This window comes from Phodopus roborovskii, unplaced genomic scaffold (assembly GCF_943737965.1).
Source record: "Phodopus roborovskii unplaced genomic scaffold, PHOROB, whole genome shotgun sequence".
Classification (NCBI taxonomy): domain Eukaryota; kingdom Metazoa; phylum Chordata; class Mammalia; order Rodentia; family Cricetidae; genus Phodopus; species Phodopus roborovskii.
In genome coordinates this window covers 131,607-400,219 of record NW_026126441.1, presented here as the reverse complement: position 1 = coordinate 400,219, position 268,613 = coordinate 131,607, and the positions used below count along the sequence as shown (strand labels likewise).

General features: G+C 43.7%; 5 protein-coding genes and 3 non-coding genes across 10 annotated transcripts; 7 read left to right on the top strand and 1 right to left on the bottom strand.

Annotated features, from left to right (window-relative positions):
• The first annotated feature begins 18,208 nt into the window (after nt 1-18,208).
• Nucleotides 18,209-41,051, top strand: Dcaf12 (DDB1 and CUL4 associated factor 12). Of its 3 annotated transcripts, none has more exons than XM_051187560.1 (9): nt 18,209-18,625; nt 19,625-19,879; nt 30,944-31,150; nt 32,613-32,673; nt 35,373-35,566; nt 36,630-36,695; nt 37,970-38,132; nt 40,106-40,284; nt 40,848-41,051. In XM_051187560.1, the coding sequence occupies exons 1-9, from the start codon at nt 18,548-18,550 to the stop codon at nt 41,004-41,006; spliced, it is 1,362 nt and encodes a 453-aa protein (XP_051043517.1). In that variant the 5' UTR covers nt 18,209-18,547; the 3' UTR covers nt 41,007-41,051. The 3 variants fall into 3 exon arrangements, with proteins under 3 accessions (XP_051043517.1, XP_051043516.1, XP_051043518.1); XM_051187559.1 differs by lacking the exon at nt 18,209-18,625 and adding an exon at nt 18,839-19,125; XM_051187561.1 differs by lacking the exon at nt 18,209-18,625 and adding an exon at nt 19,149-19,308.
• A 21,298-nt stretch (nt 41,052-62,349) lies between these two features.
• Ubap2 (ubiquitin associated protein 2) lies at nt 62,350-127,662 on the top strand. Its single transcript, XM_051187556.1, has 29 exons — nt 62,350-62,599; nt 85,315-85,454; nt 95,586-95,663; nt 96,722-96,832; nt 97,453-97,606; nt 99,434-99,511; nt 100,538-100,592; nt 103,108-103,211; nt 106,584-106,649; nt 107,997-108,049; nt 108,862-108,929; nt 112,867-113,053; nt 113,798-114,011; nt 114,475-114,743; nt 115,316-115,488; nt 116,228-116,441; nt 118,377-118,416; nt 120,706-120,886; nt 121,593-121,659; nt 122,980-123,154; nt 123,282-123,373; nt 123,615-123,662; nt 125,221-125,299; nt 125,447-125,652; nt 125,937-126,036; nt 126,123-126,230; nt 126,349-126,416; nt 126,516-126,707; nt 126,795-127,662. The coding sequence occupies exons 2-29, from the start codon at nt 85,356-85,358 to the stop codon at nt 126,888-126,890; spliced, it is 3,375 nt and encodes a 1,124-aa protein (XP_051043513.1). The 5' UTR covers nt 62,350-62,599; nt 85,315-85,355; the 3' UTR covers nt 126,891-127,662.
• LOC127224557 (small nucleolar RNA SNORD121A) lies at nt 111,319-111,399 on the top strand. The gene has a single exon (XR_007834728.1). It is a non-coding gene; the product is annotated as a small nucleolar RNA SNORD121A (small nucleolar RNA).
• Nucleotides 113,159-113,239, top strand: LOC127224558 (small nucleolar RNA SNORD121A). Its single transcript, XR_007834729.1, has one exon. It is a non-coding gene; the product is annotated as a small nucleolar RNA SNORD121A (small nucleolar RNA).
• On the top strand, nt 120,046-120,122 carry LOC127224554 (small nucleolar RNA SNORD121A). Its single transcript, XR_007834726.1, has one exon. It is a non-coding gene; the product is annotated as a small nucleolar RNA SNORD121A (small nucleolar RNA).
• A 2,575-nt stretch (nt 127,663-130,237) lies between the features above and the next one.
• On the bottom strand, nt 130,238-191,849 carry Ube2r2 (ubiquitin conjugating enzyme E2 R2). The gene is made up of 5 exons (XM_051187555.1): nt 191,161-191,849; nt 152,948-153,034; nt 143,008-143,105; nt 132,475-132,609; nt 130,238-131,303 (listed from the first exon to the last, which is right to left on the bottom strand). The coding sequence occupies exons 1-5, from the start codon at nt 191,335-191,337 to the stop codon at nt 131,084-131,086; spliced, it is 717 nt and encodes a 238-aa protein (XP_051043512.1). The 5' UTR covers nt 191,338-191,849; the 3' UTR covers nt 130,238-131,083.
• A 14,037-nt stretch (nt 191,850-205,886) lies between these two features.
• Nucleotides 205,887-216,546, top strand: Nol6 (nucleolar protein 6). The gene is made up of 26 exons (XM_051187554.1): nt 205,887-205,982; nt 207,372-207,572; nt 207,654-207,770; nt 208,673-208,852; nt 209,091-209,259; nt 209,491-209,625; nt 209,710-209,873; nt 210,023-210,143; nt 210,370-210,428; nt 210,509-210,610; nt 210,784-210,899; nt 210,996-211,173; nt 211,300-211,422; nt 211,604-211,752; nt 211,850-211,925; nt 212,116-212,256; nt 212,372-212,489; nt 212,566-212,720; nt 212,874-213,037; nt 213,329-213,481; nt 213,677-213,774; nt 214,497-214,621; nt 214,712-214,801; nt 215,111-215,305; nt 215,413-215,514; nt 215,698-216,546. Exons 1-26 carry the CDS (start codon nt 205,929-205,931, stop codon nt 215,845-215,847), a joined length of 3,435 nt encoding a protein of 1,144 aa, XP_051043511.1. The 5' UTR covers nt 205,887-205,928; the 3' UTR covers nt 215,848-216,546.
• A 12,455-nt stretch (nt 216,547-229,001) lies between these two features.
• Aqp3 (aquaporin 3 (Gill blood group)) lies at nt 229,002-234,454 on the top strand. Its single transcript, XM_051187553.1, has 6 exons — nt 229,002-229,133; nt 232,004-232,130; nt 232,423-232,560; nt 232,846-232,964; nt 233,183-233,400; nt 233,483-234,454. The coding sequence occupies exons 1-6, from the start codon at nt 229,026-229,028 to the stop codon at nt 233,649-233,651; spliced, it is 879 nt and encodes a 292-aa protein (XP_051043510.1). The 5' UTR covers nt 229,002-229,025; the 3' UTR covers nt 233,652-234,454.
• Nucleotides 234,455-268,613: the final 34,159 nt, after the last annotated feature.

Here is a 268,613-nt window from a genome sequence, read left to right as displayed (position 1 = left end):
GAGTGGCAGTGCATCTTAACTGACACTTCCATAATTACAGTGGTCAGAAAGGGAACTGGATGTGCTAACACACGCCTGGAATCCCAGTACTAATGAGTTTGAGGCCACCTGGGATACATAGATAATGTGTTCAAAACAAGTCTGAGCCACATAGATAGTGAATTCAAAGATACATTATGAGGAGGGACGGAGCACTGGCTATGCTTCCAAAGTAACCAGGTTTGGTTCTTAGCATCCTCGTGGCATCTCACAACTACTATTAGCTCCAGTTCCAGGAGATCCACCTCCCACTTTTGACCTCTGTGGGCACCAGGCACACATGGTGAACATACATACATGCAGGCAAAACACTCATACACATAGAATAAAAATAATGCAAAATATATGTATTGAAACCCTAAATAAAGAAATAAATCACTTTCATAATAATCTGGCATATGTTTGAGGTAATACAGACATCTTTCCTTATGATCTTCACAATGTCCCTCCCATAGTAGGTATTACTATCTCTAAGAAAATTTCCCGGACACTACACAGCATAGACAGTAAACAGAAGAAGAAAAAAGGAAAAACAAACAAAAAAACCTCTGGGGACTGGAACAGTGCCCAGAGCACTGGGTACTCTTCCAAAGGATCAGATTCCCAGCACCAACAAAAGTCTGCAACTTCAGTTCCAGGGGATTCAGCGCCCTTTTCTGCCCTCCCCAAACATTGCACATACATGGTGTGCAGCCATACAGCCAAAACATTCATACTCACAAAATAATAAACTAAAAAATTTCATCCCTGCTGGAGTTATGGCTCAGGGGTTAAGACTGCTCTTCCAGAGGACCTGGGTTCAATTCTCACCCAGGCACCTAGCAACTGTATCTAACTTCAAGATCTAACACCCTCACACAGACACACATGATGGAAAAACACCAATGCACATAAAATAAAACATAAATTAAACCATTAAAAATTAATCCCTCTGCTTTCAAAACCTATACTAACATCATATATATGTTGGGGAAAACAAACGTGTTTGTTGCACAACAAGGAATTGAACTTACAGCCTTGGGCCTACTAGTTCAAATCAACTTGTTTCTTCTACTACACACATAACATGCCACAGAACATTTCTTTGAGAAGATGTATGTGTGTCTCTTCCCCACACATTCTCCATGCATGCAAATGGGTTTTCTTATAATGCAATTCAATTATGACATTATCTACATAGTCAGAATCTAGTCCAAGAGATCAAGAGCTCAGTCCCATAAAACTGTTCGTTCCCACAACCAAATTCTACCCCCACCTCTACTTTAAATGTCACCCCCAAACCTGGATATCCCTAACTTCTGGCCCACTGGCTACAATTAGTGGCTCCCATCACCCTCTCCTCAGGTTTGATGAGTCTGCTAGAGTGGGTTATGGAACTCAGGGAAGCAGTGTATTTACACTTATCAGCTTATTTTATGAAGGATATTATGGGTGTGAGGTTATGGAGATAGCTCAGTCAGCAAAGTGTTTATCTCACAACCATGAAAACCTCATCTGCGTAAACATGCTTGGCATGGTAGTGTATGCCTGTAATTCTTTTTTTCTTTTTTCTTTTCTTACCCAGACAGGGTTTGTCTGTGTGGCCCTAGCTGTCCTGGAACTTACTCTGTAGACCAGGCTGGCCTTGAATTCACAGAGACCCACCTGCCTCTGCCTCTGCCTCCTGAGTTCTGGGATTTAAAGCATGCACCACCACCACCTGGCAAAATCCAACTGTCTTAAGTGTTCTAGAGCTGTGAGATGGTTTAGCAGTTAGGAGGACTTACAGAGAATCAGACTGGTTTCCAGTACACCCAGTCAATGAACTCCAGTTGAGGGGATTTGACTACTTTCTCTGACCTGTGTGGGCACCCACACACACAGAAGCACACATATACATAAATAAGAAGAAAACATAAAAAGGAAAAAAAATATGTGACACATAATAGCATATGTCTGTAATCCTATCACTTAGGAAACAGAAGCAGGGGGATCACTCTGAGTGCAAAGACACCCTGGTCTACATTGTTTCAGGTCAGCCATGACTACATAATAAGACCTTGTCTCAAACAAACAAATTAATTAATAAGAATTCTTCGTCAAGAACAGGGGCCAACGCCAATACCAATGACCCCTGACTTTGGCTGGTATGGCTGACAATTTTTTGGCTCTATGATAGCACAAAAACAACACCTGTTCACAGGAAACCACACTCAGAGCAATGTAGTGGCACATTGGGTTCAGTGGTTAAGAATAGTTGTTGCAAGTCTGGTGTTTGTAGAGCAGGCCTTTAATCCCAGCACTTGGGAGGCAGAGGCAGAGGTAGGCAGATCTCTTCCAGTTCTGTGCTAGACTGGTCTACAGAGTGAGTTCCAGGACATCCAGGGCTATACAGAAAAACCCTGTCTGGTAAGGAAAAAAAAGAATACTTGTTGCTCTTGAAGAGGACCTGGGGTTCACTTCCCAGCACCTACATGGTGGTTCTGTGATTCACATGGTGTTAGTTTATACACATGAACTAAATCTAACCTCTCCCTCAGGTTTTTTTTTGTTTGTTTGTTTGTTTGTTTTGTTTGTTTTTAACTACAAAAGGAGGAAAACAGGAGGAAAGGAAGGGATGGAGGGAGGAATACTACTTTGAATTTAGATCTTTCGTGGAGCTAGGAACCCTGGGTACAATCCTCCGTTAAAGTTCTGATCACAGCAGGGAGCTGCGGGTCTGCAGGTCCCAGCCAGTCACATGATCAAGGGGTAAACTGCTGATACCCTGGCGTAAACTGCTGATACCCCGTGCAGCGTGGCTGAGCTAAGATGTTCAGCAGTTTATGTGTATCAGATGCTGTTTTGGTTTTGTTTTGTTGGTTTTGTTTTGCTTTTTGAGGCAGGATTTCCTCTGTGTTGCCCTGGTTGACTGTCCTGGAACTCAAACATTCAGCTGCCTTTGCCTCCCAAGTGCTAGAATTAAAGGTGTGGGCTACCACTGCCATCCAGCCACTCCCCCCACCCCCCACACACTTTTTAAAAAAAAAAAAAAAACAAAAAAAAACAAAACAAAAAAAAAACAGTGTTTTACTGTGTATTTGTAGGTGGCCTGAAACTGGCTGTGAAGACCATGGTGGCCAGGAACTCACACAGACCTGCCTGTCTCTCTGCCTTGAGTGTTAAAGCTGGGATAAAGGCTGTCACCATGAACTGGCTTGTTTTCTTTAAGACAGTCTCATTAGGTAGCTCAGGCTGTCTTCAGCCTCCCAAGTGCTCAGATTATTGTTTAGTGTGGGTCAGAAGATAACCTGGGTGAACCGGTTTTCTTTGTCCATGCTATGGGTTCCTGCTATGGGTTCCTGGGGTCAAATTCAGTTCAGCAGTCTTGAGAAAAATGCTTTTCCTTGCTGAGTCCTCCTCCCAGTCTAGAGCCTGGCTTTGACAGTCCAGCGTAGCACAGGCTGGCTTCAAATTTGGTATATACCAGAGGATAACTTGTAACTCTCTCTTTTTAAGGGCCAATTTCTACAGTTTATTTTTATGCTATTTTTAGACTTACTTATTTTATTATTTTGGGGCATATGAATGTGTAGCAGTACTTTCTCATCAGATCCCTCTGCTCACAAATAACAATGTGAGACTTATTATTATTTATGAAAGCTTGTCCTTAGCTTAAGCTTGTTCTCAACTGGCTCTCATAACTTAAACCAACCCATTAATATTAATCTACATTCTGCCATGTGACATTACCTCATCTCCTTGTCCCTCTTCCTGTTTCCCTTCAAGTCTGGCTGGTGATTCCACGTCCTTCTCCCAGAGTTCTCTCTGTCAGAAAGTCCTGCCTACACCTCCTGCCTAGCTATTGGCCATTCAGCTTTTTATTATACCAATCATAGCACTATATCCTCAGACAGTGTACAACTATGTCACAACATGAATGTTTTGCCTTTATGTAATGTGTGTTCACCATCACATGAGTTCCTGATGCCTAAGGAGATAAGAAAGCACTGGATCTCCTGGGACTGGGGTTACATAATGGTTGTGAACTGCCTTTTGGGTGCTGGGAACAGAACTCTGGTCTTTTCAAGAGCAACAAGTGCTTTTAACCACTGAGCCATCTCTCCAGACCTGTCTTCTGCTCCTACTTTCCCAAGTGCTGGGATTATAGACATGAACCATGGTACCTGAGGCCAGTGTTGAGATTATTAAGCGAACTGTGTGTGTGTGTGTGTGTGTGTTTTGAGACAAGGTTTCTCTGTGTCACCCTGCCAGTCCTAGAACTCACTCTGTAGACCAGGCTGGCCTTCAACTCAGAGATCCACCTGCCTCTGCCTACCTAATAGGACTAAAGGTATGCCCACCATTGCCTGGCTTAAATGGACTTTTAATTTTATGTTTTCAACCTGTGATGGATTTATCTGGTGGAACTTCATCCTAAATAGAGGAGCATCTATATGTATATTTCTTGTTTAACAATCTAATTATATAGGATAGAAGATTGAACTTTCTGCAGTTTCTGAATCTATAGAAAGAACTTAGGTTTGCAGAGCATTTGTGGTCCCAAGACTCCACTAGAAGCAAATGGCTTCCTGTGTCCTTTGTTTAATGAATTTTTTTTTTTTAAACAGAGTTTCTTTGTGTAGGTTTGGCTGTCCCAGAACTCACTCTGTAGACCAGGCTGGCCTCAATTTACAGATATCTGCCTGCCTCTGCTTCCCTAGTGCACCAACACAGCCTCAATACGTCCCTTATTTTTTGTCATTGATCAGAAAGAAAAAAGATAGTATGTTAAACAAAACATATAATGTTTTAATATTTTTCCCCCAGTAACAGGTCACACCTCAAACACCAGGTACTGAGGAGGCTGAGATGATTGTTTGAACCTAGGAGTTTAAGACCACCCTAGGCAACATTAAGAAAACTTATCTATCATACTAAAAAAAAAGCCACAACTGAGAATTGGTGGTTCGTGAGTAGTCCAGCACTAAAGAAGCAGAGATTGGATGATCAGAAACTCACGGCCAGACTGGGCTACATACTATTTCTAAACAAAAACAAAAAACACTGTGTTCAAGAAAAAAAAGTTGTTAAAGCAATCTTGCTATATTTTTTCATGTAAGTCTGGGACTCTTGGGCTTAGGAGACACTTCCACCTCAGTCTCTGGGACTATAGGCACATTATCTATCTATCTAATTTTTATATATTTATATATAATTTTTATAAATATTTACTTGTATGTAATATGTATATATATAACACAAAAATACTGTATAATAAAATGTATGAGTACATGCTTACATAAAGTTATAATTTAATGTTTATATTACATTACATTTTTTTTACATGTTATTATTTCTTATATGTGTGTGAACATGATCAGAGGACAACTTGTGGAAGTCACTTCTCTACATTCACTAGGAAGTTCCAGGGATTGGATTCAGGTCAGGGCTGACTAAAAGTGCCCTTGCCTACTGAACCATTTCAGCAACCTTCAGCAACCCTAGCCCCTAGCAAGTTTCTCTTTTTTCTTTCTTTCCTTTCCTTTCCTTTTCCTTCTTTCTTTTCTTTCTTGCTTTTTTTTTTTTTTTTTTTTTTTTTTTTTTGGACAGGATTTCTCTGTGTAGTTTTGGAGCCTGTCGAGGAACTCATTCTGTAGACCAGGCTGGCCTCTAACTCACAGAGATCCACCTGCCTCTGCCTCCTGAGTGCTAGTGTTGGGGTTAAAGGCATGTGCCACCAATGCCTGTAACAATTTTCTTAATAACTTCTCTCAGTAGACAATATTATTATCCATAAGTTCAATAACAGAAATAGGTTTAGAGTGAAATTACTACTCAGTATCATTGTTTTCATTTTTCCTGTAGCACAGACTGACCTTGAATTGGATTCTTAGGGAAGAATGACTTTGCACTTCTGACCCTCCTACCTCCACCTGCCAAATCCTTGGGATTATAAGCATGTACTGTCACACTTGGCCATCACTGGTTTTCTAACCCAAGTTGAACCATAACTAAAACCTCATCAATGACACTCCACTGTATTCATCTGGAATACTCTTTTGTTGCTGGGACAAAAGGATGATCGCCTTAGAAGAATGGTGTCGGCGTCTGTTGCTATAAATTAGATTAGCCTGTCTCAGTCTCTGCCTCTAATTTCTATGTGAAAGGCACGGAGCTGAGTAGTGTGTTAAACAGAAGAGGGACAGTAGGCTGGGAATAAAGCTGTGAGGTAGAGAGCTTGCCCAGCATGCATGAGGACCGAAATTCAAGCCTCACCTACTGAACTTTGCACCAAAGCCAGCTGTGAGCTTTAGACTGAGCTGTGTGCCTCATTCCTGTATATAGGGCACTCTGTGTGCCTGGGGGGAGGGGGAGTCTGCACACCAGCCATTGAAATGGCTGGCTGGAATGAACAGTAGTATACATGGAGGGAAGTTGATAAGAAAGACAGGGCATCCTATCAAACAGCCCTCTTCCTGTTCATTTGTCTTCCTCTGTAGTTCTGTTTCCTTCTTCCTCATATTCTTGCAAAGGTAAGAAAGAGTAAAGAAAACTGAAAGAAAATTTCTGTTCAAGGACAAAAACATAAATAAATAAAATATGTGATGATTTAAGTCAACATTTTTATCCTTCTGAACAGCCATTAATCGATCATCTTCTAGATAATAAAGCTGAAAATGCAGTTTTCCTCATGATTTTTCATTCTAGAGAATGCATTTTAATTGGATCAGCACACTGTAAGCCTACTAGAGTTCTGTCATAATTTATACTTTCACATAACACAAATATTCCCATGCCCACCTGTAGGGCTCTGCATGGACCCGAGGTACCTTGAGCAGGCCTGAAGCTGTTGGGCAGAACTTCTTGCCCCAGAATTGCATTAGTACTCTTCCTGTTTTGCTAACACAAACCTAGTGAGGAAGAGTTAAGCCTGAAAATCCTGTTATTTTCCACTGTGCTGTAAGTCAGTTTATAAGCCCACTCCATCCCCTCAATAAAGGACATTCAGCATTACGACATTGCCATTGAACAAACGGCTGTCTTGTTTCTCATTTCAATCTCCTAGGCCTTCACCTGATTTGTGGAACAGATCATAGTGCGGGTGCTACACCCATCCTAATGACTCAGCCTTGAACTCAAGTCAGGTCTGAGGAGAGGAGATAAAAGCGCAGAAAGTCTCCTCAAGAGGAAAACACCTCACGCATCACCCACAGTGGCTTTCCATTCAGATACAATTCTTGACTATTGGTTGCTAGCCAAGGATGGCTGACGGCAAATGGCCCTCTGATGATTGCCAGGCCTCAGAGTATCAGGGACACCACAGCAGGTGGAGAAGATTTCTGTCTAGAGTTTCATCTCCCCATCCTACTCTCTGACAAAAGTGACCCTATAGTCAGTTGGTATGGGATGGGGAACAGCAAAGGATGAAGAAAGGCCTGGTAGATAGGTCAGCATGTGGTTTCCTGCATAGAGCAGGGACTTGTGCATCAAAGCAGAGTACAGATAGTCTTCCAAGGAATTAGAGAAATTGAATCCACAGCAATTGAATCCCCATACAAGCCATACTGTGAGTACAAGGAGGAGACTGGAAGAGAGGAGAGAGAAAGAGGAAGAACATGACTTGACTCTCTAGATCTCTTTACTTGGGCAAAGTACTGCATCTTTCCCAGAAGTACTATGGTATCCCAATGTCTTCTTTCATAATTTTCTGAGTTTCAGTTTGGTCTCTTCCTACAGCTCTATTCTCTATAAGCTGGCCCATATCAATATTCTCTCTCTCTCTCTCTCTCTCTCTCTCTCTCTCTCTCTCTGTGTGTGTGTGTGTGTAAGAGAGAGAGAGAGAGAGAGAAAGAAAGAAAAAGAGACTTTAGTGTGCTTGAGGCAGAGACTTGGCATGTAGCCCTGGCTAGCAGGGAATTCTGTAATCCTCTTGCCTCTGTTTCCTAAGTGCTGGGATTACAGGTGTTTACAACCATGATAAAATAGATTTTCTCTTATTACTTCAACTAATTACTTCAACTAAAAATTCCAGCATTCAGGAAGCAGAGGCAGGCAGATCTCTGTGAGTTCCAGGACTGCCTGATCTACTGAGCAAGTTCTAGGACAGCCAGAACTACACAGAGAAACCCTGTTCTGAAAAACCAAAAACAAAAGACAAAAATAGCCAGCTGTGGTGACTCTTGCCTTTAATCCCTGCACTCAGGAGGCAAAGACCGACAGACAGTCTCTGAGTTGGAGCTACACAGAGAAATCCTGTATTGAAAAAATAATAATAGCTGTTTTATTTGTTTTTTAAATTAGGCATGGTGGCTAGCTTATCCTGCATAGTAAGTTCCAGGCCAGCTAGGACTAAATAGAAAGACCCTATCTCAAACAAACAAACAAAAAGTTTTTAAAAATTAGGCATGGTTGATAAACCATCACTTCCGAGGCTAAGACAGAAGGTTTGTGAGCTTTAGGCCAACCTGGGTTATATATAGTGAATTCAGAGCCATCCTGGGCTATACTTTGAGACACTGTCTATTTTGTTCTTGTTGTTTTGTATTTTGTTTTTATTTTTGAGGACAGGGTTTCTCTGTGTAGCTCTGGCTGTTGGAACTTGCTCTGTAGACCAGGCTGGCCTCTCACTCTGCCTGCCTCTGCCACCTAAGTGGTGGGATTAAAGTGTGCAGCACCTCTGTTCAACTGGGGATTTCTTTAAAAAGAAAAAAATGGGGGTGGGGGTGGGCTGGAGAGATGGCTCAGCAGTAAAGAGTACTGGATTTTGTTCTAGAGGGCCCGAGTTTAGTTTTCAGCATCCACGTGGCAGTTCACAACTGCCTGTAACTCCATTTCCAGGGGAACTGACACCCACTCACAGGCATACTTGCAGGCAAAACTGCAATGCACATAAAATAAGAATAAATAAATCATTTAAAAAGTTTAAAATTTTTTTGAAAGCTAAGCCAGGCAATGCCTATGACAACTTCTTGCTTTGTGATGGGCCATTTTTAGTATTGATCCCAACATGCTACTCCTGCTACAACCGCCAGTTTGTTGTTGCCTGATTTCTCCCTGACCTTTGCTTAACCTCTGAGGCTCAAATTCCCCCTTTGAATGACAATGATAATTTTTCTTTGTGGGGATTTTTGAAAGGCTCAAACCAGATACTGCTGTTATTTTGTTTTGTTTAATTTTGTTTCCTTTTTCAAGACATTGTTTCTCTGTGTGGCTTTGGAACCTGTCCTGGCACTGGCTCTGAGGACCAGGCTGGCCTAAAACTCACATAGCTCTGCCTGCCTTTGTCTCCTAGAGCTGGGATTAAAAGCATGGGTAACCACTGTCCTGCGCATGTCATGTTGATGTATCTCACATAAAAGCCTAACCACACATCAGAACACCGAAAAGAGGCCTCAGGAGGCAGAGGCAGGCAGATCTCTGAGTTCAAGGCCAGCCTGATCTACAGAATACATTTTAAAACATCCTGTGCTACACAAAGATATCCTGTCTTGAACCCTCCCCTCCAAAAAATCAAGAAGAAGCATTAAGGCCAGGCATAATGGTGCACATCTTTCTTCCCCCCCCCCACTTGGAATACAGAGGCAGGTGGATTTCTGTGAATTTCACACCAGCTTGGCTATATAGCCAGCTCCAGAACTAGAGACCCCAGCTCCAGAACTAGAGACAGACAGACAGACAGAGAGATAGAATATTAAGAGCTATAAGAGAGAACTGAATATGATTTACCCACCTTTTCTTCCATCACTCCTTTGCATCTTATAACAGAACTGATAACTAATCCCTAGATTCTTACCCCAGCAAAAAGAAATTAAATAGACATGCATTAACTTCAGAAGGCATCCAAAGAGCATGAGCAGAAATAGATTTCAGAACTATGATTTTGCCAGTTCACTGAGGGCATGCCTGCATTCATAAAGCAAATTAGGCACAAGGGAGGTGTGGTGGTTTGAGTGGAAATGGACCCCATCACTCTTAGGAAGTGTCGTGATTAGGAGGTTGTTGGAGACAGTGGGGGGGGGGGGCATTGAGGTCTTAGCTACTCAAACCAGGCCTAGTGTGTCACTCTGTCCCTGCTGCCCACTGATGCAAACAAAGAACTCTCAGCTACCTCTCCAGCACCATGTCTGCCTTCCTGTTGCCATGCTTCCTGCCATGATGAGATCTCTGCACTGTAAACCAGCCCAGTTAATTGTTCTTTATAATAGTTTCCGTGGGGCTGGAGAGATGGCTCCCAGGTTGGGAGCACTGATTACTCTTCTAGAGGACCCAGGTTCAATTACCAGAACTCACATGGCAGCTCACAACTGTCTCTAATTCCAAGATCTGACACCCTTGCATGGGCACACATACATATAAGTGAAACACCATTGTACATAAAATAAATAAATTACTAAAACAAAAAAAGAGTTCCCATGGTCATGGTGTCTCATCACAGCAATAGAACAGTGACTAAGTCAGAAGGGGTTCTTTTTTGTTGCATAATACTTTATTTAGGCCTCTGGTCAACTGAATCATCTATGATGCTGAGTTCTCAATCAGCCTGTGTCAGGACAGAAGAAAAATAGCTACTGCACCCATGTAGAGGTCAGAGAACAGCTCTCAGGAGTAGTGTGGACTGAATTCAGATCCTTAGTCCTGATTGGAGTACTGCTTAGTATTTGTTGTTGCTTGTTTTGTCAACATGACACAAACTATAGTCATCTGGGAAGAAAGTCCTTCATCAGCCTGGCCTGTAGGCAAGCCTATGGGACATTTTCTTGATTCATGATAGATTTGAGGCTTGGGGCTAGAGAAATGGCTCAGTAGTTAAGAGCACATACTATTTTTTTAAAGAAATATTTTTAAAACAATTTATTTTTATTTTATATTCATTGGTGTTTTGCCTGCATGTATATCTGTGTGAGATTGTCAAAGATTAGAACTGTAGTTACAGACAAGTGTGAGCTGCCATGTGGGTGCTGGGAATTGAACCTGGGTCCTCTAGAAATGTTCTTAACCTCTGAGCCACCTCTCCTGCCCCAAGAGCACATACTATTCTTACAGAGGAGCTGAGCTGGGTTCCTAGCACCCACAATGGCAGTTCATAATTACCTGTAATTCAAGCTCCTAACGATCTGATACCCCTCTGACCACTCCTCACACATACACACAAATAAATAACAATTAACATTGCAGCAGAGAGTGGTTCAAGACAGAGTATTTCTGTGTAGCACTGGCTGTCCTGGAACTCACTCTGAAGATTTAGTCCCATGCTGGGACTAAAGGTGTGCCTGCCGACTCTTCCCTCACTATTTTGACATATGTCTCAGTAGCCTAGACTGGTTTCAAACTCACTACATAGCTGAGAATGACCTTGAGTTCCTGGTCCTCTTGCTTCCACCTTCCCAGTGCTGAGATTATAGCCATTCACCATCACACCAACCTTTTGTTGTTTTCTAAGGCCTGGAGGTTCAGCTGTCCTATCAAGATTTGAACTTCTATATCCCCAAATAATTCCTTTTTTTTTTTTTATATCAAAGGCCACAGGTCTAGGAATCAAGAGGTTGAAATGACAGTAATCCATTAGTCACCCTCCAGAAAAAAATTTTTTTTCTGTTCCCATGACTTACTGCTCTGCTTGTCCAGAAACAGGGTTTTTACAGAAGACATATTAATGGTTCCACTGAGCTGGAAAGTAAGACTGCCACAGAATCAAGAAGAAAATAAGTGGTCATTGTATTTGCTAGGATGACTTATCCTGATGGCCAAGGATAAATTGAACTTTTTCTATACAATGGCAAGTAGCATTACTATGTTTAAATACAGAGATCTATCTATCTATCTATCTATCTATCTATCTATCTATCTATCTATCTATCTAATATATCTACCTACCTCCCTACATAAGGGGGTGGGGAGTTAGATAAATGGTTCAGTGATTAAAAACACTGAGTTTGTTTCCTGTTAGGTACAAAGCAGGTTCCAAAAATGGCAGTGCTGGTGACAATGTCCTAAACAGAAGGACTCTGGTCGGGTAAACAGGATTATTATTGAGTAAATAGAAATCTAAACTCAGCATTCCTCCGCCATCTCAAAGGGTTAAGTTTATATTTACTAGAAAAACCACTAAGTCCCTTATTCACCCCCAAAGGCCAATCTACCTCAGGCAAGGGTATCTAATCCTTGATTAATTCTAATAGCCTTCACCAGTTGAAAGACCCCCATCTTGCTGACTATCATATAAAGGCCACTTGTTTTCCTGCCAAGCTGAGGTCCTCTATTCATGGAGGCAGACTGGCAGTTTGCTTATCTTTGTGCCCACGGAGTGGCCCAGTTCAGTGGTTTCACTACACACTCCAGCTCCAGGAGCATCTGACTCTTCTGGCCATGAAGGACACCTGTGTACAGATACAGGCACATATACATAATTTAAAACAAGGTAGTACATGGCACGCCTTTAATCATCTTTAATCCCAGCACTCTGGAGGCAGAGGCAGGCAGATCTCTGTGAGTTGGAGGCCAGCCTGGTCTACAGAACGAGTTGCAGGACAGTCAGGGTTGTTAATGCAGAGAAACCCTGTCTCAAATCCCCTCCCCCAACACACACACACACACACACACACACACACACACACACACACACACACACCCCACCACCACCACCACCACCAACAAAAACAAAGAACAAAACTCAATAAAAATAGATCTAGATGACAGAGATATATGTATCTCTGCTACCCACTGTGCTGAGGACAGGCTTCAACAATAGAACTGGTTAAGAACACTGACTGCTGTGTTCCATTTTCAGTGTTGAGAGAAAAGAAAGTCACTAATTCTAATTACCTGAATGTAGATAGACTTTTTTTGAATCACCAGTTCCCAAATAATGACATAGAGATTTATTATTAATACTGAAAGCTTGGCCTTAGCTTAGCCTTGTTCCCAACTAGCTCTTAAAACTTAAATTAACCCATTTATATTAATGTGCATTATGTCACATGGCCAGTTATCTCTCCTTAGTACAGTACATCTGAATTCTTCCAGGGCTGGCTGACGAAATCTCTGCCTCTCAGATTCTTACCCCACTCTCCTGGAAGTCCCACCTATCCTCTCCTGCCTAGCTATTGGCCATTCAACTCTTCATTAAATCAATCAAAAGGTGCCTTAGGCAGGTGAGGAAGTACAGAGACATCTTTACACAGTGTGATCAAATATCCTGCACCCATACTGATAAACCCTACCAATGTGTTGTTCCAAGCCATACACAAACATAATCTATACACTCAAAAGAGTTGAAGGTGTGTATAAAATATGTATAAAATACTTCAGGTTCTGAATAAAGAGAAAAACATGAGAATACTAAGGAAATGCTAAAATAAAAACAAAAAATAGGTGTTATTTCCAATTTCAATCCCACCCAGATGTTCAATGTGGGACACCTTACACTTCTGCAGACCAGAGAGTTACAGGGTTCAGGTTCAGGTTCCCTTGCTATCTGGCTTCAACACTGAACTCAGGTTGTCAGGCTTGGCAGTAGATACCTTCACCTGCCAAGCCATTTCACCAGTTTCCATTTTGTTGTTGTTGTTTCTGGTTTTGTTTTGCTTTGCTTCTATAATGTGAACATAAGAACTCAGTTTTCGGGTGCTGGGCAAGCACTCCAACACTAAGTCACATCTCAAGCCCTTTTCATCTTATTTAATTAGAGACCTGCTCCATGGTGTTATGTAGCCCAGGCTGGCCTCCAATTTACAATGTAGCCAAAGATGACCTTGAATTCCTAATCTTCTGCCTTCACCTCCAAAGTTCTAGAGATGCAGACCTTTGACAGTTTGTTTTGGCTACTTTAGAACAGACTTTCCTAGCCTGGAAGTAATGGTGCACACTTTTAATCCCAGCACTTAGGAGGCAGAGGCAGGCAGATCTCTGTGAGTTAGAGGCCAGCCTAGTCTACAAAGCAAGTTTCAGGACCGCCAGAACTGTTATATAAAGAAACCCTTTATTGAATTACCAAAAATGGATAGAGATAGATAGATAGAATAAAAGACAGACTCTCTTTTCATAGCCGGCCTGGCCTGGAACCTTGACCTTTGATGTGGGATGCTTCTCTGAATATATTTTATCACAATTGTTTAATAACAAGCTGATTTGGACAATAGACAGGCAGAATATAGCTAGGCAGAAAATCCAAACAGATATACAAGAGAAAGAAGGTGGAGTTAAGAAGATGCCATTCAGCTACCCAAAGAACAACATGCCAGAGGACCACCAGTAAATTCTGCGTTAATTTAAATGTAAGAGCTAGCTAGAAATAAGCCTGATACATTTATAATTAATATTAAGCCTTAGAGTGGTTATTTGGGAGCTGGCGGGAAGGAGAGAAACTTCCAGGTACAGTCTTCCCTGCCTCATCCTCCAAAGTGCTGGGATTACAAGAATATGCCACTAAATACAACTACATTCACCTTAAATATGCTGTCCCAGAGTCTCAGAAGTATTCCCAAGGTGGGTGAAGTAATTACATTCCCTTGCCTCAAAGACCTCTAAAGTCTCTGCATCATGTAAGAAATAACAAATGGGAGTCTTTTCTATCAAATACTATAAATTGTAGTGAGTCTTCCTCTGTACCACCAGCCAGCTCCCAAATAACCACATGGAGACTTCTTATTATGAAAGCTCAGCCAGTAGCTTAGGCTTGTCCCACTATCTCTTATAACTTAAATGAACCTATTTCTATTAATTTACATTTTGCTTTGTGGCATTTTACTTCTCTTCTGTCTTCTGTCTGATTTCTAACACCAACCTTGAGCCTTCATATGCAGGCACATCCATGTGTGTCTTTTCCTATTGCTGTGAAGAGACACCATGACCTCAGTAGTGGGCTTGCTTACAGGTTGAGAGGGTGAGTTGATGACCATTATGGCATGAAGCAAGACAGAATGCAACCAGGTATGGCAATGAGCAGTAGTTGAGAGTGAGACTGGGCCTGGCATGAGTTTTTGAAACCTCAAAGCCCACTGCAGTGACACACCTCCCTCAACAAGACCACACCTCCTAATCCTTCCCAAAACAGTTCCACCCACTAGAGACCAAGCATTCCAATGTATGAGCCCATTCTTTTTTTTTTTTTTTGTATGAGCCCATTCTTATTCAAACCTCCACAACAGACACAGAACACCCATGTGTCCACAAACATGCGTGCACGCGCGCGCACACACACACACAAGATACACATGTATATACTATATACATACATATTGTAGGTAGCCAGGCATTGTGGTATGTACTTATAATCATAGTTACTTGGGATGCTTAAGACAGAATGGTGGACATTTTAAGGCCAGCTTGGGAAATAAAAAACAACAGTACTTCTTAAGGAAGAAAAGCCAAGGATGGTGCTTCATGTTTGTAATCCTAGCTCTCAGGAAGCTGAGATCAGAGGAGTGCCAGGAGTTCACTGCCCTACAGTATGAGCCCCTCTAAAACTAAACAAAAAATTTAGCTCAGCTGGTGGAGAAGCTGCCTGTCATACACAAGGTCCTAGATCCTCAGCACTGTATAAACTGGGTTTGGCTGCTTACGTCTGTGATCACAGCAATAGAAACATAAAGAAAGGAAGATCAGAAGTTCAAGATTTGTTGTGGCTACGTAGGGAATTTGAGTCTAATCCAGGCTAGAGACTCAGGGGGTTAGGAGAGAAAAAGGAAGTGGAAAAGAAAAGGCAGAAGAAAAACGAAAAGTTTAAAATAAAGGGGAGTCTGAGTTATAGTTCAGTGATAGTGTTTTCTATGCAAGAAAACTCAGGTTTGATCAGTAGCACTGGAAAAAAAATATTGTAAAGCTGAGGGCATAGCTCCATGGTATAGAACTTGCTTAGCATAAGAATGGCCTAAGGAAGGTGATGGCTCATGCCTGTGCCTGTAATTCCAGCACTCACAAGGCAGAGGCAGGCAGATTTCTGTGAGTTTGAGGCCAGCCTGACCTACAAAATGAGTTCCAGGACAGCCAGAGCTACACAGAAACCCTGTCTTGAAAATCAAAAACAAACAAACAAACCAAAAAAAAAAAAAAAAAAAAAAAAAAAAAAGGCCTTGAGTTTGAGCCCCCAGCACAGCAATTATGAACTGTCACTCTTCTGAGTGAGTGGTCTTTGCTCATTTCCACAGACGCAATGACCTGCCATGTGAATCTGATGCTAATCCTGGAGTGTCGATGTGCAGGACACCTCAGAGCATGAACCAGTGTGCCCTAACATGGATCAAGGCCATCAAGATCCTAGCCCAGAGAGAGAGAGATCCTCAAAGGATTCCAGATTCTTGAGTGGACTCCTGGGTCATCCAGGGCATTATGAGACACAAGACAGAACCAGAACAACAGTCTCAAAATAGGAAGCTTCTATGGTCCTGCCCATTCACAATGTGTTTATCTCTGAGGGGACAGGACTAATCAGACAGGTGGGACTGCCCTTCCCAAGGTGGTATTAGGGGTTGGCTGCAGTGCTGATTTGGGATGGTGGAAAACAAATAAAATCTTCTTGTAGGCAGAACTACAGATGGACCAACACAGTTCCCTGGAGGCCTGAAGTCTGAAGGGACCAGCAGGTAACTGGGCACCACAGCCTGAGGCCAGTCAGTCTCAGCAAGAGCATCCTGCTTCCTCCAAAGGTTTCTTTGCCTGAGGAAAGTGGAAGCTGGCACTCACATTGCTGCAGGATCTTCAGAAAATGGAGGCAAGGGTGATCCTGAAGCCCTACCCACTTTGTCTGGTGACCAGTGCCAGTCCAAACTATACTGACATGCCAAAAAAATGACCACTCTCTTTTCTGTGGTTCAGGATTTCACTCCTTAATGGAGACAGAGCCTGGGCTCCAAGAGAGGCAGGCAATGGCATGAGTCATAGCATCGGGCCTGTTTCCTGAAGCACAAGGGCGGTGTGACTGTGGCAGCAGATCATGGGGACTTAAAAGGGGGTGATGTTGAATGGAAAGTGACTTTGCCAGTCTTGGTGGAGCACACCTTTCACTCTTACACTGCGGAGGCAGAAGCAGGCGGACCTTTGTATGAGGCCCGTCTGATCTAAATAATGAGTTCTAGGCCAGCCAGACTACATATTGAAATTGTCTAAAAATAAAATAAAATAATGATGGGGGGAAAGTAACTTGAGGGTTCAGTCAGGAGTAAGGATGGAGAAGGGCTACGGAGTAAGGAAGAAATGGAGAATGGAATCTTGAGAACTCCCCAGGTATGGGTGACCTGTGCCACAGGTGTGTGAGGCAGCCTGGGTTAGCTTTGGTCAGGTACTTGGATATGGGACAGTCTGACCATGCTGCTGTGGCTTTCTACTCTGAATCCATCTTGAAGCAATGTGAAATAGGGTTCTCTGCCTCACTCTAGGTGTGCTCATAGTTTGTGAGAGATTTGGGAAGATATACTAGTTAAGACAACTAGTTGCAGGAGTATAAACTGTTATCAGAACTTTAAGAGTCAGAACCTGAGCCTTGGCAGCCTTAACTAACTAGGTTGGACCACTCATCTTCGACAGGCCAATTAAAAAGACAAAAGGTGAAAGTGGAAAAAAAAAAAAAAAAAAAAAAAAAAAGGAAGATATTCTAATATGGCCACATTGGAAAGGACAATCACGTCTGATGGCATGCTCTACTCCAAGTCCATTTCCAGGGTTCTGACAAGTTTACATAGAAGACAAGATATACACACAACTAAGCAGTCCTTTGTCAAGGTGTGGTCGCATCCATTATCGTTTCATTTCCAGTTTCTCTGGCAAGGTAGTCGGACAAGTTTTAGGAACTATGAAATATCTTTCCTGGAGTCAAGTTCCTCTGTTGGCTGGCATCTGTGACCGAGTCTTTTCCTTCTCCCAGCATAAGACTCCCAGGGAAATTGCAATCTCTGCAGAATCCAGTGTTTTAATAGTCTGATTGTAAACGGGCACTCATCAGGGTTTCTAAAATATCTTTAATCCAGCCAGGATAGTTAGAAGTTTAAAATTGGAAGGGATTCCTACCCGCAGAGAGGCAGCTCATGCTTACTTCCGCATGCCAGAGGATGAGCTGGCTGAGGTCTGAAATGCCCCGCCAGAAGGTTGGATTCCTTTGGCCACAGCTTGACCACAGCTAAACCGCCATTGGCAAGAGGCAAACGGAAGTTCTCCGACAACACCAATTCTCCTTGCAGCCCTTAAGTCCCACCCCTCTGATAGAGGCGGCGTCTCCGTGGCGACATGCTGCAATGTGCGGCTGCGCAGGAGTGACGGGGCCCGGGCGAGCAGGAGGTGGTGTTTTGGTTCTCGCCGCTCGCCGTCCTTTCCAGACCTGGCTGTCTAAAAGCTGCTTGGTCCTGCTTTGCCTTCCTCTTCCCTTCCCCAACCCGGATTTTCCCTCCTTCCCTTTACGCGCCTTTCTTCGATCAGCTGCCGCCCCGGGTCCGGGCCATTTTCCGGGCCGGGCGCACGAAAGCGCGCGGCCCCGGGGCCCGGTATATGACCCGTCGCCCTGCCGCCCCTCGCTTCCCCCGCCCCATGTGGCTGCGGGGCCACGGCGGCGCTGCCCACTATGGCCCGGAAAGCAGTTAGCAGGAAGCGGAAAGCGCCTGCCTCGCCTGGAGCCGGGAGCGACGCTCAGGGCCCGCAGGTGAGGGCTCACAGGCTAGGGCGATGGCCAGAACCCCGTCAGAGGCATAAGGAGTTCCAGCTGGGGACGGGAACCAGGGACCAGGGCGGGACAAGAGCCGGGTCCTGGGGTCCTGAACTGTAAAGCCGTGGCCGGTCCTTGTGCAGTTTACTGACGTGCAGGCTGACCGGAAGGGTGAAGAGCCAAAAGGAAACTCCAAAATGACGCCTTCCGCTGAGAGTCTGCAGCTAGGGATAGAGCTGGAGGAGAAGCCAGGACCTCCTCGGTCCCGCAGGAAACTGAGTTCAAGGGGAATCTGGGGAGGAGACCGAAGTCAGCCTTCCAGTGGCACACTGTGAATGTGGCCCGATTGTCTCTTATCAAGGAAACAATCTCCCAGGCTGGAAGCTGGTCCTTTTAGACACCTAGAAGAAACACCAGGTGTCATCCACTGCCCACTTTGGAGAGGAGGGCCTGTCGGACTTGGGATTCCGACGCTGGTTACTCTTTTCACCCCGTTGGTATTTGATTTTTCGAATTCTAAAACTGCCCGCTGCGCAAGTCGCGCGGTGTCAGATGAGCGGCCACTGACTCGACATCCCTGGAAGATCCGGGATCCCACTCTGGCTCTTTGAATACCCTTTATGCTCTACGGGGAGCACAGGCGGAGAGGGAGAAGGGGGTTGGGTAGAAATGCAGCCCAGGTGGGTAATTGGGCCTCATTTCCTTCCCTGTCAAGGACACCTGAGTATATAGGGTTTCTAAGTCCCCTACTTTCCTCAAAGGTCTGGTAAAGCTTTCATCCTGTTTACCCATTTTCCAAGTAGGCGTCACTGCGAGAACCTCATTTCAGTGCAAGACGAGTTAACCTGTATTTTCTGGGTTGTGACTCTTCTGTTACATTTTTGATTGTGTAAATCCTGAAGGACGAATTCTTGGTTGTTCTTCTCTAATACAGTGGGATTTCTTGTCTTCGAGGGAAGTGGCCAAACATCTGATTTCTGATGTTGATTTCCACAGTTTGGCTGGGATCACTCGCTGCACAAGCGGAAAAGACTCCCCCCAGTGAAGAGATCGTTAGTGTACTACCTGAAGAACCGGGAGGTCAGGCTGCAGAGTGAAACCAACTACTCCCGGGTGTTACATGGTTATGCAGCACAACAACTTCCCAGCCTCCTGAAGGAGAGAGAATTTCACCTTGGCACCCTTAATAAAGTGTTTGCTTCTCAGTGGTTGAATCATAGGCAAGTGGTGTGTGGCACAAAATGCAACACGGTAAGTGGCAGGAGGGTTCTTTTCTCTGAGGTCATAGATGCATGGCTTCACCCACTCTAGCGCCTTCTCTGCATTGCCCCGTTAGTTTACATTTTCTTCTGGGTAAGCAGAGTTGGAATGTATTAAGAGATTTTCATTAGAAGTGTTAGGACAGAGAGGTGCTCAAGGAAAAAACAAACCCAAGTGTGGTTCTGGGCTCTTCAGAAGTGCCCCCATCAGTTTCTTTTAGAAAGGTGTTCCCTTACTCTCCATTCCTTTCCGTTAATGACTTCATCCCCTCTTTTTTCTGCTCCTTTTCTCATTTCTGCATCTTTTGATGTCGTCAAATGAACATGTGTCTTTAGGCCCCTGGCTCTGTGTGTGCTGCTGTTTCTGGTGTTTAGCCTCATCTTTTAAGCAGGAGACCTCAAAGAAAGGACATAAATTGATGCTCAGAGCACCATTCAGGATATATAATAGTGACAATTTAATTGCTGTATGTCAGCCTTTTTGACACATGTAGAAGTGTTTGGACCTTAGCTGAAAGTAGAAATGAAATGAATAACTTTATTGTGTAATAGAATCCAAACATAGCACTTGGACAGCTAGGGAATAAAATTGCTTAAGTTCCAGACAGGACTGTATACTGAGACCCTGTCTCAGAAGAAACAAAAAGGAAAGATGAAGTTTCCTGTAAAAAAGAAAGCCAGGTGGTGGTGGCTCACCTTTAATCTCAGCACCCACATGGCAGCTCACACCAGTCTGTAACTCCAATTTCAGGGGACTCAACACCCATGACAAAAAGAGCATTGCCCATAAAAATAAAATAAGAACCTGTGTGATGGAAAGAGAACATACTACCATAGGCTGAATTGCACATGCTTGCTGTGGCATGTGTACCCATTGCCAAATATAAATACAATTTTTTAAAAAGATAGTTATTTAAGGACCTTAAGTGTCTTTATAAAGACCATAGGCAAAACTAATTTTGAGGAAGGAAATAATACTATGGTGGTTGGGGGCAAATTTTCACTTCTGTTAATGGTTGTTTTACACACAACACTCTCAAAACCAGGTGCTGGTAACAAGCCTGCACAAAACTTCCTTTTTCTGATTACAGTTGTGTCCTCATGATTTAGGAAACTGCCATTGTTGACACTTGGAGTTGAAAAAGTGTCTCCTATTTCTTTAACCTGTTGACAATATTTTGAAGGTGAGCATATTAACTAATAATTGAATTTATTAGGAACTAGAAAGATGGCTCAGCAGTAAAGAGCACACAGGTTTGGTTCCCAGCCCCACATGTGAGTCTCAATCTGTAACTTTAGATCCAGAAGATCTGATGCCCTCTTCCTGGCCAATGAGGGCACCAGTCGCACATCTGCTGTTTAGACATACACACAGACAAAACACCTATACATAACATGTGTTTTTTGTTTTTTTAAAATTTACTCTTAATACCTATTTCTTTTTCCTAATTTGAAAATCTATTTTAACCAGGCAGTGGTGGCCCAGAACTTTAATCCCAGCGCTAAGGAGGCAGAGACAGGCAGATCTGTGTGAGTTGCAGGATAGCCAGAGTTAGACAAAGAGACCCTGTCTCTTAAAAATCAAAACCAAACAGACAACTTCCTTTCATCTTTAGAAGTTTCATGCGTGTTGGTGGGTGCTGCATTGGCCACAATGAGCATGTGGAGGTCACAGTGTATAGGTGTTGGTCCCCCCCTTCCACCACACAGTCTCTAGGGATGGAACTCAGGTCCTTGGCCTGAGGGTACTGAGCTCAGTACCCTCCTAACTTCATCTGTTTGCCCTTGCTATCCTGGAACTCAGTGTGGACCAGGCTAGCCATGACCTCACAGAGATCTGTCTGCTTTTGCCTCACCATTCCTGGGATCACAGTTGTATATAATCACTCTTGACCCCTAATTTCGACTTAATACCTATTTTGTCTTCCCATATCTTCATGACTTAAAGTGCTTGGGAGTAGTGTAGGCTGTCTTTTGTTGTGTTTTGAGTCAGTGTCTCATGTAGGCCAGGTTAGCATCTATTTTCATATATTGCCAAGGATGACCTCGCAAACCAATCCTGTCTGATAATAGCTAGGATTATAGACAGGTACAATCACACTTGTCTGTCGCCTTTTTTGTCCTTTACATGTGTATGGGTACTTTGTATGTGTGTATGTGTGCCATGTCAGCAGACTGCTTGAGGAGGCTGGGAGTGGGTATTGGATTCCCTGGAACTATAGTTACAGACATTTGTTAGCCATCATGTGGGTGCTGGGACTGAAACCCTGGGTCCTGTGGAAGAGCAGCCAGTGCTCCAGAACCAACTTGTTTTTCTTGTTATTTTTTGTTTTGGTTGGGGGACAATGTTTCTCTGTAGCCTTGACTGTCCTGAAACTATGTAGACCAAGCTGGCCTCAAACTCATAGATACCGGCCTGCCTCTGCCCCCTGAATGCTGTCATTAAAGGTGTGTGCCCCCATGCTGGGCTCTTTTCTTTTTATAGTGTTATTTTTCTTTACTCAGCTTCTAGTACCAAAGCAGGTCACCAAGAACAGTGTTTTCCCCCCTTGACTTTTCGATATTTGATATTTAGTATTTAGTTCTCTTCGGGGCAGGGTGGTTGCAACCTGGCTTTAGGTAGCCAAATCCTGCCTTGAGCTCCTGAGCTGTTCTTGGTTTTGTTTCTGTAAAATAGTAAAATTATCTGGTCTGCTAGTCCTCTGGAAACTAGCTGGATGAGACCCTAGCACTTGAGGTCTGAGGTACATGGGTCTCCTGAGGAGTTCATTATCTGGTGTGCCAGTTCAAGGCTGCAAACTGTCTGGGAGGCTGAGGCAGAGGCAGGTGGATCTCTTGAGTTCCAGGCCATCCAGAGCTACATAGTAAGACCCTGTTCCCCCCACCCAAAAAAAAAAAGGAAGGAAGGAAGGAAAGATTATCTGTGAGGAAGATTTCAATTCCAGTATGACAGGCATCATGCATCTAAAGAGAGTTGGAATGGTCTAGACTAGAACCCTGACCATCTTAAGATTTTACTTTATAGGGTATAGGGTTTGAGAGACATGGGGATGATATGGATAGGGTACTGCTCCAGGGAGAGAAAAGTCCAGGAGGAATTGCCATAGATTTTACTATGGGAGAGAATGGACTAAATCCAGATGATGGAGGGAGAGGGTAAAGAGAAGTGGAAGACATTAACCTGAGATAATGTGCTTTTATCAATTAGTTGATAATTTGGGAGAAGGTAAGTCTGTATTGGGAGTTACTAATTTACGAAATTATTGAAATTGCTATATTACTGTGGAATAAAAAACACCTTGGACTTCAATCTCACAACCCTTAAAATTTCAAAATTTATTTTGTATGTGTATTTTTCTAGGCAAAATGTTCTTTGTTTTTCTGTGACAGTTTTCAGAGGTGAACACTATTGAGCTAAAGTGGTTAAAGACCTTTGATCTTTAAAAGAGGAGTTGCATGCATGACCTTGAAGGGACCACTTGGCATTTATAAGGCCAGAACTACTGCAGAGCAGACAGGGAGCCTGGAGGAAAACAAGGAGAGTGCAGACAACAGTCAGGAAGGGGTTGGGAGGGCAGGTGTTGAGATAGAAGGGTCTGATGTGCAGTAGAGGTATTTTGTTTATTTAGAAAGGTTTTCATTGTTGGGCTTTTGCTTGAGACAGGATCTCATTTGGACTAAGATGGCCTTGAACAGCTCCTGGTGTTAGGGTTGCCCACTGGCTCTAGCCCTCAAGTACTAGGATTATTGGCATAAACCACCCCAGGTTGAGCTAGTTAGTTTTTGAGATGGGGTTTCCTTTCCAATTTAGCCCTTGCTGCCCTGTGGATGAGATTGGCTTATAACTCAAAGTGGTTCTCCTGCCCCTGCTTTCTGAGTAAGACACCATACCTGGCAGAGATACTTAAATTAGAGCAGAATTCATTTCTCCTCATGATGCCTTCTAGCCAAAAACTACCAGGGAGTCATGTAGTGGAACAAGTGAAATAACATTTGGTCTGGATAGGAGTGACCTGTAATAGCAGGGAAGGGCCTCCCCTCTAAGGGTGTCAGAAAGAACTTGGAAAGAAAGGATTTGTGTCAGGTGCTTTGGGGGGAAATCTTAAGGAAATAACTCTGCTCTGGATGGGATACTTGCTGGGAAGTGAAAGGTGGGTTCCTCCTACATCTTGTCTAGAAGGAAGGTAAAGCTATAGCTGGTAACGATGAAGCGGCCACTCTTACCCACCAGGTGAAGGCGGTGTTTAATCTGCTGTGGCTCTGGCAATAGTCATGTTTGATCTCTATTTAAGATGAGTAGGGAATGGCCTGTTCTGCTACTGCTGAACACCAAAGCCTGGCCAGGTATCAGGCTAGCTCTGGGGTTCAGGCTGCTTTTTCTTTCTCACCGTCTCCTAATCATGGTCATAGTTACACTGCTGAGTTCACAGATGGACTTTGTGGCCATGAAGTATACAGATTAATTGCTGCAGTTGGTTGTCGAATAGAAGGGAGAACATTTAGGCCAGTTTTGGAGATAGGATGGTTAAGCATCAGGATGGAGAAAGTGACTGTAATATTAATGATTTCTGAGATTATCTGCTCAAAGTAACCAAAATCATAAAAACATAACATGGCAGTCACTGCGACCCTTGAAACAAATAGCACACTTAGTTTTCCCTGGCCAGGTATTTTTCATTCCCCCTGATATATATGTTTTTTCTTTTGTGAGTGTGTGTGTGTTGTTAGTTTTTGAGACTAAGATTTCATTGTGTAGCCATGGGTAGCTTGGAACTTGCTGGGTAGATGAGGCTGGTCTTGAACTCTGAGATCTGCCTGCCTCTGCCTCTTGAGTGCTGAGATTGAAGACATGTGCAATAATGGGAAACAGTCTTTTACAAAAGGATTTATTGGGCCAGATGTGTCAGTGCTGGCCTTAATCTCAAGTACCTCGGAGACTGATTAAGGGAAGAAGATCAAAAGTTTTTGGTCAGCAGAATTAGAGAGATGGTTCAGTGGTTAAGAGCACTTGCCTGCTTTTGTAAAAAGTTCAGGGCTAGATCAGTTGGTAGTGTTCCTTCCTATCAGCAGGAGGCACTGGACTTGATTCCCAGCACTTCTTTTTTTAACCTTTTGTTTTGTTTCATGACACAGGGTTTCTCTGTACCCTTGGAGTCTGTTCTGGAACTCTCTCTGTAGACCAGGCTAGCCTCTGCCTCTGGAGCACTTCTTAAAAGTATATATGGTGTTGCATATTTATACTCCCAGTATTAGGCAGAGAGAGACATCTGGAATTCAAGGCAGTCCTTGATACAGAGCATATCTGAGGGAGATTTAGATGACATAAGATCCTATCGTTAAAAAGTAGATAAATAAAAATAGGGGCTGGAGAGATGGGTCAGTGATTAAGAATACTGACTGCTCTTCCAGAGAATCTGGGTTAAATTTCCAGCACCCACATGGCAGCTCTCACCTGTCTGTAACTCCAAGATCTGACACTCACAGAGATACATGCAGGCAAAACACCAATGCACATAAAAATAAATTATTAAGAAATTAATAAATAATAGACTCCGTAGGGGAGGCCTTACCCTTTCTGAGGGGCAGATGTGTGAGTGGGAGGAGAGAAGGGAGGGGGACCTGGGATTGAAATAAAAAATATATTAATAAAAAAACAAAAAAATTAATAATAATAAAAATAAGGCCAGGTAGTAGTGGCACACACTTTTAATCCTAGCATTTTTTGAGGCAGAGGCAGGTGGATCTCTGAGTTTGAGGCCAGCCTGGCCTACTGAGTGAGTTTCAGGACAGCCAATGCTACACAGAGAAACCCTGTCTTGAAAGAAGAAATAACAAAAAATTAAAGTTCAGTGTTAGCCTGAGCTATAGAATGAGTTTAAGCCCAGGCAAGTTAGTGAGACCCTGTCTCAAAATGTAAGGGCAATTGAGATCACTAAGTGGGTAAAACATATGCTGTGCGAGCAGAAACGAGTGAGGCATATCCTCAACAAGGTAGAAGACGGCTAACTTCCCAATGTGGCCTTCTGATCTCCACATGTGCAGCCATGGCATGTGTGTGCCATTATACTCACACTCATACTCTCTCTCACACATACAAACCGAATAAGAGAGCTGGAACTATAGCTGAGCAGTATAATGCAAGGCCCGAGATTCAGTCCCCGAGCATTAGAGAGGGGTTGAGGGTGCAGATTGAGCAATTGAGTGCAAGACCACCTCTTGGAGGGCCTCTGGAAGGCAGAGTGGATATGGTAATAGCTCAAGAGATAAAGTGCTTGCTTAGAGCAGTGCAGTGCCCTGGTTCCGACCCTTAATACCACCCCCTCAAAGGTGACACATCTGTAGTCCCAGCTACTTAGGAGGTGAGGAAGGAGGTTCTCCAAGAGAAAGAGCCTGGGCGATATAAACTGCATATCTCAAAACATTTAAAGAAATGATTGTATTGGGTTTCGCCACAGGTGTATCTTTATTCCCCCCTCCCCATTCCCATAAGCTAACACTATCAGGTGAACATATTTTATAGTTAGGTGAAAAACCTAATTACTGTCCTCCCCTCCCTCTTCAATTACAGAATTAGTGGTTTCCTTATTTTTAGGACTAATTTTGTTTTTGTTTTGGTGACAGGGTAGTGGGGTCTCAATAAGTGGTCTTGGGTAGCCTTGAACTTGATATATAAAACAGACTACCTCAGAACTCAGATGTTCCTGCTGCTGCCTCCCTAGGGTTGGGATTAAAGGTGTGTGCTACCACTTCAAGCCGGACAATTTGATCTTGATTGTTTTGTTCTTTGAGACAGGGTTTCTCTGTGTAACCTTGGCTGTCCTGGAACTCATTCACCTGCATCTGCTTCCCGAGTGCTGGAATTAGAAGACAGTTTGATTTTACTGGGAGGATATTGTCTCCCTATTTTATACTCACTATGGTTCTGTGCAAACGTGGTCCGTGTGTAAGGCTTTAGGAAGATGAGTTAATGAGTTTATGCCTCCTATGTGTGATAATAGACTTGTTTCTTACTGCCTCTTTTGGAAGCATCGCTTCTATGGTATTTGGACATGTTTAGTGTAGTGCTTTGTTCTTTTTACGCCATCCTCTGTATGTAAGGAAACTTTATGTAAATGACATTTCTGTGTTCCCCACCACTGCAAAAAAAAAAAAATAAGGTAGGGTCTGAGAATGGGGAGTATGAGGAAGGAGACAAGACATTATTTTGGGCAGCTTTCCTCCTTCGGGATATCGATGGCTTCTTTGTTGTCCAGGACTGTGCCACATTGAAGGAGATGTTAGATCTTCCTGAGCCTGAAGCACAGGACTGCTTTTTCCTATTCTTGAGAAACACTATCTGGGTTGTCAGGGTTTTTTACATTATATCATACTTCTCAGACCTTTCACTGAAATATCCCCTGTGGTGGCACATGCCTTTAATCAACGCTCTGTGTTTGAGGCCAGCCTGATCCACAGAGCTACTTCCAGGACAGCCAGGAATACACAGTGAAACCCTGTCTTAAAAACCCTGTCTTCAAAAGCAAAATATTGTACACACACACACACACACACACACACATTTGCCATGGTATTAATATAAAAATACCTTGTTTCTGGGAGTGTGTCTCAGGAAAGTACATGAGGCTCAGGGTTCAGTCACCAGCAGCACACACACCCTGAATACTGTAAGGGGTGTGGAAGCTTCTCTCTACTCCTCAAATGAGTACTCCCAATGAGGTACTGGTTTCTTGCAGAAACCAAAGCCTCAAATACACTTACATGCTACATTTCTATTATAAAAAATTTGGACACAGCATAAATGTTGAAGAACGGGGAATTTATTCATTAAATGCTAGTTTACGCAGTAAAGTAGTTTGTAGCCATGAAAAACTAGAAAGCTGGGAATAGTGGCATGAACTATATTTCTGGCCCTTGGGAGGTAGAATCAGGAGTTCATGGTCATCTGCTGATTGGCAAGTTTGAGGCTAAGAGACCTTATTTCAAAAAAGAGACAAACAGTAAGTAATGTGACCAGCACCTGTTGGTACAGGCTTATAATCCCAGCACTCAGGAACTAGAGAGAGGCAGCTATCTATGAGTTTGAGGCCAACCTAGTTTATATACTGAGTTCTGGATAGCCAGGGCTACATAGTGAGACTCTTGTCTCTCCCCCCCTCCCCCCACCCCCATTTTATTTTTTTCAAGACAGAGTTTCTCTGTGTAGCCCTGACCCTGGAAATGAACTCAACACTGCCAGGGCATTAAAGAACTCACAGAAATACCCCTGCCTCTGCCTCCCAAGTGCAGGGATTAAAGGCATGCACCACTACCACCTGGCCGAGGCTCTGTCTTAAAAACAAAAGAAAACAAAATCAAAGCTAGCCTGGGCTGTACAGTAAGTTCAAGGCCAGCTCTGGACAGTGTTATTGTCTGAGGACACTCCACCCTCCTCTACAAACTATGCAGAAATACCATGAAGCCTAGGCTCAGAGCCTGAACAGACATACACAAAAGAACTGTGGTGCACCAGCATGATGGCTCAGCAGGGAAAGGCACTTGGCATCAAGTTTGACCTGAGTTTAATACCTGGGACTCACAGAAGGAAAGAGCTAACTCATGCAGGCTGTCCTATGACCTCCATAGGTATGCCATGTTACCTGTGTGTGTGCACAAACACACAAACGTGAGTGCAGATATGTGATCTATAACTGGGAGGGATTGTCCAGGCTATGTTAGTTGAGGTGGATGACCCACCTTAATTGTGAGCAGCACCACTCGCTGGGCAAGGATAGAATAAAAAGGCGAGTGCTAGCATTGTGTGTACCTTCTGACCATGGGTGTAATGTGACCAGCTGCCACAAGCTCTTGCCATGACTTTACCATCCCCATTAGACAGGACCTTGGAACAGGAGACAGAGATCCCCTTCCTTCAGGTGCTCTGGTTGGGTGGTTTCTTACAGCAGTGAGACAGATGACTCAGGTCTCAGCTTTGTTCTTTGTTGTATTAGTCTGATACAAAGACTGAATTCTCTGTCTTCCTACCTGACTGTGATACTTTATCTTTTTCTTTAATGTCAGTATCAAGATCTCTGTACTTATTTACATTGGTGGGTGTGGAGTTCTGAGGGAAACATTTGTGAGAATTGATTCTCTCTTTCTGCCACATGGGCATTGGAATCAGACTTGCTGTCTGGCTTGGCAGTAGGTGTTTTCATCCACTGAACCATCTCGCTGGCCCAATGCAGTTTATCTTAGTGTCTGGGAAACTGGCATATATTTGCTCTTCTTTCTATTCGATTCCATTCTAGAAATGGAGTACTGTGTTTCTAGTAACTTTTGAAAACCATTGTCCTGTGGGTGTGTTTGTGTGTCTTCACACCCCCACATGCATGCATTGCTTACTAATCTTAGGTCTTTCTCAATAACAGCCTTTGCATGCTCTTCCCCTTTGCCCTAGAAGGGAAAACTCAGGAAGCCACATCCTGAAGTTCTCTCGATTTGCTGCCAGTTCCTGGCCCTGGTCCCAGTAGGTTAGTGTGGGATAGCCCCACTCTGAGTGTGTAGCAGGGATCTTGTATTGAAGCTGCCCTTGTCATTGTGGAAAGCAGTTCTATACCAGTTCATCCACATCCCTGGGCTTCCTGTGAAGAGGCAGGACGGTGGGGTGAAGATGTAGATAAGATTTTGATTGTCTGAGCTCTCTGCATTCCAAGTTACTTCCGTTTTTCATAGGTTTTTAAGCCTGTCTTAATACCCTGTAAAAGTAATTAATAAAATAATTGTACACTACTATTTTAGGATGTCTTTTACTTAAGTGTGTGTACGTGTTTCTAAGTATGTGAATGTTAATGAAGATGCCTATGTAGGCCAGAGGAATTAATTCCCCCTAGAGCTGTAGTTATAGGTGTCTGTGAGAACCAAACTCAAGTCCTTTGCAAGAGCAGTACCTGTTGTTAACCACTGGAACCTCTCTAGCCCCTTATTCCTTGTTTTTGTGATAGGCTCTTAATGTAGCCCAAGGCTGACCTCAGAATTCTGTTCCTCCTGCTTCTGCTTTGCAAAGTGCTGGGATTCTAGGTGTGTACCACTATACAGTTTGTGCCAAGTGTTTGTAGTGCCAATAAGAAAGATTGAGGAGCCAGCAAGAAGGCTGAGTGAGTAAGGGCATTTGCTTCTCATGGTGAAGACAGACCTGTTCAATCCACTCAGAGTGGGTAGGTGGTTGTTTGCTTTGTTTTGTTTTTGTTTTTGTTTTTTCAAGACAGGGTTTCTCTCTGTGCAGCCTTGGCCATCCTGGAAACTTGCCTCTGCATCCTGAATGCTGGCATTAAAGATGTGGACCACTACCACTGGGCTAAAGGAGAGAATTATCCCCATGTTAAGCTTGGGCAAAATTTAATCTTTCCTTCCTCCCTTCCTTTTTTTTTTTTTAAGTCTATGGCACCTGGTATTCCTAGGTGGTCTCCCATCCAAGGACTAACACACAGTCTAACTCTGCTTAGCTTATGAGATCAGAACAGATCGGGCAAATTCAGAGTGGTTTGACCACAGACAGAATCTGTTAGTATAAAATGTTAAATGTTTATCTCAAGTAATTTTAGTTATTTCATGTTCCATATGACTAATAGCCTTAGCCATACCATTAATAATTCCAAGAGTCCTGCTGGGTTTGGCAGTGCATACCTTTAATCTTAGCAGAGGTAGGTGGATCCATATAAGCCTCAAGGCCATATTGGTCTTCTCAGTGAATTCCAGGCCACTAAGGGCTACACAGTGAGACCCTGTCCCCAAAATAAATGAATGCTAGACATGGTGGTATATGTACTTGGGAGGCAGAGGAAGTCAGATCTCTGTTAATTGGAGGCCAACCTGTTCTACATAGTGAGTTCTAAGCTCGCTAAAGCTACACAGTGAGTCCTTGTTTCAGAACAGAAAACAACAATGAAAATCCCCAGGGTCTGCTATATAGTAGACTCTTAATTGAACGTTCCATAGATAACTGAACAAATGGGTTTTGTACCCAGAGTTGACCACATTAAATAGCAACTATGTTTTGTGTGCCTCTTTTCTCTTGCAGCTCTTTGTAGTGGATGTCCAGACAGGCCAGATTACCAAGATTCCCATTTTGAAAGACCGGGAACCTGGAGGTGTGTCTCAGCAGGGCTGTGGTATCCATGCAATAGAGCTGAATCCTTCTAGGACACTCCTAGCCACTGGAGGAGACAACCCAAACAGTCTTGCCATCTATCGGCTGCCTACATTAGATCCTGTGTGTGTGGGTGATGTAAGTTTTTCCATTGGTCTTCATGAGAACTAACTTTGTTTTAAAGCATGGATGCTCTCCTAACCTAGAAAGGGGTGGTTTTCTCCAGATTTCTCCTGATATGAGGGTGAGGAGTGGAAGAGAGAACAGAGTGGAGTTTGGGATGCCATAGGTAAGAACCAGAGATGTGCGTTTGATAGAAGGGACAGATGGCACATCTCTGTGGGTCCATGTATCTCCCATTGCCCTATCAGAAAATAAACTTACCAAATTCATCTATAGCCAGGCATTGGTTTTGGCTCCAGGAGCATAGCAATGAATAAAATTAATAAAGCCTTTGCCTTTAGTATAGTGCTGAGTGTGACCTGTGAACCAATATGTATATCATACAAGTCACATGTCAGTGTGACACACACCATAGAGCAGTAGCAGCCGGCTAAAGGGATGGAGAGTTAAGGGGGAAGATGCTGTTTCAGGGGGAGTCAGGAAACTTCATCGAGAAGATGTGAGCAAGGAGACTTAAAAGAAATATGGGCATCGCCATGGGATTGTTCCTGGCAGAAGATAAGACTCTGAGGTAGAAGGCTGGAAGCTGTGTACTCTGGACATGTTGTTGTTGTTGCTTTGGGGGTTTTGTTTGCTTGTTTTGGGGTTTTTGTGTTGGTTTTTTGTTTGTTTTTCGAGACATTGTTTTGGAACCTGTCCTGGAACTAGCTCTGTAGACCAGGCTGGCCTTAAACTCACAAATTCACCTGCCTCTGCCTCCCAAGTGTTGGGCCTAAAGATATGTGCTACTAACTCCCGGCTGGGTTTTGTTTTTTTTGAGACAGGGTTTTTATATAGTCCTGGCTATCCTGGAACTCCCTTTATAGACCAGGCTAGCCTCAAACTCACTGAGATTTTCCTGCTGCTACTTCCCCATTGTTAAGATTAAAGGTGTGTGCCCCTTTTTGGAATTCTTACTGTCTACAGGAGTGCCAGTTTTATTCTTAATTTGATTCTCCCAGATGTTATTAGATTTTGCCCTACAGGTTAAGATCATCAAAGACCATGTTTTTGTTTGCTTATTATTATTTTACATTTACTTGTATCTGCGTATGGGTACATATGTTGGTGTACATGTGGAGTTGGAGAACACTGAAAAATTATGCAGTACCCCCTTCGTGTGGGTTTTGGTGATCGAACTCAGGTCATCAGACTTGTTAGCCAGCACCTTTATTTGCTGAGCTATTTTGCTGGCCCTGTTTTGTTTTTGTGGCAGGGTGTGCATATGTAACTCAATGCTGTCCTGGAATTTGGGTTCCTCTGTCTGATCTTCCTAAATTATAGGCATGTGCAACCATGCCCTTTCATACTTAAAAATTTTACAAGATATTTTTAGTCAGACCTCTTCGCTTTTCAGAAATCATTATGATCCTTATTTTACTAATCTTTTTTGTTGCTTTGTGTTTTCCCCTCTGTATATGTCACTTTTCCCTGTAAGGATGGACACAAGGACTGGATCTTTTCCATTGCATGGATCAGCGATACTATGGCAGTGTCTGGTAAGGTTGTCCTCCCTTAAGAAGATTTGATGCGGCAAAGAAGAAATTTAAAAATTACAGTAGTATGGCTGGGTGGTGGTGGCACTTAACTTTAATCCCACTACTGGGATGGCAGAAACAGGTGGATCTCTGTGAGTTTGAGGCCAGTCTGCTTTACAGAGCGAGTTCCAGGACAGGCTCCAAAGCTATACAAGGAAACCCTATCTCAAACCAAAAACCAAACACACAGAAACTATAGTAGTGTGATAGAAAATAACCTGCTAACACTAACAGGGGCCAGGGTGCCTTACTTATCTTTTCTTACTTTTATTCATTTGTTTAGGTGGTACTAGGGTGAAATTAGGGCCTTGGGTATGCTATATTTTTCAGACTTCCCTCCATCACCCCCTCACCACCACTTTTTTTGAGGGGTACAGGGTCTCACATTGTAGCCACGGCTGGTATAGTACTTACATGTGGCCTGACTGGTCTTAAGTTTACAGCAGCAGTCCCTGTGCCTAAGCCTCGACTCCGGTGATACTATAGGCATAACCTACTATAACCAGATTAAGGGCTTTTGTGTTCTCAATCATTCCACCTTAATTTTTTAATTGATTGAGATTAATTAATTGTGTGGGTGGGTATGCTTACACCTTGGCACACACTGGGATCTGAGGGCAGCTCTCCTGGTTAGTCCTCTGCTTCCCAACGCTTTGGAGGCGAAATCAGGAAGATCAGGGATTCATGGGCCAGCTTGGGCTATGTTGAAATCCTGTCTCAAAAAATTAAAAAATAGGAAGAGAGGGCTAGAGAGATGACTCAGTGGTTAAGAGCATAGACTACTCTAGAAGACCTAGGTTCAATTCCCAGTACCAATGTGATGGCTCACAACCATCTGTAATAGGCTCCATTGCCCTCTTCTGGCCTGCAGACACACATGTAGATAGAGGACTCATATGTAAAATGAAATAAATCTTAAAAAATAGGAAGAGATAGAGAAAAGTGAGAGGACAGAAATGAAGTAAATATGTGGGTTTTTGTTTGTTGTTTTTTTTTAAAAAAACATTTATTTATTAAATATACTGTGTTCTGCCTGCATGTATGGCTGCAGGCCAGAAGAGGGCACCAGATCTCATTACAGATGGTTGTGAGCCACCATGTGATTGCTGGGAATTGAACTCTCAGGACCTTTGGAAGAGCAGGCAGTACTCTTAACCGCCGAGCCATCTCTCCAGCCCCCATAAATATGGGTTTTGATGTTATGAATTGTTTCTAATGTTCAGTGTTGGTGTAGATGACATCATTTTATTTTGTTGAATAATCAGGGATAGGTTTAAAGAAAAGTTTTCTTTTATGTATGAGGCCCTGGGAATGAACTCAGCACTGGGCAGAAGGATAAAGAAAAGAAAATGTCTTGTTTGTTATTGCTTGCTAAGGAGAAGAATTTAATGGATTTTGTTTGGCATATGGCATTTAAAATTAAATTTAGGAGCTAAGCATGATGGGGTACACCTTGAATCTCAACACTCCTGGGACAGAGGCAGGCAGCTTATTCTATACAGAGAGGCCCAGGAGAGCTAGGGGGTCATAGTGAGAGCCTGCCTTAAAATAAATAGTATACATAAATAAGTATAGATAGATGGATAAACAGACCTCAAGTCCTTGTGCTCCGGCAACTATTCTACTTCTAAGTTACCTTCCTAGCATAAAAAACAGCCATCTCAGGGCTGAAGAGATGTCTCAGCAGTCAAAAGCACTGACTGCTCTTCCAGAGGATTTGGGTTCACTTCCCAGCACCTACATATTAATTAGCTCATACACCTGTCTGTAACTCCAGCTCCAGGGCTTCTGGCATTCTCACACAGACACACGTGCAGGTAAAACACCAATGATCATAAAAATTTTTTAAATGACAAAAGAATTCAACCATATTTTTTCTTTTCTTTTTTTTTTTAAATACCTGAGATGGTCTCATATAGTCCATGCTTACCTCAAACTCACTGTATAGCTAAGGATGACCTTGACACCTGATCCAGCTGTCTCCATCTCCTGAGGTGGAGATATATAGATATATAGATTATAGATATATAGCATCATATCAGATTTTCTATGATGCTGGGGATTGAACCCAGGACTTTCATGCATGCTAGACAAGTTATATCTCCAGCACTAAGAATTCATTCTTGGCCAGGTGAGGTGGTGCATGCCTTTAATTCCAGCACTCAGGAAGGCAGAGGCAGGCAGATCTCTTTAAATTGGCTCATGAACCTCCCTAAAATGGAATATAAAGAGAAAGAAGTCTAGACGAAGAAATCTGAATTGAGTATGATGGTCCATGCTTATAATCCCGGCACTCAGGAAGCTGAGGAAAGATTAATGCTACAAGCTTGAGGCCAGCCTAGTTTACAGAGTGAGAACTGTCTTAACTGTACTAGTCAGGTGATTATGGTGGCACACACAGGTGGCAGGCAGATCTCTGTGTATTTGAGACCAGCCTGGTCTACAAAGTGAGTTCCAGGACAGCCAGGGCTACACAGAGAAACCCTGTCTTGAAAAACAAAAAGCAAAAAAACAAAGTATACTCATATATAGGATGGGCCATGCAGCCAAGCTGCAGTGCCAAGCAGTGTGTTGAAAGGGAAAAGCCTGTGTAGTCTTCTGTGGGGTTTTCTTACAGAGGGTTAAGAATAATTGACACCTGTGAATCTCCTATGCTGCAGGCTCACGGGATGGTTCTATGGGACTCTGGGAGGTGACAGATGATGTATTGACCAAAAGTGATGCAAGACATAATGTGTCACCAGTCCCCGTGTACGCTCATATCACTCACAAGGCCTTAAAGGATATCCCCAAGGAGGATACAAACCCAGACAACTGCAAGGTGCGGGCTTTAGCCTTCAACAACAAGAACAAGGTATGAACTCACCAAGGTATCCAGAAATCTGTCATTTCTGACTTTGTCTCTGGGAATCCTTTCTCCTCCAAGGCAGTGCTTGCTGTGTAACATGGCTTTAAACTCACAGGGCACCCTCTTTAGAGGCCGGGAATGCTGGTGAGAAATTATAGTGGGCTGTGCGGCTCCGCCTCTGTCTCTGCGGTGTTTGTTTGGGTAGATCATGTTTGTGGCTGGTTCACTCTAATCTGACACTGCCTCATTTTCCTGTGCCTTTTTAGGTGCTTTGTTCTGGATTTGATTTTCATACCTCTAAAAGCTGTCACCTATTTTTAAGCCCCTCGTTTTTCACTGCTTCCTTTATCTCACACTTGCCACTGAGTGTCACCTAAGTCACTGTGCCAGGTCTCCTGACAGTGAGCTTGTAAGCAGGTTCTATGACTAGACCCAGAGCCCAGAAAGCAGACAGGCTTCTGCAAAATCTAAAAAAGGCCCCAATTTGATTCATTTTTTAAAAAATTTATGTGTATGTGTGTGCCTGCATGTGTACATGGGTGTGGTGTGTGTGTGTGTGTGTGTGTGTGTGTTTGTAAAAGCGGTTCCTCTCTGCACCCATAGCTCCCACACTGGGACTGAGAAGAACAGCCTTTCATTTTGAGCTCTGCTCTAACAGTCTTAAGGATGTCAGGGGACTCAGTGACATAGGAGGACATTTTCACACAGATGCATGTTCATGTGGTTGTTACTTGCTTTGTGGGGTTGAATACACTGCTCGCTGCAGTGTGGGATGAGGTGAAATCACCCTTGGTAACTGTGGGTTAGGAGTGGAGGATAAGATAACCCCATCCCATCCCTGCATGGGTTTTTGGTTTTTTGAGGCAGGGTTTCTCTGTGTAACAGCTCTGGCTGTCCTGGAACTAGCTCTGTAGACCAGGCTGGCCCTGAACTCAAAGTTCTGCCTGTCTCTGCCTCTGAAGTGCTGGGATCAAAGGCGTGTGCCACCATTGCCTGGCTTCCCCTGTGTGTTCTGGTACTTTAGTTTGCTGTAGATCATATTATAACTTCTTTTTCATTGCTCTTGTAGGAGTTGGGAGCAGTATCACTGGATGGTTACTTTCATCTCTGGAAGGCTGAAAACACATTGTCTAAGGTGTGAACAGGACTTGGTAGTTTTATATGATAATTTACTATAGGTTTAGAATACTGTCATTCTCCCAGAGTCCCGTTGGATTTGTCCCAAACACCATTTCTCCCAAGGTCTGGGGACAGAATTGCATAGTACATGAAGTGTGGGTTTGGCATGCTTCTTTTGAGGAAAAATCTGGGTATCTTTTAAATTTATTTTTGAGACATGATTTTTCTATGTAGACAAGTGTGGTCTTAAAATTGTGATCTTCCCACTTCTAAAATACCTCTCAAGAAAAGGCCTTTTGGATTTTGTTTGGGGTATTTTTATTGTTTTGAGACTTAAAACAAAAAAACATGTTTCCTGACATTCAGAGTTGGCACTTTCTAAGTGGATTTTTTTTTTTTTTTTTTAATGGTTCAAGACAGAGTTTCTCTGTACAGTCCTGGCTGTGCTGGAGCTCACTCTGTAGACCAGGCTGGCCTCGAACTCACAGAGTTTTACCTGCCTCTGCCTCCTAAGTGCTGGGATTAAAGGCTTGTGACACCACCACCCAAAATCTAAATGGTTTTTGTTTGTTTGTTTTTCTTTCTTAAAAGATTAGATTACTAGGTAACCCTCGCTTGTCTCAGTCTTGGGACCCTCCCTCAACCTTCAGTGCTACAGTCTTTTTAAAAGACCCGAGATTACAGTAACACAATTGAGAAGAAAACAGATTTATTAGTAATACCTGCTAGCAACTTTTTTTTGTACAATAAAGTGTATATGTGGGTCATTAGTTCATGTCTTGTCTGTGCTGCTTATAATATCTGTGACAAGCTTTTTAAAAGAGAAAGCAAAGCTCTGGGAATGGACATTTCCATTCTGTCACAGTAGCTTTGCACTCCACTGGCCCTACATAGTGCCTTACATACAGCAGGCAGAGATTGTTTGCTAGTCCACAGGGTCAAAGATGCAGGCTGACTCAGGTTAGCTAGGACAGAGTCAGTCTCTGTGTACAATCCTCATTTCTTTGGGAAATTGGCTGAGGGTAGTTAGAAATGAGTCCCTTTATCTAAAGAGCAACAAGGAGTGGTGGTCATCTTGCAGAATGAACAGGTTTTCGTGCCCTGGGCTTGTTCCTGGAGATAAGCTATAGTTCTTGGCTTTTCCTGGAATTCTGATTATTTAATTCCATCCTTACCTTCATTTAGTTTGTCTTGTCCCTGGCTTAGGTAAGTCATGTGTAAAGGGAGCCCACAGAGGTAGGAGCACAAGAATGCCCCTTTTATGCTGGTTATGGCTGTATCTCTTTTCAGCTCTTTTCCACCAAATTGCCATATTGTCGAGAGAATGTATGTCTGGCTTATGGTAGTGAATGGTCAGTGTATGCAGTGGGCTCTCAAGCGCATGTCTCCTTCTTGGACCCACGGCAGCCATCATCCAACGTCAAGTCTGTCTGCTCCAGGGAGCGAGGCAGTGGTAAGTCTCTGTGTGTTCCTTCAGGCTTACTGCTACATTGCAAATGGGCTTTCTCCCTTTGTTTCTTCTTTGACTTGCAAACAAGAATAGTGTGATCTGTGTGTCACATGTAGAAGTATTTGGTGACCGAAGAGAGGAACTTAATTACATGCATGAGGCAACAGAATGTTCAGGTTGTAGAAACCTTTGGTAGAACCACTGTGAGGAGATAAGCAGTTAGCTCTAGTCTCCTGGGATGTTTTTGTTGGGGCTCTGCCTGAGCTAAAATTCTTACATAATGAGTGACACTGAGGGAGGAGTTAGAAGAGTATGAGGTCACCTTCCTATATAACTTCAGCTCCATGGGATCTGTCACCTTCTTCTGGCTTCCATGGCCAGTAGCATTCCTATGCACATACTTACACACACACACACGCACGCACGCACATTACACATATAATTTTTAAAAACTTAGAAGCTGAAGAGGGTCTCAGATCCTCTGGAACTGGAGTTACAAACAGTTTTGTGTGTGCTGGGAATTGAACCTGGGTCCTCTGGGAGAACAGTCAGTGCTCTTAACTGTTGAGCCATTTCTCCAGCTCGTGGTGCACACCTTTAGTCCCAGCATTTAGGAGGCAGAATCAGGCAAAATTCCTTGAGCACTAGGGCAGCCTGGTTTACAGAGTGAGTTCCAGGACAGCCAGGGCTGCATAGAGAAAGAAACCCTGTCTTGGAAAACAAATAACAAGCAAAAAGAATTGGTGGGAAAGGGGAACAGTTTAGCCTCTTTTTCAAATAGTGTTACTTCTTCTTTCTCCTTCTTTCTTTCTTCCTTCCTTCCTTCCTTCCTTTCTTCCTTCCCCTTTTTCTTTCCTTTTTTTTCCCCAAGACAGGGTTTCTCTGTGACTTTGGAGGCTGTCCTGGAACTAGCTCTTATAGACCAGGCTGGTTTCGAACTTACAGAGATCCTCCTGCCTCTGCCTCCTGAGTGCTAGGACTAAAGGCGTTCACCACCACCACCAGGAAAATAGTGTTATTTCTGTGTAGATACTATAAAAGCAGTTTTTGTGGTGTTTTGTTTTGTTTCTATTTATTGCTGGGGAAGGTGGGTGCCATGATGCTGATTGGAAGTCAAAGAGCAGTTTGAGGGAGTTGGTTCTCTCCTTCTATGGGAGTTCCTAGGAATCAGACTTAGGTGGTCAGCCTTGACAGCAAGCTGAGCCATCTCACCAGCCCTAGGATTTACTTGTAAGTAAGTAGTTAAGATGAATAAATTTAGACTAGAGAATAGTGGATAAAGTGAAAGCTGGAGAAGGAATAAGATTTAACTGGGATGGTATGCAATGAAAAGTTTTATTATCATCGTCATTGTTATAATTGCTTTGTTTTTGAGACAAGGTCTCACTAGGTATCCTTGGCTAGTCTGGAGTTTGCTGTGTCCACTAGGCTGGCCTTGAATTCACAGAGATCTGTTTCCCTCCCCTTCCCCTGTACTGGAATTAATTAAAGGTATACACCACCATGACCAGTTTTTAAAGGGTTTGGTTAATTAATAATGGACCTATCTTGCATAGTTTACAAAGGTCCCTAGCTCCACACAGATGCCAAGAGACACCTGTACCTGTATCTCATGGGTTTACTTAACCCACAGGTGCAGCAGATATATTTTCCCTTTAATCCAAAGTAGTTGGTAACTTGCTGTAAATAACATAGTACCAAATACTTCCTGTAGGGCCATGCTGGTAAAACAAAGATGAGCTGCTTGTGTAAGTAACGTGTGATGGAGAAGAGCTATACTGTGAACAATGACTCCAATATTAATCAAGGGTATGACACACAGAGAATTTCAGAAAACATCGTAGATATTCCCTTCATCTGGCTTATTGCAGACAGTCCTGTTAGTCACCATTGAGTTCTTTTTAGCCATTGGCATAGTTCCATCTGATATTTGTGTTGTACTGTCCCTATGATTGTTCTGTGCTTTTCTCTCTCAGGGATCCGATCAGTGAGCTTCTATGAACACATTATCACTGTGGGCACAGGGCAGGGCTCCCTGCTCTTCTATGATATCAGAGCTCAGAGATTTCTGGAAGAGAGGCTCTCAGCTTGTTATGGGTCCAAACCCAGGCTCACAGGGGAGAATCTGAAACTAACGACTGGCAAGGGCTGGCTGGTAAGTAATGTCTAACCTGAGATAATGGTTGCTTGACAGGGAAGGGAAACTGTCCTCCCTCTTCTCCCCCACCTCGCTCACTTTCTTGCTGTTGACATCCCTTAGAGCAGAGAAAAGCACTCTCTCCTGACTTTGCCTTTGTGTCTGTATATTGGCTGGGGGAGAAAGAGGTTTCAGGGTAGTAAAAATGCTTGTAATCTCAGCATTCTATAAACTGAAGGAGGATTGCAACACAAAAATGAAAGACACAGTAAAATATGCTGGTGCCTAAGATTTTCTCCAAGTGACAACAGCAGGAAGGGTAAGGAAACTTCCTGTTGTTGCTGCCAGTGAGTTGTCATTAACAAGTTTGATTCCAAAAAGCTGAAGGTGAAGGCTTGCTTTCAGTGAAATAATTCTTTATCCTGTTTGGTTGGGGAAATGAGGCCAGTTTCCGTGAGAACCAATAATCGTGTGACATTGGGTGGTGGGTATGGAGCCCTTTCCTCAGGCAGAGACCGGAAGGCATTCCGGCCCTTCCTGCTCTTTCCTAGTGGTACTAACAGTCTCCTCCTCTTCCGTAGAATCATGATGAAACCTGGAGGAATTACTTTTCGGACATTGATTTCTTCCCTAATGCTGTTTACACCCACTGCTACGACTCGTCCGGAACGAAGCTCTTTGTGGCAGGAGGTCCCCTCCCTTCTGGGCTCCATGGAAACTATGCTGGACTGTGGAGTTAATGACAACTAACTTTCTCCCAAAATGCAGATTTACACTAACTTCCACCCTTTGTTTCCTTGTTTGGTCTTTTGATTCCCCCACTGTGGAAGCTTTCCTGTGTAGTGCAGACAGCAGTTTGCCGTGGCTCAGGCAGTTACTAGGAGGAAGCTATGCAGAAATCCAAAAGGTGGGGCTTTTCTTTGGTTGGTTAGCGGTTTGTTGCTTTGGGTTTTTCATTAGTCTGTTTGCTAGATGTTTTTTGTTGTTTGTTTCCCCTTTCAGTAATCAAAATTTTACACACATGCCCCCAGCTTTCTCAACCAAACATTGTTACAATTCCCCTTTTTTATTTTTTCCTTAAGTGATAACACATCTCCTTTCTCTGGCTTCTTTACACTGAAATGACAAGGTCATCCTCGCCCTTCCTTCACTTGAGAGGTAGGGCCCCTTATACTTGTGTGGTAGCTGTCAGACTTTCTGTGAAAGTTTGGGAGCCTTGTATGTGTGTGCGTGTGAACTTGTGTGTATGTGTGAGCTTGGGTGCCCGATGGTACTGTGTCACTGATACTGCTCAGCGTGAGGATTATCTGTATTAAAGTATTTATAAAAGAAATAATTTTACTTAGAGTCTAGCTTTGGGACTAGGCTGTATCTTTTAAAGGCTAACATTGTAGGAAGTGAAAACATAGAGAAGCAAATCCCACCAGGAAAACCCTTGAGTTAGAATAGCAGGCTTGGAGCAGGAGGGTAGGCTCTATGCCAGGATTCCAAAGTGATCCATCCCTGCCTGTCCTTCCTACCTGTGTATCCCCCAAGTAAGAATGCCTGTGTATGTGTTACTTCCATTTCCTGACCTCATCTGCTTAGCCCAGGCCACTTGGCTAAAACATCAGGTGCCTCTTTAGGGACTGCAGAAGGTTTCTTGTTCTAGGTAAAGAGAATACTCTTTACCAATCTCCTTCTGCCTCTGCTCTGGGTCTGATCTGGCCAAGAGCAGGGCATCTCAAGCTCGACATGGTTGCCATTCATAGTCTCCTAGGACTTCTAAGAGAAACTATTCCATTCTTGGAGTTTTGCTGGTATTTTCTAATTGGGTTCTGTCCAGGAAGGTATGATTTGTAGCAAGTGCTTTTGTGTGTGGGATATCTGTTTTCTCAGTACAGTGGAGCTTAGTGTTGCAAAAGTCTCCCTCCTGCTCTGTTGGCTCATACCTGGGGTATGTGACAGCAAAGATGTGATTCATACTTCGCTTGTTCCTCTCTCGAACTTGTTTTTAGTCTGAGACTTTTTAACTTGCAGGCAGCTGAGCGTCAAGCCAGCTGCTCACTTTCACACATCATGTCAAAGGAACCTCTCCCCTCCCTACCTTCTCTGAAACAAGCAGCGCTGTTCTAGCAGTGCCCAGTCCCGAGAAATGGAGTCATCGTCCTGCATCCCGTTTCTCAGTTGCTCCCAGTTCTTTGTGTCAAAAGAGTATCCTCATAATGGCAGGGGTTGCTGGGAAAGAAAGCAGCAGCGAGCCCACTTGATAGTGTAAGTACACAGCATATGCCACAGGTTTTAGAATAATCATCCTATAATCTAGATAAATAGGTGCTATGAACAGGAAATTAAGCAAAATTCTGGATGCTATGAATCTTTTGTCTTAATTTCTTTCTATTATTAAACTACAAGCTGTAGATTTCTTAGTTCTCACAGAACTTGTTTTAAAACTGACTTGTATATTTAAAAAACAAAAATCTTGAGTAGGATGCTTTGTGCCGTGGCCAGACCGTCTCCTGTGATGCGTTTGTTTGAGATTTTTCTGTTTTTAAAATGTAGCATTTGACTTTTTGCCAAGGAAAATAAATACTGTCCTAGTGCAGCGCTGTTTGAGTGAATATATATGGCAAGGAAGCTGCAGGGAAGACGCCCAGAAGATTGGTTGAGGGCATGCTGGGATTTGTCCAGGTTAGAGAGCCTTCCCAGAGTGGCTTGCGCCTGCTCCCCAGCTCTGAGGGTGGCTGTGCCCAGGGGAAGTGAACTGGTTAGCCCTAGTATAAGTCAGGGTCAGTGATGGACCCTATCTGCCTCACTGATGGTACCCCGAGAATGATGGGAAGTGGCTGGCTTCATAGTGGCCATTTTTGTAATTGGAGCCATGGATCTTCCGTGTTCTTCATAAGGTAGGACACAGTGGCCATGGTAAAAGATGGTGTTTCCCAAAGCTGTGGGGAAAAGGACTGCTAAGTCATACCAGCTAACTCTGGGAGACCCAGCAGCACTAGGGCACTGAGCCTAAAAAGTAATGCCTAGTCTTCTGCCACATGTCATTTAACTGCTTTTGAGGGGACAGAAAAAGCTACAGTTGGATGTTCACACTTGCACCATAGGCTAATTCAGACCAAACTCACATTGGGACCTCAGTGGTCAAATATTGCAAGATGGAAAAGGGTATGAGGATCAGTTGATGCAATTTGAGAATACTCTTTGAGAAGAATGGCATTTGGACAGGTTCTGGAACCAGCCTCCTAAAATGGAGTACAAGATCCTGAACGGCATCGGTGTTTGTGTATTATATTGTGTGGAGGAAATGAAGAATGAAATAAACATCTGGGGTTGGGTAGATGGCTCTGTAGTTAGCATTTGTTCTTGCATTGGTTCCCATGGTGGTTCACAACCAACTGTAACTCCAGTTCTAGGGGATCTGACACCCTCCTCTGAACTCTGAGGGTAGCAGGCATTCATCATCGGTCACATACATACACATATATGCAGGTAAAACACTCATACACATAAAAACACCTTAATTTTCTTTTTTTAAAATTACCTTTTAAAAATGATCACTGATGGGATGGTGAGATTGCTCAGCAGTTAAGAGCACTGGCTGCTCTTAGAGGACCAGGGTTAATTTTCAGCACCCACATGACAGCTCATATTTGTCTTATCTCCAGTCCCTGGGGAATCATGACCTCTTCTGGCCTCTGCTGTGTATTGCATATATGCAGTGCACAGACATACATGCACATGCAGGCAAAATACACACACACATAAGAATAAGTGTTAAAAAGACACTGGGGAACTGGAAAGATGGCTTAGCGGTTTACAAAACTGGCTGCTCTTCTGGAGGACCTGGGTTCAAATCCCAGCATCAACATGGCAGCTCACAACTGTAACTTTAGTTCCAGGGGTTCCAACACTCTCACACAGACATACATGCTGCCAAAACATCAATGCATATAAAACTTAGTAAGGCTTTTTAAAAGGTCACTGTTTTTATGAGATGCCCTTGGCATTGAGCTCACTATCTAGTCAAGGATGACCTTGCAGTCTGCTTTTCCTACCTCTGCTTCCTAAGTGCTGGGATTACTAGTATGCACCATACACGCTGCTGTCACCTTACTCTTGAATTTTCAGTATGTGAGTGTGGGATTCAGTTCTATGGAACATGCTCAGTGCTCAGAGAAAGGTGGACTAGCAGATAAACAGTGGACTTCCTGGCCCTCTGGCCTCCATGGAGTCTTGGCCCTACTTCCATTTTCCAGTCAGACTTTGTAGCCAGAAGGCTTTGCCAGAAGCCCCAGAAGGGCTTTGGGGACTTCCTGGTGCCCCTTCCTGCCAGCAACCCCTTCTGCCATGAAAGAATGAATCTTCCTTGTTCATTTCAAGCCTCATTCCAGGTGAGCTGCTGGTCCTCCCATCATCCCATGGGTCCTTTGCAGAAGAATCTCTAGCCCATCAACAGTAATGTCCCCCTTTCCCTAACAATCTTATTTGAGGGGATTGAGGTCCTCTCCGGCCTGGTATTCACTGAAGAGCACAGACTGACTTTGAAGTAATCTACCTTAGCCCCCTTAATGCTGAGTTTACGGGTGTGAATGACCGGCCATGCCTAACCAGTCAAGAATTTTTAGAGGGTAATAGAACTACTCTTGGCTGAGCTGAGCACGTTTACTGTGCTGCTTACTAACTGTATCTAGATCTGTAATTAACATCCTAGTACTGTGGGCAGGAAGAAAACCAACTATCAGCTACTGCCTTCTATAAACTCGACCTCACTTTTCTTTTTTTTAAAGATTTGTTTATTAGGTATACAGTGTTCTGCTTGCATGCATCCATGCATGCTTGCAGGCCAGAAGAGAATGCCAGATCTCATTACAGATGGTTGTGAGCCACCATGTGGTTGCTGGGAATTGAACTCAGGACGTCTGGAAGAGCAGTCAGTATTCTTAACCTCTGAGCCATCTCTCCAGCCCTCCCCTTCTTAATAAGTGACAACCCAGGCAGAGGCCTGGGAAAGAAGTGGCTGTTCTCTGAGTGTTAAGATTTAGCTCCTAAGTGTCCTCCTCCAAGGTTCATGTAGTAAAGGCTTGGTCCTTAGCCGATAGGCTATTGACATGTGGTAGAGTCTCCTAGGAGGTGGAAGGAAACTAGATCATGGGGCTGTGTACTTGAAGATACAGGAACCTATCTTTTTTTTTTTTTTTTTTTCCCTTTCTATTCTCAAATCTCTTTATCTCCATCTTTTTTTCTCTGCCACGTAATCACAGCTATGATGTTCAGCTTTGCCACAGGCCTAAAACAGTGGATCCAGCTGCCTATGGAGTTAACTTCAAGAAAAAAAGGATGCCCAAAAGCCTCAAGGAAGAAAATGAAGTGGAATTAAATAAACAAGCCAGGCTTGGTGTAACTGTCGTATTTGAGAGGTGGGAGCAGAGGGATCAGAAATTCAAGGGACATCTCAGCTACACAGTTCAAAGCCAGCCTAAGCTACATAATACCTTGTCTCCCAACACAACAAAGACGATGGTAGGACATGGGAGCATACCACTTTATAATCTCAGCAGAAGCAGAAGTAGATGGAGCTGTTGAGCTGGTGGCCAGTGAGGGCTACACCGTGAGACTCCATCTAAAACAACAAAATGAAAGCTATCAGGCCCATAAATGCTTTATCTCTAGTATTCTGTAGTGAAGGCATTTGCCAGTAGCATAGTTGACTGTCCTGCAGAGAGATATGGGGCAGGCTTGAGTCATCGTCATAGCAACCTTTCTGCCCTCTAGTCTGTTACACTAAGAATACAAAGTTATCACTGTAATGATCACACTAGATATTTTTTAATTTTTGCTTTTTGAGATAAGGTCTCATAGAGTCACAGCTAGCCTTAAACTATCTCCTGCCTCCAAAATCCAAGTACTGAGATTGCGTGTGTGTACCTGGCTTGGGCCTTTTACTTTAAAGATGTGGAGTGTATTTTAAGGTAGTAACAGAGATTCCTGAGGAAGGACACCCACCCAACAGTGAGTATGGACTGAGAGAAGGGGTCATTGTAGCTGTACAGCTGCTTAGGGCAAAAGGAGTCCCTTCACTGGATGACAGCTTTTTTTTATTTGGTGGTGCAGGGTGTGTGTGTGTGTGTGTGTGTGTGTGTGCACACGTGTGTGTGCGCGCGCTCACATGAGTGCGTAGTACAATGTGTGAGTGAGTAAACAAGTGTTCTTTTTATATGGGTGTACATATAGAGGTGCCCATGCTCATATGTGGGTATGTGTGGAGGCCTGAGTGTCATGTCAGAAGTCGGCCACTGAATGTTTCTTTTCACCTTATGTCATAAGACACTCAGACTAGTCCTCTGCCTCAGTGGAACTTTGAACGTACGTTAGAGGCATGCCCCATGGCTTGTTAAATGTTTATGTGCTTTCTTTGGTGTGTGTTTTGAGGGGGTGAGCAGGCAGAGTCTCATGTAGTTCAGGCTGGCCTTGAACTTCAGTTTTACTGCTGCCTTAGCCTTTCCAGGTGCTAGGATTACAGACATGTACTACCATTCTTGGCTTCAGAGTCTCTTAACATTTTATTGTTGTGTGTGTGTGTCCATATAGTGGTCTGTGGTTGGATACAGGAGGGCAGCTTGTGGGAGTCTGTTCTGCTCCACTGTAGGTTCTGATTACAGGAGACTGACCTCAGGAGGCCGGGCTTTTGTAGCTAGTGCTTTTACCCACTGAGCCATGAGGGCCCCAAGGTCTCGCTGTTCTCTCATACATTGCATCCGGACTGTTTCCCTCCCTCCACTCCACACAGTTGAATTTTCTCTTTTTTCTTTTTTGATTTTTAGAGACTGGGTTTCTCTGTATAATAGTCCTAGCTGTCCTGGAACTCACAGAGATCCGCCTGCCTCTGCCTGAATTCTTTCTTTCTCTTTTTTTTTTTTTTTTTTTTTTTTGGGGGGGGGGGGGGGGGGGTTCTCTGTGGTTTTGGAGGCTGTCCTGGAACATGCTCTTGTAGACCAGGCTGACCTCGAACTCACAGAGTCCTGGGATCAAAGGTGTGTGCCTCCACTGCCAGGCTCTGAATCTTTTCTTAATGGTTGCCATTAACACATTAGAAGTGGTAGTGGAGGGCAAAAGGGAGGAGGGGTGGGCATGTTTACTTAAACTGCCACAACTGGGTTCAACCCTCAGTACAAAACAACAGAACTGGGTATAGTAGCACACACTTAAACAGCCCAGCGCTTGGGCACTGGGGACGGTGAAACAGGATAATGATCAGAAGCCAGTCTGGGTTACATGAGACCCTGTCTGAAAAAGATAAAGGATGCTAGAGGATCATTGACTTTGTTTCTAAACTACTCCTTTAATTACTGTGGGGTGTTGTTTGCTTTTAGTGAACTAGTGAGGGTTGCTTACATGAGCAATGGTGAGGTGTTGGTAGTTAGGGTTTTTATTAATACCTCCTAGCCTATCAAAAAGGTAGAAAACTTTGCCAGGCAATGGTGGTGCACACCTTTAATCCCAGCATTCAGGAGGCAGAGGCAGGCAGATCTTTGTGAGTTCCAGACCAACCTGGACTACAGAGCTAGTTCCAGGACAGTCTCCAAAGCCACAGAGAAATCCTGTCTCGAAAATAAATAAATAAATAAATAAATAAATAAATAAATAAATAAATAAAATGTTTTAAGTGTACAAAACTTTGTCTCCATCAACCCAGATGCTTTATTTCTGAGAATTAGCAGATACTCTAGGTAGGCAGGCATGCCAGCACAGATGGTTAAGGTTAGTTGTCTAGTACTAGCCAGACAGCAACACAGTACAGATCATGTCTGTAAAGAAGGAAGTGCTTAGACCAGTAGCCAGGTACAGTGGTGCACACCTGTAATCCCAGCATGGAGGCTTAGGCAGGAAGAGTAGTTAGTTACCTGTCAGTAGCTATCTAGTTCAAAGACATTGCATAACAGGAGATAGCCTCAAAAAAAAAAAAAAAAAAAAAAAATCAGCTGGGTATGGTAGCATACAAATGTAATTCCAGCACTGAGGAAATAGGCAAGAGGATCTCACAAATTTGAGACTAACTTGGTCTACATGGTGAGTGAGGAGCTATATAGCAATACCCTGTTTCAAAGAGTCCCACCAGCAAAAAACAAGGGCTAGGGATATAGCCCAACTGTAAAGCACTTTAAAAAAAGATATTGCCGGGCGTTAGTGGTGCACGCCTTTAATTCCAGCACTCAGGAGACAAAGGCAGGCAGATCTCTGTGAGTTGGAGTCCAGCCTGATCTACAGAGCTAGTTCCAGGACAAGCTCCAAAGCAATACAGAGAAACCCTATCTCAGAAAAAAAAACATATATATATATATATATTTATATATATATGTATATATATATTTATATATATATATATATATATATACATACATACATACATAACATACATAATGGTGTTCTGCCTGCATGCAGTCCAGTAGAGGACACCAGGTCTCACTATAAAATGCTTGTGATCCACCCTGTATGCAGTTGCTGGGAATTTAACTTACGACCTCTGGAAGAGCAGTCAGTGCTCCTAACTTCTGAGTTCCCTCCAACCCCTGTAAAGCATTTTTTTGTCTAGAATACACAAGGGCCTAGGCTTAATCCCCAGCACAAACAAACAAAACAGTAAACAGTTCCCCAAAATAAGCCAGGACTATGGCATACTCTTGTAATCTACCACTGGGGAAACTGAGGCAGGGGGTTGTAAATTGAGTTCAATCCCTAGTACAGCATACTGGGTGCTGCAGTGGGTGGCAGAAGGATCAGAAATTCAAGGTCTACTTGGGAGACAAAGGCCAGCCTGATCTACAGATCAAGTTCCAGGACAGCCAGGATTACTACACAGAGAAAATCTGTCTGGAAAAATAAAAAGGTCAAGGTCAGTTTTTGATTACTTCAGGGCAACCCAGGTTAAATAAAACCCTAAAGTCCCCCTCCCCGCCCCATGTAAAATGATTACAATGAAAGCACTCTCCTCTGTCCCTCTTCCCTCTCCTCTCTGCACTCTCTGTATAACCACATATATCTATACATATAACATACATCTAAAACATCACTAGGTTTGCCAATACTTGGTCTCTGGGCAGCAGAGATACTTCTGCCAACCTTTAGTTGGGTGCAGTGGCACATGCCTTAATTCCATTTAGAAGAGAGAGGAAAATTGTCATATACTTAAGGTCAGTGTAGACTCCATAGCTAGAGGCTCAGACCAACCAGAGCTACATAGCAATACCCTATTACTGTATCACAAGAGGAGGAGAAAGGAGAAGGAAAAAAAATTTGCAAAAGGAGTTTTCTGTGCTTCAAGCCTCTTTTTGGGGAGCTAGATTGTTTATCCTTGTGAGGTCAAGGAATCAATCCCATTCCCAGTAAGGGGGAGCCAGAATTTAATCAAACTCTGAGGCATCTCTCCTGAATCAACACCTAATAGAGTGCTGAAAATAAAAAAACAAAACAAAATAAACAGCCACCCCAGAGTATATGCATTATAAAACTCTTTGTTTCAGGGTGCACCTGACTCAGGCCTCCCCGTGAACTACCTTGCCAATCTTACAAAACCCATTGGTAGGACTGGTGGGGGGGGGGAGCAAGGCAGGCGTAACTGTAGTACCAGCTAATAAGAGTTTTTGTGCTATAATGAAATTCTCAGGGCAGTAATTCCTAAACTAATCTTCCCTGATTTCTTTATAGATTGACATACAAAGGCATGTGCATGCACACAGCTTTTCAAAAATGTGTATCATTTAAAGCCATATGGGAAGCCAGGTATGATGACATATGCTTGTAATCCCATCACATAGGAACCTGAAACAGAGGTTCACCAAGAGTTTGAAGTCAGCCTGTGCTATATAATTAGTCCCTGTCTGAAAACAAACAAACATACAAAACATGGACCAGCAAGATGGTTCAGAGGACAAAACAGCCAGAACCTATGCAAATGCTGTCCTGTGCCCTCCAGATGTGCACCATGCCACTACCCCCCCACACACACACACAATGCCAGATGGGTGCTAGGCATGTAGCTGAGGCTAGAGTACATCGATAGTTCCCTGCACTGTAAAATAGCACTAATGAAAATAAGAAAATAAAGCCAGATTGATCTTACTGTGTAAGAAATGGCTATTAACCACTTCCACAAATGGGATTTTGTAGGAGTTAGGATGGCAGCGTTTTGGAGAAATAGCAGTCACTGCATCTGAGATGTTGATTCTCCTAGTAGTTGGGGTTTGGGTGAAGTTTGTCTGTTGTTTGTTTGATTTGGGTTCTTTTTTTTTTTAAAGTATGATGAGTTTGCAATTTGTTTTTTATTTAACTACACTATTTATTGGGGGAGCATTCTCGGCACACATGAAGAGGTTAGAGGACAACCTATAGGTGTGTGGGTCCCAGGGAACAAACTCAGGTGCCATCTCATGGGTTTTTTTTTTTTTTTTTTTTTTTTTTTTGTTTTGTTTTTAAAGAAGGGTCTGTTTGGCCTGAACTGCTGGGATTTAAAGGTATGTTCCGTTATGCCCAGCTTTGATTTATCTTTTCTGGAACAGGGTTGTAGTACAATCTGGCCTTGAAGTTGCAACTCTCCTGCCTCAGTCTCCCAAATCTACCCACCTGGCAGCTGTTTGACTGTAAGTAAGCACTTCATTAGGTCTTTCTGTATGAATGTGACCTTCTTTGATCAGGGAATGAAGTTGCTTCTATGAGGCATTGTTCAGGGTTTGAACAAACTGAGTTATTTATTGAAATTTTAGAGTGGGTTTTACAGTCTTGGGGAGATGGCTATTCTTCATTTTAACTCAGCCAGAATAACCATGAACAACAAGGAACAGAGGGACTGACTAGAGATAACTTTAACACACAGCTTCAAGCCCTCAAGGCTCCCGCCAGGCCTTTATCCAACCTATGACCTGGAGCCTTGTAATTCCCTCTGGTTGTAGTCTACCCCATATAACCACAGTTAGGCAAGAGGCCAGCCCACTGGAGGAAAATATATAGCTTTTTCCATAGGACTCAGGGGACCTTAGTAACCTGGCAGGAGAAATTGAAAACTGGGCTCCCTCAGGAGCTGAGGTATCCAGTGGACTCACAGGAGATATCAGCTACCACTGTGCAGAACAAGGCAGAAACAATGTGTTAGTTTTGCCCACGCGACCACAGCGCTAAAGATCTGGTGGGGATCCAGTCTGTTTGTAGAGATGGGTGCTAATTTGTGTGTTCCTTGTGGTGTCTTCTTCCCTATGCCTCCGTTGCTGGCTATGGCTAAGGTAGAAAGGAGTTTACAGTAGGGCTCTCCTCTGGCAGGGCAGGTCCAAGCCTGCAGGAACTGGTTTAACTTGCTTCTGAGAGTCTTGACTCCACTTCAGACTCCTTAAGCCTCAGGGAAGGGAAGTGGAGGGGTTCTGGGTCAAGAGCTGAAATAGCCAAAAAGATCTATCTGTTCTTAAGAAATCTGTTGTGCCAGGTGGTGGTGGTCCATGCCTTTAATCCCAGCATTTGAGAGGCAGACCCAGGCGGATCTCTGTGAGTTCCAGGCTAGCCTGGTCTACAGAGAGAGTTCCAGGACAGGCTCCAAAACTACTGAGAAACCCTGTCTCAGAAAAAAAAAGAAAGAAAGAGAGAGAGAGAGAGAGAGAGAGAGAGAGAGAGAGAGAGAAAGAAAGAAATCTGTTGTTAACTAGGAAGTCTCTGGAGAAGTGATTTTCAAAGTCAGGTCTCAGGTCATATCTGTTTCTGGTTCCCATTGCTATTCTTTTTCTTTTTTTAGGGTTGGGTGGAGTGGAGTGGGGTTTCCAGACTGGGTTTCAATGTTTAGCTTTGGCTGTCCTGGAACTAGTTCTGTTTAGACTGGCCTGGCTTAGAACTCAGAGATCAGTCTGCCTCTGCCTCCTGAGTGCTGGGATTTAAAGCATGAGGTTCTGCCTCTCAACTCCATTTAGTTTGTTGTTGTTGTTGTTTGTTTTTAGAGACAGGGTTTAACTGAAGCTTTGGAGCCTGTCCTGGAACTCACAGAGGCTGCCTGTCTCTGCCTCTCTAGTAGTGCTGAGGTTAAAGGCGTGTGCCACCACTGCACCTTCCTGCCCCCCTGCACTATCCCTCCAGAGTTAGGTTACTTGAAGGCAGGGTCTGAGCTGCTGTCTAAATCTGCCAGGTCTGTGTGGAGATGTTATTGGGCCATAGAGTAGGCAGTGTCTCTCAGAAATCCCATCCTGTCAATCTCCTTTTTTTCTTACCATCTTGCTTGTTTTAGTTCTACATTTTGTTACTACATGAAGCCTTGGCTCCCTACCCTGCAAGTTTCTAAAGTTTTCCTGTTATCTTATTTCCCAGAAGTTTACTATGTTTCATACTTCAAGGCCAAATTAAGGTTGTAAACAGCAATGGTTGGAATTCAGCAAATGGCTGGCAGGAAAGCCCATCAAACTTGGGAGGTAGAAGAGTTAGGACCAGGTGCACTAGTAAGGAGAGGCTGGAAAGGAAGGATCTGTGGTTATTTATCTTCATTCCATATCCCACCTTCCTATCTGGAGGCCCTTTCCATTTGATCTTTGCTCCTTCTCTATTGTCCCTTCTGACCCAATAGTGACCTGTCACAGGGCCTGGAAAATGGCCCTGAGATTCTGGACCAAATCTTGTAACCCTCTCTTTTATCAAACACATCAGTTATCTATCAATGTTTAAATGGGTTCTGATTGATAGGATATATATGGTCCTAGAGATCTGTCAGCTGGACTTCGGCAAGTTATCAACTTCTCTGGTTTTGTTCCTCACATGTAAATATCCCCAGGAGAAGAGGGTGCTGTAAGGTCATTTTTGGTTCTAAGTTGGTAACAAGGTGATTATTTAACTCATATAGAATTCAACCAGGAAGATCTGGGCATGATGATGCATGCCTGTAGTCCCAGCATCTGGATGCAGAAGCAAGAAGATGGCAGTAAATTCAAGACCTGGCTGATAACCTATTTAGTGAGTTCAAGGCTAGCCAGGGATTCACAATAAGGTCCTGTCAAAAAACAAACCAAGCCACACCTTGTGGTACACACAAATAATCCCTGCACTTGGGAGACAAAGATATGAGGATCAGGGTTTCTTGGTTACATTTGATTCAAAAGCAGCCTGACTTACATGAGACCTTGTTTCAAAAACAAGATCATGGGCCTGATTTAAAAAGTATGTACAACTGCTACCCGGGTGGTGGTGGCCTACACCTTTAATCCCAGGCTCAGGGGGCAGAGGCAGGCAGATCTCTGTGAGTTCGAGGCCAACATGGTATTCAAAGTGAGTTCTAGGACAGTCTCCAAATCTACAGAGAAACCCTGTCTCAAAAAACAAAAAATAAAACAAAATGTATGTACAACTACCTTCATGGAACATTTATTTGGGTTTTGGGGGGAAAGTGTGCATGTTCAAAGTATGTCAGTGTTAAGGATTAGTGGGGGATTGGGGATTTCGCTCAGAGGTAGTAAGATTGCTTAGCAAGTCTCAGCTGGGATGAGTGGGAGGATGGGGGAGAATACAAAGGTAAATAAACCAGATGTGGTAGTTCAAACCTTTCATCCCAACACTCTGGAAGCAGAAGCAGGCAGATCTCTGTTCTATGTTTGAGACCAGTCAAATCTGGTCTACATAACAGTTCTGGGACAGCCAGGGCTATGTATAGAGAGACCCATCTCAAAACAAACAAATAAAAATTAGTGGGTTGGGGACTATATCTCAGTTGTTTACCTGGCAGAAGTCCTGGGTCCCTTCCAGACAGTCTAGAATGCCTGTTATCCCAGCATTTTGGAGGTAGAATCAGGAGGATCAGAAATTCCAAGCCGTCCAGGTGCTGGTGGCACATGCCTTTAATCCCAGCATTTGGGAGGCAGAGGCAGGAGAATCTCTGTGAGGTTGAGACCAACCTGGTCTACAGAGCTAGTTCTAGAACAGGCTCCAAAACTACAGCTACACAGAGAAACCCTGTCTTGAACCCCCCCACCCTCCCCACTGCCCTCACCCCCATCCCCTCAAAAAAAAAAAAAAAAAAAAAAAGAAAAAAGAAAAAAAAAATTCTAGGCCAGGCCTTGCTACATGATACAATGTTTCAGAAAAACAGTTGGTAGAGAAAAGGAACAACAAATAGCCCTCTTTGTGTTACAATGTGTATTCATTTCAAACATTGTCATTTCTAAGACACTCTAGGTATAAAATATTTTTAATAAACATAAATTATGACATTTGGGGGTTGAGATGTGCAATGGCACAAGTCTTAGACAACTTGAAGGAACCCTCTTGCTGCTACATGGGTCCAAGGATGAACTCAGGTCTTCTGACTTGGCAGAAAGTGCCTTTACCTCTTTTGTTGTTGTTTTCCAAGACAGGGTTTTTGTATAGTTCTGGCTATGCTAAAACTCACTCTGTAGACAAGGATGAACTCAGACTCACAAAGATCTGCTTGCCTCTACTTTCCTAGTGCTGGGATTAAAGGCGGGTGCCACCACCACCGGATTGTTTTTACCTTCTTGCCTGAACGACCTTCTAGGCTTGAAACTAGCTTTTATTTTCTAAACAGCTGTGGTAGTATTTATCTCTTTCTGTTATACAATGTCAGGAAGCTTGTTTTTTTTTTTTTTTTTTTTTTTCTATTATCTTTTGTTGATTTCTTTTGCCATTAAAACTAAGCAAAGAAAAGATAAAGGCATCTCTTTCCCCTGGTGCCCCATTTAACCAGAGAGAAGTAAATCCCTGAACACTTGTACCATCTGGCCTGCTTCTAAACTAAGTAGCCAGAATTGACCAGCACCTGGAGCTGTCACTCTAAGGAAGAGTCCCACCCGGAAAGTTTTGGCCCCAGAGAAGTTTTCCCAGACTGAATGAGGCCAAGACTGACACTTGATTTAACTTTGCTCCTTGGACTGAGTCCACTTTGGACACAATTCTCTTGGCTGTCTCCTGAGCCACCCAGGTGTCACATACCTGTGATTTCCCGAAAGGAATGGTACTTATTGAGGTAGACTACAATTTTTTAACTGGAGCTACAGATGACCCTAAGGTTGTTTACAATAAACCCCTTTGTTACATAAAATAAAAAGCAGAGCCTGGTGGTGGTAACACACGCCTTAATCCCAGCATTTGGGAGGCAGAGGAAGTAGGATCTCTGTGAGTTCAAGACCAGCCTAGTCTACAAGAGCTAGTTCCAGGACAGTCTCCAAAGCTACAGAGAAACCCTGTCCTGGGGGGAGGGAGGCAGAGGGAGGATGACGATGACAAAAACAAACAAACAAAAACAGAAGAGAGAAGTGTCTTGGTCACATGGCAAGTTACTTGCCAACCTAATAATAGTTAAAAGGCCTGTGTCAAGCTCTTGGTTTGTATCATTAGTGAGAATAGTTCCTTTAGCCACAGCAGTTGGTATTTCCTGAAAGGACATTTTCCCCCTTCTAATGCCTTTTGCTGCTGACTACTTTACACTTTTAAAATGTAATGTGTTGTGAGAATAAATCTAGCTGTATATATATAAAAAAAAGTCTGTCTACATGGCTCTGACTGCCCTGGATCTATGTGGACCAGGCTGGTCTTGAACTCACAGAGATCCACCTGCCTCTGCCTCCTGAGTGCTGGGATTAAATGTGTGTGCTACTGTGCCCCCAGATTTATGGGTGTTTTGCTTGCAAGTATATCTATGAGGTGTTTGGCACCTATATCTCTGGAGAAGAGAGCATTGAATCCCCTTAAAACTGAAGTTACAGACAGCTGTGAGCTACCACATGGGTGCTGGGAATTTAACCTGATCCCCTGGGAGAACAGCCATTGTTCTTAACTTCTGGACCATCTATCTCTCCAGTCCTTGAGGTAGAGGGTCATATTCTGTAGTTTAGGTCATTCCAGAACTCACTAGGTAGCCCAGGCTTTCCTTGAGTGGAGAGCAATCTTCCTCCCTTGGTCTCCCACGTACTGGAATTATAGGTCAGACCATCACACCAGGTTTTACAAAAAATAAATGAATAATACAAACATGCGTGTGTATAACTCAAAGACAGAAATTGAGTCATTGTCTCTGTCGTTTATTTGGCAAACAGTTGCTTGTCCAAGGGGCTGGCAAAAAGGCAGAAATAACAGCTGCCCTTTCCGGGTGACACATTCTTCTTTAAAGTAAAGGTGAGCTAGCTTAGTTGGTAACAGTGCTCATCTATCATGTGCGAAGCCCTGGATTTGATCCCAGAACCACGTAAAACCAGTTGTAGCAGTACACACTTATAATCTCAGCACTTGTGATGTGGCAGTAGGGAGATCAGAGGTTCAAGTTAATACTTGGTTACATACTGAAGTTTCAGGATGGGATACATGAAACTTTATTTCAAAAGGTAGTTTATGCTTCCAGGACAGCTAGGGGTGTTTCACAGAGAAACCCTGTCTAGAAAACAAAGAGACCAGGATGGTCTACATAGTGAGTTCTGGACAAAAACAAAACAAAATCAGGAAACACACACAAGTAAAAAAATAAATTAAAAAAGGACGTTGCTTCCTTCCTACTAGGAAGCAGATGAGCTCAGAGCTCATGTCCCTCATGGATGACCTACTTCACAGTTTCTCTCAGAGCAAGAGCCCATTGTCAGCAATGACTGCATTGTGGTTTATCCTTAACTAAGAGCATTTGGTCTTCCTTTAGGAAGAAGACAGGTGTACTCAATTTACTCTTTGGCCGGGAACTGGTCCCAAGCTGCTGGGAGACTAGCATTTGTCTGAAGGAATGTCAAGGGCAGACTGAACAGGTTGTTGAGCCTCTTTCCCTCTTAGCATGTAGTTGTGCTGGAAATGGCACATCCTAATCAGAGAAGCTGTATTCTGGCAGTAACATTAGGGACTCTTAGAACCCAACAGAAAAGTTTTTGCAGTTTAAACAAAATTGACAAGTAGTCCAGGAAAATGTTTTCTTTAGTGATCACAGCTGGCCCACTCTCAAGCTGGCAGAACCAGTGCCATATAAGCAACAGAGGATCTGAGGGGGTGGCTTTCTCATCTAAAACATCACCACCTGTCACTTTACCATTAGAGCTTAATCCCCAGTGTCTCTAAGGAGCTTTCCCCCACCCTGGATTTAGAGACCCGTACTGACTTTAAAATTCTTATGGAAAAAGCAGGGATTAGTAATGAGGAAGAGGAAATAAATTCTTTAGCCTTACATGCAAAACACAGCACAGATACCACCAACCTCTTTGATTAGCTTGTACTACACTGACTCCCAAAGCACTGTCCCTTCAGACAAAATGAATCTAATTCTTTCAATTTCTCCTGCTAGGAATATCTGCTGATCCATCTTCTCCCAGTCTTGCTTTTTTGTTTGTTTGTTTGTTTCATTTAGCACATAAAACATTGTATCGTGATGTCAAGATCCTTAAAATACTTCAACATAGCCAGGCAGTGGTGGCACACTCCTTTAATCCCAGTACTCTAGAAGCAGAACCAGGCAGAACTCTGAGGAGGCCAGTCTGGTATACAGAGGGCTCCAGGATAGCCAGAGCTATACAGAGCCCCCACCCCCAACTGTTTTTTTTTAAACAATGTATTTATTGCATATGTGTATGCACACATAATTCATATGGAAGTGGAGGTCAAAGAATAACTTGCAGGGTTCTGTTTTCTCCATCCACAATGTGGGTTACAGTGATTGAATTCAAGTGCCAGGCTTGAATTCAAGTGGCAAGCTCTGCAAAGCCATCTTATTCATCTATCTATCTATCTATCTATCTATCTATCTATCTATCTATCTTTGGTGCTTGTAAGAAAAGAACTTGACTGACAGAGCATCTCCCTAGCACCTCTCAACAATGTATTATATAATAAAAAACTTTCTTTGTAACTTTGTGTGGTGTGTGTGTGTGTGTGTCTGTGGTGCTGGATATCAAACTTAGGGCTTTGGACATATTAGGTAAGCACTCTTATACCAGCCATATTCCCAACCCCACCAAGGTTTTTTGTTTTTGAAGACAAGGTTTCTTTGTGTAACAGCCCTGGCTGTCATGGAATTCACTTATGTAGACCAGGCTGGCCTTCATATCACAGAGTTCCACTTGCTTCTGGCTCCCAAGTGCTTGGATAAAGATGTGAACCCCTAATGCTTGGTCCTACCAAGATTTTTTAAGAGTCCAATTATTTTCTGACATTTCTAACATGCATCATTTTGAATAAACCAAAAATGCCCTACGTAGAAGCAGTCCTAAAATCATTTGGGGACTTTTTTTTGGGATGGGAATTGAACTCAGGTCTCCCAATGAGTCACATCTCCCAACCCAAGGACAAATAATATTCAGTTAGTTGGGAATCTGCTGGGATTTTAGAGATGACAATAAGGTTCATTAGATTGTTTTGGGGAAGAGGCTATTATATCTAAGTCATAACTGTAATCAGTGAAGTGTGTGTGTGTGTGTCTGTGTTTGGTATGATGTATGTGTTTGTGTATGTAAGCTGGAGGTTAAAGATTTATTTATTATGTATACAGAGCTCTGACTGCTTGTATGCCTGCATACAAGAGGACATCAGATCTCATTACAGTTGGCTGTGAGCCACCATGTGGTTGCTAGGGATTGAACTCAGGACCTCTGGAAGACTAGTCATTATGTATAGTGTTCTGTCTGCATGTATCCCTGCAGGCCAGAAGAGGGTACCAGATCTCAATACAGATAGTAGTGAACCTATGTGGTCACTGGGAGTTGAACTCAGGACTTCTGGAAGGCCAGATAGTGTTCTTTTTTTTTTTTTTTTTTTTTCAGATAGTGTTCTTAACTACTGAGCAATCTCTCTAGTCCACTCATTCCCCCCCCCCCTTTTTAAGGTGGAGTTTTTAGAGTTTCCATTCTGTGAAGAGACACCATGTCCACAGCAACTCTTATAAAGGAAAACATTTAATTGGGGCTGTCTTACACTTTAGAGGTTTAGTTCATTATTGTCATGTCTTGAAGCATGGCAGCAAGAAGTCAAACATAGTGAGTTCTACATGGAGATCCATAGTAGCAGAAAGGGAGACACTGGACCTGGTTTGAGCATTTAGAACCCCAATGCCCATCCCCAGTGACATAGTACTTCCAATAAGGCCACACCTGCTCCTCAGTTCCACAACTAATGCCATTCCCTGAGCATTCAAATGTGAGTCTATGGGGCTATTCTCCCCTCCCCCCCCCAGACAGGGTTTCTGTGTATAACAGTTTTGGCTGCCCTGGGACTCACTTTGTAGACCAGATTGGCCTCAGATTCAAAGATCTGCCCACCTCTGAGTGCTGGAATTAAAGACAGGCACCACCACTGCTCAGCTAAGCCTTTGCTTTCTTTCTAATAGTGGATTTTATTTAATTCTTTTAATCTTTGACTCTCCCAAACATCTCTTTCTCTTTCTTGGTTTATCAAGACAGGGTTTCTCTTTAGCTTTGGAGCTTATCCTGGAACTTAATTCTGTAGACCAGGCTGGCCTTGAACTCACAAAAATCCACCTATCTGTACCTCTCAAGTGCTGGGATCAAAGGAGTGAACCACAGCTGCTCAGCCTAATATTTCTATAAAAAATAAAAGAGACAGAACTGACAATACACAATGTTAGATCACCAGCCAAGAGAGATAAGATACATCTACACATGGATAATCAGGATAATAAGTTCTTGTTGTTAGAGGTACAGTCTGAGCACTCTTTGATCAAATTCAGGCAGAAAAACAGAGGCTTCCTTTGAACTGGGCAAGACTGTTTAAAATTTCAATTGTTTTAGAGAAGTAATTTAAATAGAACAAGTCTATTAGTAACTAGCAAGTTAGTTATTAGCACTGTAGCCACCCCCATCAGTATAAGCTAATCCCTTTCTATCTTATTTAAATCAAATGCACCTTGTGGGTACAAATAGAATGTGAACATAATTCTGTTTGTTTGAGGGCTTGTTGTGTGCCACAAGGATATTTTACATAATCTCTTTTTTGGGGGGTGGGTATGGTTTATCTGTGTATTCTTGGCTGTTCTGGAACTGGGTTTGTAGACCAGGCTAGCTTTGACTCTGAGATTGCCTCTCTGCCTGCCTCCTGGGTGCTGGGTTCAAAGGCTTGCAACACCATGCCCTGCTTGTAAGGATTCAAGCATTACACTGGCCTGCCCCTGTCATCTGGCAGAATGCATTCAGGCAGTATTCTGGTCAGCCCAGGTGCAAAGGACTCCTTTAAAAGGAAGACCTCTGCCTATTTATGCTCTCTCTTTCCTGCTGTTGCCCTGGGGCAGACAACTTTTTCTGTCTTTCTCTTATCTCTGTCTCTTTACTTCTGTTCTCTTCCCTTCTCCCTTCCTTCCCCTTTCTAATAAAACTTATTTAAGTTCTGTCTGCCTAGCATGTTTGTCACTCTGCCTTGATCACCCTTGCATGCCATGCAATCTGCACTTTATCATAATACACACTGCTTACTGCTTAATTTTCATAGTTTAGGAAAACTCAAATGGGTGTAATGATTGCTGGATTCCAAAGTTGTGGATATATCTAACCTAATAAACTACATACAAGGATTTTCATTGTATTATACGTAAATGCATAATTTTTGGTGCTAGGCATGGCTTTTTGCTTGCTAAGCATGCACACTACCACTGAAGTAGTCTTACTCAGCCCTTTTGTCAACAGCCCAGTAAATGAGAAAGTACTTAACAGGGCTGGAGAAATGGCACAGTCGTTTAGCACACTATATCTTCCAGAGGAAGCTGGCATAATTTCCATCACTCAGAGGTGGATTACAACCATCTCTAATTCCAGTTTCAATGGGTCCAATGCCATCTTCTGACCAGGCATGTATATGGTGCATATACAAATTTATACATATTAAACATATTTTTTAAAAATTATTTACAATTCATTTTATTAACCAGGCATGGTGGGTGGCTCTTGCTTGTAATTCCAGCACTTGGGGGACCAAGGCAGTTTATTTTAAGAGACCACCATGGACTGCATGAGTCTTGGTTAACATGGGATGGAGTAAAACTGTTTTTAACTTTTTGTTTTTGTTTTGAGGCAGGGTTTTTCTGTGGCTTTGAAGGCTGTCCTGGAACTGGCTCTTGTAGCCCAGGCTGGCCTAGAACTCAAGGAGATCCACCTATTTCTGCCTCCCGAAGGTTGGGATTAAAGGCGTGCGCCACCAACGCCCGGTTAACTTTTTTTAAAATTTACAATTATAAATCATTTGAGCCGGGTGGTGATGGCGCACGCCTTTAATCTCAGCGCTCCCAAGGTAGAGGCAGGCGATCTCTGTGAGGTTGAGGCTAGCCTAGCATAGTCTACAGAGGACTTCCAGGACAGCAAGGACTACAAAAACCAACCAATGAAACACCGCTCTCCCTACCCCCCCCAAAAAAAAAATCTTTGTGCTTAATCCCTCTCGTAGTTAACCTCTTTACTAACAGGTGGCTTAGGTACCTTCCAAAGACACAAAACCCGATCGGGTCTCTTACACGAGGAAGTAACTTTCCCTTTCCTTATCGCAAAACCGAGTCAATCCTAGCCCTTTGGGCTAGAACACGATTTTATAAACCTCTGACATCGGGTAGGCGTTCAAAAAAATGTTAGTCGTTTCTTGAAGAGTTGTTGGGAACCCAGAAAGCAATCTGCATTTGACTACATTGAGGTCTCGAGGCCCATCAGCCGGAGGACGTTCTCGGTGTCTCGACTAAGCGGCTGGCCGTTGGCGATTTCCCGCGCAGAGGGCAGGGCGGAGCTCCAGTCCCGCAACGTGGTAGCTGGACCTACTCTCCACCAGGACTACACCTCCCAGCAGGAACCACGCTGGTCCGCTTGGCAGGTGGTACCCACCGGTACTAGCCCGGAAGCTAGTTTTACCATACTTGGAGTAGCCAGAATCAGGAGTTGCGTGTACGGGAAAAGGCGGTCTTACACAGTGCTTTTGCCGCGCAGCACGCTGGGAACTGTAGTTCACTCCGGCAACGTCTAGATGCTAGACTCGCTTTGAGTGGTTCGACCATATCACGTGATGGCGAGGCGGCCGCATGCGAGTAACTTGCAGTTCTCTGACGTCATCACAGCGCGACAGCACGCTCTATTTGTGGGTTCCCTGTAGTTAGCGGAAAAAAACGACCCTGAAACTCCAACTACGAGCAATGCCAGCATCCCTACCGCCTCCACATAGTCCATCTCTCCCAGCTGCCAGAGCAGTACTCACCAGCTGGGTAGATCTACTCAAACTTCGAGTATTGGCTCCGCCCTCTCCCGTGACGTAGGGATCACGTGACGGGCAGGGCGGCCTCTGCCGCCGCCGCCGCTTTGTAAGAGGCACATTGGCAGGTAACGAGCGGCGGCGGCGGCGGTGCGTCCCGAGTCCAACGAGGACAGCAGCGGTAATTGCCACCCTATCCCTCTTGGTCGCTCTTCCAGGGCCATGAAATCTGCAGTGTGGGCTTTCTAGACCAGGGCTAACGTCTTCTGAACTCCCAACCCCTTTGGGATGCCCCACGGTTTACCCGGGTGGACCCGGCCGAGCTTCCCTCGCTGGCTTCTTGTTTCTTTAGTTTGTCCAGGCCTGGGCACCCTCCTTCCTCTCCTGCTCAGGTTGCCCTGTGCTTCCTGCTCCCCCACATCATAGTTGGCCGGGCCCCACCCAGCCCCAGGGGGCGCCTTCCCCTCCCCCCTTCGGGTTTCTGTCCTGGAGGGTGTGGTTTTCTCTCCCACCTCGGTCCCTGTGTGTAGGCTGGAGCTTCCCCGCCACGCTGTCGCCCTCATTCTGACCACCTTTCCGCTTTCACGTCTGGTTCCGGTCCTGGGACTGGTAAAGCCTAACTTCTGCGCTCTAGTCTTTCCCTACTTAACCTGAAGGCATAGTTCAATTTTACTTCTTTTCATTCCGGAGGGCTTTGGTGTTGAAAGTTTTATTCCTCATGCTCTGTTCTTGTAGTCTGGTTGTGTCACAGTTTATTCTTTTCTTCAACGTAAGTTAAAAGTGCTTTGTAAACTGTAAAGCGTGCTGTTAGAATTCAAATGATAAATGATAATTCTTTAGCCTTTGTTTTTTTTTTTTTTTAAACCACTGGATTATTGTACTGTTCGGCTTTCCGAATTTTAAGTTTTTGTTGTCCAGGCATGTCAACTGTCACCACTAAGGACTCTTGTTTTCTCTTGGAGTTGGTCTTCGAGTCATTCCTGCAGCTTCCTGCTTTAACATAATCCTGTAGTTTGCTACCATCTCTACACCTTTCTACATTTTTTCCCCCCGGTTTTTTGAGACAGGGTTTCTCTGTGGCTTTTGGAGCCTGTCCTGGAACTAGCTCTGTAGACCAGGCTGGCCTCCAACTCAGTGATCCGCCTGCCTCTGCCTTCCTAATGCTGAGATTAAAGGCGTGCGCCACCAACGCCTGGCATTCTACTATTTTCAAGGTGCACATTTGCCTACATTTTGACTTTCCCCAGCAATTGTGTACTGCAACAATTTAGAGCTTTCAAGGTCTCTCCATGAGGTTCTCAGAGATCATCTTTTATTTGAAGAGCATGGCATATTTTGGTCTTTTTTTTTGAAAGAAGTTTGCCAAGGCTGGATTCCATCTCAAGATCCCCTTGCCTCAGTTTTCTGTAAGATTTCAAACTTCTTGGATTACAGGCAAACACTACTGTGCCTGCTTAATGTGAACTTTTTTTTTTTTTTTTTTTTTTTTTTTTTTATTTTGAGACAGGGATTCTCTGAAGTTTTGGAGCCTGTCCTGGAACTAGCTCTATAGACGAGGCTGACCTCAAACTCAGATCTGCCTGCCTCTGCCTCTGGAGTGCTGGGATTAAAGGCGTGACACTTCTCCACTCCCCCACCCCGCGAACTCTTTTTCTTAAGTGAATAGTGTCTATACATTATCTCTTCTATTGGTAAAACTTTTTTTTGGGGGGGCGCGTTGAGACAGGGCTTCTTTGTGAAACTGCCCTGGCTGTCCTGGACCTGACCTCAACTCGACCAGGCTGGTCTCCGCCTGCCTCTGCCTCCCGAGTGCTGGGATAGGCCTGTGCCACCACAGCATGGTAAAACTTTTCTTTTTTGACTCCCCCATCAACGGGTATGTCAGCTCAGCACTCCCTCTGAATTACCTGACCTCCCTCCCTCCCTTCCTTGTTTGTTTGTGACAGAATTATTCTGTAGCCTTGATTATCCATAGATTAGGCTGGCCTTGAACTCACAGATCTACCTGCCTCTGCTGCCAGAGTTCTGGGATTATGGGCTTGTGCCACGACTTTGTGGTGCCTGGTTTTTTTTTTTTTTTTTTTTTAGTGAAGATGAATATCACACCTAAATTCTATAGTGTACTTAGACATTGGACTGGTTCTTTGGTATGGTCTCCACCTATATTAGGAAAGAATAAATTCTACTCTTTGGAGATGATCCACTATATCTTGCTTGCCTTCAGGGCCTCTTGGCTAGGCCTGTTTTCCAGTTCCCAGATTTGTCTTACTGAACAAAGGTGCATAATTTCCCATTCCACTCTTCTGTTTGCTGACTTCATGTCTTGCATCTTGCTGGATTTTCCTACTTTGGGCTCATTCATGTTCTGCAAGAGATCCCTCCCTTCAGCTCTGGGCCCTGACCTGTATTTTTCTCACACTTCTGGCCTCCCCCCACCCCTAGCTTCCTCGATGCCTCTGACCTTCAAAACCTAAACATTTCACAGAAAGGGAAATTGTTTTGTTTGAAATATGGGTGGAAGTAGTACCCTGGAAGAGAATGAGGCCATGAGAAAGGATTGTGGTAATTGCTTCTTCAGCCTGTTTCCTGCTGCTCTGGTTTCTTCTTGTCTTTCTTTAAATGTGGATTGGGCTAGCCATAGTCAAGAAGTGCTCATCAGGAGTCTTTTTTATATTAATTTGAATTATATGTTTTACTATTTTGGGAGAAATGCTGGAAAAGCATGGTAACAAGAATGAGTTTAATGCACTTTTTACATTTATTCTTTGAGATGAAGTTTGTGCAGCCAAGCTGGACTCAATCCCAAAGTCTGGCCTGCCCCAGTCTCTTGGAGGGCTGGGATTATAGGCACGTGACATACCATTCTGGCCTGATTTTAGGTTTTGATGTTTACCCTTTAAGAATATAAAAAGCATTGAGAAAGTATAACCCTGTATTGCAATGTAGACATGGTCTAAAGTGGTTTTACTTTTAAATGTTAGCCTTGACATTGCTTTTGTTTGAGGTGGTCTCACTACATAGCACCGGCTGGCCTGAAATTCAGAGATAGTCACCTGGAAAACAGCCTTGATGTGTGCATGTTTGTTTGAGACAGTCTGTAGCCAGGCTGGTTTCCAATTCAGGGTGTAGCCTTAAAGTTGTTGCAGTCTTGTTCTTCAGACTCCCAAGTGCTGGGGTTCCAGGTCTGTGCCTCCATGCTTGGCTGCTAATAGAGTTTTGTAGCTGTTTTGTTGCTGTTTTGCAAAATGGGGACTGGAGATGAACTTAGAGGAAGTCAAAGGAAGATTTGTTTAGGAAATGTCACCAAAAAGCCTGTGGTAGAGTTTTGCAAGTTTTGACTGAGAAATTAATCTTTCTCTTTTTTAAAGTCAACCAAATTTATCAGTTCAGAGTTCCCACAATCAGAATGTTTAAGGCCTATGTTTATGTTGTTTTTAACCTCTCTTTTTTTCCTTTTGGTTTTTCGAGACAGGGTTTCTCTGTGGTTTTGTAGGCTGTTCTGGAACTAGCTCTGTAGACCAGGCTATGGATTTACAGAGATCCCCCTGCCTCTACCTTGTGAGTGCTGGGATTAAAGGCGTGTGCCACCACCTCCCAGCCTTGACCTCTTTAAAAATAATAATTTTTGTCCTTTTTTTTTTTTTTTGACATTGTTTTCTTTCCTAAGTTACCTTTTCTCTTTCTTTTTTTTTGGGGGGTGGGTGGGAGTACTGGTGATTGAATCCAGGGCTGAGAATATACTCTGCAAATGGCTATGCCTTCAACTGCTGGTACTTTTTAATGAAAGGGAATTTGTTGAAAAATTATCTTTTTAAATTCAGGGCCTACAAGTAGGCCTGGTTGGCCTTGAATTTGGTGGATAGCCAGGGATAAACTTGAACTGACTTCCTGCCTCCACTTCATACAGGTGTGCTCCACAGGGATGCTACAGAAATTCTTTGATATAGGCATTGAAGACCAGGTTTTATGGATTTTTGGCTGAGGGACATAGTTGCTTGTGGACTGATTTGAGTTTCAGTTTGTATGCAGTTAAGTATTTGGAATTGAGGCCTGGAACAGGGCTGTGTTGAGGAGTGAAGTGTTTTGGTTAAGACTAGGCAATATTTTCCTTTTCAAACTTGTTAGAGGGTATGGTGGCACACGATTTTAATTCCAGCACACTTGGATGCAGAGGCAGGCCATCTTTGAGGTCAGGCCAGCCTAACCTGATAATCATCAGGCCAGGATAACTATCAATTAAAGGAAAAAAAAAAGTGTTAAGAGGGCTGGAGTTTAGGTTAAGAGATCTTGGAAGATCTCTTCCCTGATTTTGATCCCTAGAATCCCATGGGAGAATGAGACCGAACTCCTGTTATATGCTGTGGCATGTGCACACACATGAATAATAATGTTTTTTGGAAAAGTTGTTAGGAATGTGGAGGTGTGGGTGTGAGTCGGTATGGAGAGCTTGCTCAAGCATCAAGGCTCAGTCTTCAGTACTGAGAAAAAGAGAAAAAGTTTTTTCTCCCCAATTTGGACATTAAAACTTATTAGAACATACCTTGTTTCTTTTTTTATTTTTATTTCTTTTATGTTCACTTGTGTTTTGCCTGATTGTGTGTGAGGGAATCTCTTGACAGGTGTTTTGTTGTTGTTGGTTTTTTTTTTTTTTTGGTTTTTTGAGACAGGGTTTCTCTGTATTGCTATGGAGCCTGTTCTGGAACTCTCTCTGTAGACCAGGCTGGCTTCAACTCACAGAGATCTGCCTACCTCTGCCTCCTGTGTGCTGGGACTGAAGGCCTGGAAAAGTAGTTAGTGCTTTTAATCTCTAAGCCATCTCTCCAGCCCTACATTATTGTTTCTAAATCTTAAAAAAATTGTTTTTGTCTTGTAAAACTTTTAAAGGTGTTTTGTTTTATGTGTATGAATGATTTACCTGAATATACCACATGTGCATGGTGCCTGTGGGATCCAGTGGCATTGGAGTTGGTTATGAGGCACCATGTATGTGCTGGCAATTGAATGTTTGGTGCTCTGTAAAAGCAATTAAGTGCTCTTAATGCTGAGCAATCTTTCCAACCTCAAGAATATTTAAAAAATTATTTGTAGAGGAGAAAATTTCTGATTTTCTTTCTCTTTTGAGTCTGGGTTTTGCTGTATAGTTCTGGCTGACCTGGAATCTACTGTGTTGCTGAGGCTGGTGTTAGGTTCATTGTGATCATCCTGTCTCGGCCTCCTTAGTGCTGGCTGAATTTGAAGACGTACCACCACACCTGTCTTAAAATTTGCATTTTAAAGGCCTCCTAGCTGGGTGTGACACACCTGTAATCCCAGTTTGTGATTGCAGCAGGAGGATTATCATAATTTTCTGATGTCTTGTCTACATTTTGAGTTCCAAGCCTGCCATGACTATATAGTGAGGTTTTGTTTCAAAGCATACCAAAACAGAAGCCTACTTATTTTCTTGTTTAATAACTAAACAGTGCCAAAACTTTTACAATGAAAAATCCTACCCCTTAGAGTGCACATGACGGACACTTATAATCTAGGCATCTAAGCATACTGCTTCTGTCTGTGAGATTGAAAGATATATTGGGTTTTAGTATGCTTAACTTAAAGGATCAGCATGTTATGATAATTACAATGTCAGAACACATACCACAATGATAGTTGTGCCAGCAATATTCTCAGGTTAGGTTCAGTGACTATTTGGAGTGTTTTGTATAGGAGGTAAAGGGAAAAAAGTGCATGTGTGTGTGTGTGCAAAGGAAATGGGAAGAAAGTGGAATTAGAGAGAAAGGACTACTAGGCAGTTCTGAACCATCAAACCTTTTCCAAATATGCTCCCCCCTTCTGGTTTTTTGAGACAGGGTGTCTCTGTATCCCTGGCTGTCCTGCAATTCATTCTGTAGACCAGGCTGAGCTACTCTAGTTAGGGCAGGAGGTAAAGGTAGGTTCAGGTGTCACTTGTGGCATTCCTCCTGCCTGTGTCCCCCAAGTGCAGGGACAGGGGAGTGCTCCAAGTCCCATAAAAAGTGGATGTCATTTGGATTTAGGACAGTGGTTCTCAACCCTTGGGTCACGTTGAAGGACTCTTTCACAGGGATTGCCTAAGAGCATCAGAAAACACAGATTTACATTATAATTCACAATAGCAAAATTACAGGTAGCAGTGAAAATTATGGTTGGGGTCACCACAACATGAAAAGGGTCACAGCATTGGGAAGGTTGAGAACCACTGCTCTAGATTTGTGCTGAAACCTTGCTTGTTTTTGGTGTTATTTACTTGTATATATTAGAACATTTCTATATTAAATTTCTATTGTGCATACACAGTTCAGTAATATCTGGTATTACACATTTTTTCTTTTTTTGAGACTGAGTTTCTCTATGTAACAGCATGGCCAACTTGGATCTCACTGTGTAGACCATCCAGGCTGGCCTTGAACACATAAAGAACTCCCTGCCAATGCCTCCCAAGTACTAGGATCAAAGGTGTGGACCACCACCATCTGGCTCTGTTTCCACATTTTTAAAACCTTTAATGTGTGTTTGATAATATAAGTATATGCTGTGTGTGTGCACTTGGACCATGTACAGGTTACCTCTTGTTCATTTTTGTCCTTAGGCTAGCTGGGGTTAGAGGCTGCCTGACAAGTGTGCTGAAAACTGCAGTGCATACTCTTAACTGCTGAGCTATCTTTCTAGTGCCCCCCAAGACAATTTAATTATGTCCCCTTAGCTGGCCTGTAACTCTCCTTGTATATACCAGACTGGCATCTTCCTGTTTTCTGAAGTGCTGGGATATAAAAGGCATGTCCCGCCATGCCTATTTTATTTATATTTATATATATATATATATATATATATATATATATGTTTTTTTTTTTTTTTTTTCCCTAATGTGTCAATCTCATTTTGAGAGGCAATAAAGGCATGGGATCACTGAGTTTGGGTCAGTCTGATGTATATAGGGAGTTCCAGGACAGACCCTGTTTAAAAAAAAAAAAAAAAGTAACAAAAGGATAGAGGTGCTGCAACCCAGAGATAGAGTACTTGCCCAGACCATAGATTGAGTTCTTTGTACTGCTCCCCTCTTCTAAACAGTAGTATTGGAAAATATCCCAGCACTATAGGAGAACCCAGGGTTTACACATCAAAAGCCTTGTCAGTTAAATGGCCATTCACTGTTCTGCTACCACAAAAGATGTGGTGTGACAGAGCTTGCACAATTAGATGTACCTAAACTAAGGTAGGTGCTCTAATGGTCTGGCTAGCAGTAGGAAGGAAGTGGCAGGTTTTTATTTGCCAGCTACATTGTGCAAAGTTTAGCAAATACACTAAAAGTCATTTAATTACATACTTAAAGTGGACTTTATGTTTTGACTATACCCCAGTAAAGCTATTCAACTTTTCTGGGGAATAAATATAGTGAGGTAAGCAAATTGAACAGAAAAACAAAAAATTCAAGCAGCATATATTAACCTATAATTATTACCAGTTATGATAAACAAGCATTAGAAGTTCATTATCTATTTTAGGTTCCCCACAGGCTTAGGAAACAGTATTTGATCAAGATTTCCTAATCTCAAAATTAGTAGATTTCAAGTGTATCTGACTTCTGGACTAATCATACTACTACTTTGCTTGTCTGAAATACTGCTGTCTGGGAGTACAGCCAGGTGCTAGCTGATAAATCAAAGTAAGCAAAGGGAAGGAAATTTAACACCTTTGTAGTGTAAAGGGCTGTGTGTCGATACTAGATAATGACTAGGAATGGGGAGCAGAGGTGGGGTCTTTGAACCCCATTAGACTTGACACATCTATTTGTGCTTTCTTATTTTTTCTATGTGGAGACATTTAGAGTTGAACTTTTCCTTCAGTTTTTCCATTTTGATTTTGGTAGCTTTTGAATTCAGTGTGGGAACTGATCTCTAAGCCCTGCCCTAGTTTAATGTATCCTATGAAGTGGTCAGCCACACACATTGAAGAGCACTTTATTTTTTCAAAAGAGCTGTACCTCCAGCCTTCCTTTCTTTTTACATGCTGGTGTAGTAACCCACCATAGCCCTGCTCATTCATGCCCAGGACTTGCTTTACCCTGAGCTACCTTATTGCTGTCAAATAAGGATCAGGATAAACAAATAGGCCGAATAGATGTTTATTCAGGGGGAAATAACTTACAACCTAGACAGATGAACACCAGCAAGTTCCACTGGATGCTCTCCTGTCTGAGTCCCGCCAGCAAGAGAGCTTTTTCTGGCTCTTCCTCAGACCTCACTCCACAGGTCACTTCCGCCCATGGCTCCAACCCCCCAATGGGCGTGGTCAGTGCCACAGAAGGACTATCTCACTACACTACCTCATTTCCCCAAGTAATTGCTGATACTAGTAGAGTAGAGCACAGTTTGTGGTGAGGGGGCACACTCAAGTATTGAATTTTATATTTCAGGAATAAGAGAATGAAATAGTGTTCAGTATTTGAGGACAAATGCAGGAGAGCAGAAGGGAAGACTGCAAACAGGAATCATAACCTGGGGGTAGCATGTCTTCTGTTGGAGTGGTAAGGTGATGGAAACCAGACTCAAGGTTAAGCAGGTGGTTAGAGAAGAATGGAGACAGTGAGTGTGTCCTTAGGAAAAGAGCTTAAGTAGTCATTGCTTGCAACAGAGCATTCCATTTCCAGTAGTGAATGGAAGGGACTATTTTTTGAGTTTTCCTTCTTGAGGTTAATGTGCACCTAGACAACAGTTTAACAGGTCTTTCTCCATTACCATCTGGGAAGTAGTCTGGGAGTAGTGTGGTGGGAGATTTCCATATTTAAGGGATTATGTGTTTTGGTGTTTGAGTAAAAGCTGACAGGTAGGTACATAAGTAGCAGGTGTGTTGATATTTAAATAGATCACCTGACTTGATTGGCACATTCTTTAGGTAACTTGATATTAAAAAAATTGGTTTTGGGACAGTGAAACAGTAATAAGGATGCTAGTAGGGTAAAAACATTTTTTCCTTTTAAAAAAATAATACATCTAGCTGGGAGGTGGTGGCACAAGCCTTTTTAATTCCAGCACTCAGGAGGTAGAGGCAGGTGGATCTCTGAGTTCGAGACCAGCCTGGTCTACAAGACCTAGTGCTACAGAGAAACCCTGTCTCAAAAAACCAAACCAAAGCAAACATTTTTTTTTGGGTGGCAGAGGCAGGTGGATCTCTGAGTTTGAGGCCAGCCTGGCCTACAGAGTGAGTTCCAGGACAGCCAGTGCTACACAGAGAAACCCTGTCTTGAAGGGCCAAAAGAAAGAAATGGAAAAAAAAAAAATCCTACCTTTATAGTATTATCTAGAGATTATATACTTTTGTCTTGAAATAGTTCCCCACCAGCTGGAGTTTGTGTGGCACCCTTTAAATCCCAATACTCAATATTCAGGAGGAGGCAGAGGCAGGCAGATCTCTTTTGAGTTTGAGACCTGCCTGGTCTTTTAAGAGCTAGTTCCAGGTCAGGTTCCAAAGCTTCTCGAAAAACAAAGACAAACAGAAGGGTGTGGGCCAGCCACCACTTCCAGGTAGGAACACAGCCTAATTATCCAAATCAGCAAGGGAGTTCATTCTGCAACTTGGTGAAAATCAAAGTTGTTTTGAGTGTTTGAAAGCTTGTTCTGTAATGATAGGGTTAAAAATACCCTCCCTACTTTAAAAAAGGTCTGAATCAGTGATTTAAAACAGTAAAGATGTTTAAGAAATGCATGACAGGAAAACCATTTGAAGAATTGCATTGTCCTTGGGTTTGGAATTTTGGTTTTGGAAAGTAGCCATTTTATGCTGCCCAGAAGTTATGTCGACATAAGTACTGCCACTTAGAGAAATCAGCCGAGGATAAGAAAACAAGATGCGATGAATTTATGTTAGGAAAGCAAGTTCTTAGGTATGCCTTCAAATAAACTTGGAATTACTTTTTTTTTGTCACTCATTACACAGAATAACTGATGAGCCAGAAAAATTAGTATTGGTTTGGTTGGTTGGTTGGTTGGTTTTCTTTCTTTCTTTTTTTTTGGAGACAGGGTTTCTCTGTGTAGCCTGGCTGTTCTGGAACACATTCTTTACACCAGGCTGGCCTTGAACTCAGATCCATTTGCCTCTGCCTCAGAAATGCTGGAATTTAAAGGAATGTGCCACCACTAGTAAGTAGGCTTAAAATTAGTGTTTGTAACACTCTGTTGCCAAGGAAGGAAAAAACTGTGTGTGTTGTGTGTGTGTGTGTGTGTCTGTCTGTCTGTCTATCTATCTATCTCTGAGATAGGGTCTCTCTGTATAGTTCTGGCTATCCTGGAACTTACTTTATAGACCAGGATGGCTTTAAACCCATGGAGACCTGCCTCTTCCTCAATAATGCTGGGATTTAAGACAGCATGTATTACCATGCTTGCCCACACTGCTTTTAGAAAGAATTTGTATTGTAAAAGGGTGGGAACAAAAAATATTAGGTCCAGCATGGTGGCACAAGCCTTTCTTTAATTGAAACAGTGGCAGGTGGATCCCTGTGAGTTAAAGGTGGACCTGGTTTACATTGGGAGTTTATGCCAGCCAAGGCTATCTAACTAGAAAAGAGTTGTTTGCTCTCTCTCTCTCTCTCTCTCTCTCTCTCTCTCTCTCTCTCTCTCTCTCTCTCAAAGAAAATTTAGTGAGAGTGCTTGTGTGCACCATGCGCATATGTGGAAATCAGAAAACCATGTTTCCCAATGAACTGAGGTTTTCAGGCTTGGTGGCAGGGGTCTTGTTGATCCATCTTGCTGGCCCAGTTTTTTATTTTTTGAGATAGGTCTAACTGTGTAGCACAGGGGAGCCTGGAGTTTACAATCTTCTCCTTCAGTCTCTTGAGTGCTAGGGTTCCTTTGAAGTTTGCTTTGGTATCCATAATACCAATAATTCAGCTGAACAGAGTAAGTGATTTATACATTTTAAGATTTATTTTAGTTATGACGTGTCTGTGTCTTGGTGTCTGCAGAGGTCAGAAGAGGTTATCAGATCCCTTAGAGCAGGAGACAGGTGATTATTAGCTGTCTTAATATGCTGGGAATTGAGCTGTGTCCTCTAGAAAAACAGTAAGTACTTCTAAGTACTGGGCCATCTCTCCTGCCCCAAGGTGCTATAATTGTAATGCTACTTTGCTTTTATAGTTTACTTTTGTTTTTCTCACTTTGTAGATCAGGCTGGCCTTGAATTCAGAGATCCATCTGCCTCTCCCTCCTGAGTGCTGAGACTAAAAGTGTGTGCCATCACTGCTTGGCTTATATTTTAGTTTATTTATGGGTAGCCACCACTATGATGCAAAAAGAGCCTTGGAGAAGTACATTTCACTCAGCTGTTAATTGTTCTGAGACAGGAGCTCTCTGTAGCTTTGATTGGCTTACTACATACATCAGACTTTCTTCAAATTTGTGATGATCCTTTTGTCTTAAGACTTACAGGCATGAGTTAACATACCTGAATCACTATGCCTTTTGTTCTATTTATTTAATTTTTAGGATAGGGTCTGAAGCCCAGGCTGGAACTTAATGTGTAGCTGAGACTGACCTCATATTCTTGGGATTCATCCTAATTCATCTTCCCAAGGGAGGATGTGATTTTAGGCACAGGCCAATGTGCCCAACATAGTATAATATTAGAAGTGCTTGTTTAAGTGAATGTAAAGTTTTATGTGTAGTTTGTGTTTATTCTATGACTTGAACCTAGGCTTCATGGTTCTTCATGCATGCTGGAGGAATATTATACCCTTTTAAATTAATTTTTTTTCCTATTTACATATCAATCCCAGTTCCCTCTCCCTCCCTTCCTCTCATACCCCCACTCTCCTCCAGTCCCATTCCTCACCCTCTTCCCAGGGAGGGTGAGGCCTTCCAGGAGGGATCATCAAAATCTGTCAAGTCATTTGGGGTAGTGCCTAGGCCCAGTGCCTAGGCCCTCCCTCGTGTCTCCAGGTTAAGGGAGTATCCCTCCATGGGGAATGTGCTCCCAAAGTCCTTTTGTGCACCAGGGATACATCCTGGTTCCACTGTCTGAGGTCCCTTAGTCTGCCCAGGCCTTTTGAGATCCAAGTTCAGGGGGTCTGGGGTAGGTCCAATGCTGGTTTCTCAGCTATCAGTCTGGGGTCCATCAGCTCCCTTGTTCAGGTTATCTGTCTCTGTGAGTTTTTGCAGCCTGGTCTTAACCCCTTTACTCATCACTTCTTCCTCTCTGCAACTGGATTCCAGGAGTTCAGCTCAGTGTTTACCTGTGGGTGTCTGCTTCTGCTTCCATCAGCTACTAGATGAGGGCTCTATGATTGCATATAAGCTAGTTATCAATCTCATTATTAGGGGAGGGGATTTAAGTTAGCCTCTCCACTATAACTCAGATTGTTAGTTGGGGTCATCTTTGTAACTTTTGGGAACTTTGTCAAAGAAATAGAAGGATCACCAAAAGTTTGAGGACAGTCTGATATAAGTAGTAGGCTAGTCAGGGCTACAAAGAGAGATCCTGTCTCAGAACAAATAAATAAACAGCTGAGTGAATATACTTCCAAGGCTCTTTCTGCATCATAGGTCCTGTGAAATACTGTGTATATGGGCTTTTTGTAAACAGGCCTGTTAGAACTAGGGGTAAAGATTGGTTATGAGTAATGAGTGACTTTTCAAGGGCAAAGACTCCTTAATACTGCTTGGTCAGAGAGGTCTTAAAGACTGGGTATGTGGCTCAGTGGTGGATGGTTGCCTTAGCATATATGAAGCCCTGGATTTGATCCATGAAAGAAAGATGAGACCAATTTAAAAAAAAAAAGGGGGTTTTAGAGCTGAGAAAGCTGGATAGGAATGGGACACATGTATGGAAGAAGCCATAGACAATGAAATACTTTTCCTTCTTTGACTGTGGGTAGCTGGACAGAATGTGACTATACCAAATAAAATTTGATGTCCTCTAAGGTTCAAGAGTTCACCAGCACTCATGTTTTTCACAGGCAGGTTATAAGCACAGCCCGGCTGATAACATTGTGTGGGTGTAGTTCATCCTTGTCCACCAGCTGCTAGAGGCCTGACCCTGCCCTCTGCAGCTGTGGAGAATAAAAGTATCAGCTTGGTCAGCTCCTGGCATGCTAACACTAACAGTTGAGCTGCATGGAATTAGGCCTCATAATTGAGTGTTTGGCACCCTCATTGCCATATTCTCTCCCAGATTGGCAGTGTTGATTTCTTCTTGTTGCCTGTTCTGGACTTTTTAAACCAATAGAGATTTTTTATTAAGTTAATTATTTCCCAAGCAGAAATGGATTCTGATAGAAAAAGCAGAAATGCAGATTGGATATTAAATGAAAGTAATAAGACAAAACTGGCCACAAGAGTTCAATAATGTTAAAGACACATAGGGAGTGGAGAAATTGTTGGGTATTTGAAAGGCTGTGGGTCTTGGTGGGACTCTGGCCCAGACTAGATATTTTGGATTAAGGATGAGGCATTGGGGTGATGTCAACATCTCATAGAAGAAGGAGGCCAAGTATAATTGAACAATTGAACACACACACATCTTTTTTCACAGACTAGGGAGCCAGGTGGGTTTGAATCCTTCACTGTGTTGCTTCAAATGAACTGTCACTGTGTAAATGGGAGTAACATGTACTTCAGAGTCCTAAACCCTAAAAGTCAGGTTTGAGTGCACATGTTGGTAATCTTAGCACTTCAGAGGACAGGCATAAGTTTGAGGGTAGCCTGGGCTACACAGCCCATGTCAGGGTGCATATCAAGGGCACCAGACTTTAAAATAGTATTTGGCACATAATAAAACAATATGTTTTTGCTGTTATCATTACTTACTGGTTTTAGAATTTTAGGAATGAGTGTACAGTGGGGTCATCTTTTCCAAAGAAAGAGACTCTGGGTGAATGTGTGTAGAGGTCAGTAAGAAGTTTGCTGGATGTCTTCCTTAGTTCTCCACCTCATTTTTATGAGTCTTTCCCTGAAACCAGTTTGTCAATTCAGTTAGCTGACCATGTGTCTGGGAGATCCTTATGTCCACCTCATCAGCCCTAGAATTACAGGTGTGCACCACCATGCTTGGCTTTTATGTGAGTCTTGGGGCTTGAACTTGGCTTGTCATGTTTATGGGACAGGCAAGCCCTATGTGAGCCATATCCCTGTCCCTCTTTGAGCATTCTTGGTAGAGTTTTGCTTGCTTTTGGAGAGAGGTTCCCGCCTGTACATCCTTTGCTGGCCTGGAACTCACAAAATGGAACTTGTGGCAGTCAGTCCTCATTTGACCTTAATGTTGGAAGTAGAGCACTGACAGTTCTTTCAGAGATTTGATTCCCACCCACATGGTGGCTCACAACCATTTGTAACTCCAGTTCCAAGGGGGTCTGTTGTCCTTTTCTGGTCAGGCATGTACAGATATCATATACAGACAAATGTATCATATACATTTTTTTATTTTTAAATGAGCGCAAATGCACGTGTGCTTGCCTATGGAGTCCAGAGATGAGATGTTGGATCCCTGGAGCTGTAGTATTAGGCAGCTCAGCTGCCAGATGAAGGTGAAGGGATTGAACTTCCTCTAGAAGTGTCATCATCTTAACTGCCAAGAAATCTTTTAAGCCCCATATGTGTTTACTTTTAAAGATTATATATTTTGTGTGGGTACCTGAATGGATGTATGTACACTATGTGTATGCAGGTTCCCAAGGAGGCCAGAAGAGGGCATTGGATGCCCTGGAACTGCTCTTAAAGGTGAGCTGACTGATATGGGTGCTGAGAACCAACCAAACATATCCTCTTAACTGCTGAGCCATCTCTCCAGCCTTTGGATGTATGCTTGTTTTTAAAATGGGCTCGCTGTGTAATCTTGGCTAGCCTAGACCTTGCTTATGTATATCTGGTTTGGTCTTTGCCTCTTAGTGCAGGCATTATAGGTGTGTGCTACTGTATTTAGGCTCTGAGATGTTACAAGGTGTGATATAAGCTTTAAGTTAGTTTTGACTTAAAGAAAAAGTCTCTTGATGAATTTGTGTATGAACTTTAGGGAGGTAGATGACTTATAACAATTCTCAGTTCATTTTAAACTGAGAAGTCATCTCCCTTCTTCCTTCCCCCCAGCATCAGGGATTGAACCCAGAACCTCTGCTAGGTAAGCAATCTGTCACTGAGCTGGATCATCTGCTCTGCTGGGATCTCTTGGAAACAATTGTTTGTCTGAAGTACCTTACTTGCAAAGGAAAAGAATTATCAGTTTAAACTTTTTCTAGGATCATTGAGATGGCTAGGATCATTGAGTGGGTACAAGCATTTCAAAACCTGATGACCTGAGTTTGACCCCTAGAACCCATGGTGGATGGAGAAACCTAAATCCCTAAAGTAGACCTGACTTCCACACATGCACTCTCCTTATATCACAACTGTAGACCATATTTGTACTTTAGGTAATGGCTTTCTTTTAAAGAAGTTAAAAATGTATCAGCAATTCTAAGTTAAAATCTTTCACTGTAGCACATGTTTAGTTTAAATAAGATGAGGTAAAAAGAGTCGAAATTGTATTTTTTTTTTTTTTTTTTTTTTTTTTTTTTGATTTTTCTATCTTAGTTTTCATTTGTGTTTTGAAATTTCACTGGACAAATTGGAATAACCTCATGCTTTCTGTAGCTCAAGAACCTGAGATATGGAAGAATTCCTGACAGATTATTTTTAGAAGTCTTGCTCTTGTCTGTTTCTATTCTAAGAATTCTCTTGGAACCTGTTCCAGAGTAGTAGAGCTGATGGAAAACAGTGTAAATGTAGTTCCTATGCCTGGCAGTTGGGTGTGTGTTGCAGGCACAGCTCTATTTACTACACATGATTCTGTTTCCAAAGGAAGGCAGAGTTTGCCCATATTGTTTTGGTGTGCTAGTTGAAGGTGTTTCTTCTTTAACATTTTCAATTTAGAGGTACTATACAATTTAAAGGATTTTTGATTGCATGGGTAAGTCTCTCCCTCTCTCCCTTTGTAGTGTGTATGTGGGGGAGGGGAGTGAAAGGTTTGAGTGGTGTCTCTGTGCTTGTGCATGCACATTGTGTAGGAGTCAATTCTTACCTTTCCACCTTGTTGAGGCACAGTCTCTTGTTCTGTGATGCTGTGTATTTCAGGGGGGACTGACCTTGATCTTCCTGCTAGTTCTGTCTTCATCTCCCGTCTCAGTATAAGAGTGCTGGATTTGCAGATGGCTTTCAGCTGGGTTGGAGGAATTGGGCTTCTGTGGTGAGTGCCTTCACTCCCTGAGCTATTTCACCCTCCACTTCTATTTTTTTTTTAAGACTTAATTTATTATGTATACATTGTTCTGCCTGCATGTATGTCTGCCCACCAGAAGGGGGCACCAGATCTCATTACAGATGGTTGGGAACCACCATGTGGTTTCAGGGAATTGAACTCAAGACCTCTGAAAGAGCAGTCAGTGCTCTTAACATCTGAGCTATCTCTCCAGCCCCCTCCACCTCTATTTTTGTTTTGCTAAATTTCATAAAATTGTGTCCGTGTCCGTGTCCGTGTACATGTATTAGGGATAGGCTAGCACCCAGAACTTCACACATGCTAGAAAAGTGTTCTGCCATTGAGCTGTGTTTGTATGTATGTATGTATGTGTATACTTGTGGAAAAACAGGAATGAAAGGACCTGTCATTTTTCAGATATACTTAAACATAAAGGAATCAATGTAAAGCTAAGAGTGCTAGTATATAACAATAACTCCAGCACTTGGGAGACAGACAGGAGGATTGTTTGTGTTGTGGGCCAGCCTAGGCTATAGATTTGCAAGTGCCTATCTCAAAAAATAAAAACTCACACTGGAGTGGTTAATAGCACTTAGTGCTCTTGCAGAGGATTTACCAGCACCCTTGTAACAGTTCACAGCCATTCTTCAGTTCTAGGGAATTGGATGACCTTTCCGTTCCTCCTGGGGTACCAGGCACACAAGTGACACATACAGGCAGGTAAAGCACTTACATAAAAATAAATCTTAAACTTAAAAACCAGCTGGTGCTAGCAACATATACTCATAATACCAGTACTAGGGAGCAAGAGACAGATCAAGAATTCAGGGTTATTCTAAATTACATAATGAGTTTGGAGGTCAGGCCTATGGTTTAAAAAAAAAAATCCAAAAACTATAAACTCTACATTGAGTGGTATTCTTTACAAAGCAACTATTTTGGCTGGGTATGGTTGATCATGCCCATGATCCCAGTATTTAAGAATCTCTGAGTTCAAGGCCAGCCTGGTCAAAAATATGGCTCTAGGGCAGTCAGGACTTAGAGCAACCCTGCCTCAAAACAAAACATACTATTATTTTGCTCCTGGAACTGAGGCCATTTTTAATCACATCTTCATTAAGGATGCTTTACTTGCTGATTAAAGTGGAGATTTAAAATTTTAATGTTTAAGCCAGGCTGTAGCTTAATCCCAGCATTTGGGAGGCTGAGGCAGGTGGAGCTCTGAGTTTGAGGCCAGCTAGTCTAAGAAGTGAGTTCCAGGACAGCTGGGGCTATTACACAGAGAAACCCTGTCTCAAAAAACCAAGAAAGGGCTAGAGAGATGGCTCAGAGGTTAACTGCTCTTCCAGATGTTCTGAGTTCAATTCCCAGCAACCTCGGGTGGCAGACAACCATCTACAATGAGATCTGGTGCCCTCTTGTGGTGTGTAGGAATACATGCATACAAAAGGCTGTATACATAATAAATCTTTTAAAAAAAGCATACCACTGGACCTGAAATTATTTTTAATAAAGGACTTTTTTTTTGGTTTGTTTTTGTGCTAAGGTCTCACAATATGTATTTCTTTTTGGCTTGGAAATAGGTTGGTCTTGAACTCAGATCCACCTGCCTCTGCAGGATCTAACTTAAAGATTATTTATTTATTTATTCATTTATTTATGTAATGTGTGGATTTGTGTATGTGAGTACAAGTACAAGACCAGATGCATTGGATCTCTTAGAGCTGGAGTTAAGGCGTTGTAAGCATCTTGGAACTGAACTTAGGTCCTTTGTAGGAGCAGTTTGAACTCTTCATCCCTGAGCTATCTCTCCATCCCTGAATTAATTTTTAAAAAGTATGCATTTAATGTTTGTATGCTTATGGGAGCATATGCACATGCCATGGTGCAAACAGGAAGGTCAGAAAACAAATTGTGGGAGTTGGTTTTCTCCTTCTACTTGTGGTTTCCAGATTGTCAGGCTTGGCAGCAAGTGCCTTTTTGAAGGCCCTCAGCTCTATTTATTTATTGATTGATTGATTGGTTGATTGATTGAGAGACAGTGTTTCTTTGTGTAGCCCTGGCTGTCCTGGAACTCAGTTTGGAGACTAGACTAGGTTTTGAAGTTAGCTATCTACCTAACTCTGCTTCTCAGGTGCTGGCATTAAAGGCCTGCACCACTGCCACCATGTGCGAGTGATTATTGTGGGCCAGCACTCACAGAGTACAGTTTTAGGGAAGCGGTTCTCTTTCCACCGTTACTACTAAACTTAGGTTGTCAGGCTTTCTCAACAATCACACTCATCTACTAAGCCATCTTGTGTAGCTAGCTACCTGTTTTTGCCACACTGTCTTTTGACACAGACTTCTCAATTATGAAAGCTATCCTTTAGCTTAGATTTGTCCCCAACTAGCTCATTTTTTCCCTTTGTTTTTTTGAGACAGAGTTTCTCTGTAGTTGGAGCCTGTCTCAAAATACAGAAATTTGGGGGTCAGTAAAGTGCCTCAGTAATTAAAGGTACTTGCTACCATACCTCACAACCCAACTTAAATCACCAGGACCCATGTAATGCAAGGTGAGAACTGACTCCTGCAAGCTGCAAGCTGCCTTTATGACATTCCAACATGGCACATGTAAAATAAGTGAATGTTTTATTTTTCTAGAATATTTTTACAGATTGGGGCAGGCGTATAGCACAGTAGGTAGTGTACTCAGCATTCATGAGACCATGAGTAATTACCCAGCACTACATAGAGCAGGGCACACTGAAGCACACCTGCTATTCTACATTCAGGTAGAGATGAAAAACTACAGATTTAAGGCTGTCCTCACCTACAAGTAAGTTTGAGACCAGCCTGTAACACAGGAGACCCTGTTCCTCCTAAAAAGAGCAAGATTGTTAATGGAATATTTATTTACACTGTAGAGATGTGTCTACCTAAGGTACCTTCTGATTGGTTTAATAAAAAGCTGAATGGCTAACAGCTAGGCAAGAGTGAATACACAGGACTTTGGCATAGAGAGGAAGTCAGAGGGATGAATCAAGGTAGGAGGGAGACATGGATCAAGTCTGTATTGTATTGAGGAAAGGTAAAAGCCACATGACATAATGTAGATTAATAAAAGCAGGTTAATTAGAGTTATAAGAGATAGTTGGGGGCCAGGTGGTGATGACACAAGCCTCTAATCCCAGTACTAGGCAGGTTAGGGGACAGAGGCAGTGGATCTCTGTGAGTTCAAGGCTAGCCTGGTCTACAGATCAAGTTCCAGGACATCCAGGGCTACACAGAGAAACCCTGTCTCAATAAAACAAAACAAACAAACAAAAATGTGAAAAACAAGCAAGTAGAGGGTCAGAAGTAGAGTGCTTATTTTGTATGTATGTGGCCTTAGTCCCTCTCTTTGCTCTCACTATTGGGTTTTGTGTAGCTCTGAGAAATTGTCTTGCCTCTGCCTCCCAAATACTGGGATTACCTGACTTCCTACTAAGATATTTAATTTCAGAGAATAGGATGCCTCAGTGGGTAAAAACACTTGCTACACAAATTGAGACCTGAGTTCTGTTGCTGGATCCTATTGTAGAAGGAGTACTGACTCTGAAGTTGCTCTCTGACCTTCATACATTGCCTGTGACACACATGTGGGCGTGAGCACACACAAAAAAAATAAGTAAAATAAAAATTTTAAAGAAATACAATTAATGGTCAAACATTTAATATGTATAATGAAAACAAAATAACCAAATTTACAATCTAAAATTGCTAAGCACAAGGTAGGTTGTGGAGCTTGTGATTCATACTACTGAGAGTCAGTTGGAAGTAAGATAAAATGTTTAAACTAGCTGTTGGGGTATTTGAAATGTTCTAGTTAATTGGTTATGGGCTGTTACAATGTAAAAAGCAGTGCTGTAATATCCAGTTAATACAGGACCTGTTGTGAAAGTTAAGCATCAGAATGTCTGTTTAAGAAAATGTTAAGCTTAGCTGGGTGGCTGTGGTGGTGGTGCAGGCCTTTAGCCTTTAATCCCAGCACTTGGGAGGCAAAGGCAGGTGGATCGCTGTGAGTTTGAGGCCAGCCTGGTCTACAAGAGCTAGTTCCAGGACAGGCTCCAAAGCCACAGAGAAACCCTGTCTTGAAAAACAAACAAAACAAAAAAAAAGTTAGACCTTTTGTAACAACACTAACTAACTAATTTGAAAGACATTTGTAGTGTCTGAAGTAGTGTAATGTGTTTTGATTAGTGTCTTAGTCACTGTTCTATTGCAGTGAAAAGAGCATGACCAAGGCAACTCTTTTTATAAGAAAGTATTAGTTTTTGCTTACAGTTTCAGATGGCGGTGTGCTATCACCATGGTTGGGAGCACTACAGCAGGCAGCAGGCATGGTGCTGGAGAAGGAGCTGAGATTTCACATCACTGTTGTTGTGATTTATGATAATCAGATTAAAGGATACCTGGACATATTTGGTGCAGTGCTATTTCTATAGCCAGAACCATGTAAATTAAGATGTCAGGGACACTGTTCCTTGTGGCCTCTGAGCTTTCCATGCCTGGCAAGCAGCACTCAAGATATTGTCTTTTGGAAGAGTAAGTGCTCTAACCACTGAGCTATCTTTCTATTCTCTCAGGGTCTCATTTACTGAGACTGGCCTGGTACTCTCAGTATAGCTGAGGATGAACTTGAATTTCTGATGTCTTTCTCCCCAGGCCTAGAATTACATATGTATGCCACCATATCCAGTTTTATGGTGAGCTGGGGACTGAGCCCAGGGTGTGTGCTAGATAAGCAGTCTATCAGCTGAGCTGCATCCCCCCCATCTCATCCTCCCATCTCATAAACAGTTAATATGATGAAGACAAGTCTGGAAACAGGATGCTAAAGTAAGATCTGAGCTGAATGAAGATACTGGAGAATCCAAAGCAAAGCAGTCCATAAAAGGAAGGCCAGGGGAGTACTGACAGTCATGCCAGGGGCTAAAGCAAAGCAGTTGGTGTTATGATCAGTTTAGGCTGCAAAATGGAACCCCCACATCAAAGAGAACAGAGGGACAGGAGGACAAGGGAGAGGGAAAGCTGCTAGGGAAATAATCATGGGTACTTGCATATGGTTTTAGGTATTTTCTTACATTAAAATTTATTTTATGAATGAGTGTATCTGCATATACAACTTTATTCCAGAAGAGGGCATCAAATTCCACTATAGACAGCTATGATTCACCATGTGGTTGCTGGGAATTTAACTCAGGACCTCTGGAAGAGGGGCCATCTCTCTAGTCCCCCCATATTAGATATTTTCAATAGATAAACTTGGGTAGAAACTTAGCTTGTTATTGTGATGCGACCTGTTTGAATTATTCCACTTTATGCTTATGGGTGGTTATGCCAATGATTAAAATTATACAGAATTTTGCATTTAATTTATTTGAGATAAAGTCACATGTAGCCAAGGCTTCCCTTGGATTCTATGTAACTGAATAACCTTGAACTTCTGATTCTTATATCGAAAAGTGCCAGGATTATAGGCATGGACCATACCTGGCTTCAGATGGTTCCAGGGATGATTTTAAGGGGTACTGGATTTAAGGCTGCTTCAATTAGAGCTAGAGTTTGGAGCTATGGCTTCTGTGTGCTGGGATGCAAAATCTAGTCCTTAGTATTTTATAGCTAGTGTTCTTATGCCCTTGGGGCACTTAATCATTTTGTCCTAGTGTCCCAAGTATTGACATTACAAGCATGTGACATGACCTCATTAACATAAAGTTGTATTTACATTTTCTTTTTACTTTGTCTCTTTCTCCACTCTATCTGTGTGTATCTATTTGTGGGTATTAAGTGTCAAGGTACATGAACAGAGGTCAGATGACAGCTTGGGAGCATTGATTCTTTCCTGCTTTGTGAGTCCTGGGAAGTGAACTCAGATTGTCAAGCCTTTTTCCACTTAGCCATCTTGTCAGCCCCAACCATAACATATTTTTTAAAAAGATTTATTTATTATGTATACAGTGTTCTACAGACCAGAGGAGGGCACCAGATCTCATTACATACAGATGGTTGCTGGGAATTAAACTTAGGACCTCTGGAAGATCATTCAGTGCTCTCTAAACCTCTGAGCCATCTCTCCAGCCCCCAACCATAATAACATTTTTGATTGCATGAGCAAAATAAAATTAAGATTCACAAGTAGTTGATGATGTAGCTATGTTGTAGAGGACGCATTTAGTATTTATGAAGCTCTGTTCAACTGTCGCCTGCTCATGTATAATTTAGAATGTTTTTGAGCTGTGTTTTCTTTTTTTAATTTTTAGAGAAGATTATTTTTATGTACATGAGTACTCTGTCTGCATGTATGCCTTTATGCTTAGAAGAGGGCATCAGACCCCATTGTACATGGTTGTGGGCTACCATGTGGTTGCTGGGAATTGAACTCAGGACCTCTGGAAGAACAATCAGCTCTTAACCACTGAGCCATCTCACCAGTCCCTCTCCTCTTCCCTCCTCCTTCCCCTTCCCCTTCCCTTCCCCCCTTCCCAAAAACCCCTTCTTTCTTTGAGACAGAATCTCTGTAGCCTTGACTGGCCTGGAATTTGTTTTATTTTGTGTGTCACCCCCATTAGATGTTTTGTTTTTGTTTTTTGCCATGATTTTGAAGTTTTGCTTACAATGCTTTCTTTCTTGCAGATTTTGTATTTTGTACATACATTATTTTGTATATTCTGTATATGATGACTTCGGTGAGCAATGATCGTTGCCGAGGTGCTCGGGAAAAACCACAGATGCCAACAATACATGCAGCACAGCCTCAGAAACAAGTGGTACAGGTAAGCTTCTGTCTTGGTTAGAAGAAAAGACAAGAGAGGGAGAAGGAATGTTTTAATTGTCCCCTTTCTAGGAAACTCAGGATTTAACATTGTGCTTACAAACTGAATAAATAGTGTAGGAAAGAGGTGATGGTGCAATTGAATGTTGTTCCAGGAGAACCATTGGTTTAATCCTGAATTTCAGTGGTAATCATCTCTGCTACAGCAGTTTCCTTCCTTCTCCATTCATGGTCCAGTTTATAACACTAGGAATTGAACCCAGAGCCCCTTCTAGACAGCACTCTACTACTAACTACAAGCCCAGCTCCTGCTATTCTTTCAAGTGCAGTGAGACACTTTCAGTTCAGCACTGAGCACGTCTGGTACAAAGTTAATCTGTTCTATGCTATGCTGATCCAGTTGACAAGCTTCTTAACACATGCACTTATATCAGTGCTTTTTGAGATCAAAGGACAGCTGGAGAGAGGTAGTTCTCTCCAACATGTGAGTTCAGGGATGGAACTCAGGTATCAGAGTTGGCCATGAAGGCCCTTACCTACTGACTGAGCCGTCTCCTTCAAAGCATTATGTTAGTGAATAACGAGTTTTATCTGGTCTACTCTGATAAATTTCTATTGTTCTTTATGATTTTTTGACATTGGATCGTATTAGGTCAGCCAGTCAGGCCTTGAACTCATTATTCCTCTGCTTTAGCTTCGTGGGTGCTAGGGTGTCAGAATTGGACTACTGTGGCTCACTTTGATAAGACTTTAATTTCTGGTATTGGAGTTGGGACACAGCGATTTGTGTATGAGGCAAGTATTTTATCAATGAGTTATGTCCTTTACTCTTTTCAGGAGCTTCTTATAATTTCATAATGAAGTGCTCTATTATGTTTGGTACAGAGTAGATTTTTTTTTTTTTAACACATAATTCTTGTGTTAAATTGAATCTAAAATTAGTTTTCTGTTTGGCTGCTAATAACAGATGAATAAATATCTGCTATGTTAGTGCTTATCCCTAAGGTCTTTTAGTCTGATCAGTATTCTTCACAAAGAAAGACTGCTTTACTGAGTGTAGTAACACAGTCCTTTAATCTTGGCACCCTAGCCAGAGGCAGGCAGACTTCTGAGTTTGAGGCCAGCTTGGTCTACATAGCGAGTTAAGGCTAGCCCGAACAGAACAACATAGGAGACCCTGTTGTTGTTAGAGATTGTTGCAGCTAGGCTATCTTTTTAAGTTTGGTTAATGAATTGTCATATATTAATGAAGAACATAGGTTAGAATAACCTAAGTGAAGGAGGCTTGATGATGAGGAGGAGGATGATGATGATAATAGTCTTTAAAAAGAAATGGAATCATTAAAAATAAAGTATGTGTGGCAGGCTTTCTTTTGTGCTACCCGCCAGCTCCCATATTGTGACACAAAGACTTGTTATTTGTTATGGAAACTTGGTCTTATGTTTAGTCCGCTAGCTCTTATAACTTCCATTAGCCTGCTTCTCTGTATCTACATTTTGCCTTGGGGCTTTTTACCTTTCTTTTATTCTGTATGCCGTACTTTTCTTGTTTCTTCGATGTCTGGCTGGTGGCATCTCCCAGCTTCGTCTGTCCTTCTTCTGCCTAGTTGTTGGCTATTCAGCTTTTTATTAGACCAGTCAGGAACCTTAGGCAGGCAAGGTGAAACAGCAACACATCTTTACATAGTTAAACAAATGCAGTATAAACAGTGTCACACATCTTTACATTGTTAAACAAAAGCAGCATAAATGCAACACTCCTTCACTTGGTAAGTGATATTATATAACAAGTATGAGCTTTTGAAGGAAGCCCAAATGAAAATAGTACCCTGTATACCTTGCAAGCAGACTTGATCGGATTGTCAACCAGTTTGCAGGCTGGCACAGGGAATTCGTTTTTTTTTTTTAAACCCCTTCTGAAAGGGTTTTATTTTTATTGTGTTTCATTTTCAGTGGTTTGAGACAGGGTCTTGCTGTGTAGCCCAGGATGGCCCAGAACTTTCTATGTAACCAGTACTGGCCTCAAATTCCTCAGCCTCCCTTGAATTTGATACTACACTTAAAGATTTCACTGTTAGCTTTTTCTGTGGAGCCTTTGAGGGATGGCTTCGACTGTCTAAAGGAAAAAGTGAGGAGGATTTTGAGATCTTCCTGTTTGTTTTTTTGGTGTTTTTGTTTGCTTTGCTTTTAAAAGTATTTATTTTAAAGTATTATTACATGCATGTGCATTTGTCTGTATGTATGTTTGCTCACTGGGTGTGCCTGCCTGTGAAGACCAAAAGAGGGTGTCTGTTGGATCTCCTGAAACTGGAGTTACAGATGGTGAGCCGTCATTTGGGTGCTGGAAATTGAACCCAGGTCCTCTGGAAGAGCAACCATGTTCTTATCTTCTTATTTGCGGAGCCATCTCCAACTCTTGTTTTTTCTCTTTTTTGGTCCAGCTTGCTATATCACCCAGGCTGCTGTCTAATTGAAGGTCTACTAACTTCCTGCTGCTCTCCGCTGTTTGTTTTCTAGATGTGTACCATCATGTCTTTTTTCTTTTTTTTACATTTTACTTATTTTATGTGTATGGGTATTTTGCATGCGTAAATCTCTGTACCACATACACAGTTAACACTTTTGAGTCACCATGTATGTTTGGAAATCAAACCTGCGTCCTAGGGAGGAGCAGTCAGTGCTCTTAACCACCAAGCCATCTATCCAGCCCTGTTTCCTGTTTTCTGTTTTTTTAAAGATTTATTTTACTATATGATAAATATACATATAAATAAATATATATATGATAAATATATGCTGTCTGAATGTACACCTGCATGCCATAAGAGGACATGAGATCCCATTATAGATGGCTGTGAGCCACCATGTGGTTGCTGGGAAAAGATGAGGTATTGTTGGATCAGGTGAGATTGCTCAGTTGGTTAAAGCTCCCACCTTGAGCTCTGAGTTTGACAAGCCCAGGAAGACACATGTTGGAAAGTAAGAGAACCAGCTCCCAAAAGCTGTTCCACTTCTACATGCATGCCATGGCGTGCACAGGCCTGCACTCACATAGTTCATCATCATTAAAAATGAGGGGGCCATTTAAAAAATGGAATCTTAAGCTACCCTAAGATGGTCTCAGGAATTTGTCCTCAAGCCTCTTGTCATAGCCCAACATGTAGCTGAAATAATTAAGTTTTCTTTTTATTTATTTTTGAGACAGAATCTATTGTGTAGCTCTGGCTGTCCTGGAAATAGTTCTTGTAGAACTCAGAGATCAGCCTGCCTCTTCCTCCTGAGAGCACCACAAACACTCGGCCCTGATACTGCTTTTTATAAAATTATTTTGAGAATACTACTAGGGAAGTTTTTATGAAGTGCCAGTCTCAAGATCCAGCACAATATACACATGAATACACACTTGGGGATGTAACCTAGTTTTGCCTAGCATGTCTTCAGCACTATGAAAACTGCGTATGGTGGAACAAGCCTGTGATCTCAGTACTCAGGAGGCAGGAGGATCAGAAGTTCAGTGTTGACTTTGGCTGTAGTGTGTTTGAAGCCAGCCTGGGCTACATAAGACCCCAGAGAAAAGAAAAAAATAATTGTTCAATTATGTGTTAATTCCAATATATAAATATTTCCTTTAGTTACCCTAAAGTGGTGGTAAAGAATATTGGTTAGGGTAATAATTGCCTGCTAAATGTCCAGTAGCAGAGCTTTTCTGTCCAAGTTAAGTGCTGAAAGAGCTATTTTGAGTTTGTGTCTTGGATCTACATCTTTATTAATTAGGCATGATATAATTTCTTTTGTTCATGGCAATAATGCGTAATAATGCGTAATAATGATGTAGGCATCATTTCTCTACAGTCAGTGTCTTTTTGTCCCCCTCTTCCCCATACCTAGTCCATTATGCTCAGCACAGGCTGTTCCTCTCAGCCTCCCTTACTTCTGCCTTCTGAATAGCTGGAATTTCAAGTCTTCCACTAGTAGGTAGGCTTGTTCTTCAGTTTCTTGTTATTGACATAATAAAGATTATAGAATAGTTATATTCTACAATGTTTTCTAATTTGGGTTTATATGATTAGAATTAATTATATACTTTTGATATAAGTAAATGTGATCTATTATTTTTCCCCCCTTTTTAGTGGTAGGCATCAAAATCAGAAGCTTGCATATATTAGGTAAATATCCTGCTACTGAACTATAACCTCAACTGGATGTGATTTGTATTTAACGTATCATATCATGATATAATAGGACCTAAGTTTGTTCTATTTTACTTGTGGTTAGCTGGTTGACTAAAGTAGTTACTATTCCTCTAGTGTGTTGGAGAGGCTAACTGGTTTTAAAATACAAGAGTATTAATTCTTTGCAGAATGATTATAATTTTTATTGTTTGAAGTTTGAGGTGGACATGGTGGTCCATGCCTATAATCCCAGCACTAGGCAGGCTAAGATACAGGATTATAAATTAGAGTTGTGGAAAAGGCTCTGTCAGTAAAGGTCCATGCTACCAAGACTGACAACCTGAGTTTGATCCTGTATGACTGAAAAAGGGATTCACTCCTGCAGATTATTCTCTGTCTTCCACATGGGTGCTCTGGGGGAGTATGCATGACCACATATATACAATAAATTAAAAAAAAAAACAAAAACACAAGATGGCAGGATGTGGTGGTGCATACCTTAACCTCAGCACACAGGAAGTAGAGTCAGGCAGATACCTGCAAGTTAGAGGTCAGCCTGGTCTACATATACATAGCAAGTTCTAGGACTTCCAGGGCGACATAGAGAAACCCCATCTCAAAATAAATAAATAAAATTATATAAAACAGGTGGTTTCTGTTTAAGAAAATATGTGTTTATATAACATAATTATAATAATTAGGCAATATAATATGCCAACTGATTTTTTTTTTTTTTTTTTTTTTTTTGCTGTTTTGTTTTGAGACAGTGTCAGCTATTTAGAGAAGACTGCTCTTAAACATACACCCTTTTTAGTATTACCATCATGGCTCCCCATGCCCATCTATAAAGATGGGTTAAAAAAATATAATAGGAGCTCAATGATAAAGGTATTTGCTGCGCAGCTTCATGACCCGAGTTGGGTTTTTAGGACCCACATGATGGATAGAGAGAGCTGATTCTGGCAGTCTGTCCTTGTAACTTCTGTGTATGTACATCTGTGCATGTGTGTAAATGGCTACATACACAGATACAAAGAATAATTTTAAAAATTAAAATAGTCAAAAAACAGGCCAACTGAATGTTTTCTTGTTGTAATACTAGGATGACGTAGAAATATTGTCATGAGTTCCTGGCTAGTCTAATTTACATATTGAGTTTCTGGCTGTCTCAACCTCTGCCCCCAAACAAAAAAAATTCTAAACCAAAGAAATACTCTTACTTCAATAAATTATCCAAAGATTTCTGGAAAGTAGTTTAGTTAAAGAAATGGGTTCATTAGGGAGTCTTCCACCATAGTTTTCTTTCAAGGGCAGCAGAGGTCCTTGGAACTAGAATTACAAACTGTTGGGGAGGGAGCATGAACCTTGGTTTAAGTTGGAATTACTAGTTGACCCTGCTTTTTCCTCTTTTTTCCCTAAGCTGTACAGACCTCTTGACACTTCTTGAGCTCAGCCTGGTAACTTCCCTACTATACTCTTATGTTTGGTGCTTTGTTTATTGAATAATTAATCTGTTTATTGAATAAAGTATCATAAGGTTTGTAGAATATTTTATAAAGGTAACACAGTTTAACATTTTGACTGAGACTGTTGATGTATATAGTACTACTGTTGTAATAGTAGTACTTATTAACAGCTGTTAAGTTTATCAGCTGTGCTTTCAGAAGTTGTCTAGTCTGTACTCTGTTTAGAATTAATTCAATGATTTCATAGACAAATGTAAAGAATGTAAAGCCATAATACTTAATCTAAAAAGGCTAGGTCTTTTCAATAGATCAGTAGTTGAGTATTATGAGTAAGACAAGGAATAGTGTCTTTATAGTTAGAAATGTGTCAGTGAAACTTCAAAGTGAAAATATAGACACACCTAGGGACTAAAATGGTGCTTGAGGCCATCGGTAATTATTTTACTGAAAATTTTTGTTCATGCTTGTTGATGCAGATGCCTTTTTAAAGTTACATATATTTTGTAAAGATTGATTTTATTATGTATACAGTGTTCTGCTTACATGTATGTATGCCTGAACACCAGAAGAGGGCACTATATCTCATTACAGATGGTTGCTGGGCATTAAACTCAGGACCTCTGGCAGAACAGCCAGTGCTCTGAGCCATCTCTCCAGCCCAAAAATAATGTTTTATAAGTTGTCTACAATTACAGACAGTGGACATTTCTTAAGGAATTTTAGGCTTAAGTGTTGCTGACTGGGTGGGATATTTGCCTAGCCCTTAGTTCATCCCCTGGCACCACAAAACAGAAGAGTCTCTATGGAGCCAGCAGTTGATGCTCTTGTTTGCTCAGACTCCATTAATTGTTCACACCCCTTTTCAGAAAGATAACCCACAGTTCTTGGCTTTTTATTCTTTGTATTGTTGGACTATATGAGGTCAAAAAACAAAACAAAAAAAAAAAAGCAAAAGATTACTTTTTATCATTTTAAAACATGGAGTATGCATATCTATAGTGGGTATGTGCACATTGAGTGTTGGCAGGTAGCCTTGGAGGGTGGGCAGGGGTAGAGTTCCAGTCCTTTGGGCCTAGGTGATAGGTGGCTGTAAATTGTCTGATGTGGTTGCTGGGGGGCTGAACTCTGGTCCTCTGAAAGAATAAATATCAAGTGCTCTGTTAAGAGCTGAGGTGTCTTCAGCCCTTTTGCAAATTCTCAAACCAATGCATCCCACATATGTGCATATATATAATATATATAAATAATAGTGTTATATGTATTGTAACACACACACACACAGGCTTGTTGTTTTTTTTTAATTTGAGACAGGGTTTCTCCATATATAGCTTTGGCTGGCTTGACCTTTCAGAGATCTATCTGCCTTTGCCTCCCAAGTGGTGGGATTAAAGGCAAGTTCTGCAATGCTATGCTGTTTGTTTCTCCTCTCCCCTTTTCTAAGACTTATGTATTTCATTTGAACATTAATGTTTTGCCTGCATGTATGACAGTGTATCATGTTTATGAAGTGTCCATGGAGGCCAGAAGAGTGAATCTGATCACCTAGAACTGGAGTTACAGTTGTGAGCATTGTATAGGTGCTGGGAATTGAACCTTGGTCCTTTTCACAAGAGCAACAAATGTTCTTAACCATTGCGCCATCTCTTTAGCCCCATAAATTTATGTATTTATTTTGAGACAGTGTCTTTTTCTTCTTTTTTGTAGGGAGGGGCTGTTTGAGTCAAGGTTTCTCAGTGTAACTCTGGCTCTCCTGGAGCTTGCTCTGTAGACCAGGCTGGCCTCGAACTCACAGAGTTCTACCTGCCTCTACCTCCCAAGTGCTGGGATTAGAGATACATGCCACCACACCTAGCCTTGAGCCAGTGTCTTCTTATCCATTGTGGTTGGTCTTGAATTCTCTGTAGCAGAGGCTAGCCTTGACCTCCTGATCTCATGTCATCTACCTCCTGAGTGCTGGAATTACAGGCATGTACTACTACTCTCGTTTTTTGTTTTGTGTTGTACTGGGGATCAGACACAGAACTTCATGTATGCTAGTTAAAGTGGTCTAATGGGCTAGCTACAGTCCCAGTCTATATTTATTTTTTGAGATGGTTTGTCCTCTTTCCTGGCACCAGGTGTGTACATGTACACACACACACACTTTAAAGATTTATTTATTTGTTATATATAGAGAATTCTGCCTGCAGGCCTGAAGATCTTACCAGATCTCATTACAGATGGTTGTGAGCCACCATGTGGTTTTTGGGAATTGAACTCAGGACCCTAGAAGAGCAGCCAGTGTTCTTAACCTCTGACCCATCTCCAGCCCCCATCACATGTATTTTGTGTAATAATTCTCATGTTGTCATCAAGGAGCTACAAGTGATCCATTGTTTTACTCACTTAAAATTGTTTCCTCTTTCATTTTCCTCCTGGTGAGACTGTAGCTCAGGCTCTTAACTCTGTTCATACCTGTTTGTCCCTTTACTTTTAGCCTCTTTTAGAGCTGTTTCCATATATTAAACTCCTCATCTCTAGCTCTCTGTCCCTCATAAAAATGGGTAAGTTAGCTTGGCTGTGGTGGTGCATACCTTTAATTCCAGCACTCAGGAGGCAAAGTAGGTAGATCTGAATTCCAGGACAGCCAGGGCTACACTGTCTGTAAACACACACACACACACAAAGAAGGTAAGTGCTAGAATTTGAAGAGGTCTTCATGCTTTTACAACAAGCACTTTACTGATTTATCCATCTCTCTAACCATCTCTCTCCCTGTCAGGCTCTAAACTCCAACCATCACCTCTGTCTCTGTTTTTCTTTTTACTTCATAATCTTACAGGTTTTTGCATATCACTAATGTGGGTTGTGATTTCTTGGAGTCCAGTCTTTGCACTTATAAAGTCTCTTCAAGTATTAAATATCAGAAGTATTTAATATTTCAGGTCGGTGAGATGGCTCATCATGTAGCACCTGAGTTTTATTGTCATAGCCTGAATAGTGAAAGAAGAGAGAACTGAATCCCACAAGTCCTCTGACTTCCACATGTGTGCTGTAGGAATCTGACACTCAGACAGGCACACATATACACACAAAATCACATAGTACATTAAAGAGAAACAAAACTCTCTATACCTTGCTTCCTTATTAAGGCTACTGTACTAGTTCAGGTTCCTGTTGCTTCATTTTTGATGTTTAAAGAGCTTCCTCTATGCCTAGGAGAGAGCATCGTGATTAGTGTGTTTTCTGCTGTATACGTCAAGATCTGAGCCATTAACAAATAGTGTCAGTTGGATCTGGCATGATTGCACAAACTTGAGTTATAGGATCCTGTGTATCAGTGAAATAAAAGTTCTGTTTTTGGTTTTGTAATTGCTAAAGATGGGAACTTTTTTTGTTGTCTAGAAAGACTGATAATTGTTTTCCTTCCTTCCATCCATCCATCCATCCATTCATCCATCTTTTGTGTTTGTATGATGTGAATGTGGGCAGGCACAAGCCATGGTGTGGACATCTTTGGGTGTCCATTCCCTTGTTGAGGCAGGGTATCTTGTTTTTGCTTCTGCAGGCTAGCTGGCCCTTGAACTTCCTAAGCATTTCCCATCACATCTTTTGGTAGATATGCTGGGATTATAAATTCACGCTATTCCATCCTGACCATTTATGTACACTCCAGGGATTTTTAAAATTTGTTTAGGCTATCTAATTTGGTGACACATACTTGTTCCAGGTTTCCTTTTATAAGCCTTAAAGTTTCATTTTTGCTGTTATTTGTTTGCGGTGAGGTCTCACTGTCTTGCTAGGTTGTCACGACTCACTCACTACTTCACTCACATTTTTCAGCACTGGTGTGTGTTGCCATGCCTTGTAATCTCTCTAGAATAATGTTCCTTTCTCTTTTACTCCTAATATTACTACTCTTAAATCTTATCTCTTTGTTTGTAGCTGAATATTTTATCTATTATTGACACATACCTCCTGCCTCCCCAATTTGAGTTACTCTTGAGCATGAATTACTGTAGAAGAGTGACTGCCTACCTTGCTAGAGGCCCTGACACCTGTCTCCAGGATTACCAAAAAACAAAGCAAAGCCCCTCAGAGCCCCCCTCCCCCAATACAGAGTCTTAGTCTGTAACTCAGTTGAACTGGAAGTGGGTACATAGCCTGGGGTAGGTTTGAACTTGATCAGATCCTCCTACTCAGTCTCACCAGTACTGGGATTAAAGTGTGAGTGACTAGACCCAGTTGTGAATTAAATTCAGACCGTATTGACATCCCCCTCCCATAACTCAGGTTGTCTTTAAATTCTCCTGTAGTCAAAATGACTTTAATCCTTTTGCCTCTGCTTCTCAGATGTTGGGGTTATTAATGTGTGCTCACCACACTTGGTTAATCAGTGTTTCTCAAAGTGATACTTGGTGATTGAGAGTTCTGTTTGACTGTTTGTTGCCTTCTAACATCTGTCTTAGTATTTAATTGCTAAAATCCCTACCTTTTTTTCTTTTTGCTTCCTAGGCAACTGCTGAACAGATGCGGCTCGCACAAGTGATCTTTGATAAGAACGATTCAGAATTTGAGGCTAAAGTTAAACAGGTATGTTTCTAGGAAAGTATACTCTGTGTACTTTATTTTTTAATTAAAAAAAAATATTTTCTGGGGCTGGAGAGATCGCTTAGTGGTTAAGAACGCTGGCTGCTCTCCCAAAGAACCTACTTTCAAATCTCAGCTCCCACATGGCAGCTTACAACTGTCTATAACTCCAGTTGTAGAGTATCCAATACACACACACACACACACACACACACACACACACACGCAAAACTCAATGCACTAGAAATAAGTAAATTTTAAAAAATACCCCCGCACTCCCCCATGACTGGATGACAGATAGCTCAGGGTAAGAGAACTGGCTGCTTCTTCCAGCACCCTCATGCCGCAATTGTCTGTAACCCAAGTCCTGGAGATCTGACACCTTCACAGACATACATGCAGGCAAAACAGCAATGCACATAAAATAAACATGTTTTGTTTCTGTGTGTTTAACAACAGCTCTGGCTGTCCTGAAACTCAAGAGTTTTAATTTTGAAATATACTTATTGTCTAGTCTGAACTTGTATTTCATAATGAATTTTGGACCTATGGTGAAGTATTTAATATTGGTAGCCAGATGATGAAATACAGCATGCTTATCTTCACACTAAGTAATTAGTGTGTTTGCATGTGACCCACAGACTAGACTAGGCATTTATGAATGCTGGTTGTGCTGATTAGAAGCTGGGATTTGTTGTACACACCTTCAATCCCAGTACTCGGGTGCCAGAAATAGGCTGATCAGTATGAGGCCAGCCTGGTGTGTATGTATGTATGTATTTGATATATATATATATCAAATTGTTCCAGGCCAGCCACAGCTATATAATAGGATTCTGTCTAAAGAGAGAGACAGACTTGTCTTGGGGAGGTTGACCTTTGGGTGAGTCAACTAGTATTAAAGTCAGCCTGCACTAAGAGCCTATGCTCACTGAAGCCTAGAAAAGGGCCTCATGTGAAAGGGCAGCATGACTGTGTATTGTAATAGAAAAATCAGCAAGGTTAATAATCTTGAATGCCACTTTTTGTTTCCCTTTAACTGTTTCCTGACACTTGGATAGCTTATGGAAGTGACAGGCAAAAACCAGGATGAGAGCATAGTGGCACTGCACGACTGTAATGGAGATGTGAACAAAGCTATCAATGTGCTGCTGGAAGGAGACTCAGACACAGTAAGTGTTACTCCAGTGTCAGCTCATATGGAAGTTGTGGTGGAGGGGTGGGTGGGCCATGCTGTCCTTTGGAGGGTATGTTCTGGGAAATGAACCTAGGGTCATTCATATTTGAGACAAGCATCACAGCAAAGTTCCAGCAAGAGCAGTAACTTGGGTATTCCTTCAGGTTTCTACTACCATGGCCAGTGGACATGAATGTCAATCTAAATTACCCAGCTCCCGGACACATGGCCTAGCCCATGGTACTAACACCACCTACAGTACCCTGGCCTATGGACAGTAACACTACCTAGAAGACCCTGGCCTATGGACACTAACAGCGCCTACAGTACTTGTGCCTGTGCACACTAACATCACCTAGAAATACATACATCAGCCTCTGGGTACTAACACCAGTGGAAAACCTCTGGCTGCAGATTGCTCAGTTTAGTAACCACCTTTAACCCTCGGAGTTGAATTTACAGGTAGCTGTGAGCTACCTGATGTGGGTGCTGGCAATTGAGCCATCCCTCCAAGTTTAGTGTTTCTCAAGAAGGCAGAACTAAATGGGAAAGAATTAAAATGTAGAGTTTGAAAGGTATATGACAACTTAATGACTGCAGAACTCTTTTTGATAGACTTCATGGGAGACTGTAGGGGGGAAGAAGAAGAATTTTGGAAAAGAAAGCTCAGAAAACAAAGAAAACAGAGAGAAGAGAACTGAGAGAGAAACAAACCGTGGACGGGGAAGCAACAACCGAAAAGGGAGAGGTGGAAACAGAGGCAGAGAGTGTGAGTACAGCTTTTCTGCTCAGCATTTCCATACCACCTGTGAGCTGAAAGAATAGCCCAGAGAATGCCTGTAAATCCATCATCAGTGTCAATTTCTTATTCTAATCACTGACAGTGGTGCACAGTTAGGTGCTATGATCGGGTTTCCTGTGAGTGCTGGCCCTGGTTGCAGGTAGTTCATATTTGCATCCTGCTTTCTGGCCTGGTGTTGGTGGTGCACGCCTTTGATCCCAGCACTCAGGAGGTAGAGGCAAACAAACAAACAAACTGAAGAAGATAAGTTTAATAGGCAGGCCATTGTATTTAGTTTAACCTCTATTTAAAAATAGGACTGGTGAAATGGCTCATAAGGTAAAAGCTCCTGCCAGGCCTGATGACCTGAGTTCAATCCCAGGACCCATGTGGCAGAAGGAGAGAAGGGACAACCTGAAGTTTGAACTCCACCTGAGTGTCATGGTGTCTTTCCTGTGGATCTGTCTGACACCATTTAACTTGGAACAGCCCAGGAGACCTCTTTTTACTTACTTATTTATTCATTTATTTTATATAACCAAGTCCATTTGAATGAAAACAAACATTTATAGACAATATTTGGGAATTTGGGCATTGTTCTTTTCAAACTACTCCTGCTGGTACCCAGGAGACATCTTATAGTTTATTCCATTGATATTTATCAACTACTTGTTGTGTAGTATGGGGACCTATGGTAATGAGAAAAACAGGTTTAAAACAAAAAAAAACAAAACAAAAAAAAAAAAAAAAACCAACAACGATAGCCTGGTGATGCACCTAATCCTAGAATTTGAGAGGTTTTAGTAGGGGCCCATCTGAGTTACTTAGTGAATTCATGTCTCAAAAATCCCTTCCCTCTTTTTCTCCTAGTTCTCATAAAAATAATAACTAAATTCTCCTTCCTCCCACAGTGAAATCACAAACACCCATTACTGTGCCTTCCTCTAAATTTTTGTTTTGGATTTATAAAGACAGTTTCCCTGTGTAGCCTTGGCTGTCTTGGAACTCACTCTGTAGACCAGGCTGGCCTTGAACTCACATAAACTTACCTGCCTCAGCCACCTGTGTTTGGATTAAAGGCATGCACCACCACTGCCCATCAGCCTGGCTTTAAACTTAATTTAAACTGTTATTTTTAATCTATTTATGTTTCTTTGTGGATACAGATGTGTAACATAGTTGCATAATGAATGTTGGTTTTGTTCTTGCTGTTTATAAAGAACATTTATTTTAGATAAGGGCACATCCATACAGAGAAAGTAAAATTACCATGTCATCTATTTCTGTGTAGATTGGATGTCTTGTAGCTCCATATGTAGACAGGGTGACCTCACAGAGATGCTGTTTCTGTATCCTGAGTTCCATTATTAAAGACATCCCCACCATGTTCAGTTCCATGCTCATTTGATTTGTGTATCTGGCGTGTGTTGCCATTCAGTTTTATTGTGTCCCCTGTTGTCGTGTCCTGTCTCTGTCCCCATCTACCCCCCACCCCCCACTTGGAGACTGAGTCTCACTGTGCTGTCCGACCGGTCTTGAACTCATGGTTCTCTTTGTCTCACCATCGTAATGATGGAGAAGTGTTTGGTCCTAAGCTCCCAGTTTTGTGCTGCTTTGTACTTTTTCTACTTTCTGAATGTTTACGCTCTAACTTGCTATTGTAGACCAGGCTAACTTCAACTTGTGGCATCAGAGGAGAGTGCACCATGCCTCTCATCTTTTCCTTCTTGTTCAGTATGCATTTGGTTTCGTGAGTGCCTGACAAGTTTGGTTCAAAGGTTTGGAAATGAAAAGTTTTTGCTTTTTCCTCTTTAGTCAAAGGTGAGGAGAATGGAATTGATAGCAACCAAGGAGAAAAGCCTTCAGACCAAGGGAAACGGGGCCGAGGCAGAGGTAAGGGAACATGAACCAAATGGGATGTTGGGCACCAGAGAAGGTGGGCTGGTTTTGACAATGTGTGAAAATGCATTATGAAAGATGATCTCTGAGATGTTTCCATGTAGCTAATGATGTCTTGATGGAAGTGTTTAGTTTATGCCACATGGTTTTTGTTTTTGGTTTTTAATTTTACTCTGGTGTTGAAGATTGAGCCCAGTGCCTATCTTTGATAAGAATGTACTCCACTGCTGAGCTACACTCCAGACCCTGAAATCCTACTGGCTATTGCCTTATGGATCCTGAAAACACTTTATAATCAGGTGTGGTGGGAGATATATACTAATCTAGTATATATAGACTGACAAAGCTTATTCTTTATTTTGGATTTTTTTTTTTTTTTTTTTTTTTTTTTTTTTGGGATTGGTTTTTGTTTTGTTTTTCTAGACAGGGCTTCTCTATGCAGCCCTGGCTATCCTGGAACTCGATATATAGACCAGGCAAGCCTGGAACTCAGATATGCTTGCCTCTACTGGGATTTAACTACCACTTGGCAATATTTATTTTAAATGTTTTATGTGTATGTATATTTGCCAGCATATGTGCCCATGTGCCATGTGTATGCAGGCCTGTGGATGCCCCTGAGGACTGCTGTACAGTTTGTTGTCAGCTGCCATGTGGGTGCTGGGGATGGAATTCAGGTCATATGACCAGAGCTCCTAACCACTACCCTTGTTTCAGCAATTGTGATTTTACTTTTTAGTTTTTTGAGTTAGGGTTTCTCTATATGAATAGTCTGGCTGTCCTGTAACTTTGTGTAGAGCAGGCTGGCCTCAAACTTACTGATCTGCCTGCCTCTACGTGGATTAAAGTGCTAGCACCATCCACTCCTGACAGCTTGTGATTTATTTTCTTTTGTTTTTTAAAAAAAGAGTCTCATACTATAGTCTAGGTTGGTATGTAGCCCAGATTGGCCTGATAAAATCATTCAACAGTATATACATATACAAATACTACTGTATTCTACAATTGTGTTTTGTATAGGATTTGGACGTGGCAGAGGCAGAGGGGCAGGAAGGTTCTCTGCTCAAAGCATGGGGTAAGTCACAGCTATCTTATTGTTGTATTTATTTCCTAGTTAACTCTAGTTTTCTCTCCCTCTGACCTGTCTATAATTTATTTATCACACTCAGAGCATTGATGTTGCCAGAGGTATTAAGTCAGGTTCTAATCTTTGCATGCTGGCTGTTTTGCTTGAATAATGCTTTATTGGGATGATAGATTTCCTGCATATTGATGTATATAGCATCAACCTCTCAAGCATAACAGCCCCCCCATGAAGTTATTAAAATATGTCTGCAGAAAACTGCCAAATGTCCCCTAGTGATCAGTCATATGTGCATAATTACCCTGAGTTGCCTAGTTTGAAAGCCAGCTAAATCCAGCCATTGTACACAAAATATGTTAATACTTTTATCTGAGTGATAGTAGTGAAGGCATAGGCAGGTAGGATCTATATCTGCGAGTTCTGGAACAGCCAAAGTGACACTGAGAGACCTTATTTCAAAAACTGGCCTTCCCTAAATAAAACTGACTAGCTTAGATAGAGTCTGACACAAGGGAAAAGAGTTGTATTAATTCTTGATATGTTACTGCTCACTGGAGGATTTTCTTTTTTAAACCCCACTCTGAGTTTTATTAGTAGAGAGTGGGAAAGAGAGAGGGGTTATGTACAGTCCTGTCTGAAAGAAGTATGGAGAGAGGGAGAAATTGGAAGTTTTAAAAGATGTTTTATTTGTGAGCCTTGAGAGTGTGTGTGTGTGTGTGTGTGTTACTGTAGTTCCGGGCCATTTTGAGTTGTTACGTGGGTGCTGGGTATTGAACCTGCTGCCAAGTCTTGCAAGAGCAGCAAGTGCTCTTAACCACTGAGCCATGTCGCCAGCCCCTTCCCTTGAAAATTTTTCTTTGTGTTGTTTCTTGGGTGCAAAAGCTTCCAGGTATCCTAACTGCTTAGGATACAGATGCCAAGGACCAAACTTTAGAGCCATTATCTACAGGAGTAGATAAAAGGGTCCCGAAGCAACCTTTTCTTTGTAGAATATGTGCATGCTTGGCTGGAGATGTAGTTGGTTGAGTGCTTCCCTGGCATATGCAAAGAAAGCCCTGGGATCAGTCCGTAGCACAACATAAAACTGGACATGCTGGTAAAATTGTAATTCCAGATTACTCAGACATGGGTTCAAGCCAACATTGCAGCCCTGAGCCTTTTTCAGGTTGAGCTTTTAAGCATAAAAAGTACACCCTGGGTTTGCATACATCAGTTAGCCAGAGGTGGAACCACAGAAGCCAAACACAAGGTTAGTACAGTTAGGGTCTTTCCCAGAAGGATGGATTTGATGGATTAGGTCCTATTCTTGTTTTGCCAGCTGTTCCCTATGTGCTGTGTTCCAAGACTTGAATGGTACTTCTATTAGGCTATCATTTGTTTTAAGGTATGGGGGTCTGTTAACAGCATCAGAAGTTCAAGGTAGTCCTCAATTAGAGTAAGTTTATAGGCAACCTAGGATACATGAGGCAGACCTACCTTCAGAAAATGATAAAAAGAGGTGAAAGCTCATATCTTTATTCCTAGTACTTGGAAGGCAGAGGCAGGCATATTTATTATGTGAGTTTGAGGCTTGCCAGCACTCCACATACATAATGAGACTCTGTCTCAAAAACAAAAAATAAAACATTCACATTATTGGGCCTAATGGTTAAAGGGCCTTGTTGCCAAGACTTGTGACGTAAGTTCGTCTCTGAGACCCTTACGGTGGAAGGAAAGTACCAGCTCCTAAAAGTTGTTCTCTGATCCTGTGTGTCCCCACACTAAAAAAAAAACATAAAAAATCTGCATCAGGCTGGTTGTGGTGACATAAGCCTTTAATCCCAGTGTCTGTGAGGCAGGCAGATATCTGTGAGCTCAAGACCCTGGTTTATTTATTCAGTTCCAGGACAGCCGAGGCCATATTGAAAGACTGTCTCAAAACAAAACAAACAAAATCTTTATTATAGGGGTTGGGGATCTTGTTCAACATTTAAAAGTACTGGCTGCTTATCCAGTACCCACCACCAGCAGCCCATAAACATCTGTAACTCCAGTTTAAGGAAGTCCTGGCCTCTTTTGATTTAAAGGAAATCCTCATTTTCTGGCCTCTCTGGGCACTTCAAGTACGTGGTACACAGGAAAATACCCATATACATAAAGTTAAAAAAAAATTGTTTAAAGAATCTGTTACACAGTGGCTTAGAGTTAGCTGTCATTAATCAAATGCTAGGAGGGAGAAGACTTTTAGAGCAGTCCTTTGAAGGAACTGGAGCTATTTGGTTTGGGGGGGGAGTGGGGGAAGACACAGAGAGAGAGAGAGACAGAGACAGTGTCTTTCATTGTTTCTTTGGCTGTCCTGATGCTTGCTGTGTTGACCGGGCTGGCATTGAACTCTCAGAGACCTGCCTGTCTCTGCCTCCCCGGTGCCAAATTTGGAATTTTTTTGTATGGAAAGTTTTGTACACAATGTTTATTTTGTGATTTTGAAGCTTGCTTTAGTTGCCTGTTTCTTTACTTCAAACCCCAGGACTTTCAACCCTGCAGACTATTCAGAGTCTGCGTCTACAGATAGCAATGGGACGAAGTCAGGAGTTTGGGAAGCTGCTCAGAATGGTACAGACAAGAACACTGGTAAGTGTTTTGCTTTTGTCTGAATTCTCTGTTTTGGTCTATGTCTCCTTATATATAGCCTGACCTTTCAGTGGTCCTCCTGTCTTATATCTGGACCTCTGGGAGTTCAGGACTTAGCCGTAACACCTGTCTTCAAAGACTTTTGAGAACGTATCTTGTCTGTGAGTTTGGGTGCCTGTCACGCTGAAGAGGGTGCCACGTTCCTTGAGTAAGAGTTGCAGGCATTGTGATACACTACCTGGCTTCGATGCTGGGAATTGAATGTAGGTCCTTAACTGAGTACGATGAGGCATGACCTGGATTTTTTAGTTCTCTTGTCCAAGTATATGCATATTAAGTATATGTGGGGAACCACTGAGCCATCTCTCCAGCCCTGCCTTTACTTTGAAAATGTGATGAAGTCCTGTTTTGTATCGTAAACTGTCTTGTGAACCACCACCTTATCTCAGCTGCTGAAGTGCATGTAGCACCACTTCCATCTAGGAAAAGAGTTTTTTTTTATGTTGGTGTTTTTCATGCATGTATGCTTGGGCACCAATGTGTTAGTTCTTGAGTAGGCCAGAAGCCGGCCACTGCATCCACTGGACTGGAGTTATAGATGCTGGTGCAGTGACTTTTAGGAGCTGGGGATTGTACTCAGGTCCTCTGGAAGAACAGCCACTGCTCTTAACTACAGAGCCAGATTTCTGTCCCTAGGAAAATACTTAGTATTCTGAAAGTACTTAGTATTCTGGGTGGTGACTGAAAAAATTTAAAAAAAAATTTTTTTTTAATTTATTTTTTGTTCATTTATTTGTTTGTTTATTTATTTAATGAGACAGAGTTACTTTGTATAACAGCCCTAGATGACCTAGAACTCACCGAGAGCCACCTTCCTCTGGCCCAAGCTCAGGATTAAAGGTGTGTGCCACCACCAACTGGCTAGTTTTTGAGACAGGGTTTCTCTGTGTAATAGCCCTGGCTGTCCTGGAACTTGCTCTGTAGACCAGGCTGGCCTAAAGCTCAGACCCACCTGCTTCTGCTTCTTGAGTTGGGATTAAAGGCATGTACCACTATGCTTAGCTTTTTGTGTTGTTGTTTTCTGAAATATATAAGTAAATGAATTCATGGTAGTCTAACTACTGAAGCTATTTTTATATAAACACTTAATTTATACAATAAATTAGCAGTAAATGAATTATAACCCAACATGAGGAATAACCACCAATGAGATTTTAGGCATAAAAAGCAATGCAGGATAAACACTACAGAATAGACCAACCTTGAGAGTATTAATTACCACCCACTCCTTGTTTGTGAAAATGCTTATGTCAAGTTCCAAGACATACTGTGGTCTTGGGGCCTTTGGGTTCCTGCTCCCAGCAGCCTTCTTATCAAAACTAACTTGTTCCATCCACACCTGGTAGCATTTGGACAGCTTCATAGAGCTCTTGCAAGAGCAACTCCATGTTTTCTGCTCCAGCCTGGTTTATGTGGTGCTAGGGCTTCAACACCAAATTTGCACATGTGAGGCAAGTAATCCATCCCCAAACAGAACATCAGCAAACAGATAATGGAAAAAAATTGAAATATATATTATCATAAAATGTGATGGGCAGTTGATACCTAATGCCTTTTATAGTGTTTAAGAAGCTGATATAGGAGGATGGTGTAAATTCTAGGCCAGATCAAACAAACAGAAAATATCAAATGTTAAGCAATAAATGTGATGGTATCATGAGATTAAATTTGGAAATTACATAAGGTACTTTGAAAGGTGAATGCTTTTAATTCCAATACTCCAGAGGCAGGCAGATCTCTGTATGTTCGAGGCCAGCCTGGTCTACAGAGCTATTTCCAGGACAGGCTCCAAAGCTACACAGAGAAACCCTGTCTCGACAGCCCCCCTTCCACCCCCCCTCCAAAAAAAAAAGTGTGGTGGTGCACGCCTTTAATACCAGCACTCAGGCAGAGGCAGGCTGATCTCTCTGACTTTGAGGCCAGGCTGGTTTTACAGAGCTACACAGAGAAACCCTGGTTCGAAAAACAAGGCAAAAACCTTAAGTTTATGAACTTTTTTTCATGTATGTCTGTGCATCATGTGCCTGCCTGGGATTGGAGTTGCAGCTGGGTTGAGCACCATGTGGATTTCCCAGATCCTAAGGACATATTTTAAATATTATTGTTATGAGTTTGAATTTTAACTGACTCTCATCTTTGAGGGGGATATAGTTCTGTTGGTAGATTGCCTACATAAAACCCTTGATTTGATACTAGCATTGCCTAATCTGCTCTGGGCATAGTGATATATGCCATAGTGGCATATCTCATTACTTAGGTAGAGGCAGGAAGATCAAGTTCAAAGTCATGCTAGGCTGCATAGTAAATTGAAGATCAGCCTGGTCATGAAACACCGACTCAAAAAAAAGATTTACTAGTAAGTAATTTATTTGGTTTTTGGAGGAGGCACAGTATTTTTAGTGTTATTTTGAGGGTCTTACTCTATAGTCAGGCTAGCTTAAATGTAGTGCAGCCTGGCCAGGAGCTCATGGCCTCTGCTCCTTTAGCCCCGGATTTATCATTGCTAGCTTTAAGGTATCATTTATCTTGCTAAATTGTCTGCGTGTGTGTGAGCCTATAGGTGTATTTATGGAGGTAGCAGTCTTTTCCTTTACCCTTTACCTTTACAGTAATCTAAACAATTGTGATGAAACAACCAAGAACTCAAGAACTTAATCTCAAAATACAGTAGTAGTCAGCAGGGAGCTAGCAGAAATGTGTGGACAGTTGACAGTGTAGCCTAGTGGGAACCATGAGTCTAGAGTGAAAAATTTACTGTTTAGGGCTGTTCACCTCAGTGAATACAGCAGAGCACCCGAGTGGGAAAATATACATTCACAAAGACAAGAATGAATCTCACCAGCTTCCGGTAGGCAAAGATACAAATCTCAGTAAACATGATTCATTAAGAGTTTGTGTATGTGTGTGCATAGTTGTGGGTGCTTGTGCTCGTGTGCACACCTCCAGAAACAGAACTGGACACCTTGTGTGAGTGGGTATGAGGATGTCAGAAGACTTTCCACCAGTAGAGTTCTAGGAATAATTAACTTAGGACATCAGGCACAACAGTCTTAGCCATCTTGCTGGCCCCAATAGTTTAATGTATAAATCAGGCATAGTAAGACATTTAATAGTTAGATCTTACTAAATGATGTTAAAAAAAAAAACCCACAGAGATTATATGAATGTGCTTAATGCTTTGTTTCTTGAATTTTCCATTCAATATTGTTGGGTCCTCAGTCTCTCCATGAGGGGGACTGCTGTGATGTGATATATTCATTAACTTTATTTCAAGTGCTCATATTTCTCTAAGCTTTCATTTTTGATCCACAGAAGGGATGGCAAAGCCTCACAGTATATCTCAGGAGCTGCCAAATAAGAGATCTTACGGACTCAAAGGTATAACAGATGTTTTGCATAGATAAGAATCTTACAGAGCCAACCAAGTATGTCATCTATTGGTGGAGTGGAGTGGGAGGGAGTGAGGGAAGAAGATTCATTGTGTCACTTTTATAGGACAAGTGTGTGTTTAGTTTGTTCTTACTATCTTCCTTATGGCTGTCCCTTTTACTCCTTGTTTCTGGGCTTTTAGTTATTGAGGTGCAGGGACTGAGGCCAGAGCATTACAAATACTGTGCAAATACTTTACCAGCAAACTAGATTCTCAGCCAGCTGAACCCAAACATACTGTTTGAAACTGAAAATGTTATCTAAGTTATCCCCTACATTTTGGGATATAGAACCATAAATAGGAACTTCAATCATTTGCATGAAATTCTTACTATAAAGTTTGAATGTTTTGGAGAAACCCTGTCTTGGGAAAGGAAGGAAGGGGGAAAGAGAGAGAGAGAGAAAGGAAGAAAGAAAGAAAGAAATTATACCTTGTGTATGGTTAAGCCGTAACCTGCCTGATTTTCCATCTTACTTATTTTATATTCTTGCTACATAGTCTTTCACTCCCCCCCCCCCCCCGAAAAGGCTTTTTTATTCAAGTAACTGCAAATAAGAAACCAGAGGGGGAGCCCCAGGCTGGGACAAATACTGGCAACCCCTCCCCCACAGAACAAGGGGAGGAGGTGGTCCTACACCCTTTTCCCATCAAAAATGGGCCCACTTCCTCACTCTGCTGCAGCATCCAAGGGGCAGGGCCCCACCTTCCCTGGGGTGGTGGCTAACCAGCCTGCTGGGCCCCAGCTCCCCTTTCCCCTAGAGTGTCTTGGGGAAAATGCAGGCAGAAAGGGAGGGTGAACTTTGTTGTTGTTGTTCAATGTTCATTCTTAGACATGGTCACATAGTCTTAGCTGTGCTGTAACTATGTATGCCAAGGCAGTGGCCCTGAACTCAGGGATCCCTTCTGACTCCTGGAATTGAAGGCATATCCTACCGTATCTGCCTCTAGTGTTCAATTGTAAAATAATATATATCATAAGGAATAGAATAAATCCATTGTTCGTTGGGTTTGTTTTTTGTTTTTTTAAAAACCATGTTTGCATTTTCTTACAGCTCAGTTGCTAAAATATTTCTTATAGTCCAGTTTAAGGCATTCATTTGATTTCAGAATATATAGTTCTGAATATTTTATAGAATTGGTTTTTTATTTTTGTTAAGACTAGAACAGATTTAGAAAAAACATTTTTTTCTTGGATTGGTAAATAAATTGCTAATGATGAATTGCTTTTCTTGCATAATATACAAACTCATAAGTAGTAAGGTTGATGTACTGGATCCTTTTTTGCTCTCTGTCAGGCCCCTGGAAAAATTCCGTGGAAGAGTGGACAACAGAAGACTGGACCGAAGATGTAAGTGTCCATTCATACCTTTCTTGGTGTGTCTTGGCATTTCTCAGGAAAAGCCCAGTGCCATTTATCTCTGCTGCTGCTACTCCTCCTCCTCCCTCCTTTTTTTCTGGATTTTTGTCCCTTCTCATTGATTTGGCTTTTCAGTATATGCTTCTTAGAAAGAAATTATAATTTTCAGGGTTTTTGTTTGTTGTTTGAGATACTATGTGGCCCTGGATGTCCTGGAACTCTAGACCCAGGGTGTTTGGACTCATGGAGATCCTTCTGCCTCTACCTCTCAAGTGAACTATGAAAAATGTTGAAGCCGCTCAACCTGAGCCCTAATTTAAACACTATCTCCTACTTCCTCCATCCCCCAGGGTTTTTCATTGTAGCCCTGGCTGTCTTGGAACTTGCTTTGTAGACCAGGCTGGCCTCAAATTTATAGAGATCCTCAAGCCTTTAATCACAGCACGGGGATGGTAGAAGTGAGTGTTCATTGTTAGGTCAAGGGCAAACCTGGGAATTGATGCCTCAGGCACGCATAAGTCTCCTGCATTGGTTTTTAGCACTTTCATCGCTCAGTGGTGTTACCAGTGGAGTACTTAATACTTGAAGGCTGCTCCCTTTTTGTGAAGTCATTCCTGCAGGTCTACTGACCCATAGTTGCCTTGCATGGGGAGAGTTGCTTGATGTTTTGTTTTCCTTTAGACACCCTCTAGGTGACCATAAGAATACTGCTGCCTGAAAAGGTCTCCAGTCAAATATGCCTTGCTTATGTATTGTACAGACCAAGAGTAAAGTGTTTCCTCTTGAACTTTCTTTCCATGCAGCTTTCCGAAACCAAAGTTTTCACTGCATCGTCTGTTCCTGCCGAGAACCACATCAAACCTGGGCAAAGGTAAAGGGTTTCATTCAAAGCATAATTGAAACTTTATTACAATCTTTCAGTTTCTCTTTATTCCTCTGTTTAGCCTTTATTTCTCCTTACCGCAGCACTCATAGCTTCATTCACGTATTATCAGTCATGTCCAGTGATTACTGAATTGCAGTTGTTCTTGGGATTTGTTATCTTTTGGCCGGAGGCTATACTAAACCTAGTTATAATTCATAGTTACTCTTCAGTAAAGTTTTGATATTGTCCTTGAGTTTGGGGGTCTTACTATGCAGCCCAGGTTATTAATCAGGCTCCTGATTAAAACAATTTATTTAAAGAATAAACTTTAGCTTCATGCATTTGTTTAGATGATCTCTAACCTAATTCTTTTAAATGGGCATATTATATAATGTGCTCAATTCAAGCAAAAGAAGGGCCTTTGAGGACAGACAGCTTTGTGTTGTCCTTCAGAAGGGCTGCCCACCTTTTATCTTTGTGTGTCTGTGCTTATATGCACATTGGTGCAAGAGCATCATGACTGTGTGCCCTCCGTAGCTCTTTTGTGGAGGAGGAGGGAAATGTGGTTTCTACACATCAAACTCAGGTTTCCTGGCTTGGCAGCACCCACCTTTACCTGATGAAACATTTTTCCTGGTCCCCGACCCTCATTCATTCATTCATTCATTCATTCATTCATTCATTCATTCATTCGGGGGGTGTGGCGATAAGCTTCTTAGTGGCAGGGAACTGTTAAGGATGCCAAGCTGGCCTTTCCAGCACACTAAGAGTCCACCTGTGCTGGCCTCTCCAGTGCCTCCCTGGCCTGCCTTTCTCAAACAGAGATTATCTGTGTAGCCCTGAGGCTACACTTGAACTTGTGTTGGATAGTCAAGCTTGGTAGTTAGTGCTCACTTGTGGTCCCAGCATTCCAACGGCTGAAGCAGAAGGGTCATGGGTTTAAATGTAATTTGTGCTATATAGTGAGACTGATCACTATATATGTGATGTATGTATGGCTGCATTACTTTATATCCTCTTCATAATTTTGCTGTGTAGTCTTAGGCTTGTCTCATAGCAGTCCTACTGCCTCAAACTCCCATAGGCTTACAGATGTGGTTCACCATACAAGGCTTCAGCTGAATTCTTACAGAATCATACTTTTCACAGTAATTCTAAACACCTTTGATAATGGTTTAAGGGTCTGTATGACTGGCTCCTACAGCTTGTTCTTGTCCTTAATATAAGCATGGAAATGTGTGCACATATGCTCTGAATGTATTTAATTTTAAAATTAAAAATTATTTTAAATGATAGAAAGATTTAAGATATGTTGTATGTATGGATCTTTAAGAAGTAGCTAAGTCTTAAAACCAAGCTAAATGAGACAGGGCTTTATTATAGGGGAGACCTCCATTGCATTTATGACTAAATGAAAAATAAGTAATTTACTAGTGGTACTTTAATTTCTCAAAAAGATAATTGAGAGAGCTGGAGAGGTGGTAGATCAGTGGGTAAGTACACCCAGATTAGATTCCAGCGCTAACATCGCTGGGCTTAGCTGCCATAACTCCATTTCCAATGGATCTGCTGCTCTACTCTGATCTCCATGGGTATCAGACATAAACGTGGCACACAGATATACATAGAAGTGAAACACTCAGATGTAAAATAAATAAATATGGAAAAAAGATACTTGAGTTAGGCATGATGCTGAATGCCTTTAATTTTAATATTCAGGAGGAAGAGGTAGAAGGAAAAGAGTTCACATAGGAAGTAAATGTGACTACCAGAACCTTGTGTTTCAGGTGGTGGCATGCACGCCTTTAGTTGCACCATTTAGGAAGTGGAGACAGGTGGGGATCTGTGAGTTTGAGGCCAGCTTACTCTATACAAAGTGAGTTCTAAGACAGCTAGAGCTGTTACACAGAGAAACCCTGTCCCAAAAATGTACCAAACAAAAAACCCAACCAAAAATGCATAACCCCTTCCCCCCCCCCAAAAAAAAAAATGCTTGAAACAAATAGCTTGTTGTTTGGACAAGCCCGTCTTCACAAATCTTCAACACAACTAATAAGATGGCCACAGGGACCACAAATGCCACTGCTGCCAGTGACAATTATCCTTAGAGTTTTTATGTCATTTTTATGTCAGTACCATGTGTGTTTGCATTTGTTTGTTTGTAATAGGGCCTCATCTGGCTGACTTGGAACCTATGTACGAAAGACTGGCTTTGAGCTCAAAGATCCAACAGCATCAGCCTCCCAATTGTTGGGATTAAAAGTGTGGCTCACCAAGTGTAACTTGTTACTTCTTTCAGTATTGCATTTTCAGGAATGCACCATAAGCAACAGTCATGAAGAATTTTGGCTCATAAATCTGTATAGTAGTAGTAAAATGCTGGCAGTAGATCCTTGTCCAGGAAACAATGATGTGATGATTTCCAAGCACATATCTGATGATTCCGTGTGGAGCTCAGCTACTGAGTTTCCTGGGCAGAGGAGATCAAAACTTGTCAGTGGTCATTAATTGGAAAGAAAGATTCATTCTAATTTATTATGTGTATGTGGATTTTATTTTTATTTTGGGGTGTAGGTGTGATGTGCTACCACACATGAGTGGAGGTCAAAGGGTTTATGAACCATTTGGGTCCCTATGGTTTTACTAAGGTTGTCAGGCTTTGGTGGCAGGTGTCTTTACTTACTCTCTAAGCCATTTCTCACTGGTCAAAAACCTGGACTCTCTTGTAGTCCATTTATTTATTTATTTATTTATTTATTTATTTATTTTTTTTTATTTTTTTTTTTTTTTTATTTATTGTTAGACTGCTGCCTGTGAGCTGACTGTTAGACACTCTGCTTTGTGAGTGATAGGATAAAAGGTATCTGCCACCACAGCTGGCTGTAGTGCTTTTCCAGAAGACTCTGTGGCACTGTTTCTCACTTGAAAGTGTCTTACTAACCTTTTGGAATAGAACTTGCTTTGATTCTGGTAGTGTTGTAAGTTTTATTAGCACTATATGTAATATACATAACTGAGTGTACCTCTGGAATTGGGATATCATACATTAGAATATTAGCCTCAATATTGATATTGGTTTCAGGATAGTAAAGATGGTTCGGTATAAGAAAAGGAACGCAGGCTAGGAGCTTGCTCTGTATGAGAAAGCAAGCCTGAATGATTTAACTACTCAGAGCCCATCTCACTGGCATTATGAGAGTTTCAGTTAGAATTGTTGGGAGTTCTTTGAAAGGACTCGTGGAGTGCTGCCCCACTCTACAGGGTAAGTCATTCATGTTGTAGACAGCATTTATCCCAAACTTCATTCTTCTTGATGCCATGCTTTCCAAATGACTAGTTCTAGACTAGCCAAGGCTTTATATAGAAACTGTCTTGAAAGTCTTTGTTAGTTTGTTATTCCTTTATTCTTAAATACTTTAGAAAGAAAATTCTACATGATTAAATGTTATGAATAGAGTACAGAGTTTATATGGATATTTAAAAATTTAAGGCTTAAAAGCTTCTACTATGGTTGGGAGCATGATGTTTCAAGAAGTTTGAAGATGGGGGTTGGTGCCACACGATTTTATTCCTAGCACTGAGGAGGCGGGACCAGGGGACCTCTTGAGTCAGAGGCTAGCCCAATGTGCATAGTGACACTCTGTCTCAAAGCCAACAAAAATCAAAAAGTTGAAAGAAACATGAACTCAAGTATCGGTATCTGTAAAGGCATTGCAGCTCCTCTGCTGGTTATGATTGGAATTCCTCAAAGTTGAGGTTCACTCTCTGGCTCTGTGACCTGTTTGGTTACTCTCGCCTTCCCTCTCTGAAACTCCATTTTCCCATGGTTTTGCTTGTTTAGTCTCTGGCTTAAATTTCTTTTATATTGATTTGCTCTCAAGTTTGCTGGCTGGTGTGACTTGCTCATGACAGCTGGTTGCTGGTTTGTCTCTCCTCTGCTTAGCATTGATCTGGTGGCCTTGCTCCAGAAGCCTGTCTCTCCCAATCAAGTCACAGAAGCCAACTCTTTTGAAGCATCTCAGCAGCAGGGCTTTGGCCAAGCACTTGTCTTCACGAATTCTCAACACAGCAATCAGGCACCAGGGACTGGCAGCTCCTCTTCTACCAACGCCTATTCTCCTCAGAGACTGGTAATTCACTTTGGGGTCTTCAGGAATGCACCCATTAGCAACAGTCTTGGCTCTCACCTTGCAGTTATTGCCTCACAAGTAGTAAAATGCTGGCAGTAGATCCTTGTCCAGGAAACAGTGATGTGATGGTTTCCAAGCACATATCTGATGATTCCGTGTGGAGTTCAGCTACTGAGTTTCCTGGTCCAAGAGCAAACTTTAGTTGTTTGGTTTTGATTTTTGGTTTTTAGAGACAGAGTTTCTCTTTAGCTTTGGAGTTTGTCCTGGAACTCTGTAGACTAGGCTGGACTCCAACTCACAATGATCCTCCTGCTGCTGCCTCCCAAGTGCTGGGCATACGCCACCAATGTCCGGGTAGTTGTTTGTTTCTTAAAAGCATTTTGAGCTTGAAGCGAAAGCCCAGCAGATAAAAGCAGTTACTCTTCTTTCGAAAGATCTAACTTTGTTTCCCAGCACCCATGAATTTAAAATAGTAAGTTAGTACTAATTAAAAAAAATTTTTTTTTTTTCATGATTGTAGTAAATGATTTTGCTCTCTTAACATCACATCAGAACCAGGGACTAATGCTGCTCTCTTTCATTGGTTGTTATGGCATAGTTACATTTTCTTGTAGTATTTTCTAAAAGCATGGTTTGCTTGTTCAGATGATCCAAGGTGCAGTGTTCTTACATTTGAAGACCACTGTCTTAGCAAGCCTGGGGGAAAGAAAGCTCCGAGCTTGTTCTCTTTCCATGTCTTTACAGTCGTCTGTCCTGGGCTCGGGATTTGGAGAGCTGGCATCATCAAAGATGGTGAACATCTCCAGCTCCCAGATTCTGGACAAGTTGAAATCACCAAGTTTGAGTGCATTTGCTGCCACTTCAACCGCACAGCAGAACAGTACAAGTCCCCCAGCCACTACTGCTTCTTGGGACCTCAAGCCCTCAGTGTCCCAGTCCTCGGTCCTCAATCATTTTGGTAAGTATGTTTTCTGAGCTGATTTATTGTATTGAGTCAGCAGCGCATGTTGTATGTGAACAGTATAGAGGAGGAACAACTAAGTTAGTTGTCTATTGCACAATTCACAGGAATAAATAGATTCCCAGCTAGAAGAGGAGCAAAAATGCTGTACAGTGGTTCATGCCTGGGATTCCAGCACACAGGAGGTGGAGTAAGGGTGGCCACCATAAGATTGAGACCAACATAGGGTAGAATAAGAGCCTGTTGCAGAAATGAAGCAACAGCTTCTGTGGGCTGGCTTGTTACATACCTTTGATATCCATCAATTTGAGCCCAGTTACCAAGTGTGTATTTGTTTTCCTAGTCAATGTTTCAGAACCTGGTAGTAATGGAAGCCTCCTAAAAGTAAAGTATTAGAAGTCCAGGTGTGAGGTGTGTTGCGGAGTTACTCATTGCCACTTACCTTTTCCACATTTCATAGACTTCAAATCTCAACCCGAGCCATCCCCAGTTCTTAGCCAGTTGAACCACCGACAGCAACACCAGACCCCAGCAGTCAGCGCTCCTCCTCCTGGTTTGGAGCCCTTTGCTTCCCAGGCAAAACACCGAGAGTCAACTCCTAGAGATGGCCCTTCTGCAGTCAACAGACTTTTGCTTCCCACCATGGCTGTTGAAAATATTGTATCTGCTCACCAACCACAGCCCAAACACATCAAACTCCCTAAGCGCCGGATACCTCCAGCTTCTAAGGTACACATTCCATCATTGATTCCATCCCAAAGAGTTTATTTCACAGTAGCTCAAGTATTGGAAAACTGAGTATTAGACATTGGGATAGTGTCTTCAAGCATAGCTCCTCATCGCTTAGGAAGATTTGGTCATTTCTCAGGCAGTCAGTAGTACATTCATGCTGGGAGTACAGACCTGAGTCTAATTGAAAGCCTTTTGTTATTGTGTGTGGTATCTCATGGTTGGGAGGTGTTTGATTACCTGACCAGGTATTGCATGCCTTCATCTCTTCCGTGTCCTGAAAATAGCTGAATGTCCTAAATTACCAACGACAATATAAAACCACTTAACTAACTGCCCAATGACTCTATAAAACCACTTAACTTATAATATTAATGTTGACTATTTCCCTGCAAACCAATAAGTTGTTTGCTCCCTCACTATTATTTAAAAGGTTCTATTTCTCCCCTTTCTTTTTCTTAACTGTTTTTTGCCATGGCCAGTGCAGCCCACAGAAGCTACTTGGCTTGAGTATGTTGTAAGCCTTGAGGCCTGGAGTTCCTGGTCTCTTCCTGACGGCTTTGCCTTTCTAGGTTCCAGTTTCAGCAGTGGAGATGCCTGGGTCTTCAGATGTCACAGGGTTAAATGTTCAGTTTGGGGCCCTGGAATTTGGATCAGAACCATCACTATCTGAATTTGGATCAGCAGCTTCAGCCAGTGAAAAAAAACATCAGATGTCTATCAACTTGTACCCGAAGTCTTTAAGGTACCGACCTCACATATAACTGGACATAGTCCTTTCTTTGCAAAGTAAAACAAAACAGAGTCTAAGAAATTGGTGAAGACAATCTAATAATGGTTTTGTGCAGCTCTCAATGTATTTAGTTATGCAGACTCTGCTATATCATGCACTCATTTCTCTCGCCCCTTAGCTCTGACGACATGTATACCAGAACTTGTCTGATCTGCATATGTCATGTTAACAAGAATCCTGCAAAATGTGGCTTTTATATCTCTTAGCTTTCATTTAGAAGTTTTCAGAGGTCATCCATTCTGTGTGTGTGGCTTCTATTGCCAACCATTTCACTAAGCAAATGTGGCCTATTCATAGTTGGTAGGTAGACATTAGGCTCTTTTCTCTCTTTGCAAGTGATGCTTAGTACTGTTTGCTGCAATGTTACTTGTAGCAGAATAATTGAGTCATGTGATGAGCACCTGTCTGCGATCAGGCATGCATGGTAGCAGCAGCACTTGTCACCCTCCCAGGAGTCTACAAGGACCCAGCTTCTGCACAGCTTTCCAACACTTCAGTAGAATAAATTTTGCAAGTAGAAAGATTTGAAATTTCTTTAGTCGGTTTTTCTGCATCTCAAGGGAAAACCTGATAAATTAAAGACTAGTTGTGTAGTTAATGTCACTGTAGAATGTGATAATGAGCTGGTCTGGCTAGTAAAGCTGTCATACAATGCCAGTGTGTGTCTACTAACACAGTGTACTTTTTTCAGTGACCCTTTGAATGCCTCTTTACCAATGACCAGTGCTGTACAGAACTCAACCTACACAACGTCAGTCATTACCTCCTCCAGTCTGACCAGCTCGTCCTTGAGCTCCACTAGTCCAGTAACAACGTCTTCCTCTTATGACCAGAGTTCTGTACATACCAGGATTGCATACCAAAGCTCTGCGAACCCACCAGATTCAGCTCCAGGCTCTGTTGTTGTAAGTAGTTCTCTTGAATTTCTGTTTTTAGAATGTGTAATTTGGCAAATTATGCAATTTTGAGGCCAGAGTTGAAGGCCAGCCTGGTCTACAGAGTAGGTTCCAGATCAACCAGGACTAAACAGAAACCATGTCTCAAAAATGAGAGGTGGGGTGTATGTGTGAAACAGGAGTTGTTTGTTCTCTTTATCATGTGAAGATCTAACACTGTGCATCAGGCTTTGTCAGCTGGTGCCTTTGTGCTTACAGAGCCATGTTGCTGACCCTTCATAGTGTTAGGGGAAAAGGACTTTTTATCAAAGCAACGAGTGATCCCCCCCAACACACACACACACACACACACACAGCCTTGTTTGTTTGTTTGTGTGATTCCCCCCAACACACACACACACACACACACAGCCTTGTTTGTTTGTTTGTGTAGCTCTGTAGACCAGGCTGGCCTCAAAATCAGAGATCCACCTGCCTCTGCCTCCCCAGTGCTGACTGGGATTAAAGGTGTGTGCCATCACCGCTGGCCAGCCAATGGCTTTTGACGAGGCCTTGTTTATATACAAGGTCCACAGCCAAGTAAGACTATTGATAACATGTGGAGCCATAGCAAAAGTGTCTTAGAATCCAGCTAATGAGATCCATCAACAGTAATGAAAATTGCTTGTGTTGTTTTAGGGCCCTTGGGGGACCCTCCTGGATAGGCTATGCAGCTTCCAGGACTGGGGTTTTTGTTTTCTAAGCTATTGCTTCTGAGAATACCTTGATCCTCGAATAATGGACATCTCCATTCAAATAAACTGAAGGAATTTGAGAGAAAAGCACGAGGGCAAAAATGATGTCTAAATCGTGGCAGTTGCTGGTGGCTGGTGAAGAATGAGGGGAGAGGCTGGCAAGCAGCTGTGGACAGGCGTCCCTAGAGACGTGTGTGTCAAGCTGGGTGTGGTGGGTCTCCTAGAACTGAGCCACCAAGTGGACACTAGCCATCAAATACAGACCCTCTAGAAGAACAGCCAGCCCCATTTCTGCTGTGTTATCTCTGCAGTCCTAGTTGGACATTTTAATATAGAGGGCATCAGTTTCTTTTCCCCATTGCTGCTGTGTTCTGGATACGGTGTCTTAGCCTCGTGGGCTCTGCTGTTGAGTGTTGAGTGCTCGCTCTGTGGCTTTCCTTCCCAGCTTGTGGAGACAAATGTCATTTTAGTGTTAGTAAGTCCCACCACAGTGTCTTTGTGTATTCAAGCCAAGTGGAGAGCATAGTTACTGCCCACTCTGTTCTAACACCTTCAGAAAAGCTGTGTCTTAAGGGTCACAGCTCATCTTTCCTCAGAAATAGTCCTCAAAGTGTGGTACTTCCTGCTATGAAAGTTAAAAAAGAGTGTGGCTTTTTTTTTTTTTTTTTTTTTTTTTAATTTAGAAACTTTTGCATTATAGAATTTACATGAGAAATGGGAAGCATCACATGATTTAAGCCTTCATCTTCCTTATTCAATTTAACAACTTGATAGTTGCTTTGGAAGTAGTTTATCCTCCTATGTCTTTGTTTCTTCTCTAAATTCGGAATCTGATTTCAAAATGCCCACTTCTTGCGATTTGTTAGTTGCATTTTGTCTCTTTTTAATTTTCATTTTTCTTTTGCATTAAACAAAGGAATGAAATAGATATGGGATAGAGACCTTGATAGTTTTAAGAGCCCGTCTTGCTCTTGCACCCACCTCAGGCATAGGACATCCACCTGTTACCTGAGACCCAGCTTCTTCTGGTATCTAGTGATGTCCACACACATAGATGATACACATGCTCATGAGTGAAATGTTTGAAAAGAAATAACCTTTCCTTTGTTAACCTGTACATATGGGTGTTGCAGTCCTAATGGAGAGTCACCTTGGTGATTGTCTGGAAATGTCCACGTGTTAACTCTCTCTCTCTCTCTGTTCTTTGTAGAATGGACATGGTGGTGGCCGAAGTCAGCATACAGTAGACAGTAAGTGTTATGATCTCTTACAACTGATGAAAACCAACTAGAGAATGATCGGCTAACGTAACTCAGAATACACCAATGGATCAGTGGTTAATTCTTCAAAATTAATACTTAATATTTTCCCTGAAAACTTCTTTTTGTTTGTTTTTTTGAGATTGTCTCACTACTATCTCTGACTTACCTGGCTTGGCTTGCAATGTAGACCATCCTAGCCTGGAACTCATAATAGCCATGCTTGCCTCTGTCTCCTTTGTGCCAGGATTGAAGATGTGTAATACCACACCACACCCCAGATCTACTTTTCCTGAAGGGGTGTTTTATTCACTGTGTATCCCAGGCTGACTTTCCAGATAGCAAATTGTGAAGCCTTCTCGAGCCATTCTCATGCTCCCTTCCTGCTCCTTTTTTGAGAGAACATTCTCAGAGTCTTTTGTGAAGTCACCCTTGAGCTGTGGAGGTGACCTTTGGTCTCTTAGTTTGCAGTGAGATGCTTCACAGGAGTCTTTAAGACTTAGTATAAATTCACTGCACACCTACCTCCCCCAACCCTGTCCTTCAGTCTCTCAGCAATTAAGCTGGGATTGATATCACTCCTCTCCAAACTGGTAGTCCTTTTTTGGTTTTTCCGGTCAGGGTTTCTCTATGTAGCTCTGGCTGTCCTGGAACTCAGAGATTCCTGCCTCTGCCTTCCAAGTGCCAGGACTAACGGTGTGCACCAGCCACTGTCTGGCAAACCCATAACATCTTACGAAACCAAAAGAAACAAACAGACTCAGGAAAAATCAAAAAACAAAACAAAACCTTACCCCTGTATCAATTCTATTCCACATTTATGAATTACTCATCATTAACCTACTCTACTCTTTTATCAGAACATATCAGAGACTGAAATGGCTTCAACTAGACCCAACTGGAAAACATTAAAGCCTTCTCCATTTCCTTTATAGGGTGGAATTATTGCTTCTCCTCTGTACAACCCAACTCTCATACTCCTTAGCCTAATAATTAATATCCTAACAACTTCAGTATTTATCCCCTTTCCTTTTACTCATTGACACTGATTACTTCCCTCTCACAAATAGGAGTTAAAATATCCATTATAGTATTTGTAGTCTCTACAACCATCCTGCCCCCATGAGGCCTTCTTTCACTAATAGGATTGTTATCCAAGTACAATTGTTGCAACATAGCAACATTAAAAGCTGTAATAGCCCTACTCCATTCATTTCATTTATTTATTGCATATGTCTAATTTATGTCACCACACTCACTATCTTTCTGGCAACCAACAGTAAAATATTTAATGTTAGTTTGGTCAGGAGAGTGCCTACCTAGCCTATATCGAGTCTACATGGAGTTCAGTCTCCAGGACCACATGTAACCAGGAATGCTGTAAGGAGCCTATAATGGTGGCACTTGGAAAGCATGAGAATCAGAAGTTAGTTCATTGGTGTGGTATACATGAATGCATTCAAGAGGTGGTGGCAGAAGGATCAGGAGTTCAAGGTCATCCTTGGTTACTTAAGAAGTTAGAGGTTGTTCTGTGCTACACAGACTGTCTAGGAAAGAAAACAACTTTCCCAAGCTGCAGTCCAGCCTGTCCCCTGCCCCTCCCAACACTTCCTCTCAGAAAGGGAAAAGACAATGATGTGTTTCCAAGCACATATCTGATCTATGTGTGGATGACAGTCAAACTGAGTCTTTTCCAGAGGTCCAGTTGTGTCCGTGCTACCTCTGCAACATAAAGACTTGTATGTGTGATCTGTGATTAACTTTTTGAAACACATACCAAGGAAAGCTTCCGCTGGGCATCTGCAAGTAGATGTCGGTATGAATTCTCATTTGATTGAGATGAACAGATGTTCACATTTCCTCTGCAGTTCCAGTGCACTCTGGCCCTGGGCCTTCACTGGGTTGGAGCGCATAGAAACACTCTGAGGAGGTCTTTTTCTCAGCTCTTCACTCCCTTGCGCTACACTTTAAAGGAAATTGGTCTCACTATATACATGTCAGTTTTGGCCCATTCTTTCTTTCCTGGGTTCTTGTGCCAAGTGTCTGAAAATGGGAGAAGTATGTCCACATTGTGACAGCTTATGCTTCAGTGTCATGTTCTGTTGTTTTTCAAATCCTTCACATGGTTATGTAGTCCTGTCTGAAAGAAGTGGAGCTATCTAGTGACATGCTTAGGCTCTATCCTCGGAAAATGTGACATGTCATATAGCATATCACATGTGAGCAGACATGGAATGTCTCCAGTCCTAGCTACTGAAGCTAAAGAGACATTTCTTGCAGCTACTTCATCTGTTCCCGCTCCAAAGACGACAGACCCTCCGGCCCTCGCATCTGTGGGCTCCCTGCCCAGCACCACCTCCTGCACTGCCCTTCTGCCCTCTTCGTCCCAGCACACTGCCACATTGCCCTCCTTGTCCCAGTCTGGTGACCTGTCCAGCAGCCCCCTTTCTCAGCTCAACAGGTATGAGTGTGGGTGACAATGAGGAAAGGAAGGGGAGGGGGACTTGTGGTGCTCCTGTCAGATGATGCCATGAACAAACCCCCTGGTGGAGTGTCATAGACTTCAGTTGTAGTTCACTGGTCACGGGCCAGCACTAGCTGCAGAAATCCTAACTGCTTCTAATGTTTCTGCCTCAGAATCTGAGCTATGTTCTTACCCCATACCACTTTAATGTGGAATAAGTAGGTGTCTGCTTTAACGGCTCTCCCGATTCCAGAGATGGATTACTGGAATAGGATACAGCAAAGGGAGTTAGCTTGTTACCCATGTCTTCTGTGTAGAGTTCCTTGATTCATTTAGCTCAGAGCAGATGTGGTTGATCTAATGGGAATTTAAGCTAGACTCTTAGCTGTGGGCCACACATAGAACCTCTCTTGACTCCTAGTCTTATGAACTCTCTAGGTAAGCTATCCTGATTTTATTCTTATAGCCAAAATGCTTATATTTATTGAAGCCAGGATGTATCAAATGTCATAGTGTATCCCCTATAGGCCATTTTTGACCACCAGGATAACTTTGCCACAGGGTTCTAAGGGCATGAAGTCCCAATGCCCAGGCATCCTCAGGGATTCTATTGACCTTGATTATATATAGCCTATTAAACCAGGTAGGTCAGGCTTCCATGAACAAACTTGTTGACCTGTTGTACTCTTGTTTTGTCTTGTAGTTCTCTCTCCAGCCACCAGAACAACTTGTCCTCCTCACATGCGCGTCCCACAAGCACACCCCACACTGTAAGTGCCCACATTCGTGTACCGTACCCCCAGATCACCTCCCATGATTAGCAGGGAAATTGGTGAATTTTGAATGGAGATGACCCAGAGTCTCATGGGTCATTGCCTTAGATAGACCCTGGTGGTTTTTCTCACACAGGTGTCAGGACTGTGCTTGCCTTCAAGGACTTAGGGTGCTCTTTTCCTTACAGAACACAACCAGTTTGCAGGGGCAGTCCCTTTTCTGTCCCTTTTTTTATTTCACATTTTTGTTGTTGTTGATGAAGAATAGGTTTGTTTCTAATTCCCCTGTCTCATTGTCCTGCCTCTTGACCTAAAAGATATAGTTAAATTCCTTTGTGATGACGTCATTGGGACTTTGCTACTGGTAATGATTAGGTGTCCAGTTTGATTGACCTTCATACCAAATTGCCTGCTTAGATAGAGACAGAGTTTGAGGAAAGATGTTTTTAGAAGGTTAAGAAATCTAGGCCAGTAGAGTTTCAAAGTGGAGTGTATCACATTTATGTATGTGCACTGTATTTGTGCCTGTTGCCCACACAGGTCAGGAAGAAGGTTTCAGATACCCTGGCTTTAAAGTTACGGATAGTTATGAGACATCAGGTGTGTGCTAGGGGCCAAATCGAGGTCCTCTGCAAGAGTAGGCAGTGCTTTTAATCACTGAACCATCCTTTAAAGCTCTCTTATTTCTATGTGTGCGTCTGTCTGTGTGTGACTGCAGGTACCTATAGAGTCTAGAAAAGGGTGTTGGGTCCCCTGAGCCCTCTGACATGAGTGCTGTTTTAGTGGTAGTGGGATAGGGGCAGAGACACTCCCCCTCTAGAAGAACTGTATGTGCTCTTTTTTCTTTATTTTTATTTCATGTGCATTGCCAGCATGTATGCCTGAATGGGGGTGTAGGAACCCCTGGAACTGTAGTTATAGACAGGTGTAAGCTGCCATGTGGGTGCTGGGGATTGAACCTGGTTCCTCTGGAAGAACAGTCAGTGCTCTTAATCACTGAGCCATCTCCCCACCCCATGTGTGCTGTTAACCACTGGGGTTTTTGTTGAGATCCCCTTGCTTCTGTGGTGGGAATAAAGATGTGTTTCGTGACCAGCCTCCAGCCCAGTTTCAGTAGTCTGTGTGGACTGTGAGTCATGGTGGCTGAATCTGGCCCCACAGCTGGAGGCTACACTGACCCTGAGACAGGTGTCTCACTCATTTATAGCCGCTGAGTACTGGCATTGCTCACTGCCTGTTGAGCCATAGGAGTCCTAGCTGTTCCAGCTCCATCTTCCTTACCATCAAATCCACATGAATTGGCTTTTGTTTTGCTAGCATGCCAGTGTGGAGAGCACCCCATCCTCAGCCACCTTCTCAAATGCAGCAACCTCTGCCCCAAGTGCCCCATCCTCGGGGGTCGTCTTGCCTGGGAACAACAGCTTGTGCCTGGGTGGGACCACTGTGAGTGTACCCAGCAACAGTACCAGGGCCACAGCCTTGGTGACCTCAGGTATGTACTCCAAGCCCCTTACCTACCCCTCAACAGTGAACTTCCACACTTGTACCCACCTCCAAGCAGCCGAGCTACCCCACAGTGAAATGGGTAATCTGTTGTGTTTGTTTTTTCCTTTTTGTAGGCAAAGCACCCCCAAACCTGCCTCAGGGGGTGCCTCCTCTGCTACACAATCAGTACCTCGTGGGCCCTGGAGGACTGCTTCCTGCTTACCCGGTGAGCACATAGTAGAACTCCTGGTTGCTACAGGACCTGGTAAGGGGTTGTGAGTTAGGACAGGGCTGTCCACCTGACACAGGTCATCTCTCCCTGTCTGTCCACATAATACCTAATGTGTCTTCCTCCTTCTAGACTCCATCTGTAGCACTTGACCCAAGCCCCATTCCTCAGTGTGTGTGTTTTGGCCCTCCAGATGGCTTTGGGTGTGTGGTCCCTAATATTCCTGACTCTTCTGCAGATCTACGGGTATGATGAGCTCCAGATGCTACAGTCGCGTCTGCCGATGGTGAGCACGAAATGCCTCAGTGGACCTGGGCAGCCCAGACTCAGGGCTCCTCCTTAACTTGCTTGACCTCAGTGATGGCACTCTCCACAGTACCTTTGAGAAGCGGTGTCTGGTGGTGATATGCTTGGTTTGGCCTTTTTAGGACGGGGACAGATAGGGAGCAGTGCTCATCCCCAAGGGAATTTAGAGACCTTTAACCAAGAACACATGTTGGCCATGCTCTGAACCAAATTTAGTCTCTTATTTTCCTGATCCTTTTATTCCCCCCTATCTTCAAGAAAACTAAAATCAGCTGAGCATGGAGGTGCATTCCTATAATCTCAGCATTTGAGAGACTAAACTTGAGTTAGAACAAACAAGTCATGAGAGTCGCACGTGGGATGGGCCTGTGTTTCTTCGGGCTGTGGTGGCCCATGGCTGCCCTCATGACTGCAGCATTGCATGGGAGAATGGGGCAGGGGTTGACTGTTAAACTGTCATGGGTTTAGCTTTTTACCTTCATTTACAAGAATGCTGGCCTTGGTGTCATTGGCTCACTTTCAGCCAGGGCTGTCTGTTCTGACTCTTGAGTCTTAGGGATAAAATAGTCAGAGTCCTGTAGGAAAGCCATTGTGATAAGCAGAGAAACAGGGAGTGGCCTGCGCCTCATGAAGCAGGGTTGCTCTCTGGGTAGCCAGTTTCAGCCTGATGTTTTCTAGAGTATAGACTGTGGTCTTTCAGGTTCCTTAGAAGAGGAGGCTTGTACCCAAGCATGGGGCTTTGCTGGCTCCTCCTCCAGTGCTCAGTCCCCACACATGCACCCCCCCCACACACACACACACATTGTTGCCTGTCCATTCCACCCAGAGTACACAGGTGTAGGCTCACAACTCTACTCCATGTGCTGGGGTCCTTTGCAGAGGCAGAGGCTGCCTGAGGACCTGCTGGGTCTAACAGGACTTGGAAGAGTTCCTGGGTAGAATCCAAGCATGGCCTGATAACACTCAGTAGACTGCCTACACCCATGGGTCTCCATGTCCTTTTTACTTTCCTGTGTATGCGTATGAGGTCTGCATGTATGTAGCTGCACCATATCTGTGCCTGATGCCCACAGGGTAAAAGAGGACATCAGATCCCTGAACTGGTTACAGTTGTGAGCTGCCTGCCATGAGGGTTACTAGAAAAGCAGACAGTTCTCTTAACCTTTGAGCCATCCCTCCAACCCCCTCTTTTTAAAAGTTCTATCTCCAGCGCACCCACAGGGGAAACAGCTTTAAATTTTTTCTTGGATCATATTTTAGCCTATCTTTTGGGCATAACCCTTCTGCCTTTGGAAATTGGCTCTGTCTGATACAAGCATTAGGGTTTGCAGTCTGTCCACACCTTATCCGCTGAAATGGGCTCTGAGCTGCACGCACCAAGGATATTGTCGCACTTGCAGCTCTCTGGGACAGCTGCCTGCCATGGTCACTCTGAGCATGGCATCACCCAGAGTGCCCATGCTTGTTCTGCCTGGTGGGTCTGCTCTCTGAGAGCAGGGCATACCATTTGCTCAATGAGTCTCCTTGGTCTTTTCTAGGATTACTATGGAATACCCTTTGCAGCACCCACAGCCCTTGCCAGCCGAGATGGAAGTTTAGCTAATAATCCGTATTCAGGTCAGTGGGCTAGAGTGTAAGGGGATGTGCTGGCCTGTAGCTAGCAGTAGGAGGCCAGAGGGGATGGGGTACTTGAAGGTGTGAGTCCTGAGCTAGCAGTCAGACCAGTTCTTGTTTGTATTGTAACTGCCATCCTGGCTCTTCTAGGTGATATCACGAAGTTTGGCCGAGGAGACTCTGCATCCCCTGCACCTCCTACGACACCAGCACAGGCACAGCAGGGCCAATCTCAGACCCACCACACAGCACAGCAGCCCTTTTTGAATCCTGCTCTGCCACCTGGCTACAGCTATACTGGCCTCCCCTATTACACAGGCGTGCCCAGTGCCTTCCAGTATGGGCCCACGATGTTTGTGAGTATTTCTGCAGGTCACTCCCTGGTCTGTGGGTTCCTCTAAGGTTGAAACCCTGGACATATTTTGCAGCATCTGTCAGTTACATCTGGCCTTGAGGATTGCTCAGGGTTCTGATTTCATTCCCCAGCTGCTTTTATTTAGATTCATAATGGATTGCACTCATGAAAAGACTGGTTACCTTGGTTGTGGCTTGGTTTTGCTGGAGGCTCCGGCTCCGGCTGAGGCTGCCTGATCTCCTTGCCTTATTTTTATACTCAAACCTCACCTGCTTGTCCCACTAGGTCCCGCCAACCTCGGCAAAGCAGCATGGTGTGACCCTCAGCACTCCCCCTACCCCTTTTCAGCAGGCCAGTGGGTATGGGCAACACACTTACAGCACAGGTAAGGGCATACACTCTGTCCTGAGGGGACAGGGTGGGACAAACTTGCTTTAGCCCACACATGCCTCTCGTACCCTGCCATGCTAGGTTATGATGATTTGACCCAGGGGACAGCGGCTGGAGACTACACCAAGGGTGGCTATGGTGGATCATCGCAGGCACCAAACAAGCCGGCTGGATCTGGGCCTGGCAAAGGTAGTGTCAACTCCTCACCTGGAGAGTTGTCTCCTATCTGGCTGTCTGAGGCAGGGCTACCCCGGGGTCTCTGGGACCAGGACTGAATGCTGAGAGGAACAACTGTTTTTTGTCCTAGGAGTATCAGTGTCTTCAGGCACCACTGGCCTACCGGATATGACTAGTTCTGTCTACAACAAGACACAGGTGAGGCTGTATAAAGGTGGGCAGGTAGTTGGGGGGGGGGAGGGGTTTGAAGCGTACAATTCAAACTGGCCTTCTCATTGTATAATCTTTGTCCTACAGACGTTTGACAAGCAGGGATTTCATGCAGGGACACCCCCACCTTTCAACCTGCCCTCTGCCTTGGGCTCCACTGGGCCTCTGGCCCCTGGAGCAGCCCCTGGTTATGCGCCCGCACCGTTCCTGCATATCATGCCTGCCCACCAGCAGCCTCACTCCCAGCTGCTGCACCATCATCTACCACAAGACACCCCGGTGAGCGCAGTGATGGAGGCTGCCTCCCTGCCATGGGCCTAAGGTTGTGTGCCAGCCTTTATAGCCTTTTCTCCTCTTCTTCCTCAGAGTGGCTCGGGTCAGCGCAGCCAGCCCAGCTCCCTGCAGCCCAAGTCTCAAGCCTCCAAACCCACCTATGGCAACTCTCCATACTGGACAAACTAGACCCTGAAAAAAAGAAAGTGGGCTCTTGTGCAGGAGAGAACACATGGAACACATTTCTGGGAGCCTGGTGCCCTTTCCTAGAATTCTGAGACAACTCTGTCTGCTGAGCCTCTGTGGGAAGCCTGCCTCCCAGACTCACTATTGTATGTAGTGTATTTATATATGTATATGTAAATGTGATAGAAGTCTGGCGGAGCTGGGGTGTGCTCTCCCCATCTGGACATCCTCACAGTCGCCCAGTATGCCCTGCCCCACCCCTTCTGCCTTCAGGCCTCCATGTGGCTCCCTGGGCTGCTTGGTGTGCTGCTGAAGGGATGGGTGGTGGCTTGGGGGTTGGGGTCAGGTACCAATGAAGAATCACGACTTTTCTTTATGTCACTCCCTGTGAAACATTGTTTCCTCCCTCTGTAATTACTTCATACTTGTTGAGAAACTGACCCTTTTGTCATTTGTCACGGTCCTTCTTTTAACAAATCTTGATCTGGGAATAGCAGAGATGACCCCTGTCCAGCATACACCTGTCTGCCTGCACAGCAGGGCCTTCCGCTTTTGGTGTGGTTCTGCCTTTGACCAACCACTTAAAGGATTTGATCGGGTCTCAGAGATGTTCAGCTAGCCAGCTCCCTTGTAAAGAAATCAAAGCTCTGCTTCCATCTCAGTGAAAGCCTGTCTCCAAACAAAGGCTCCTCTATACCAGTTGTCCTGAACCAGGTGGGCAACTGTTTCAGGGTTTTCTCTCACCCAAATTCCACCTAATAAAGTTCTTGAGAGCATGCTGGGTCTCTGTGTTCTGTAACTAAGGATGGCTTGGGAGAGTCACCGGATCTCATAGGGATGGCCGTTTGAGTTGCTTTTTGACCTTTCTCTTCAGGCCCCTAGGCTGTGCCCATGAAAAGCTAGTGTGGCTTTTCTGGCTACCTTTCAGTAAAACTTGGGACCGGGGGCCACCGTTAGTTATATGGTCCATATAGCAGAAGTGCCGGGGTAGTGCTGTCCAAACCCCAACTGACTAAAGATCCAGAGGGAAGCAGCCAAGTGCGGGGGGCTCCAGGCCTGAGAGCTGTGTGTCAGTCCTTTGCTTTCACTCACTGTCACAGGCAGTGATGGGAGAGGTTAACTGTTGAGTCAGTCAATGCTCAGTATCCTGAAGTCACAGCTCATTTCAACCCCGCACCACTGTTTCATATCAGGCTCAGTAAAATAAAAGGAGCTTATTCAAAATGCTCTTATGTGCCCAGGGAATCCCAGGACCCAGGCAGAGTCAGGGTTGGTGCTTTTGAAGTGGGCCACATCTATTTCAACAGGATCCACCATCGTTTGCAGATCACAATGACTGACATCTACAGTGGTCATCCATCAGACCAACTGAGGCAGGAACTGTTTCTGCTACATTCATGTTTTGTCTCCTGTGGCAGTCCTCGGCCTCATGAGTCAGGGGACTGAACAGGTGCTGCTTGATTGCTGTTGTGACAATGAAACAAAAGGCTTGCCCAGGGATAGTAACACCCTTCAGGCAAGTTGAACAAGTGGCCTTGACTTCAAGGCGGCAGTGGGGCACCCGTAGTGAGTGGTCTTAGCGATTTAACTATCCACAGTGAGGTATACCGGAGGGTGGGTGGGTAGGGGATCACCCATGGGGAAGTAGCAATACAGGTATATTTTATTTCACATTTTTATTAGTAGACAGATGGGCAGAAAAAGACAAATTACTAAAGGGGAAGTCAACACAAAATGCACTGGATAAACCTTTCTCATAAGTTAAAACTGAAAAACTAATAGCTAACTAATAGCTAAGAAAACTATTAAAGTCAGATGTGTCCGCTGGTTTCAGTTGAAAATTGCATCTGAGTCTTCAGTTGTAAATGTAAACCTTGTGTATCGGGGCAGGAGGGAGGAAAGAAGGGACTACAAAAGCAGAGCAAGGCTGACAGAATTCTGGAATGATAACAGAAGTGAGCAGACTGGAGCAACAACAATCACGATAGTGCATACTTTCTCCACACACTTGTTCTTTTCATGCCAAATAAGCACCTGTACTTAAGTTCTACCTGCAGCAGAGACCTCCATCTACCCCCAAAAGTAAAAACACTCAGTCCTCAGAGACCACCAATTGTCAGTTAGTCGGTGTAAAAGCCAGTGTCTGCCTGCTAGCAAGTCAACACAGCCTTTGGAACTGATTGAGCTCCCATCAAATGCAAAGCTGGCCTTCAACAGTAATGTCAACAAAGGCTGAGATGGCCACCTCCACTTCCCTCTCTGGTTAGAGTCAACATGCAACACAGGTCAGCAGGGCACCTCCCACAATTCCAAGGTACCTAGCATGCCCAGGAGTGAGGTGAGATGTTTTTTTCACGAAAGGCTTGTTTAGGGCGCCAAGAGTAAGACCAAACTACTAGCTGTAAACTTTCTGGGGATGGGGGTGGGGGTGTGTGGCTCCAGGTGTGCAGGCTTCCAGGGAGCACTGAAGGGGACTCCCTCTGGAAGTTTTTACAGTTGTCCTAAATTGTCCTACCCAGCACAGCAGCTGTGTTTCCTCAATCACTAGACTCAGGTACAGCCCTGGCCCTGTGGACATTAATTTCATAGACACTTCAGGACCAGACTAAACACGCTCATTTAGTAACAAACCAAACTGTAGAGGAAGAGTGAATGAAAACCCTGAGATCAGAACAGGAGGAGGAGCCATGGCAGGAGATCCATCCTCTCCAATTCCTGTCTGCCCTTTGGTTCTTTCAGGGCTGTAGTCTGAAGATTAGTAGTGACACTGGCACACAAGGAGCTTAGCATCCTATCTTTCTGAAAGTTGGTTTTACATCATAGAAGCTTGCTGAAGTCCCTATGATAAAGGCTGTAGGAGCTCAGTCACCTGGGGCACTACCAAAACAGAAGCCTAGGGGAAGCTCCAGGAACAATTTCTGCTTGCACTCCATGGCCAAAGTACACTGAAAGGAGAAAACTGTCCAGATCATATCCAATGAGGAAAATAACCAGTCCCAAGTCTCACACTTCCAAAATTACCACTAGCAGTATAAGCAGCTCAATAGAAACCACAATCTTAACACATGAACCTAGGATTAATACTGAATAATTAAAAGTGGCTACTTAAATTAACAAAAATAGCCTTGGGTGAGAGTATCTAAGATGTTTCCTCTCCCAACAGTGGCCATAAGTAAATTTCACTCTTCCCCATCAGCAAACTTCAACCAAAGCTGGTATAACTTTAATTCTTCGTTTTCATAATTAAAATATACACACACACTAAACCTCCACTCCCCACCCCCTTTGCCCCACTTTATGGTAGAAAAAAGGTACCCTAGCTTTAAAATAAATAGCAACCGAGTGCTCAGTTCTATGTAAAGTATGAATATTTATTTCAGGCTTTAGATCCCAATCGATTCCAAAAAACAAAATCTGATTTCTCTCCTCAGAGTAGCTGTAGCCTCCATGTTGGGATGATGTCACTCACAGAGGCAGAAGCAGCACATTCATCAGGCTTAGCAAGAGTAAGGAAGTCCCTGATGCCCACCGCATCCCAGCCTCAGGAAGGGAAAGAAACAAATTCACCACCACGGGGCTGAACAAATGCACACGCACTAATGGAAGGAGCAGCTAAACCTTGGCAAATTGGCCTTTTTTTTTTTTTAAGTTTGTTTTGTGGATTTTTGTGTTTTTTTTTGTTTGTTTTGTTTTTTTTTTTTTTTTTTTTTTTTTTTTTTTTTTTTTTTTTTTTTGGTTTTGTTTTTTTTTCCCCCATTTTCTTTTGCTACCCGATATATGCAGCACTTGTGGACCCCCAGTGGGTTCCCAGCTTTAAACACATTGATGTCTTAGACAGACTAATTCCTCAAGAATCTAACAACGGACAAACGTGTTTTGCTGTGAACATTCTGCAGAGATGAAGTGAGGTGGGAGTTTGAAGGGTGGTGGCTGTCTGTCTGTCTGTTTAAAAAGAATCAATACAGTGATGGAAGGGCAAAGAATGCAAGGATTCAGACATTCTGTGGAGGGTACTTTCTCTCCAGTAAAAGTCCATAAAAAGGAGCAAACTGAGATCCACAGGGGAGTCAGCAGGGGCTGTGTGTGTCTCCCCACCCCATGAGTAAGTTTTCGCTCAGGGGCCACCATAGATCCCCACTTGCTCCCTCCCTTTGGCCTGAGACGTCAGGGCAGTACAGGGGTACTGAAGGAACATGTCACGACTCCTCATTCCCAGAATCATCATCATCATAACAGTCGGCATCTTCTTCCTCCTCATCTTCATCATCAATGTCGTCGTCATACAAGTCGTCATAAAGCAAATCTGAGCTGTTGTCATTGGAAGGCACTTTAGTTTTGATGCAGTATTCTGCCAGGGTTGTGGGGACCTTCACTCCATCCTTTTCGGCTTCAGCCTTAGTGGCCGAGACCTGTTTCCTGAAAAAACGGGATAACAAAATGTGTTTTGTTTTGGGAGAGTTTCACTAACCCAACTGGCCTTCAACTCTAATCTTCTTCCCATTAAATCTCCTCATGCTGGGATTATAAGAAAAAGCCATCATATTTGGCTTAACCCTTTGTTTTAAAAGACAGACTTGTAACTGACAGTAACCAAGATTTTCGTCACTCGCTTTCCAAACCCCGGGTAGAACAGACAGCTTGGGCTGCATGACACCAAGGCTCTCAACCCTCAGGTACCACCGCAGAGGCTCCTTGTTTAATTTGTTAACACTTCAGCCTTGTTCACCGCTGGCGGCACCGCATCAGGTTAGCTAACCCACAGCCCATCTCCTGCATGTTCACTGCTGGCTTTTTGTGTGGTTACTGAACTCAGGGTCGGCTTGAGAGAGAGGGGTGCTGGGACCCAGCATGTTTTTAGCGCCTTGGCTGCTAGGTTCCCCCATGTCATTAAGTGCTGGGGATCAAGTCTAGATATTCACAAGCTGGACAAGCGCTTCTGGCAGTCACACCTTCGCACATCCACTTTCTACCTATCGGAATATGAGCTTCACTAGAGCAGATGCCATGTCCGCCTCAGTCTTCTCTATGGCCTGGCATATTAATAGATGTGCAGTAAATGTCGATTATCAAGTGGAGGATAGTTTCTTTCCAAAAGTACAAAACCCAAAGTCATCAGAATGGATGAGGGGAAACTGAAACATAAGACCACTTCCCGGAAACTTAGTTTGTTGGCAGGCTTTGCACATGGGATGTTTCTATAGCTTCTATAGGTCTTTACCATTTACATTAATCACCTTCAATTCATGATATGAAATACTCATCTCAGTGGCTGACCACTAAAAACAAGCAGCTCACAGTGATGTACACTGTATTCTCAGTACTAGGGAGGCAGAGGCTGAATCTCTGTGTTCAAGGCTAGCCTGGTTTGAAGAGCCCCCACCCCCACCCCAAGACAAACCCACCAGAGTTTGCACTGCATTTGAGTGAGTTTGTTTTTTGTTGTGTTTTTGTTTCTGTAATGGATTCTCTTTTAAGAGCAGAGTTCATTAGGTTCCTACTTCATAAATCAGACATTGTTTTAAAGTAACAAGATACTGAGGTTTGAATGTGAACTCTAGAGTTCCAGAGCGCACGTGGTTTGACTCACCTAATAATCTCGGCGTATTCCTTGTCTTTTCCTTTACTGTCCCTCCATTTCCTGAACATAACTGAAGCGTCCACATTGGCTGGAGAAAAGGTGTTGGGCTCATTAAGCAGTGAGATTACACTTAAGAGGATAGTCCTGAAAAGGAGGAGACAAGAATCCACCATGAAAACCTATGTTCACAAAGTACAGTTTGTTTTTGAGAGGGGGACTGCGCGGAATGTGAGAGAAGTTTGGTTGAAGTCTTTCTCCCTTAATATCTGATACAAATGTGAGGCTTATGAAAAGCGATACGGTTTTGTTTGGGGGTCTGTGAGATTCTCCAGCAGGTAAAGGTGCTTTGCCACCAAGCCTGATGACCCGCCTTTGACAACAGGAATGAACATGAGAAGAAGATGACCAACTGCTACAAGCTGCCCTCATACTTTTGCTTCGATGTCAGACATTCACCCACAGTAAATAGGATTTTAAATAATTCTTAGGACCAGAAGCCATTTACTCTGGCTGCCAAAACTCCAGGTAGGCAGCCTGACAGCAGACCTTCCTGACTCTCAATGTCCCCAAACCAAGACACTATTCCCAACATTCCCCTCTCCCCCCCCCCCTTCCTCATCCCCTGGTCCCAGCCCAAAACTCAGAGACACCCTCCTGGATCAGACCACCAGCCCCCAACTCGAGGAGACACCCTGCTCCAGAAGAGACCACACTGGCCACCAGAAGTACAGTCCCCAACTCAGGGGGAGACCCCTGCTCAACCACAGTCCACACCACACAGACCAGAAGAACAGAGAGGAAACAAACCGAGGAATAAAATACCCATTCAACAAAGACAAACTCAGAAATCAGCACCTGGACCTCTTATCACCCCAATCCCAGAAGCCTAGATGCCAGTGCAAGAGCACCTTAACAGCCAGGGTAATATGGCATCACAGAACCCAGCTATCCTACCACAGAAAGCCATGCATATTCCAACACAGCTGAAATACAAGAAAACTTTCTTAAAACCAAGTTTATGAAGATGGCAGAAGTCCTTGAAGAAGAAATGAATAGATTCTTTAAAGAAATAAAAAGTTGAAGGAAACAAGGTCTGTTCAAGACCAGAAAATGGAAATCGAAGCCACAAAGAAAACCTAAAATGAGGGAATTCTGGAATGAAAATTCTAAGTAAGTGAACAGGAACTACAAAGGCAAGCAAGCTTCAACAACGAAATACAAGAGATGGAAGAATCTCAGGCCAAAAGAAACATGCACACAACACCACCACCAACAACAACAAAATAACAGGAACTATCAGTCACTGGTCATTGATCTCTCTCAATACCAATGACTCAATTCCCCAGTAAAAAGACACAGGCTAACAGAATGGATTAAAAAACAAAATCCATCCTTCTGCTGCATGCAAGAAACACACCTCAACATCAAATATTGGCATTACCTCAGAGGAAAGGATTGGAAAAAGATTTTCCAACCAAATGGACCTAAGAAGCAAGCTGGTATAGCCATTCTAATAACTAACAAAACAACAAAAACTTTACAAACTAAATCCAAGAACACATCAAAAAGATCATCCAGCATGACCAAGTAGCCTTTATCCCAGAGATGGCTCAACATACAAACATCAGTTAATGCAATCCACTATATAAACAAAACTGAAAGAAAAAAAAAGCACATGCTCATCTCATTAGATGCTGAAACAGCCTTTGACAAAATCCAACACACCTTCACAATAAAGGTCTTGGAAAGATCAGGAATACAAGAGACATACCTAAATATAATGAAAGCAATATTCAGCAAGCCAACAGCCAACATCAAATTAAGTGGAGAGAAACTCAAAGAAATTCCAGTAAAATCAAAAACAAGACAAGGATCTCCACTCTCTCTCTGGTCAATATAGGGCAAACGCCAACTGAATGAGGTCAAGGGAATACAAATTGGAAAGAAGACAAAGTATCATTATTTGCAGATAATTACAGTAAATGTAAGTGACTCTCCCCCCCCCCCCAAAAAAAAATATACCAGGTACTCCTAAGGTTGATAAACACCTTCAGTAAAGTAGCTGGATACCAGACTAACTCAAAAAAAAAAAAAAAAAAAAAGAAAGAAAGAAAGAAAAATCAGTAACCCTCCTACACAAAATGACAGACTGAGAAAGAAATCAAGGAAACAATACCATTCGCAATAGCCACAAATAATATAAAATATCTTGGGATTACTCTAACCAGGCAACTTTAAGGCTTGTCTGATAAAAAAATTTCAAGTCACTGAAGAGGCTGGAGAAGATATCAGAAGATGAAAAAATATCCCATGCTCATGATAGGGTAGGATTAACATAGTAAAAATGGCCATCCTACCAAAAGCATTCCACAGATTCAACGAAATCACCATCAAAATTCTAACACAATTCTTTATATACCTTGAGAGAATACCAGGAGAGCTAAAATAATCCAGAACAATAAAAGAACCTCTAAAGGTATTACTGTCCCTGATTTTAAGCTCTACTACAGAGCTATAATAATAAAAACAGCATGGTATTGTAGTGAGAGATACACCCAGCCACGCCTGTGGCACAGACCATGCTTGTTAGGCATGGTCACAGGTGCATAGGTACTTGGTCTGGGGTCCAGGACTGGCTTGCTCTCTCTTGGTTCCAGCCAGGTCACAGAGAACACCCTGAGTGTGGATCCTGGAAGTGGGGACTTACAGGTCATTAGCTTCTCCGTGTAAATGACTTCTCCCAGAATAAAATATATAATCCATATCTATTCTCATCCCCTATATCTTAATCTGTACATCTTTATGGTATTAGTACAAAAAAAAAAAAAAAACATGTTGATCAATGGAATCAAATAGAAGACCCAGAAATTAATCCACACACCTATGGGCACCTGATTTTTTTTTTTTTTTTAAATAAAGAAGCCAGAAATATACAATGGAAAAAAAGGAAGCATCTTTATAAACAATGGTGCTGGTCTGACTGGATGCCTGTGTGGAGAAGAATGAAAATAGACTATATCTATCACCATGCACAAAACTCAAGTCCAAGAAGATCAAAGACCTCAATATAAATCCAGTTACACTGTGACTGTCAGAGGAGAAAGTGAAACCCTTGAAGGAGTCTCCTGAGCAGACTTCCTGCACCAACAGTGCAGACACTAAGATCAACGATAAATAAATGGGACCTCATGAAACTGAAAAGCAAAGGACACAGTCAACAGGACCAAATGTCAGGCTACAGAATGGTAAAATATTTTTGCCAACTCCACATCTGACAGAGGAGATTTACATATGTATGTATGTATATGTGTGTATGTATGTGTATATACACACATATATATGTGTATGTGTATATATGTATACACACATATATACACAACACCAGCTCATGCTGGAGAGGAACATTCCTCCATTGCTGGTGGGAGTGCAAGCTTGTACAGCTGTTATGGAAATCAATATGGTGGTTCCTCAAAAATCTACCTCCATCTTTCTCAGGACCCAGCTATACCACTCCTGGGCATATATCATAGGACACTCCATCCTACCACAAGCACTCTTGCTCAACTATATTGTTTAATTAGTACTAGCTAGAAACTGGAAACAACCCAGGTGTTCCTCAACTGAAAAAAAAAGAGTACAGAAATGTGGTATATTTTCACAATGGAGTATTACCCAACCGTTAAAAATAAATCATCTTGAGTGAAGTAACCAGACCCAGAAAGACAAACATAGTATGTTCTCACTTTAAGTGGTATTAGCTGTAAAGGTTAATCATGATACGATCCACAAACCAGGAGAGGCTAAGTAACAAGGGGAGCTGGGGGAGGGCATAGACCTTCCTGGGAAATGGAAATAGAGTTTTGCAGGTGGAGTGTGTGTGTGTGTGTGGGGGGGGGGGAGGAATAGAGGGATCAGGTGAGGGGAAGGGATGGAGGGAAAGAGTACAGGGAGAAGTGACTGTAATTGTAGGGCATTTAGGGAGTGATGTGGAAACTAGTACAGGGAAACACCCTGGAATCTATGAAGGTGACCCTAATGAAGACTCCTAGTAATGGAGGGCACAGAGCCTGAACCAGCTGTCTTCTGCAAGCAGGCAAGGATTCTCATGGTAGGACGGAGATCCTAACCCTGACACAAAACCTTTGACCTACAATCTGTCCTGCCTATAAGATGTGCTGGGGGTAATGTAGGTACAGAGCTTGTGGGAGTGGCCAATGACTGATCTAATTTAAGCCCACACTACGAGAGGGAGCCCATGCCCAACACTGCCTAGATGGCCAGGAACCTGAGGCTGGATAGCCAGAGATAAAACCAAACATGACCGGGAGAAAAAAAGAAGTCAATAAAAATGACTCCTAATGTTATTCTGCTATATTCATAATCAGTGCCTGCTCCAATACACAGACCAACAGTCAGAGAGAGCCCAGGTTGGAGGTCTCCCATCAGGTCTCTCTCTCTTCCCTTGGAGCTTGAGGAACCTCACAGAAGAGGGAGAGGCGAACTGTGAGAGCCAGAGGGATCAAGGACACTAAGAGATCACAGCTCTGCAGAATCAACTAAGCAGGGCTCATTGAGGCTCACGGAGAATGAGTGGCAATCATGGAGCCTGAATAGGTCTGTACTACGTCCTCTGCAAGTATGTTATGACTACTCCTGAAAGCAGGACTGGGGGGTGTCTGACGTTTGCCTGATCTTGCTACCCTTCTCCTCCTACTGGGTTGCCGAACCCAGCACTGATAAGAGGGTTTATGCCTATTCATACTGTATCTTATTGTGCAGGATTTAGTTGATGTTCCTGGGAGTCCTGCTATTTTCTGGGAAACAGGTATGGAAGGGGGTGGCTGGGAACTGGGAGGAGTGGAGGGAGGGGTACTTGCAGCTGGGATGTAGTATATGAGAAAATAATAACTATTTTAAAAAAGGAATTCTTAAATTTGTTTTGGGGATTGGGAGAGTGTTCACTGGCCTTGCAGAGTTTGGTATGTGGTATCACCACCTCGGGCTGCTTGAAACTTCCTATTAACTCCAGCTCCTGGGGGTTTGAAGGCTCTGGCCCGGTCAGTCATGTGCACATATACACAGCCAGATGCACAAACACACACACACACGGACAGATGCATAAGCAAACACACAATTAAAAATAAAATGAATCTTTTAACAAATTGCTTTTCAGCATCACCTGTCTAAGCCACTTCACTGGGCGGGGTGGTACAAGTCTGTCATTTCAGCACCCCTGGGGCAGAGGCAGGTCAGCCTGAGCTACAGAGTGAGACCCTGCCTCAAATAAATAAGTCAGAGGAAAAATTACAAGGGAAGTAGCAGGGAAGAGAGGTTTGATTCAAGGAAGTCTTTTTTCCTAACAGGAGTAAGGACAGAGCTTTTGTCGTGACTGTTCTGAGTCATACAAAGCAATTTTCAATGAAAACTTTCCCCTAGTTAAAATCTGACACACATACACACTCCTTCCCCCTCCCTCCTTGTCTCTCAGAACACCTGGGTATGGTGTAGCAGTAGCTACAGTAGCACTGTAGACTTTTAAGCAGAGACAGGCAAATCTCTGTGAGTTTAAGGAACACAGCAAGATTCAAGCCAGCCAAAACTACACAGTGAGACCTTACCTCCAAGATAGATAAAGAGACAAGTTGGCCTTGATTTTTCTTCCCCTTCCCCAGTCTACATATATTCCCCCAGGCAGCATTTGAGAAGCAAAAAGTTCGTTCTTAAAAAACCTAAGTTTAGAGGCTGGAGAGATGGCTCAGAGGTTAAGGACACATGGTGGCTCACAACCATCTACAACCATCTATAATAAGATCTGGTGCCCCCTTCTGGCCTACGTGGGTTTCTCTGTGGTTTTGAAGGCTGTCCTGGAACTCACTCTTGTAGACCAGGCTGGTCTCAAACGCAGAGATCCACCTGCCTCTGCCTCTCGAGTGCTGTGATCTAAAGGTGTGTGCCACCACCGCTTGGCAATAAATAAATCTGCTGGAGAGATGACTCAGAGGTTAAGCTAGCTGCTCTTCCAAAGGTCCTGAGTTCAATTCTCAGGAACCACTTGGTGGCTCACAACCATCTATAATGAGATCTGGTGCCCTCTTCTGGCCTGCAGGCACCCATGCAAACAGAACGCTGTATATATAATAAAAAGTAAATCTTAAAAAACAAACCGTAGCTTAACACAGAGATATGTAGGTAAGATTTATTGGCCTAGGATAACTTGGTTCTTTTGCCAGGAGTAAATTCCACATACTGCTGCTACTGTTTATATTAGGTTCCCCTAACCCTGACACTGCTAATCAGAAGGGATTCTTTGAAAAAGCATCCAATAACACCAGAAGCTAACCCAGTTAAAGCTCTGTCTCCTTTACATGTTTTCAAAATGGAAGAGATGTTTAAAGAGAACACTAGAGGAAAGAATCCAGCTCTAACTGGGAAAACAGGGCAACACAACACGTGGCAAAAAAATACAGTAACTTAACTGGTTTACATATTACAAGCAATTTGCCTTTATGCTACTAAAGCAATGAAGACCCTGGCTTTTTACCCTTCTAGCGGGCTGCAGAAAAGACTAGACAGAAGATACTCACTCTATATGCAACTGTGGACGCTGGATTAGGTCCATCCATCTGGCTCCAACAAGACCACTTTTCCTACCCTACAGGAAACACGAGAGCTAACAAGTAGTTCTGGAGATATATCTCAGAGAAATGGCTGTAAACTGTAAGCAGGGTGTGACAAACTCCCTGGTCTCAGTTTAGTTATAGCCAAAACACGAACTAAGGTAGGTTGTTTCTCCCACTAGGAACAGACATAAGGACCACTCATCACTAATGTCCACTGGGTTTCTGGATTTCTTCCAGAAAGGAGGCTAGCCACCCACCCTTTAGGGATGGCAAACTGGACTTTTTCTTGCTTACTGCTCTAATCAACTCTTATAACTGTATAGCTTCAGCTCTGGTTTTATATTCTTTAGGCAACAAAGAGCCTTTCACACAACTCTACCTTATGAATGTGCCCACTAATGTGCTGAACAGTCACAGGTCTGAGCACGAGAAGCCCCAACACACAAGAATACAATGTCAGTGCCATGCAGCAGCTAAAACTGATAACATGTACCCCCTCATGCTAGTTCACTGCAGGCCTGCTACTACAACCCTAAAGCTGGATTCAGTCCAATCCCGAGTCAGACAAGCTACTGAACCCTGAAAAACTAGCAGCAAAGTGGTGTGAAAGAAAAGATGACCCTATCTACCTTGTGTATCATGAGTGTTGAGCATTTGGCAGGCAGAGGCAGCCAGCAGCAAATGCAAGGCAAACCTGATATACAGAGCAAGTTCCTGGCCAGCCAGAGCTACACAGTAAGATGGCAGTATCATAGGTACCCTTAAACAGTCCTAGCAATTTACTATCTTTAGAATCCCCTTAACAATGTAGATGTGGTGGTGTATGCCTGTAATCCCAGCACTCGGGAGATGGAGGCAGGAAGACTCCATTGAGGTCAATTGGGCTACACAGTGAACCTTGTTTTTTGTTTTTGTTTAAAAAAAAAAAAAAACCTCTGCCTCTACAAATAACAAAAACAAAAGAAGTAAAAAAAAATTCCCTATTGTTTTAAGTCATGAGGGGGCACTTTCCTGACTTTAATCTCAAAGACAACCAAATGATGCAAACAGATGAGATACAAAAGTCTTCCTGTATGACCCCTAGAGACTTCACAAACTGAGAAGAGCTTATGCTGAAGCAATACGCATCAACTACATGGAGCATAGAGATACAGGATCCAAGAAGGTGGCCAGTTAAAAAGCAAATGCTATACACTGAGCTTGCCTATAAGGACCTTAAGATATGACTCAAAGACACAAACAAAACAAAGCTGCATAAATAGCACTTCTGTGTTAGGAGAAAGAGCTCTTCTTTCCACTGAGACAGGATCTTATTGCATAGTCCTTATGACTCATTATGTGGGGTGGGCTGGGCTGGGCTGGCCTTGAACTCACAACCTCTACCTCCTGAGAACTGGTATTAAAGGTATTTGCCACCACAACCACCCCAAGCAAATTATCTTGAATTCCTGGTTAATAGCAGGAATATACCATCCAGGAAAGAACGCAATGACTAAAAACCTTGTTCCAGGCTTTCTTTCTCAGAGTAGAGAAACAGAAACATTGATTCAACACTCAGCCTCTAACAAGAAGTAAGAGCAGTTCCTTAGAGACTTCATCCTCAGGCCAGGGCATCCCCCAACCCTGAGAAATAAAACACCAGACTCATATTTCATCTTTGGAAGTAGTTTGTTCGTTCTTTCTTTTGCTCTTTCTTTCTTCCTTCCTCTCTTTTTTTCTTGGTTTTTTAAAACAAGGTTTCTCTGAGATTTGCCTGTTTCTGCCTCCTGAGTGCTGGGATTAAAGGCATGTGTCAATACCAGCTGGCTGGGAGTAGTTTTTAAGACCTTAGAGGATACGTGAACTACAGAGAGTACCAAACTACAAACAAGCCACAGATCTAAACTAGGTATTATACATCAACAACAGGCCGGGTAGTAGCACACACCTTTAATCCCAGCACTAGCACTCAGGAGGCAGAGGCAGGAGGATCTCTGTGAGTTCGAGGCCAGCCTGGTCTACAGAGTGAGTTCCAGGACAGGCTCCAATGCTACGGAGAAACCCTTCTCAAGGGGGGAGGGAGAGGAATCAACAACAAAACCATGCATGGTGCTGTATTCCTGAACTCCCAGGACTCAGGAGACTGAGGGAAGAGGATCAGAAGTTGAAAGGGAACCTCAACTAACAACAGCAAGTTTTGAGACTCTCTTATTTTTTCTTATTAAAAAGAAAAAATAGGCCAGTGTGGTGACACAGAACTTAACACCAGCACTGAGGTGCAGAGGCAGGTTGCTATGTGTGGATTCAACGCCTATAGTATAAGCCTGATCTACAGTATCACAGTGGACAGGAAAATGAGCCTCAAAGGTAAGAATGAAAACTCCATTACAGCTGAACTTGGTCAGTCAGACTGATCCTGGAGTTCAATTTTCTTCTACATTTAAACACAATAAACAGCCAGGGATAGTTACATGTAAGTTCTTTGCATGATAACCTGCTATAGCCAAGTACCTGAGACCTTCATTATAAAAGTGAGTTCTACTGACTGCGAACAACTCTCAGGGTTAGAGTCTAGGGGAGCAGAATTTGTAGTAAGCATGAGGATGGATGCTACTGATGGAGGATGAGAAGTTTATGAGGCCTCACTCATAAGGATGAGCTCTATCCACTGGGAGACAAGGTCTAATAAACAATCCCCAGGATTTGTGGGAATTCCAGTAGAGCTGGCTCCTAACAGAATAGCAAAGGCCAGCATGGGTTACACACAGAGACTGTATCTCACAGAAGCAACAAAAGTCTCTACCTTTGCTGTTTTTAATTTTTCCACCCAGACAAGACCTTACTGTGTAGCCTTGGCTTCACATGTACTATGAAAACTAAGCTGGTCTCAAACTCAGAGATCCGCCTGCCTCTGCCTCTGCCTCCTGAGTGCTGGGATTAAAGGTGTGCGCCACCACACTTGGCCAAAGGTATATTTCTTTCTTTTTTTATTATTTTTTTATTGGGGGGGGGTGAGACAGGGTTTCTCTGTATTGCTTTGGAGCTTGTCCTGGAACTTGCTCTGTAAACCAGGCTGGCCTCGAACTCACAGAGATCCGGGCTCAAAACTTTGTTTCTTACTTCATCAAAATTCTAACTAGTTGGGCATACCTAGATACCTCACAAACAGCCAGGTGAGGTCCACAAGATGGGTTAGTAAGTAAGGAGGTTGCTGTCAAGACTGATGAACAGAGATGGGTTCTTGGAATCTACATGATGGGAACAGAAAACTTCAGTTCTGATTTCTGTCCTTAACACTTAAGCTATGACAGACAACCCTAAATCAATACATACATGTAAAAAAATAACAACAAAATTTAAACACAGAATTTATGGGGTCTAAGGAAGAGTAAACTTTAATGTAAAAAGAACCCAATGGAGGGAAACAAGAATCCCAACCACCACTGCTCAGGGAGTCAACACTTCAAAGTACTGCAGGCATACTTGGTAGTCAACCAATAATCACCCCACCCACATTCCAGATCAGGTACTCCCCAACTCACACCCTACCTTCAATCAATGTCACCTAAGACCAATGTGACCCACTGCCACCACTGTCTCATATTTCCCTTTTCGAAGGCTCAATACTTCCCCCACACTGTGTCATCATAGCCTGATCCCCCCATCCCAGCTCAGGGGTGGTCTCTCACCCCACCCCCAATAAATTTCTGGTTTTTGCACCATTTCTTGGCCCTCTGATCAAGAAACCCATTTGAAGCAAAACCCTTACAACACATCCTCAAGCTTTAGCTAGAGAGAAAGTTATCAAACACAGGAAAGATTCTTTGCACAGCTTCAAACTGAATGAGACACCCCACACACCCAAAACAAGATAGCAAATACACAGTAGTCCTGTGTATTTGTGAGGTTGAGGTAAAGTATCATTTCTTATATAACAACTTACCTCACATTCTGAGTAGGATTCCACCTTTCAGAGGGCAGTTCTCCACTCTGTGGGTCATCTACAGGCGGATGAAGAATTGAAATGCATACATCTCCATTCTACAAGACAAAATATGACATTCAGTAAATATGTAAAAACTGACATAAGCAAAGTAGTGACATATACCTACAACTGCAGTACTCAGACGGAAGCAAAAGTGTAAGGACAGCCTGGGAGACACACACACACACACACACACACACACACACACACACACACACACACACACACCCCTACCTACCTGTGATAAAGGCCAGGTGTGATGGTACCTTCTTTTTTTTTTTTAAATCTCAGTACTTGTAAACAGAGACAAGCAAATATATGTGAGTCTGAAGCCAGCCTGGTCTACACAGCAAATTCCAAACCAGCTAGGGCTACACAGTAAGAACCTATCTTTAATAAAACAAACAACAATAGAAACAAAATATTGCAGTGAACAAGGCACATAGTTTTTGCTAAAAATTGTGTTTCTTTTTATTATGGTAAAAGCAATTCTCCATGTTCAAATTCCAAGTTGAAGAACAATTAATTAAATAATATAAAAATTTACTTGGACCAGGTTTGGTGGCACATGCCTACAATAATACCAACACTCAATGAGACCAGATACTGGAGGATCACTCCAAGTGTGAGGCTACATAGAAGTAGTACCCTTTCTTTAACAAAACAAAACAAAACAAAAACATCTGGGCCAATCTCCAAGATATATGTTGTACCTGCAGCACCATCCTTCATAAGCAAACAAACATGATTATTGAATATACTGTTAAAAATTAACTACTGTACTTATTATAGTTTGCTGTATAAACATAAGAACTAATCCAACAGATTACTTCAAATATACCACATGGACTGCCCTAAATATACCACACAGTATTTTATATAAATGGATACACATTCAATAGAAAACAGAAGGTTAAGTAAAATTGTCATTTGTTTGTTTCTACCCTCCCCCCCACCTTTTTTTTTTTTTTTTTTTTTTTTTCTGCTCTTATTTTGAGACAGGGTTTCTCTGTGTAGCCCTCACTATCCTGGGTCTCTGTAGAACCAGGCTGGCCTCAAACTCAGAGATCTACTTGCCTCTACCTCCTGAGTCCTTGGATTAAAGGTGAGGGCCAACAAATCATTTTGTTTGTGTTTTCAAAACAGGATTTCTCTGTAGCTTTGAAGCTGCCCTTTATTTTTGTAGTTGTTGTTTGAGACAGGATTTCATGGTATAACACTGCTGGCTGTCCTGAAACTCACTTTGTATACCATGTTGGCTTCAACTCAAAAAGACCTGCTTGCCTCTCCCTCCTGAGTGCTGAGTTCAAGAGTGTGTGCCACCATGCCCAGCTAAGTCGTTTGTTTTATGAATCAAAACTGGGAGGTAAGAGTTAAAAATTTTTGAACTTAAGATATATAATATAATGTACAAAATTATTATATATAATTCAAATTTAAAACTTATACAGATGTTTATGTAATTATAATACAGAGCTTCTAAAAACTTCTGTGTGCTGGGGCTGTGATGGCACACACTTTCAATCCTCAAAGGAAGCTGAACTCTTGAGTTTGAGGCCAGCCTGGTTTACAGACTGAGTTCCAGGACAGTCAGGGCTACACAGAGAAGGCCTGTCTCAAATAACAAAACAATTCTTCATCTACAGGTATGAATATATTTGTGACCGTGTTGTGAAAGTCAGTGGTCATCACATGATTTCCTCAACTGCTCTCTACCTTATTTTTTGAGCACTTAGCTATTCAACTATACTGCTTGTCTAGGAATCACAAGGGATCCTCCTGACTCTGTCTACACAGCACTGAAATTACAAATGTGTGCACTGTCATAGTTGGCTTTTTACAGGAGTCCTGGGGATATGAACTCAGGTCCTCCCGCCTATTGAGGCATCTACCCAGTGTGAAGCATTTAAGATTGGGGGGGAGGGGACTGGAGAGATAGCTCAGAGGTTAAGAGCACTGACTGCTCTTCCAGAGGTCCTGATTCAGTTCCCAGAACACACATGGATCACAAACATCTGTACTGAGATCCAGTACCCTCTTCCGAAATGCAGACATATATGCAGACAGAACACTATATAATAATTAATTAAAAAAAAACTTTTTTGCTAGTTTTCTTTAATTTGTTATTATTATGTTTAAGTCGTAGGAGGCGTGCGGAGAGGGGAAACTGGTTTGAATGTATTATAGGAGAGAAGAATTTTTTAAAAGTGTATACATATTTCTTATGGTTACTAATGCTGTGATAAAATGTCATCATCAAAACCAACTTGGGAGCTGGGTGGTGTGGTGCAGGCCTTTAATTCCAGCACTTGGGGGGCAGGGGCAGGAGGATCTCTGTGAGGGCAGCCAGGTCTACAGAGTGAGTTCCAGGACAGCAAGGACTGTTACAAAGAGAAACTCTGTCTTGGGGGTGGGGGAGGTGCAACTTGGGGAGGAAAGGGTTTATTTTGTTCACTTTTCCACATCACTGTCATCACAGAAGGAAGTCAGGGCAGGAACCTGGAGGCAGGAGCTAATGCAGAGGCCGTGGAGGGAAACTGCTTACTGGCTTGCTCAGCTTGCTTTCTTATGAAACCAGGACCACCAGCCACAAAAGGCACCACCCACAATTAAGGAAAAGCCCTACAGGCTTACCTACAGAACAATCTTATGGAGGCATTTTCTCAATTGAGGTTTCCTCCATTGTGATGACTCTAGCTTCTATCGAGCTCACATGTATCTAACTAGCCCACAAAGTATATGTGTCTGTACATACATATGAATGCAGGTGCCTGAGAAAACCAGATTCCACCTGAATCCGGAGTTACAGGTGGTCATAAGCAGTCTGACTTGGGAGAGTCCTCTGCAAAAGCAGTGTGTGCTAACTTAGCCATTGAGCCTCGCTCTCCAGCCCCACCTTTAAAGAATTAATTTGTTGTTGCTGTGGGTTTTTTTTTTCCCCCCCCTCTGAGACAGGGTTTCTCTATGTAGCCCTCGATGTCCTGGAACTTACTCTGTAGACCAGGTTGGCCTCAAACTCATAGATCCACCTGCCTCTGCCTCCCTAGTGCTGGGATTAAAGGCATTTGCCACATGCCCAGCAAAAATAAATATTTTTAAGAGAATAAACTTTTAGGAAAATAAGTATCAAATGGTATATTCTAAAACTAGATTGTAATTGGATACCACAGAAAGGTAAAAGGCAGAACACAGTAAGAAACTGTATTTGTGTAGAATGGGAGGAAAAAAAACAAGAGGCTTTTACATAGGTCTCTAATAATGAGTATAATTCCATAAACCTAAAGGACATTTAGACATGTTTCTGTGTAGAGAAATAAATCAGCATTATAAACACTAGAGAAGGAGCTGGGGAAACAGCTTAGTTGGCAGTGTTTGCTGCACAAGTGTAAGGCCCCCCCGAACTGGATCCCTGGCACCATGCTGGGATTGGAACGGGCTTATAATCTCAGTAGACATGCTTCCCTGGACTCCTTAGCCAGCCAGCAGAGCCTATAGGCTCCAAGTTCCAGGGAGAGATCTTGCATCAAAAGAAATAAGGTAGATGGCTCCTGAGGACTGACACCCAAGACTGACCTCTAGCCTCAGTCCAATTACATATATGCACCCAGAAATAACAATAACTAAAGTAAAAAAAAAATGCATGATAAAAAGATATTCCTAGGTACTTCTCTTGTTTTCTATTACTATTTTAATAAATTACCACAGCATGATGGAACAAGACAGCAAATTCAACCTTTTTACCAATAGGGTCCCCAAAGCTGCAGCCAAAGCAAAGGTCTTGAAAGCCAAGAAAACAATGCTGAAAGGCATCCACAGCCACAAAATAAGATGCCACCCACCTTCCAGTGGCCCAAGCCCTGCGGCTCTGAAGGCAGCCCAAATACCCTCGAAAGAGAGTCAAGGAAGAGATAAGCTTGACCACTACACCATCATCCAATTCCCCCGACCACTGAGTCAGCGATGAAGAAGATATAAGACAACACACTTGTGCTCATGCTCACTTCGTATGTCATGGCCGACGAGCAAGAGATCAAACAGGTTGTGAAGAAACTCTATGACATTGATGTGGCTAAAGTCAATACCATGATAAGGCCTTACAGACAGAAGTGTATGTTTAATTAGTTCCTGATTATGATGCTTTAGATGTTGCCAACAAAATTAGGATCATCTAAAATAAGCCCAGCTGACTAATTCTGACAGTTAAGATGAATGTGTTGGCTAGCCTAGAAACTATTTTTTTGTTTTGTTTTGGGTTTTGTTTGTTTGTTTGTTTTGTTTTGTATTTCAAGACAGGGTTTCTCTGTATTGCTTTGCAGCCTGCCCTGGAACTAGCTCTGTAGACCAGGCTAGACTAGAATTCATAAAGATCCGTCTGCCTCTGCCTCCCAAGTGCTGAGATTAAAAGAGTGCATCATCAACGCCAGGCTCCTAGAAACTACTGTTCCCTACACTAGAAACTGTTCTTGGGCCAAGGGAACTTACAACTTTTCAACGAGGAAATACAAAGATACCAAAATGGTTGAAATAGAAAAGAATTCAAAGACCTAGTTTTTAAAAAGACCAAAACCCCCAATCTAATTAAATAGCTGTAAACAGAATTGGAAACATAGGTAAGCCTGTGGCCTACCTAAGGACCTCCCGTCCTGCCTGCTTTCTGTGCTCCTTTATGTCTCCCAGCCCTCATCTGAGAAGCTCCCATTGTAGTAGATGGTAATCAACACAGAGACCCACAACAGCCCAAGGTGCAGAGAGTGAGAGACTGTAGAGTGCTCACCCCTAAAGGAGACATGATTGTAAAAGAGAGGGCAGGAAGTGTCAGAGCCAGAGGTGGACACAGCAGAGCAGTTGCACATATGAACCGCAGCAGTTGTGATAGTGCGCACAAGACCTGTGCAAGCCCAAGCCAGGTTAAATAACATGGAGAAGAAAGCCAGGAATACAAGTCTACCCCAGCTGTGGAACAAGCAGTTGTTAGCTGCTGAGAAGGAACAGTTGGCCCCTCTAAGACCACAGGGCCTGGGAAGATGACCGCCCTCCAGTGGGAGATCACACATACTTTGGGTAATACATATTGGTATGAAGGGTTGGGCATGGTAGCATATATCTATAATCCCAATACTTGAAAAGCAAAAGCAGTTGGGTATCTCTAAATTTTTGGCTAACCTAATTTGCAGAGTGAGATACAAATCTGTCTGCCAAGGCTACAAAAGTAAAACTGTTTCAAATAAACTCAAACAAACAAAAAGTTAGCAAAATGCCAGGGAATATGTTGGTTGGAAGTGTAACTCAGTATTAGCATGCCTTAGGCTCTAGGTTTGACCTCAACACCACCAAAAAAAAAAACAGTGGTTTTTAGTACATTCAAAGTACTGTGCAATTAACACTTCAAGTTTCTATCACATCAGTTTAAAAGCTCTCTATTTTGTGGTAGTGATATGTTGTTCATGCTCTAATAAAGCTTGCCTGAAGATCAGAATGCAAAGCTAGCCACAGCCATAGAGGTCAGGCAGTGGTGGCACACACCTTTAATCCTAGCAGCCACACTAGTTAGCCATAAAGGCCGAATGGTTGAGCACACCATTAATCCCAGCACTAGAGGCATGACCCTGAGGAATTCAGTATGATGATTCATGGAGATAGGATTGCCTTTTCAGTCTGAAGATTTCATAGAGGTAAGAGCTCTCTAGTGGGTGGCTGTTTTGCTTTTCTGACCTTCAACTTGAACCCCAATATCCATCTGTGGGTTTTTATTATTCATGCTATACTACTTACTAGTTTTCCCCCATTACTTCATCTCCCCAGTCTTCGGTCACTACCAACTTGCTTTTAGATTTAGCACCTTATATACTCTGAGCCTTTAATATAAATGGAGTCATACGATATGCAACCTTTTTCTGACTTCTTTCACTCAGTTGAATGTTTCAGAGTTCCCTCTACCTTGTAGCAGGTGCTTGAAAACTATGCCAACTCCATGGATGTGGTGAGCTTGTGCTATAGTTTCTGTTGGTAGACAATGGGGTTGTATGTAAACAGTGCTGCTCTATACACTTGTGTGCTTACGCTGTGTTGAGTATTTGCCTCTTTTCCCTTAGACGGGAATTGCAGGGTAGATGTGAGAGGCATGTGTCTAACTCCATGGGGCGTTTCCAAATAGCACATGCACCATTTTGTGAGTTACCAGCAGAGTAGGGCGATTCCAGCTTTTTCACAGCCTTACCAATTCTTATTTTTTGTTATTCTAATACAGCTACACTGTGTCTGATGTGCATTTCAGTTCACTGGCAGGTTCTTTATATTCTCCAACCCATTGCTGCCCAGTCTGGCCTCAAAACCCCTAGGCTTTGGTAATCTTCCTGCTATGGTCTCTTAAATACATACTTGTGGCTAACTTTGGCTACTTATCAATTAGGTTAATTCTTTAAAAGAACTTTACAGACCAAGGTAGCCTCAAACACAGGAATCCTGCCTCTTGATATATTTCTTGGCAGTTTTTGAAGAATTTTTTTATTAAGTAGGAATCCAGAATCATTTTTTGTTGTTGTTTGTGGAAATCCAACTATTAATGAGTCTGTTACCTCTCACCTGTGCTAATTTTAATGTCAACTTGACATTCTCCTCATCTGAGGAGAGGGAACCGCTATCAAATTCATCTGTAGACATATATCTGGGGCATTTTCTTCATCACTGATTGATGGGGATATGGGTGGCACCACCATTGTGCTGTGTAAGAAAGCAGGCTGAGCAAGCCAGAAGGCGGACTCTGTCCACTGCCTCTGCAACAGTTCCTGCCTCAGCCCTCTTGATGGACAGTGATCTAGAAAATGCAAGCCAAATAACCTTTTCCTCCTGAAGCTGTGGTATTTTACCACAACAACAGAATCATAGCAAAGATGACAACCCTCCATGAGAATGGTGTTATTTTTTGTCAATCTACTGATTAAAACTGGGCATCACAGTTTCTGCCTACAATCCCAATATTTGGGAAGATGGCTAATCTAAACTACATGGCAAGATCTTATCTCAAAAACCCTATTTCAAAAAAAAAAAAAAAAAAAAAAAAAACTGATTTAAATGGCTTTTAATGCGCCTAAACCATTTGAACAATGAAAGCAAAGCATATTATTACACCAAACCTTAGAATTTTAAAATTCTGTATTTAAATTTTACATGAATTTAATAATAATGAAATAGTAGACAATCTCTCAAGTTTAAAAGAGCATAAGAGTAAACATATAATCTGTGCAATAAATCCTAATGTATTATCTTTAGCTTTGCCAATTGATTCCTAATTAGGATAAATCATTAAAGTTAATATTCAGAGAAATTAGAAGTTTTACAGATAGACAATTCTATCTACTAGAGAAGAAAATCACTCAATTTAGTAAAACCAATAAAATGAACGTAAATAATGAAAAGAAATGTGCCTCCATTGTTTTGCTCTCTAAAGTACTTGGCTGTTGATGTCACTACCTGACAATGGTTTTATTACCAGACACAGCACACTGGACATGTCAGCAAATGGGACGGGCGATGGGGAAGAAAAGCAGCGAGGAAAGTAGAGGAAATGGGGAGTAAACAAAAGATTATTTTGCCAGTTCCAGGATTCAAATATAACTCCTGAAAATTATATATAACCACTATCAATATAGCGTACACCTGGTTTGTTTCAGCCCCAGGATAGCCTTTAGCTTCTGAGCTCAGCCTCTCTGGGGTTAGACTATAGGTATGTGCCATGACACTAGGCTCTCCTGCATACTTTAAATTTGGTGGTGGAAGATAATCAACAGTAATGTTTTACTTGAGTCATCCTATCTGTAAAGTCTGTAATCATTTGTATGAACACAATAGTGTTTATGAGACAACAGAATTCTAATTGTATATTCCTGAGTGCATTAAAACATATAACCGGAGGCCAGGGGTTGGTGGCACGTGCCTTTAGTCTCAGCACTCAGGAGGCAAAAGCAGGCAGATCTGAGTTTGAGGCCAGCCCAGTCTACTGAGCGAGTTCTAAGACAGCCTCCAAAACTACAGAGAAACACTGTTTCAGACCCCCCTCAAGCCCTGAAATATATATACATTATTTAAAGGTTTATTTTTAATTGCATGAATGTAGGGGTGGGTATATGCATGAAAATGTAGATTCCTGCAGAGGCTAGATGTGTCAGATCCTAGGAGATGGAGTTACAGTAGGTTGTGAGAGCTAGACAAGAATGACAGAAACTCAACTCAAATCCTATTCACTCTTTTGAAAAAAAAAGATTTTGATTTTTTGTCAGGGTTTTTCTGTATAATGGTCCTGGCTGCCTGGCTGTTTGGAACTCACTCTGTAGACCAGGCTGGCCTTGAACTCACAGAGATCTGCCTGTCTGGCTCCCAAGTGCTGGGATTAAAGATGTACACCATCGCCGCCGCCACCAGGTTTATGTACTTTTAACTGCCCCAACTAATAAATTTCTTCTAATCTGCAAGTTTCTCCTTCATCTTTACTAGTTTCACAAACATGGTAGTTTTTTAAATAATTAAATTCCCAAATCTTTTGGGTGATAATTATTTAATAAATTATAATCAAAGTTCTTTGAAAGAGGGTCTCTCTGTATAGCCCTAGCTATCCTTGAACTCAGAGATCCACTTGCCTCTCTTTGGGATTAAAGGTATGTGCCACAATGCTGACTCCATCTTTGACTGTTTTTGTTGACATGTATGTATTTATTGGGGATGGAGGGATGAAAGTGCCATGGTGTGTGTAAAGACCAGAGAACTACTTTAGAGTCAGTTCTCTCCTTCCACCATATGGGGCCTAGAAATCAAATTCAAGTTGTCAGGCTCAAGTTGGTGGAAAGTACCTTTACTCACTGAGCCATCTTGCCAGCCTCCACTGCTGTTCTTAACATTAAGACTATGTTAAACACTAAAAGAAAGTATTGTGGGAGGCTACTGAAAAGGATAGCACATACCATCTTTTCATCGTGTTTGTCCCATGTGGAAAAAAACAAAAACTGTGACTCTCTGGAACCCCACTTGGGAGGCTCCAAGAACTCCAAATTGGATACATTATGAGAGCTGGTCTCAAACATATATACATACATACATACATACATACATACATACATACATACATACATAGTGACTGTGAAAAAATAAGAAGGCTGCTCTACTAGGCTAATGCATTACTCCAGCATTGTCATAATTTAGCCCAAAGCTAAGTATGTTTCATGTTTCAACCAATAGTTCTACTAGAAATGCTCCCTGCAGGCACACTGACTTGTCCAACAGAAGAACCTCACCTTGGATTTACTCCACCAAGAGGCTCTCAAATGCTCATCAGTAACTCCTGAAAGGAGGCCAGTCCAAATGTAATTAGGATAAATCCTCCCCCCAAAAAGCTGAGTCTCTGACCATAGCAACAGGTGACCCTTGCTGTAAAGTTAGAGGACAGGAACACAAATTTATATGACTTTTCTAGATTTTTTTTTTTTTAATGCAAACGTTAACATGTATGCATTACAATCTTAGCAATGAGCTGCATAGGCCTAAAGTCCCTATCTTTAAATGGAATATAATTACTATATATTATAAAAGTACCCTTGATTTTAAATAATTAAACCAGATATTACAGAGTAAGTATGAAATCATGAATATTTCTCTATGGTTACAGCAAAGCACAATTTACTGAAATATACAGTCTATTTTAGGGGCTGTGGGGTGTGGTGTTGTGACTGAACCTAGATCTTTGTGCATGGTAAACAAATGCTCTACCACTAAGCTATATCCTCCAGCCCAAACTACTTTTTTTTTGGTGTGACATCAAACTCAGGTCTTGACTGGTAAATCCCTAGTCTCTTTTTTAAAGAACTAATCTGCAAAGTCCACAAAGAAAATTATGATAGATATCTCTTACCTCATAAATGTTGGGGTGCCACATTTTGGTCAAGAATCTGAAGGTAGGTGGTGAATATGGGTAGTCAATAGGAAATTTAATATGTGCCTGGAAAGAAAAAAAAAAAAAACAAGATGATGCTAATAAATGAGACAAGTTATTCATTTGCCTATAGTTCACACTATTATATCCAAAAAACACATTTTGTTTCTAAGAAGGAGGCTACTGAGAAGTCTTCTACAGTACTGGGTTACTAGAATGCTCTTTTAGTTATCTCATCCAGTATTTGTCTTTGCTAAATTACCCAGATTCACAGATATTACCATTTCTATGAATAAAAATTCAACTCACAGGAATGTGCCAAACACAGAGGCTGCTGTCCCCATGCAGAATGGGACTCACAGCATCCACAGTATCCAGATGTGCACGCTACAACTAAGCTAGTCTTCATCCTCTGCTACCATTATTTTTGTGACAAACAAAACAATTAATATAGCTTTCTAGTAAATAACAGAACAAATACATTTTTTTCCTTTTTATCGACATCAACCATGCAAACATTGTCTCCTCACTCAGCAACAAAAATATTGACATTTTGATGTCATTTCCTGTCGAGATTCTTTTCATTATACAAATGCTCTTTCCCTACTCTCCCAACCCCAAAAAGAAGTCACTTGCCTGGTGACTTGAGAATTCCCAGGTCTCATAATACCACCTTTCATGTATTTCCTCAACTCTAAATAAAGTTTTTAAAACTTACTTTAAAAAAATGTTATTCATTTATTTTACTTTATTTGGACTGAATGTTTTGTGTGCATGTACACGTATGAACCATATGTGTGCCTGGTGACTTAGGAAATCAGAAGAGGGTACGTGATCCTCTGGAACTGGTGTTATGGATTTGTTGAACTACCTGGTGGGTACTGGGAATCAAAGCTAGGTCCTTTGCAAGGGAAACAAGTGCTCTTAACCACTGAGCCAATTCCATAGCTACCCTAAGACTCTTTTTTTTTTTTAATTTGATAGCAGGCTGAGAATGCAACAGTAGTAGAGAGCACTTCTCTAGCATGTATGAGACCCTAAGTTCAATTCCCAACACTGACAAAAAAGGAAAATGTTGATGCCAGGGTAGTTTGGGGGGGGGGGGACAAAAATGTACAAGATATAACCAAGTGTGTGTATATATATATATATATATATATATATATATATATATATATATATGAAAATGTCACGACACAGAAACCCTGTCTTGAAAACTCCAAAAAAGAAAAAAAGTCACAATACATTTATGTTAACCAAAAAAAGTGATTCAAAAAGGGAATTTTTTAACACCTCAAAATGTAAACACACTGAACTTTTATTCTGTTTTCATATTCTGTTTTTGCCTATATCATATCATAAACATTTTTTATTGTAAAATACTTTTATGCTGGGACAGTCTGGGTCACTTAAGATTGTCTCAAAAACACAAAAATCTAGCTATGGTGGGACACATCTGTAATTCCAGCATTTAGGAGAAAGATAGGAATACCAAGAGTTCAAGATCACTTTCAGCTGCACAGTAAGTTCAAAGCCAGGCTATGCAACAGTAGACACCACCAGAAAAATAAGTACTTGTTTTGACAGCGTACATACTAAAACTGGTATGGTAAAGAGAAGACTGATGTGGACCCTACCCAAGAAGACACCAGATTCATGAAGCAGTCCATACTCTTAAAACAGAAATAAAATATTCTCTAAGTGTGATTATTCATGCTAACATAATATTTGATGACATAAACCGATGAGCCCTTTTTTGAGACAGACTGTAGCTTTGTAGCCCAAGCCAGCCTCAAACTCACAACCCTCCTACCCACCTATGTACTAACTAGGATGTACCACCACACATATATCATTTCTTTCAAAAGAGGTCTTTCTTTTATTTTAAACTTAGTTTTTGTGTGTGAGCTTTATTTTTTAATTTTTTACTATACTGATTAATATAAAACATGACATGAGTTCTTATCCCCTGTATTCAGGAGTAAATCTATAACATTCTCAAACAATAATCCAAAATAACAGGCCCTACTCTTAAAATGGGCAAAGTAGAAAGGGACCAAACAGCCAGTCAGTATCTGTAGTCTTGAAGAACTAATGGAGTATCAAGTATTCATATAAGACTATTATAAAAAAAAAAGAGAGAGACTACTATAAGTCTATTAGTCAAAATTTAAAACAACATTGCATACAAAAAAAATCATTCTTAAAGCCCCAAATGAAAATCTTAAAAAGTGCCTCACAGTCTCAAACATAATCAAAACTAGTTAAAATTCAGTGCCATCAGGACAAAGGGGGTTTTCTTATATTGGGACAATTAGGCTATTCCTTGTTCTTTTGATATAATACTTCACAATATATTTTCTTGGCAAGATGATCTATTTAAGACATTAAGAAATATAAAAAAGGGCTGGAGAGATGGCTCACTGCTTTTGCAGAGGACCCAGGGTTCAGGTTCCAACAACCACAGGGTGGCTCACAATTCCAGGGGATCTGACACCCTCTTCTGACCTCCTCACTGCACAGACATACACACAGGCAAAACACTCATACACAGAAAATAAAATGTTTTTAATCCAAAGTAAGAATCCATAGGGGTTCTGTCCAAAAGGAAAAAAAAAGAAAGAAAGAAAGAAAGAAATGAAAACAATTACTCAAACTTTATAAAGATCAACTATTTCACACACAATTCTAGAAAAACAATCAAAGCTTTGCATGGTAGCACATAGATCTGTAATACCAGCACTCGGGAGGCTAAGACAGAAGGATTGACAAACTCTAGACCAACACCAACTATGTAGCAAGACGCCGTAAAAAAAAAAAAAGTCAAAAGTGTGCATCATTTTCAGAGGCTATTCACAAAAATGACAGGGCTTTGTAAGAACAAGTGTCATGGTTTAACACTAGTTCAATCTGCTATTGCAAAAAACTTAAAACAAGTATTTTACAAAATACAACCTAAAAAAAAAACTAAGGAGGTTGAATGTGGGTAGGGGAGTAAAAATCAGGCACCAGAGAGAGCTGGAACTTGCTAAAAACCCATTGACACCCACCTTCCACCCCTGAGAACTGTCATTATTAGTTGTGTTCTAAAAAACTCCACTTACAGAGAGATGTCTATTTCATCTGATTTAAAACAGGGACATCATGCAAACAGTTCCACTTATTGCTTTTGTTGAAAACAATGACCTAAAATTATTATTTAAGTTCAGAAATACCTTAGGCAGAGAGAAGAAAAACATACATATCAACAACAAAAACCCCAAAAACTAGGCTGTGAGAAGCCCAGGTCTTTGAAAAGCTCTGGAAAATTCCTATGAATTTAAAATACCATATCAGTATGTGGGTCCTGTGTATGTACAGAGCTATGTGGATGCCTAACAAAAATCAGAAAGCTCACATTTCGCCCTGTGCAAGCAGGAACTGAAGCGTAACCATGCTGTCAACCTCTTGGCTTAACATTAAGTCATTCCCTAACACACACACACACACACACACACACACACACACACACACACACACCCATAGACACGTACACACTCGAGCTCTACAAATTCCAAGTAAATCAAAGCTATCTCTATACAATTATTAGCATACATTAATCTGAATTCATTGGCCACACATGAAAGAGAACATAGATTTTAGAAAATTAGGTTAAAGTTACTGGGCAAGCTAATAAACAAGCACATTAAATGTTAAATAAAAAACTATTAGTGAGATGGTTCAATGAGTAAACGCAATTGCCACTAAACCTGACAACCTAAGTTTGAGCCCACATGGTTAGGAGAGAACCAACTCCCATTAAGTTGTCCTATGACATGCATGCACACAAACACATACATAACTATATTATGTAAAATAGTAATTAAATATATATATATATATATATATATGCAATTATATAAGACATAAAAATACAGAGAGAAGGTGAGAGGAACAATCAATCATTTGAAATTAAAATCCTGGCTAAATTTACTAAAGATCTAAATTTTGTTTTTTAACTTTACTATTAGGAAAGGAGAAATGGCCCCGTGGTTAAAAGCACTTTCTTGGCAGAGGATCTTGGCCCAATTTCCAGCATCTCCATGGAAGTTCACAACAGTTCACTACTACAGCTTCAGGGAATCCAACTCTTTCTGACCTCTGTGGTGATCAGACCCATATGTGATGCACAGACATACATGTGAAAAAAACACTCATACACATAAAAATTTTAAATCTATTTTTAAGGGATTTTTAAAGAGGGAGGGGTGTGCAGGAGTGCTTGTATGCATGCAGACACGTGTGTATTTGTGCATGTGAAGGGACTGTCCATGGAGGTCAGAGAGAGTATCAGGTCCCCTGAAACTGGAATTACAGGTTGTGAATGCCCAACTTGAATGCTTGTAATCAAACTCAAAACTTCACAAGAACGGCAGATGCTCTGAACTGCTCAGCCATCTGTCCAGCCCCTATTGAAGATTTTAAACTAGCTATCTTAAGCAGAATTACAGGAAACTATGACTAAAGGACTAATGGAGTCACCAAGATAGCACAAGTCACAAATACAGTTCTTGGAAACTGAGTTAGATTTTGAATTCTGGCCAGCCTGGAACACATGCTTATATCCTGTCTCAAACAAAATAAATAAATAAATAAATAGTGTTTAAAATCATAAAAGTGTCTCAAACCATTTCCATCAAGGTAAGGGGAGATGAAGGTAGGAATGGAGTGATTTGAAAGAAAATGGCCCCCAAAGGGAGTGGTGCCATTAGGAGGTGTGACGTTGTTAGAGGAAGTGTGTTACTGTGGGGTGGGATTTGAGATCTATTTTGCTCAAGTTCACTGCCATTGCCCGATCCCATGTGACACTGAGTTCCCTTCCTGCTGCCTTCTGATCAAGATGTAGCCAGCACCACGTCTGCCTACATGCTGCCATGCTCCCACCATAATGATATTGGACGGAACCTCTGAATTACAATCTGCCACTTCAATTAAATGTTTTCCTTTAAAAGAGTTGCTGTGGTCATGGTGTCTCTTCACTTTAAGACAGGAGGAACAATGAAAAAACAATGGAACAGAGGCCCCGTGTTTGGGCCCTGACACAATTTATTAGCCCTATTATTTCAATCTCTAGATTTCTTTCTCTTTCTTTCTTTCTTTCTTTCTTTTCTTTCTTTCTTTCTTTCTTTTCTTAAATAAAGACAGGGTCTCATAATAGCCCTGACTAGCCTGGAACTCACAAAGATCTACCTGTCTTTGCCTTTCAAGTGCTGGGGTTAGAGGTGTGCTGTACCATGCCTGGCTAAGCATCAATTTATATATAAAATAAGATATATTTTATAATACACATTATACAACATAAAACAAACACACTCATATACACACATTTAAAAAAAAAAAACTTTAGCTAGGGTGGTGTTTGCCTTTAATCCAGCACTTGGAGGCACAGAGACGTAGATTTCTGTGAGTTTGAGGTCAGTCTGGTCTATAAGCTAGTACCAGGACAGCCAGGGATACACAAAGAAAACCTGGCTAGAAAAAACAAAATAAATGAATGAATAGTTGGATGGAATGAACAAACAAACAAAATGCAATTAGGGGCTGGGAAGATGACTCAGCAGTAAGCTGACAGCACTGGCTGCTCTTCCACAATGGAGGTTTGATTCCCAGGAACAACATGGCAATTACAGTTGTCTGTACCTCCAGTCCTAGAGGATCCAATGCCTTCTTGTGGCCTCTGCGGGCACTGCATTGCACACATGTGGTGCACAGACATACATACAGGCAAAATATCTACACATGTAAAATTATTGAATAAAAAAACTTAAAAGATTTTAAAAAATGAAATTATAAAAATGAGAAAGTTTTCATTAAAAGAACAATCTAGGAAGCTTACCATTCATTATAATTGAAGATTAAAAACAAAGTAAAAGCCAAGCATGGCAGAGGCAGGCCAGTGTGGTCTACATAGTTCTAGAACTACTTAGAGAGACCCTGTCTCAGAAGGGGAAAAAAGTAAAGATTAAAATTATCACAGTAGTACATTTTCCACCAATGCAAAACATTAACAGCTGGAAGGAAGGGGAAAAACTCAAAGGGAGTATCTTTGTGAAATTTGTAAGATTCCGGAGAGCCAGTGAGGTGGTTCCCTGTTTACTCACACTTGCCACCAAGTCTGACAATCTGAGGTCCATCCCAGGACACAAGCAAAATAGGAGAAAACCAACAACTGCATGCTGTCCTCTGACCTCCACACAAGAGCCATAGCATACAAAATAAAATGTGATAAAAAGTGTCTCATTCCATAAGGAAGGCAGGCATAACTGTGCCCCTGACAGTAAGGAGACAGAGCACGAGAACGGAAAGTTGTTGGGTTTTGTTCGTTTTGTTTTGAGACATAAAAAAAATAAACTTGTTTGTAAAATGTTTCAAGAGCAATATTGGAAGCAACACATACTTTCAAAAGTGAGTAGAAAAGTTACTAAATCTAGCAAAACTATACTTCAATTGCACAATATGTATTTTATGATGTAAAAAATGCCAGTATTTCCTTTTAATGATAGATACTCTTTTCTAAAAGGTACTAGAACTGACACTTCATATTCCCATACTTCAAAGGCTGTAATTGACCATGTGCAGTGGCACAAACCTATAATCTCAGCACTCAGGGAACAAGGCACAGGAGTATCTGGAGCACTAGGCCAGGCCAGGCCAGGCTGGTCTACAAAACAAGACTCTTATCACAAATGAACCAAAAACACACAAACAAATGTTATCAAATGTACAAGACTCAAAAAATAAACTATCAAAATGAATAATTACTAAAATCTCTAAAAACAAGGTAAGTGTAAAGAACACCTATTTTATTTTAGCAACAATTATTTTGGTAAGGTAGTAAGTATAGCTGTGGCCAGTATTAAAGAGGACATCTGACATGACCTCTGACCTTCACACACACATATACACACTAGAATTTATGTCCACACACATGGACTTGCACTCCCAAATATGCATGTATGGGCACACACAGTGGGCATAATGTCATACTTAATCCCAACACACAGGGAGATTAAAGCAGGAGGATCTGAAATTCAAGTTCACCCTAAAGCCTAGAAATAAACCTACAGGGATAACTGGGATTCTATGCTGAAGATTATAAAACAATCACAGGGAAATTTTTTTTGTTGTTGGTGATGGTGGTTTTGTTTTGATTTTTTTAAGACAGTTTCTCTATATAGTCCTTGATTCTGCCTATGTAAACCAGGTTGACCTTGAACTCATAGAAATCCACCTGCTGGGATTAAAGGCATGCACAGCCATGCTTGTTGGTAAATTTTTAAAATGAGTGAGGTATCAAATACCTGAAATCCTATCACAAAAGACTAAGGCAGAAAGAGTAAGTCTAAACTACATATCAAATGTCTCTGTCTCTAAAATAAAGAACTAAGTGCAGAGATAAATAGATTGGCAGGGTAGGGGGGTTGGGAGTTGGAACACCCCTTAAATCCTAGCACTCAAGAGGCAGAGGCAGGCGGATCTCTGTGAGTTTGAGGCAGACCTGATCTACTGAGTAAGTTCCAAGACAGCCTTTAAAGCTACAGAGAAACCCTGTCTAGAAAAAAACAAAAAACAAACAAAAACACATAGATTGAGCAACTATCATTAAAATGTACATTTCCCACTCACTCACATTCATGCCCACACATATACACTGGCACTCCAGTATGCACAGATGTGTCATGTATACACATGGACATGGGGTGCACCTAATCCCAACACATGTTAAGGAGGGAAAAAAAAAATCTAAGCAAAAGCTGGAGAGATGGCTCAGCTGTTAAAAGCTCTAGCTGATCTTCCAGGGGACCCAGGTTCTATTCCTAGCACCACAAAGTGACTCAGAATCATCCCAGAGAATCCAATACTCTCTTCTGGCCTATACTGGCACTGAATGCACGTGGTACACAGGTATACTATACACATATCCCACTGCCACATCCTCCAAAAAGAACAAAACCAAAAACTGTTTCCCTTGTCTTACAACATAGATATCCAGAAGAAACTTTAGCCAAAGCACTAAAACAAGAAATAATGGCATCCAAATTAGAGAGAAGAAAAATCTGTTTTTTACACATATATACACCTCACGCATACATTTGATAAAAATGATTCAGCAGAGTGGCCGGACACAAACCAACACCAAAAAGTCAACTAAGATTCTATAAGCTAGCGAAGTACCAAAAGGGGAAAGTGAGTACTAAAATCCATTTATAACATTATCAGAAAGAATAAGATATTTAAAATAACAGAAGCAAAATGTTTAAACACTAAAGCCTTTGACCCAGCTGGCTGTACTGGCAGAGCCTACATCACCAGTATTCTGGAGGTGGAAAAGAAGGATGGGGAGGAAGATGAGGATATGAAATAACATCCTAGCTCAAAAACAAACTGGACACACTGGTACATACTTGTAACCCCAACAACTGGGAGACAAGACAGGAAGATTGCCAAAGTCAAGGCCAGCTCAGGCTACAATAGAGCAACCCTGACAAAAGAAAGCAAAAACACTATAAAGAAAATACATACATACAAAAAGCCACTTACAGCAAAGTACCTGAATGAATGAGCCAAAAGAAAGAAATGCAGTCCACTAGGTACCAGCCTGTTCATGGGCTGAAAATTTGAATGATATACATGGAAAGAACCTCTTAACACAGCACACCAACAATTTTTTTAAAATGTAGAGTAATATCCTTATGTATGCCAGTGGGAATTAATGAATGCACAGAAAAAAGTCAGCCAAGCAGAAGGAAATCCACATCAAGTTTGCCTTAGTAATAAAAGAACAAATAGTAGCATGCCCACATACTATCCTGCATACCTGACTAGACCCAGACTCCCAGGCAGGAGTTAGGAATGACAATTGAGGAGGCTTAGATTAACCCGAAAATAATAGCAGTGGCAAAAGAGAAGAAAAAAAAAAAAAAGAATTTCTAACTCTACACAATTTATCATAGGAAAGGACAACCAGTAGATTTTAGCACAGAAGAGGAAACTACACAATGGTATTCTCTAACAGTTTCAGACAAGAAACAATAAATATTTACCAATCTATGCATTACTTTCAAATAGTTACAAAGTTCAAATACACCATCTCATTAGAAAAGTAGCATTTTCTAAGATACAGAAAACAAATTCTCATTAAACTGGCAGAGGATTAAGTTAGAACCTGTTGCCTAACATCATCTAATTACTTAAGATTAGATGTTAAATGTAACAAGGTAGCAAATGTTCTCTTACCACACTACCCCCAAAATAAAATCCTATGTCAGACAAGCAAAACAAGGAAAATCTGATACCTTGATGTTATATAACATCATATTTGTTATTATTCTGATTTGTTATAACATATTTGTTATTATTCTGATTTCAAGTATATGTAAATTCAAGAACAACAAATGAAAAGGCTCTTGCTGCCAATGTTTTCAACTAGAGCCACAGAAAATAAAGGTACAGAATATATGCCTACCCACTATCACATATGCGATCATCACTCTTCTAAAACAGCACATGTCAGAAGAGGGGATGAGTTACTCTGGCAGAAGGCCCTGTTTTCTAACCCTAGAACTGCAAAAAAGAAAGCCGGCTGGACATGATGTTATACACTACAATCCCAGCATTTTATAATCAGAAACAGAAAGATTTCCCTAACTTCAAGGCCACAAAGGGCTACATAATGGTAGTCAGGGCAAAGAACCTTTAGTTATCAGACAAAAGAAGAAGGTAATACAATTTGGAGTTATACAAAGGCTAAAATGTCAGAGGAAAAAGGCTCATGCATTACTGACCTACCAGGAAAAGTTGTATTTCCAGTGAAAAGGACTACCAGGAAAAGTTTTATTTCCAATGAAAAGAATTTTAACAGGATGACTTGGGAAATGTGCTTTCCTGATGCACAACACAAAAATAAGTAACTTGCCAAGTGGTGGTGGTGAATTCCTATGGTCCCACCACTCAGGAAGCAGAAGACAGACAGATTTCTGTGAGTCCAAGGCCAGCCTGGTCTGCAGAGTGAGTTCCAGAACAGCCAGTATTGGAGGGAGAAAGAGAGACAGAGACAGAAAGACAGACAGACAGACACAGACACAGACACAGACACACACACACACACACACACACACACACACACACACACCGGAGGAGAGGGATGGGACTTAAACAGCCCCAAAAATTATATGCTCCATATTAAGTCAAGATTTAGACAACTAAATGGTATCTTATTTGAATCCAAAAATCATTCAGTAGAGTAGCCTAAAAAGCAGTCTCAAAGATTCTGGTGTTACACAAAGACCTAAACTTTTCTCTTTAGCTACTTAAGAGAAACAAAATCACAGCTCCAGTATAATTTCCAAAAAGAAAGATGTAAAAAAAGAAGAAACTAGTACCAAAGAGTCCACCATAGTCTTAGAATGTTTTGAGTCCATTTTAATGCTTCACATAAATTACGTTTGTGTACACTTTGAAAACAAGACCTATTCTGCCAAAACGGATATGGTGACATACACCTAAATCCCAGTACAAGGCAATAAGATTGCCACAAGTCTGGCAAAATTCCACAACAGCCCAGACTACAGAATACGACCCTGGCTCAAAACAAACAAACAAACACAAAGCCAGGATATTTTTAGGGTCTGAAACTAAGAGGCAAGAGAAATATTCTAAAGTGAACCTGAACGGCGACCCTTAAATTTTTAAATATAAACTGCCCACCAACATCTGGGTGTGTCAGTTCTGCACTCTTTTAAGACAGGGTCTCACTACTTAGCCTTGCCTGGCCTGGAACTCCCAACATGGACCACGATGAGATAAATCCACTTGCCTCTGCCTGGTCTGTTGGCACACCACATACATGACTAGATAGTCTAGAACTAGAGTTATAGATGTTGTGAGCCACCATGTGGATCCTCTAGAATTCTGTGTGACAAGTGCTCTTAACCACTGTGTCAACTCTCGAGACCCTCAACCTCCAACCCCACTCCATCAATGGATTGTTTGGTAGAAAAAGGTCCTAGCCACCAAGCCTGATGACCTGATTCAATCCCTGGAAACTGAATCATTAATTACCATCATTGTTCTCTGACCCACACTTGTATATCATAGCCATGCATACCCACACACAAATACAAATTTTTTACAAAAAGAAAAATGTAGCAAATTTTAGTTTTTTGTTTTTTTAAGACATGGTCTCTATATTTTGCAGGATATTTGTTCACACAACCAGATTGCCAATAAAGTTTACTTTAAATCATAAGATGGAGTCAACAATTGGCTGATCAGAATTAGCCATAGGTTTTAGGCGACTGAGATGGGGGGAGGGCACAGAAAGTAGTAGGTAGAGGCTCAGAGAGATGCTGACCTTTTTGATCTGAGAAGAATGGAGATGTATGATCAGCTAATTGTTTCTCCACCAGTCTTTTTTGTTTGTTTGTTGTTTTTGTTTGTTTTTGTTTTTTTTGAGATGTGGTTTTGGAGGCTGTCCTGGAACTAGCTCTTGTAGACCAGACTGGTCTCAAACTCACAGAGATCCGCCTGCCTCTGCCTCCCGAGGGCTGGGATTAAAAGCATGCACTGCCACTGCCCTGCTACCCCATCACTCTTTGGTTCAAGGTAAACATTAGTAACGGGCTGGAGAGATGGCTCAGTGGTTAAGACCACTCAATGCACTTCCAAAGATCCCAAGTTCAATTCCCCGCCCCCACATGGCAGCTCACAAAGGAAGGGGTGAGGACACACAACATTCCACAAACATTTCTATAAACTTAAACAAATAGAAACATTTAGGGTGATTCTAATTAGAAACTGAACAGCCAAAAATCCAACATTGTTAACATACCTGCAATCCCAGCTACTGGGAAGGCTGAGACAAGAGGATCAAAAAGTCAAGGCTTTGAAGCTACTGAGATGGTTCAGGGATTAAGAATATGCACTTGGGAGGTAAAGGCAGGTGAATCTCTGAATTCAAGGCCAACCTGGTCTACTGAGTGACCTCCAGGACAGCCAGGGATCCATGGAATAAGGCTGTCTGGAAAAGCAAAAAATAAAAATAAATAAAACTGCTCTTGTAGAGGATTCAAGTTTTTTCCCAGCACTGTCAGGCAGCTCACAACCACCCATGACCCCAGCTCCAGGAGGTCCAACACCTTTAGCCTACATGGAACCAGCACCCCTATGCATATACTCACCACAAATAAATAATTTTGGCATTTTGAAATAGGTTTCTTTGTGTAGCCTTAGCTGTCCTGGAACTAACTCTATAGACCAGACTGGCCTTGAACTCAGAGATCTACCTGCCTCTGTCTCCCTAGTGCTAGTATATACATGCCACCAACACCAGGCCTATACATAATTAAAAAAAAAAAAATTCAAGGCCTGTTGTGGAATATTTGTTTAATTATGTAAAGGTGCCTTACATTTGTTTAACTATGTAAAGATATGTTGCTGTTTCACCTTGTCTGCCTAAGGCACCTGACTGGTCTAATATAAAGCTGAACGGGGGCTAGGCAGAAGAGGGATAGGTGGGCCAGGTAGTGGACCAGGTGGTCAAAGAAAATAAGCAGGAGGAGGAATCTAGGCTCTGGAGAGAATGAGGGCGAAAAGAGAAGGAGATTTCCAGGGCCAGGCAGCCGCCAGCCAGCCAGCCAGGCACAGAGGAAGCAGGGAAGTAGGGCATACAGAATATATGAAAGGTAAAAAAAAGTCCTGAGGCAAACATAGATGAAGAGAAACAGGTTTATTTAAGTTTTAAAAAAAAAAAAAAAAAAAAAAAAAAAAAAAAAGCTAGCCAGAAACAAGCCTAAACTTAGGAGAAAGCCTGCTACATTAAAGGCCAGTCTGGGTAACTTAGAGAGACCTTTACGCAAAGAAAAGTAAGCAAGTGCTAGGAGGGTGGCTCAGCACTTAAGAGCACTTGCTGGTCTAGCAGAGAACCTGGTTCCTAGCACTAACATCCAGGTAACGGCACAGAATCATCCATAACTCAAGTTCCAGGGCACCTTATGCCCTATTCTGGCCTCCATTAGCACCTGTGCACATGGGATGTACATATACACTCAGCCACACAGAAACACGGGTAAAGAACAAATCTTAAAACAATTAAAATGCTTTTAAAACACTGAAAGCATAGTTCATTAGCACAACATTTGCCTAGCATGTACAAGAGTTTAATCCCAATCTCTATCTCTCTGAGGTCCTGAGTTCAATTCGAAGCAACAACATCACAACCATCAGTAATGAGGTCAATGTCCTCTTCTACTGCAGATAAAACACTCATACTCACAAAATACATACATAATGTTTTTTTAAAATGCTGTCTTCCAAGTTGGTGGCAACAGCACACACCTGTAATTTGTCTGTAGTTTGAGTATTTGGTACATATGAAACCCTGGGGTAGAGTCTCAGTACAAAACACACACACACACACACACACACACACACACACACAAATCATATGCTAATTTGAAGAAACAAACTAATTTTGGTGTGGCATTGGGGATTTACCCTAGGGTTTCATACATGCTGGACAAGTGCTCTACCACTAAGCTACATTCTCAGATCCCATTTTAAAAACTTTTATATATTTATTCTATTTAATGTGTATAAACATTTTTCCTGAATGTGTATGTATGCACCTGATGCCTGGTGCTTACGAAAGCCAAGAGGTCATCCTATCCTCTGGAACTGTTGTTACATTCATATGCTCAGGAACTGGAGTTACACATGGCTGTGAGCCTCCACATGATGCTGAAAACTGAACCAAGGTCCTCTTCAAAAGCCAAGTGCTCTTAACCCCGACCCATCTCTCCAGGGCCCCCAGCCTCCTAATTTTTAAATACAAAGTAAAAATCACTGGCTGAATAGTTAATACTTCTACCCACCTTCACTCCAATTCTCACTTCTCACAAAGTCAAGGCCTGGAAACAAAATCTGTCTTCGAAAGCAAGAGGTAGAGAAAAGGCCTTTTTCATCCTCGGTATTTTCCTGGCCCAATTCTCCAGGATTGTGACAAAGAACCTGGCATCAACAAACCTCACATAAAACTGCTGCCAATGCCTAGAAGTCTTAGCCAGCTAGATTTATCTCCATTAACATTTTTATACTGAGTTAGACCATGGCCACTAGGTGGCAGCAAACTATCTCCAAGATCAGATTTAGATGACCAGGATTTCCTTAAACTCCAAGCAAAAATAACATCTCACATTTTGTGCAACTTGTTTAACCACTTATCACCAACTACATATCACCAACTATATAACCACCTTTCTAGAATATGACATTCTGGACTTAAGTCATATGTTCATACTTTTATACTGTTATATACAAAATAAAACGATACATGATCATTTATGCCAGTGTAATATGCACACAATAAAACTGAATGGGTACATTCTTATTATAGTCACAGCAATCAGAAGCTGAGGTGGGAAGGTTGAGTTCAAAGCTATCCTGCACTACAGGGGAGACCTTATTTGGGGGCAGGCAGAGAGGGTTCCAGAGATGAAGCAATGAAACCCTGGACAATCTCTAGCACTGTGAAACAAAAATGCAAATTCAACATTACTATTCATTTAATAGAATAATAAATCTATAATCCAGCTAATAAGTTAAAGGCTGGGGCAAGATTGTGAGTTAAAGGCCAGCCTGGGCAACACAATGGAACTCTTATCTCAAAGAATTGTTGCTCACCTACTTGAAAAAGCAAGCAACAGAGGCCAGAGAGAGACTCAGTGGTTAAGGTGCTGCTCACTGTTCTTCCCAAGAATCTAAGCTTTGGTTCCTAGCACCCACATATAGTAGCTTACAAGGGCTTTTATCTACAGTTCCAGGGGACACAACACCCTCTTCTGGCTCTGCAGGAACCAGTCACACACATGGTACACAGAAGCAGCAAAACACTCATACATAAAATAGACATTTTTTTTTTTTTTAAATAAGAAATGAGCGCAGGTGCTTGGAAGGCAGAGGCAGGCAGAGCTCTGTGAGTTCAAAGCCAGCCTGGCCTACAGAGTTCCAGGACAGCCAGGACTGTTACAGAGGAACCCTCTCTTGGGAAAAAAAAAAAAAAGAGGAAATGAAATTCCAAAGAATGTAATAAGCAAATAAAAAGTTAAGTGCTGTAGTCCAGCACTTAGAAGACTTAGGTGAGTATCTGAAATTGAAGGCTGGACTGGGCTACGGAGCCCACTCTCAAAAGAGGAAGGACAGGAGAATGGGAGAGGGAGGAGATGAGAGCAGAGAAGAAAATTGAATAGGAATAGATTTTTTTTGTTTGTTTGTTTTTCAAGACAGGGTTTCTTTATGTTTCTGGCTGTCCTGGAACTAGCATTGTGGCCAGGCTGGCCTTGAACTCAGAGATCCGCTTGTCTCTGCCTCTGCTGGGTTAATGGTGTGTGCCACCACTGCCCTGCAGGAATAGAATTTTACACATTATGTATTACAGAGAAAAGCAACTGTGGTGGTGAAGTATAGCAGACATCTACAGTGACCAAAGTAGATATTACTATTAATGAGACATGTGAAATAATATGCCACCTTAAATAAAGGACATAAGAAATTCCACAACTAACTGAAAGACAGTCTACAAACCAAGTGAATTGTAATGACCAAACATCAAGATTATGAAAGTCTAGGACAAGACTAGGAATGCTAGCTAGCATGCTCAAAGGACCTACAGACAAGACTGCCAGAAGCAATGAAAGACTCCAGCACATCCTTCTGTTACCATAACTGTTTAAGAACACTGGGCAGTTAATGGGATCTGAGTATTAACATCTGAGTACTTACATCTCAATCTTAATTTCTCTTTTGGGTAAGAGGAGGAATAAAAGTACTATTTTGTATCCCAAGCTAACCCCAAACTCCCAACAACCCCTCTGCCTCAGCTTCCCAAGTGGTAAGGTTACAAGCACTCGTGAATGGACACAGCCAGCTTTCATTTCAGTGTCTTATTGTTGACAATAATTCTGAGTGTACAGAATACCCTTGTTTGTAAGGTATACAATAAAATATTCAGAGTAATAATGAAACATCAGATACCTTCAAATGGCTCCCCCCAAAAATTCTGTGAACTTGTCTCAAAGTGTTTAATTCTTTAAGAATTTGAGTGCCTAAGTGGATGGCACTTGAAGAAACCATCCTGAATGAGGTAACCCAGTCACAAAAAGAGGCACATGGTATGTACTCGCTCATATATGGATTTCAGACCTAGAGCAAAGGATTACCAGCCTATAATTCACACCACCAGAGGAACTAGGATACAAGGTGTATTCTAAGAGAGTCACATAAAGTCCCTCACAGAAGAGGGAAGGGACAGGTCCCCCAGAGCACATGGGAAGTGGGGGGGGGGCAGTGAATGGAGAGAGAAGTAGGAGAAAGAGAAGGGGAGGAGAGGAAAGCACGTGCGACTAAGGAAGATTGAGTCAGGGTAGGAATAGAAGACAGGAGAGAGAGAGAGAGAGAACATAAAAGAGGGAGCCATTATTGGTTTGAAGAGAAAACTGAACCTAAAGACTGCAGCCAACTAACAATTTGGGCAACCATGGAAAGGCTACCATAAATGTCCTTCCCTGATAGTGAGAACAACTACTAACTTATCCCTCATCTAGTACCTGTTGGAAACAGAAGCAAACACCTATAACTAAACACTGAGTGGAACTAGAATCTAGATGCAGAGGGAGAGGACAAGACCAGGTTGCAGAAACACATAGAGACAGCTGACCTGAACAAGGAGGAGCTAAGGGGCACCCAGACTGATAGCTGGGAATCCAGCATGGGACTGACTCAGACCCCCTGAATATGGGTCTCAGCCAGAAGGACTGAGTGAGCAGTTTAAGGGACATCAGACAGTGGAACCAGGATGTATTCCTGGTACACAAAAGGACCTTGTGGACACATCCCCCAGGGAGGGATACTTGTCTTAATCTAGAGACAGGAGAGAAGCCCAAGTCTCTACTTCAAATGACTTGACAGATTTACATGACCTCACCTGGATGGCGTTGCCCTACATGTGGAATTGGGGTGGGGGGATGGGAGGGGAGGGTGGTCAGGGTGCATGTGAGAGGGCAGAGAGGGTAAGAGGGAGGGAGGAGGAACTGGGATCAACATGTAAAATAAATAAATAAAGAATTAGAGTGCCTAATAAAAAAATATAACCTATTAGAATAGCTGCCCAAGGAGTAGCAGGAGAAAAAGAAATAAATGCATGGGGACTAAGCAATAAAAGAAGGCCTATAACAGCTAACGTAATGGGACTTGAGGTATAGTTCAAGACACTGCAAGCTCCACATCCTTGGTTCCTTCTCCAATGTTTCAAAATCTCAGAGGGGTAACCATGAACTGAAAAGTATGATTATGACCTCAATGCTAAAAACAATAATTTAAAAACTTATTTTAAGTACTAAAGCATGACTGGATCTAGGGCTAGAACACCCTCCACATATGGTTTTAGGTTGGAGGTAAAAACTGCATTCTCCAGGAACTGAAAAACATTGCTACTGGTCAGTGGGTGTATGTATTTCTTAAGTGAAGACAGCGAACAATCTCGATTAACAGGATTTGGAGGGAAGGTCAAATTTTAAATTTAAAGCCAGAATTAAGGAATCCAGACAAGCAGGTCAGTTAAGTCATCAGCCACCAGGACAAAATGACACTTAGTATTGCAAAGGGCATCTAGACCATGAGTCCAGCATGATTTAGTATACACAGGACTATAAATGAAGCAACCAATGACACTTTTGTTACCATTCTCTAGCAATTCTCCTTGCCCTACTGCCACTTTAAATACACCTAATCAGTGTAGTCCTAATTCTGACAACCAAGTCTGACTTCATTTTAAAAGTCCAGATCCTCTTAAACTGCCTAATTAAATACTAAACTGTGCCCTAACTCTAATTTTTCTCCTGAAAATATACTGGGCAAAGTGCACATAGCTCAGTGGATAAGCACTTGGCTAGCATACATAGGGCCCTCAACTTAAAGCCCAGCACTATCTATATGCTCAATTTTTTTACGTATATTCGGCTTATTAGCCATGACCATTACACCTCTTACTGAAGGCTATATTCTGTCTCCCAAACTACAGTCCAATCACAAGGATCTTTATGGACCTCTTACCAAACAACTGTCTAACAGACCTCCATAGCTGAACATTCAAGTACATACTTTTGAGAGCACGGGAAATATATAGTTAAGGCATATAGAACCTGGAATACAAACTAATCTGTGTAACCATGAGCAAGTCTCTCAAACTCCCTACAAGCCTTAATTCTACTCTTCACTCCATTTACAGAACTGCATTAATGAGATCTCATTGCTGTCGAAATGATATGACAGTAGGAATGGGCAGGTGGCCCAGTGGGTTAAAGTGCTTGCTGTGCAAACATGAAGACAGGCATTAGGATTCTCTGCACTACATGAGCATGGAGATGCACATCTGTAATGCTTGTTAGGGGATTGGAGATGAGACAGACCCAGGATGATTCTGGGGGTCATCCTAGCTAACCAGCCTAGCTGAAATGGCCAACTCAAGTTTCAGTAAAATAAGGTAGAGAGCAATGGAAAAGGGCATCCACCTTCTACTCCTGACCTCTACACAAGCATGCACAAGAGAATGTACCCACAGAAACACATGCAGATCTACTCCCATACACAATTAACAAGAAAAGCAAGCAGCTATCATTCAATGGGCATGTGCTGGATGTGCTGGAAATGCTTCTAAAATATTTTACACATTTACTCAGTTAATTACTAAAATAACCCTGAGTTATTATCAGAATCTTATTATAAGGAAAACAAATACAACGTCTTAGAAACTTGTACAGGGTCACCTTTAAGTGAGTCTGCATATTATTTATATAAAATTATACACACACACCCCACAGATAACAGACATCTTGCCCATTTTAGCACAGGAAAGGGCAAATGCTAGTGCAATGAACAGGAGCTATCATCTTTGTAGTTCTCTAATAAGACAATTTTATTTTTGTTTTTTGTGAGTTTTTTTTTGGGAGGGGGGGGTGGAGACAGAGTTTCTCTATGTAGTCCTGGCTGTCCTGGAACTCACTCTGTAGACCAGACTGGCCTCAAACTCAGAGATCCACCTGACTCTACTAGAATTAAAAAGGTGTGCACCACCAAGCCTGGCAGACCTCCTTTCTAATGTTTTCCCACTTTTAAGTGTCAAGAGTAGCCTAACAAACCTCATTTCCTGAAAGATAATTATGTGCTGGCTTCTCTTTCTCCTAATTTTTAAAAGATAAAACAGGTGGACAGTAACTGAGGAGCAACACTCAAGACTGTCCTCTGGCCGCCATAGGCAGGCACTATAACTAGCTATATACAGAGCAGCAGCAGAAACAAAAGAGACCCTGACAACAAGGCAGAAGGCACAGACCCCAGAAGATTGTCCGCTGACCTCCAAATGCCCACCTGCTAAGCATGCACATGCTCAGGCTCTCACACATTCTAAAAGAAAAAAAATGTCTCAGCCATTCTTCAGCTGTTTTGGCACTGGGCTTTAAAAGCAAAAATAGAAAAAAACTAGGCATAGTGGCTCATATTTGTAATCCAGCAATTGGGCAGTTAAGGCAAGAGAATTACCATGAATTCGAGGCCTATCTGGGAAATGCAGTGAGTTACTAGCCTGAGCTGAAATGTCACACCATTGAATTGCTATATATAGGGACATCAGGACATTCTTTGGGAAATATACAAAAGTGAATGAAATTTACCTTTTCATCACTACTGGTCCATTATACACGACTGATTCAACCATTTCCTGCTCTTAAAGTGGAATGAATGACCATAAGCTTGAAACATTAATTACAATGCATAGGTTCACCAATTTGTTAATTTGCCCTCTTCTGTTCTACATGCATTTTTATCACAGTCAGTTAAAATGTGTCTTAGGTTCCACTTTTGTGTTGTATTGAATTCCTGACCAGGATTCTTCCAAATATGCATTCATACAAACTCTTTTGTTTTGGTTTCAGGCAAACACTATGACCAAAAATGAGCTACATCCCCAGCCCTTACACAAACTAAATCTTCCATAGCTTCAAACTCTGTATCCACAAGTCAAGTAAACATCAAATGAGTAGTATCAATAACATGTGCTGACTCATCTAAGCCAAGGAAACTACTCGAAATCACTTGAATTTCTTAGTACTGAAGCTGTTGTCAACATTCTCAACTTGCTCAGCAACCGTCCTCACCAAAAGCTAATCACCCTAAAAATTTTTACTTTCCGGGTGCTGAAATTAAACAGTAATTACTCACTACTGGTAAATGGCTGTGCCGTTGGCTGCAGCTTCATTTTCATTTTTTTAAAGATTTCTTTTTATGGGATTGGTGTTTTCACCTGCATGTACATCTATGTGAGGAGCAGCCAGACCCCCTGGAACTGGAGTTACAGTTTTGAGCCCCATGTGGGTGGGAACCCAGGTCTTCTGAAGAGCACGTAATGAATGCTCTTAACCACAGAGCCATCTCTCCAGCCCCAGCCCTTTCATTTTTATTTTTAATTTCATGATGAAATTTTTATGAGATATTCCATCTCAATTTTCTAGGTTTTTTTTTTTTTTTTAACTATTTTCTTTTGAGTTGAGTGATTTTTTTCTCTTTTTTAACCTTACCTTGCAGGGTTCTAGATATTGAGTAGATATACATGAAATAATTTTCAATTAAAATTTAAAGTGCCTGAGATAATGTAGGGGTAGAAATGATCAGAAAAGCAGCATCAAGGAAGTTTTAGAAAAATATATGCCCTATAACTTGTGGTGGCAGCTACATGGGTGTGTACACTTGCCAATATAAATCAGAATATAGGAATTAGCTCAGTGATAGAGACCTTAACTAGCAGGTGCAGCTCTGGAAACCATTGCCATCAACACATACACACACAAAAAAAAAATGTGCACAGAATCAAACTTGACAATAGTTAAAACACGGAAACACAAATATATTACCAACAGAGGGATGAATGGGAACAAAGTAAATGCTCATAAACAAATAAATCCTTAACATAAAAAAATAAACCTTTGCCAGGCGGTGGTGGTACACATCTTTAGTCCCAGCACTCGGGAGGCAGAGGCAGGCAGATCTCTGTGAGTTTGAGGCCAGCCTGATCTACAAGAGCTAGTTCCAGGACAGCCTCCAAAGCCACAGAGAAACCCTATCTTGAAAAAAATATAAACTCTTTGCGCTTGCCTGATGACCTGAGTTCAATCTCTAGCATGCACACCATGGAAGGAGAGAATTAACATATGCAAACTGTACTCTGGCCTCCACAAGTCTATACACACATCCAAATAAATGTTTTTAAAAGCTCTTTAAAGGCTAGACTTATAACTCAGTGGTAGCACTCTTGCTGAATGAGAGGTCCTGGGTTCCATTCACAGCACCACAAAAAAATTGTTAGAAATTTGGAAGGAGGTGGAGAAGGGGATGACTCAGTCAGGGAAGTGCTTGTTTTGCTGAGTTTGAGTCCCAACACGCACCTAAAAAAACCAGGAGTTGTGGTATGTGCTTGTACTTCCAGCACCTTGGAGATGAAGACAGGAGGATTACCTGGCGCTCACGGCCAGGCACTCTTATCCTAACTAGTGAGCAATAAGCCAAGGAAATCTGTTTCAAAGAAGGTGAATAGTTCCTTAGGATTACACCCAAGTATCCTCTAGCCAGCCAGCCAGCCAGCCAGCCAGCCAGCCAGCCAGCCAGCCGCACGCACGCACGCACGCACGCACGCACCCAGGGCAAAGGCTCAGTGGGTAACATACTTCCAGGACAAGGAGATAACTGACTCCATAGAGTTGTCCTCTGTGCACCACGGCACATGTGCATCACAGCATGTGTGCACATTCCCACAGCTTGCACATACATTATTGAAAACACACACACAATTTTAAAAAAAAAATTAAAAGTGGAAGGATATACTCCACAGTATGGGATTCCTCATGATCATCTTCCACAACAAAAAAAGTTGTTTGTTTTCAAGACAGGTTTTTCTGTGTAGCCCTAGCTGTCCTTGAACTCACTCTGTAGACCAGGCTGGTCTCAAAATGCCTGCTTTTTTACCTTGAATTGAAAGTGTGTGCCACCACTGCTAGACTCACAAAAAAAGTTTTAATTACAAAAATAGATATAGCTATACCTTAAAATTATGATGGCATTCAGAAAAAACAAGTAACTAGAATGGACAAAAGCCTTTGGGAATTACATGGCATGAACACATTTGTTAGTATATTTTATTTGCAAATAATAACAAACCCTCTGACAAGACAGAGATATGGAAATACATAAAGCTTTTCAACCTATGTATTATTTAAATTGAAAAATTATTGATCATAACAATATTTAGCAAACATGAAAAGCAACAAACAGAGATGTGTTTTTTGTTTTTTGTTTGTTTTTCCAGACAGGGTTTCTTTGTAGTTTGGAAACTGTGTAGATCAGGCTGGCCTTGAACTCAGAGATCCTCCTGCCTCTGCCTCCCGAGTATAGGGATTAAAGGTGTGCACCACCATTGCCCAGCTCTATATGTGCTTCTTAAATTAGCAATAGATACATTCTAAATACTTCTATGTGATAATTCATTCTAACGACATTCCAAGAACAAGACAGATGTTACATTTCAACCTTCATTTTACAAAGGAAATGAAGGCACATAGGGAGTTAAAACATTTACCCACCATCACATCCTGAACAGAAACTAATGGTCTTTAATATCCTTATCTTTTTGTTTTGGTTTGGTTTTTTGAGACAGGGTTTTTCTGTGGAACCAGGCTATCTTCAAACTCAGTAGAGTGCTAGGATTAAAGGTATTCAGCACCACTGCCCAGCATTAGTGCCTACATTTTAAACCACGTCTCCTTATTTTTTTGCTGAGGTTTGAGGACAGTGTGTTGCTTGGGCTTACCCTTCAACTCCACATCTTCCCACCTCAGTACCTTGCCTCTTACTCCTGGCTCAAGATAGCATTTTAGAGCCAGCAACCCCAACACATGCATGCACGCACGCACACAAGAGTGTGTGTGCGCACGTGTGTGTGTGTGTGTGTGTGTGTGTGTTTGATATTTCTGGTATTTATTTTCATATCTATATACTTCTATATGAGGCTAAAGCTATAACATCCTTATCCTGTTAATGAACCTCAAGAATAAAGTTTTAGCACTAAAATTCAAAGGTTCAATAAAATACAGAATTCTTAGTCTCTAGCCCCACTAGAAGTAAGTATCAATAGTTCAAGTGGCACTCAATAGTTTTGTCACCTCTTAAGGTTATTTAGAATCTAAAAATTGACCCATAGAGACTCAAGAAATTGGGTGCACTGAATCTATTAAAAAATCTAGGGGAATAAGAGGGGAAGAAGTATTAAGAGTTGTGGGAAATACAGAAGATATGGAATATGTTTAACAGACATGCAGAAGGGAGGACTGCGGGAAGAAAATGAATCAGATGGAGGTGGGAAGGGACATGAGGGCTGGCAGTGGGGTTCAGAAAACAAATGAGAACAAAACATGATATACATGAATAGATGGATGGATGGGAGGAAGGAGAAGAGGGAGGGAGGGAGGAAGGAAGGAAGGAAGGAAGGAAGGAAGGAAGGAAAACAGACTAAATTTGAGAGTTATTAGGTTTCTCTCTTCTCTCATTCCTATTGCTCTGAAAACCCAGGCTGGCCTAGAACTTCCTACATAGTCCAGAAAGACCTCAAACTCATAGAAACCCTCCTGTATCAGCTTCCTGATATGTGGATTATATGTAGCACCATGCCTACTTTTTACGTACCACATCTCCTATTCTTAGTAAAGAATAAAATTCTCAGTTGCTCAATTTTAAAAACACGTATTGGGCAGGAAAGTTGCCTTATCAGTGAAGAAACCAGTTGCTCTTGCAAAAGGTGCCATCACCCACATGGTGGTTCACAATCATTTGCCACTCCAGTTCCAGGAGACTGACACTCTCTTCTGATCTCCAAAAGAACTGCACACATACAGGTACACCTACACATAGATGCAGACAAAACACTCATAAGAATAAATACCTTTTTGTGTTTTTGTTTGTTTGTTTTGTTTTGTCCTGGAACTTGCTCTGAAGATTAGGCTGGCCTGGAACTCACAGAGATCTGCCTGCCTCTGCCTCCCAAGAAGAATACTTTTTAAATTATTTAAAACTAACCATTAAGACTTTACAGCAGAAAAACAACTTTTACTCTCTGCCTTCTATCTGATAAACTCTGTGAGGGAGATCATAAAGAATAACATACTAGGGGCTGGAAAGATGGTTCAGTGGTTAAGAACACTGGCTGCTCTTGCAGAGGACCAAAGTTCAAGTCCCAGCATCCATATGATAGGTCACAACAATCTGTAACTCTGACCAGGCGGTGATGGCTCATGTCTTTAATCCCAGCACTTGAGAGGCAGGGGCAGATGGATCTCTGTGAGCTTGAGGCCAGCCTAGCCTACAGAAGCTAGTACCAGGACAGCCTCCAAAGCCACAGAGAAACCCTGTCACCAAACACAAAACAAAACAAAAAAAAAAAAAAAGAGAGAGAGAGACAAAAACAATCTGTAACTCCAGTTTCAGATTCAACAACCTCTTCTGACTTTTACAAGCACCAGGCCATGTGGCAAACATATATACATGCAGACATGACATTCATACTCAGGTAAAATAAATAAAATAAAATAAAAAAAAAAAACATACTGGCTGAGTGCAGGAGCTACACACCTAATAATCCTACAACTACCAAGGAGACTAGCCTGAGAGAGTGAAACCTTGTCTCAATAGTCAGAGATATTAGAGCAGAAGCAGGTAGACCTCTGTGAGTTCAAGGCTAGCCTGGTCTTCACAGTAAGTTCTAGGCTCTTGTCTTAAAAAAATAAAAAAAAATTTCTTGGAATATGCATGAAGGGGTAAGGGAGCTGAAGAGATGGCTCAGTGGTTGAGAGCACTGGCTGTTCTTCCAGAGGACCCAGGTTAAATTCCCAGCACCCCCATGGCAGCTTACTTACAACTGTCTGAAACTCCAGTTCCAGGAATTCAACAACCTCACACAGACATACATGCAGGCAAAACACAAATGCACATAAGGTAAAAAAAAAAAAAAAAAAAAAACTTTAAAAAGCAATGGTACACACACACACATACACACACACACACACACACACACACACACACACACACACACACACACCCCTTTAATCCCATCACTCAGGAGGCAGAGGCAGGTGGATTTCTGTGAGTTTGAGGCCAGCCTGGTTGGTCTACAGAGTGAGTCCCAGGACAGCCAGGGAACAAACAAAAAACAACCTTACATTCAAATCATAAAGTAAAACTGAATATATTGATCTGTTAGGATTACATGGAGACTGGTCTAGGTAGTGAATGTCTATAATCATAGTACTCTGCGTGTTGAGGCAGGATCATCAAGGTCATCCTCACCTACAATAAGACCCCATCTCTTTTTTTTTTTCTTGATAATATGAGGACCTATTTGCATAACCTTTTTATTTATAAATTTAGATCTGCTACCATGTATTCAGGCCATTAATTTTTCTTTCAATAAGACCCCATCTCACTACAACAAATAATAAACTGGGTGTAGCACCATACACCTTTAGTCCCAGTATCTGCTAGGCATACACAGGTCTCTGTGAATTCAAGACCATTCTAGTGCTTCAGCCTGGTCTGTAAAGCAAGTTCCAGGCCAACCAGGGCTACATAGAAAAACCCTGTTTCAAAAAACAAAAATAAGAGAATTATCGCTTTCCCCCATAACTTGCAGGTGGGTAGCAAAGATGGCTCAGCAGGTGAAAAGCACTTGCCACACTAGCAAGATGGTCTGAGTTCAGTGCCAGGAGAGAGAACCGACTCCTGAAACCTGTCTTTGTATTTCCACATGTACATTATGGTCCCCCCACACTAACAAACTAAATGAAAATTAGAATTACACATAGATATTTCCACCAGATCTTGTCTAACCTAGAAGAGTCTGAAAAAGTGCAAGCTGACAAAACTGTCTGTGTGTTTTGGAGATAGGGTCTTGTTATATGTAGTCCCAACTCAGTCTCATTTAATAGAGAAAAACAAAGACAGACAAAGAACAAAGAGAAATAGTATTTTATATAAATAATATGCAGACTCCATTACTTTACTATATGATCCTGGGCTGGGATTACAGGCATGTACTCCTATATTAACATATTTTTCAACTATTATTTTCAAGTTTTCAAAAAATGATATTTTAGTTTAGCCCTTCATCATTTGCTTAATATTAGAACACTGCCCTAAGCACCATCTAAATGCATTTAATGATCCCCATGACAATTTCATCATCTCCTCCAATAATACTTGAATTTACAAAAAGTACCAAATATTGGAAAACCTTGACCAAACTTAATGAAACCTGACTCTCCTAATCTTTTGTTTGTTTGTTTTTTGCTTTGTTTTTCGAGATAGGGTTTCTCTGTATTGCATTGGCTAAACTAGTTTATATGTAAAAAGGTATTAAACTGAAAGATACTGGTTATTTAATGCTTTCAAATTCAGACAATAGCTATCACTCAGAAAAAAAAATCTAAACATCCTTCAGAATTTGCTTCAATTATTTTTGTGAAATCATTAAATGTACTACCCAAATTTCCAGATGTAAACATACAGACCTACAGAAATTTATTTGTACTAATTTATAATAGACAAAAACCAAGTATTTGTAATATTTTAGATCAAAGCTGAATAGTGGTTATAGGGGCATCCATAGTTTGGTGGTGATGGCACACACCTTTAATCCCAGCACTGGGGAGGCACAGGCAGGCAGATCTGGGTCAGCTTGGTCTATGGAGTGACCAGTGCTGCTAGGGCTCTTACACAAGAAACCCTGTCTCGAAAATCAACAAAAGAAGGGGAAGGCATCCATTAATCTTTATCTATTTTCCTTTTTTGAAATGGGCTGCGTGTATGTTGCCTAGATTGGACTGACCTCCTCAGTTTTCCAGTATCTTGAATGGATGCACACCTCTGTATCAGGCTATATTTCTAAAATCTACAATATTTAATTGCAAAGGGTACATTCTAAGGATGTATGAAGTAAATTTCCTTGAAAAATAAAATTTATATTAAGGTAAAAGAAAAAAAGTCCAACAACATAGGCAGTACAAAATTACAGCATGTATACTAAATAGCAATTATAAAGTGCAGGCATAAACTAAACATGGTGACATGTCTGTACTGATACCTCAACACTTAGGATGTGAACAGAAGAAGACTATGTTATTCAAGTTGTCACAAAACAAATAAAAAGTAATAATTAAATGTGGGATGAAGAGATGGGCCAGAAGTTAAGAGCACTTGTTGCTCTTGCAGAAGATGTGGGTTCAGTTCCCAGGGTCCACATGGCAATGCTAATTCCAGGGGATCTGACACCCTCTTCTGACCTCCAGGAGCACCAAGCAGACACAAAATGTACATACATGCATGCAGGCAAACACTCATACACATAAAATATAGTCTAATAGGCTGGGTGGTGGTGGCGCACACTTTTAATCCCAGCACTTCAGAGGTAGAGACAGCTGGATCTCTGTGCATTTAGGCCATCCTGGTCTACTAAGTGAGTTCCAAGACAGCCTCCAAAGCTACAGAAAAACCCTGTCTTGGAAAAAAAAAAAAATTAAGTCTAATAATAAATAGAAAAAAATATAAAACTACAGTATTTAAAAGCCCAGAGTGGTGTGGTACACATTACTTACAGCCCTTACATTCACTCAGAAAACCAAGGAAGTAGTGGTCTTAAGTTCTAGATCAATTAGGTTACACCTTTCACAATCAGAATACCCTTCACAAATAATACTGCTAGTTCACATATATTGACAATAATGAATCTCCCGAGAAAAAATTAAAATTTAAAAACAATGTTATCTGGTTAACACTTTAATATCATCTTATAAGGGACAATCATTCTGCTTCAGGTTGCAGAGTACAAGCGTGTATCACCACACCAGGCTGCAGCTTCTAACTTTAGAGAATATAGATATGTTTACATATGCATAGACTATTTCTGGAGAATTAACATTTAACAGTTAAGTGGCTTTCAGGTCTAAGGAAGACATATTGCTTGTTTTTCTATACTTGACTTTTTAAAAAATAAAAATGTTAAATATCACTGTAATAAAACTTGAATTTCTAAATAATATCTATGATGATAGAGTTATTTTCATCCACCGGGCTTGGTGACAGATCTCTGAGTTTGAGGGCAGCCTGGTCTAGAAAGAGTTCCAGAACAGCCAAGGCTACACAAAAAAAACCTTGTGGGGGGTGGAGGGCTCATCCTATCTTAAGACTTTTTTCCTTACCAAATATACGAACCTAAATTTAAACAGCTCTTATAAAGACAAAACCATTTATTTAACTTATTAAACTGTTCATTTTTCACTTTTGTATCATTAGGAGTTTAACTGAACCAAAGGTCTTGTAGAGTCTAAGTAAGCACTCAACCACTGGCAAACTTTAACTGTTTATACAGGACTCCAACTTTCCATGATTAATGCCAACCTTAGGATAGCAGCCTCACAATGCAATGAAATTCTTTGGTTTACAACAAAATATAAGTATAACCAAGCCAATAGTGACTTCCATGAAACTGAATGTAGTATCTCAGCTTTTAAATACATTCAACTGTTATGAACTAATTTTTTAGGTCTGGGGAGATAAGACAGCTCAGCAGTTAAGGGCACTGCTGCTCTGATCTTAGTGAGGACAGCTCTCAGATGCTTCAGGGGATCTGATGCTTCTGGCCTCTCTGGGCACCTGTACTAATATGTGAATATACAATGCAGAGATAAATGCCTACATGTAATTAAAAGAAATATTTACACATATGTGCACTCATGTAAGTCAGAACAATTTGCAGGAGTTGGTTTTCTCCTACTATGTGGGTCCTGGATATTAAACTCACAATCTTCAGGGTCAGTGACAAGCAGCCTTAACCACTGAATCATCTTGCCTACACACACACAAACCTTTTTTTTTTTTTTTTTTTTTTTTTAATGTAATGTAACCCTGGTTGGCCTGGGACTCACTATAGTAGACCAGGAAGGCCTCCAGCTCACAAAACCTATCTCTGCCTCAAAGTTTGATATTAAAAGTGAATGCAACCACACCAGGTTTAATTTTTCTTTCACAGTAGATACATACAGTTAGAATATGAAGAAATTAGAACTCTCAAAGACTAGAGCTAGGAATGTAACAGGGTAGAGCATGTCTAGCAGTCTAATAATTCCTCAAATAGTAAACACAGTTTTATCATATGAACTAGCAATTCTATTCCTAGGTAACACCCAGAAGAAATGAAAACAGCCAGGCAGTGGTGGCTCAAACATTTAATCTGGCACTCAGGAGTCAGAGGCAGGCAGATCTCTGTGTTTGAGGCCAGACTGGTCTACAAAGTAAGTTTCTTTGAAGATCAGCTCCATTTTGCTCATTTAAGTATATACCTTGAGCAAGTACTTTTTCTTTTTTTTTAGTAATGTTGGAGACTAAAAACCAGAGCCTCAAACATGCTTTAAAACCCCCACTACCCCATCCCACTCCTGCACTATATTTACAGCACAGAATTAGGAATGCCTCTGTTAGACACAACTTCTTTTTCTTAATTTTTTAACTATATTTTAATTGTACACTTTTAAACTTAAGATTTACTCAATTATTTCATGGAAGTTTATGCACCACATACCCACCTGGTGCCTGCTGCTCAGAAGAGGGCATATGGTGGTACCTGGAAATGTTACAGATGCCTGTATGCTGCCATTTGGGTACTGGAAAGTCAACCCAACTCATCTGCCAGAGCAACAAATGCTCCTAACCATTGAGCCATCATCTCTAGCACATCAATGTTTTGGTGTTTGGTTTCTTTGAGACAGGGGTCTGAACTCAGGCTCGCTTGAACTCACTTTGTTGTTGAAGATGTCCCTGAAAGCCTGATCTCCGTGCTTCCACTACCCAAGTACACAGCAGGCAACATTCTCTCTCCTCTCCCTCTCCCTCTCCCTCTCCCTCTCCCTCTCCCTCTCTCTCTCTCTCTCTCTCTCTCTCTCTCTCTGGAACTTTTTTTATTGTTTCTTTTTTTTAAATTTTACTACATAGTAAAACTTGGTCTCAAAAAACCAAAATGTACTTGTCTGGTAGATCTTAACTTCTTTTTGCTAGTTTTTCAGGACAGTGGTTTCTCTGTGTAATACTCCTTGTTGTCTTGGAACTCACTTTGTAGACCAGGCTGGCCTCAAACTCACAGAGAGAGAGAGAGACCTGCCTGCCTCTGCCTCCTGGGTGCCAGGATTAAAGGGGTGTATCACCACTCCTGGCTTTTAAATTCCAATATTGTAAAAGTTAAGGCAAAAACAGAATTAGGTTTGTTTTGTTCTTGGATTCTCCAAATGAGGTTAAGCAATCTTTATCTTCAGGGGACCATAGGAGTCAAGGCTGTTATTGCCAGCAGGTTTTGCTAATGTCCCTCATTATCACTGCTACATTTAGTTGTAGGATTCCTTTACAAAGATGCTAATTTGCTATATTGACTATATTCTCAAGATACAATCATCTTCTTTTGTTGTTTAGCCAAACCTTCAGTTATTAAGAACCTGAACTCTAAATTAGGCAACTCAACGACTAGATAAAATGTCACTGAAAGCAAACTCTAAAATAAAATCCAATTTCTTCCCAGGAGAAAAAAAAATGTAACGAGAGGAACTTCACAGCCCAAATAAGGCTAAAAATTTAAATCAACCAAATGAGTTTGTTAAATAAATAAATGAATGAATGAATGAATGAATGAATGAATAAATGATTGATTGATTGATTTTTTTAAAAAATTCAAGTGAACCAGGCAGTGGTGGTGCACACCTTTAATGCCAGCACTCAGGAGGCAGTGGTAGGTGAATCTCTTTAAGTTCAAGGCTAGCCTGGTCTACAGATAGAGTTCCAAGAGAAGAGGGGAGGGCAGGAGAGGGAAAGGGAGGGGTAGGAGGAAAAAGAAGAAAAGAGAGCATTAAAAAATAATAGAGAGAGCTCAAAAAATAATAGTAAGTAGTATCAAAGCTCAAACAGGAGGAATCTTTAAGCCCAGAAGTTTGAGTTCCCTCTCTCCGGAAAACAAAAAAGATTTCAAGTGTGGTGACAGGACTTTAATTGCAGAAGCAGGTTAATCTCTAGGAGTTCTAGGCCAGTTGGTTCTACACAGTGAGTTCTAGGACAGCGAGGGATGGCTATGTACAGACCCTGTCTCAAGAAAAAATAAATAAAAGGAGAGAAAGGCAAAAGAAATAGAATTAAACTGCTATTTTCTGGCTGAGTAGCATTTCATAAACAGCTCACAATCTAAAAAACCAGGTGTGGTAGCAATGCTTACAACTTGGCGTTAAGTGAAGACAAGAACAGGAATTCATTTAAAAATCTAACATGGGTACAGGAAATCCTGTCTCTAAAAATCAAACAACTTGTTGGGTGGGCAATGGTGTTGCATATCTTTAATCTCAGCACTTGGAAGAGGTAAACAGAGCTCTGCAAGTTCGAGGCCAGAGGGAGTTCCAGGACAGCCAAGGTTTCACACAGAAACCATGTCTGGAAAGACAAAAAAAAAAAAAAAAAAAAAAAAAAAAAAAAAACAAACTCAAACAAGAAGTTGGTAACATTCAGCAAGCACAGATACTGACACTCCCCTCTAAGCCTAATGACCTTAGTTTGATCCACAAGGTGGGAGGAGACATATGAATCCAAAAGGTGTCTTTTGACCTCAAGGGGTACAAATATGAATTAACAGAGCAAAGGCTGGAAAGATGGCTCAGCAGTTTAGAGCACTGGCTGATTTCAATTCCCTGCACCCACATGGTGGCTTACAACCATCTATACTTATCCCATGGGATCCAATGCCCTTTTCTCATGTACATGCAAACAACATATACACATACATTTAAAAAAACATAAATAAAACAAATAAATGAGCAAAGAGCCCTGAAGAGTTTATACATACTCAACACTACTAGCAAGCTTGCTCACTAGAGAAAACTGCTATTTTGAAAGAGAGACAGGGTCTCAACTATCAGTTGAGTACAAACTAGCCTCAGTAGTTCAAAACCTTATGACAATCCTGCTTCAGCCTCCTCTATACTGACATAGGTTTGAGCCACCATGCCTACTAAGAAAATTTTTTGCAGAAATGAAGACTGGACCCATGTCGTGTAGCATGCTAGGTAATACCTCTCACACTGAGGTATATCCTCAGCTGGAAAACATACCCTCTCCCAAAGTGTTTGTGTATCTCAGGCTGGCTTCTGCCTCCCAAGTAAAGTATTTCTTAAAAGGACAAATAAAACTTTCCTGAAGTAGAAAGAGAGTTCCCAGCCACAGCAAGAGAGATGAGGCTGCCCTAGAAAGCACTTCTCAAAGCTGGAAATAACAGGTTCCCTTAAAATACAATATTGTAGTCTTCGTTTAACTTCCCTGCCAGTTCACCACTTACTATGTTTATTAAGTGACCTCTTTAACTTATGCCACAGTGAACCTAGAGTAACTTCAGCTGGAAATGGAACTCGGGTGGTAAAGCACTTTGCCTAACATAGGTCCTCAGCCTTGGCAGCAAGCACTCTTAACCAGCTGAGCCATCCTGTGCCAACTTTTAACTGCAGCTGTAGAGGAACGCACTAAAAACCTTGTTTTAAAACAAAAGCACTAAAATTAAAAATAATGATCACAAATTTACCTTTCTCCAAGGAGGAATTAATCAGATAACTTAAGGAGAACAGCAGAAAATGCCACTGAACAAATTTCTCACAAAGACAAACAAAAAACCTGTTAAAGAGTTTCAGAGCTCGGGAGGCAGAGGCAGGTGGATCTCTGTGAGTTTGAGACCAGCCTGGTATACAAGAACTAGTTCCAGGGGGGTCCTCCAAAAAAAAAAAAAAATTTCATATTTGGCCAAAGATCTGGCTCAACGGGTAAAAACATTATTTGCTACCAAGTCTGATGACCTGAGTTACATCTCTGGTACCCACAATGCAAAAGCACAGAACTAACTCTGTATACCATGGATCATGTGAGCATGCAGATACACCTAAATGTAAGGTTCTGAGCTAGAGGGGTGGCTCAGAGGTCAAGAGCACTTGTTATTCTTGCAGAAGACCCAGGTCTGAGTTCAAGCACCCACATGGTAGCTCACAGGTGAACATCTTCAGATCTCTTCAGGCATCAAGCACACATGTGGCACAGAGACGTACATAAAAGCAGAGCACTCGCATTAAAAAAAAAAAAAAAAAAAAAAAAAGCAGGCAGGTGGTGGTGGTTGTGGTGCACGCCTTTAATCCCAAACCTGGGGAAGTAGAGGCAGGTGGATCTTTGTAAGTCCAAGGCCAGCCAGGGCTACACAGAGAAACCCTGTCTCAAAACAACCAAAAAGGTGCAACATGAGCTGGAGAGCTGGCTCACCTTTAAGACCACTGGCTGCTCTTGAAGAGAAACCAGATTCAGTTCCTAGCACTCACTTGGGGCTCACAACCACCTGTGACTCTATCTAGCTCCAGGAGATCCAATGCCCTCTCCTGGCCCCCTCAAACACCAGATTTCTCTATATAGCTCTGGCTATGAAGAAAAAAAAAAATTAGGAGCTAGAGATGGCTCTTCCAAAGGACCAGGGTTCAAGACCCAGCACCCACATAGCAGCTCATAACCATCTGTAACACCAGTTACAGGTTATCTGGTGACCTCTTCTGTCTTCCATATACCAGGTGTGCACAGACATACATGTAGGCAAAACACCAAGACACATGAAAATTTTAAAGAATTTCTGAGAGCCATGAGTGGTGGCACACGCCTTTAATCTCGGCGTTCCGCAGGTGTAAGGAGTTCAAGGCCAGTCTGGTCTACATATTGAGTTCAAGGACATTGGGGACTTTGTAGAAATCCTATTCAATACCACCACCACCCCCCCAAAAAAAAAAAGAATCTCTGAGGGTGAGAATGATGGTTCAGTAGCTAAGAGCATTTGTTGCTTTTCAAGAGGACCCAAAATCAGTTTCCAGCAGCCACATTAGTGGGCTTATAACTCTCTGCAACTCCAATTCTAGGGGATCTGATGTCCTCTTCTGTCTTCAAAAAGAACCCCACCCCCATGGCAAACAGATTCTCTCTCTCTCTCTCTCTCTCTCTCTCTCTCTCTCTCTCACACACACACACACACACACACACACACACACACACACAGAGTGTTTTTTAAAAATTTTTCAGAGCTGGAGAGATGGTTCAGAGGTTAAGAGCACTAGCTGTTCTTCCAGTTCAACTCCCAGCAACCACATGGTAGTTTACAACTCTCTATAATGGGATCTTGAAGTGTGCAAGCATACATTCTGACAGAACACTGTATACGTTTGATTTTTCATTTTTGATGTTGAGGATAACTCAGCTGGCAGCGTGCTTGTCTAGCACACACCATACCCTGGATTCAATCTCCAGCATGGCATAAAACTGGCATGGCGACAATAGCCTGTAATACCAGCACATGGGAGGTGGGAGGCAAGGTCAGAAGTTTAAGGTCATCCCTGGTTACAAAGAAAGTTCAAGCCAACCTAAGTTATATGAGACATGCCTTAAAAATAAATAAATAAATACAGTGTTTCCATTCTTTACTAGAAGAGGGTAGCACAGATCTGTCACCCTGACACTTCAGAGGCCTGAGAATAGGAGTGGTGAGCACAAGTTAGAGTGTGCTCCTGGCCATCATGAACTACATAAACAGGACCTCATCCTATAGCACAGGCAGACACTGACACAACATGTATGAGCCATTAAGTAAGGGGTTTTGGATAGGGGTAGGGAATGGGTATCATTTTTCTTACACAAAACTACAGGTAAAAATGCTGAGGACATAGCTTCAATGGCAGACTTTGAGAAGCCCTAGGTTCAAACCCCAGAATCAAAAAATTAGTACAGGGGCAGAAAAGATGGATCAGCAGGTAAACCTCTTGCCATACAAGCCTGTAAATTTGAGTTTCATTCCTAGAACCCACACAAAGGTAGGAAAAAACTACACCCAAAAAACTGTCCTCTGACTTCCACAAACAAGCCATGGCTTGTGCTCCCCCATATTCACAAACATATCACACACATATTAGGACAGAAAAAAAAAATAGGGCACACATATCCTAATATTAAGGAATTTAAACTGGACATGGTAGCACATACCTTTAATTCCAACACTCATAGGCAGACAGATCACTAAGTTCAAGGCAAGCCTGGTCTACAGGGTTGCAAGCCTGGTCTACAGAGAGTTAGTTCTAGGACAGCCAAGCCTACATAGAGGAACCCTGCTTTGAAAACCACCCTCCAAAAAATTTAAACAAGGCTGAAGAGTTAGCTCAGTGGCTAAGAGCATCTGCTGCTCTTATAGAAGACCCAGGTTCAATTCTTAGCACCCACAAGGTAGCTGACAACCATTTGTAACTCCAGTTTCAGAGGATCTAATGCCCTCTTCTGAACTCCAAAAAACACACACACACACACACACACACACACACACACACACACACACACACACGCATGCATGAAAACAAAACAGATACTCATAAAAGAAATGTTACAAGGAGGCACAGGAGCTGGGCTTGGCAGCACAGGACTTTAATCCCACCACTCAGGAGGCAAAAACAAGTGCATCTCTGAGTTTGAAGCCAGCCTGGTCTCCAGGATAGCCAGAGCAACACAAGAGAAACCCTGTCTTGAAAAACAAAAGCAAAACATTAAATAGGAAATAAAGCCCTTTTTCTTTCTCTCATCCCGAGGTTGGCCTAGAATTTACTATATAGACTAGACTGGCCTCTAACTTGCTTGCCTAACTCCTGCCTTTGCTTCCTGATTGCTGGTATTTCAGGGACATGTCTAGGCTTGGGCAGTAGTGGACATGGAACCCAGGGCTTTAACCATGCTAGATAGGTTCTCTACCCTGGTCCCCAAAGCCAATTTTATCACCAGGACTGAAGCTATATTTTTATGGTGTGTGTGTGTTCGAATTTAAAATCAGGGCTCCACATGCATGCTAAGCCACTGAGCTACATTCCCAGCCCAAAGCCTTTAAATTAGTATATGCTACAGGAAGTATCTCAATATTATCAATTCCAAATCAAGAGTGTCACACAGTTTCCCATTAGTAAACAGAAGTACTTATTTTCTTTCATAGTTTTTTTTTTAAAAAAAAACAAAACAAAAAAAAACACCAATTCCAATAGGAGGAGATTAACTACAATCCATTTACCTTAACTACTGATTGTTCCAGTAAGGATACTTTTTTGGAAGTTAAACTGTATCCTTAAGCCAGGATGGTGGTACAGGCCTTTAATCCCAGCACTCAGGAGGTAAAAGCATGTGAAGCTCTGAGTTCAAGGCCAGCCTGGTCTACAGAGAGTTTTTGAGGACAGCCAGGATAAATCCTGTCTCAACCACAAGAAAAACAAAAACCAAACAAACTGTATCCTTTAAAATCAATCAGGAGTTTGCTTTCAAATTATTTTCTAGGAAAGTCATCGTATGAACTCCACTTTGTGTAATTACTTCCAATATCTACAAATGAAATGTTTATTATATTTGACAGTATATGACATACCTCAACATGGACACAATAATACCCTTTCCAATCTGTTACTAATAACTTAAACCTTTACTCAGTAATTTTAAGCACCTGAATGTAAAAAGTATACTGTACACTGACCAAAAAGACAGTTGGTAAGAATACCATTCTTACATAATATTCTAAAAATGTCCTTTTACTAAGTATTCAGCAACTGTCACATGCATGAATGTTGAGCATTCCCTATCAATCCTATTTTCAACAAAGTTGACCCAGTTTAAGGCCTGAAATTGAGGCTTTTGAACGGTAGAAAGTAAGAGTTAAGTAATTGGGTAGTCCTAAAAATACACATCACAACTACATGACTAAGATATTCGTTTAAAACTTGTGCCAAGATAACCCCTCCCTTCAAAACAAACTAAAATTGACTCACTGGCCTATTTTACTTAATTCTAGAAATAAAAATAAATAAATGGATTCCTAAATACTCATTTCCTCTGTCTCTAACCCCCAACTCCATCTTCACTCAGGGATTCCACCCTCCAAAAAAACACTTTGGTCGAATCAAGACAAAAACAAAACAAAAAAAACCTCAGTGTCTCCAAATACTGAATTCAGGAATAATGCATGGAAAACAATGGAAGCAATGTCTATACAGTGGCTGCCTAAGGAGCCCCTCCACCGTGAGAAACCCTCTCACCTCGGATGATTCTCATTTGTGGGACGACCCCATTTGCAGAAGCCAACCCCCTAAGAAAAAGCTTTCAATTTTCTCTCCCTAAAGTGAGAAACTATCAATCTCTCTGACACTTTCCACCCTTTGTAGATGTTTGTACATGGTATGGGTGGGGGGGAATGCTAGTAAACTTGGTAGGAAAGGACAAAGGGCATTTTGAAAACAGAGGAAACTATGAAATAAATGGAGAATAAGAGCAGAAAGAGGACTAAATTAAAGTCCCCTCAAGCGGATGGACAAGGCAACGCCAGCATACCGTAATCCTCCCTTTTTTGGCTACCCCCCCCCCACGTCCTCTTCCTTATTACCACCTACTGGAATCAAAAGTTGGAACTACTCCTACCCAAAACCAACAAATCCTCCAAATGTCAGAGCACTAGCAACATCGGGAATGACAGGCTAATGTTCCTCCCCCACAGTCCCCCCCCCAAAAAAAAGAGAAAAGTCCAATCCAGTAAGTGCAGGTCACCCTGCCCTCTGGGGCAGTTCCAGCCTGCGCAGAGAAGGCTTGGATGGGTCGAGAAAGAGAAGATAGACCATCTCTACGTCCACACACCCTCAGCTGGAGAAACAAAACAAAGGCAGCCCTCCTTCCCGGTAGCCACTACCCCAGCCACAGAGGCTTTCCTATTTCCCGGTGCAGTCTGGCCTCCCGCCCCCGCCCCATGACAAAGAAAAGGCACTTGGTGAGCAAGGCCTTCCTGCCTCCACGGATGGGGGAGGGGGCTGCGAGGTGAGGAGCCCCCCTCGGCTCCCCCGCGCTCACGCTGCCGGCCCGCGGAGGGCAGCGGAGGCCCGGGAAGCCGGTCCGGGAAGGGGTGGGGGTACCTTGAAGTAGCCGCCTTCGTAGAGGGTGTTAGGGGGTCCGAAGATGGCCACCTCCCAGTTGTAGAGGTCGGACTCATCCACCAGGGTGATCCGGAAGCCCTCCACTGGTTCCTCCTGCAGGGATTTCAGCTCGAGCATCAAGGCTTTTTGCGAGCTGGTCATCTGCTGCTGGGCCATCGCGGCGGCGGCCGTGCGGGGCCGCGGCCCCAGTCCTCGCGCACCCGCCGGGCCGGACCAGGCCCCTCCCCTCCGCTCGCCCTCGGGCCGGGCCGGGCCCCTGTCTTCACACGCCTGGCGGGGCCGGATCAGGCCCCAGACGGCCCGCGGGCCCGCCCGGGGTCCTCCTCACTCTCGACGCGGACCGGCCCGGGCCCTCCTCACACTCGGGCCGGGCGGGGGCGGGCCTGGGGGAGTTGGGGGAATCCGCTCCCGGCCCCGGGCCTCCCCCCCCCGGAGGGGGCCTCTACTTGTGGGGGGGGGAGTGGAGGTGGAAGCGAAAGAAGGCGGCGGAGGGCAGGCGATGGTGAAGACAGGGGGGCCGGGCTGGGCCGGGAGCGCCGTGCTCGCTTGCCCTCTCGTTCTCCGCGGGGGCCGGAGGGGCGCACGAGGGAGGGCGCGCCGTGCGCTGGGGTCTCGGGACGGCGGCGGCGGCGGCGGCGGCGGCTGCGCGGGGGGGAGGGGCGGAGGAGAAGAGCGAGAGCGCCTCGCGCCGCGGGAGCGACAGAGCAGAGAAGGAGGGAGGGAGGGAGGGAGGGAGAGAGGGAGGGAGGGAGGGAGAGAGAGGAGGAGGGGCGCGCGCCGGGAGGGGGGCGGCTCGCGGCGGCAGCGGCCCGGTGCGCGTGCGCGCGCCCCTCCTTCCCCCCGCCCTCCTCGCTCGGCTTTGCTCGGCTCCTGCTCCCGCCTGCCCGCTTCTCCCCCGCCGGGCCCCACCGTGGCGGCGCTTTGTGACGCCCGCGCGTGTCCCCCACCCTTAAACAGCCAAGCGGCTGTGGGGATCAAGGGCGGGCCGCCGAGGATCGCTTTGGGCCCTAAGTGACGGTTGTGCGGCTGGACGCCGCGGTTCCAGAGGCGTGCCCCGGAAGGAACCTCAGGTCCTAAGGCTCTCGGCGCTCTCGCCCTGTGCGTCCCTGGCCTCCGCAGTCTTCCTGTGTGGAGCCCTGGTCCCCTGAGGGCTCCGTTCAGCGACACCCCGCCTGTGGTCCCCACACTTAGTAGATGCTAGAATAAGCTGCGTCTGCCGCTGATGGAACCCCTAGGCAAGTCGTCCACCGTAGGGAAGGCAGTCTCCCAAAGCAGAACTGGAGAAAAGCAGATAAGCGAGCTCCCACTCCCTTTTAAGAGAAGGTTGTGTGGAAAGCGTAGAAAACTAGTGCTGAACCTGATTCCAGATCCTCCGTGAGATCTGGGGAAGAGTGCTGCTTATACCCTGGAGTATCTGATTGCAAAATATTGAGGTTGGCCTGGTATGAGCTTGGAAAGGAAGGGGGAGGGGGCAAAAACAGAAGGGCCAGTGTGAGGCCAACCCTGTCAAGGAACCAGTAGTTCCTTGCCAGTCAGTGCTATATAGGGAGACCCTATGTCAAAAAACAAAAGGGTGTGGTTGAACTTTTACCTCCTACAGATCCGTTCTTGATCTACCTGGACATGGCATGACTAAAGAGATAGGAAGACATATAGTCTTCAGTCCCAGGGTTAGGATACTCAAGGATTGTTTGCTACAGAAACCAAGGTACTGCTGGGCATGGTGACTCATGCATGTGATAGGCAGAGGCAGGTTGGTTGAGTTCAAGGCTAGCCTGGTCTACATAGCAAGTTCCAGGACAGCCAGAACTACGTAAAGAAATCTTTTCTTACAAAAACAGAAACCAGAATACTAAGGTTCCAAACATACCATTTTGGGTTCAGAAAGGTTCATTCCAACTCCTTGTTTTATCAGTTTCTGTAAAAGATTAATTACACCTAACACAAAGAATTGTAATGGTTAAATCAAATCTACAGCTAAAACAACTTCATTTTTACAAAAAGTTTTAGATTTATAGAATCAGTAAAGTTCTCATGTACTTAGCACCCAGTTTTCCTATTATAACATCTTCCATAGTATAGGGCAATTATTGGGACTTATAAAACAATACTGACCGCTCAGCATGATGCTACATGCCTTTGATCCCAAGAATCTGGAAGCTGAAGCAGAAGAGTCATTTCAAAATCTAGGCCTAACTGACTTACAGAAGAATCTGTCTTAAAACCCAAATAGTGCTACTGCTCACCTATAATCCCAGCACTTTGGGAATAGAGACAAGAGGATCGGCTCTGGGCTACAAGACCCAGTCTCAAAATCCAGGAGCCTGTGAGAACCCTCAGCAGGTAAAGGGACCTGCTGTTAAGCTTGACAGAGAAGAACTGACTCCCACAGGTTGTCCTCTGACCCATACTAAGTGCTTGCAATGGCACACACCAAATAAATGATGTAAAAATTGTTTAAGTATTTTAGATGTATGGGGGGGGGCTTGCCTGCATGTATTCAAGCCTGGAGATTATTCAGTGGTTAAGAGTGTGTACCTCTCTTCCAGAAGACCTGAGTTCAATTCCCAGCACCCACATCAGATAACTCACAACCACATACAACTCCAGCTCCAAGGAATCTCTGTGGTTACCACACTTGCATGTACTTATCTACAGAAAACACACATGTACACACAATTTTTTAATATAAAAATGGGGGACCTGAAGAGATGGCTCAGCAGTTAAGAGCACTGGCTGTTCTTCTAGAGGACTGAGTTCAATTTCCCAGCACCTGCATGGCAGCTCATAGCTGTCTGTAACTCCATTTCCAGGGGATCTGACACCTCCACACCAACACATTAAAATAAAGATAAATAACTTTCTTTTAAAAGAGCAAGAAAAAAATTTTAAAGGAGTGGATTGAGCTGGGCAATGGTGGCACACGACTTTAATCCCAGCCTTGGGGGGGGGGGGGTTAAGGTAGGTGGATCTTTGTGAGTTCTAGGCCAGCCTGGTCTACACAGTGAGTTCCAGGGCAGCCTCCAAAGCCACAGAAGGGATTGGAGAAATGGTTCATTGGTTAGGAAGAGAACTTGCTGTTCTTACAAAGGACCTGGATTCAGTTCCCAGCATCCACTCCATTTACAGGGGATTCAACACCCTTTTCTCACCTCAGTGGGCACTGTATTCACATGATGCACAGACATACATGCAGATAAAACACCCATACATGCACATACCTTTAATTCCAGCACGTGGGAGGTGCAGGCTGGTGGATCTCTTGTGAGTTGGAGGCCAGTCTGATCTACAGAGTGAGTTCTAGAACAGCCAAGGCAACACAGGGAAAACCATGTCTTGAAACAAAAAGCAAAAGAAAAATCCATATACACATTAAATAAAACCTTTTTTTGCAGGGGTCTGTTTTTTGAGATAGGATACTATGCAACCTTTACTGTCCTAGAACTCACTATGTAGACCAGGATGGCCTCAAACTCATTGAGATCCACCTGCCTATGCCTCCTGAGAGCTGAGATTACAGGTGTGCATTATGGGTGTTTTTTAATAAAGTGTTTCTTTTTGTTTTTTGTTTTGTTTTGTTTCAAGAAAACACTCTGTAGACCAGGCTGGCCACCATGGCCCAGCACACCCAGCAACTTATAAAAAGTTCTTTTTAAACCCCAAATTTCCCGGTTCTGCTCCCCTCTTTCTCTTTAAACAGTGGCCTAGTGGCAGACCCCAATATGCAGATCATGAAGACCTGAGGAATGGGATCATCATCTTAGAGGTTGAACCCAGTGACACCATTGTCAGGGACAAAATTCAAGATAAGGGAGGCATCCAGCACAACCAGCAGCGCTGACGTTCAGTAAGAAGCAGCAGGAAGATGCATGGCCACACCTGGTCAGACTACAACATTCCCTCTGTACTTATGGGGTGGCATCATAGAAGTACATCTGGCACAAGGAGCTGTCACAAGTGCTACTAACTCCTGCACCCAGGTAGAGTCTAGTCAACTGCCACAAGAAGTACACTCACAACAACAACGAACCTGGACTCAAAAGAGGTTAAATGAAGTTGAGGGCCTGCTTGGCCCATGACTCTAGAGCACAGTAAATTTCTTCCATCACTTGCAAATACATATATATTTGTGTGTGTGTGTGTGTGTGTGTGTGTGTGTGTATGTGTGTATATATATATATATATAATATATATATATTATATATATATATATGCCAATACTGATGCATTACTATCAACTGAAGCCAGGGTTATTCACATTGTCTTTGGTTTTATCAATGTCATTTCTCTTTTCTTTTTTTTCTGAGGGAGGCACAGTTTGAGACAGTGTTTCTCAGTGTAGCCCTGGATGCCCTAGACCTTGTTCTGTATGTGTAGACCAGGCTGATCTCGAACTCAGAGATTAGTATCATTTTTCTATTTCTACATCCTATCCATTCTTAACTAGTACAGCTTCTTAGACCTTTCTTCCTTTTGATGACTTTGACAGTTTTTAAAGAATATTGGAGTGGGGGCTGGAGAGATGGCTCATTGGCTAATGGGACAGGCTGTTCTTCCAGAGGGCTCTGTTTCAATTCCCTGTACCCACATGGCATCTCACACCTATCTGTAACTCTAGTTCCAGGGACTCAACACCCTCACACAGACACACATGCAAGCCAAACAGCAGCGGATATTAAAAAATAAAAAGGAATCGTTAAAAAAACAATTTTTACACAGTCCACGTAGGCTTTTTGTTTATGGGTTTTACATCTCTAGAAAAAGGATCCCAGGATTTTCCCTCCTGTGTGTTTCGTCTTGCTTCTTCATGGTGCGCGATGTCAGCTGAGGCTGTCAGTACAATGAAGCCAAACTGATGGGATGTTCTGCCATTGTCCTAGGTCTTTGAGCTGCACATCAAGTCTAGGGCTGATCATGCCACACTTGTTCAACCTGTGAGTCTCACAATGGTTCTCCCAGCTCTGTGATTATCAATGATTCCAATGAGGCAATGTAACCATTCTTCATCATCACAGTTAGGAACTGAACCATGACTTTGGAGCAGGGCCTGGCATTTGCCTCTCTTCTCAGCATTGTTGATGCTCTTCAGAGCATCAGCCAGGACATTCATGCACACCATGGTAACAACATGGGAAGATGGTGGAAAGAGCCGAAAAACAATTTTTAAGAATATTGGTTTTTGCTTTTTTGTTTTGTTTTGTCTTGTTTTTTGTTTTTGTTTTGTTTTTTGTTTTTTCCGAAACAGGGTTTCTCTGTATTACTTTGGAGGCTGTCCTGGAACTAGCTCTTGTAGACCAGGCTGGTCTCGAACTCACAGAGATCTGCCTGCTTTCTGTCTCCTGAGTGCTGGGATTAAAGGCATGCACCACCAATGCCCTGCTCAGTTTTTGCTTTTTAAATTTTATTTATTTGATGTACATGAGCGATTTATCTACGTGTATGTCTGTGCACCATGTGCATTCCTGGTGCCTTCAGAAATCATAAGAGGGTCAGCTCTCCTGGGACTGCAGCTGTGAAGAAACTGCAGTTGTAAGCTGCCTGGTGGGTGCAGGCACTTGGACCTAGGTCTTCTCAAAGAGCAACCAGTACTTTTGATGACTGAGTCATCTCTCCAGCCCTGTTTTTATTTTTTTTATTTCTTATGGTGGTGCTGAGGATTAAAACCAGGGCCTCTGTCCTGGCTAATTTTATGTTCATTTGACACAAGCTAGAGTCATCTGAAAGGATGGAATCTCAGTGAGAAAATGCCTCTATAAGATCCATCTTAAGGGCATTTTCTTCATTTGTGATTTATGTAGGAGGGCCCAGCCCATAGTGGGTGATGCCATCCCTGGGCTGGTGGTCCTACGTTCTGTAAGAAAGTAAACTGAGCAAGCCAGTAAGTTAAACCTCTCCATGGCCTCTGCTTCAGCTCCTGCCTCCAGGCTCGTGTCCTGTCTGTCCTGTTTGAGTTCCTGCCCTCAGTGCTTTTGAGGATGAACTGTTGTACAGAACTGTGAGTGAAGTAAACCCTTTCCTCCCCAAGTTGCTTTTGGTCACGGTGTTTCAACACAGCAATGGTAACCCTAAATCAGACAGCCTCCAAGCTAAGGAAGCACTCTACACCTGAGATATATAGCCCTTGGCCATTTGCTTCTTCTTTTTCATTTTTTTTAAAGATTCCTCTTTTATTTATTTATTGTTTTACAATATGTTCATAGAGGTCAGAGGACAATTCTCTGGAGGGGATTCTGTCCCTACACCATGTGAGTCCTGGGGATCAAACTCAGCCCTCAGACTTGGTACCAACTGCCTTTACCTGCTGAGCTATCTCTTGCTCAGCCTCTGTTTTACTTTTTTTGGAGGACAGGATTTTACTATGTAACCCAGGCTGGCTTCAACTAGCAAGCAGTCTAGTTCAGTTTCTAGAATGTTTGATTGTAGGGGTAGACTACCCAACTTGCCTAGATCAAGGATTTAGTAGACAATCCCTCAAAATTGGGATTTGTGATATTTTTCTCACAAGCATGACTGTGTTGTTGTTTTTTTTCTAAAGGGAGTGATTACAGAGGTGAAATACCATTTGCATCACACCATACCAAGGGCATGTAATAGAACAACATGATTAGCCTTGTTGATGTTGACCTTGGTCACCTGGCAAAGGTAGCATGTCAAGTCTCTCCACTGTAAAGTAACTCTGTTTCTCCACCCCTTCATTACTGTGTTGTTTGGAAGGAAGTCACCGTACAAAAATCTACTTAATGAGCCATTTACTTATTTATAGACAGGGCATGTTCTTGCTGCATAGCCTACGCTGACTTAGAACTCAGGTTGTAGCCCAAGCTGGCCTAAGATTTGTGAGCCTCCTGTCTCCTTGCCTGATTCTGGGGTTACAGACAGGCACCACTACCAAGCACAACTGCCTCTCCATAGTTGGGACCTCAGTTCTTTAAAGCACTATTCTTTCTTCCCAAGGTTAAGCCCAGCCAGGGCCACATAAGACCCTGTCTCAAAACATTTTTTTAAAGGGTAATTGATGGGCTCCCAATCCCGCCTAGGTCACGAGACCAAGTTCAACCACTAGAATTAGAACTCCCTTCAAGGAAGGAGAATATCCTAATTAAAGCATCCTCTCCTCCCAAAATGATGACATATGCCCAGGCCTAGCATCCTTTCCTCCACTATTCAATTTAAGGACAAGAAGATTGCTGACCTAGAAACCTGGGAGATGATGTTGACACCTTTAATAGCACAGCTGTGAGTAGACAAATAGGCAGAAAGATCACCTTCAAAGCATTTCAGCCACACACACTCACTGCAGCCCCACCCTGACCTGTAGGATTATGGATCCTTAGCCTAAATCATTGAAATGTACACCTGCATTCCTGGGCTCAAGTCAACTCACAAACTCACACACTAGGTATGGACTCTGGGTATGGCCCTGTGTTAGAAAGCTGGCATCTTCTTGTCTTAATGGATTTTATTCTCAAGTCTCACCGTTGTCAGTATAGAAGTGCTCCTGTCTTATTCTAGCTAGTCAAAACATTATTTTTTAGTAAATTGCCAACTGTTTCTTACTCATGTCTGCATTTCAAGGAAAGCACCACATCTGATAAAAAGAAGAGACTTGGTATTTGAATTTTTGTTGCTTTATAATTAATACGTTTATTTATTTTGTGTGTAAGACCAAATGCAAAGCCAGAGTGGAATGTGGAGGTCAGAGAATTCTTGAGGAATAGGAATAGGTTCTCTCTTTTCACTATGTGGATCTCATGAGACAGAATTCCAGTCATCAAGGCTTAGTAGTGAGTGCCTTTACCCTTTGAGCCATTTTGCCATCCCCTGGTTTTTTTGTTTTGTTTTGTTTTTTGTTTTTTGTATTTGAGGCACAGTCTTCTCTTGTAGACCGAGGTCCAGCATCTGGGTGGCTAAAGAAAGAGAATTGCCTTGAGTTGGAACTATCTAATGAGTACCTGGTTAACCAGGGCTACACAGCAACATTCTATCTACACACACACACACACACACACACACACAGAGAGAGAGAGAGAGAGAGAGAGAGAGGAGAGAGAGAGAAAGAGAGAAAAGGAGGGATAGAGGGAGGAAGGGAGAGAGGGAGGGAGACAGACAGAGATGGGGGAGGAGGAGAGCGAGAGAGTCAAGAAGATAATCAGTATCACAAAATGACACATTGAACCCCACCTTCCACCTCCATGGCTACTCTGTAGGTATTCAAGACAACAAAATCCATAATCATATTTTTTCTAATGTTTGTCACATATTAGGTTCTGACAAACCTAATAATGTGGGGAGATGGAAGAGATAGAAGCAGGGGTACCCAAGTTCAAAGCCCCTATAGATCAGTTCAAGACTAGTCTGGATAAGTTGGCTCTATCTCAAAATAAGAAAAATCTGGGGATATATAGCTCAGTGGTAGAGCACCTATACAACATGTAAGGCCCTAGGTTCGTGGCCTGCTACTGAGAAACAGAAACATCACAGCATGATTGGCAGAAACTACATTCTCCTTCATAATGGCAGAAGCAGACTTGATTGATTGATTGGTGCCCTCTTGTGGTCAAGGAAACAAAATACCAATTCACAGTCTAAGGCATCACCTGGTATGTGACAATCATGGGACTTCTGTAGTGTCCATTAACTTCTTTTTTCCAAATTAGAACAGACATAATCTAAACAGAAGGAGAAGTATTTCATTTGGGATATTTAAACCAGAGCTCCAGCATCCGCAGCTAGCCTTGAACTAGGTAGGTAGTTGAGAATGACGTAAACTTGTGAGTCTCCTGCCTCCACTTCTGCTTTGTTGGAATTAAAAGTTTGTGCTGGGGCTGGAGAGATGCCTCAGTGGTTAGAGCACTACTGGCTGCTCTTCCAGAGGACCCTGGTTCAATTCCCAGCACCCACATGGCAGCTCACAACTGTAACCCAGTCCCAGGGGATCTGACACCCTCACACAGAGTATATACAGGCAAAACACCAGTGCACATTAAATAAATAAGTAAATGTTTAAAAGAACTTTTTTAAAATTTGTGCTGATGTGCCCGCTTTAGAATATTTAACTGATTTTTTTTTTCTTTTTAGATAAGGTCTAGGCATCATAGGCTGGCTTTAAACTTGCTATGTAATTGAGGCTCTCCTTCATGTGTCTATCTATCAAGTTGTGGGATTACATGTGTGCACCATATATCCTAGCTGCCAATTCTAAATTAAAAGATCGGGTTAGGGCAGCTGGAGAGATAGCTCAGCTGTAAGAGCACTGGCTGCTCTTCCAGAGGTCCTGAGTTGAGTTCCCAGCAGCCTGTGGCTCACAACCATCCATAATGAGATCTGGTGCCCTCTTCTGGTCTGCAGGCACACATGCAAGCATAAACTGTATACATAATAAACAATTAAAAAACAAAAAAAGATTGGGTTAGGAATGTGGCTAAGTGCTTACAAAAAATATGCAAGGCCTGCATTCAACCTCCACAGCCCCCACAAAAAATGTTTAAAAATTGTATTTTCTCATTTAGATTTTGGGCTTATTCACCTATTTTTCACTCAATATCTTAACATAAAGCCAGGTGTAGTGGTGCATGAGTGTGGTCCCAGGACTCTGAAAGTGAAGACAGGATGTCAAGAATTTGAGCAGAGCTGTGGTAGCACAAGACTTTAATCCCATCATTCAGGAGGCAGAGTTCTTTGGATGTCTGAGTTCTAGATCAGCCTGATCTACAGAGATTGAGCCAGGACTATGTAGAAAAACCCTATCTTGCAGGGCAGTGGTGGCTCATGCCTTTAATCTCAGCACTCTAAATAGAGGCACGTGTGTCTTTGTGAGTTCTTGGCCAACCTGGTCACTCTACAAAGAGAGTTCCGGATAGACTCCAAAGCTACAGAGAAACCCTATCTTAAAAGAAAAAAAAAGAAAGAAAGAAAGAAAGAAAGAAAGAAAGAAAAAGAAAAAGAAAAAGGAAAACCCTGCCTTGGGAGGGGGAGGGAATATTGGAAATTCAAGCCTAACATAGACTACAAATTGTATTCAAGTTCATGTATCCCAAGACTAACTTGGAATATAAGAAACCCAGTCTCAGCAGGTACCAAATGTCTTTAATGCCAGTACTTACTTGGGAGCCAGAGGCAAGTGGATCTCTGAGTTCAAGGCAAGCCTTGCTATAAAGTAAGTTCCAAGACAGCCAGAAATACAGAGAAACCTATCAAAAAAAGAAAAAAAGAAAAAAAAGCCGGGCAGTGGTGGCAAACACTTTTAATCCCAGCACCTCGGAGACAAAGGCAGGCAGATCTTTATGAGTTAGTGAGTTAGAGACCAGCCTGGTCTCCAAGAGCTAGTTCCAGGGCAGACTCCCAAACTCCAGAGAAACCCTGTCTTGAAACTGCCCCCCCCAAATAATAAAAGTAAATCTTTAAACATGAAAAGATATATATGTTATACTTGAACAGTGCTACTAGAAATCACAATTATCTAATGATAACTAACGATTGTTAAGCATCTCTATATAATAGATTGTTGTGGGAAAATCTTTTTGTAGACTGAAATTTTGTAGATTGATTGGTTTAATAAAGATCTGAACAGCCAGTAGCTAGGTAGAAGAGGATACGGGAACTTCCAGGCAGACATAGAAACTCTGGGAAGAAGAAAGGCAAAATTCCACAGCCAGAAATGGAGGAAATGGGACATACTGTACTGAGAAGAGGTAACAAGCCATGTGACAGAATATAGATTAATATAAATGGGTTAGTACAAGTGTAAGAGCTGGTGTGAACAAGCCTAATAATTAACAAGAAGTCTTGGTGTCTTTATTTGGGAGCTGGCAGTCTAAAGAAAGTCAGACTACAATAGGTTCTTGACATAGACCATCTCAGTTAAACCTCACAAATCCATTACATGGTCATTCTTTAATTTTACTGAGTTAAAGTAAGATTTAAAGAGGTCAAATAACAAGCTACCCAAGGTCACTCAATTAACAAATGGCAGAACCTCAAGTTAGCCTCAATCATCCTACTTTGTGCATTTCTTTCTTTCTTTTTTAGGAAGAGGGTCTTTTTGCTGTGTAGCAAAGGTTGTCCTTGAACTCAAGATTCTCCTGCTTCACTCTCCACAGTGCTAAGATTACGGGTATGCTTCATGACACCCAACTTTAAGCAATCTGTGTACATCACAGCACCACCCACATAGTTGAGGTTGTTTACTTCTTCCTCTCTGCCATCAAGATGCTCTCAAGAAAACCATTCATTCTTTCTTTCATTCAACAATATTTAGTGAGTGTTTCTTATGTGCCAGACCTCGTGCTAATTGCCAGAAATACAACTTGAATAAGACAGAGATTTCTTGGGCATGGTGGCACGGATCTATAATCCTAACACTTGAAAGGTGGAGACAGGAAAGATAAAAAACTCATGGGCAATCTCAGCTACACACTGAGTTTAAGGCCATTCTGGGTTACCCAAAAAGAAAGGAAGGAAGTAAGCAAGTAAGCAAGCAAGCAAGCAAACAAGGAAACAAGAGTCATCCTTTTTGTTTTGTTTTATTTTTGTTTTTTGAGACAGGGTATCTCTGTGTAAAAAATCCTGCCTGTCCTGGAGCTCACTGTGTAGCCCAGGCCAGCCTGAGAACTCACTGGAATCTGCCTGCCTCTGTCTCCCAAGTGCTGGGATTGAAAGTGTATACCACCACTGCCTAAAAACAAGAGTCATCTTAAGGCAGTGGCTCACCACCAAGCCTGATGGAAGGAGAGAACCAAGAGGTATATCATGACACAAAATAAATGGGAAAAATTGAAAACAAACAAAATAGAAACAATTGTTTTGTGCCTTTATGTGGCTGGCTACTGGTATTCTAATGGCTGAAACAGGAATAGACACAAACAAGCAATTAGGAAATTTTGATGTGGTGGCACTTGGGAGATAGAGTTAAGGTTAGGAGTTCAGGTCATCCTTAGCGCCACAACAAATTTCAGGCCATCCTGAACTACATGAAGCCTTATTACAAAAAGAACAGCAAATACACCCTCCCCCAAACAAGGTGCTTGCTTACCATGCTAGAGGCCTTACAATGTAAATGAATGAATGAATAAATAAATAAATGACAACAGGGCAGTCTTGTCTTTATACCAAGTTATAGACCAGCCAAGGCATCATAGTGAGTGCTTATTTCAGAGAGAAAGAGAGAGACAGAGAGATAAAGAGCAATAAAAATATCAGATATAGTGGTGAATGCCTGTAGTTCCAGTTATTTGAAGTGGCTGAGGCAGGAGCCCCTCTTAGGTCTAAGATGCAAGACAAGTCTAGGGAGTGAAGAAAAATCCCTTATCTCAAAACTTATTTCAAAAGTAACAAAAAAGGTAGGGAAAGATAATGTTACAAATGAGAGCAGGAAGGGGAAGAGGGTGGAAAGAATTTGTGAAGTTATATATAACTGGATAAAAGGGACTAACTTGTGAAATAAATAGGCAAGAACATCCTTGCAGGTTTCTGGCTTATGGTCAAGACTTACGAAACTCTCTATCCTAGACACCAAGTTCAGGGATTGATTGACATTTCTTATGTATCTATCATCATTATTTTTGCAATAATTTTAGCTCGGGGCCTGTTGACTGAAAAATACAAACTCTATCACAAAGTTCAGAACATACTCCTTTTATTTTATTCTTCAAGATTTCCTTACAGGTGGTGGAGGTGGATTAGTGGTTTTGAGAGTAGCTTTTTTCCCAGCAGCCACGTTGGGTCTCAAAACCGCCTGTAACTCCACTTCACATACGTTCACACAAAAATAAACTTAGAGCCAGGCATTGGTGACACATGCCTTTAACCCCAGCATGAGGGAGGCAAAGGCAGGTGGATCTCTGTGAGTTCAAGGCCAGCCTGGTCTATAGAGCTAGGACAGGCTCCAAAGCTACAGAGAAATCCTGTCTTGAAAAACCAAAATAAATAAACAAACAAATAAACTTAGATTTACTTTCAAAAGTAAGTAAGAAAGTTGATGGCTCAGGAACTATGAGCTCTGGCTGCATTTCTAGAGGGCCTGGTTCAGTTCCTAGCATCTATATGTTGACTCACAACTATCTGTTATTCCAGTTCCAAGGGATCCAATGAGCTCATCTGGCCTCCACTAGCACTGTACATACATTGTACACGGATATATGTGGAAGAGTATATATATATACATATATATATATATATATACATACATATATATATATATATATATATATATATGTTGTGGGCTCCAGGGCAGCCAGGGGTATAAGAGTGAGACAGTGTCAAAAAAAAAAAAATAAAAAAGATTTATTTGTATGTAGGTATGTGCCATGGGAGGGCCTGGTGCCAAAGGAGGGCATCTGCCTTCCCACATCTATTGTTACAGGCAGCAGTTGTAGGTCAGGTCCTCTACATGAGCAGCAAGTGCTTTTAACCCCTCAGTCAGTCATATCTCCAGGGATGGAAGTTTTTTGTTGTTGTTTTCCAAAATTTTTTCTTCCTCCCTTATTTACCTGTGTGTGTGTGTGTGTGTGTGTGTGTGTGTGTGTGTGTGTGTGTGTGTAAGACACACGGATATCACATGAATGAATGTGGACTTGCAGGTGTTTTCTCCTTCTATCATGTGGTTCCCAGGCCATAGTGGCAAATGCTTTTACCCATGTTGTGGTCTGGTATATCCTAAGGTGACAACTCTTGACTTCTTTTCTGTTACTCCCCTCTGCCCTATCTTATTTATCTTAGAATGTAGTCCTGGCTGTCCTGAAACTCCCTGTATAGACTAGGCTGGCCTTGAACTCAGAGATCTGAGGACATCAATTACTCCACTGGAGTACTGGGATTAATGATATGCCTGATGGTACCCAATTTCTTTATAGAGACAGGGTATCATTATATAACCATGGCTGGTCTGGAACTCCTTGTGTAGACCAGTTGGGTCTTGAGCTCCTGCCTCCTAAATATTAGGATTAAATCCATCACATGTAGCCTAGATCAGAGGTCTTTAAAAGTAGATGCCATGGTGTCATTTTGAGTTTCCCTCAGGCTCAGGCTCAGGCTCAGCCTAGTGAATGGGATTACTGGGATGAATCTTCATTTTGTAAAATAATATGTAAATAAAGGTAAAGTAAATTTGGCGAAATATTAACACTGAATGAAGATGAAAAGTATTTAGGAATTCATTATTACAATGATTCTGGCTTTAAACTTTCAGTGTTTGAAAAAGTTATATTTTAAGAAGGAAAAGTTGGAAAGAAGCTATGTTAGAATTCTAGATACTTGAACTAAACCTTGTTGTGAAAACAGAAAAACAAATTCAAGATATATTTTGAAAGTTGAAATCACATGACTTGCTCATAGACTGGCAACTCGGTTGCTGAGAGCCACCAGTATAAACAGACAAAAAAAAAAAAAAAAAAGAAAGAAAAAAACACCGGAAGCCAAGGCAAGCTCCACCCTTCCCTGCCCTTCCTTTCCCTTCCCGAGAGGGAAGTGAGGCAAGAACGCGACCAGCTGGACTCACGCACGTTTCCGGTCTAGTGTCGCAAAGAGGCTGTAAATCCGAGGACATCCTTAGGTCCCACCAATAATAGGCGGGCCCCTGCGAACATCTGACCAATAGTGAGCGAGATGGCGTGCGCTAGCCCAATGGTCCCGCAGTGGGTGGAGCTTGTGATAGGGGTTGGAACCCTGGAGTTGGCGTTTCGGTCCACGTGGGGAGCTACGCGGTAGATCGGGCTTGAATCCCGAGTGCGGGAGAGGGACCTACTGTGGAGATGGGGCCGGCCCCCGCCGGAGACCAGCTACGCGGAGCAGCTGGGGAGCCAGAGGTTAGTGATCTCAGTAGGTGAAAGAGAGTTTCAAAATGTGCTTTCTTGGCTACAGAGTCTGAGATAGTAGTCAGGCCTGACAGCTAGCTTGTGAGGGACTTAAGGGCGGCCGATTCTGGAGGAATCTCATTTCCACTATTTTTCCAACCTAGGTCACTGAGAAAAGATTTTTAGGGAAGCTAGGTCTAGCAAGATCTGAATAGATCAGGAATGGAGATGATATTTTAAAAAGCCCTACGCCTGTCTCAGCAAAAGAATTGTGGTACCTGGAAATAGGAGGGCTTTGGGGCACTGCTTAAGGCGGTGAGCGGTAAACTGACTTGGCCAGGCAGGACTGCAGACTCGTGCAGAGTCATTCCGATGATGGATATCCTGAGCTTTATAAAATCTGATGCCCACTGAAAAGTTTCTGCCTGGATACTACCTGGATAAGCCTCTTCGCTGCAGCAGCAATCCAAACCAGACCAAATCAAACTGAAATAGAAGTCCACGTTTAATGGATGCAACGCTCCCCGATGGCCTTCCTGCCTGGGCCAAGGTGAGCCCACAGAAGGTCCTCCAGATAACGCCAGCACCTGCATTAGCTCTTGGGACATCCGTATTGGTACCACCTTTCCAGGCTCAAGCGGGCACCTCTTTAGGATACTTGATCTGTCCAGCAGCAGGGACTCGCCAGTTTTCCAGGATGTCACAATGAAGGACCTAGCTGCTATTCTTGACAGATTTACCTTTGTCAGTACAATTAGGACAGGTGTTAATTATCTATTTTTCTTCTAGCAACCTGCTTTCTCCCCCTAAGGAACAGATGCCTGAGGTTTCCAGGATGGCAACCAACTAGATGCTTCCCCACCCACCACCTCCTGCTGAGCCTGAACCCACCAATTTCTGACTTTGCCCCTCTCCCACATCATATCTTGTTAGCAGGAAGAAGCCAGACACGAACCGGTGTCCATATCCCCACAGAGTCTGGGATGTTATTTTTGGAAGTTCCACCTAAGCCCCGCTCTCTTATCCCTCTAAACCCTGCTGCATCTCAGAAAGCCTGCCAAATGATGGCCCCTCCCCAAGAGATGCTCAAGACCACTCCCACAGGGTATTTAAACTGTCCCCAGAGAATAGACATGGTTTTCTGGTCTCTCCCTTCTCCTCTCTGGGGGTGGGAAGGCCATCTGGGAGCGCTGTGTCTGTTAAATGTGGGCTTTTTCTAATTCAGTTTGATTTGGTCTGATTTGGATTGCTGCATCTGGTGGAGAAGCTTATGGAATGCAGAAACTTTACTTTCACACCGAAAGGGAGGAACTAGAGTAGATGAAGCTTTTGCCCACAACCTTTAGGCAACTGGTGTAGATACCCACGATTTCATGTTGACTTTCCCCTCTCTGGCCATAGGTTTTGGAACTTGCCCTAGAAGGCGTCAGCAAGGAGAAGGCCACTTCAAGAAAGCGTGCAAAAGCTGAGCCTCCAGCAGAAGGCCTCCTGCAGCCAGTGAAGCTCAGTCGGGCAGAGCTGTACAAGGAGCCTACAAATGAGGAGCTAAATCGCCTTCGGGAGACTGAAATCTTGTTCCACTCCAGCTTGCTTCGTTTACAGGTACTTGGGTGACCAGGGCATAGATTAGAGGGGTTTCCTTGGGGTTCTGAGGCTGACAGTCTCCCCTTTCCTCTCTTACAGGTGGAGGAGTTACTGAAGGAAGTGAGGCTCTCGGAGAAGAAGAAAGAGAGGATTGACACTTTCCTGAAGGGGGTCAACCTGCGGGTGCAGCGAGTGCCCTCAGTACCGGAGACCGAGGTGAGTTGATGGCCAGGGAACAGCGAGGCATCTGACACACTTTGCTGTTCTCCCAAGAGAGTGGGATGCTGGGGAAGTCATTCTCGCTGCAAGAAAACTGAACTAGGTCACTAGCCATCCATGTATTAATCACTCAACAACCATATGTATGTATGTCTTGCACAAATTGTATAGGAGTTTGTTGGTTTACTTAAACAGGGTCTTATGTAGCCCTGGTTGGCCTTGAACTCCTCTAACAGTCCTGGCACAGCTCCCAAGGACTGAGATTGAGGGTCTGAGCCAAATTTTATTTTTTGTTTTGTTTTTTGATATTTCGAGATGTTTTGGTTTTTCAAGACGCGGGTTTCTCTGTGTAGCTTTTAGCCTGTCCTGGCACTTGCTCTATATACCAGGCTGGCCTCGAACCCATAGAGTTCACCTTCGTCTACCTTGTGAGTGCTGGGATTAAAGGCATATTCTACTACCACCTGGCCACATTTTGTTTTTTAACACAGGGTCTTAACTCTGTAACCAATGTAGTCCTCAGACTAGTGGCAGTTCTCCTACTTCAGTCCCCTGAGTGCTGGGATTGTAGTTGTGAACCTTAACTTCCAACCAAGTATGGATATTTTATTTTATGTATTTATTTACTGGGACAGGGTCTGGTATAGTCCAGGCTGTCCTTGAACTTGATTACTGTATAGTCAAGGGTGATCTTGAACTTGTGATCTTTCTGCTTTCCCAAATGCTGGGATTAGAGGTGTGTGTCACCATTCCTAATGTGAAGTAAATCATGGTGTTTTAAATGTTTTTGTCAATTAAGTTGTCTTCATGGAGATGGTGTTTATGGAAGATTGAGTTAGTTTTTAACATACTGGTATGTTGTCTATAGACAATTGGGGGTTTCCTCTCTGTTCTCACAGCTCTCTGACCAGTCATGGCTCCCAGCTGGGGTTCGAGTGCCCCTTCACCAAGTTCCCTATGCTGTGAAGGGTTCCTTCCGCTTCCTGCCTCCTTCCCAGATCACTGTCGTAGGCAGCTACCTTCTGGGTACTTGCATCCGACCAGATATCAATGTGGATGTGGCACTGACCATGCCCAGGGTAAGGCCGTGGTTTGGGGGATATAGAGGTCACCACTCTGCGTGTAGCCTAGATGGACCCTTGATCCAGTTACCATCCTTTTGGGATTTTGCGGTCTATCTGGAAATTAGATGTGTCGCACCTATTGGTTTGGGCGCTCCTGAGTCAATGAAGACGCCCTGGGACTTAAACCTAGCTTCATCCTAGCGCTGTAAGCTCTTACGTGTCTAACTTCCCACTTCTTCCCTGACTCCTCCAGGAAATCTTACAGGACAAAGATGGGCTGAACCAGCGATACTTCCGCAAGCGAGCTCTCTATCTAGCTCACCTAGCTCACCACCTGGCCCAAGATCCCTTCTTTGGCAGTGTTCGATTCTCTTACACCAATGGCTGCCACCTGAAGCCCTCGCTGCTGCTGCGGCCACATGGTGGGAGTCACACACTGGGTTTAGTGCACAGTATGGGATGGCAAATGTGGAGGGGGAGCACAAGGTCTGAAAAGTCTAGAGGAGTAGAAATAGAAGCCTTAAGGCCAAGGTGAGAGGCATGGGTGTCAACTTCGGCGGTGGGAAGTTGTGGGTCCCCGAGTATGAGGGGGTGGTAAGGGGGTCCCTGTGGTTCCAGCAGTTGTAGAATGTCAGTATTCCTTGTCTGCCCAGGGAAGGATGAGCGCCTGGTCACGGTGCGTCTGCACCCGTGCCCTCCTGTGGACTTCTTCCGCCCTTGCCGCTTGCTGCCAACCAAGAACAATGTGCGGTCTGCCTGGTTCCGAGAGCAGAGTGCTCCGGAGAGTGGTGAGTGGAGATGTTGGTAGACGGGTGTGGTGGGGGCTTCATTCCTCACAGCCTCTAGTTTTTTTTTTTTTTTTTCCTCGACAGCTAGCCCAGAGCCCCCTACACCCCACTATAACACATGGATCCTGCAGGATACAGCTCTTGAATCTCAAATGCACCTGCTGTCAACTGTATTGGGCTCTGCCCAGGGGCTGAAGGACGGTATAGCACTTCTGAAGGTTTGGCTGAGGCAGCGGGAGCTGGACAAGGTGAGTTGTCCCCTCACCCCATGGTGACAGAGGTAGGGGTGTGTGTGTGTGTGTGTGTGTGTGTGTGTGTGTGTGTGTGTGTGTGCGCACGCACGCGCGTGCTTCTGAACTCAGCGCTTCTGAACTCAGTTCTGTCCTGTCTCTTTCAGGGCCTGGGCGGATTTAATGGATTCCTTATCTCCATGCTAGTTGCCTTTCTCGTGTCTAAACGCAAGATCCATACTACCATGAGTGGCTACCAGGTCTTGAGAAGTGTCTTGCAGTTTCTGGGTAAGGCAGCTAGACTGGAAAGGCCCGGGGTCCCACCTCCCCAGGGGTCCTCTCATTCCATCAGAGCTCCTTTAATTCCTTGTCACCAGACAGATGAGAAAAGCTGGATCTGAGTCATGCGGGGTGTAGCCACCCCGTCGGAGGAAGGGAGGGAGGGAGGTTGTCACTGTGGCTGGGTCCCACGAGGGACCTTCTAACACCACCTGCCTTCTCTGGTTCACTCTAGCCACTACAGATCTGAGGGTCAATGGAATTAGTTTATCTCCCAGTTCGGATCCTTCCTTGGTGAGTTAGGGAGGGGCAGGTCTGTCCCAGGAAGCCTGAAGGTAAAGTTCAGCCCTCATCTGCTTCTCTCTGCCTCCCAGCCAGCGCTGGCTGACTTCCACCAGGCTTTCCCAGTTGTGTTCCTGGACTCCACAGGCCGCCTCAACCTCTGTGCTGATGTCACAGCTTCCACTTACAACCAGGTACCAATGGGCTCCTGTTGCTGCATCCTCCAGAGGTCCCAGCTCAGACACTGTTACTTTGTTGGTACCAGAGCCTCACACACTCCTCTCCAGAGAAGTACGAAATGGTCAGATGTGACCCTTTTAGCCATTGAGGGTTACAGCTATGGTCCCTACTTTACCCTGTGGCCCAGGTGCAGCACGAGGCACAACTGTCCATGGCCTTACTGGACAGCAAAGCTGATGATGGGTTCCAGCTGCTCTTGATGACTCCCAAGCCCATGGTACGGGCTTTCGACCACATTGTCCAGTGAGTTTGGGGCTAATAGAGGGTATGGGTCATTAGGGAAGAGGAGTCAAGGACCTAGTGGGTCCTGATTGGTTCTCTTTGTCCTCTGCCCTCCAGTCTCCGTCCACTGAGTCGTCTGCAGGCAGCATGTCACCGACTAAAGCTTTGGCCAGAGCTGCAGGACAATGGTGGGGACTATGTTTCAGCAGCTTTAGGCCCGCTAACCACAATTTTGGAGCAGGGTCTTGGGGCCCGACTGCATCTGCTGGCTCACTCTCGGCGCCCAGTCCCAGAGGTGAGACCATGTAGAAAGGGGAGTTTGTGGGGTCAAGGGACACAAAAGACAGGCTGCCCAGCTGGTTGGTTTCTAGACCAGGCTGGGGGACTTTGAGGTTGATGTCAACCTTTTTATATCCTACAGTGGGGTATCAGTGAAAATCCACCGAAGCATAAGGACGCTGGGACCCTGACCCTGGGATTGCTTCTCCGGCCTGAAGGACTGACCAGTGTTCTTGATCTTGGTCCTGAGGCTGACCAGCCTGAGGTGTGCAACCTCAGCCTGCCCGTGGGAAGGAGTGGGTGGGTCAGCCTGTGTTTTTACCTCAGTGCTTAGAATTGAGCTTAGGGCTTTGAGCGTGTTATTAGGCGAGGCCTCCACCGTTGTGCTACACCCCAGCTCAGTCTGTCTTTCCTGATCCTTCTTCCCATCCTTTGCTTCTCCCCAGGCTGCTGACTTCCGTCAGTTCTGGGGATCCCGCTCAGAACTTAGACGTTTCCAGGATGGAGCCATCCGGGAAGCTGTGGTCTGGGAGGCGGCCTCTATGTCTGAGAAGCGCCTTATTCCTCAGCAGGTGGTCACCCACCTCTTGGCACTGTGAGTGTTAGCATCTTCATGCCAGAAGACTACTGTGGTCAGGGCAGCCATTTTCAGTGGGCATATTCCCTAATGACTTTATTCTGTCTGTGTTCAGCCATGCTGACATCCCAGATACCTGTGTCCACTATGTGGGTGGTTTCCTCGACACATTGATCCAAGGCCCAAAAGAGGTGAGAGCCTGGGGTCTAAGCGAGTGGTTGTGGAGTAACCTCATGGCGAGATCAGAAAGAACCCTTTCCACCACAGCTGTGCTTCATCTTCTTGTGCCCAGCAGGGGGTGCACTGGTCCTTCAGTAGCCTGAGTCATGGCTGGCGCTTTGTAAGACCTAGCCTTCTTCCTGAGTGTCTTCTCTTCATCAGATCTCCAACACAGGTGAAGAGGCCCTGGCATTGGCCGTGCGTTGCTATGATGACCTCAGCCGCCTGTTGTGGGGGCTGGAGGGTCTCCCGCTCACTGTGTCTGCCGTTCAGGGAGCTCACCCAGTGCTGCGCTATACAGAGGTAAGGTGGGGGTTCTTTCCAGTTGGCGCCTCCCCCCACACTCCCTTTCCCTCCCCCTTCCTCCTGTCTGTAGGCTCTCCCTCCATGTTAGATGTCATCCTCATTTCTTCTACAGGTATTCCCTCCGGCCCCAGTTCGACCTGCCTGTTCCTTTTATAAGCATCACCAAGAGCGGGCCTCACTGTTGCCCCGGCTGGATAAGCCCTGCCCAGCCTATGTGGAGCCTATGACTGGTAAGAGGGCATTTGGGAGGGAGTGGGAAGGGCAGCAGGCTGCAGTATTAGATCTGTCGCCCCTTCTATTCTTCAGTGGTTTGTCACCTGGAGGGCAGCGGGCAGTGGCCTCAGGATGCGGAGGCTGTTCAGCGAGTCCGAGCTGCCTTCCAGCTGCGCCTGGCAGAAGTTTTGACACAGCAGCATAGGCTACAGTGCCGAGCTACTGCCACACACACTGATGTCCTCAAGGTCAGGCTGGTGCAGGGTGGGAAATCACCAAGAATGGGATCCAGGGATGCCAGGGTGTGCGAGGGGATAACCCTGTGGGTAGTGTGCTGGGGGACCAGGGAGGCAGGCAGTCCAAGTGTTCTACATCACTTTCTGTGCCACATCTTCCCACAGGATGGGTTTGTGTTCAGAATTCGAGTGGCCTATCAACGGGAGCCACAGATCCTTAGGGAGGTACGGAGCCCTGAGGGCATGATCTCTATGAGAGACACACCTGCCTCCCTCCGCCTTGAGCGAGACACCAGGCTGTTGCCCCTGCTCACCAGTGCCCTGCATGGGTAAGGCTACATGTATAAGATCTTATTGGATGTAGGGCTTCTCCTGCCCCCATTCTGCTCTCCTGCCTAACAAGCTCTCTGAGAGGCTAGACAGCATAATACCTCATTTGTAAAATGGTAATTACATTAGTAACAGTCCTCCAGGTATTTGCTAGGAGAGCATGCCATGACCTCTGTGACACGTTAGCACGGAGGACAGTGTTGGGCAGAGGCTAGATGACAGTCGCAGTGGGCTGACACACTGTTTAGGGCCGAGTACCTGGGTCTCACTACCATACCCTCCTCTTCCAGACTGCAGCAGCAGCACCCAGCCTTCTCAGGTGTGGCTCGCCTGGCCAAGCGGTGGGTGCGTGCCCAGCTCTTGGGTGAGGGATTCACTGATGAGAGCCTGGATCTGGTGACCGCTGCCCTCTTCCTGCACTCTGAGCCCTTCAGCCCTCCCAGGTAATCCCTCCGACAAGTCCCTTACCTAGGGAAGTTGCCCTTCCTGATGCAGTTTCTCTAAACGGAGGAGGCTGGTTGAGTACCTGATAGAGGACATTCTCAGACACCTAGACCTCCCACAATCTACACTAAGGGATTATGGGAAGCTCGGTGGGGACATCAGGCCCCAGATTCTTTCTCATTCTCTCTACTCAGCTCCCCTCAGGTTGGCTTTCTTCGGTTCCTTTACCTGGTGTCTACCTTTGATTGGAAGAACAACCCTCTCATTGTCAACCTCAATAGCGAACTGACTGGTGAGTGGTGGGACTCCGGTCAGACCACTGGAAGAACTCCCGTCTATAGATTGCACAGTAAGGCAGGCAAGGTCTCCCTGGAATTCTGTCAGGGAAGCCTCCTGCCTCCCAGATGTCTAAGCCTAACTGTCTTGGGGAAGAGAGTTGTCAGAAGGAAGAGGCCTGTATCAAGTCTGGGCTTAGAGAGCTTTGCCTGTGTGGTGGTCCTTGACAAAATGGACTGGGATGGTGAGCAAGTCACCAGGGCTGTGAAGAGAGGGGAAGAAGGGTTCTTGTGTATTAGGTGAGAGGTCTTGTGGGGTGGGGGTGGGGGGCGGGAAGTTAGACTAGGTGCCCACACCTTGCGGGTGGAATTGTTGATTTCCCATTGTAATCTTAGGAGCTCTGGGTCTCAGCAGAGAGCAGGGTGTCGGGTTCCTAATTCTCCAGGTGTGTGAGAGCCCAGGATAAGGGGGGCCTTGGGCAGGCCTCAGCTTGTGCAAGCCAGAGACTAGTCTGGGGGTGACAAGCAGTGGAAAACTCTGCCTCTGGGTTGTAGCTGGGAGATTAACACCCCACCCCGTTAAGGCCCATGTGGTGTCCCCTTTGTAACCTTTGTCCTTTGGGAGAGGGGTACTGGAAAATCACTGTGATGAGCAGTTGCTGGTTACATGGTGGGAGGACCTGGGGGTGCAATAAAGGTCTTTTGGGGAGGCTGATGTAGCATCGCCTGTCATCTCTAGCTGAGGACCAGGTAGAAATTCGAAGTAGTTTCCTGGCAGCTCGGACACAACTCCCAGTCATGGTCATCATTACCCCCCAGGACCGCAGAAGCTCTGTGTGGACACAGGAGAGACCCTCTGCCCAGGTTCAACCCCATACCTGTCCCTACATTCATTTATTTATTTTTTATACTGAGAAGAAAAGCATGGTCAATCTTGTGACTTTTGTGCCCCAGATCCTTCAGCAGCTCGTGACCCTGGCTGCTGAGGCCCTCCCTGTCCTAGAGAAGCAGCTGATGGATCCCCGGGGGCCTGGGGACATTAGGGTAAGCATCAGACTCAGGGTATCTCCTAGGGCTGGAAGTCCACAGTTCAAGGGCTTCCCCGGGTGCCCAGTTGCTCTGTTTGGTGAGACACAATACAGAGAAGGCTTTGAAGCTTCCGTGGTGCCTGGCAGTGGTGGAACCTGGTGGAAATCCTGGGTGTCCTTTCACTTCTGGGCTCAAGCTTGTCCTGGCTGCTTTCCTCTGTGGGGTTTGCTGTTATCACCTTTCTGTGGGCACTCAAGCCCATAATGGATGGCCAGATGGCGTGGCAATGAGGTACGTGGAAGGGTAACTTAAAGACTTCCTTAGACAGTGTTCCGGCCGCCCTTTGACATGTACGATGTACTGATTCACCTGACTCCTCGCCACATTCCTCGGCACCGTCAGGCTGTGGACCCTCCAGCTGCTTCCTTTTGCCGTGGTCTGCTCAGTGAGCCAGGGCCTTCATCTCTGATGCCTGTCCTGGGCTATGATCCCCCTCAGCTCTATCTGGCACAGCTCAGGGTAAGTTCTGAAGGACTGGCTGGTTTAGGGAGTGTTCAGTGGAGCTAGAGCCCTGGAGGTGGTCCTAGGTGCCTGTTGTAATCTTGCTTGTCTTCTGTCCCTTCTAGGAGGCCTTTGGTGATCTGGCACTTTTCTTCTATGACCAGCATGGTGGGGAGGTGATTGGTGTCCTCTGGAAGCCCACCAGCTTCCAGCCCCAGCCCTTTAAGGTATGCTGATCGGTGACTCGTGTTGCTGAGAGTGTACATGTGCTTCTCTGGGGTACGCATTTCTGTGTGGCCCTGGGTCAAGAATGTGTAGGGACTCATATGCCTGTCTACACTGCCCCCAGCCTTGATCTCAGTGTGTGCCTTTGTGATACTTAAGCTCAAATTTATTCTCTGATTCTTTAGGCCTCCAACATAAAGGGACGCATGGTGGTGTCTCGAGGTGGGGAGCTTGTGATGGTTCCCAACATAGAAGCAATCCTGGAGGACTTTGCTGTGTTGGGTGAAGGCCTGGTACAATCTGTAGAGGCCCGAAGCGAGAGGTGGACTGTGTGATTCCAACTTCGTAACAAGCAGTAGGTGGACCATGGGACTTTGGACTTCCAGGGCAGCATGTCAGTGGGCAGCCACTGTGGTATGGACACCCGCTGGCCAGAGCACACTGATCATCCCCAAAGGAAGCCCTGGCAGACTCGGGCAGGGGCCTTGGTGTCCTGTGTCCCCTAGACCTGACCAACCAAACTCCCTAGAAGAGGAGGAACCAGCTCAGATGGAACTGAATCCACAAGATCCATTTGTCTGTCAGTCCTGAGTCAGCCAGAACTGTTTTCTTCAGTTTTGATTTTCTCTCTATCTTCGTCTTCCCGAAACAGTTAAAGGACCTGTACCTGCCTGGTGTGGAGGCCAGGTCCTCCTTGCACTGGCAGGACGTACGCGCCTGGGTAATAGTGTGCTTTCAGGCCTTTAGATAGGACCCCAAAGGAGTTACGGCCCTTACTGAGGGTCACAGTACCAGCACTAAACAGTGGGAAGGGGACTGTGTGTGTGTATGAATAGAGTCCATTAAACAAGCACAGTGCCTTCTTGTGTAAGTGCTGTTGCCTCCCAGCATACTGACAGTGGAAAAAGAGATGTAGACCAGACAGGGCTTGGATGTGTGGATTTGAGAGGGATCCTCCAGCCCAGAGGCTAGGCAACGGTATCCATAAAGCACTGGATTCTGCTGCCTAGCCTCTCAGTGTGAGCCCTACCCAGCCTATGGTTCCCCATTACTGTGCTACACACCTGCACTCCAGGAGCTCCGAGGGAGGCAGGATGCAGCCTCTTAGCCTGATCCACATCCCCTTCTGGCAGCCACTCCCTGCTTTTCTCCCCTAATCCTGGCTGTTTTTTTTTTTTTTTTTTTTTTTTTTTTAGACTCAGCTCAAATAACACCCCTCCTAGTCCCTGCCCTCACCCCCAGCCTGAGGTGTTCTTTCCCTCTTGTGAACTGTAAATGCCATTGCTTCTTGTTGAGTTCACTTGGCAGGCACGCATACCGGTGTGTACCTTCCATTGTCTTCATGCTTTCTGGGCACCTGACTTGTCTTTTCTCTGGTTTTAGTCTGCCCTGTGAGAAAGCTCCATGAGAACAGAGAACATGTGGAACTCAGATGACGTGGTGCTCCTCTCTGGGGAGAGACGGATATATGTAAAAGGAGTACCTAAGCTGGGTGATGATGACACACGCCTTTTTAAAAATGGCTCAGCAGTTAAGAGCACTGACTGCTCTTCCAGAGGTCCTGAGTTCAATTCCCAGCATCCACATGGCAGCTCACAGCCTTCTATAACTAGTCCCATGGGATACATGCACACAACGCATCCATATACACAAAATATATACATAATTAGGTCTTAACAACATATATATATATTATACTGTTATACTGCCAGGTGTTGACTTCCATACCTTTTCTTAGTCTTTTGGGACAGGGTCCTCTATAGCCCAGGTTGGCCTTGAACTTACTGTTTGGTGAGTCTGGTATTGAATTCCTGAGTCTCCTACTTCTACCTCCCATGTGCTGGGGTTATGGGTGTATGTCATTATGCTTGGCTTGGTTTTCACATTTTATGTGTAGAAATTTGGTTATATAATCATACCAACTCTATAAAGGAGGTACTTGGCCAGGCAATGGTGGCACACACCTTTAATCCCAGCACTCAGGAGGCAAAGGCAGGCCCATCTCTATGAGTTGGAGGCCAGCTTGGTCTACAGGACAGCCAGGGCTACAAAGAGACCCTGTCTTGAACCCCGATCCCCCAGAAGGAAAAAAGGTACTTGTCTCCTTTGTGAATCAGGCTCATTGCTGGGTGGGACCAGTGGTGCGGGGATTTGGATGCATGACCAGTGAGCTCCATTGTGCTGAGAAGCCACACGAAGGAAGAACTCACCTCCAGTTTTGCCTTTGTGGACTTTATCCTGTCTCGGCTGTCACTACACAGCTCAGCCCATGCTTGCCATTAGCATAGGAAATTTAACTGGTTAGAGTCTACATCTCTGTAATGTAGTCGTCTGTGAAGAAACATCTATGTGCTTTAACTCCCTTACAAAGCCCTGTAGCCCATGCCCTGGGCTTGCCGTTGCCTTGTCTCTGTCCCTTATGCCCTTGATTCCTTGGCGTGTTTCTGCACAATTCCTCTGTGGGCTCTAAGGAAAGTCAGGATTGGCAGGCCCTTTGCAAAACCATTCTTTCATCCCCAGGGCAGCTTCAGGCCCTTGTACAAACCTAGCCCTGGATGGCTCAGTTGGAGAAAGGGGTGGAGTGTGCACTGGGAGCAGGTCCGCAGCAGGTGACTCTAGGAGGTATAGGTACCAGAACCCATCGGGGGTTGGACCTCCCTTTGGCTTGGCTCACTCTTGCCATCTATAAAAAGCATATAACAATGGCTTGGTTAAGCGCCCTCTGCATGCCCAAGTGGCAAGAAAAGAGGCTGAGATCTCAGAAACCCAAGGAGCTATACCACTCCTTTTATGCACACTGCTCTTGCCTGACCCAGGGCGGGAAGCCTAAGCTTTCATTTAAACCCCTCACATAGCAGCTCCAACCTGTTTTCCTCAGATCTCCAGGAGGCAAGAAAAGAGATGGCTGCTCTGGCTCTTTGCTACAGTGCAGGATGACACTTGTTGGCCATTCATGTCTCAGTCCACAGAGGCAGCTACTCAGGAGTTGACTCAGGGTTAGAGGCAGGAGTTAGAACCTGTGGAAGGGGAAAGGGGAGAAGGGAAGGGAGGCTCCCCTCAGAAAGCCTTTGTGTGTGCTAGAGATGGTGTTGGGGGTGCATCCCCATGGGGGCATCTGCCTCTATGTGCTCCTCACTGCCGGTAAAATAGATGGGGTCATTTGATCTCTGCCATGGCATGCACACACACATACACACATTACATGCCCTAGTCTATGTGTACATAGGTTCATTTTTGTCTCCAGCACTAAGAATCACTGAAAGAGGGAAATGTGGTTTTGGAGTTCAGGAGAAGAAAGCTTTCAAGTAATTTGGAATGTGGCCTGGACTTCTCTCTCCCTGTGGCTCTGAGAGGGGATGTTCAGACTTCCAAAGTTCTGATGTTTGAATCCTCTCATTCAATGTGGTGAACCCTGAAAGTTTCCTCCTCCCTGGCTACAATACAGCTAACCTGCTCTCAATCCAAATCTTAGCTGAAGGCCCTGTTTTCCTCTTCCCAGCTCCTTACATTGGAAGAGAAAGTAGTATTCCCAGAACGCAGGGGTCTGTGAATCAGGCTACACTCAATGGAGTCCTGGAGTCAGATTTGGGCTAACTAGCCTCTCCCCAGTATACATGTCACCCCTCAACATCCGGTACTTGTGAGTCAGGGTTAATCCAGTTGAGTGATAAGGGAGAGGGGAAGCGTGGGGCACTTAGTCATCCATCCTTTTCACATGTAAGGCCCTTCTGCCCATTACCCTGCTTCAGAGAAGGAGGAGACACCTTGGATTGCCCCAGGGAACTAAGTGGCAAGTAAAGGGGCGTTACAGAGGGAGACTTCCTCTTGCTCCTCAACTTCTGAGAGGTGGGTGGGGAACACGGTTTTTCTGGTTTATATGAGGTTCGGCCATGTAAGAACTTGTCCAGGGAAACACAGGGAGTTGGGGGGAAGCTACGAGCTACTCTGGCTGTGCTGAGCCTCCCCTTTGGGCCAGGGGTGAGGTGAGATGGGTGAGGGGAATAAAGGAGAGAAAGGCCTGGGCTGTAGGTCTGTCCAGACCTGCAGGAACAAGGAGGGAAGCACCTGGCCCACTTCTGGCCTCCACCGCTTTTTCAGGCCCTGGAATACAGCTGTTCTCTCCGAGACCCAGAGGGGCAGGGACGAGGGAAGGGACAGGATGGGAGCTCAGGTGTGCCCCAGCTCAGGCCCAAACTTCTGCTCCTCAAAAGCAAGACTCGCTCTTGTCTGTTCCACAAGAAAGACAGAGCTTGAGGTTCCCACGAAGTGAGGAAGTCGACTGGGCCTTGATGAAAGGGCTGCACTGAGATCCAACCCCCTGTTCCATATGCAGATATGGTACCCTGGCCTTTCTCTAATCTTCCCTCCACAATATGACCCCCTCCCCATGATCTCAGCCCACTGACCCCAGGCCCTTAGAAGAAATCTCTGGACCCTAACTGTGGATGCTCTGATGCTCTCTTCCCTAGAGCCCTCCCCTGTTCCTCTCCCTTTGGGCAGGAGGCTGCTACCTTGTAATTAGCAGCCAGACTGGGCTGGGATGAAGAGTGACTGGGTTTCATGCAGCATATGTGTAGCCGTTTGCATGTCACATGTGGTATTTCCTTCTGTGAAGTCCCTATGAATGCGCCTACTGTTGTGAGGCCCTTCACAGAGCCGTGGTCCAGCCGGTCCCTGGTTCAGACCTCAGGTCCAGCTCCTCCCCACTCACTTCTGCCCACTTGCCTTCCTCACTCTGCCTTCTGCATCCTCTGTTCCTCAAGCCATTTCCATGCATCTGACCTCTTTTTCTTCTTTATGGTTCCCCCTAGGCCTCCTGGTTTCAGTCCCTCTCCTTCCAAGCTATCCTCCACTGAACGGTTGGTAGGGTCCATGTGCAAACGCTTTAAACCTTCACAGCTTCCATTAGCCACTGTTCTGAGGGGCGAGACATCTGTCAGAGGTCCAGGCTCTGCCTTCTGGCTTTCCTGCTCCCCACCTTGCAGCTGCATTAATTTCACACCCTCAGAGCCTGGGAGCTTAAATAAGCACAGTTCAATACATCCTTGTCCCCTCATGAGATCTAGGCTCACAGTGTAAGTCCCAAGGTGCTTCTCCAACCACCTCCCTCCCTCTCTGGCCTCTCTATGGCTGCTCTCTCCCTGCTAGACAGGCCCTTGTCTTTCACCTAGGAGTCCATGTGTTCTTCAGGAAGCCCACCAAATAGTCCAGCCCTTCTTTTCCTGGCCGTGGAGATGGAGACTGTGCCGATTCTCTTTAGTGTAGATGCAGGAAGCCTATGAGCATTCCTATCTTCTTCACTGCTGGTCTTGATCTCTCCCCTTCTGGAAGAGCCCTCTTGGCTCTAAGAGCTTTCCTGTCAGTGAGAAGGAAGGGGGAAATCAGAAAGCGGGCCTTCAGGGATCTGGTTCCTAAGAGGCAAGCTAGAGCCCTCCAGACATCCTTGACATGCTGGATTGTGTCAGCTCCATATACTAACTCCTCTTCTCCCAGTGGCTGGCATGAGGTAGGGAAAAATGCTCAGCAGTTTCCCCAGAACCTTCAACAGGTTCCACCTCACCTGTCTTTTGAGATTTTCTAAACACCAGACCCAGACCAGATCTAGGCAAGGACACGCTCAAATATGCCCATGGATACAGCATGTACACATGGATCCCCATAAACACCGACACACTGCATGACACATGACTAAGCATGCACATGGATGTACATGGATATGGGCACATGTGGCTAAAGATCCAGCTTTTGATGACACTAAGCCTGAAATAACCTTTTCTTTCTTCCTTCCTTCCTTCCTTCCTTCCTTCCTTCCTTCCTTCCTTCCTTTCTCTCAAGACAAGGTTTTTCTCTGTAGCCCTAGCTGTCCTGGAAGTCAGGCTGTAGACCGGCTGGCCTTGAACTCAGAGATCAACCTGCCTCCTAAATGCTGGGATTAAAGGTATGCACCACCACTTGGCTCTGAAATAGTCTTAAAAAAGAAAAATTGTTAATTATGTATACTGTTCTACCTGCATGTGTGCCTGCAGGCCAGAAGAGGGCACCAGATATTATTCCAGATGGTTGTGAGCCACCATGTGGTAACCAAGTAATTGAACTCAGGACCTCTGGAAAAGCAGCCAGTGCTCTTAACCCCTAAGCCATCTCTCCAGCCCCTGAGGTATTCTTAATACTATCCAACTCTTACTGAGGTCCTAGAGTTGCTTTCCAATGGAACCTCCATGGAACTGAGGAAACAGATTCAGGAATCTGCAAGGTTCGGTGGCCAAGACCACTTTAAAGTTCACAGCTGCAGGACCCTGCTGCTTTCTGGCCTCTGTGGGAACCCACACTCGTGCGCGCGCGCACACACACACACACACACACACACACACACACACACAGGGTTTCTTTGTGCACAATTTTGTCTGCCCTGGAACTTGCCTTGTAGACCAGGCTTGAACTCACGTAGCTCTACCTGACTCTGCCTCCTGAGTGCTGGGGTTAAAGGATGTGCCACCACTACATTTTTTTTTTTTTTTAAGTAAAAGAAATGAATTTTTAAAAAGATTTATTTGCTTGGAGGTGGTGGCACATACTTTTAGTCCCAGCACTCAGGAGACAGAGACAGGTAGATCTTTGTGAGTTCAGGGCCAGCCTGGTCTACAGAGCTAGTTCTAGAACAGCCAAGGCTACACAAAGAAACCCTGTGTAGAAAAACAAACAAAACAAAGCAAAAAGATTCATTGTGTGTTTGAGGGTGCCAGATCCCCTAGAACTGTAGTTATAGACAATTGTTAACTTTATGTGGGTTCTGGGAATTGAACCTGGATCCTTTAGAAAAACAGTCAGTACTCTAGCCGGGCATTGGTGGCTAGAAACCCTGTCTCGAAAAAACAAAAACAAACAAACAAAAAAACCAAAACAGTCAATACTCTCAACTGATGAGTTGTCTCTCCAGCCCAAAATTAAAAAATAAATTTTTTATTTCTTATTTTATTTTTGTTTTATGAGAAGGGTTTCACTATGTAGCCCTGGCTGTCTTGGAACTCACTCTACAGGCCAGGCTACCTGTAACTCACAGAGATCCGCCTGCCTCTGCTTCCCAAGTGCTGGGATTAAAAGCATGTACTGCCACTGCCAGGCTACATACATTTGTTTTATTTTGTTTTGTTTTTGTAGGCTGTCCTGGAACTAGCTCTTGTAGACCAGGCTAGTCTCGAATTCATAGAGATTCGCCTGCTTCTGTCCCATCTGTCCATGTCGTCCCTCCCTCCCCAGTTCTGGGATCAAAGGTGTGTGCTACCCAGCCATAAATACTTTTTTTAAAAAAAAGATTTATTTTAGGGACTCAGGGCAAGCAAGCACACAAGTGGTACACAGACATAAAAGTTGGCAACCCCCCCACACACATAAAAAGTGAATAAATATAAATCTATTTAAGCTGGACATGGTGGTACATGTACTCAGAAGGCAGAGGGAGATGATTTCAAGGCCAGTCTGTGAGTTCAAGGCCAGTCTTCTCCAGAACAGTGAGGGTTACACATAGAGACCCTGTCTCAAAAAAGAAAGGGAGGGAAGGAAGGAAAGCAGGGAGGGATGGAGGGAGGAAGGAAAGAAGGACATAAACATGTGTTTTGACCTGCTCTGATTTGGACCTGGGCCAGTTCATCCCTCCTGAAGCACCCTGGTGGTCCCTTGCTCCTAGGAGATCACCATATTGACGCCGAACTTAGTGAGGACACAGTATAGTGTACTACAGCCCAGAACTCCTGGACTCAAACGATCCGCCTGCCTCCCCCTCCAGACTAGCTGGAAGGTCACCACACAGAGAGAAGAGCACACTTTACTTTTTACATATAAGCGTGTCCATGCATGTGTACATATGTATGTAAGTGCCAGTACCCTGCCAGGGAGACCAGAAAAGATGTAGGACCCTTCGGAGCTGGAGTTCAAGTTGTTGTGAGACACCTGCCTAATGTGGGTGCTGGGATCAGAACTCAAGTCCTGTGAAAACAGGCAAATACTCTTTAACTATTGAGCTATCTCTCCAGGTCCTGGGCTTGTCTCATTCAGTTCAAAAGAATTTGGGGGGCAGGAAACAAAGGATGCATCATCCTTACCCCTTGAAGGGCCCCAGCCAGCCCCTCTGGTCCAACAGGCTCCAACTTGCATCTTTTAGCCCATCCCTAGGCTGGGAACCCACTCCCCCAGCTCTGACCTTGAAGGAGTCATGGCCTCCCACAGTAGGATGGGCTTCCAGGCCCTGTCCCTAAATTAGCTTCTTGCTTGGGTGAGACATAGGCCTTGCTCAAGATGCCCAAGGAAGAGAGGCCTCACTTCCTCTTTGCCTCCCCAGAGCTCTCAGAAGAGCTGGCTTACCACTTGCCCTCAATTTTGGCTGTTCTTCCTAAGTGCAAGAGGGAGCCCAGAGGGCTCCAGGTAAGCTGTGTGACTCAGAGGGCTGGGACTTTACCAAGGTGTCTCTTCTCTGTGAGTCTTCTGCTTTTGTACCAGGGGGTAGCAATCACATTAGCTATACTGAAAATGATGCCCTAGACTTACTCAGCAATGAATGAGGGAGCCCCCATTCTACCCCACCCTCAGGCCAGCCTGGTACTTACGGACATGCATCCTTCATTCCTATGTCAACACATAGGAGCTGACAGGAATAAGGGGCCTTTGGAAGGTGTCCTTCCTCTCCTTCAATAAGGTCTTTCTTTATCCATTAAGGAGTAGGAAGACTTACCCATCCTTACTGTTGTAATTCTGACCCTACCCATCCCAATGTGCCTATGTTTGGATATGTGTGTATACCATGGTCATGGATACAGGTGAGTTTGGTGGAATTACATAGCATCATAGTTTGCTATGTAATTTTGCTGTTTGCTGATCCTGACTGAAGAGACAAAGGGGAAGAAGGACCCCAAGGTCCTGGCCTTGTTGCACTTACTAAGTTAGGTGCTTTGGCACAGGGCTGTGCCCGACAGGGCGGGTGCCACAAAGATGTTCCACATTGATCTGCAGTCCCAGGATTCTAGACAGGCACTTCCATACACAGACATACAGTGAGTGCGTAGAACTTCCTACATATAAGTAAATGGAGCTCTAGGAGAATAAGAAACCACCCATATCCGCCCTCCCTCAGGCACTCCTATGTGAGCTGTGTACAAATTCGTGGTTCAGGGCCCTCATAGCTCATAGCTCTCAGGTATATACACATTATACAGGCACACACATTAACACACACATCCGTTTTTTCTCCTTTGCTCTGGTTGCTAGGCCAGTCTCTGCTATCAGCAGGCCTAGGATGGGCAATGTGGGGATGGGATGCTGTGGACTGAGTTCTCTCTCTCTCTCTCTCTCTCTCTCTCTCTCTCTCTCAGACATGATCTCTCTATGTAGTCCTGGCTGTCCTGGAGCATGCTATGCAGACCAGGCTGGCCTCAAACTCAGAGATCCTCCCAATCTCTTTTCTCCTATTCATATTGAGGAACTCCCGCCTTGTACCATTTTTTACAGACCCACCCCAGGCAATGAGAGGCCCAGAAGTACAAAAAGGGTGGAGAACAGAGGGCATCCTGGCAGGAGATGTTCCCCACTCCCATAAACCACAGTTGGAGCTCTGGCACCAGGAATCTTGTGTTCTGTCTTGAGTCACAGGCTGGCAACAGGGCCAGCAGGCAGGCACTCAGTGATGGCTGCCTGATTCACTATAGAGCCTCCCAGCCCAGGGGGGAGGGGGTGGCTGGGAAAGGGGCATCTCTTTGGACCAAGGACTATGAGAAGCTTCATGTATTGGTTGCATATACCAATTCTATGTAAATGAAATCCTTTCAGCAAAGCAAGCGTCTGTAGGTAAGAATGTAACTACAAGCTGTAGGTGTGCATGTATGTGTGTAATTCTATACTCAGCTATGCGCCTGAGCAGTTGTGAACCTACCTTATGCTTTGCTAATCCTCAATACTAGGATTTTCTCTTTTCCTTTTAAGGTAGGTTATCACACATAACTTGGACCTGGAATTTGGTGTATATAGGCTGATCTCAGTCTCACAGAAATCTGTCTGCCTTTGCCTTCCAAGAGCTGGGATTCAAAGTACTCTCCACACCTTGTGCCTGGCTTTTTCTTTCTTTTGGCATGTTTGTTTTTACATGCCACAGTGCATGTGTGAAGGCCAGAGGGCAGCTTCTCTCCTTCCATCACGAAGGTCACTGGAATTGAACTCGGCTCGCCAGACCTGGAGAAAAGCACCTTCGAGAGCTGAGTCATCTTACTGCTCCCTTGTGTTTTGAGCAAAGGTCTCATGTAGCCCAGTATGTGCTCAAACTCTATATGAAGCCAAGAATGACCTTGAACCCCTGATCCTGTGCCTTTATCTCCTAAGTGCTGGATTCTAGGTACCCCCCCCAGCACGCGCGAGCGTGCACACACACACACACACACACACACACACACACACACACACACACACTACATTTCATATGAATCTTTCTTTCAGGGACAGCCATTCTTCAGAGAACAAGTCCCAAGGGCCTTTAGCTCACCCAGATTAAGTCCTCCTGAAAAATGTAGTTTCTTTGGTCTTTCCTGGCAATACATGCTTCTATACAGACTACGGGTGAAACCACACACTTTTATCCCTGTCATGTGGGAGCAGGGCTCAGGCCACTAAACCTGTTTCCAGTTGGTCAGTTGACTGATTTATCTTTTTGATGCCAGGGATCAAACTCAAGACCTTGGACCTGCTAGGTAAGTATTTTACCACTGAACTAAACCCTCAGTTCAATTTCCCAATTGCTAAATGAAACTTGGTATAGTGGCTCATGCCTGTAACCCCAGCACTTGAGAGGTTTAGGCAAGAGGTTGCCAAGAGCTGGAGGCCAGCCTGTGCTACCTAAGGCCAGTTTTGAACTACAGTTAGTGTGACTTTGTCTCATAAACAAACAAACCAACCAGTCAACCAAACAAACAAAAACACCCTAGGTAAATAGGTAAATAAATGTAGCCCTGGGTGTGGGTGGAGCTCAATAGCAGACACACACTCAGCTTAGCATGCCTTGCTGCAGACCCTGGGCTGTAAACCTGAGCACTGGAGGAAAATGAAGGGAAGAAAACAGGCAGGCAGGTAGCCAGCGCTGATAGCAATATTGCCTATGATGCTCCCCTGACTAGTGGATCAGATATTCTTACAGTTTGTCTGATGTAATCTCTCTCTCTCTCTTTCTCTCTCTCCATATTTTAGATTTTTGAGACAGTCTCGCTTTTATTGGGCACAGGGGTTGGGGAGGATTAAGACAGGGTCTCACTGTGTAGACCAGGCTGTTCTGAAATTCACAGAGATCCACTTACTTCTATTTCTTGAGTACTAGGATTAAATTTCAACACCATCATTTTCCTTTTTTATTTTCTTTTTAGACAAGGTGTTTGTACATGTTCAGTGTGTGTGTGTGTGTGTGTGTGTGTGTGTGTGTGTGTGTGCGCACACGCGCAGTTCTGGCTGTCTTGGAACTCAAGCTATAGACCAGGCTGGCTTTGAACTCAGAGATCCTCCTGCCTCTGCCCACTAGTGCCTGGTTATTGTTATTATTATTTATTTGTTTGTTTTTTGAGACAGGGTTTCTCTGTATTGATTTCGAGATTATCCTGGATCTAGCTCTGTAGACCAGTCTGGCCTCAAACTCACAGAGATCTTGCCTGGCTCTGCCTCCCCAGTGTTTGGGATCAAAGGCATGCGCCACCACTGTCCGGCTTTGCCTGGTTATTTTTATTATTTTTAATTATGTATCTTATGTGGGTTTGCCCACTTGAGTGAAGGAGGCCACAGAGGCCAAAGCTATAGACAGGCTGTCCTGGAGCTGGTGGTTATGAGCTGCCTGGTGTGGGTGTTGATCATCTGTAAGAGTAGGTCACTGTTAACCACTGAGCCACCTCTCCAGGGTCCCCACCCCCACACTGGTTTTGAGACAGGCTACAAGGCTGGCCTTTAAGACAGACATGCCTTGGCAAGCTGGTGATAGCACTTTTAATCCCAATACTCAGGAAGCAGAGGTAGGCGGATCTCTGTGAGTTCAAGGCCAGCCTGGTCTATAGAGTGAGTTCCTGGACAGCTAGGGCTGTTATATGCAAACCCTGTCTGGGGGTGGAGTGGGGTGGGGGAGGGAGACAGACATGCTTTGAACTTGTAAACTTCCTGCCAGTCCTCTTGAGTAGCTGGTGAACTCTTTTTTGAGATGGGGTCTTATTATGAAACCTAAACTGATTTTAAATCCACAATTTTCCTACCTCAGTCTCCTGAATGCTGGGGTTGTAGGTATGTGCCATGATACCTGGCTCAGTTTAATCGTCTTTTAAAAATTAATTAATTATGCCAGATGTGCTTTTAATCCCAGCACTTGAGAGGCAGAGCAGGCAAATCTCTGGGAGTTTAAAGACAGGTCTACATGGTGAGTTCCGGATCAGCCAAGGCTACACAGTAAGACCCTGTCTCCAGAAAAATTACAATGTATGTGTTAATCACAGGCACCATTACCAACTAACAATGATTAATTGGGATTAATTCTCTCCTGCCTTCATGTGGGTTTTAGGGATTGAATTCAGGTTATTAAGCTACCGTGGTAAACACTCTTCCTGCTGAGCCATCGCCTGGCCCCCAGTTTAATTACTTAAAAGGATCGATTTACTTCCATGGTAGGTCAGCCAGGTGGGGAAAGGAGCTTTAAAAACAGCTGGAATTCACCTTGCTGGCATGATGATATGGCATGTCAGGACAACTGCAGCTCAGCCTCTGGAGCCATGGAAGCCATGGGTATAGTGCAGCAAGGCCCCACAAGAGAAAGCTCAGGTACCCCAGCCAGCTTGTGCACCGCAAAGGTAGATCAGACACACAGGACATATGCCTTGTTGACACTGCTGTGGATGTAACCAACTAACACATTCAACATGTGACATGTTCCTAGAGCACAAAAGGGCTGTTGAACTCAGGTCAACTCAGCCCGGGTGTGCCCACCAGGGTAGGTAGGCACTGTGAGGACTCTTCCCACTTGGGGCCAATAGCCTGACTGAGAGCTTGCTCTATTCTGTCTGTCATCTTGTAGCAAGCTGGTTCCTCTCCATTATAACAGGTTCCACCCCTAGCTTGAGAAGATGCCCACAAGATTCACTGTGAACATAGGAGATCTTTTTTTCTTTTTTTTTTTTTTTTTTTCTTTTTTGTTTCAGGTCCCTTTTCTGTACTTCTGTCCTCACCTAAATTGACTCCCTCCACTAAGTGCCCTCCAGAGTCAACCCACCCTTAAAGCTCCTTAGGACCTTCCTCACCAGCTCCTGTCACCCAGCGTCTCCACCAGCGCCCTTAGGCTAGGCGGTGGGTGGTGGCCGGGCTCTGAGGAGAGGCTCCGCGGGCGGGGCTGCTTTCCCTTGCAGTGCATAAAAAGGGCGCCACCTAGACTCCGGGCCACCGCTCTCGGTGCCCGCCGCTAGCCATTTCTCGTCCCGTCCCGCCCGCGTCTCCGGACCGCGTCGCTGCTTGCCTTGCCATGGGTCGACAGAAGGAGCTGGTGAACCGTTGCGGGGAGATGCTCCATATCCGCTACAGGCTGCTTCGCCAGGCGCTGGCGGAGTGCCTGGGGACCCTCATCCTTGTGGTGAGTGCAGGGAAGTGAACAGCCCTTTCCCTTTCCAGTTCCCGCGCTCCCCAACTCCTTATTCACCCAAGGGACAGTTTTTCGAGGCAGACCGGACCAATCCCCTAGCTCTGCTCTTCAGGCTTAGCCCTCAGGGTCAAGCTGACCTCCAATGCCCTCATCTTCACAGTTCCTGACAGCCCTGACTCGAGAACGAATGTCTTACTCAGCAAGAGCGACCCCGCTTGCTCCTTTACCTTTCCAGGGGAGATCCAGACCACAGGCTGCCAGTAGGGTCACCCTACAGTTTGGGACCTTCAGCCCTTTCTCTTAGTTCCCAGTCTTCCAGCTTCCCAGAGCCCCAGCCTCAGGACACAGTGAAGGCAAAAGGACCCCTTATTAGGTTATTTGGGTGTCAGATGTCTGGCCCCAAATGAATAATTAAACCTCAGAAGTCCAAAAGTTGCAGCAATGAGGACAGATTACCACAAGTGGGGGCAGAGGGCGCAGGTCTCCTGGACTGCAAGCAGCAAAATTGGAAGGAAGGAATGTAGTAAAGATAAGCGATTTTGTAAGGAAACCGGGCCCGAACAGAGGACTGGGGGTGTGTGTCTGTTTCCCTCCTGCGACCCATCTACTTCCAGCGTCTTTGTGGAAGATGGAGGCCTTTTGCTCCTTCCTCTCCTGTTGGTTACTCTCGGTCCTCCCGATCCTCCATGCTGAGGCTTCTGCAGTTTTGCTCTGAGTTGTTCTGGGTAACTCTGGGTGTCTTTCTTGGTCTGACAGGCAGTTGCGGTGTTCATTTCCTGTCCCTGTTACTCTGATTTTGCAGTCATCGATGTGGGTTTCCTTACATTTGTTTTCCTCTGCATCTCTTCTAAATTAAGTTGCCCCATTGCAGTGGGTGGGTCACTTGAGTTCCAGCGCCCCACCCCCACCCCGGGTCCTAGGTAATATAGATCAGTTAAATGACAAGAGGGGGTAGAGGGAGAGGCTACATAGGGAGAGCGTGGCCCAAACTAGCCTCTGACTTCATAGACTCGTGGCCTATCAGTTGTTCCCATTCCTCTCTCCCCTGTGCCAAAAAGGGAGTGGAGGGGGCCCTATCACCTTCTGCCACTGTCCCTATCTTGATTTGTGAGTCCACCAGCCACCTGTTTTGGAGCAACAGCAACGAGGACAAGGGAGGCATCTTCCCCTTCACAGAGGCCTCCTCCTCCCTTCCCAAGTCTTAGGTCAGCTCCCCTATGGAAAGAACAGCAGCTCTCACTGAGCCCCAGGATCATTTGGCTTATCGTGGGCTGCAAAAAGAGGGTGCTGGGTCTGTGGTGAAGGCTCTCAGGCTCAGGGAAAAATGTGAGCTATCAGGTGTCAGTAAAAAGCAGAGCTGGGGTGTCGGGGGAGGGGCAGGCCTAGGGTATACCCTGACGCCTGAAGGCTGGCTTGTGTACTGGTGTTGGGGACCCAGAACCTTGCAGTGTCAGAATCCAGATTGTCTTTGGGCAGAGAAAAGCCCCCTTCCCCAAGGTATATAGTTGGATGGGGTGAGGAGCTAGCTGAGAACCTGGAGACAGGGGCGAGGTGGGTGGAGAAGGAAGAGGAAGATTAGCCCCAGGTGGGGGAACTAACTGGCTTCCATAGCTCCTCCCTCTAAGGCCTCCTGGCATGAAGCCAGGTCTGGGCCTCAGGTAGGCAGAGCTCAGGCCAGGGTCTGGCTGGGCTCAGTGTCCCAGACCTCCATATGCCTCCACCCCACACTCTTCCAATCTCTGACCTTTGCTTCACCTGCCTGCACACCTTTGCCCTGCATCACTGCCACTGGCTCATCTTTCTGAGTGATAATCATCGGTTCTTAACAACTCAGTACATGGCTCGGACCCACTAGAGTTACTGGCACACAGCCTGCTGGCCAGCAGGGCACTTTCTTTCTTTCTTTTTTTTTTTTTTAAACAGGGTCTCTCTACATGGCCCTGTTTGTCTTGGAATTCATTATGTAGACCAGGCTGGCCTTGAACTCACAAACATCTGCCTGCCTCTGCCTCATGAGTGCTGGGATCAGGCCCTGCTCAGCATAGCACTTAGTGAGAAAGGAGACCCAGGGCTGGGCTGCAGGAGCTTTGAGGGGTCCTAGAGACTCAGGACATAGCACTTCACAGTGGTTGGTGGCCAGTATTTTCCCTTTCGGATATGTGTTATGTCCTGTACATGCCGAACTTGAGGAACCCTAGTCCCTTTTAGTCCCTCTATCCCAGAAAGGTTAGAACAGACCTTGGCTGGCGTTAGAGAAAAAAACCTCTTAAAACTTTGTATTTAGGCTCTCCAGGTCTGAGAGGGAATCCTGGAGGCAGAGGGCTGGAGAAGGAAGAGAAGAGTAGCCTGGGGGAGGTGCTGGGAAGACAGATCCAGGACAGTAAGTTTGCTAAGTGAGGAATGTGGTGAGGGCCAGGCGCTTAGACATTTCCAGACTCAGGAGTAGATTCATCCTCACTTTGTTCTCCCTTCAATCTCCGTATCCCCCATCACCTCCACTATGACCTGAGCTTTGGAACAGTGTGAGTGCAGGGGTGGGGCACTTTCTACTGTGTGCCAGGTCTGGAGGTCAGGCAGAATCAGAATCTACTATCGTATAGTGACAGCCCCTCCCATGCCCTTCTGGGATTCAAGAAAAACCAGTAAATATGGTTCAACTCTCTGGTTCCCAATCATATACCTGTTACCAGCCCCCCCCCATCCCCGCTCTGCGGTATTCAAGACGGGATGTAAGTGGGTGAAGGGCTTGAGATTGCAAGAGGAAGGATTTGGGTTACATTCCAGGAAGGACCTCCAATCTGCTGTGCTGGCAGGTGGGGCTGGTCTCAATGGGACCTCGTTTGCTCTGTTTTCTGACACAGATGTTTGGCTGTGGCTCTGTGGCTCAGGTGGTGCTCAGCCGGGGCACCCATGGTGGCTTCCTCACCATCAACTTGGCTTTTGGCTTTGCTGTCACCCTTGCCATCTTGGTGGCCGGCCAAGTGTCTGGTAAGACCTCAACTCCAGCCTCAGTCCTTGTTGGCATTGCCAACACAACTGGCTAGAGGGCAGAGAGGGAGGGGCATCCCCAAGTGCGGGAGACAAGGGGAGAAGAGACCTGATACTTGACAGAACCTTTGACTCACCTTGGAATCACAGGTTATCGGCCAGTCTGTGACATAGTCCGACTGCCATGCAGGCCAAGAAAACCTTCTTGCACCCCAGGATGGGGGAGTGCATGGGAGCCCTGCCCTCCCCATGGTGGTCGGCTGTAGCTAATGAATCTATTCCCTCTCCTCAGGAGCCCACTTGAACCCCGCTGTGACCTTTGCCATGTGCTTCCTGGCACGTGAGCCCTGGATCAAGCTGCCCGTCTACACACTGGCACAGACACTGGGGGCCTTCTTGGGTGCGGGGATCGTTTTTGGGCTGTACTATGGTAAGCATTCTCTTCTCCACTACACTCTCCCTCTTTAAGTACTTGGCCCCAGTCCCACTGATGACAGCTGAGGCCTGCCCAGGCCCAGGGCTCATGACTCATTAACACTCAGGTTGGGGGCTCAAAGGGAAAGAAACAAGTTGGGCAACAACAGAATCTCAGGTCTTCCACCCCACCCTGTGCCTCCAGAGTAATATGCTCACCTGTGACCCCTGGCAGGGCGGGGAGGGCAGGCCTGAGAGGGGAGGCTCTGCCTTCCCTCCAATGGGTCTACTCTGTCACCAGATGCAATCTGGGCCTTTGCCAACAATGAGCTTATTGTCTCCGGCCCCAATGGCACAGCTGGCATCTTTGCCACCTATCCCTCTGGACACTTGGACATGGTCAATGGCTTCTTTGATCAGGTATGGACTGGGGACATTTGAGGTAAATGCAGAGGGACAGACACTCCTTGACTGTAGCAGGATTTCTCAATTTGTGGGGACCCCAAACTCAGAACAGGGCTCTTCTCACTGAATTGCTGCACTTGCAGGCATCCTGGGATCCGTCGGGGAAAGCAGAGGGAGGGGAGGGTGGGAGTGTAGGGGAAGGAGCTGTCCCTCACCTTGTCTCCACTGTCCAGTTCATAGGCACAGCCTCCCTCATCGTGTGTGTGCTGGCCATTGTTGACCCCTACAACAACCCTGTTCCCCGTGGCCTGGAAGCCTTCACTGTCGGCCTTGTGGTCCTGGTCATTGGAACTTCCATGGGCTTCAATTCTGGCTATGCTGTCAACCCTGCCCGTGACTTTGGCCCTCGTCTTTTCACTGCTCTGGCTGGCTGGGGCTCAGAAGTCTTCACGTGAGTACAGCTGCTGCTCAGCTTAGCTCGCTTTTCCTCCGCCCTGCCTACCTGTCTCTGATTTCCCGTATCGACCCTCCAGGACCGGCCGGCACTGGTGGTGGGTACCCATCGTCTCTCCACTCCTTGGTTCCATTGCTGGTGTCTTCGTGTACCAGCTCATGATTGGCTGCCACCTGGAGCAGCCGCCACCTTCCACTGAGGCGGAGAACGTGAAACTGGCACACATGAAGCACAAGGAACAGGTCTGAGTGGGCAGCAGCCATCCCCACTCTTCACTCTCTGGAGTGTCCACTGACTGTGTGGGGGCCGCTTCCTAAAAGCCCCCTTGTGATGCCTCTCCCAGGCTAAGATGCTCCCTGCACCCACCCCTGCTGGATGGCCCTTCCAGAATTCCTACTGAACTCTGCCCAATAAGACATTAGGTCCCCCCACTCTTAAGCCAAGGTAGGATAGCAAGTAGGACCAAGCATCCTTTTGTTTCCCAAAAGGAAAAGAATGTGTGCAGTGTGTACCTGCCTGCGTGCTGTTTTCCAGGCATTTAGGGCAAGGGACCAAGTTTTCAAAACAGACCCTAGCAAGTTCAAGGGAGCCCAAGGGAAGGGAGTGAATGAGTGAGGAATGTACAAGAGTGTGCATCTTCAAGGGCTCCATGTGGAGGTGGACCCAGAAGTGTACTTCTGAGCATGGGTGTGTCTGCTTTTTTTTTTTTTTTTTTTTTTTTACAGTGGTTTCTAGGCTTTGGGAGGGGGAAGGGGTAACAGAGACATAGCTCTCATTTGGAGCTGTGACCCCTGAGTAGGAACTGTGTAATGTGTTTCTGTTATAAGATTGGCACTGGGGTGGGAATGAAGTCCATGCCGTGTTTCATATTTTCTGTTTTTTAAAAGAATATATAAATATATACGTACATATATATGTTACAGTCTTAGGAATAGGGGTAGGGAGACTCCTTTTTAAAAGGGGTCTTTCCCCTTCCTTTAATCCTCAAATCAACAATGTACTGTTGCCTTTTATAAAAAAAAAAGAATAAAATGTATGCATAAAACAGGAACTGTGCCTTTCTGTTTGTTTTTGTTTGTTTGTTTTGAGACAGGGTCTCACTCTGTAGACCAGGCTGGCCTTGAACTCACAGAGACCCCCTGCTGGCATCAAAAGCATATGTCCCCACATCAGAATGTGCTATTTTTCTGGAACTAGTACTAGAACTTTGGTGTTACTTGACCACAAACTCCCAGGTGTCTACTTTAGAGTCAGATCTCAGTTTGTATTCAGTAATCTCCAGCTTCCACACTCTTGAGCATCTTCAGAGTTCTCCCATCGAAACAAATTTGGAGTCCCCAAGGCAGGCAGAGCTGTCCAAAGAACTGAGAGGGTAAGTCCCCTGTGGCTTTGAAGAGGCCAATCAGACTGGAGACCTCTATTGTCCTCTGCAGCTGCTTAAGCTCCAACCAGGCTTTGGCTGCAGCTCCTCTTAGCAGCCTTTCTGCAACTGGGCAGTCCATACAGGTTGCTCAGGGCTGTGTCCCTGAAAGCAAGGCTCTTTGCGTGGTCCTCACTACATCTGTGAATGCTCCGAAGTTCTCCATCTGCATCCAGGTTCTCTAGAACCCTGTCCTGACCCACCCCATCACCAAGCTCTACCTTTACTCCTGGCTACGTCTGGGGTCCCTGGGCTTTCCTAATTCATCATCCAATCTAAAGTTACTTGCCTGAACCAAGAACCTCTGTTGTGTTTACTCGAGTCTGGGACATGTCCATGCCCAGTAAGGCATGGGTTATGTGACTAGCCTGGCTCACCTGAGTCCAGGAAGTAGGCCTTGTTTCTGGCTTCCTTACCCTATCTGACTTAAATTTTACCACGAACATGAGGGAAACCTTCCTGCAGAGTTAACCCTGTTGGAGCCAGAGGCTCTTGGGACTGCACAATTGTGCTTTTCCAAGGTTCTTGCTCCCTGCCCCCTTCACAGATGAGACCCAGGCCCAGAAAGGGTAGGAGATGAATTTAGCCCACACAGCTAGCACTGAGACCTGGGAAAGGGTAGAAGACAGTTTCTCCAGGGATCTCTACCCGTTCCTTGTCCCCAACTCCCAAGAGGCATGTCTGGAATGCTGGAGAGACCTGAACCAGAGGGAGTGTCCCATTCCCAGACCCTGAGGGTGAAAACTGGTAAACCTTGGGAGGAGAAGGTGCCTGCAGTTTCATTCAGCATACCATACCAGTTCCTCCTTGGTTACCCCTTCCATCCATGACGCTGTCCCACCATCCTTCCTTTCAAATCCTGCCAGGCAGCTGGAGGGGTGGCAGGGGGCCCTCAGGTGCCATGACTAGAAGATAATGCCCATCACAGCCTCTCTAGTGTAATGTGTGTTCCATCTCTGGACCTTAGTTTCCTTATCTGTGACACTTGACTTAATAAAAGGAGCAAATAATAGGAGATGGCTTAACAGAGGCTGACTCAGCAGGTGAAAGGCACCTGCCATCACATCTGACAAGGTCAGAAACTTCTCTAGAACCCAAAAGGTGGAATAAAGAACCAAATCCTCTGATGTTGTCCCCTGAGCTCCGTACTTGCATCCTGGCCTGTTCACAATACAATAAATGTAATTAAAATGTTAAATTATATTAAAAATATAAGTGGGCTTAACAGTGGCCAGAAATCAGGAAATACTCAGTAAATGTCCCTCATGTCTTTACTTGCAGAGCCAGGATGGGGTGGGAAAGTCAAAGATGGGGTAGAAGGGACACTGGGAGCTGTTTTGTTAAAGTCATTGAATTCAACAAACCGCTTCCACCTGGGATTCCTTCCACAATCATGAACTTACTGAGAAGGGAAAGAGGAAGCAGGGTGGTAACTTGCTCTCCTATGCCCAGGCTCTCTACAAGGCTCTCGGGATGGGTATGAGAGGCAAGACTGGTCCACAGTGTGCAAGGCAGAGGTGGGAAAAGGAATATGTGTTGGATGGACTGTCAGACCCAGTTAAAGCCAGGAGCAATGAGCGAGGCAGCCACCTTGTGAGCCCTCCAGGCAAGGAACTCCCCATGAATAGCCACTCTGAATAGGCAAAGCTATGGATACTAGCACATTCTGGAAGGAAAATGCTCTACTTCCTATAAGAAAGCTTCTCCTCCATTTCACAGAATTTATTTTCAGGGAAGCTAGGGAGAATCGGGAGAGTTGCTCCATGGTAGGGCACCCATATGTCAGGGCTTGCAGAGAGCCCTTCCTCTATGCTTCAAGAACTTTCCACAAATGCCTTTGAAGAAGTCATCTTTCTTTTTTTGTTTTTCTGAGACAAGGTTTTTCTGTATAGCCTTTGCTGTCCTGGAACTCACTCTGTAGACCAGGCTGGCCTCAAACTCACAGAGACCCTTCTGCCTCTGTCTCCTGAGAGCTGGGATTAAAGGCATGCACCACCACCACCACCCACCACCACCACCACCACCACCACCACCGGGGAAGCCAAATTTCTTAAAGCATTGATTTGTTCCAATCCGATCCCTTGAGCTTGGCTGCTGTCTGGGTACCTGGCTCTGTGTCTGTGCATACAAGCAAATGTGCATTTCTCAGGGCTTCTTGTGGGCCTGTATTTCTCTCACCAGGTCAGACTGTTTGTCTGTCTCTGGCTTTCTTCATCTTCCGCTCTCTGTGTCTGTAACTGCCTAATTCTTCGTGTACCTCTGAAGAGGCATCTCTGTATGTCCTTGGGTCCGTTTCTCTGTGTACTTGATGTTTATATCCAAGTGCAAGTGACTCCAGACAACCATCTGTGCTCCAGGGCATGCCTTCTTAATTCCTGGTAATGAGCACAGGCTTGCTGCAACTCTCCTTGTCTTTTTTTTTTTTTTTTTTCTGAAAAAGCTGGGTGGGGCATCCCCAAGCTTGGAGAAACTTGGGTGAGGTAGAGTTGGGTGGTGTGGGAAGGCAAGAAAGGGCCTACTCCACCCAGTATAGAGGCCCTGAGCAGTGGTTCTCAACATGAGAGTCATGACCCCTTTGTAGTTGCATATCAGAGATTTACATTGCAATTCACGATAGTAGCAAAATTATAGTTATGAAGTAGTAACAAAATAATTTTCTTAAATTTTATTTATTTATTATGTACATAGTGTTCTGTCTGCATGTATGGTTGCATGTATGCCAGAAGAGGGCACCAGACGTCACTACAAATGGTTGTGAACCACCATGTGGTTGCTGGAAATTTAACTCAGGACCTCTGGAAGAGCAGCCAGTGCTCTGAGCCATCTCTCCAGCCCTGTAACAAAATAATTTTATGGTTGGGGTCACCACAACATGAGGAAATAGATTAAAGGGTTGCAGCATTAGCAAGGTTGAGAACCATGTCTTTAAAGGCTAGAGAAGGCTCAGAGCCTCGGAGGGTCTAGGAGGGTGCTAGCTGAGGAAGGGAGGAAGGAGCTGAGCTGTCCCAAGGAGCGGTGCAAGTGTGAAGGAAGGAGGCACTGCGATACTGCCCAGCCCTTAGACCCAAAGTGGGTTTTGACAACAGAATACCTAAGCCCTAAAAGGACAAAGGAGTGGAAGTGTCTACCTAGTATCTGGGAGGGGCCTGCTCAGGGACCCAGGAGTGTCTGCATGCCCTGGAGCTTTGTCCATAGGCCTCAGGATAGCAGCAGAAATAGACTGGCTTAGGCACGTTGCTGTGGGATGTTTCAAAGGAGCACTTCCTCTTTGAAGAAAGCAAGCTGGCCCTGAAAGTCTCTTTGGATCACATAGCAGAAGAACAGATCCCAATCCAGGCCTGTAGATCTCTAGGATTGCAAGCCAACCCTTGCCAGCACCAGGAGGTAGGAGGCTCTGTTAGTCTGGCTCTAATCTCTGTTCTGTGCCCAGGAGACTAACACCCATGACTGTATCACTCATGCTCTGGTTTCCAGCTGACTTTGGCTAGTAGGAGGCCTATCTAGGAAATAAGAGGGCAAGGAGAGTGAGAGAGGTAGGTCAAGGTATTTGTACCTGATCCAAGAATCCATCCTCCAAGTTCTAGAATGTTGCCCATCTTGCTCCTTCTGAATGAGGGCCAATGGTTGTTGCCCTTCATTCTTAATGAAGGCCAGTAAGAATCCTATGTGCTTCTGCTGGATCCTTTTCTGTGGTTTGGCTCTCCATCTGTAAAGTGAAAATAGTCATGGTACCTACATCTTTAGGTTGTATGTGCAGAAGATGAATTGAGTTAACACGAATTGGGACAAGGGACAATGCCAGATGGGGTGATGATGGTAATGACAGCTTTCCTCCTCTGTACTGAAGAAGGACAATGTAGCTGGGCTTGGAAGTGAAACAGCCATCCCTCTAGCACCAGGACCTTGCTTGAGAATGGTCTAACCTAAAATCTATAGGCCCCTACTTCCACACCATTTACTGTCTTTGTCTAAGTGCCAGCTCAGTGTGAGGGAGCATGTAGAATAAGAAGGGATGAGTGTGACCTTTCCCTACCTTCAGGGTTCTCTGGGTAGAAAATCTAGACCAACTTTTCTGAGTTCAACCCCCTGCTTTGCAGAGCCTTTTGGGTACAGTCTTATTATACTTGCATCAGTCTTAGTCTCTCCCCCGCCCTCCCCCCTCGATGGTACTAGGGATGAAAACCCAGGCTTCCCGTGTGTGAGCACCTCACTCCTGAGCCATCGCCCACAGGGTTGTTGTGAAGGCTCCTGTGATCTGTGCTGAGCTCTGATTTTGTTTCTTTACTGCTCAGAGCTGACAAGGTTGGCTGGGAGAGGTTAGGGAGAGAGAGAGGACTCTGGAGGCCTGATAATCATCTGGTTATAGTTCACTGCTTGTCTCTATGGAAATGTGCACACACCCCATCCCCCATAGGTGAGGAGGCACCTGGAATGTCAAGCTACACCTTCCTCTACATCTCTGCTCAGGGCACAGCCAAGCCTGACCCGGAAACCTGCTGAGGGAGGGCAGGAGGTGCCAGGCTTGAATCTACAAGCAAGCTGCAGGCCCCAGACTATGGCTGCTCCTTCCTAATAGAGGTAATCTTTAGCTGAGAGATCCCTGGTTTTTTGTCAGGGCTGGGAAGAGTAGTCTGACCTCTGACCCATGGACAAAGTCATCCCTTTATCAGGCAAAGGGATAGCTTGCTATACCTGTGTCCACATACTTGAGACAATGTATCTCCTGGGACTATTGAAGAACTGGGAGTGTGCATATGTTCACATTGATACATTTAAACCTCTTCTCTGATACATTTAAACCTCTTCTCAACCCTCCCCAATATTCATTCTATACTTGGCATCTGCTGTCATACAAGAGGCATGATCTTTTTCTTTTCTTTTTTTTCTGGAACAGGGTTTCTCTGTGTATCTTTAGCTGTCCTGGAACTCACTCTATAGACTAGGCTGGCCTTGAACTCACAGAGATCAATGCCTGCCTCTGCCCACTGAGTGCTGGGATTAAAAGCATGGATCACCATGCCCAGCTGCAGCACCCTGACATCAACTCATTGTTGTGTGACTTTTCCTGGAGAGACATGAACAAGTGTTCATCCTAGATAAGGCACCAAGGGCAGACCAAAGCAACAATTTCACCCAAGCCTAGCTTGGTCTACTGGAGTTTAATTGTGTCTACTTGCAGGGGCACGGGAAACTCATAGATGGCAACACCGCCAAAGGAAAGTCCCCCAATTTATACATCCTCAGGAGGAAGCAGAAACTCATTGCCTTCTCACTTCCAGGGGGAAAAAGTTTACCGGTTCAATCTTGTGAAGATCACCGGGTAATCATGCTTCTCTGATCTCAAGACAGCAGCACTTACTCATTCACACACTCAGATTCAGACAGATTGCTGCAACACACTCAGGTACACCAGCACCCTTACATGCCCACACTCACAGGCTTGCTTGCACACTGACATCTTTACATTCATGCTTAAGCACTGTAGACACTCCTAGGTTCACTCATACTCAAATACTCGCCCATACTCCTCCCTGTTGGGAACCCAAAGCCATCCATTTGTGACTGGAAGTGTTATGAGTGAAGTGTGGGGGGGTGAAACTGGCTGTCACAGAGGTCAAGAAGTAGGTTTGGTGAGCTGGGGAGATGGCTCACAGCTAAAGAGCACTCACTCTGTCTTCCACGGAGCTGGGTTTGGTTACCAGCACTCATATGGTGGTTCACAACCGGCTATATAATTCCAGTTCCAGGGGAGCCAGTGCCCCCTACTGGCCTGTGTCATTACTGCACCTATAAGGTGTGTGAATATATGCCTGCAGGTAAAATACTTGTTCACATAAAAGAAAAACAAATACATCTTGAAAAAAAAAAAAAAAAAGGCAGAGGTGCCAGCCGTTGGTGGCACACACCTTTAATCCCAGCACTCAGGAGGCAGAGGCAGGGGGATCTCTGTGAGTTTGAGGCCAGCCTGTCTACAGAGTGAGTTCCAGCACAGGCTCCAAAGGTACAGAGAAACACTGTCTCTAAAAACAACAACAATAACAAAAAGAGAGAGAGAGAGAGAGACAGAGAGAGAGGGGGGGCATTGGGGAAGTCTTTAGATTTTGAGATTACAACTAAGATCTTCAGAGAAAGGAAGGGCCAGGACGGCTGACTTTCTCTCATTTGAAATGGCTTCACTATGTAGTTACATAGCCCCAACTGGTCTTGAATCTGAGAGCCTCCTGCCTCAACCTCCCAGGTGCTGGGATTATAGGTTCTACCACCACACCTAGCTTCTGGAGTCTAAGTCTCATTTTCTGGGTGGGGTACACAGTAGATATTTGCTGGAAAAGCAAGTAGCAGGGTTGACTAAATCCTCAACATTCAACAGGAAGAGCTACTGGCCTGTCACACCGAAATGTAGGGTCCTAGGCAGACACCTCAGAAGTCACCTGTCTGTACCCTTGCTTCCATTCCGCAGAAGGTGCATTTCAGAACGCAGGGGACTTGCATGAAGCTGCCAGGTGGGCAGTGACCAGGCCAGCTCTGAGTCGTCAGCGTACAACATGTCTTCTAATCCCAAGAGTATCTGATTTCTGAGAGAAACCTCCCAGCACCAGGGCTTGGGGGAATGGAAAAAAGATGTAAGATGTGTTATTTCATTTTTTATTTTGCAACAGAGTCTCATTATATAGCTCTGGTTGTCCTGGAACTCATTATATACACCAAGCTGGCCTTAAACTCATAGAGATCTACTTGCCTCTGCCTCCTAAGTGCTTAGACCAAAGGTGTGCCCCCCTCATGTGTGGCCCTTTTTATTTTTTTCAGTTTTTTTTAAAAATAATATTTATTTTTATTTTATGTGTATTTTATGTGCATTAGTGTTTTGCCTGCACATATGTCTATGTGTGAGGGTGTTGGGTACCCTGGAACACTTATGAACTGTCATGTGGGTGCTGGGAATTGAACCCAGGTCCTCTGGAAGAGCAGTCAGTGCTCTTAGCTGCTGAGTCATCTCTCCAGCCCCCTAATTTTTCCGTTTTAACTTATTAATATTACACTGAGTTACATCTTTGGCTCAAGTACTCTTTTTATGTCAGACTATGATAAATGTCAGGATTGACAATATTCTGATGGGCAAGATACATAAACAATATCTAGCAGGATATCTAGCTACTGCTGGGTGCAAAAAGGCAACTTATCTAGCATGCCTTAGGTAATAACAACAATCAGTTGAGAAAACCTCAACTCTATCATCCACCTGTTCCTGTTTCTGCCCTTTTCTTTGTGTTAATATTCAGGCATCTGTGCTGGCCTGCCCCTGGGATCCTGACAGAATAGTCCTCAGCTGCAGCCACTAAGAGCACCTCCTGTCTACATCACTACATTCCCTTTAAAAGGTGGCCTTGCCCATCTCTCTCTCTGTTCTTTTCTCCCTCTCTGCTCCTCTGCCTGTCTCTCTGTGCCCCCCCCACCTCCACCTGGCTCTGATTCTCTCTTCTGCTTCTGCTGTCCCCAGAGGCTGGTTTTCTCCCTCCCCTCCCTGCTTTTCCCATTCCCTTTCCCCTAATTTAAAAAACAAAACAAAACAAACAAACAAACAAAACAAAAACCCTCCATGTGAGTTCTGTCGAATGGTGTCTTTTTCTCTTTCAATGCTTTTTAAATTACAACACCTTCCATGCTGTCAGCCTCATGGTAAGTTTTCATAATAGCTGGTCCATCTTTGTCACAGCTGTTTGGCAAACACTCCACTGTGCTCTGATTGGGCCAGCTTGGCCACATGCCTAACTCCGTCACAAGAATGGACTGACCTGGCTGCATTAGTCTTAGTCTCATGCCTCCTTCTGGCCCCAGGAAATGTCAGGCAGTTCCCTCTAGACAAAATAGATTCCCAGATGGAAACTGAGAAGTGTTAGGAAAGGACATGAGATCCACCTGAACTTCAGTCTACTTAGTGGAGTGAAGAAAGAACCAGCCAGAGGACATGGCGAGAGCTGGGCATGTAACTGGGTGGTAGAATACTTGCCTAGCTCCTCAGTCCTGAGTTCAATCAATACTGGGGTAGGGGTGGAGAGACTGTCTCTACACAATTTGTAGGGCCCAGTACAAAATACAAGTGCAGTTGACTCCTTGCTCAGGGGCTAAGGAGGTGGCTCAGCCGTTAAAGGGGCTGTTGTTCTTTCTGCCAAAGGACCCAAGAGTGGTTCCCAGCACCTAACTCACAATCATCAGCAACTCTAGCTCCAGGGGATCCAGCGCCTTCTCTGGCCTCTGGAGAGCACCTGCACATGTGAGGCACACATGCACACATAATCACAACAGCCTTAAAAAGAAGAGATTGTGAAAAAAGATTATTTGCTCACAATGTTTAAAGTTGCATGTGGCCTCACACATCCACAGTCCAGCACTTGGATACTGAAAAAGGAGGACCACAAGTTGGAAGACAGCTTAGACCAAAAGGGGAGAATGTAATGGGCCGACCCTTCCTTCCTTCCTTCCTTCCTTCCTTCCTTCCTTCCTCCTTTCCTTCCTTCCTCCTTTCCTTCCTTCCTTCCTTCCTCCTTTCCTTCCTTCCTCCTTTCCTTCCTTCCTTCCTTCCTCCTTTCCTTCCTTCCTTCCTTCCTTCCTCCTTTCCTTCCTTCCTTCCTTCCTCCTTCTTTCCTTTCTTCCTTCCTCTCTCCCTCCCTCCTTTCTTCCTTTCTTGTCAGAAAATTATTTTAACATTTACAATAAATGAGCAATTATTTTTAAAATGAATCTATTGTTTTAGTGTGTGTGTGTGTTTGAATGCATGTGTGAGTATCATGTACATGTCTGATACCCAGGGAGGTCAGAAGAGGAAAAGAGTCCCCTGGAACTAGAGTTACGGATAGTTATGAGTCACCATTGGGGAACTGGGAGTCTAGTACTTTTAACCAAATACTCAGTCCCCAGACTGACTATTTTATGAGAAGTCCTGAGACTTGAGGTCTTCCTAAAGTAGGGCTGAAATCAATGAAATGTCTTAGAAATTATTCTACATGCTCATGACTGTCACACTTAGCTCTGAGGAGGTCACTCAGTACTTTAAAAAAATTATTCAGATGGGTGGTGGCACACACCTTTAAGCACAGGATTGGAGAGGCAGAGGCAGGTGGATCTCTGTGAGTTCCAGGCCAGCCTGGTCTACAGAGTGAGTGCCAGGACAGACTCCAAAGCAACAGAAAAACCCTGTCTCAGAAAAAAAGAGAGAGACAGAGAGAGAGATTTAGGCTGGAGAAATGTTCAGTGGTTAAGAGCACTTGCTGCTTGCTGCTCTTCTAGAGGACCCAGGTTTGGTTCCCAACACCCACATGGCAGCTCACAACCATCTGTATGTTACTCCCCAGTTCCAGAGGATCCTATGTCCTCTTCTGGCTTCCATAGACAACAGGCACACATATGGTTCACAGTTACACATGCAAGGAAAACACCTGTATAGATAATAAAACAATAAAATAAAGATTAAGAGAAAGGATTAAGAGATTGTCTTGGAAGGGTTTCTATTGCTATGAAGAGACACCAGGGTCATGGAAACTATGGAAACTCTTTTCTTCCCCCAATTTATTTATTTATTTTGTTTTTCTGAGACACAATTTCTCTGTGTAGCTTTGTAGACTAGACTGGCCTCGAACTCACAGAGATTTGCCTGCCTCTGCCTGCCAAATGCTGGGATTAAAGACATGCACCACCACTGCTCAATTCTAATTTATTGTTTTTATTTCATGTGCATTTATGTTTTGCCTACATTTATGTCTGTGTGAAGGTGTCAGACCCCATGAAATCCTGAGACTAAAGTTACAGGCAGTTTATGAGCTGCCAGGTAGGTGCTGGTAATTGAACCTGGGTCCTCTGGAAAAGCAGCTAGTGCTTGAAACTGCTGAGCCATCTCTCCAGCCCAAACCATGGCAACTCTATAAAGGAAAAATATTTAATTGGTGACTTACATTTTCAGAGGTTTAGTCCATTATCATCATGGTTTGACAGGTGGAATGCAGGCAGACATGGGACATGGTGCTGGAGCAGGAGCTGAGATTCCTACTTCTTTACTTGGAGGCAACAGGAAGTGGTCTGAGTATCACACAGAGTGAAGCTTGAGCAAAGGAGACCTAAAAGCATGCCCCTCCCCAGTGACATCCATGTTCCATCAAGGCCATACCTACTCAAACAAAGTCACACCTCCCAATAGTGCCACTCCCTATGAGCTTGTGGGGACCAATTACATTCAAACTACCACAGAAATTTAAACGTTAGGAAAATGGGTGTAAACCAAAATTTCATCAACAGAGAAGAGGTTGGAGGCAGGTGCATCTCTGAGTTTGAAGCTAGCCTGGTCTATAGAGCGAGTTCCAGAATAACCAGGGCTACACAGAGAAATCCTGTTTAAAAAAAAAAATAAAAAGGTAGGGAGGAGTATGGGTGGGAACTCTTTCCTATTTAGCAGGTAGGTCTGTATCAATGCAAACTGTACGACAGTTTGAGATACAAAGGATTTTACTATATTCAAGCCCAACACATTCCAGTTTAGTATTCAATGCATTCTTGTTTTTCAAAATCATCATAGTTGGGCTAGAGAGGTGGTGACTCAGAGGTCAGGAGCACATACTACTCTTCCAGAGGTCAGGGGTTCTGGTCCCAGCTCCCACACAGAGTGCTCACAACTTGTAACTCAGCTCCAGGTGATCTGATGCCCTGTCGGCTTGTAAAAACATCTGTGCTCACATGCACATATCTCCACACAGATACACATGCATATATAATTTTTTTTTCTGAGACAAGTTTTCTCTGTGTGGCTTTAGAGCCTATCCTGGAACTCCCTCTGTAGACAAGGCTGGCCTCAAACTCACAGAGATCCTCCTGCCTCTGCCTCCAGAGTGCTGGGATTAAAGGAGTGTACCACCAAATTTTATAAAATCATTTGGCTCAGTAGTTAGAGCACTGGCTGTTCTTCCAGGGTACCCCAGTTCAATTCTCAACACCCACATAGTTCCTCACAACTATCTGTAGCTCCAGTTCCAAGTAATAGAACACCCTTTTCTGTTCCCAGGGGGCACCTGGCATGCACATAGTACACAGACATATATGCAGGTAAAACATTTATACATCTAAAAAAAATCACCTCAGTTTTTTTGTTGGTAACTTCACCCCATTTAGCACCCTAGCCTTTGGCCCCGTCACTGGCTTTAGCCTCCTCATTGCCCTTCTGTTTGTTTTTTAGCTAATGATTGCTTAGGGGTGTTTGTTTGAGACAGGGTCTCTATTAGCCCAGTACAGATTCACATCCACTCTGTGTCTGGGGCTTTTCTTGAGCATCTGATCCTCCTGTCTCTGCCTTTCCAGGGCTGAGATTGAAGAGGCATGCCTCACCATGTCTTCCTTTGACTGAGCCTGAGGGAGCATAGACATGAAGTTTCCACCATTCTCCTCCAGGTTTAAGAAACAGTTTACAGCCCGGTGGTGGTGGCGGCGCACGTCTTTAGATCCCAGCACTCGGGAGGCAGAGGCTAGCGGATCTCTGTGAGTTCGAGACCAGCCTGGTCTACAAGAGCGAGTTCCAGGACAGCCTCCAAAGCCACAGAGAAACCCTGTCTCAAAAAAAAAAAAAAAAAAAAAAAAAAGCAGTTTGCTGTATGGGGTGGTTCATTCCTGTAACCTTAGCACGTGGGAAGCCCAGGTGGGATAACTGCTGCAGGTTTGAGGCCAGTCTGGTCTACTTAGGCAGCTCTAGGCCAGCCATAGCTGTTGAATGAGACCTTGTGTCAAAATCCGGTAAAGAGTAGCTTTATCCTTCAATTACAGGTAAATGACACACTCCCGATGCAATTGCATTTACAAGTCTGTTCCTCCAGACGCAGCCTTGTGGGAAAACAGGGCCTGGTTATAAAGGCCGGCCCTCAGTATGCTACAAGGGACTCAGTCTTTGGGATGAATAGATGGAGTTATTCAGACTCCACCCCCAAAGCCCACCTTCCTCCCTCCTCCCTCCCCTCCTCTCTTCTTTTCTTCCTTCTTTCCTTCCTTCCTTCCTTCCTTCTCTCTCTCTCTCTCTCTCTCCCTCTTCTCTCTCTCTTCTCCTAGTGATTCTAAGAAAGATTTTTTTTTTTTTTTTTTTTTTTTTTTTTTTTTTTTTTTTTTTTTTTTTTTGAGACAGGGTTTCTCTGTATTGCTTTGGAGCTTGTCCTGGAACTTGCTCTGTAGACCAGGCTGGCCTCTAACTCACAGAGATTCACCTGCTTCTGCCTTCCGAGTGCTGGGATCAAAAGTGTGTGCCACCAATGCCCGGCATAGGGAAGCTTTTGAAAGCCAGAAAACGTCTAACAGGCAAACTGTGCATGGCGAAGCCTGAAAACAGACAAGGATTCGGTAAGAAGGGTGTGGCAAAGGTTGCATTCTCTAAGTAGAAGAGGACCTTGGGGGAACACGGCTTAGGGTGGATGTAGACCCAGAAGGGAGGAGGCAGCAATTGACACTAAGGTTCCATGCCCGAATCCCTCCAAGGGTCTGGGCACAGCCAGGGTGAGTGAGCACTCCGCCCGCCCTGGTGGCTGTGGCTGTGCCTGGAGATCTTATCGGTGACATAGCTGATACATGGTACTGAGTCACAGGACCCGAGGCCTAGGAATCAGTTCCAATGTCGAAACAGGCCCAGAGGAGGGTTAGGATGAGTATCTCTAATACGGCATCAGCATCCACATCATTACCACCCACATTTCCTGTCACCTGAGTACCTTGATGGCCATCACTCCTTCTTGATCCTGTCACTTACTTGTCATCCTTACCGTCATCCCTGCATCACAGTCCCCGCTCCTTTCATGCCCCTGCTGTCGCATGACCTAGTTCCCATCATGGTCCTACCTAATCACAGCCAGCCCTGCCAGCCCTCAACTGCCTGCCTCCACCCTAGTGCTGTCGCTTGTTAGCTCCATCCCCATCCCTCCTGTCACCTATTGTCCTCGCCTATCCTAGTCACCTTAGTCATCTCTGCTGCACAGCCCCATCCTTGTCATGCATTCCCTGGCAGAGTCCCCCTGCTCTTAACCACCTGCTCAGACAGTATCACCTGAGTCCTCTGGACTGTCACCACCTGTCTCCACCCGCTGATCCACCTCCGCCTCCGCCTTGTCATCTCCTTGCCGACATCCTTCTTATCTTGGCTCCTTACCCAGGTCCCTAAATGCCACATAATATGTGCCCGTCTGTGAACCGCTGACTGGACCGGACCTTTCCTTTCAGGGTCTCTTCTGGGCTTTCCCGCCTGGAATAACACATGCTTTGCAATGTGTCCTGATGAGGAAGTTTAATGTGTACCATAGGTTGTTTGGGCTCTGAGCCAGGCCCTTCTCAGGGTTCCCAGGCAGAGGACTGCCAGGAATCCTTGAATCCTTCCTTCAGCAGTTGCCTCTGCCCAACATGGCTCTGAAATTACATTTCTTCCTCTCTGAACCAGAGTCACAGTAGGTAGCCCTCTCTCACTAAGGTACTCTGGCTGGCCTCAAGCTTGAGATCCTCCAGCTGTCATTTGTCTTGTGTATTTATTTATTTATTTATTTATTTATTTAAGTTTGGAGCCCTTTAGGATCTTTTTAAATGATCTGGCTCAGATGACCCTGCCAAAGCTCAAGCTGAGAAGTCTATTTCCAATTACTCATCAGAAGGTAAAGCGAAAGTTCGTTACTCACAGAACAAGCACAACACTTTCTCATAATTAGGGCAAAGGAAACCTCAGCTTGTAACATCACCTCTTGGTTTTGACTTTCCATTTTCCAAGGAGATGGAAGACATCAAGGACAGGAGGGACATCTGAAGAAGACAGCTTCTGACTCTTGAGAAGCAAAGTCAGACCCTTACCTCATACCTTGAAACCGATGTGTCCAAGAAGTAAATATAGAGTTTAAATTAACCTGGATATTCCCATGTGATTTTTTCCCCATCCACTTTATTTCTGAGGATTTGTCCTTGGGAAGATGCTCAGAGGGCTGGACAAAGCCTCTGCCAACTGCAATTTTTTCATGGTGCCATCATCATATTACTTTTAATATTTAAATTCATGAATACATATTTATAAATGTCAACCTGGTCTACAGAGTGAGTTCCATGACAGCCAGGCCTACACAGAGAAACCCTGTCTTGAAATACACCCCCACCCCACCCCCCAAAAAAAAAGAAAGAAAAAAAGAAATGCTACATTGAAAAGTTGAAAGCAGCCAAGTGGTGGTGGCCCACACCATTAACCTCAGCACTTAGACAGCCCAGGCAGGTGGATCTCTGTGAGTTGGAGACCAGCCTGGTGTACTGGTCAAGTTCCAGGACAGTGAGAGCTACACAGAGAAACCCTGTCTCAAAAAAAAAAAAAAAAAAAAAAAAAAAAAAAAAGAAAGAAAGAAAAGAAAAACTGAAAGTAAATGAAATATCCAGTGTAGGAAATAGACTATATTACACAAATTATGTTGTATCTTGCTTACTCAGCTCTTGGGTCTGAAGAGTTAACTGTTGTTCTAGAGACATGTCATGTGTCATGTGAAAAACGTATTATACACCCAGACTTATATAGAATTATTTTCAGTGATGTCAAAAGTGGGTAGATTAATGGATAAATAGGGATACAAGCACTGTAGGCATTATGCTATCCTTGAATATGAGTAACTTCTTGCAGTTCTAATTTTCTTTGATGGGCATTATTACATTTATAATAAAAGAGGATATGCCTTCCCAAACAGGGGTAAAAATGATTCTTTATGTGAAGGTGTCAGTGTTTTATAATTCCATCCCTCATTACCTTCTGTTTTACTGGACTGTAAATCCCATGAGGACAGGATCTTTGCCTGTTTCCCAGCAAAATGCAGTGTTTCACTGTTTATAAAGCTATCTTGGAATTTGCTACATTGCCCAGGATGACCTACAATTCACTATGTAACCCAGGATAGCCTGAATCTTGTGAAGAGTCTCCTGCCTCAGCCTGAGGAGTTGGTGGAGGTACCACACCTGACTCCTTAAGTTTTCGGAGTAATTCTTGGTGTACAGAATTTTTTGGGGGCTACCTCGATCTCCAAAACCCAACCTGCACTTGCATAACTCTTGACACTTGAAAAAGCTTGATGAATCTGAGAGAATCGCACCAGATGTGACCATGAGACCAGAGCATGATGTGCACTCTCCCTTTGTGGCTGTTTAGAGAGAGGCACAGCTCCAGCCATCCTCTCAGGGGTTTCCCCAGCCTCCTGTCCCTGTACCGTCACAGTCAGTCCTTCACCATTTGCTGCCACCTTCCTCCCTCATCCGCAAGCCGCCTCTCCAGTCAGTTAGCTCCTCTGCTCCACTCGATCACTGCCCCTGCAGGATCTGTGCCTCCTGAGCCACAGCCTTAGACGTTTTTAGAACCTAAGTCTACTCTTAGACTTTTAGTGCCTCCCCATCACTCTCAGGAGCAAGTACATGATCCAGGCCGGATGGACCATGCCTGTGCCATTTTCCTGGCTGCTGATGTACTTTACAAGCAGACATACATGTTGACATGCATGTGAAGTGGACATATGTGTTTCATCTTGTTTTGCTTTGTCTGTAGCTCAGGATGACCTGCCTCAGTCCTGAGAGTCTTAACGTGAAGACTGAGGAGGTGGACTGCCAGCAGCACGGCTCCATCCGTAGGTGTTGGTTTCTGCAGAACGGGACGCAGAGCAAGAGCAGAGTCTGCATGTGGACAGTTGCAGACGGTCAGGCTGCGTTTGCAATTGCAGAATCATGATATGCGGTGTTTAAATGTGAATCACACTTTTCATAGTAATGTTTATTAAGTTTACGCTCATTTTTTGATCAATATGTATTGGTTTAAATCCTCTGGTCTTATCACAAAACCTTGGTAAAGTTTGAAAAGTTGCAGAGTGATGGTGGCACACACCTTTAGTCCCAGTACTCAGGAGCAGAGGCAGGCAGATCTCTGAGTTCAAGGCTGGCTTAGCCTACAGAGCCAGTTCCAGGACAGCCAGAGCCACACACACACACACACACACACACACACACACACACACACACACACACACACACACACACACACACCAACCCCAAAACAAACAAATCCAGGCATGATGGCATGCTCTTTTAATCCCAGAACTGAGGAGGATCTCTGAGGCCAGCATGGTCTACAAAGCAAGTTCCAGAACAGCCAGGACTACTCAGTGAGGCTCTGCCTCAGAAAAATCAACAAAAATTAAAAATGAAAGAAGAAGCAGGTGTCAGATGTGGTGGCCCACAACCACTCCTATCACTTGGGAAGTGGAGGCAGGAGGATCAAGATCACCCTCAATTACATATGGAGTTTGAGACCAACCTGGTCTACTTGAGACCCTGTCTCAGAACCCAAAACTGACCAAACTGAAAAGAAACATGGATTTGACAGAAGGAAACAGGGTTGAATATAGGTGAGGCGGTGTGTGGAGTGACAGTGGGAGTGGTCCAGCCTATTTGTATATCTTATCTCTGATGTTGTTTGGAATTGCTGCCCGCGATGACAATTAGGGATAGACTAATTTTTAGTCAATTCCCCCACCACACATGGGCGTGCTCGAACACACACACTTTGGTCATGGTGCTGAGGATCCACCTCAAGCTTAGATTCATCAGTGGTGGTAGTTGTTTCTAGTTCTCTGGTGTTGATGCAGTCCAGCACCAGCTTACATGGACGACCCCTCCCTCCATGCTTAGCATGCTAGTGCTAAGACACCTCATTACCAGGTGCACTGCTCTGTTTTCCTGCCCACATCACTAAACTAGGGTGCAGCCTCCCCAAGCACTGAAGGTCAAGGGTGTCCTCCTCCGGTGCAGGGCTGTGGCTCTGAATATCATCAGGGGAGCACTTGAGTCTCCTGGTTGGAGGCTGGCTGTGGGAAGAAGGCCTTTCAGGGCAGAGGTAGAAGCTCTGTGGGATGTGGCCTGGGATCCAGTCCTGCCATCAAACCCCAGAGATCAGAGCCAACTCTCAGGTCATTACTTTGCCTAATAGAAGAACTGGTGTGTGGTGAACGGGGCCTCAGAGCCCTTCACAAAACTGGCCAAGCAGGGGAAGAGAGATGTCGGTCGGCCTTGGAGGCAACAAAGGGAAGGAAGTTTCCCCCTTCAGAATCTTCTTCCTGCTGTTTCCTGATTTAAGCGAGACATTCTACCACAGGGGATGGCCTGGGTTGGGAACATCAGGTAGCAGGACAGAAGGCAAGTCTGGACAGGTGGACAGTGGAGCCTGGGCTGTGGGGTGCGGTGCGCATACTAGTCATAGGGAGTGGAGGCAGAGGTGGGACCCTGGTAAAGGTCAAGGAGTGGAGAATGGCTCCTGCAGACTGGCTGCTCTCATTAGGTGTTTGCTTCCAAGAACTGTAGGGACAGACGCTGGGCTGGGCTGGGCTGGGTCACATCTGGGCCATGCATGGGGCAGGGGAAGAGCTAGGTGGCAGAGAACAGCGCCTTGTGAGGTCATTGCTTGAGGGAAGGAAAGGCAGAGGCAAGGAAGCAAGAGGAATTCATTTTAGGTGACAGGGAGGTCAGGAAATGGCAGATCAGGAAGCATCAGCAGCCTCCTTATTTGTGCTGCTCCTGAGGATGGAGGGAGAAAGCCACAGCTTCCAGCCCTGCCCCAGAGAGGGACTTTGAGGCAGGGGAGGTGGCAGGGGACCACTGTAGCCTCAGCTAGGGTCTGGGGAGCTCACAGCCAAGACAAACCTCCAGGTCCTATCTGGATGACCCTCAGTTGTTCTATGGCCTGGGGAGAACTGGCTTGGTCCATACTTAGCTATGGCACCACAAATATGAAGCCTGAATACTCCTCATATGTGTTTCTGCTCCAGGACTGGGGAGATGAGAGAAAACACAACTCCATTATGAGCTGAATGGAGTAGAGGGCGGGGTGCCTGGACTAGGGAACACAGTGGCACTTTAGGATGCCAATAGACTGATGAGACCCATCCACAGGAAGGCTCTCGCAGTAACCGAGGGGCATCTGACTGTGCCTTCTCTGAGGCAGTGGGATAGATCCCTCTCCCCACCTTACTTTCCTAATCTCAGGTCCCATTTTTCTGCCCCCAAGTCACTGCGCATGTTTACCAAGGGTCTTCTGCCACAATGCTTTTCCTGTGCACATTCCTGTGCAAACTGTGGGTCCCCCCAAAAGAAAGCTGACAAGGAAGAGATGGAAATAACCGTTGTGGGACTGTACAGAAATGAGAGAAGGGAGCCCATACAGCTGTGGGAACCCATAGAAGGCATCACACCCAGTCCAGGAGAGGGAGGATCTGTGCACCCTGAGCTGGAAGAGCCAGTTGGCATTTGCCTGGGAGAGCCATGAGGGCAGGTCCGGTAAGCATGTGCACCGTGTGCTGGAGACATGCCAGCAGGCTCAAAGGAAGCCACCTGTTAAATCTTCAGGGACTCTGCAAGATTGCTTGTATCACACTTTAAAAAGTTAACTTATGCAAACATATAATTAACTAAATTATTAAAAAAACAAAGGTGATATATAGTCACTTGCTAATTATTACTGCAGTTTGCTATTATCTGCGCTCTTCAAAGTACTGACATCTACTGTATCTTCAAGGGGGAGAGAGCACTTAATTGTGCACGGCTGTTCTTCTCTCTCCAACTCTTTGTTCAGTGACATCACATTGACATCTGGAAAAGGCCAAGGTGAAACCGATTATCACAACTGGCTGAGGTCCAGGGGCTGTCAAGCCACACCTAGCAGGCCAAATCCAGCCTCCAAGCTAAGAAAGGCTTTTATCTGGGCCTGTTGACACAGGCCTGTAATCCTAGGTATCGGGAAGGCTGAGACAGGAGGATTGATAGTTTAAGACCAGCTTGAACTACTGAGTGAGTACAAGGCCAACCTGGGCAAAGCAGTGAGACCTTGTCTCAAAATAAAATAAAAAGTGGGCTAAGACTTGTGGTAGGGAACTTGTTTATCTAGCATGAATTAAGCCCTAGATTCAGTCCTTAATACCACACAGACACACAAAGAAATACAATAAAAGGAAAGGGCTGGCAAGACAGCTCAGTGGCCCAGTGGGAGACAATACTTCCTGTGCAATCCTGATAAACTGGTTGATTTTTACTCCTGGAATTCATGTAAAGATGGAGGCAGAGAAATGACTCCCTAAAGCTGTTCTCTGACTGACTGCCACATGTAAGACACACACCAACACCAACCCCATCTTCAGTCCAAAATAAAAAAGGGGATCTGGACATGGTGGTAGGTACCTAGCCTAGCTAGCACTTGGGAGGCAGAGGTGGGTGGATCAGGAATTCAATGCCAGCCATGGTTACATAGTAAGTTTGAGGCTAGTCTGCTACATGAGACCCTGATTTAAAAACTCTCTCTCTCTCTCTCTCTCTCTCTCTCTCACACACACACACAAACATAAAGCACAATTTTTCAGGTGTAGAGTCACACATCTATCATTTTATCACTCAGGAGGCAGAGGCAGGATAACCTAACCATGTGTTCAAGACCAGTTTGTTTTATTTAGCAAGTTCCAGACCAGCCAGCATTACATAACAAATCCCATCTCAAAAAAAAAAAAAAAAAAAAAATTCTGCCAAAGAGCCAAAAAGTGCTTGTTGTCAAGCCAGACAACTTGAGGCTGGTTGAGTCCTGGGTCCCAAGTGATAGAAGAAAGAACTGATTCCAACAAATTGTACTCTGACCTCCATAAGTGTGCTGTAGCACAAATCACACACACACACACACACACACACACACACACACACACACAGAAACACATGTCACAGGAGAAAAAAATGATAGGCTAGCAAAATGGCTCAGTTTAAAGGTGCCTGTTGCCAAATCTAATGACCTTCATTCGTCTCCAGAACTCAAATAAATGGACCTTTGACCTACAGACACCATGACATCTGTGTGTGTGTGTATGTTTATATATATATGTATATATATATATATATATATATATAAGAATAAATGTAAAGAAAGTTACAGTCACATCATTGAGAAATTTTTTTAAGTTTTAACAGGTCGTTCTTATTGTTTTTCTCCTACTTTCATGTCGATGAAAGTATCCTGTATTCAATGAACTACGCTTAGCTGGTGTCATCAGTAACTGTCGAATTGGACTATAATCCAGCATTTGTTCGTAGTTTGATTATGTCAAATCCTTGAGCTGCAACCAGAGGTTGGCTGCAAATACAGGGACTAGAAAAAAATTAAAGAAAGTATTCTATAGAGTATTGTTTTTGTTTGTTTGTTTGGCTAGGGTCTTGTTATGAAGTCCAGGCTGGCCAGGATCTCTTCGTGTGGCCCAGGCAGCCTCAAACTTGTGATCCTATTCCCAAGTGTTGGAGTTGGAGTTGTGTACCACCACCTGGTATCGGCAAAGCAACTGACTCTAAAAAACTTAAACTACACTGGATATTTTAGTATTCTTGCAAATTATGCACAATTTTGTGTGTGTGTGTGTGTGTGTGTGTGTGTTTTATTTGTTTATTTATTTGTTTTGGTTTTTCAAGACAAGGTTTCTTTGTGTAACAGCCCTGGCTGTCCTGGAACTCACTCTGTAGATCAGGCTGGCCTTGAACTCATAGAGATCCGCCTGCCTCTGCCCCCCCCCCAGAGTGCTGCAACCAAAGGTGTGAGCTACCACCACCCGACTCACAATTTTTTTTCTTTATGCCAGTAAAATTTCACGACAAATATCTGTACACGCATGTACTAAAAGCGTTCACTATGAGGAGAAAAGCTCTAGAGAAGAGGGTCAAGGGGGAGTAGGTTGTTCAAGGTAACATGGGGAAGTGGTGGGGCTTGTGTGGTGAGACAGATGTACAGGGGCTTGTGAGCAAGGGTAAGGAGACAGTCACTATCCTGAAGACATTGAGAACTGCAGGAGGATTAGATGAACTCAGCTCTGCTGTGTTTAAAAGGTTTTGCTAACAACTATATGAAGATTGGATTTCTGTGCACAGACTATGAGGGACTAAATTAATGCAAGGAGGGAGAGCCATAGGAAATGTGTAATGGTACTTACTACATACAGCCAGTGTGGTGCTAGATTCTGACAACTTGACACAGTCTAGAATCTCCTGGAATTGTCTAGAACAAGTTGGTCCATGAGAAACTAATTGTCTTGAGTGCTTTAGCTGATATGGGAAGACACAGTCCAGTGTGGGTTGCACAATTCCCTAGACTATATAAGAGGATAAACTTAGTACGGGTAAGCAAGCCAAGGTGTGCTCCTTTCTCTCTGCTCTTGGCTGTGGATCAGGCACCTCTGGCTACTGACGCTGCAACTTCTCTGTGGTGATGGACTATAACATAGAATTGTGAACTAAAACCCTTCCTCTCCTGTTACTTCTGGGATATTTTATCCTGAGTGTGTTTCCTCCAGGGCACTTGGATTGAACAAATGTTGGATGACAGTCCTGGAGGCATAGTGATAAAGAACCTAGCTACTCCTCCCTAGGGTAGGTGTCAGTATACACTGGAGACTGAATCTAGGACCTTGTACATGCTGAACTTGTGCTATGCCACTGAGCGACACCTCTAACCTATCAGATACGTGTTTTAAAAGAACAGTGCTCCTTTGTTCACAAGCATGAAATTAAAGAGTGAAAAAAAGAATTTTAGCGTGGCATTCATGGCGCACACCTTTGATCCTAGCACTCGGAAGGTTGAGGCAGGTGGATCTCTGTGAGTTCCGAGGCCAGCATGGTCTACAGAGCTAGTTCCAGGACAGGCTCCAAAGCAATGCAGAGAAACCTTGTCTTGAAAAACCAAAAAAGATTTTTAAAGAAGAGAGAGGTCCCTTTCTTCTAGGAGTCCTGGCTGAAGACGTGGGCAGAGCACAGAGTGGACTTAGAGGACTGGGGGTGTTACAGTGAGCCTGGAACTCCTATTTTGATAACTCAGCAGGTCGCAAAAACTAGCAGGTGACTCGTCTCTTATTCTAAAATGACCCTGTTCAGGAAGGGGAAGAGGTCTGCAGAATGTAGCATCCATGCTCCTCTCTATGGCTAGAGACGTTGTGTTGCCCACCTGAGTCTGTATATACACAGGATATCACCGTGCACCCACCAGTGTGGCCCCAGCTGGGAAGGGTACCTGTAGGATGAGGCAGGGGCATTGTGAATGAGCAAATGGTACTTTCCAGAGGACATGGCAGGGATATGGGTATTTTACTGAAAGAAGGAGGCTTGGGTGGTGGCGGGTAGTAATGGGGGGAGGGGAGTGCTGACAACAGCTTATTTCTCAAAGGGCCCAGCTGGCACAGCGGGACACCCTAAGTCTGTGGTGATGATGGCATCTTTCCTGTTTATTCTTTAAGCCCCAAGCTTCAGGTTGTGGTGGCTTCTGCACCCTGTCCATGAGAATGAGAGGGCACACCTATAGGTCTCAAGCACACGGGCCTAGAACCATGAGAGTGAAAAGTGGTTATGGCGGCAGGGCTCCACCTTAACCCTCTGCGGATATGGACTGTTCTTTGGGAATACAGAGAGAGCCCATGTACTTGCTTGGAGTGAGATTTCTGCACCAGCTTGTGCTATGTGCACACACCACAAGTGGATCGGCTGGCCCCTGCCCTAGTGCCTGGAGCCTGGTTCTGCCTTCCTGTCTTGCTCTGTGATCTGAAAGATGCCTGAAGTGGGCCAGGAGTCTGGGCCAGGAACCAGGCGGTATGGACTACTCCAGGCTGTCACAAGTGGCTGTCGGCAGTTTCCCACTCTGAAAACTAGAGAAGCGCTAATCTCTTCAGGTCACACCATGCAATCCTGTTGAGCTGTGACTGGCATATGGGAAATTAGGAAGACTGAGTTCTTGAGCTTCCTCCGAAGCCAGTGGTAACCCTTGAGTCATTTAGTTGAAGGATTTAGGGGCTACAAGCGGGTAGCAATCACTAGAGGATTTGTACTCTGTCGAACAAAGTGTTCAGCCTTTTGAGATATGAAACGTTAGCGTTCTGGGGCTGGGCTTCAAAAACAAATTAGCAATGTGACAGGTTAAGACCTGCCAGTAGTGAGGCTGGGAAAGTCTCCCCACCCATCCTGCCCCTAGGCCCTGTGTGTGGGATGGGGTGATGAACAATAGTGCTCCCTGATGAGGAACCTGGACTAGCACCTCTCACTCTCCTCCCCCTCCCCACCTCCACACCAGCTTGTTACCTTTTAGGAGCTCGCATGTTGGGAGATCAGAGATCTCATCCTGAGGCTGTATGTAGGCTTAGCCAGAGCAAACAGAAACGGCTCCGAAGTCAACAAAACAAGAAGCGGGCACAGGTAATGTAAAGTGGATTAAAAAAACAAACTTGGAAGCCGCAAGAAGGTGTGTGGGCTGGGCTGAATGGAGCCAAGTGTCTCCCTAAAAGGAGGACCTGGCCAAGGCCAGGCTGGCTAGTCTCTCAAGGCAATTGGTTTCTGCAGGGATCTCCAGTCAAAGAAATCATCACAGATCACAGGCAGGGGTGTTAGCACCAGCCTTGTGGGACTGCAGATGGGAATCCTGGGTGGAGAGCTGCTCCCCACCCACCCCCATGCCTATCCTCACTCCAGTCATCCTACCCGGAGCTTAAGCTGGCTTGCCTGGGTTGTTGCAGGAAAGACAGACAGGGGCTAACTGGGCCAGCTTGGGAGGAACAAACGTCTGGAAGTAGAGCTAGCAGCATTTGCTAGTCTCCCCACTATGCCCACAATCTTGGAGTAGCTGATGAATTCATGCAGGGAATTCATGTGGGGAATTCATGCAGATACCCAAGACACCCTCCCCACCCTACTCACAGACAGATTGCTCTCCAGGATAAACTATTTCTCTCCCACTGAGGGCAGAGGGAACTCAGATCTTCCAACATTCAGTCATTGCACACTTGCAATGTGAAGGAGGAATCCTGGAATCACACATCCCTGTTGTAAGGATTCAGGCATTAGGCTGGCCTGCCCCTGTCACCTGGCAGAATGCACTCAGGCAGTACTCTGGTCAGCCCAGGGGTCCATGAGTACTAGTTGGCCACCAGCTACCCCCCTCATGTTCTCTCCCTCCTCTCTCTCCCCCTTTCTTCCCTCTCCCGGTGCCTCTATGTCTCTTCCCTTCTCCCTCACTCCCCTTTCCAAATAAACTCCTCATTCAAGCTCTGTCTGCCTGGCGTGTTATTCCCACCCAACTCGGTCACCCTCACCTGCTATGGAACCTTCTATGCTCTCCTACATGGTCCCTTACCTTAGGACCCCACTCACTTGGATCACTCACCCTGGGACCACCACCCCTACCCCTTCTCCAGCTTTTATTCTTATAACTGTAACTAAAGAACAACACCTGTCCCCAAAGAACTCAGAAGGTCTAATGTCCTTAAAAGGCAGCTGCTTGGGCCTGGATCTCCCAATAGTTTGGTGAGTTTGAGCTAGCTCCTGCTGATTACACCAGATATTGCAGGGGTCTCTTGATGATGCCAGGGGTTCAAGTTAAGAGGCCATAATGCAGCGAGAAGGGCTGAGGTCAGACCCTTCTGCTGTGGATCTACTGCCTGGGGATGAACATATAACATTCCAGCATGGGCATTGGGCTGGGCAGTAGACTCTTGGTCAAAAGGCTCCCATTGAGCACCAAAAATTACCAGGCCCTTACCATACTCCTGACCAACTCAATCCACACCTCCAGCACTGATAAAGACATATAGACAGGTCTTGTACTAAAACTCACCAGCACTAATGAAAAGGTTGACTTGGATTTAAACTCACACCAGCCTGTCTACAAGGCCTGAGCTATGCAGGACTCAGCAGGGGACAGGGGAGTCCCCTGAATAAGGACACCTCAAACCAGCCCCAGCACAGGCCAGTTTTTCTCTACTGCACTTTCCTGTTACTCCATCACTTATTCATGGAGAGAGGAGGGAGGTGTCTAGGCGTTGAACTCAGGCCTCTCACATACTAGATAAGCAAATACTCTCTCTAGCTTTTTCACCCTTTCATGGGGGGGGTCCCCCAACAAGACTGCTCCCCTGTTCTAATAAACCTACCTGACAGTTAAAATTGTACCCATATTAGATTCTTTCTTTCCCAAGGGTCAAAATTTTTAGTCTGGTGTGGCAATACTCACCTATAATCTCAGCACAAAGACCTTGCCTCAAAAGAAAAACAAAAACCAAAAGAGAGCTTTATTGTATGCAGAAAACTCCTGAAATTGATTTAGGTAAAAATCAAAGAAGGGCTAAGGATGTAGCTCAGTTAGTAGCCTGGAGTCAAGATCACACATTCAAGGTCATCCTTGGCTACTTAGAAAATTTGAGGCAAGCCTAAGTTACATGAGATCTGCCTCAAAAAAATAAAAAAAAGTCATGGAACAAATCAGGTTGTGAAAGGTAAGGTGTGGAAACGTGACAATGTAAGGACCAGGCTGTCATCACGAATCTACTATCCACTGATACTAAGTGTGAGGCCGATGGACGCGTGATACTGGTTGGGATGCAGAAGGAAGTACATGGTACCATCTACAAAGGATTCTCTGCCCCCATCTGACCAAATTTTTGTTTGGATGGGAATCAGATAACATATTTCTTTCTCTCCCTCTCTCTTTGTTTTTGTTTTTGAGACAGTGTTTCTCTGTGTAGTCCTGGCTGTCCTGGAACTCCCTCTGGAGACCAGGCTTGCCTTGAACTCAGAGATCTTCCTGCCTCTGCCTTCCAAGTGCTGGGATTAAAGGTGTGTGCCACCATCACCTAGCTTGTGTGTGTGTGTTTGTGTGTTGCTAGGAATTGAACCCAGAGCCTCATGCATGCTAGACAAGCACTCTACCATTGAACTACATCCTTAGCACTTCTTGTATTTTCTAAGGATAAATTAGCACACTGACAAACCCCAAATCCAGGACTTCCTACAGGACCACATTATCTCAGACCTATGAGGGGTGGAGGAAGGAAAATACCCGGACAGTGGGGACAGTAAATGCCACTTTCTAACCCTATCCTCAGGCCGCAGGCTCATGCAGTTATCACTCCACTCCATCAAAATCTCTCCACAGCAGATAGAGACACAATAGATCAATGGATGGACTGTGCAGAGCGCAGCCCTAGTGGGTACACCTGCACCAGCTCCCCTGCATCTGTGGCTCAGGGATATCAAGGAAGAGGGAGCAGAGAGATGGTGAGAACTGGAATATCTGGAAGTCCGCAGTGAAACTGTCTTTCCTGGAAATGGTTGCAGAAACCAGGTTGGAACAACAGCAGTATCATTGTTGATCTGAAGGGGTCCCACTCTGAATAAAGAACTACAGGAAACTAATGGCTTTTGGGAGAAGGAGAATTAGCTTCTCCCAGGGATGAGCCCCCTTATTGGTTATCTAGTGCTGGAGCCATATCACACAAAAATCAAAAGTAGACTCAACAGGTGGTAGTTATATGTATTCTCTCTTTCTCTCTCTGTGTGTGTACCAACTATAGTTGAAGGAAAAGCTAGTAATTTCAGAATCAGAGCAGGGTATGGGGATTCAAGGGCATTTGGGAGCGAGTGGAGGGTGGAAAGGGGAGAATTGATGTTTCATTTAAAACATAATAATAAAATTCCTTTACAATGACAGAAGAGAGGGAAAACACATCTAAGTGATTGGAGCAAAAGCTCAGTGGTTAAGAACACATACTGCTCTTTCAAAGAACCCAAATGTAGTTTCCAATGACCATATACAGTGGTGTCTTAGGGTTTTTATTGCTGTGAAGAGACACCATGACCACAGCAACTCTAATAAAGGAAAACACTTCATTGGAGTGGCTTACAGTTTCAGAGGTTGCGTTCGTTATCGTTATGGTGGAAAGCATGTGTGGGCAGACTTGGTGTTGGCTACATATTGATATGCAGGCCACAGGAAGTCAACTGACATTGGGTGGTGTCCTGAGCATAGGAAACCTTATAGCCCTATTCTACAGTGACACACTTCCTCTGACAAAGCCACACCCCCTAATAGTGCCATTCCTTATGAGATTATGGGATCAGTTACATTCAAAATACCATATTCCCCCTCTCTGGCCCCCCCATAAACTTTTAACAATATGCAAACTGCATTTAGTTCAACTTCAAAAGTCCCCATAGTCTATCACAGTCTCAGCAATGGTTAAAAGTCCAAAGTTCAAAGTCTGTTTTGAGGTCATGCAATCTCCTAACTGTAATCGCCTGTAAAAATAACAAACCACATACTTCCAACATATAATAGCACAGGATATATAGGTTACCATTCCAAAACATGGGGAAGGATTTATAGTGAGGAAATACTGGACCAAGGCAGGACTGAAAACTAGCTGGGCAAACTCCAGACTCTGCATCTCCATGTCTGATATAAAAGCACTCCAGGTCTCCAGCTCCTGTCAGCTTTGCTGGCTGCGACACTTCCTTCTCTCGGGCTGGCTCCACTCCCTGTTAGCAGCTCTCCTCACAGCTATCACAGCTCTGGCCTCTCCAACATCTTGGGGTCTCCAATGTAATCCAGGATTCAACTTCACAGCCTCACACAATGGTCTCTCTAGGCTTCCATGAGGGGACACCCCTGACATATGCTTGACTTTAGCAGCTTTCCTTAGTTATGAAGACAAATTCCATAGCTGCTAAGTTCTGCTGCTTACTGGGGCTAGAACATGGCCCCCTCATTCAATTACATCTTCACCAGCTTTCTTTTTTTTAATGGTTTCATTCATTGGCTATGTCTTGAAACAGAATCTGTAGACAAGGTTAGCCTCAGATTCAAAGATCTACCAGCCTCTGCCTTCCGAGTGCTGAGATTAAAGATGTGCACCACCACACCCTGTTTTTCTTTAATTCCTTTTTACACTTTGGAACCTTAGCTGGGTGGGATCTTACCCTGAGGTCACCACTCTCTTTATTCCATTTCTTAATCCATTCATCTCCTGAACACAGGAGTTGGCTTCCACTTCCTGGTACTCCTGTTCATCTCAAATTGTACATTTTGTATTTTTCCCTTCTCAGCTTGCTCCTTTCCATTATAAATCTGTATAAGAGTGATTACTAATAACCACACAACAGTCTATACTAGGCTGTTTTGAGATTTCCTTTGCCGACAGAATTAATCCAAAACTCTTCACCTTGGCCTCAGGCAGACTCTTCAGACAAGTGCAAAAAGCAGCCACATTCTTTGCCAAAATATCGAAAGAACAGTCTCTAGACCATATATTAATATTCCTTCTCCTCTGAAACCTCTTGAGCCAGGCACCCAACAGTTCACCAAATCACACTTAGCACCACTGTTTTCCATGATCCCACTAGAATGGCCCATTAAGCAGCAGTTAAAGCCTTCAACGACTTTTCTAATCCAAGGTCCCAAGATCCATATTCCTCCAAATAAAAGCATGGTCAGGCCTATCACAGCAATACCCCAGTCCCTGGTATCAACTTCCATCTCAGTTGGGGTTTCTATTGCTGTGAAGGGACACCAAGACCATAACAACACTTATTAAGAAAAACATTTAGTGGGGTGGCTTCCAGTTTGGAGATTCAGTCCATTATCATCATAGCAGGCGTGGTGCTGTGCAGGCAGACATGGTGCTGGAGAAGGAGATGAGAGAATTCTCATCTTTGTTCCTCAGGCAATGGGAAGTGAACTGAGACACGGGTTTGACTTGAGCATGTATGAGATCTCCAGCCCACCTCCATAGTGACACAATTCCTCCAAAAAAGCCCATACCCACTACAACAAAGCCACACCTCCCAATAGTGCCACTCCTTAGGAGCTTATGGGGGACAACTACATTCATACCACCACATTCATCCACAACCTTCTTCTTCCTCTCAGCTAAACTACTGTAGTGCTCATGTTCTGTGGTGCTCAAGTGAAGGTGTGCAGTGCTTGTCCTAGCAGCCCAGAGGGGACGGCAGTCAGGAGGACTCTCTTCACAGGAGGTTAGGACTGTGGCAAAGGCGCAGATAGGGAACTTGGAACCAGGATGAACTGGTGGTGAGTACCGAAGACAGGAAGTCAGGCTGGTCTCAGGAATTGGCAGAGTTCTTCCTCTCCTCTGGGAAGCAGAAGTGGTACCATGTCTGTAAAAGTGATCAAGGCATGGAAATAGCACATCCATCCAGAAGTTGTCAGGTCGCAAGGCTGAATTGGATGTCTGTGCACAGTAGGGAGGGACGGTTAGAGAGCTCAATTTAGAAACACGGCAACTTGGGGGAGAGAAATACCACTGAAGGGGAGAATCGGTGAGGGGGATGAAGGCAGCAAGACCCACAAAGAGGTTCCTGGAGATGGCATAGATTTGGGCCTGGAGAGGGGCAGATCTGGGGTCACAGAAACAGAGCCGAACCGGAAGAGGACCTTGGGGCTGACTGTGGGAGCTGCTGAAGAGGGAACGGACTCCAGAGGGAAGGCTCCAAAGATGAGGTGGGTAGTTGCATCCCTTGGAGTGGGCTCTGGAGTGGGTAGATGGGGAGATAGCTAGACTGAGGAGGGTGAATTAGACTGAGGTGGGTCAGGTAAAGTGACATGTCCATTAGACATGCAAAATAATAAGGAAAAACTTTAAGAAGAATAAATGAACCCTAGCCTGAAGAAAATACTATTACTATTATTATGTTGGGTTTTTGAGACAGACTTTCATGTAGCCCAGGCTGGCTTTGAACTGGAGCTACTACTGTGGCCAAGAATAATCTTGGCCTCCTAAGTGCTAGGATCATACATACAACAAAACTAATGTGCAACATTAGTTTTGCTGTCTCATCACAGTTGTAAGAAAGAATATTTTTCTGGAGGTACTGGTCCAAAAGACAAAATGCCAGCATACACTTACACACACACACACACACACACACACACACACACACGAATCACATCCTAAAGAAATATTTCTGTATTTGTGTTCATAGCAGCATTATTCCCAACAGTGAAGAGTGGACAGCACCCATATGCCCACAGTGGATAAACAGTATTTTAAGCATATTAAGCCATGGACTATCATTTAGTCAACCTTGCAAAGAAAGGCTCTTCTGACACATGCTGTAACATGATGAAATCTTAGGACTTTTCAAGTAAGACGAGGCAGACACACACTGAATGTTCCAGGATTATGAGGAAACCAGAGAAGCAGGATCCATAAAAGTGACAGAATGGCAGTTGCCAGAGGCTGGGAGCCTCTGGGAAGTTCTTTAATAGGTAGATAATTTCAGTTTTGTAAAATGAAAATGTTCTGGAGATCAGCTGTGCAACAATGTGACTGTATTCCCATTACTAACTGGTCACTTAAAAAATAATCAGGACAGAGTCAGGCATGGTGGTATCTACATAGTGAGCTCTAAGTCAACCAGTGTTAAAAAAAAAAAAAAAAAAAGAAAGAAAGAAAGAAAAAGAAAAGAGAAAAATGCTTTGGGTGTTTTGATGCATGACTGTAATCTCAGCACTTGGGAGCCAAGAACAGAAGCAGCTCACATTTGAGGCCAGCCTGAGCTACCTGGCAAATTCAGGCCAGCTAGGAAGACACAATGGGACCATATTTTAGTAGCCTGTTTATTTTGAGACAAGGCTTCTCTACATAGTTCTGACTGTCCTGGCACTTGCTCTGTAGACAAAGCTGACTTTGAACTCACAGAGATTCACCGACCTCTGCCTCCTGAGTGCTGGGGTTAAAGGTGTGGGCCCCACACCCAGCTAGACCATGTTTTAATGAACACTAAGGATTGGTAAGACTGCTCTGAAGTTAACAGCACTTGCTGCTCCGGCAGGGGTGGCTCACAATCACCTGTAATTCCTGTTCCGGGGGAACTAATACCTGTTTGTGCTCTCTCTCTCACCCCCTCATACACTAAATATTTTTTCTATAGTTTTTTGAAATGATTTATTTATATTTTATGTGCATTGATGTTTTGCTTGAATGTATGTCTGTGTGAGGATGTTGAATCCTCTGGAACAGGAGTTTCAGGCAATTGTGAGCTGCCATGTGGATGGGAATTGAACCCAGGTCCTCTGGAAGAGCAGCCAGTGCTCTAAACTGCTGTGCCATCTTTCCAGCCCCATATATATATATATATATATATATATATATATATATATATATGTTTTTAATGTGCATTGGTGTTTTGCCTGAAACTAGAGTTTCAGACAGTTGTGAGTTCCCATGTGGTTGATGGGAATTGAACCTGGGTCCTCTGGGAGATTAGCCAGTGCTCTAAATGGCTGAGCATTCTTCCCAGTCTCTTAAATTTTTTTTTTTTTTTTTTTTTTTTTTTTTTTTGAGACAGGGTTTCCCTGTGGCTTTGGAAGCTGTCATGGAACCAGCTCTGAAGACCAGGCTAGTCTCAGACTCAGATCCACCTGCCTCTGCCTCCTGAGTGCTGGGATCTAAAAGGCATGAACCGCCACTGCCCAGCGAGCTGTTTCCACTCTGGCAGAGGAGGTGAGTCCAGTTCCCAGCACCGGCATCAGTAAGTCTGTAAGTCCAGCTTGGAGGATCCCAGCACCCACATCAGTAAGTCTGTAAGTCCAGCTTGGAGGATCCCAGCACCCACATCAGTAAGTGTGTAAGTCCAGCTTGGAGGATCTGACAGCTGCCGTTTTTTGACCTCTGCAAGCACTCCATCCATGTGCAACACACATACCAGTCATTGTGTGTAGGTGCTGCCAGGCCTCCTGACTGCACTCTTTGAACCTCAAGGAAACTCCTGAGTTGTTTATATGTAAGCACTGTGGGCCAGCAGGAGCTCAGGGCCTCCTACCTCAGCAGGAGTTTCTGTGAAGCACTTAATCACTGTTTTCCTTCTTAGGTTCAGCACACACACACACACACACAAACACACACACACACACACACACACACACACACGATGCTTTTTTATAATGTCATTAGACCACACTATAAAAATTTTTAAATAATAATAAAAAAAGATGACAAAATTTTAACTCAATTTTTTTTTTTCTGTAGGGCGTTTAAAAAAAAAAAAAAAAAAAAAAAAAAAAAAAAAAACCTAAAGGTTCATGAGCCAGTATGAATGTCACCTAGGCAATAGGGGAAAGCTGACCAGGGAGTTTGTGAAGCAGGTGTGAAGGCTCAGGGTCTGCACTGTGAGAAGTCCCCCACCACCACCTGATGACAGATTTTCCCTCTCTGCCTCCGTGTAGCATCCTTGTTGTTCATGCTCAGATACACACTGGGGCATCCTCCGGCTGGGCTAGGAGCCAGGACACCTGAGTTTGACTCATCCCGGATCCTGGGCTGTGCCAGGAGCAGAAGAGACAGTGTTTGCCTACCCAACCCAGCTGGCCCAGCCTGCACTGCAGGGACCAGTATGGGTGTGGGAGGACCCTCAAATGATACAGGGAGAGGCCCAGGAACAGGGAAGGCTCCACCCTGCTTGGGGTCCTCATGCTTTACGAAGCCTTCCTGGCTGAGGCTCAGAGCCCATGGATGTTGGCACCCCAGACACTGCCCACACAGACCTCTGAGCAGGTCCTCGGAGCGGCCACTGGAAAGCTAGTTCTGTTGTCCCATCCTCCCCAAGCTCTCAAGGCCATTTCAAAGTTTCTTTGCTGATAAATGGTTAACTGTGAGCATTTCCTGGGGTCTCTGCACCTGTTTATCCCCCAAAGGCAGATGTGTGTAGCAAAGATGTCAGGAGGTGGCTGGCCTCCCCGACTTGCAGGGAGGCCTCTGAGCTGGGAGCCCTCAGTGGATATGGAGTTGGGGGGAGGCAGTCACATAAGCTGGAGCTATGTGGCCTCTGGGCCTGCCTCCTTCCTCAGGCTGAGCAGGCAGCGAGGAGTGTGGCTTGCCTGGGGGAGCTGAATTGGGCTCCTTGCCCACCCCAAGCCCACTGTTCCAGGCCCACAACCCCTGACCGGATCAGATAGGGCACGTTCCCACAGCTAGCTACCTGCTGACTGGGACCGTGCTGACGCAGGCAGGAAAATATTAACCCAGCACAATAGGCGCATGCTCATGTGTGCATAACAGTGTGTGTGTGTGTGTGTGTGTGTGTGTGTGTGTGTGTGTGTGTGTGTGTGTGTGTGTGTGTGTGTGTGTTTGCATTTGCATTTGCCCACATGTGTGAAACCAAACACAGAAGAGCCAGGCATGGTGGTACACACCTGTAGTCCCAGATCAGGAGTCCAAGGCAACAGGATTCTGAGGTCAGTCTGGGATACACACAGGCCTTATCTCAAAAACAAAAACCAAAAAACAAAAACAAACACTCACAAAACAGGAAAACCAGGTGTGGGGGTACTTACTTATGATCTCAAGACCTCAGCACCCAAGAGGGGCGGAAGCAGGAAGATCAGAAGTCCTAGGCCACATATGGCTAGTTCTGGGTCAGCTTGGGCTGCTCGAGAACCTGGATCAAAAACCAGAAACCGGGCCAGTGTGATAGCTCAGTGGGTGCAGGGGCTTTCCACCAAGACTGATGAAAGGAATTTGACCTCAGGGAAGGAAAATCAAGTCCCAACAATTTGCCCTCAGACCTCCACGTGTGTGCTTGTCTGTGTTGTGGAATAATCTTTTTGTACACTGTGAAGATTCGTCACTTGGATTGGTTTAATAAAAAGCCAATAGCTGGGCAGGTTTGGGGGGGGGCAGAGAGGATGCTGGGGGGAAGAAGGGCAGAGAGGCAGAGAGTCACCAGCCAGACTGTCAGGCTTCTTTAGTGACTGTCTTCTTGCCAGAATTCTCTGCCCTAAAAGTCCTGCCTAGCTGTTGGCCGTTCAGCTTTTTATTAAACCAATCTAAGTGACACTTCTTCTTAGTGTACAAGAGATTATTTCACAACATGTCTGTGTACACCTCCCCATAAAAATGTAAAACGAAAAAAAAAAAGAAAGAAAGAAAAAGAAAAA

Coding starts and splice junctions, on each gene's coding strand:
- Dcaf12 (XM_051187559.1), top strand. CDS start 18,964: ATGTGGCCCGATTGTCTCTTATCAAGGAAACAATCTCCCAGGCTGGAA. Junction 31,151..32,612: donor ATCCTGTGTGTGTGGGTGAT/GTAAGTTTTTCC, acceptor TTTCCCTGTAAG/GATGGACACAAGGACTGGAT. Junction 40,285..40,847: donor CGACTGGCAAGGGCTGGCTG/GTAAGTAATGTC, acceptor CCTCTTCCGTAG/AATCATGATGAAACCTGGAG.
- Ubap2 (XM_051187556.1), top strand. CDS start 85,356: ATGATGACTTCGGTGAGCAATGATCGTTGCCGAGGTGCTCGGGAAAAA. Junction 103,212..106,583: donor TGGTACAGACAAGAACACTG/GTAAGTGTTTTG, acceptor TTTGATCCACAG/AAGGGATGGCAAAGCCTCAC. Junction 123,663..125,220: donor TACAGTCGCGTCTGCCGATG/GTGAGCACGAAA, acceptor GGTCTTTTCTAG/GATTACTATGGAATACCCTT.
- Ube2r2 (XM_051187555.1), bottom strand. CDS start 191,337: ATGGCCCAGCAGCAGATGACCAGCTCGCAAAAAGCCTTGATGCTCGAG. Junction 153,035..191,160: donor ACGAAGGCGGCTACTTCAAG/GTACCCCCACCC, acceptor TTTTCTTTCCAG/GCACATATTAAATTTCCTAT. Junction 143,106..152,947: donor GGCACCCCAACATTTATGAG/GTAAGAGATATC, acceptor TTTGTCTTGTAG/AATGGAGATGTATGCATTTC.
- Nol6 (XM_051187554.1), top strand. CDS start 205,929: ATGGGGCCGGCCCCCGCCGGAGACCAGCTACGCGGAGCAGCTGGGGAG. Junction 207,573..207,653: donor CCAGCTTGCTTCGTTTACAG/GTACTTGGGTGA, acceptor CCTCTCTTACAG/GTGGAGGAGTTACTGAAGGA. Junction 212,490..212,565: donor CTATGTGGAGCCTATGACTG/GTAAGAGGGCAT, acceptor TCTATTCTTCAG/TGGTTTGTCACCTGGAGGGC.
- Aqp3 (XM_051187553.1), top strand. CDS start 229,026: ATGGGTCGACAGAAGGAGCTGGTGAACCGTTGCGGGGAGATGCTCCAT. Junction 229,134..232,003: donor TGGGGACCCTCATCCTTGTG/GTGAGTGCAGGG, acceptor TTTCTGACACAG/ATGTTTGGCTGTGGCTCTGT. Junction 233,401..233,482: donor TGGGGCTCAGAAGTCTTCAC/GTGAGTACAGCT, acceptor TCGACCCTCCAG/GACCGGCCGGCACTGGTGGT.